The sequence below is a fragment of the Dermacentor andersoni genome, chromosome 8 (assembly GCF_023375885.2).
Source record: "Dermacentor andersoni chromosome 8, qqDerAnde1_hic_scaffold, whole genome shotgun sequence".
Lineage (NCBI taxonomy): Eukaryota > Metazoa > Arthropoda > Arachnida > Ixodida > Ixodidae > Dermacentor > Dermacentor andersoni.
In genome coordinates this window covers 67,849,825-68,077,493 of record NC_092821.1, presented here as the reverse complement: position 1 = coordinate 68,077,493, position 227,669 = coordinate 67,849,825, and the positions used below count along the sequence as shown (strand labels likewise).

Below are 227,669 nucleotides of genomic sequence, written 5' to 3'. Positions count from 1 at the left end.
CTTCCCTAATATTCAGATGGCGGTTTCGGTGCAAAAAAACCCGAATTTCCCTTTTTAAGAAAGCCCGGGCCTCGAAATCGACAAGATAGTAGAATATAAGGAGGTTCTACAATAGGCGCGTACGTTGTTGAGACGTACCTCCAACCTCGCCGAAATATTTGCTTTGAAAATCCACAATTACGTCATTAGGAGAAAGAGCGCGGAATATAACGTGCGTGACAAAAAAGAAAGTAGCAACAACTTTGTTGGGTGAGTTGGTTCATCTTGAGTGTTACTTGAAGCAGCGCGAAGAAGACGAGGACAGGAATCGAAAACAAACAACAGGATGAGATGTTGGCAATACAGCCCTTGTACTGTTGTGTTCCTTTTTCTGTCCTCGTCTGTGCGCTGCCTCAAGTTATACTCAAAGATCGAGCGTTTCCGAGAGCACGCTAACAACGTAATTAGAGCGAAGACGGGCAGCAACTTGGCGATCCATTGTACCCAGGGCGGGTGCAGCCCTCATTTCCATAAGACGCTTATCTCACGCAGCTACCACGATACTCACGCTCGGAAAATATATGAGGCGTTTGTTACGCATTCCATAAGGTCTGCATGTGCTTACCATTAGTTGCCATGCCCATGACTCGGTTGAACGTCACCGCAATACACCAGCGTAACTCGACGGGTCGCGTTTTCAAGAAATTAAATTTCACAATATTGGCCGAATTTCAACAAGTTTCAAGTGGAAGCGTGAAGACGGTACGTCCTTTTATAATACCAAACGAATTTACTCCACTTCCTCCTAATTTAGGTGCTGCGTTGTAAGTGTTCTGGTGAAAACCGCAGCGGTGGCGAGATGGTAGAGCGTCCGCCATATGCGGGAGGCACTGTGTTCGAATCCATGGTGCCGCCTCAAAGCCACCGTTCTTTTTTTTTTCTTCTAATGGGTAGAGATGCACCACGGCCAGCTGTTCGGTTGTTCATACGAGTTCTCATCGCAAAAAGGGGGGGCCCTATAGAGATTTGCGAGGGTCTCTGGACGCCCCTTGTCCTCGCCACAGCTTTGGTGGGAACATAAATAACTGCATAAATACCACAGAAAGTAGATGGGAAAATGGCGCCGCGGTTGCTTAATTGGTAAGAGCATCGCACGGGTATATGCAAAGCAGAAGAGTGGTTCTAAAAATTAATCTGCAGAAAACTAAAGTAATGTGTAACAGTCTCGGAAGAGAACAGCAATTTACGACAGGTAGCGAGGCACTGGAAGTGGTAAGGGAATACATCTACTTAGGGCATGTAGTGACCGCGGATCCGGATCATGAGATGGAAATAATCAGAAGAATAAGAATGGGCTGGGGTGCATTTGGCAGGCATTCTCAGATCATGAACAGCAGGTTGCCATTATCCCTCAAGAGAAAAGTGTATAATAGCTGTGTCTTACCCACGAGCTACTGTATGCAGTAGGTCGTGGTCTTACCAGTACTCACCTACGGGGCAGAAACCTGGAGGCTTACGAAAAGGGTTCTACTTAAATTGAGGACGACGCAACGAGCTATGGAAAGAATGATGGGTGTAACGTTAAGGGATAAGAAAAGAGCAGATTAAACGTTGCCAGGTTCAAATCCCAATGGCGGCCCCTCTGGATGCTTAGATTCTTAACACCCTCTGCTGCGTACAGGGCTGACTGCCGCCGTGGTCAGTTGCTTCGCAGCCGCTGGGGACTGAGGGCCGGGGTTCGATTGTTGTATTAATATACGAGGTTGTGGCCAATTACTGCACCAGGGTGCGGCCAGTCCTGCTCTGGAGAGGGAGTGCGTTGCCGGTTCTGGTCACCGGGGTCAGGCCGCACTCCAGGCCTGTTTATTTTATGAACCCGCGGATTTTTTTTTTTTTAATCCGGTGGAAAATTGCGCGGCACCGGGATTCGGACCACGGTCCGTTTGCACGCGTGGCGGATGCTCTTGTACCCCGCCGCAAATGAACTGCAAGAGAGGGCGCGCGCGGCCGCGCTGAAACGCGCCACTCATGGCTGCGTATCCAACTTAAGCTCCGCTTGACCGCTTGAGTTGGATACGCAGCTCGGCGATTTCCTCCGTCCCTCTTACGAGGGCTCACCCCCTCCACCTTATCGCATCTTTGGTATAACGCACCAAGCACTTATAATGCACAAGTATACGAATGGAAATTAACCGGTAAACTAAAGGAACCAAGGTGAGCCTTCAATTCACGAGCGGGTAGCTTTACGTTCAGATGGATCATGAAACAGATGATGTGCCAGGAATCTTTGTCGAACAAGTGTGGCGAGTGTCATGTGCGTTACCTCGCGGGGAAATGCAATGCATCGGTACAACAGCTGCTTTCCTACCTCTGCTCATGCCACGTGAGCCGATTAATCGATATTAATCGTTAATCTAAAAATTGGAGAGTTAGAATTGTCTCGCACTACTACTGTAAAATCCCGGGGGGATTGCCCACCTGAAATCCAGAGAAAATCGAGTGAAAATGTGAGGTGGGCTAACTTTCGGTTTGCAGTAAAAAAAAGTTGAAAAAAAAAATAGTACTCAAAGAATAAACATGCGTTTATTAGCACTGAATTCTTTCGTCGTCAGAACCGTCGAATGAACAGTCGCTGTCACTCACATCTCCGTTCGGGCCCTAAATTCGTTGCACCCACTCCAGGAGCGCATCGGATGAGCCGATAAGATACAAATGCGAGCGCTCGAGCACAGAGGTCACACTATCGGCACAAGCATGCTGCTAGGCCTAACTTCAATGCCGCAAGCACAGTACCCGCAAAACACGGAACGGCAAAAAAAAAAAGAAAGAACGGAGTGGATTATTTTTCGGGGGTGCGGCATCTCTCAGGATTTTAGGGCAGTAATAAGATCGCCTCCAGCGCCTGTCGAATGGGTACCGCAGTGTTATAGTTGACCTGCCGAGGGGGAGGAGAGCGCTCCTCTCCTAAAAGAATGGAGGGGCCCTCCACTCTTTAAAAACGGCGGACACAAGAGAACCAGACAACACAAACTTTCTGTTGTTTGGTTAGCTCGTGTCCGTGTCTGCACACCTTACCTTCTGTCACGTGAATTCCAAAGAATGCTATAATCGCATTAAAGTTTCACTACTGGTCGGTACCAACCTGGGTCCCCGAGGACAGTAACCCGATGCTGTATTCGCTCGGCCTTGAATGAACAGTCGCTGCCACTCACATAACCTCGGTTCGGGCCCCGAATTCGTCGCACTCACTCCGGGAGCGCATCGGATGTCACCCAGCCGTTGTTTGACAATGACAGCCGCACTAGACCGCTACGAAGACCAGCTAGGTCTAGTGCAGCGTGCACGACAGACAGCAGAGGTCAGCGAAGCCGACCATTGCGATATAGGACGGGCGAAGCAGCGGGTGAAGACACAAGGAGGAAGACTTCCCTGTAGAGTCCGCTCAAGCCGCAGAACACAATTACTAGAGCTCAATAAAGTCTTCACTCACTCACTCACTCGCTCGGCCGGGATCACCGGCCGGGCAAAGCAAGAGAGAAGATGAGTACCGCGGTCACTGGTAGGTATTTGTATCGATAAACTCATTTACAGCAAGCAACAACAATCGAAGGTGAACAAAGAACTGGACGAGTTGGCATACATTTCTGGAGAACCAAAAACAGTGCAAAAAAGACGACGCTGAAAGACACACGACGGGCCCTGTTTTGTCCGCGATGACGCGCCTGATAAGCAGACTGCCGTTAGTGCGCATGGGCGCAGAAATGCTTAAAATGTCGTGCTCTGTGCACTATCGGTCCATTCCTGACCTACGACTGCCTTCATCCCATTGTGGAACCTTTGCCTGTTCAGTCCCTGGCAGAGACGCTACACTTGGCGACGAGGATGGGATGGTGGCAGTCGTCGGTTTGTTGAAGAAGGAGAAGCGACAACGCAGTCGGCTGGACAGCTGGGCCAGATACAGTCGTTTGATGTTACCGTAAGTGACTGGACAGCATACTAGGAGAGGTTGAGATCTTTTCTCATTGTCAAGAAGGTTCTGGACAGCGACAAGCTGCTCGCATTTCTCAGCACCATCGGCCCGCGAACGTATGGGTTACTGAAGTCGTTGACGGTGCCTGACCTGCCGTCGGCGAAAAGTTTCGGGCAACTTAAGACCATCTTGGACGCCCGCCTGGCTCCATAGCCGTCCATAGTCGACGAACGAACCAAGTTTCACCACAGAGCACAGCATGACGGCGAGTCCCTGCCCGAATATCTTGCAGAGTTTCGCAAGTTGTCTCAGACCTGCCAATTTGGAACCAGTTTAGACGAAGCGCCGCGGAATCGTTTCATTTACGGACTACTGCGGGAGCACGTGCAGCGAGTGCTCTTCACCGAGGACGACAAACTAAAGTTCTCGAAACCAGTCGACCGCGTCCTGGCCATGGAAGCAGCCCAGAAAGAAGTCGCCGATACTCGAGTCGTGGAGTCACTGGGCGCACAGCTGCACCAAGTGGAAGAAGGCAGTATGAAGGGGCACATAGGCTGACCTGTACGAGGTGCAAGCGGCAGCCGGTATAAACCGCTACTGGTTTGTTACCGCTGCGGTTCTCCGAACCACAATCATGCTGTATGCGCTCACATTAAGGATACTTGCTATAAGCCATAGGCCAGCTACACACCAACTGACGTCACCTTACGCACTTACACCGGAGAACTCGCCCGACCTTGTGGCGTCGTGATCGTCAAGATGCAGCACGATGGACGAGGGCGAAACTACCGCTCTACCTGGTCGACAAAGTAGGACCACCACTGCTAGGGCGAGAGCGGCTGCACAGAGTATGTCTGGATTGGAACAGGATTCGGGCTCTGAACCGTGTCTCAAGGTCAGTAGTGTTCGACTTGTCTTCCCGAACGAAGGAAAAGCTCGATGCGTTGCTAGAAAAGGACACAACTGTAAGGACGAGTTGGGTGCTATCACAGACGAACGGGCCGATCTGTTTTTCAAACCGGACCACCGGCCGAGGTTCCTAAAAGCAAGGAATGTGCCGTTCGCATTGCAGTGAGCTGTAGAAGCCTTGATAGCAAAATTGGTCGTACTAGGAATTCTGATGCCCGTGTTAACAAGAGAGTATACCGTACCTGCACGTAGTGCCCGCGATGAAGAAAGATGACAGCACACGCCTATGTGGTAATTATAAGACAATAAACGCCTCACTTGACATTACGCACTACCCGCTGCCCGAGAGAGACGATCCACTGGCAGCGCTGGCCGAAGGACTGCATTTTACGAAGGTTGTACTGAACAGGCAAGGGTTCCAACGAGAAAACGGCGTTTATTGCTGGAAGCTTACGGGCTCTTGGTTACATCAGGAACATACTGATAGCGTACAGAGCGCATTTTAAGCACTTCTGCGCAGATGCGCACTAACAGCAGTCTACTTGTCAGACGCGCTATCGCGGGCACGACAGACTATGACTGACACTTGTAATTTTATTGGGGTTAAACAGCATCGGTGCATTTAACGCAACAGCGTTAAGAGCCCCGTGTCGCAGAACATCCTGCGTCGGCGTCCAATGTCGACTGTCGTTTCGGCAAAAATATTTTCGAACTATGCATACCCAACCACGCAGGCCCGTCATGCAGCGCAAGGAAGTTACTGAACTAATCGAATTTCTCAAGGTAAAATACGTCAGAAAATTGTAAAGTACGACTTACGCATCACGTACAGACATGATAGCGCCTGATTGTAACTTGAATACACGAGAAAACCATTCTGTTAGTAAACTCAAAACACAAATCCCTTTTCCAGCGTTTCTGCCATTCGTATAGCAGCCATGGCCTTTGAGACTTGCGCGCGCCGCGGCGCGCGCGAATCTGAAAAGCCATACAGCGGCGCGCCCGGTTCCTTGCAAAACCCCCAGATGGCGCTCGGCTCCGCCGCGTCGCGGCCCACGCAAGAGACTGCGTTTCTACCAGAAAACTCGCCTTCGTGCCTAGCATTCGCCGCCAGCGCTTCCCGGTAAACATTGTGGTTACATAAGCTTCAGTTTCCGGGAAGCGTGAGAAGTAATCATGAATCTTTGAATGCTATCGCGTTCCACTCGTAGAGGCGAAGCTTAAGCGCCAGGCAAGGCGAAAAGAATAAGCAAAGGAAATGTAGGCTGCTAATCCCCCATCAATGTACAAAGCGTTATGCAAGATGATTGACGTTTTACTGATACTCTTGTTAGCACTTTTCTTTATATGGTATGCCGAAATGGCCAGCCTCGCGTCCCTGCTGTTACTGCGTTAAAAAATCTGTGTTTTTTCCAACAAAGGCCTGCAGCCACACTGACCACAGTGTGCTGACAAGAAGCTGATCGACCTATGATACTCTCCTGATCTAGTATTACTGCAACGCTGCGTTTTCCCAGTGTAGATCATTCCGCACGTTGTCCGGTACTGCTAGACAGCACTAACGGAGCATGGAAGAAACTGCTTCCTTTGGTTTACCGTGCAATTTTTTCTCGACCTGTTTTCGGCCTTTAATAGTTACCTGTCCAAGAAGGTGCAGCCGCGACCGACACGCTCGAAAAAAGGCAAGTGACTCCTCTGGGCTGAGCCCCAAATAACTCGCAGCACGAGGCATCTTCTCATAATCAATATACCTGTGAAGCGAGAAATCAATTATAATGATCCTGACAAGCTGGCCAATATTTTGCCATGGTCCCTAGCTGGAATGCGCGACGCAGGAACATTTTGAATAATATGCTTTTATGAAACGAGGCTCAAAACCGACATAATTTAACACAATAGGATAGCCCCCTGAATACACATAACAAAGCACTAACACGCTGTAAGTTACACGCTACACAATACAAGTTAACAGCAATGTAGAACAAGGAGGAGAAAGCATTATGGTATTGAGAACAAGTTCATTGAAGTCGTGGCATCGCGCTGTCGCCGCTGGTTCCGACGTCACGTAGCACGGCTCGATGTTGTCTTAACAAAGCACGTTGCAGGGCTAGTTGGGGATGCATTTTGTCTTACTTAAGAAAGCAATCCAGCGCTACATTTTTTGAAGAGGACACAGAAATACATGAAAGGACAGCGCCCGACCTATCATGTCTTTCTTTGTCTTCGTCAAAAAAGGTTGGGCTGGATTACGTTCTTAAAGGGCCCCTCACCATGCCCCATAGCAAATTTTGGTTATACGCTGGAAGTTGTTACGTGTCCTATAGGGAGCGTTATGCCTGAAAAATTTTCCAAGTTGGCTCATTAGTAGCCGAGATAAAAATATTTCAGTGTCGCGAACCCATGATTTTAGCAGGCGAGCTCCACTGCATAGCGAGACTCTCTCCACTCGCTCCGTCTAGTTTCCGTGCGAAATTCCTTCCCTGCGTTCTCCCATGCCTGACCTCGAGGATCGCATGACGCATACGTCACGGGCCCCGCCTTCACTTTTTTCTCCTCACTTTGTTTTTTCGGCAGTGCGCACTTCCGCTGGCGACGTTGCGCGCGAGCTGTTATTAAAACCCCTTAAACTTTGTGAAGTAGCGACACTCTCCTCCTCCGCCTACACTCCTCCTCGTTTCTCCTCTTTCACTGTCCCTCCTCGACGCTACGCCGCCCCCAACGCTCGAGCGTAGCAACGGCGCCAACATGAGCTCCTGCCCACTCCGTACGCTTCTCAAGCGAAAATGGCGCTGAAGGACGATTCTAAACAAACGAAGCCGGTGCGAGGGCCCACGTCACGGAGGAAGGAAACTAAGGAGAGGCCCTGACGTCACTCTTTGTGAAGCTAAAGTGAAGCCGGAAGTTGGCGTTGCTCATGGCGTTGCTCCGCCTATCGGGCCAACTCTCCTCTCTTGTTTACATTTATCGCGGAAACCATGCCACGCTGCGCGCAGCCGTGCTGCCCGGACCCGCGCGCTCCGCAGCAATACTAAGCAATCGTTAGCACGTTAGCATGATTCCCCGAAAGAGGGCAACGTTTGCCGCGGATATTCGTCCGTAGCCATTGCCGTGGCGCGGTACATTGCGTACAGCGTTGCATGCGCGTTCATTTCACGAACTTTAGTCCCTCCTGTCCCACCTGGCCACAGCAACATCCGGTAGAGCACGGTCCAGATAATGCAGCGCAACAAATCACGGAGACCAACGCAAACCAGCCCGCACGGCGCCTTTGCCACGGTACGAAACCAACGGAGCAACACGTGTGAGCGCACAGAACAATAACAAAGCCGCCATTGTGGCCCGAAAGGCGGGGCCACTACAGCAAAGAAATAAAAAAACAGCAAAACAAAGGCGAACCTACTACGTCATTTCCTCCACACTTTTCTCCTAGTGCGCAGAGGGGGTAGGGCCTCTCAGTTTCCTTCCTCCATGGCCCACGTGAAGCTATTAGGCCGACAGCGACGCCGCGTCGGCCTCGGCCAGAGCGCGCGAGGAGGAGGCGGCGTTCTTCAAAGCGTGTCGCTACTTTACGAAGTTCAAGGGGTTTTAGCTGTTATCGTTTCGCGCAGCGCACGATTTTGCGCGCTCTGCACAAGGACACATGACTAGCGGTACAATTCAGTGCTACACGACTACTGAGGTAGAACAAGCGGATCGCAGAGCATGATCACGCGCTGGAACACGGTAGAAAATGGCATAGTTTTGGTACTTGCGCATGTGACCGCATGACCGTGCGAACGAGCAGACGAAGCGGAAGTACATCTCTCTTGCTTCGGTGCGAAGTAAAGCAAAAAAAAAGAACACGCAGACATTCCGTTTCTGCGTTTTATTTCTCACGCACATAACAGATGTCTTGAATAATTCTCAAAATCACGTGTCACCACGAGCGACGTCACACTGCGGACACCAGTACGTAGGCACAGGGACGCGACTACGTCATCCTCCGGCTTGGAGTGCGGCGGCCGCGAGGACAAGGAAAAACGGCGTTCGGTTTGAAATTTCATATCTTTCCGCGGCGCGTAGCGTTGTAATACTTTGCAGACATGATCGTTATCGCTCAATGTATGCGCTGCGCTTGTCAGCTGAAAATGGCCAGACCTGGTGAGGGGCCCTTTAAGGAAGTGAGTGAGTAAAGACTTTATTGAAAAACAAGGTATTGACGGATGACCTTGTTGTTAGGCAGCCACGAGCCCCTGGGCTCGGGCGGCATCTTCGGCTCTCAATATGACCTTGGCCTGCAGGTCAGGGTCGGAGCTGAGCAACACGGCCTCCCACTGCTCAGTATTACTTATTTCGTGATTTGTGTGATTTTCGGCTGGGCACGACCACATAATATGGAATAGATCCGCTTTTTGCTTACAATGCTTACATGTATTAGGGTATTGGTCCGGGTAGTAGTAGTGATAGGCTACGGGATTGGGGGTAGGTGTTCGTCTGAAGTCGTCTCCAAGCTACTTCTTGTCGCTTGTTAAGCGATTTGTGTGCTGGCGGGTACACTGCCCTGGCTAACCTGTAGTGCTGGGTTATTTCCTGGTAACTGACCATGCGATCCCTCTCTGATCCTAGCGTGAGCCGTCCAGGTGCTCGGTTGGCGAGGCCTCGAGCGGCGGTGTGGGCGGCATCGTTGCCGGGTAGGGAGGAGTGTGCTGGTGCCCAAATGATCTGGATTGGTCGTGGGTGTTGGTTGGTGTTTACTATGTGTTTTACGGGAGCCGAGACCCGACCTTTCGCAAAATTGCGTACTGCTGCTCTGGAATCGCTAATAATGTAATGACAATGTGTGGAGGCTATTGCCAGAGCGATAGCCGCCTCTTCCGCTGTTTCGGAGCTTCTGGTGCGAATTGAACCACCAGCGTGTATTTGACCTGAGGAGTCCACCACTGCAAGAGACATACAGTTGCGTTCTATGTATTCTGCTGCGTCGACATAGACCACGTCATTGAAGGTGTGGAATTTCTGATGTAGGGTTTTGGACCGCTCGGCCCTCCTTTCCTAGTGGAATTCGGGGTGCATGTTTTTAGGGAGTGGATTAATTTTGATATGGCGCCTCTGATCGTGAGGAATGTCTACTTTAATGCTTTGCATCGACTCGTAGTTGATGCCGAGATTCTGGAGGATGTTTCGCCCGGCGGCACTCTGAGCTAGCCTTTCGTATTGAGATATAAGGTGCGCTTCTATAAGTTCATCTAGGGTGTTGTGCACACCTAGAGCTAGCAATTTAACGTTGGCCGTTCTTATAGGTAGCCCAAGAGCCTGTTTATAGGCCCTCCGGATAATTCCCTCTATTTTCTCTCTCTCAGCTGCTTTGAGGCAGAGGTACGGGGTGATGTAGGTGATGCGGCTGGGAACGAAGGCTTGTACCAACCTTATGAGGTTGGCTTCTTTCATGCCAGAGTGTCGGTTGGCAATTCTTGAAATGAGTCGCATCGTCTGCTGAACGCATGCTTCAAGTTTATGAATTGTGTTGCCGTTGCGCCCGTTAGCTTGCATGAAGAGGCCTAGTACACGGATGGTGGTCACCACCGGGATCGCGCCTCCTCCGGCTCGCATAGTGATTTCTGGGGGTGGCGCAGTGTCGGATTTGCGGTTTGTAGGGGCTCTGAGTAGGAAGAGTTCTGATTTTTGCGCGGAGCAGGCGAGGCCTTTGTCGGTAACGTACTTTTCAACCGTGTCTACAGCTTGTTGCAGCGTGGTTTCTATATCTCCATCGCTACCTTTAACCACCCACAGCGTGATGTCGTCGGCATACAGACTATGGTGTAGATCTGGAATCTGATTAAGTTGTTCCGGTAATCGGATCATCGCTAAATTAAAGAGGAAGGGAGATAAGATTGATCCCTGCGGTGTGCCACGACTTCCAAGAGGGATCTTGTCCGATTGTAGTTCTCCTATTCTTAGTTCCGCTGTGCGGTGGTTGAGGAAATCTTTGATGTAGTTGGTCCTCTGGTCCACACCTAGGTACTGCAGATTCTCTAGTATAGCCTGATGCGCTACGTTGTCAAAGGCCTTTGTAAGATCAAGGCCCAGGACAGCCCGGGTACCATTCTTGGGTATGTGGTCCAGAACTTGATGTTTAAGCTGAAGCGTGATGTCTTGCGTGGAAAGTTTTGGACGGAAGCCAATTATTGAGTTCGGGAATAAGTTGTTGTCCTCCGCAAAATTGTGGAGGCGGTTAAGTATAACGTGCTCCATGAGTTTTCCTACGCATGAGGTCAGAGAGATCGGGCGTAAGTTCTCGAGCTGTAGTCGCTTACCATGTTTAGGTATGAATATTATTTGTGCATGCTTCCATTGCGAGGGGATAGAACCTGTTTCCCAACAGCGGTTGAAGTACTCTGTTAGGGCAGTGATAGATACGTCGTCAAGATTTCGGAGAGTCTTATTTGTTATGCCATCGGGGCCTGGTGCAGATTTGGTTCGGAGTTTCAGCAAGACGGCTCGTACTTCAGCCTCTAGGATGGGTGCGTCTAGGTTAAGATTCTTCGGACCAGTGTATGGCTTCTGGGGGATTTGTGCATTTGTGCCTATGTACCGGGTTTTGAGCTCTGTTAGGAGCTCGTCGTTCGTGCCCTGGTATTGGTGAGTGATCTTATTGAGGCATTTCCTCTGCTCGGATTTACTCTTATCCGGGTCCATAAGCTATCGGAGGAGATTCCACGTTTTGGCTAGACCGAGTTGTCCGTGCATGCTGTCGCATACCTTTTCCCATTGGTTTTTGGTTAATTGGTTAGCGTATTCCTCGATTTCTATGTTGATTTGCGCGATGCGCAAGCGGAGTGTACGGTTTAGTTTATTCTTTTTCCAGCGGGTTTACATGCTCTTTTTGGCTTCCCACAGGTGTAGGAGGCGGCTATCTACCTCGACCAGACCATCGTCTTCAGGGATTTCCCTCGTGGCGCGTTTCACGCAATCTCTGAGATCCCCGATACAGGCCTCGAGATCGTTTATATGCTCGGTGGCGGCTGTCTCCCGAATCTGGCGGAAGCGGTCCCATTCCGTGAGCGAAACTCGTTTGCCCTTCTTGCGGGATGGACCCGCCTGAATGTGGATTTCTATAATATAATGATCGCTACCGAGGCTTTCCCCGGTATTAGTCCAATCATAGTTGCCTATGTTTTTGATGAAAGTTAGGTCGGGAGTGGTGTCAACACTGACACTATTCCCGATACGGGTGGGTGTCTGGGGGTCTGTGATGAGAGTCAGTCCCTGTTGTTGGGCTTCTAGCCAAAGATTACGACCTTTGACTACCTCTGTGCGGTATCCCCATGCAGTGTGGGGAGCGTTAAAGTCACCTAATAATAATATGGCCTTTTGTTGGGAGATTCTGAGAGCCTTCCTGAATAGAGTTCCGAACTTGTGACGTCGGCACTTTGGGCTACTATAGACATTAAGAATGAATATGCTTTCATCCTCCTTACGTTTATGAATGAGTTAAATAAAGATGTGGTCTATGTCGACTTCTTCAATATCATGCCTAATGGCTGTTAGATTTCTGTGAACTAGAATAGCGGTGGTGGAATCCGACCCAGAAGCATTGTAAGATTTGTCCTGCCAATTTTGCGTGGTCTCCCGTCTCCTGAAGGGCAATGATATCCGGGGCCGCCTTACCCCCAAGGAACTGCTGAAGGTTTCCCCGTTTGCGGCGAAACCCACGGCAGTTCCACTGCCAGATCTTGTAGTTAGGAGTGTGAGCCATTTTGAGGTGGCGGGGGTTCAGCGATCGGTTTGGAGATTTCGGATAGGTATGGATGGTCATAGGGTTCGGATACCCCTCCCTTAAGGGAGCCGGAGGCCGTGGATCTGAAACTCGACTCCCAACGAAGGACTTTGGCTTCGCTCGCGGCTACCCGAGACTCTAGGTTGGTGGTTCTGCTTTCCAGAGCGTCTAGACGTGCGCTTATTTGTTGCAAGTGGGCACCATTCTCCTGATATTGCTGAAGCATCTGGTTGGCAAGTTCGGTAATCATATGTTCTAGTTTCTCGAATCTTGGGGATATGTCTGAAGAGTTGTCTGTATGATCTTCTGCCTTACGTTTCTGTGGTGGTGCTGTGGTGTTGTGCGAGGGATTAGATGGTGGGGTTGGGCGCGGCGTCTGACTGCGCTCCTGTTGTCTTTTTTGTAGTCGGGTGATTTCTGCACGCTGCTTAGTGATTTCGGTTCTCTGTTGTTCTATTAACTGCCTCATTTGTTGGAGTTCTGCCTCGAGAGCCTGCATCTTAGGATACTGAGCATTGGGAGAAGAGACCATGTTAGCCCAGCTCACCTGTGGACCGCTGTTAGTCGGGGTCGTTCGTCTCCCGGAACTCGACCGGTTCCGCGATATCCCATCGGAGTCGGTGGCACTCGGAGTTGAGCTTAGTCTCGGGTAAGATGGAGATCGGCTTCTACTGCTCGATCCTCCGGGAAAAAGCTTGCACTGGTTTCTTGGCTGTTCTGCGTCGATCGGCGTTCTCGCGATCTACTTTGCCTGCCCTCGTTGGGGTGGTTCTTTTCTTCCACTGATAGTTTCTGTCACTGTCGTTGTCGGATGATGTAGGGGATTTGAAAATGCTTCTTGCATTGCTTTGAGCCGGAGAGATGGTTGCCGTTGCAGATAGCGCATTCTAGTTCACAGTCGTGGTCCGTTGGCGGGTTTTGCTTGCCGCACCGGATACAACATTTTTCGTTCGGGGTGGGGCACACATCGTCCCGGTGGCCGACTTTTCAGCAGATTCCACACACTTCGATCTTCTTGTACAGAAGGCATCGGTACGTAGTATTTCGGTAGTTGACGTAGTGGGGTATGTACTTCTTCACCTTGAAAAACGATGATAACTGAGGACGTCTTGCCCATGCGCCTGGCGTGCAGAACCCGGGGGGTATTACGCACCAAACTTCTAATAATGTCTTCTTGTGTGTCGTAGTCCGGAATCCCATGGATGATTCCTTTGGCCGAGTTTTCGGGCGCCGAAATGTAGGTAGTCATGCTGAATGTCTTCTCTTGTAATTTGAGCTCCTTGATTTGGCTGTACTTGACGGCGTTGTCTTCTCTTGGTGTGCTGACAATAATATTTTGGCTGGTGTTGATTCCGATCGTGTCTTCTAGTTGCGTCGCCGCTTCCAGAGCGGCCGTTCTCATGATGTTGTCGGTGATGAGCGCGGAGCTCCAGCTGGCTGTATTGAATCCGTCACGCGGTCGGAGAACCACTTTGAAGTCGTCTTCCGGCAGCGGTGGGGGCTTCGGCACTTGCCGACGCGGACGGGACGACGGCGTCTGCGCTACCGAATTAGTTCTTGTACGTGGTATGGCGTTGGATTAGTTAAGGCTTTGTTTGCTTTGCTGTAGGTTCTTATGGGCGGCTAGCCATCCGGCCTCGTTTAGTTCTGCTGGGGCGATTTCAGTCCCCTCCACTTCTATTTCCATAGCTGCCTGATGAGTTGGTAGAGATGCCGGGCTGCCGAACCGGCGTTAGGCTTAACGCGGCGGCCGGCGAACCGGACACGAAATGTGGCGTTTTATGGATGGATACGGAAGCACTTGCCGAGATGTTGATCTCTTCGTGGTCCGGACGACTTCCCGCAGTAGCGGCGATGATTACTTCCAGGAAATCTATAGGAACGAAGAAAAAAATAAGACGGCGGCGAAAGGTCTGGCGTTGGTAGTTTCGAGGGCGGCTAGCCTGGCCTGAAAGTGGCGATGACGTCAGGTCGATGCGGGGCGTAGCCGCAGGAGCCGGGGCACGTCCTCATGATGAAAGCGCTGTCACGTCGTTGTTGCGGTTCTCAGTTGCGTCCGTTCAGCCTGAGGATCGCAGCCGCATAAGCAGGAGTACGGCCTCCACCGGACCTTCTGCTGACCGTCTCCATAAACCATCGGGTTGGCCCGGATTCTAGGCCGCCTTCCCTCTTCCCTGTCACGGCTTGTGACTGGGGCTCGCTCCTACTGCTCCTCTTTATGTTGCTGTTGCTGCTGATGATGGTGGTCATCTGCCACTGCTCGAAACCCAGTAAGGCCGTGAATCGGGCGGCGGAAGGTAGCTCAAGAAAATTCTTATACGAGGAGACACGCAAAGTAAAATAAAAAAGAGAAAAGGAGACATTGGAATAATAGACTAGTATGTGAGCGGGCAGTAAACCGAAGGATGAGTTTTAAAAGGGGTCATAATCAAGGAGAGAATAAATACAATGTGAATCCAGGACTTGGAGAAACCTATTTCAGTGAAATGAATGCTGATCTGACCGTTAAAATAAAGGTATGAGTAGCAAGGTAATCGTTTTGTTTCAGTTAAAAAATTAAACACTGCGCAACAAACGTTTCTGTGTCTATAGACTAGTGTCGAGGCGCCAAATTATATTACCCGTATACTTAATCCTTATCCAATTTTTCAGAATGAAGCGTCGAGTAATATATTTGTCTGGTTTGAATATGGTCGGCTTGATAAAATGTAGTGGTCTGTGGATTCAATTTCCTTATAATTGTGGCATAGAGGGGACATCGTCAGACCAGCTCTAAGTAAATAAAAATTCGATTGCAGGAAGCGACAGCTTAATATGGTGTATCTAACTTCCAGCTGCCGAAAAGGACACCAGTGTTTATTGCAGCAAAAACCGAGATGTCATCAGTGTTAACTTGCTTAAATAATTCTGTAGGCAAAATTTTTTGCTTCTCGATGCAGTGACGTAAGCTGTATACCGTAAAACAGGAATCAAAGGTCCAGTTAAAGACGTCAGTAAATCTGTACTCTCGTTTAAGTATAAACCGCGGTGGCCAGGAACCCACAGCAAATTAATTTTTTGCTATGTTGTAGGGTCTAAATTATGGAACACACTTGAGAAAGCTGTATTCATTGCCGTGGAAAGCTACGAACATACAATTAAACAATCTGTGACTTCGACAGCTGACGATTGATTAGTGGGAAGCTTGCAGAGTGGTACAACAATCGCCAATAAATCTGCTGTGAAAATAGGCGTGTAATCCAGAAGGCGAATGGAAACGGACCAACTAATACAAGGAGAAAAAAAATGCCTACGCCAGCCTTCTCGTCTGACAGTGAAGCATCAGTGGCTATTGCTTGTTTTCAGGTGAGTAAGCCCCGCAGGAGCGTCTGCGTAAGCAAGCGTTGGGTGCTTTGCGACATCATGTTCCTGAACATACGAGGGTTGGACCCTCCCGCGTCTAACCGTGCGCGGCTTAGCCGTGTCCGGGGAAAAGGGGATCCCGGAGGTTGAGCCAATGCCGGGTGCTTGGACCTGTACAGGCCCTCGGCGGCGGCAGCACACTCCTTTGGCCTCGGCTTCACGTAGACGGCACCCCCGGCCTGACCCACCCGGGGGAAATCGGTAGTTGCCTCTTCCTGTCTCTCTCCCTCCAACCCAGGCACGTACGCAGGATTTTTTTTCGGGTGGGGGGGAGGGGGCACTCAAGGTAAAATTTTTATGCAAATGAGGGGGAGGGCACTTTTACTAGTACAAATGTGAATGATGCCAACCATTCACCATAAATACGCGTAAACCTGCAAAGGAGAATTGAAATAACGTGTATGTCACAGGTACGCCTTTGAGATACACCTCTTATTTACTTGGGAAACAAAGAACCACATCAAATGGACTCGCGCATGAAAGATGCGCCCTGCCAAGAACAAGTTAACAAGCGAAAACACAAAATAACGATTTATAGTAGCGTTTTTTTGAATTAGCTCTGGAAGAATTGTAGAGAAATGTATATTTGCGGTACAGTCACAGTTCCTTTGGATCCCTCGTTTACTGCTCTACCAAGTGCCATAACCGACACGTGTTGTTATTTAGGAAGTTGCGTAAAGATGCGTGGTCCCCAGTCCCATACAACCGCGCAGAGCGCAGGACGCTGTGGTTCTTGACGTACTGCGCCCACCGCGGAAGGTTAGAAAAACACCCCCATTAGCACAGCAGGGAAGTGGTTACGTCAAGCGGCTCGACTGATAACTGTAGAAGCGTCATTCAAAACACACGGAATTATTCCCCACTTCAGGTGGCGTTTTCGCTACTTCCATTCTAAATAAAAAGACATTCATCCTCAAATATTTTCACAAACAATTCTCGCTTTTCCTCCCTGTTTGGCTGTTGCCGTGGTTTTCTCCCTTAGTAGATCGCTTAATTCCTCATTCCCTTGCGACTCTTGTTTCCAGTTGCCAATTTTGCACGAAAAGTGCTGTACAATTAGGGAAAAAAGCAGACGAGGTAACGGGTGACAGTCATATTGCTTATGGGTTTAACGAGCGTTGGAGGGTCTGATGATGGACGCTGTTTCGAAATATTTTATTTTCCACCTTATCTAACCCATATCGCGGATATATGGTTCCAAGGACCTGTCAGCGTCGTGGCGAGCCGTCACTTGAGGAAATAACGAAACAAAAGGAAAAGTTAAACGCAACTGACGGTTTCTCCTGCCGCCACTCGTTCTACGAGCATACAGACCAAATGACTATGAACCGAATTCCTTTCCTGGCCTCTGGATCAGCCTGAATAAGGAAGGTTGAACTAACGAAGCAACAGAGATGCGCCTGATCGTTGAATAGATGGTAAGATAAAAATTGTGTTGGGCATTATAAATAAAATAAAATATTATAATTAAAACAATAAACTACACTCTGCCTGCTGCAACATATGGCGACAACTGAATTCATTTTGAGTTAATCACGCGGGCACCGAATGGATGAGAAAGCAGGTCTCGGCACCCCAGGAGATGCCGATAACTACCGCCATCCAAAAGGAGTGAAAAATGACAACCATTCCACTCTGTGAAGATGGAATGGCAGCGAAAGCTGACGACAGTCAAAGCTCTCAAACGAAAAGCAAAGTGTTTCACCTCCGCTGCGGGTCGGCCTGAAGATAGTGCAATATCGGGCCGATCCGCGGCGGAAGTCAACCAGGTGTTAAACACCCCGCACCCCGCATACGTGGGTCAATCCCGAAAGTAGTGCTACGCCGGGACAACCCGCGGCAAAGGTGAATCAGGCGGTAAGCACTACCTATACGTGGGCCGATCCCGAAGATAGTGCAACACCGGGCCGATTCCCAGCGGAGGTGAAGCAGGCATTAAGAACTCCCCATACGTAGGCCGATTCCAAAAAAAAAATATTGCAATACCAGGCCCACTCGCGGCGGAGGTGAAGCAGGCGTTAAGAGCTCGCCATACGTCGGTCGATCCCGAATGTAGTGGATGCAATGCCGGGCCGACCCCCGGTGGAGGTGAAGCAGGCGTTAAGAACTTCCCATACGTAGGCAGATTCCAAAGATATTGCAGCATCGGGCCCACCTACGGCGGAGGTGAAGCAGGCGTTAAGCGCATCCCATACGTTTGTCCATCCCGAAAGTAGTGCAATGCCGGGCCGACCCGCGGTAGAGCTGAAGCAGGCCTTAAGTAATCCCCATACGTGGGCCCGTGCCGAAGACTCAGAAGGGCGCATTGCAGGTTCCCGAGTCCATAGGGGTATGTGCCATTGATCTTGCACCCTTTTTTCACTATCACAGGATCGGCCCGCATGATGATTTGTTCTGATAACGGAAGCCGAAAAAAACTACAGAAGTTTGTCAGACACTGCTTTCGCTGTAAAAGGCAGCAAAATGTTGACAGACAAGTAGATTGATTTGTCGGCGCTTTAGGAATGTGCGTGAGGAGTGGTGGCGTGGGTGGACGGGGGGCCCCCACGGGCCCCCCTGGGCCCGCCCTTGGGTACGTGCCTGCTCCAACCTTCGTATTTCTCTCACTTCCAATCTTTCCTGTCCTCTCTTTATTTTCCTTTTACTTCCGACTTCGCGGGCAGCAAGTCGTATGCCAGATTGACCTGAGGAATTGAAAATCCTGCCTTTCTCCTTATATTCAGCTCCGTCAACAGGCCGCTGAGTACGATGTGCCAGCCGCTGAACGACTGCGGTCTTTCGGAGGTGAGTAGTGGTTGGAGTTCCGCGATTTCACCGGAAACTTGTAACGCCATCGCCACAGCATAGTTTAGACAGTGTGGCAGAAAGCAGTGTGTGACACCGGGCTAGTTGGCAATCCATTATAAAAAGAGCGCAACAGCAGACGGAGGACGGAAAGAACAAATGAACGAGCACAAGCGCTGCCTTCCATATAAGGGTTAATAAAAGCGGCACACACATACATCTAGGTTTACTTGAACACGTGATCACAATCTAACTGCCATTTTTCCCAAGTTCCGAACAGAGGTGAAGTGAGATAGAACAAAAATATAAAGAGCTCTTCTTTGTTAGTTTGTTCTTATGACTTGAGTCTGCTTTTGCGCTGTTTTTATAATGATGGCACGAAACGTCGGATATGTGAAAGCTTCAAATGTTACACGTGAGAATTTGACACTGATGTTCATGCCTTCACGCACAAGCTGCTCGCAGCCTTCCTCAACGTCATTCACGTCATTTGTTATTTACGACTGCTTGCGACGGCCTCGTGCTGTTGTGGTCGTTCTTTTTCGGGAAAGGCAGCCCTCCTGTCCTCAAGCCGCTATATGCTTATGTGGCGGCTGCGGCAGAGGGCTCGAATGGCGCAGGCCTTCAACGACGGCCGTCGCGCCGTTGGAGACAACACACTCATTATAAGCGTGCTCATATGTATAACCACCTATACTACTGCAGGAGACGCGCTGGTAAACGAATTTGTTCCCTACAGTATCACGAAATTAAGAACACACGCTAATTCTGTTCTCGCTGCAACAAAAGCACGCCCTGAAACACTTCATTCCTTTAATAAAGAGAATAACTTTCTAGAAGTGTACTACTATTCTCTTATATCGACATTCACTGTCGACTGTTTCTGTACAATGTTTGGAGGCCATCGCCGATGGCGTGACACGAGAGGCAGTTCTAACAGGCCTCATCTCGGTCCAGCTAGCTGTACACTGACGTATCACCTGCTGGGCACAATGTGTGGTACACGATAATAAAGCTTACTACGGTAACAATAAAAATAATCGCCATTTATGTCGTACGTGCGGTGGAGCTCGCTTTCGCTTCAACCTAGTATGGTCGTGATAATAACCCAACGTGAAAGACATTGTGACTCGCAAGGAGTAGCGCGAGATTTGAGATAATTCCACGTAGCATCCCGTTTCATTTTTTATGTGATTAGCATTGTTTGCCTGCTCCAGGCATTTGGAGCCCATCTATCTGTTCTCTTACGCTGCCCCAGTGGTCCAAGTTTGAGCCACCAAGTATGCGCGCGCATTCGTGATACCGTCAAGGTCGTTGAATCGCCGAGGGATAGGGATAGGAATAACTTTAATAAAGTGCCGGCAAACGACGATTTAACGAGTCGTGACGCTGGCCAAGCGTCGACCCGGGGTTATACTCTACTCTGCACTAGCCGACATTCTTGCTTTGCCATCCGACTCTCATCATGGCGACGCCGTCAAACCATTGTCGTCACAGTCGTCAGGTACTCATTGCCGTGATGTGATGTGGTCGTGGTGGTTTTATCTCTGTCACTGCGTCTTCGTCACCTCACTCGTGTCATGCCGCCATCGTCGTCATACCATTGTCGTCATACCGTCGTTGTCAAGCTATCGTTTTACCATCGTCATGACTTCATCAATATTGTCTCATTATGGTGATGCTGTCGTCGTATTACTGATTTCGTCGTTTCGTCGACGTCGTTCCTTGTCGTTCCTTGTCGACGTCGTTCCATTCTAGCGTAATCATGCTATAATCACCCCATCGTGATTATTCCGCCGTTGTATGACATGGTCATCATTGTGTCCATGTCAGAAAGTCGCTCTCATGCATTCGTCGTCACACTGTCGATGTCCCGCCGTCGTAGCCGCCATTGTCGTCATACTGTCATCAAGCATTCATTGTCATATCGTCGTCGTGATACCGGTCTTTGTCGTTCATTGCCGTCACTTCACCATCGTCATCCGGCTCTCGTCATGCCGTCGTCGTCACACCATCATCGTCAAGCCATCGTCATCATATTAATTGTGATACAGGGTCATCAAGCGACCGTCGTCATACACTTGTCATCATCTCATCGGATACATACCATTGTCATGCCATCGTTGTCAATGCATCATTGTCATGCCGTCGTCCTCACGCGTTCGTTGTCATACCGTTTTTGCTATGCCGTCATAGTGGTTCCACCGTCGTCTTCTAACTTGGTCATCCCTCTTTCGTCATGCCGTCGTCCTCACGCCAGCGTCGTCATACAGCCGTCGCCATACCGTCGTTCTCACGCCGTCGTTTTACCATCGTGCTCACTTCAGAAACATCCCTATATTGTCATGCCGTCGTCCTCATACTGTCTTCGACGTACCGTCCACATCGTTCTTTCGCCGTCATTTTAGAGCAATCATGCCTTCGTCACTCAATCCTGATTATGCCGCCGTTGTTATGCCGTCGTCTTTAAAGCTTCGTCGTCAGTCGCTTCCTTGCATCGTTGTCAAACTGGCGTGGCCGCGCCAGCGTTGTCGCTCCTGATTCGTCACCTGGTTGTTTTCATATTGTTCGCTATCCTATTGTCCTCTTGTTGTCTTTGTCACGCTGCCATCGTTGTACTACCGTCACCATTTCAGAATCGTCACCTCAATATCGAAATGCCGCCGTCGTCATACCGGCTTTGTTGTTTCGTGAACGACATTCCTTCTACGTGATTCCATCATTGTCACTGCGTAGTTGTCACACAGTCGTCGGCATGCCCACGTGGAACCTCGGCAAACTAGTGCCATGCCAAATTGGGCAGGTACTATAGACAGTGTATGCTGCATATAGCGGAAACATCAGAAGTCGCAGAATGACCACTATATATTTCAAGTAAACGTGACTTCCCCAATATGGTATGCCTCTACACTTCTTGAAAGCTAATTGAATTACCGTCCGAAAACATCGTGAGATGGGTCGTTCCGCAATTTTTCATTTTGAATGCGCAAGCATGCATATGCCGCCCGAAAACAAAAGCTGTCCAACCGTCTGTCACGTAAGACAAATTGCTATGAAGAAATTTATGTACAATGCAACAAATTCGAAAGGAAAAACGTTGGTGGTGGTGAGTTACCCCAAGCTCGGAAACCGATTGTCCTACCCACTAGGCTAAACACCCAGGCTCGTAGAAGGCTAATACTATGACGTTTTAGTGGGAATTAAAATCACAACAGCAAAAACTGTGAACCAACTCTTTCTCAACAACTCTTTGTCTGTGAATCAGCGACTCTTTATTAGGCAAGCCTGTGCCCAAAAAGCAGCTTGCACTCAAAGCACAAGAATAGCGGCGAGCACAGTCGCCGATCGTCGGAAACTTCATCAGCGGGTCAAGCGTGATCGTTTTGATGCATGACTCGTCATAGGTTCCAGCGTAATCGATGGTGCCCGCGTGCCTTCCAGAAAGTACTACATAATTTGAGTCGTGCAAACAATCAGATTACACAAGGTTCGATGACAACAGACAGCGGACAGAACTGTTGATAACATTCGAGGAACTTCCGATACATGCAGGTGCGTGCTGCATCAATAACGTTTAACATTTGTTGGCCGGTGCAAGCCGGTCACGAAAGAAATATAAACAAGTATACGTGTAACTATGTCTGAACCACATGAATTTGTTGTACCGGCGGTAAAAAAGAAATTACTAAGGGGAACAGTTTCTAAGAAAGCTTTGTTGAGAAAGATTTGATGATGGTAGTATAAAAGCCATCCCTAGGACCACATGTAGAGCTGACATGGAACATTGTAGACATCAGGAGAATTCCGATTTTGCGAAGAATTAATGCCAAGCGCGTCACGTCCTCGATGCGTTTCGGTGTTCACGCAGGGGCCTTCCGTTGGGGTGTTGCTTCACCGACCGAAATGCCATCAACCTCTGGGGGCTCATGCGCTTCACGTCGTGCAACACATATAAGCAGTTTTGAGTTGATAAGGATAAGGAGTGGTGAGGGGCTATATGGATCTCATCGTGGTTGATAATGGTTTGACGCGGGCGGATAAGCTGGTAAAGAGCAATGAGGCTTATATTGGTCGGAGCGATTCTGATAAGATTATAAGCACGTTAATCGCTGATAAGGGTCGCATCAATTTCCATAAGGTTGATCAGGAACGATAAGAGTTGGTAAGGGTCGGATCATGCTCGATAAGGCTGATAAAGACAGATAAGGGTCGGATCTAGTCTGATAAAGTTGATCACGACCAATGAGGGTTGAAAAGGGTTTATACCGGCCGGATCAAGTTTCATAACATTAATAATGATACCGGGCTGCGTGCAGATGAGCTAGTGGCACAATACTTACGCACACTTCGACAACCCTCAGAACAGTTCGTGTGATTCTTTTTAATATCCAGAGAGAGTCTGTGGTGGTTCAGCGTTCAACGGTTTCATCGTTCAACGGCTTTGAGTTAACAATTAGTTTGATATGTTTCCGTTTCTACACTTTAGCTGATTGTTGTGGCGCGCTCTGAGCCTTTTATAATATCTCCACTACGACGAGCAAGCGAATAAACAGTTTTAGCTGAGTGTCGCTTACGTTCAGATTTCACGTGCTGAGTATTTGCGTATATTTTACATTCTAAATACGCACGTGTAAATTTCCTTGCAATTTCCTACCAAGACATCAAGTGGAAGCTGTCTCACTCTTCGCTAATTGGGTTTTACATCGAAACGACAGAAGCGTTCGACGATCCGCTGTCGGCAGGAGCGTTATGCACAAAGGCAGTTTAAGCGTTTGTGTGCCAGTTCCTGTCATACACTGAGGCCTGAGCCGAACACATTATAAATGCTCAAATAAAGCTCTCTAATAGAGCGTCATACCGCATGCACAATGATTGCCTACAGCACCTTATGTTTTACGTTCAGTTGATTGGCATTGGCAGCAATAGCAGCAGTGTGCATCTCAGCGCTCTAAGCCCGAACCTCTGTACTTTTGCAGACTGCACTCAGGTGTGACGTCGGCAGTTCTACGCTGGGATCTTCAAGTATCCAACAAGAAAGATCACGGAGCGCCTATCTGCAGTGAATCTTCGCCGTATCAGCCGCTGCTGGTGCTGTCATCTACCAGGAGGCTATAAGACTGATCCCCGAAAGCGCGCCCATCACACTGGCAGCAGTAGCAGCAGTGTGCATCTCAGCGCTCTATTTTGTGTTGCTTGCCTGACCGAGGCTGCGGCGCAGACAGCGGCCGAACTTAGGCGCGCTCGCCACGGATGCGCTGGGTCAGCTGGATGTCCTTCGGCATGATGGTAACGCGCTTGGTGTGGATGGCGCACAGGTTGGTGTCCTCGAAGAGACCGACCAGGTAGGCCTTGCTGGCCTCCTGAAGGGCCATCACAGCCGAACTCTGGAATCAGAGGTCGGTCTTGAAATCCTGAGTGATTTCCCTCACTAAGCACTGGAACGGCCGCTTGCGGATGAGAAGTTCGGTCGACTTCTGGTAGCGGCGAATTTCACGATGAGCCACGGTCCCAGGCCTGTAGCGATGCGGCTTCTTAACCCCTCCTGTGGCAGGTGCACTCTTGCGAGTAGCCTTTGTAGCAAGCTGCTTACGCGGAGCCTTCCTACCGGTGCTCTTACGGGCGGTTTGCTTGTATGTGGGCGGTTGCTTAAAGGGACACTAAAGGTTACCAGAAACTCAAGTTAAAGTGGTAGAGCAATGTTCTAGAACGTCTAAGGCGTCAATATAATCGCGAACAGAGCTTTAGTAACCGAGAAATTGAGGTAAATGCATGACACGATTTGAGACCCCCCAGCGACATTCCGGTACTAGCCCGATGACGAAAGCACTCCTCATAATTTGTGTTACTAATACTCAACTACTCGTATTAAAAATATCATTTCATTTGATTATAAGACGGAAAAAAATGCTACTTGTCTACGTCTGTTCGATTCTAAGAAAAAATAACATTTTGAGGTTACCCTTCAGTAATATGGGTGTTCGAAAGGTTTCGTTTTCGCTCGACTCTGCGCCGCGCACGCTTTGGAGTTTCAGTAGTTTCGTTATCGCGTCGTGCTGTGAGGGTTCTGCTGGCTCGCGAAAGTTTCATTTGGAACAAGCAGCGAGAATGCCACGTCCATGTGATGTCGTGGGAAGCCCTCGTTGCTTTCCCGCTCCGGAGAGCCGGTGTCAAGGCCGCCGTCTTAGTACGCAACGACGCCGGCAGTGCGAGCCCTCAGCAGCAGGTCGCGCTCGTCGGTGTTCAAATCGCTGAAGTTGAGCCCACCATCGCGAGCCAATCTGTCGGTGTCAGGGTCCATTGCGACGAGCGTCGAAGTTTGCGTCATAGAATGAAGTACCAGCTTATGGGCGTCTTGCGCTGGAGTTTGAGGTATAGTAGCGGCGCCTGGTGGCGGTGCGGGAAACGACATCTGGGTCGTGCCAGCTTAGGTCGTATTGAGCCCTGGCTGTGGCGAAGCACGTTTCTAGGCCGAGTTTTGCGTCGATTCGCACTTTTTTATGCCCTGTTGCAAGTGCGAAAAGGCTCGTCACTTCTCACAGACCACGCCAACCACGCTGCGAGCTCGCCGCAGCCTATAGTTTAACGAAAACGGACTCTCCGTGTGCCGTGGGACGTAATGTGGGACGTAATTCGTTTCTCCTTCCGCTAGCCACCATACTCCCGCTTTCGCTCGGCTGTCGGCTCTGTCTTGGCTCTGTTTCTGGCCGCGCGTTTGCGTTTTGCGCAGAAAAGCCGTAGCGCCGTCTGCGGACGCCGTTCTACTCACCGATGGCGCAACGTCACTATGAGACCATGATGTCAGTACTCCTCGATCGGAGGGCGGGCGATTTGAACTGCGCTAGAGGTACGCGGACGCTTCAGAACGCATTTTCTCTTAAAATAAGTCTCTCCTTGGCACGAAACAAGCGTTTCGAGGTTTCTGTGATGGTATTTCAACTTAATAGTAACCTTTAGTGTCCCTTTAAGCGCGGTTTGCTGGCAAAGCGACAGATCACGCCTGGCGTTTTTTTTTCTTTTTTAGCGGGCAATCGATGAATCGCCACAATATCATGTTTCAAAAGCTTTGCGAGCTCGGCCTTTCCTGCTGAATTCCGTGGAATTCCAGATTTAATTAACGGCTTTGCCATTCCAAGTAGTCCACCTCGGCCTTAAGCTGTGTGACCTCCTCACGTTCTTCAAGCTTTAGTAACCTTCCTTTGATATCCGCGACATTGCGTTCATTTTTTTTCCGTGCGTGCTGGAAGCTGATCGTACAGCTCGTTCATGAAGCGAACAGCATCTTCTAAGCTCTCAACAGATTCTTTTAGGGGTAGCAATTGGTCCAGCTTGTCATTAATAGTCTTCAACCACACGCGTGCATCATCTTGCGCGTCAGGTTGTTTGACCATCTTTTCTGCCAGCTGTGAACGCGACGTAGAGCGTCAGCATGTTGTGCATCGCCATGCTCTGCGATACGCTTCACCCTTCGATTTTACTGTGGTGTCGGAAACGCCAGCACACTTTCCATGTATGGTGCGTGCAATCACATTCACTGCATGTCATTGATTTCTCTGAATCATCGCACTCTTCTTCAAATACTTTGCACTGCCCTCCCGGAGACATATTACACTGTAGCAGCAGCAGTAGCAGTGATATCATAAGGAAAAGTAAAAGCTACACAAAAATAATATTGCAGTTACTAATCTGCAAAAGTACAGAGGTTCGGGCTTAGAGTGCTGAGATGCACACTGCTGCCAATATGATGGGCGCGCTTTCGGGGATCAGTCTTATAGCCTCCTGGTAGATGACAGCGCCAGCAGCGGCTGATACGGCGAAGATTCACTGCAGATAGGCGCTCCGTGATCTTTCTTGTTGGATACTTGAAGGTCCCAGCATAGAACTGCCGACGTCACACCTGAGTGCAGTCTGCAAAAGTACAGAGGTTCGGGCTTAGAGCGCTGAGATGCACACTGCTGCTATTGCTGCCAATGCCAATCAATTGAACGTAAAACATAAGGTGCTGTAGGCAATCATTGCGCATGCGGTATGACGCTCTATTAGAGAGCTTTATTTGAGCGTTTACGATCTGTTCGGCTCAGACCTCAGTGTATGACAGGAACTGGCACACAAACGCTTAAACAGCCTTTGTGCATAACGCTCCTGCCCACAGCGGAACGTCGAACGCTTCCGTCGTTTCGATGTAAAACCCATTTAGCGAAGAGTGAGACAGCTTCCACTTTATGTCTTGGTAGGAATTTGCAAGGAAATTTACACGTGCGTATTTAGAATGTAAAATATATGCAAATACTCAGCACGTGAAATCTGAACGTAAGCGACGCTCAGCTAAAACTGTTTATTCGCTTACTCGTCGTAGCGGACATATGATAAAAGGTTCACAGCGCGCCACAACAATTAGCTAGAAGCGTAGAAACTGAAAGATACCAAACTAATTGTTAACTCAAAGCCGTTGAACGATGAAACCGTTGAACGCTGAACCACCACAGACTGTCTCTGGATATTAAAAAAATTCACACGAACTATTCTGAGGGTTGTCGAAGTGTGCGTAAGTATTGTGCAACTAGCTCATCTGCACGCAGCCCGGTTTCATTATTAATGTTATGAAACTTGATCCGGCCGGTATAAACCCCTTTCAACCCTCATTGGTTGTGATCAACTTTATCAAACTAGATCCGACCCTTATCTGTCTTTATCAGCCTTATCGGACATGATCCGACCCTTACCAACTCTTATCGTTCCTGATCAACCTTATGGAAATTGATGCGACCTTTATCAGCGATTAAGGTGCTTATCTTATCAGAATCGCTACGACCAATATAAGCCTCATCTCAGCACCCTAAGCCCGAACCTCTGTACTTTTGCAGATCAGTAACTGCAATATTATTTTTGCGTAGCTCTTACTTTTACTTTTGATATCACTACTACTGCTGCTGTCACAGTGTAATATGTCTCCGGCAGGGCAGTGCAAAGTATGTGAAGAAGAGTGCGATGATTCAGAGAAATCAATGACATGCAGTGAATGTGATTGCACGTACCATACCGGAAAGTGTGCTGGCGTTTCCGACACCACAGTAAAATCGAAGGGTGAAGCGTATCACAGAGCATGGCGATGCACAACATGCCGACGCTCTACGTCGCGTTCACAGCTGGCAGAAAAGATGGTCAAACAACCTGACGCGCAAGATGATGTACGCGTGTGGTTGAAGACTATCAATGACAAGCTGGACCAATTGCTACCCCTAAAAGAATCTGTTGAAAGCTTGGAAGATGCTGTTCACTTCATGAGCGAGCAGTACGATCAGCTTCTAGCACGCACGGAAAAAAATGAACGCGATGTCGTGGATATCAAAGGAAGGTTACTAAAGCTTGAAGAACGGGAGGAGGTCACACAGCTTAAGGCCGAGGTGGACTACTTGTAATGGCAAAGCCGTTAACTAAGCCTGGAATTCCACGGAATTCCGCAAACTTACAATGAGAATTCATTGGAAGAAATAAATGCGCTAGCAGGAAAGGCCGAGCTCGCAAAACTTTTGCAACGTGATATTGTGGCGATCCATCGACTGCCCGCTAATGAAGGAAAAACGCCAGGTGTGATTTGTTGCTTTGCCAAACAAATTAAACGAGATGAATGGTCGCAAAACCGGAAGAAGTTGAGCAGTGTAGATGATAAGGTGCTTTTGCAAGAAAACATAACCAAACGAACTCGTGCACTTCTTTTTGAGATGAAAAACTGGGCAAAGATAAACGGTTTCAAGTACGTCTGGCATCACAACGGACGAGTCCTCGTGCGCAAAACTGACGGCGAGAATGCGGTGGCCGTTTCAAATTCTTGCGACTTGAGGAAACTAAGATAAGGAGCATGGCAGTTTCTGAGATGACTAAACGATAATCATGGATAGCGCCGAAGGGGAACGTTACGTACTGTCGCATGGCTTTGAAAGGCACCTGGGACCAGTATATATGAAATCACTGAAGTGTTTTCATCTAATTATACGATCAGTAAAGCATAAAGTACCCGAACGTACTCTTTTTTTTTTTTTCCTGTAGCTTGATCACGTGTTTGACGTGATAATGCTTACAGAAACATGGAGCACAGATGACTCAAATGTTTTCCCGTCATCCTTCTTATCAAACTTTCTATGCTAACCGGGCCATTAGTCGCAGTGGTGGTGTATGCATCTTGGTAAAAAATACTTTCTCGTGTGAGTTAGTTCAGACGTTCTGCGTAAGCACAAGTGACTGTAAGTTGATTTCGTTGAAATTGCAAAAGATTGTAATCGCTGTTGTCTATCGGCCTCCGAACGGAATGATGACACCATTTTTAGAATACTTAGGTTTTTTTTGCGTTTGTAAATGATCACCATTTCGATCTCATTTTTGGTGGTGATGTGAATATTAATATGTTGAGCAGTGATCCGTCAAAGGTTAAGCTGGATGTTCTATTAAAATCAAATTGCCTTACAAGTGTTATTAATCTTCCAACAAGAGTGACACTGAATACGTCAACATTGATTGATATTTTTTTACAAATGTAACGCCGGAGAGAATCAGAGCCGGAGTTATGGCGGCGGAGTTGAGTGATCATTTGCCTATTTTTTTATCTGTAGTAAAAAGGTGAACATGAAACTAAATTCGCCTGCAATTGAATACAGCGTATTACGCCGCAAAATCTTTCCTCATTTGTAGGCAAACTTTCGTTGGTACTGTGGGACACTGTGTGTAATATTACAGATGCTTGCGCAGCTTACAAAAAATTCCTTAAAATCCTTAAACCCATATATACAGAGAGCTTTCCTCTTGTACGCTTAAAACAAAAGAGAAAAATTTGTAAGCTCTGGATAACCTCCGACCTGGCGGCAACAATTCGGGAGAAAAATACAATGTTTAGCAAATTTATTAAGAACAGAGATCCAGACGCGCTGAAGAAGTTTAAAACTTTCCGTAACAGTTTAAACAAAGAGTTAAAAAGAGCATGAAAACAGCATTTTAATAATTTATTTACTTCCCTTTCTGGCTGCTCAAATGCTCTCTGGAAGAAGCTGAACGCAGTGTTACAATATAATGTTCAAAACCAATCAGTTCGTGAAATAAAATACAATGGCACCGAGTTGTCAGGGAAGGCGCTAGCCAATACTTTCAAGGAGCATATTGTGAACACCGCGGGTCAAATGGCAGCAACGAGTGATTTAAATATGTTTACTACAATAACAGTTCGGTGTTCCTTGACCCTGTCACTGAAGCTGAAGTGACAGAGGTAATAACAAGCCTAAATAGCAGCAGTGCGTTGGATGTTGACGGGATGCAAGCGAAGCCTTTGAAACATGCTACCTCTTTGCTTGCTCCGTGTATACGGTACATATTTAACTTATGCCTCGAACAAGTGATATTTCCACCCCAAATGCAAGTTGCTCGTGTTAAGGAACTCTATCAGAAGGGTGATAAAAACGATATGGGCAGTTATCGGCCTGTTTCTATAATGCCCGTGTTTTCAAAGGGCTTTGAAAAGGTAATCCTCAAGAGACTGAAAAAATTCGAACAGAAACACAACATCTTAATTGACTGCCAGTATGGTTTCCGTGAAGGCTTGAGCACTGAATCGGCACTTCTTGCACAAAAAGAGTATATATCAGATGAAATCAAAAAAGAAAATGTAATACTGGGCATTTTTATAGATTTTTTAAGGGCCTTTACCTTATTAATCATGAACTGTTCATTAGGAAGCTAGAACGATACGGTATGCGAGGTGTTGCTGCTTCTGTAATCCACTCATATTTAAGAAATAGGCAACAAATTGTAGACATAGAAGGGTTTCACTCGGATCTATTAGCAGTTTCTTGCGGCGTGCCTGAAGGCAGCATCTTGGGACCATTTCTTTTCAATCTTTATCTAAATGACATTGTAAGTATATGTCCAGAAGTAAAATTCGTCATTTACGCAGATGATACGAGTATATTTTTGTCAGCAAAAGAACCCAACCAAATAGTTCGCAATGCCAACGGAATCCTGGGTAAATTTGAAAAGTGGACAGAAGAAAATGCCTTAAAAAATGTACGGAATACAAAGGCAGTCTTATTACACACTAGAAACAAGAACATAACATTCAATCAAAGGGTTCTGCTGAACTCAACTCCAATTGAAATAGTACCTTCTATGAAAACACTGGGTGTTGTCTTCCACAATACCTTGTCTTGGGACGAGCACATAGATAAGTTATCAACAAAACGCTTCCAAGTAATTGGCCTCATATATCGGAACGCAAGCATACTACCACGCAGTGTAATGATGCTAAATTACAATACTTTATTTTGTTCCAGACTTAATTATTGTCCCCTAGTTTGGACCTCTACGACGCAAACCAATCTGCAAAAAATCCATGTTTGCAACAAGATTTTCTGCGAGTTATTGCGGATGTACCCAGGTACTATCATACTGAGCCCTTATTTCGCAGCTACAACGCAATGCCAGTAACAATATTTATGATTATTGCCTGTAAAAGCAATATAAAGAAGAGATAAAAAATAATACCTGTTTCTTGCGTCAGTTAGCGAAGTTGAAATATCACTCTACTACATATGATACGCAAAATTTTGAAACATGGGCAATAGATACTTGTAGGACAACATATGGCTTACAAATGTTAAAAAACGGGCTGCCAAGGTTATTGAATACACTACAGCTACAAAATATAGAGCCCGACAAAGTTACTTTTGCGGACCTTCGGAAATATTTTAGTGCGTAAAAGAACAAAACAAAAAGGGAAACAAGAATAGTATAATTAGTGCATAATTCTGCTGCACTTTTACTGCGGAGTTATCTGCGCTTTCTGCGGTGCATTTTGTGTGCGCTGGTCTCTGGTGGCGTTCTTGTATGGATAAACAGTGTCTTGAAAGCTGAATGTTTTTACTTCATAACCTGTAATTTGTATGGCGATGTCTGAATTTGGAATGAGTTTTATCTTTTTGTATGCATGGATTTCAGTGAGTGCTGACTATAACTCATATATATTATATAATTTGCTGACTGCTACGTGAAGTTTCCAGTGCGGGGGCCTGCGGCCTTGTCAAGCCGCAATGCGATAGCTTTTTCTGTAGGCCTCCGGCATCGTGTATTTCGGATGCAAATAAAGTTATTATTATTATTATTATTATTATTATTATTATTATTATTATTATTATTATTACGTCACTGTAAAGTTATCCTTAATGTTATCGGCGTTTTTCTTCCCCTCTTATTTTCCCAGAGCTTCGACGGCAAGCTCAAAGGTCAGCGTAGTGGAAGGCAATCATCAAGGCATTGTGCGTGGACAAGGCGTTCAGCAGCACGCAGCAGCCATCAGTGGGCAGTTACAACAGTGCTCCTCGCTGACGGAAAAGGTCGTCATGAAGAGCTAGACTTAAGGAGCCCACACTTAAAAAGAGCGCTTTAATAAGCTTGAAAAATAAGGAAATAAAGTCACTGAAAGACAAACAATAATTATTCTTTGTCTGTTCAATATTGAGTTTTGATGCGGGTTACGCGCACCAAATTACGGTACTGCCAACGCGAGCAGCAGCAGGCGCACAGCCCGGTCGGAGGCACCGCCCCGAGAGTTGTTGCGCTGCTGAGAGCATGGTCAGCGGCGTAGTATGTTTGAATTGACCTCCGCAAGTGCTTACGCGTTCAAATTACCGGGCGCTTTCGCTCATTGAAATATACAAAATTTTGTCAGGACGGCAGGGTCAAGTTGAATAAACCCAAGGTTCGAATTTAGTGAGTTCGAGTTAACTAGATTTCACTGTAGCAGATTCACGCATACTTCGTATTCACACAAAATCAGCATTTCGTCGCTGTGAGCGGAATCTGGTTCGACAGTGCTTGCTGTTAGATAGATTGCCACCTTCTCTGTCTTCTGCACAATTTTTTTTTACAGTTCTCTTAATCCTCCACTGTAGATTACACCATCGTCACACGTACATACTCGGATCAATAATCTGCTTCCAATTGCACGCGCTCGTGCTCGGCGCTTCACTTTTCAAGCAGCATTTCTTCAATAACTCCCAATTTATGTTCTTTGGAGTGCCAACCACGATCTGATTATGGGGCACGCCGAAGTGGGAGACTCCCGATTAATTTTGACCACCTACAGTCGCGACGCTCCATTACAGGTGGTCAAAAGTAATAAGTTAATCGTGATTCCCCCACTTCGGCATACTTTAAGCTTTGTTGCAGCGACAGCAAGCAAGAAAGCTTAAAAGATGCCACATATTGACACTCGAGGCGCTACCATGACTACGAACGTCGACAATCTTCCAGCATGGAAGTATACATTACTAACCAATAACAAGACAAGCTTAAGACGACGCGATCTTACCCGTGCAGAGGAGGATGCGCTTCGGAGGATCCGGGTCGGGGTTGCCCTTACTCCTGCCGTGACTCGGAAGGGGCCGCACTTTCGCCCGTTACATCCTCGCCCTGGGTGTCCACTCTGCAAGTCGCGAAATGCTGAAGCGACATCCACCACTTGCTGTGGGTTTGCCTGCACTGAAACCGACGACGCTCCGACACCTCGCAGCAGCGGGACTCTCGCCGCATGATCCGAGCGATTACACTGCGTGGACGCAGGGACTACATTATCGATCCCTCTTGGACTTCATTAGATCAGCAAATCTTTTTTCATTCATTTAATCATCCTTATTCACCCCCATTCCATACCCCTGTATGCCCTGAGGCATTTACCCTCGCATTAAAAAAAAACATGTCAAACACTCTATTGTTATAAACTCATAGCTATCGTCTACGATCTAAAATTCAGGAATTATTCTGTATGGCAGGTTTGTGCGGATAAACATACGGACGCCACCACCGCACTTTCGTGATCGGCATGCAGAGATGCAGTCATAACCGTCAATGACAATACAATCATCTTCTCATGAGAACTATATTTCACTAAAGCAAATTAAATCAAATAACGATTTAATTGAGATAATGAAAGATTCATCAGATTTGTTACGTATGCTCCTCGCATTTAAATGAAAAGCAGAAAGACTTCCTAAAAATTTAGATGTAGCGTAAGAATCCGGTAGTTGAGTACGGAATCTTGGGTGACAGTCACGAGTGTTGTATGCAAAATGCCTCTCGCCTTCATGTCAAAAGTTCTCGCTTCCTCGAATGGCCGTCACTTTTTCTGCGGTTGCTTGCATGTCTCACGAACAATTTACCGTTTCCATGCCCGATTTTGTCGCGCAGTTCGTGCGACTGTCGAGTCGTGTTCTCACATACCTACGCACTGCTTCTTTGGTTTCTCAGCAGTCGCCTCTTTGACGGCCACTTGTCTTTCAATTCCCGGCTCGCAAATCGCACGGCAACGCCACGTGTCCTGCCTGATTTAGCGGGTAGCCGATGGACGTTTTTCAAGCTCATTTCGGGACAACGGAAGAAGTGAGATTTGTTTCGCAATTTCGTTCGCTTTTGCAGGGAGATCCTCATTTTTCAGTCTCTTAAGCCCCGCGCATTTTTATATCCAAGCGTCAGCTGGGTTATTCTAATTTGTCTAAAGCCTGCGCCATCACAGGTAGTTATTTATTTACATTTGCTCTTCTCCAGCTTATCCACTGTTTCCGTCGAGTCTTGCGTCGCTGTTTGTTGCGTATGCGACCGTTGATGGAATTCGTCACATTTCTTTTAGAAACTGCACAGATGTTTTCACAGCTCGTATTTCGCTTGCCGAAAGCTTTTCAGAAATTTTTCATTTTTACTCGGTCTGTAACAAATTTATAGCGAAATGGGGGCCGCAGTGACTCGCGAGGTATTTTAATCCTATCGCAGAAGAGACTTCAGCTACTATAAGGCCTAAAAATTTCAAAGCGACTGGTTATAGCCCAGCAGTGCTCCAACATTTAAAAGAATAGCCGTCGTAATAGGCTAAACAAATAGTTTTCAAAAATAAATTTCTGGAAGCTAACACTGCCCTTCAGCGAACTTTAAACGAAGGCGACGTGGTGAAAATATTCAAAGACGTAATTTTTGTTCCTTGTTTCGTAAGGGGAGAAATTGGGAGGAGAGATGCTGTTGTGGTAGCACGCTTTGGGAGAATCGTTGCAGTTCCATAACTCTTTTACCGCTACCTCCAGCTTATCATGGCACCTATTGCAGCAGCTTCTTAGTAAATACACGAGGCATCGAGATATAGATTAGATGTTATACTCTTAAATGGCTGGCAGCAACAGCGGGTCGTAACACTGCCAGCATCGACCACTGTTTTAAAGTGCGGGTTTGATTTTACTCGCTAATTGTGCTGTGCCCACTACCAAAAAGAAAAAAATCAAGAAAGAAAACTGAGCCTCTAGGTTGTGTTTCCAAGGATCTATCGCTCTACTTATAGCAAGTAACTGCTGTCAGAAGACTCCACAGAACAAGGCTGAAAGTAGAAGCTATGCGTGTAGTTATATTGCGTCGAGCCAGCAGTTTCGTTTTGCCGCGCCACGAACAAGATGGTGGATGGCACTTTCCGACAAGTCGATAAATGGCGGTAGACATTTTGAACCTACCCTATAGGCATTCCCTTGTGCGCTTTCAGTGAGCTTCTAAAAGAAAGGCCCAATACACTCTGAAATTAATTGTTGCTCTTAGGATTATGGCATCAAATGAAAGCAGTAACGGTCACTCGGCGTGATGTAAGAGCTAACGTATTGTAGCTATGTGTGCAAGAGGCTACGTTTCTTCCAGGGCGCCAAGAAAAATACTGAGACGCCGCGTTTATTAGTTTGACGGTATGGGGGCTGTTTTTGTCTCTCAGAGTGTGTTCAATTAACATGGCAATCGCCACCTAAAAATGAGTGTACACATTACAACGCAACCGCATAGGTTGCGGTTGTTTATTTCGCTTTACTAAAGAAACCGCGCACACCCAATGCAGTGCTCGAAATTAAATGTCACGGAGCTTGTCTGAGTTAGCCGAGCAGCAGCAGCGAGCGATGGTACGCGCACGGCGTTGTAGCCTGTAGCTGTTAGCAGTCTGTGTAACGAGCGTGAAGGCGATGTGTGTTGCTTGTCGAGGGAATATTGCAGATATGAAGAGTACGAGGGCACAAATATGCACTACATAGGCATATATGCTGCATTTAAGGCTTCTATGCATGTTGTGCCGCCGTGATACAAGACATGTTCGTCAAACATATTCAGAACAAAACAGCAGAAAGCAAGGTCAGGGGCTCAGTTTTTGTTCATCACGATCGTATAAGTCCAGCAGGCAATGAGACAAAGGAAAGCATAGAGATTATCACCTTTGCTTGAAATTGAAAGTTCGAAAACACCGGGGCAAACAAAGGGGGGCGGGAGGAAAGTAGATGAAAATATCACTTGCCGCTGGCGGGGACCGAACCCACAACCTTCGCATTACGCGTGCGATGCTCTACCAATTTTTCTGCGGCGAGAACCATCAATTCCAACGAGTGTTTACAAACTGCTGCAATCCTTACAAGTCTTTTTACTTGTGCGCAGACCACTTTAATTCCTAAGTTATGTTCTCTGAAGTAAAAACTTAGGAATATTCAATTAGCAAAATTTTTGTAATTACGCCTTTAGTGACTTCGTTTTCTCATGCAAAAAATATCCGACAATTCAGGCGATGCAGCTCAATGAGTAGTAGGATGAGGCTATCAGCTACACCCGATTTTCTAACTTTGCGTTCAAGCTGAAAAAAAAAAATAATAAAGCACCGGGTATGTAACACCATATTGCGCTTTGGGCTTATCGGTACATTTCCTTTGTTTGTTTTCTTTTTGCGAATTTTCGTGATCCTGTGTTTCTACACTAATAATACAACCACGACCAGTACACGGAAATTCATCTTAGTACGACCTCCATTAAACCTTTCGTGTCACCAAGCGGCCAATCACGTCTATAGGCGAAGACAGTACTGTGCACAATTCCAAGCGAAAATCAATCGTCACAGGACAACTTCAGCAATGTTTCACCGTTACTAAATAGATTGTGAATGAATAGTACACTATCAGCAATCTTAATCCTTAAAAAACTGCAAGGATGGCAGTAGCCTCATTTTTTTAATAAACGCACTTCCCTAACTCATCAGCAGATGACGCGGACAGACGGTTACCAGATAAGATACACGTCCCCGAATATTGCCTCCGAAACCCTCAGCCTGCCGCGGGTGCCTCCCCGATCACAGAGGTACACACAGGCACCGCGCAAGTTGTCAATGTCCTTGGATTCTGCGTGAAGCTTAACGAGCGTAAACGTGACCCATTTCGTTGACTTTCGGTAGAATAACACATATGTTGCGAGCTATCCGCGTGACAACCATTATATTGCAAAAGTAATATTTTGAATTGAGCTTGCTCTATATCTACGTTTTCTAAAACTAGGGATTTTACGCGGTCAAACGCTTTGTTGGAATTGAACTTTAGACGGTGGCATATGAGTCAACGGCACAACCACGCTTTCTTAATTTATGCGGAACGTCATTGCTGCGTAGCAGAAAAGAGGATAGCACTAGTTGACTGATTGGCATGTTTACGCGTTATCTGGACGGAAATTTGATCCGAAGAGTATGATGAACAGCATTAGCGGTACTTCCGCGTTCTCATTAGGGATATATGCAATTAATATTTATGTAAATAAATTGCTAAATTCTGATAACACCTCCAATGATATTATAGAAATAGGTGACAAACACAGGACAGGTAAAGTTATAGTTATGAAAAAATTTTAAAAGCACCTCTGCAAACTGCTGGAACCCTCAGCATCATGCCTGTTCTGCACGCACACATGTTGCAGTACAATCTCTATCTCAGGCGGAGGCGCCTCCACACATCATTGTTCGATCTCCTCACAGTAAGGCTAAAAACAGTCTCCACAAGCTACCTGACGTGATTCATTTGGCAAGCGCCAGCCAAGTGCTGACGGTGGTAGAGCCAAATTGAAGTTCGTTCTTGTATGGAAGCCTCAGACCATGTTTTATCGATTGCAGCACGAAAGCATACCTTTTGCAGCACACATATCAATCTTAAATTAGACTGCTTGCTGGTGCTGTACAGTAAATTCCAGTAAAGAAACTAAATGACGCCGAAAACGTTTAGAATACAGAACTAATCACATACAGGCTTGAATACATTTGTGCATTAAGGAAGCAAGGTGTAATGTGCACTGCTGTAGCAAATTTTTACTCATGCATGGAACACTGGTAAACGACGACACAACAGAGCTAATCTGTGAGTTCTTACATAGAACTGACTACCTGCAGTCTGTAAGGCTCCGATAAACTAATTAATTGTATAACTGTGTATGTACACTGGCACTGCGAAATTGGCTATTAGTGGAAGCTTATAAGGAACCAGTGCAAAAAAAATTCCCGTTTGTGAGACACCAACTAGCTATTTTACCACGAAGCGCTCCCTGGTCTTAACCCATACACAAAGCACTGGGAGGACCGGAGAGGGTACAGTGCATTGGCTTACACTGATCACGATGAGGTCCCGTCATCCAGCTAGCGCCAAGAGACAAGAAAAATGCCCAGCCATCTATGCAGTGAAAAGAACAAAATAAGAGAGCATCCAGTCAGTTGAATGATAGATTTGTAATTACAAATGAGGTGACCCACAGTCATTCATTATTAAATGCCAAGCAGTCACGATTGCACTCCCAAATGAACCACCTACTAGGCTAATAGTTTTGCTGCGTATTTAGAACAACACACCAGCGAAATTTTTATTTCACCAGCCGATTGCACTTGAAATTGTATAAACGAAGTAAACATTACAGTTATATTTTTGTTTTGCTATAATGTGGGAACGCTACAAGCTGCATAGTCACTGACGCGCGCGCGCACGCAACGCTGTAACCCATGCAAGAAGAAAAGGACGCAAAATATGGCGAGTTCAGTCTGGTTCAAGATTACAGCCAGCGCGTCCTCTTCGAATGTATTCGCTTCGGTTCATTCGCGCAACGTTAACCTGAAATACTAACAAGCAGAACCCTCCTATAAACGTAAAAATGACGAAAACCCACAGGGCAGAAGAGCCCATCCATCAAGAATTGTCGCGGTTAACACCTAAAATATTCATATTGCTGCCGAAAAACGAAGTGCAATGTATTTCACTTACGAGGGAAAAAGTGTTATCCGAACGTGCGACGTACAAAGACGCACCGAGAACAACGAAGACGGCGAACGCAGATCCCGCCATTTTTGTAGTAAGCCGTCGGCGAAAACATGCAAAACAGCCGATGTCACTATGCACTGATGAAAAACACACGGCAAACAGCGTCAGCACAGCTAAATGACTCCAGTTAATATCTAGTATAAATGTACAAAACGGCTTAGAATGACGCACAATTGGCAAAACGAACCCACGACCGAGACATGGTGGGCGGCTGTGGCCGTTTTTTCAAACTTCCAGCCTCCCAGTGTTTCCAGCACGAAATGAGATGCCTGACAAATTTGGAGCGTGTTTAGCTGACTGCCGCCAAAGTGATCGCAGTGCGTTGGCTCTGTGGCACCGCTGTGGTCACTGCAACACCGGCGTTTTGCTCCTGCTGCTGTCAGTACCTGCTGCGCGAGCATAGAAGAATGGTTTCCAGGCGTCGTCTGCGCGCCCAGATGGAAAAGAATAACGTGCCCTTGATTGTTGAAGTTCGGGTGGGAAATTACTTCACATTAAAGCCAACTTATTATGTTGCTTCCTACGAGTTCGATTTATGTATGGCGTCTTTAATTCGTTAACGCCGACGGCTGAGAGTAACCGCACTTTTGACACACCCTTTGGCATTTTATCAACTTTCAGACAAAAAGATCTAGAAAAGTTCTTGAGTTAGACGTTCTGAATGTGTTTACCAAAAGAGACTCTGGTGACACAAGTAGTGGGTTTTACCGCAGATAGAATATATACTAGCATATTCCAGGTGCTCAGCTTATGTTTAGAATAAATTCTATTTTCAGTCTTGTCATAGACCAAGACGTCTATAGCCGTTTGTAGCTGTTTCAAAAGGTTTTTAAGAGGTTCTGTGTTTCGTGGGTATCGTCGTGACGCCTTCAAATAGCTTGAGCCACTAGGTATGTGTTTGGATTCGTGATGCCATGATGGCCATTGCATTCTCGACGTTTCGCCTGTCTCCGTGCTCGTTATTTTCGACGCTAAGGGCTAGAGCTCTCGCGCAACCGACTGGCGAGGTTAGCGGACGTGGGTCGTTGGTGGCGTTGTGTGGAGCCTCTCCGTCGCACGGGACGGCGGTTCTGGTGCGCGTTCGTAGCCGAATTCTGTCCCGTTTCGGTAAGTGCCTAGCGGGGCACCTGTGTGTTACTCATAGTAACATACAGGTGGCTCGCCATTCTCACTGTCTTGGATTGGTGTGGCTTCATGCAGCACACGTGGGCTCGCGGTATCGCTCGCGCCTTGAAACAACTGGAAGATATACGGATGTACACAAATGCACGAACGTTTCGAAACGCTTACTTCGAATAGAGATAATAGTGCGAAGTGAACGACGGCATAAAAACGCACACCCTGCGTTTTCTAGCACTCGTCCCAGTACTGTTGCAAAACGATTACAGGTGCAGACATTGAACGCGTGAACAATTTCGATCCTTCTGGCTCTTTGCTCGTGTAAGCGCGTCTCGCGACGACGGAAACGCTCATTCCCGTTTACAAACACACGAATGTCTCAGAGGCGGAGCGCCTTACCGTTGGCTTGGATTGGAGTTGCTTCTGGCAGCCTATACGCCAAAATCTATGCACACTTTGCTGAGCTAAACTGCGATAGGCGAAAGCCTATCTATGACTGCCTCTGTCGCTGTTGTCTGAACTGTTCTGCGAACGGACGCCGCCGTGGCAGCGAGCATGGGTTGTAATCACAGCCACATGGCTGCAAGGTTTATCGTTGATGTGCGCGCCCCCCCACGCGCGCACTCGCACAGCGCTACCGGCATGGCGCCTCCTCTCCTTGCTCCCGTCGCCAGCGGCGCCGTCTGCCCTTGCTAGCCTCGCCGGTGATCACCGCTTTCCTGCGTCGACCACGGACAGCGCCCGGACACTCATGAGCTAGCAAAGGCTTACGCCTTAATATATAGGCCTCCCTGCCTTGCGCACAAAAGCCCGAATGCGTCAAATCGCTTTTATAAATACTTCCTGACGACTGGATAGCGCACGGGCTACTCATGTCTAAACTTCACTCTATGCTTCAGTGATGTGTGTGACAACTCTGCACCTCTCTGTCAGGAGGCATATATTGGCAGTTGCTCAATACCTATCCCGTTAGCTTGTTGCCGATGCTTCGTAATTGCGTTCTTGAGCCTTCTTCAATGAACAACTCATCACCGTACGCTTCATGCCCAAAAAAAATATTTCTTCAAACGGGCGCATCTCGCGAGAGGCGTATCACAAATTTCAGCGACATCCCATACACCAGGGAGAGGCCGACTTCGATAATTGAAGGCATTTGCTATGGATCCCGGCACACACTGGACTGAGCAACCCCACCGAAGCCGCTCACCACCTTGCTCGAGGCCTAACTCACCGAGCATCATCGGAGGATGAGCCCCCGCGGGGTACTGCAAACGTCTGGGCGTGGGAGGATCGTATGGCCTGGTTCCACGACATCATGACACACTACCAGTTACAAAGACGCGTATACCCATTCTCTCACGCTAGGTTAGACAGGACACAAGCAGTACACTTCAGATAATTACAAACGGATTCTTACAGAAACCCCATACTCATGCACGCCATGTATCCAGACATGTACACTACCAACAGATGCACATTGTGTGGCGAGGTTGCCACACTTAATCACATGCTATGGGAGTGTCGGGACTTAACAAACAAGTAGGGCAGCGCCGACCCCCTCCGTCTCTTCCACCGCCAGCCTCCGCTCGCGCTGGAAGACCGCACTGCTCAGCTCGAACTTGACAGCACAACTCTGGGCCATGCAGCGAGCCGAGGAAGCCGCTTGGAGACAAGGTCTCGGAACCGCGTTCGCAGCGGGTGCCCAGACACACTAAAAAGACGCCGGACTGGAATCTTGTTGATTTGAAAATAAAAGTTTACTCTCTCCCTGCTGGGTCATGCTGTCGAAGTGCACCTATCTTCCGTGATGGGTAGTACATATTTAGATGTCATAAATACTTGTGAACATTATGGCTACTGTCCCTGTTCATATGCTGCTCAGTGGCCGCAGCCTCAACGGCAGTCCACTTTGGTTCAAAAATCAAATAATACTATTTTGTTTAGTTCCTTCATGCAAAATACTTTCTCATTCTCTTACCTCCCGCGTACCCCAAAGCAGGCGCGCGCAACGCTGTTCGAGATCTCAAGCATTCCGGGCCACTGTTCTTAAACTCTCTCAATTTGTATAATACTTTGTGTGGAACCACTGTGTTCCGTAGCGAGATGACTACTTGCACGCATTGCATTCGGCATTACCATTCAACTGACAAAGCTCATAAGGATTTGTACATTGATTAATGAGACAAAGTGCAACTACTCTTCGCACTCTTCGCCATGAAATTCAAGAACGCTGTTCATTGCTGCCTCGAGCATGATCTGAAATGGAGTTGGTATTTTTAAATGAAGTAATTGGAATAGGGCATGTTCAAAGTGCACAGTGATCTAGCAACACTGGCCACGTCTGCCATCTTAGTTGCGAGGCGCCTGTATGTTGCTTGTTCGACCATGGTCGGCATGTGGCAGTTACTTAGGACTCTAAAATTTCACAAAAGCCTTCATCGTCCAGCCGTTAATAAGCAGCGAACTTCACCTTACTGCGATGAATCAACGATGCTTGGATATCCCTTGGATATCAGTCTGTCCCAGGCGGCATTCGCAATAGGTCTACTACATTGAAATCGAAAGCTACGCCGAGCCTCTTTTCGCGACGAGCACTTCGAGCCTAGACTAAGTTTCCTCGAAAATTGATCATCCGCTCTGAAATTCTCGCCTGAATCATCCAAAACAATATTTCTTTCTAATACAATGCCCCATAGTTGTTGCGTCCTCAAGAAAACAAGTCAGACGTCGAAAAAAGAAATTGCAGCAGAACCCATCTCACGATGACTGTCGACGGTAATGCGTTTAGCACTGAATAAATATGGCGACACAACGTATTGTCACCGTCAAAACGAGTTATGTATGAGGCGCGTGCTGCAGTGGCATTTCTCTTTCGCGCTTCTCTAACAACACTCGGAGCCATCTAGCGAATTAAGCCACGGCGAATACTGAGTTTGACCTCCGAAATGCATGGCGTGCCCGTGCACGGGAGCGTGGACAAACACTCGAGGCAGCGAACGGGCTCATTTTACGCGCCCATGGATAAATGGATGGACGGACGGACGGACGGACGGACGGACTGATGGATGGATGGATGGATGGATGGATGGATGGATGGATGGATGGATGGATGGATGGATGGATGGATGGATGGATGGATGGATGGACTGATCGATGGACGGACGGACGGACGGACGGAGGGACGGACGGATGGATGGATGGATGGATGGATGGATGGATGGATGGATGGACGGATGGACGGACGGATGGATGGATGGATGGATGGATGGATGGATGGATGGATGGATGGATGGATGGATGGATGGATGGATGGATGGATGGATCGATCGATGGATGAATCGATGGATGGACGGACGGACGGACGGACGGATGGATGGATGGATGGATGGATGTTATGAGCATCCCCTTTGAAATGGGGTGGTTGGCTGCACCACCAAGCTTTTGCTATTATACTGCCTAATGTCCTAATTAGTTTAAACAAAAAGAAGAAAAAAGAAACCTACGGTGAATCCCCATAACCAAATTTTCTGACCCCTTATTGTGAACTTTGTTTTTGTACATCTCCGTTTTTTGTCACTTCCCTACTTTTCTTCCACCAATCTTCAATCGTCTCTTACTAATCTCCGTTGCGGACGTGTTTACTTTTCCACTGCTATCGCTGAACCCGAGGGCTTCAAGGAGTCTAGCGGTGCCTAAATCGACCGCAGGGCAGATAGATGTCTTCACATTCCAGTAAAACATGCTCCGTCGTTTCCCTACCGCAGGAAGCACATGCTTCTTCTTCCTTCTTATATTTCGCTTTATAGGTGCGTGTTCTAAGGCATCCCGATCTCGCTTCGAAAAGTAATGAGCTTCCCTTTGAGTTATCATAAATTGTTTCTTTCCTGATTTCATTTTTTCCTCTTAAGAGGAAGCTTTAGCTCGGGTGCTCCTATCTAAATACATGTAAAAGGAGAATTCGTTTTTCTCGGCAACCACGGCATCGCATTTGACGAGGTTTGTTGCAGGTAAAAGAAAAACTTGAACTCAAGTGACTGTTGTTTTTGAATGTTTCAGTTAGGTCGTCAATTTTTAATTAAAAACTGTCAAAAACCGAAAATTTTCAAAAAACGAGACTATCAAGTTCACAATTCTGTAACTCAACAACAAAAACGATAATACAATCCTGTGAATTGCATCTGATAATACATCTTAGCGAACAAAATTATATGTTACACATGAACAAAAAAATTTTATAATATGGAAATACAGCTTTTGCACGACCCTTGTAACTAACGTAACTAATTCGCCTAAAATGTAATATGACATATCGAATTTGTCCGCTTTGAATGATCTAATGCATGCCGTTTAGAGAACCGCGATATTTGTTCTTGCTGCACAACTATGAATTTGTAAACTGCGTACTTCTATTTTTTTTCAAGCGGTCGAATATTTGAAAATATTTTTAACTAAATTCAAGCCATAAATCGAAATTCCGCTTCCAACAGTCATCAGAATTTAACTTTCTCTCTCAAATGCAACAACTGTCATTAAAATCGGTCCAGGTGTTATCTCAGAAAAAACGTTTTTTGCGTTTTACATGTATTTGAATAAGCCGCGTCAGAGTTGGGCCCGAACTAAAGCTTCCTCTTAAGTATTTACTCATGGCCGGTTTCTTTCCTATTGCCGCCACCCATGAGGTTGTTTCAGCCTCTCTGACTTTCCGCTTGACCTACTTTGTTGCTCTGTTGCCCACCCCTACAGGCCCCATACTTGCTGGTAAGCTTCCTAGTTCTTTTTCACCCCTGTGAATCAATGTTTTTCCTGTACGAATACCTCAACACTCTCCCAGCTCGTTTACTTTCTTCCATATTCCTCAGCCGTTCTTCACAACCAATTTTACTGCGAGCTTCCCTCAAATCAAAACTAGTCCAGACCATATCACCTTGCACATATTCATTTGTAGTCTTCCCGTGAGCGCACATTGCGAGGCGTCCCACTGACCTTTGGTTCCAGTCGAGTCCTGATTGTACGCAGATTTAAAGCAAACAACCGCATTTCCAAAAGTAAGTCTTGTAACCATTACACCTTTCCACGTGCCTCGGAGCACCTCGTTCCTATTGTATCCCCATAGCGCTCTGTCCGTCATTATGGCTGTAGTTATCTTACCCTTTACTCTTATTGTTTTTTCCTGTGTTTCCATGCATCTATTGCCTTCATTTATACATATACCAGGCTATTTATATTCTCTAACCCGAGGTATTTCCTGGCCCTGTATCGCCACCCTCTGTTCACTGTTTTCATTGAATACCATAACACCTGTTTTTCTAAAACTAAATTTCAAACCCAAATTGTTTCTTTCCTGTACACAGATTTTTGCCAGACGTTGCAAATCGCGTTGCTTGTTACCTAGCAACACAATGACGTCCGCATAAAATAAACCTGGAAGCTGCTCCTCTCCTACTAGTACTGCTACTACTACTACTACTACTCTTTGTATGTGAGATTAAACACAATATTACTTTCTTCTAGTGCCCTCTCAATCCTCGCCATGTACGTCATAAGCAGCAGTGTGGATAACGGGCACCCCTGCCTCAGTCTGATGGCACAAAGTTTCTTGGCGTAGTTTTAGACAGGCATCTGAAATTCAATCTTCATGCGCAGTCACTTGTCCGTAAGATATCGTTTGGAATACGCGCCATAATCAAAACCCGCTCGCATTTTCAGCCACACATTATCCATTCCCTTTATCATGCACAGCCATTTATGTTACTGCGTATCAGCCTGGGGTAACACATACCTCGCTCACTTCAGCCAACTTCAAGGCCTGCAGAATCAGGCGCTTCGTCTCATGACTTTCAGCCATTTCCTATCCAATGCAACGCCACTTTACTGCAGTTTAAACATTCATCCTTTTCATCCGCTCTTTCAATTCAAGTTAACAATCGTGCTCTATAAATTATTTCGTAATATTGCGCACATAGATGGCTTTTATTGAAACTTTTGTATATACTAACACTTCTAGGTTCTCTGAAATCGATAATCGTCTTTTACCTAAAGTGCGCACCCCCCCCCCCCCCCCCCAAACTATGGTTCAGTTCAGTTCAGTTTATTACCTTAAAGGTCCCCCGTAGGGGCATTACATAAGGGGTGGGTTTTTATAAGTAAGCAAAACACCGTCAGAAATAATTATTTAAAAAAATGGTCGGTTACAAGTTCGGTGAACGAAGATGGACAAGTCGTATTAGCGATGTTGGCGGGAAGGCCATTCCAGTAACTTCACTACCACATTTGCGGGAATAAAACCGTGGAACTATGTTCCACATTCCATTACATCATCCCCAACAGAGCATATATTCAAGAACCAAGTTAAGAAATATTTTGTGCAGCAACTCTCTTCATCCTAACAAATTACTTTTGTGATTGATAATTGACTTGGCTATTATACTACATGTTATATTACTCCTATTTTTTATTGTGTTGCAAATTTGCATTGCTTGTTCACTACAGAAGTTTTCTTCGCAATTTTTGTCTTACTAAACAGCTCTATATTTTCTTATTTTTCGCACTGTTTCTTATTTTTGCCAAATTGTCTGTAAAGTCACCGTAACCAATGCTTGATCTATATCTGGTTTTTCTTTTCAGTTTGTTCATGTATGGGAATCCCCCTGACAGTTCGTAACTTTGGGGCTCCCTGTGTAGTGCTAATTCTGTATACAATACTTTGTAAAACTGACAGCGTTCATGAATCAACCTTGAACTTCAACTTGAAATTATTCCTTCACTCGCTGCACACACGGTGGCACATACTCGTTGACCCAAGCTGGCAGGAGGTTCATAGATTCAAGAGGCTCTCTTTTCGTCTAGTATGTCATAGCTCTTTCTTGGGCATGCAACCGTTCACGGAATTCGTCAGATGTGTTTGATAGGAGCCGCACAGATGTTTACATGGCTCGAATTTGCTTGGCGAAATTTTTTCTACGGTTTCTAATTTTTACTCGGTCTGTAACAAATTTATCGCGAAATGCCTGCTTAGTGACTCGCGACGTATTTTAATCATATTACAGAAGATACTTTAGCTACTAAAATTCTTTAAAACTTCAAAGTGAGCTGTTATAGCCCAGCAGTGCTTTAACATTTAACAACCTAACGTTTCCCTTGAGCGGAAGTTTAAACGATGGCGACCTCGTGAAAATGTTACAGAGAAATTTTTCGTTTTTGTTTTGTAGGGGGAAAATGGGGAGGAGAGACCCTGCTGCTGTAGAAAGCTTGACATTTGGGCGGACTGGCGCGGTTCCATAATTGTTTCCTGCCACCTTCAACTTATCATGGCACCTACTGCAGTATCTTCGCAGTAAATAGACGAGGCACCGAAATGTATATTATTTGTTCTACTCTAAATGGCTGGCAGCAACAACGGGTCGTCACACTGCCAGCATCGACGTCCACTGCTTTAAAGTGCGGATTTGATCTTATTCGCTAATTGCGCTGTGCTCGCTAGCAAAAAAGAAAAAAGGAAACTCAGCCAAAGATTGTGGACTGTGTTGCCGCGAATCTATCGCTCTACTTATAGCAGCGAACTGCGGTGGCCACAGAACAAGGCTGAAAGTAGAAGCTATGCGTGTACCTATATTCCGTCGAGCCAGCAGTTTTGTTTGGCCGTGCCATGAATGGCGGGCGGCGTTTTCCGACAAGTCGATAAGTGGTGCTTGACGTTCTTGAATATACCCTATGGGCATACCCTTGGGACCTTTCAGTGAAGGTCTAAAGAAAGTCCAATTGTCTCCGAAATTAATGGTTGTTCATAGGAATATGGCATCAAACAAACGCAGTAACTGTGGTATCTTTAGTGCCATACCTTGCTTCAAAGGAGTCACCATACCAACGACGAGGTCACTCGGCGTGACGTGAGAGCTAATGTATTCTAGCTATGTGTGGAAGAGGCTATACCTTTCTTCCAGGGCGCCAACAAAAATGCTGAGACGCCGCGTTTATTCGTTTGACGGTATGAGCGCTGGTTCCGTGTCTTAGAGTGAGTTCGATTAACTTGGCAATGACGACCGAAAAATGAGTCTACACTTTACAACGCAGACGCATAGGTTGCGGTTATTTCTTTCGTTTTACTAAAGAAACCGCGTACATCAAACGCAGTGCTCGAATTTAAATGTCACGCAAATTGTCTGAGTTAGCCGAGCAGCAGCAGCACTCCATGGTACGCGCATGGCCTTGTCGCCTCTAGCTGTTAGCTGTCTGTGTAACGAGCGTGAACGCGATGTGTGATGCTTGTCGAGGGAAGGTTGCAGATATGAAGAGTACGAGGGCACAAATAAGCAGTGCATACGCATATATGCTACATTTAAGGCTTCTATGCCTCTTCTGCCGCCGTACTACAAGACATATTCGTCAAGCATATTCAGAAAAATACAGCAGAAAGCAAAGACTGGGGCTCGGTTTTTGTTGAACACGATCGTATAAGTCCAGTAGGTAATGAGACCAAGGAAAGCATGGGGATTATCAGCTTTGCCTCAAATTGAAAGGTACAAAACAGCGGGGCCAACAAAGGGAGGGGGGAGGGAAGGAAAGTAGATGAAAATATCACTTGCCGCTGGTGGGGACCGAACCCACAACCTTCGCATTACGCGTGCGATGCTCTACCAATTTTTCTGTGGCGAGAACCATCAATTCGAACGAGTATTTACAAACTGCTACACACCTTACAAGTCTTTTTACTTGTGAGCAGACCACTTTAATTCCTAAGTTATGTTCTCTGAAGTAAATAGTTAGGAATATTCAATTAGCAAAATTTTGGTAATTACGCCTTTAGTGCCTTCGTTTTCTCATGCAAAACATATCCGACACTTTACACGATGCAGCTCAATGAGTAGTAGGATGAGGCTATAAGCTACACAGGATTTTTGCACTTTATGTTCAGGCTGAAAAAAAATATAATAATAAACCATCGGGTATCTAACACCATATTGGGCTTTCGGCTTATCCGGTAAATTTCGTTTGTGTCTCTTTCGCGAATTTTCGTGGTCATGTGTTTTTACATTAATAAAACAACCACGACTAGTACACGGAAATTCATCATAGTATGACCTCCATTAATCTTTTCGTGTCACCAAGCGACCAATCACACCTTTAGCGAAGACCGTACTGTACATAATGCCAAGCAAAAATAAATCGTCAGAGGACAAGTGCAGCAATGTTTCACCTTGACTAAATAGGTTGTAAATGAATAGTATACTATCAGCAATCTTTATCCTTACAAAACTGCAAATATGGCAATAGCCTCATTTTTTTTAAATAAATGCACTTCATTAACTCTCAGCAGATGACGCGGGCAGACGGTTACCGGATAAGATGCACGTCCCCGAATATTGCCTCCGAAACCATCAGCCTGCCGCGGGCGCTGCCCCGATCACAGAGGCCATGCACAGGCACCGCGCAAGTTGTGAATGTTCTTGGGTTCTGCGTCATGTCTAGCGAGCGTAAAAGTGACGCACTTTGTTGACTTTCGGTAGAATAACACATATTTTGCAAACTATCCGTGTGGCAACCATTATATTGCAAAAGTAATATATTGAATTTAGCTTGCTCTATATCTACATGTTCTTAAGCTAGGCGTTTTACGCGGTCGAACGCTTTGATGGAGTTGAACTTTAGACGGTGGCATATGAGTCATCGGCACAAACACGCTTTCTTAAATTATGCGGAACGGCATTGCAGCGTAGCAGAAAAAAGGATAACACTAGCTGACTCATTGGCATGTTTACGCATTATCTGGACGGAAATTTTATCCGAACCGTATAATGAGCAGCATTAGCGATACTTTCATGTTCTTATTTGGGATACATGCAATTAACATTTATGTAAAGAAATTGCTTAATTCTGATAACACCTGCAATGTTATTATTGAAATAGGTGACAAAAACTGCACATGTAAAATTATAGTTAAGACAAAATTTTAAGAGCACCTCTGCAAACTGCTGGAGCCATCAGCATCATGCCTGTTCTACACGCACATATATTGCAGCTCAATCTATATCTCAGGCGCAGGCGCCTCTACACATCACTGTGTGATCTCCTCACAATAAGGTTAAAAAACAGTCCGGCACAAGCTACCTGATGTGATTCATTTTGCAAGCGCCAGCCAAGTGCTGACGGTGGTAGAGCGAAATTGAGGTTCGTTCTTGTATGGAAGCCTCAGACCATGTTTTATCAATTGTAGCGGCAAAGCATACCTTTTGCATGGCACACATAAATCTTAATTTAGACTGCTTGCTGATGCTGTACAGTAAATTCCTGTAAGGAAACTAAATCACGCAGAAAACATTTCGAATACAGAACTAATCACATACTGGCTAGAATACATTTGTGCATTAAGGAAGCAAGGTTTAAGGTACAATGCTATAGCAAATTTTTACTCATGCATGGAATACTGGTAAATGACGACACAACAGAGTTCATTTGTGAGTTCTTACATAGAACTGACTACCTACAGTTTGTAAGGCTTCGAGAAACTAATTAACAGTATAACAGTGTATGTGCACTGGCACTGAGAAATGGTTATAATAGTGGCAGCTTATAAGGGGCCAGGCCAAAGAAATGCCCGCTTGTTAGACACCAACTAGCTATTTTACCACGAAGCGTTCCCTGGTTTTCACCCATGCACAAAGCACTGGGAGGACCAGAGAGGGTACAGTACATTGGCTTACAGTGATCATGATGAGGTCCCGTCATCCAGCTAGCGCCAAGAGACAAGAAGAATGCCCAGCCGTCTATGGAGTGAAAAGAACAAAATAAGAGAGCATCAAGTCAGTTGAAAGAGAGATTTGTAATTACAAATGAGGTGACTCACAGTCATTCATTAATAAATCCAAAGCAGTCATGATTGCACTCCCAGATGAACCACATACTAGGCTAATAGTTTTGCGCTTATTTAGAACAAGACACCAGGGAAATTTTTATATCACCAGCCGATTGCATTTGGAATTGTATAGACGAAGTAAACATTTCAGTTATATTTTTGTTTTGCTATAAAGTGGGAACGCTACAAGCTGCATAGTCATTGAGGCGCGCGCGCACGCAAAGCTGTAACCCATGCAAAAACAAAAGGACACAAAGTAGAGTCAGTTCAGTCTGGTTCAAGATTACAGCCAGCGCGTCCTCTTCGAATGTACTCCCTTCGGTTGATTCGTGCAACGTTAACCTAAAATACTAACAAGCAGAACCCTCGTATAAACGTAAAAATGGCGAAAACCCACAGGACAGTAGAGCCCATCCACCAAGAATTGTCGCGGTTAACACCTAAAGTATTCACATTGCTGACGAAAAATGAAGTGCAAAGTATTTCGCTTACGAGGGAAGAAACGTTATCCGAACGTGCGACGTACAAAGACGCACCTAGAACAACGAAGGCGGCGAACGCAGATCCCGCCATTGTGGTAGTAAGCCGTCGGCGAAAACACGCAATACAGTGGATGTCACTAAGCACTGATGAAAAATACACGGCAAACACCGTCAGCACAGCTAAATGACTCCAGTTAATATCCAGTATAGATGTACACAACGGCTTAGAATTACGCACAACTGGAAAAAACGAACCCACGACCGAGACATGGCGGGTGGCAGTGGCCGTTTTTTTCAAACTTCCTGCCTCCCAGTGTTTCCAGCACGAAATGAGATGCCTGACCAATTTGGAGCGTGTTTAGCTGACTGCCGCCAAAGTGATCGCAGTGCGTTGGCTCTGTGGCACCGCTGTGGTCACTGCAACACCGGCGTTTCGCTCCTGCTGCTGTCAGTAGCTGCTGTGCGAGCATAGAAGAATGGTTTCCAGGCGTCGTGTGCGCGCCCCGATGGAAAATAACACGCCCTTGATTGTTGAAGTTCGGGTGTGAAATTATTTAACATTGAAGCCAACTTATTATGTTGCTTCCTACGAGTTCGATTTGTCTCTGGCGTCTTTTATTCGTTAACGCCGACGGCTGAGGGTAACCGCACTTTTAACACGCCGTTTGGCATTTTATCAACTTTCAGACAAAAAGATCTAGGAAAGATCTTGAGTTAAACGTTCTGAATGTTTTTACCGTAATAGACTGGTGACACCAGTAGTGGGTTTTACCGCAGATAGAATATATACTAGCATATTCCAGCTGCTGAGCTTATGTTTAGAATAAATTCTATTTTCAGTCTTGTCATAGACCAAGACGTCTATAGCCGTTTGTAGCCGTTTCAAGAGGTTTTTAAGAGGCTCTGTGTTTCGTGAGTATCATCGTGACGCCTTCAAATAGCTTGAACCACTAGGTATGTGTTTGGATTGGTGATGCCATGATGGCCATTGAATCGTCGCCGTATCGCCTGTCTTCGTGCTCGTTACTTTCGACGCTAAGGGCACGCGCTCTCGCGCAACCGACTGGCGAGGTTAGCGGCCGTGGGTCTTTGGTGGCGTTGTGTCGAGCCTCTCTGTCGCACGGGCCGGCGGTTGTGTTGCGCCTTCGTAGCCGAATTCCGCCCTGTTTCGATAAGTGCCTAGCGGGGCATCTGTGTGTTACCTATGGTAACACACATATAATAATAATAATATTTGGGGTTTTGCGTGCCAAAACCACTTTCTGATTATGAGGCACGCCGTAGTGGAGGACTCCGGAAATTTTGACCACCTGGGGTTCTTTAACGTGCACCTAAATCTAAGCACACGGGTGTTTTCGCATTTCGCCCCCATCGATATGCGGCCGCCGTGGCCGGGATTCGATCCCGCGACCTCGTGCTTAGCAGCCCAACACCATAGCCACTGAGCAACCACGGCGGGTTGGTAACACACAGGTGGCTCACCATTGTCACTGTCTTGGATTGGCGTGGCTTCACGCAGCACACATGGGTTCGTGGTATCGCTCACGCTTTGAAACAGCCGGAAGATATACTGATCTACGCAAATGCACGAACGTGTCGAAACGCTTTCTTCGAATAGAGATAATAGTGCGAAGTGAACGACGGCGTACAAACGCACGCCCTGCGTTTTCTAGCACTCGTCCCAGTACTGTTGCAAAACGATTACAGGTGCAGACATTGAACGCGTGAACAATTTCGATCCTTCTGGCTCTTTGCTCGTGGACGCATGCCTCGCTACGATGAAAACGCTCATTCTCGTTTACAAACACATGAATGTGTCAGAGGCGGAGCGCCTTACCGTTGGCTTGGATTGGAGTTGCATCTGCCAGCCTATACGCCAAAACACATGCGCACTTTGCTGAGCTAAACTGCGACAGGCGGAAGCCTATCTATGACTGCATCTGTTGCTGTTGTCTGAACTGTTCGGCGAACGGACGCCGCCGTGGCCGCAAGCATGGGATGCAACCACAGCCATATGGCTGCAAGATTTATCGCTGATGTGCGCGCACCCCCACGCGCCCACTCGCACAGCGCTACTGGCATGGCGCCTCCTCTACTTGCTCCCGTCGCCAGTGGCGCCTTCTGTCCTTGCTAGCCTCGCCGGTGATCACCGCTTTCCTGCGTCGACCACGGACAGCGCCCGAAAACTCATGAGCTAGTAAAGGTTTTCGCCTTAATATATAGGCCTCCCTGCCTTGCGCACAAAAGCCCGAATGCGTCAAATCACTTTTATAAATACTTCCTGACGACTGGATAGCGCACGGGCTACTCATGTCTAAACTTCACTCTATGCTTCAGTGATGTGTGTGACAACTCTGCACCTCTCTGTCAGGAGGCATATATTGGCAGTTGCTCAATACCTATCCCGTTAGCTTGTTGTCGATGCTTCGTAATTGCGTTCTTGAGCCTTCTTCAATGAAGAACTCGTCACCGTACACTTCATGCCCAAAAAAAAAAATATTTCTTCAAACGGGCGCATCTCGCCAGAGGCGTATCACATATTTCAGTGACATCCCATACACCAGGGAGAGGCCGACTTCGATAACCGAAGGCATTTGCTATGAATCCCGGCACACACTGGACTGAGCACCCCCACCGAAGCCGCTCAACACCTTGCTCGAGGCCTAACTCACCGAGCATCATCGGAGGATGAGCCCCCGCGGGGTACTGCAAACGTCTGGGCGTGGGAGGATCGTATGGCCAGGTTCCACGACATCATGACACACTACCAGTTATAAAGACGCGTATACCCATTCCCTCACGCTAGGTTAGACAGGACGCAAGCTGTACACTTCAGACAATTGCAAACGGATTCTTACAGAAACCCCAGACTCATGCACGCCATGTATCCAGACATGTACACTACAAACAGATGCACATTGTGTGGCGGGGTTGCCACAGTTAATCACATGCTATGGGAGTGCCGGGACTTAACAAACAAGTCGGGCAGGGCCGACCCCTCCGTCTCTTCCACCGCCAGCCTCCGCTCGCGCTGCAAGACCGCACTGCTCAGCTCGAACTTGACACCTGGTCTCGGAACCGCGTCCGCGGCGGGTGCCCAGACCCACTAAAAAGACGCCGGACTCGAATCTTGTTTATTTGAAAATACAAGTTTACTCTCACCCTGCTGGGTCATGCTGTCGGAGTGCACCTATCTTCCGTGATGGGTAGTACATATTTAGATGTCATGAATACTTGTGAACATTATGGCTACTGTCACTGTTCATATGCCGCTCAGTGGCCGCAGCCTCAACGGCAGTCCACTTTGGTTCAGAAATCAAATATTCCTATTTTCTTTAGTTCCTTCACGCAAAACTCTTTCTAATTCTCTTACCTCCCGTGTACCCCAAAGCAGGCGTGCGCAACGCTGCTCGAGATCTCGAGCATTCGGGGGCACTATTCCTAAACTGTCTCATTTTGTATTATACTTCGTCTGAAACCACTGTGTTCCGTAGTGAGATGACTACTTGCACCCATTGCATTCGGCATTACCATTGAACTGACAAAGCACATAAGGATTTGTACATTGATTAAAGAGACAAAGTGCAACTACTCTTCGTACCCTTCGCCATGAAATTGAAGAACGCTGTTCATTGCTGCCTCGGGCATGATCTGAAATGGAGTTGGTATGTTTAAATGAAGTAATTGGAATAGGGCATGTTCAAAGTGCACAGTGAGCTAGCAACACTGGCCACGTCTTCCATCTTAGTTGCGAGGCGGCTGTATGTTGCTTGTTCGACCATTGTCGCCGTGCGGCAGTTACTTAGAATAAAATGTCATAAAAGGCTTCATCGTCCAGCCATTAATAAGCAGCGAAACTTCGCTTTACTGCGATGAATCAGCGATGCTTGGATATCCCTCGGATATCCGTCCCAGGTGGCATTCGCAACAGGTCTACTACTGTGAAATTGAAAGCTACCCCGAGCCACTTTTCGCGACGAGCGCTTAGAGCCTAGACTAAGTTTCCTCGAAAATTGATCATCCGCTCTGAAATTTTCGCCTCAAGCATCCAAAACAGAATTTCTTTCCAATACACTGCCCCATAGTTGTTGCGTCCTCAAGAAAACAAGTCAGACGTCGAAAAAGGAAATTGCCGCAGAACCCATCTCACGATGACTGTCAACGGTAATGCGTTTAGCGTTGAATAAGTATGGCGACACAACGTATTGTGACCGTCAAAACGAGTTATGTGTGAGGCGCGTGCTGCAGCGGGATTTCTCTTTCGCGCTTCCCTAACAACACTCGGAGCCATCTAGCGAAGCCACGGCGAGTACCGAGTTTGGCCTCCGAAATGCATGGCGTGCCCGTGCACGGGAACGTGGACAAACACTCGAGGCAGCGAACGGGCTCATTTTACGCGCACATGGGTGGATGGATGGATGGATGGATGGATGGATGGACGGACGGACGGACGGACGGACGGACGGACGGAAGGATGGACGTTATGAGCGTCCCCTTTGAAATATGGTGGTGGGTTGCACCACCAAGCTCTTAATTTGCTATTATACGGTCCAATGTCCTACTTAGGTTAAACAAAAAAAAAAAGAAAAAAGAAACGTACGGTGAATCCCCATAACCAAATTTTCTGACCCCCTATTGTGAACTTTGTTTTTGTACATCTCCGTTTTTTGTCATTTCCCTACTTTTCTTCCACCAATTTTCCAATCGCCTCTTACTAATCTCCGTTGCGGACGTGTTTACTTTGCCTTTGCTCTCGCTGAACCCAAGGGCTTCAAGGAGTCCAGCGGTGCCTAAATCGACCGTTGGGCAGATGTCTTCACATTCCAATAAAACGGGTTCCACCGTTTTCCTAGCTCTACCGTAGCAAGCACATGCTTCTTGTTCCTTCTTGTATCTCGGTATATAGGTACCTGTTCTAAGGCATCCCGATCTCGCTTCGAAAAGTAATGAGCTTCCCTTTGAGTTATCTTAAATTGTTTCTTTCCTAATTTCATTTTTTTCCTCGTAAGAGGAAGCTTTAGCTCGGGGGCTCCTGTATAAATAGATGTAAAAGGACAATTCGTTTTTCTCGGCAACCACAGCACTACATTTGACGAGGTTTGTTGCAGGTAAAAGAAAAACTTGAACTCTAGTGACTGTTGGTGTCGAATTTTTCAGTTAGGTCGCAATTTTTAATTAAAAATTGTCAAAACCCAAAATTTTCAAAAAACGAAACTATGAAGTTCACACCTCTGTAACTCAACAACAAAAACGATAATACAATCCTGTGAATTGCATCTAATAGTACATCTAAAGCGGACAAAATTTATATGTTACACATGAACAAAAAAATTTAACAATATGGAAATACAGCTTTTGCACAACCCTTGTAACCAACGTAACAAATTCACCTAAAATGTAATATGACATATCGAATTTGTCCGCTTTGAATGATCTAATGGATGCCGTTTACAGAACCGCGATATCTGTTCTTGCTGCACAGCTATGAATTTGTGAACTTCGTACTTCTATTTCTTTTTCAAGCGGTCGAATATTTGAAAATATCTTTAACTACATTCAAGCCCTAAATCGAAATTCGGCTTCCAACAGTCACTAGAATTTAACTTTCTCTCTCAAATGCAACAAATATCGTTAAAATCGGCCGAGGTCTTATCTCAGAAAAACGTTCTTGCGTTTTACGTGTATTTGAATATGCCGCGTCGGAGTTGGACCCGAGCTAAAGCTTCCTCTTAAGTATTTACTCATGGCCGGTTTCTTTTCCATTGCCGCCACCCATGAGATTATTTCAGCCTCTCTGACTTTCCGCTTGACGTTCTTTGTTGCTGTGTCGCCAACCCTACAGGCCGCATACTTGCTGGTAAGCTTCCTAGTTCTTTTCGTCAACTGTGAATCAATGTTTTTACTCTACAGATACTTAAACACCATACCAGCCCATTCACTTTCTTCCATATTCCTCAGTTGTCCCTCATATTCAATTTTACTGCGAGCTTCCCTCACTTCCAAACTAGTCCAGCCCATATCACCTTGCACAGCTTCATTTCTAGTCTTCCCGTGAGCGCCGAATGCGAGGCGTCCCGCTGACCTTTGCTTCCCATCGAGTCCTCATTGTACCCCTGATTTAAAGCAAACAACCGCATTTCCAAAAGTAAGTCCTGCAACCATTACTCCTTTCCACATACCTCGGAGGACCTCGTACCTATTGTATGCCCATAGCGCTCTGTCCGTCATTATGGCTGCATTTCTCTTACCCTTTACTGTTATTGTTTCTTCCACTGTTTCCATACATCTATCGCCTTCATTTATCCGTATACCAAATATTTATATTCTCTTACGCGAGGTATTTCCTGGCCCTGTATTGCCACTGTCTGTTCACTGTTTTCATTAAATACCATAACACCAGATTTTCTAACACTAAATTCCAAACCTAAATTGTTGCTTTCCTGTACACAGATTTTAGCCAGACGTTGCAAATCGCGTTGCTTGTTACCTAGCAACACAATGTCGTCCACATAATATAAACCTGGAAGCTGCTGCTCTGCTACTGCACCCGCCTATCTGTATGAGAGAGAGAGAGAGATTAAACCTGATATTACTTCCTTCTAGCGCCCTCACCATCCTCACTATGTACATCATAAGCAGAAGTGGGGATAAAGGGCACCCCTGCCTCAGTCTGATGGCACAAAGTTTCTTGGCGTAGTTTTAGACAGGCATCTGAAATTCAATCTCCATGCGCAGTCACTTGTCCGTAAGATTTCTTTTGGAATACGTGCCATAATCGAAAACCGCACATTATCCATTCCCTTTATCATGCACACATTCATAGCCATTTATCTTACTGCCTATCAGCGTGGGGTAACACATACCTCGCTCACCTCAGCCAACTTCAACGCCTGTAGAATCAGGCGCTTCGTGTCATGACTTTCAGCCACTTCCTATCTAATGCAACGCCACTTTACTGCAGTTTAAACATTCATCCTCTTCATCCGCTCTTTCAATTCAAGTTAACAATCGTGCTCTATAAATTATTTCGTAATATTGCGCACATAGATGGCTTTTATTGAAACTTTTGTAAATACTAACACTACTAGGTTCTCTGAAATCGATAATCGTCTTTTACCTAAAGTGCGCACAAACTATGGTAACTTCACTACCACATTTGCGAGAATAAAACTGTGGAACTATATTCCACATACCATTACATCATCCCCCACAGAGCATATATTCAAGAACCCCCAAGTTAAGAAATATTTTTTGCAGCAACCCTCTTCATCCTAACAACTGACTTTTGTGATGGATAATTGACTTAGCTATTAAACTACATGTTATATAACTCCTATTCTTTATTGTATTGCAACTTTGCATTGCTTGTTCACTGCAGAAGTTTTCTTCACAATTTATGTCTTACAGACAGCTTTATATTTTGTTATTTTTTGCACTGTTCCTTATTTTTGTCAAATTGTCTGTAAAGTCACCGTAACCAATGCTTGATCTATATCTCGTTTTACTTTTCATTTTGTTCAAGTATGGGAGTCCCCCTGACAGTTGGTAACTTTGGGGCTCCCTGTGTAGTGCTAATTCTGTATACAATACTTTGTAAAACTGACATCGTTGATGAATCAAACATGAACTTCAACTTGAAATTATTCCCTCACTCGCTGCACACACGGTGGCACATACTCGTTAACCCAAGTTGGCAGGAGGTTCATAGATTCAAGAGGCTCTCCTTTCGTCTAGTATTTCGTAGCTCTTTCTTGGGCATGCAAACGTTACCGGAATTCGTAAGATGTGTTTGATAGGAGCCGCACAGATCTTTACATGGCTCGAATTTGCTTGGCGAAATCTTTCTCTACAGTTTTTCATTTTTACTCGGTCTGTAACAAATTTATAGCGAAATGCCTGCCGCAGTGACTCGCCACGTATTTTAATCATATCGCAGAAGATACTTGAGCTACTAAAATTCTTTCAAACTTCAAAGTGAGCGGTTATCACCCAGCAGTGCTTTAACGTTTACCAATCTAACGTTGCCCTTGAGCGAAAGTTTAAACGATGGCGACCTCGTGAAAATATTACAGAGAAAATTTTTGTGTTTGTTTTGTAGGGTGGAAATGGGGAGGAGGGACCCTACTGTTGTAGAAAGCTTGACATTTGGGCGGACTGGCGCGGTTCCATAATTGTTTCCTGCCACCTTCAACTTATCATGGCACCTACTGCAGTATCTTCGCAGTAAATACACGAGGCACCGAGATGTAAATTGTTTGCTTTACTCTAAATGGCTGGCAGCAACAACGAGTCGTCACACTGCCAGCATCGACGTCCACTGCTTTAAAGTGCGGATTTGATTTTATTCGCTAATTGTGTTGTGCTCACTAACAAGAAAGAAAAGTGGCAGTGGCTTAGCTCGGCTATGCCAGGATATACTTAGCGTAAGCTAACGCATAGCATGGTTAGCCTTGGCTAACCGTGTTATGCGTCAGTCTGGTTGTCTAGCTATGTTCCGGCGTTTAGCCAGTCGTTCCGCGCGCTGTTCGTCTGTTTCCCGGGCGATTCGTTTCCTCTACATCTCGTTCCGATGTCGATTCCGGGCCTCCTCCTGCTTATCAGAATTGTCGCCGTCCGTACTGCCGCCTCAACTGTGGTTGCGGCGCACGCGAGCTCTCCCTTTAAATCCTCCGACATGTTATCAAGCATGCAACGCAGCTGGCGAAGCGAGCGGAGGCGAACGCAACGACGAGGAATGCGGTGTGAGGAGGAACGCGGTATGACGTCGTGTGCCTCTTCGGAGCACGGTCACGGCGAAATCGCAAGTTCGTGGCCAGTAAAGCTTTCGCTTTAAAAAAGAAACTCAGCCAAAGGTTGTGAACTGTGTGGCCGCGAATCCATCGCTCTACTTATAGCACCGAACTGCAGTGGGATGATGCCACATGACAAGGCTGAAAGCAGAATCTATGCGTGTAGCTATATTCCGTTGAGCCAGCAGTTTTGTTTTGCCGCGCCATGAATGGTGGACGGCGCTTTCCGACAAGTCGATAAATGGCGCTTGGCGTTTTTGAATATACCCTTTAGGCATTCTCTTGGACGCTTTCAGTGAACGTCTAAAAAACGTCCAATTTTCTCCGAATCTAATTTTTGCTCTTAGGAATACGGCATCAAAGAAACGCAGTAACTGCGGTATCTTTGGTGTCATGCCCTGCTTCAAAGGAGTCACCCCACCAACGACGAGGTCACTCGGCGTGATGCAAGAACCAACATATTGTAACTACGTCTGCAAGAACCTATACGTTTCTTCCAGGGCACCAAGAAAAATGCTGAGACGCCGCGTTTATTCGTTTTACAGTACAGGCGCTGTTTTCGTCTCTCAGAGTGTGTTCAATTAACTTAGCAACTGCGACCTGAAAATGAGTGTACACTTTACAACGCAACCGCATAGCTTGCGGTTATTTATTTTGCTTTACTAAGGAAACCGCGCACATTCAACGCAGTGCTCGAATTTAAATGTCACGGAGCTTGTCTGAGTTAGCCAAGTTGCAGCAGCAAGCGTTGGTACGCGCACGGCCTTGTCGCCTCAAGCTGTTAGTGCCTGTGTAACGAGCGTGAACGCAATGTGTGATGCTTGTCGAGGGAAGGTTGCAGATATGAAGAGTACGAGGGCACAAATAAGCAGTGCATACGCATATATGCTACATTTAAGGCTTCTATGCCTCTTGTGCCGGCGTGGTACAAGACATATTCGTCAAACCTATTGAGAACAAAACTGGAGAAAGCAAAGACAGTGGCTCGGTTTTTGTTTATCACGACCGTTTAAGTCCAGGAGGCAATGAAACCAAGGAAAGCATAGGGATTATCAGCTTCGCTTGAAACTGAAAGGTAGAAAACAGTGGGAATGAAGCGGGGGGGGGGGGCGAAATTAGACGAAAATATCACTTGCCGCCGGTGGGAACCGAACCCACGACCTTCGCATTACGCGAGCGATGCACTACCAATTGAGCTGCGGCGAGAACCATGAATTCGAACGAGTATTTCGAAACTGCTACAAGCCTCACAAGTCCTATACTTGTGAGCAGACCACTTTAATTCATGAGTTATGTTCTCTGAAGTAAATAGTCACGAATATTTATTTAGCAAAATTTTCGTAATTAGCTTTTAGCGACTTTGTTTTCTCGTGTAAAAAATATCCGACACTTCAGGCGATGCGGCTCAATGAGTGGTACGTAGGATGAGGCTATCAGCTACAGGCGATTTGCGAACTTTATGTTCAGGCTGAAAAGAAAAAATAATAATAAAGCACCGGGTATCTAACACCATGTTGGGCTTTGGGCTTGTGTTTTCGAGGTTTTCCTCAGTTATCGGTAAATTTCGTTTTTGTTTCGCGAATTTTCGTGATCCTGTGTTTCCACACTAATAAAACAGCCACGACCAGTACACGGAAGTTCATCTTAGTACGACCTCCATTACACATTTGCGTCACCAAGCGGCCAATCACGCCTGTAGGTGAAAACCGTACTGTGCACAATTCCAAGCGAAAATCAATCGTCAGAGGACAAGTGCAACAATGTTTCACCTTGACAAAATAGGTTGTAAATGAATAATATACTATCAGCAATCTTAATCCTTACAAAACTGCAAGGATGGCAATTGCCTCGTTTTTTTAAATAAATGCATTTGATTAACTCCTCAGCCGTTGACGCGGGCAGACGGTTACCGGATAAGATACACGTCCCCGAATATTGCCTCCGAAACCCTCAGCCTGCCGCGGGTGCTGCCCCGATCACAGAGGACATGCACAGGCACCGCGCAAGTTGTCAATGTTCTTGGGTTCTGCGTCATGTCTAGCGAGCGTAAACGTGACGCATTTCGTTGAGTTTCGGTAGGATAACACACATTTTGCGAGCTATCCGCTTGGCAACCATTATATTGCAAAAGTAATATTTTGAATTGAGCTTGCTGTGTATCGACATTATCATAAACTAGGCATTTTACGCGGTCAAACGCTAACGTTTGAATTGAACTTTAGACGGTGGCATATGAGTCATCGGCACAAACACGCTTTTTTAAATTATGCGGAAACGGCATTGCTGCGTAGAAGAAAATATGATAACACTAGTAGACTAATTGGCATGTTTACGCGTTATCTGGACGGAAATTTTATCCGAAAAGTATAATGAGCAGCATTCGCGGTACTGCCGTGTTCTTGTTTGGGATATATGCAATTAACGTTTATGTAAAACGCACTTTGGCAATGCCCACCAAACGACGACATCATGCTTGACGTAGGTTGCAAGCAAGACGTTCTACGCAGGCGAAATTGAGAACTCCGCACTTTAAAAAAATACAGCTTGTTAGCGCTAAATTTTATGCACGTTTCTGAGATAATTAATCGTGATGGTAACACGTGAATCCCCAAAGCGAGGAACCAGGGCGTCGTGTTCATGCACGCTTATTTCTGCATTTTCTCGCTACTAAATTAAGTTGCTTTGAGAAAAAAAAAACAATAAATCTTTTAGCTGACTAATGCCGGAGGCACCGTTGAATAATGAGGAGCGCCGATCAGGTGATTCTGAGTATAAATAACGCGAGGAAACGATGCCGGGGCATAGGTCCGCCCACCACATTATAAGTCAGGAAAGAGAGGCGCTTCGCAAGCGAGGTCGACATTTGGTATGTATGCATATCCTTTTGGCATCGTTTTATTGCTTTCAACGGGGCTAAGTACATATTGGTAAAAATGATTTATCCTTTCAACTGTAATTCACCAAATAAATTGCTCATTGCAGCAATTATTTTACCGATCGTGGTGATTTTGGAGGAATCGTGGCTGGAGGCGTAGCCATGCCATGCGGTTAAAAATTGTGCCGTTCACCAGTCTTTCCCTCCACGTATTATACAAAGGAACCGCGCGCCCACTGCTTGAATGACTGAATTCTGGACGTTTGCGGGCCAAAACCGCGATTTGATTAGGAGCCACGCCGTAGTGGGGGACTCCCGATTAATTTTGACCACTAGGGGATCCTTTAACGTGCCCCCAATGCACGGGCCACGGGCGTTTTTGCCCCACCGAAATGCGGCCTCCGCGGCCGGGATTTCATCCCCCGACCTCGCGCATAGAAGAGCAGCACCAAAGCCTCCACTGCTTCGAGAACAATAGAACCACAACAGCATGGGCGGAACAGAAGTGTAGAGAAAGTTTATTCGTCATCTATGTGCCTATTAACGTATCATCAACATACATTGAAATGCGGGCAGGACGGAAGGGACCAGAACGTTTGTTACTAAGTTCTATTTATTTATTTATTTATTTATTTATTTATTTATTTTATCATCAAAGCCATCAGGTGTTAGAGAACGGAGTGTGCACAAGGAAACAAGAAATAAAAGAAACAACTACAACAGCGAATAAGTGTATGACAGAAATTCTCCTAAATACACAATATTAACTGTGATTAGTTTGCAAGTAAAGCAAATACAAAGTGTATCCGATAAGCGCTTGTAACACAATATTAAGCCTTGTTATACAATGCCAGCTAAAGCCTGTCGAAAGAGTCGGCTATAATTATTAGTTTCAATGTCCTCGGGAAGGTGGTCACAATTTTAAGGCGTACAGGTGAAAAAGATCCGTGAAGTGACTGAGTATTATAGAATTCGGTGGTAACTTTATGACAGTGGTCAATGGCATTGGAGAAATACTGTGGTCTAAAAATTAATTTGTCATGAGGCGCAGAATTGTAGTATAATTTGTGAAATAGACTTCAACGAGATATTTTTACCACGTGACGCAAGAGAAGAATTGGCTAGACTGGTTTTCACTGAGGTTATGCTGACAGTTTAGTTGTAATCAGAAAGGAAGAAACGAACGAACGTGTCCTGTACGAGTTAGAGCCAATTAGGTTCTCATGGTAAAGCGCACTCAAGCTTGGAACGTAACAATATTTTCTAAATCAATAATTTTAAGGAAGGCCGTGCGCAGTGGCGTAGCAACAGGGGGGGCCGGGGGGCCGAGGGCCCCCGGTGCAAGGGGCCAGTGGGGGGGTGTCATATACGCCTGAAGACACCCCTCTTTCCGCCTGCTTGACTGGGCGCAAATGGCAAAGAATGATCCGGTATCCAGTAGCCCGAGCTCATGCACCCGATGCGTTGCACCGCAGAATTGTCGGCTGCAGCTCTATCAACACCCCACGATATACCTCCACGATTGTGCGGGATAAAAAACTTAATTCACGAAATGGTCGCTAAACTACTCGCCTTAGCGGAACGTTTCATGTGGGGTGCGCTCGTGCCGTGCGTTCATGCTGGGGGCAGGCGTCGCTACACGTACAGTCAGGCGTTGTAAGGCGTTGAGGCTCTTGGGTCCCTCTTCCGTTCAGAACGCGGAGCGAACAAAGACAGCAGCAAGAGGGCGTTCAACCAGCGCACCCGGCGCTCACGTTTACGGCGAAGCGTTCGTTGAGAGCGACGTTGCATAAGTGCTGCCGTCAAAAGTCGCGAATGGGATTCTCTGGATCGTCTTCAGACTCGGTTCGACCGAAGAGTTTTGCGGCCTTTGACTCGACAGGCTGTAGTCGCGGGTCCGCAGCGATGTTCGGCTCGCTTTTAATTCCCTCTCCCGCTCGCTCCAAGAAGCCGCTGTGAAACCTGCCGTTATGTTTCACGCTTTCCTTCTTACCCTCGAAAGTTTGAGAAACCTTTTGTTGTTGCGTGACTTCATGTTACAAGTACAGTGTCTGTATCAGCTGCACAGAATTTTATTTAAAAAGGTGCATTTTGTAAGGATATTTCCCGATCGAGATTCTATGAAGTTGTGTTTTTGTGATTACTAGGAACTCGGTAGCGCGAAAAATATGGCAGATAAGTAATAATCATATCCTTAATAATCCCTTAATCAGTACTTATAGAGGAAGCACTTCAATTCGAGAATTGAGGACTCAAAGTCATACTATTAACTCAACAAAAACTTCTTAAACAAAATCGTTTTGCGTGCTACAACCTACAGTACTTGGGCACTGCAGGCGGCGCCCAGTATATGGCAGCAGCGAAAGAAATATGAGATAGTGAACCAGTGACGTTGATCCCTTAATCCTCTTCATTGCGAGTGCAGACCAACAGTAGTGCAAGCTTTCGCTAGGACGGGCTTCATGGCGGTCTTTTTTTTTTTAATTTTATGGTGACGCCAAGAATCACCGCCAAGCGTGCTCTATTCTGTTCCCAATCTTTTGGTGGTACCGCAGCACGGATAATCACGTTTGTCCGTATAGCAACAAATAAAAACAAGGCTTTAATTATCACAATGAAGAGAACTCGTAATTGTCATAGCATTAACGTCCGCGCAGTAGGGAGGCAGGTGGCGTTTTGCGTATTTCTAATATGGTGGGGATATCAGCGTCACTGAAACACAATTTAATTTTTGTTTTCGTTCAGGGCTGCCCACAGCCACAATACTGCGCGCCATATAGTGCCTACGAGGATTTTTGTGAAGTTGTTGTTGGGCAAGATATAAAGATCGGCCTTCAATTTTGCAAATGCAATGTTGCCGCTAAAATTGGTAATTAAAACGTTACAAAGATATTTTTTGTTACTTGTGACGTCAGCCGTATTTGCCACGATGCCACATTTGTATTGGCTGCCAAGCCTTACAGTCTGACAGTAGATGCGCACATGCGCTTATCACAAGTTATCAGTGCAGCACCCAAACCCTTCTGAGTCACCCTGTGGTATTTGGCGCAGAAAAAAGCAGCGTGTATACCTGCTGCATTCGCCATCTCTGGGAAAGAAAGCGAAGGAGAGGGGGACGCGGGGGACGTGCGCGGTATCCAAGGCGGCTGTACTGGTGCTGAAACCCGGAAATTGTTGATATCCTCGCCTTCCTCGACTACACCCGATGGGGGGGGGGGGGGGGGGTGACAGAAGATCTATGGGCCCCGGGTGCCAGATGACCTAGCTACGCCACTGGCCGTGCGTTTGAGAAGTTTCGACCTGTGTCCCTAATATTCTAGTGGAATTATTAATCATGTATTCAACATGAAGCGTCTGAAGTAAGCTAGGCATAACATTAATACCCAGGTACTACAAGAGTTGACAGACTTAAGAGGGATATTACAGAGGTAGTATGATAAAGGACTGGTAAAACTTGTAGGCTTATGCATAACTTTACATTTGTTAGCATTTAAGGGGCAGTTGCCACGCACTGCGTTAGGTAAGAAACTTTTTAACATCATTAAGGACTTTCTTAGAAACAGAACTGCACAACTCATGCTGGGAGAGCTTAAATCAGAAGCTAGGAATATGGGAAATAGGGGCACTCCAAAAGGGGCTATGCTCTCACCCATGCTATTCAATTTAGCAATGTCCAAGGTTGCAAACAATATGGAGAAAATTGAGCGTATACATTATGTGGTATATGCCGACGACATAACCATATGGAGTGTCAAGGGTAGTGTAGGACAGACGTAGACCAGATTACAGGAAAGCTTGTATGTTGTAGAGAAGACACTAAAAGACATTGGGGTTGAAATGCTCGGCAGCCAAATCAGAACTCTTGGTCATTAAACATCGTAGAAAAGGTCGTCAACCAAGAGGTTACACTCCGGAAGATGAACCAAGAGTGTGCTTATACACTCATGAAGGATCCGCAATCAGGCTAGTTGAAAAAATCAAGGTTCTTGGGCATTGCATAGAAGGAAACAATGCTAACTATAGAACAGTACAACCTTTCTCGAATAAAACAAATGAAGTCCCTAGGTTACTAAGGAGACTTACCAATAGACCCAGGCTTAGCAGAAGACAGCGCTTTGAGGCTAATACATGCCTTTGTTCTCTGTCACCTCACTTATGTGGTTGGATTATTCAAATGGAAGCAAGCAGAACTTAACAAACTTAATGTGATGCTCAGGAGGCTTGTTAAAGTAGCCCTAGTGATAGTCAGTAACGCTGCAACCGACAAACTCATTAGTCTAGCGGGGCACAACACAATGGAAGAAATCGCGGAGGCCCAACAGCTAGCGCAACACGAAAGAGTGAGAAAAACACGAGCTGGCAGGAACATATTACAGGCAGTGGGTGTAGAACTGAATAGATCAAGGAGCCCAATAGATGCTGAAGTACAGTTAAGGACTGAAGTTAGGAACAAGAACAGAACCAACCCTCTCCCCAGAAACATGCATCCAGAATATAATATCAAAAGGAGAAATGCAAGAACTGAAGCACTCTTGCAGGAAATAGAGCAGCAGAACCAACTGGCAGATATGGTTGATGCTGCCTGGGTGAAAGGTAAAGAAGCATATACGGCCATTGTATCAAATTATCAAGGGAACGTGCAAGACGCTATCGCTATTTTTACCAAAAACCCCATGGTGGCGGAACAAGCGGCAATTGCTCTAGCCATCAGGAGTGATAAGTGGGCCTGCATTTACAGCGATTAGAAATCTGCTATAAAGTGTTTTGATAAAGGCTACGTAGCTGGAGTTGCAGCCAAACCTTTTGAAAACATTGGGATTATGAGAACTGAAATCCGATGGTTTCCTGCGCATATGGGGAAAGTGGACGAGACTCGGGTAAACCTCAATGAGGTTGCTCATGACTTGGCACGACGACTTGCTAACCGTGACAGTCACAACCGAGCTGTTCTCCATCAAGCCAGGAAATGTAAAGACCATTCATTAACTTAAAATGTCATAACCAAACGTTGCTATTTAGGACGAAGGCAATTCCCATTGCCACATTCAAAACTGAACAGGGCTCAGGCAGTCTCACTTCGCTTATTGCAAACAGGCACATATCCCACGCCGTACCACATTAATAAAATATATCCAGAGAGGGAAATCAAGATGGATTGCAACGATTGTAATGGCATCGTTGGAATCAGACATATGCTTGGCGGGGTGTCCCGCGACTCTCTCCAATTTCGTTGAAGATTGAACACTCTGGGAAAAAAGGATTCAAAGCCCGTTGTTTCAAGACCAACTAAGGGCCGTCCAGAGGCCCCATGATGTCGCTGAAGGGCTTGGCCTGACAGGGCCAACGTGGAAGCGTTTAAGCCTTGGCTTAAAAGTCGAGCCTCCAGACCTCATTACAATAAAAGTTTTCACCCAGACACATGCACTGCGTCAATCGACTATGCTTTTTGGTTGCATTGGAGACCGGAATGACCTCATTTGCTATATGGAGAAATTTGATGCAGTCAGCAATTAAGTGAATGTTGGAAGAAAAAGTACGTGGAAGTAAGGTCATTGACTTAAATTCAAATAAGATTAAGAGATACACAAGAACTGACCGCTGTGGTCTACACCCGACCTGTACCGCACTAAGCGACGAGTTATGACCGTTAGCTCTTACATATTGCACGCGATTAGTTAGAAAGCAATCGAACCGCTTAGCAGGCTAATGTCTAGATTTAGTAGGCGCTGCTTAAACGATGGTAATTTATAGCATACTTTGTCGAAGGTCTTAATAAATGTGAAGCATTGCGGCAGGACCCATCTCACGATGACAGACGACGGCATCGCGTTTAGCATTGAATCAGAACAGGAGCGCGACTTATGGCCGCCGTCGAAATGAGCGACGTGTGTACTGCGGCGGGACTCGTCTCTCGCGCTTCCCTAAGGACACTGGGCGCCATCTAGTGGCGTTGCCGCAAAGTCTGCACGTGGCCTCCGAAATGTGTGGTGCGCAAGTGGGTGCGGACGCTTAAACACGCTTGTCATGCGCCAACCGGGCTCCTCTCCACCGCTTCTTTCTTGACACGCTGCGCCAACTAGCGGCGCTACCGAGAAGTCCGTGCGTAGCGTGTGAAGGAGAACCGCAGTGGACGGGTGCTTGCGAACGTTGATAGCTGCTAGCTCGCTTGTCGCACAGCACGGCTTGCCGCACAGCCATCGACCCAAACTGGCGAGAGATACAAACCCAGTGCATTCGTGGCCGAGCTCACTAAAGCGTTGGCGGGAAAGTCGTTCGTTGAAAAGCTTCCCAAACCTATTGTGTTCGTGGAGCAGCCTGCAAATGCATCGGGTTGCTGTCTTTGAGGGACCCTTGTGACGTGGGCTCGATTCCGCTCAACATCGGAGAAGATCAAGGTATATCTTTTTCGTCATTGTGGAGCGGCACGTTCCCAGTGGCGCATACCTAGTTACCCATATTGCATCAAAGACGTTCATTGAACAGTGGCACGCACCTACTTGCTCATTCCCAGTGATCCAAGTTGGCATCAAATAACCAAATAAAAAGTTGACTATCGATCAATAAGCGATCGATAGTCATTTTTAGGATTTCACAAACGTCTAATGTGGCATTGCACCATGCAGCTCCCGGATTTGGGGTAATAAGGTTAGTACTGTATTTGGTGATGAGACTGTAAACTTCTGCAGTAAACAGACTGAACAAAGCGGTCGTCGAAATAAAAAAGGACATCGATGAAAGTGCATGATTTGTTAACAGCTTGGAAGTTCTTTTTTTCTAGTCACCTATATCAGTTGAATAATTAAATTACACAACAAGCCAATCAGGTATGTCTGCTAATGTTAATAAAGAGTGTTAGCTACATCAATAGTTGTCCTCATAGCTTATTAGACAAATTCAGAAAATCGACAATATATTACTGATCAATAAGTGCCTTAACGTGTGTCGAGAAGGGCGACAAGAAGCAGGCTAGTGTTCCAAATCATGTTAGGGCGGTTAACATCACCCAGCAAAAAACAGGAGTGCTGAAAAAAAAAAACGTCAAGAAAAACTTCATATAATCTTGTAACTCGTTTAAAACGTTGGCGCCAAGGACGGTGCGCAGTAGCATACCACTAGATTCATTTTTTTAGAGACTGATCCCTATTGGGGCCCATACTACTTAAATGTCGTAAATAATCTGTATACATGACTAGGGGATACTTTTTGATACAGCCAAGAACTTTCAAAGTTTCGAATACTAGTGCAATACTACACACTCGAACTGTTCATATTCAAGACATAGCTATTTGGTATTTTCGTATATTCAAAACTAACCAAATAGTTAGCAACAACGGACTGTTAAGTTTCGCTGCTGCTGATATGGGAAGCGGCTTTCTCGCCGTTTCCCACCGACCGCCTTTTCTTCCCGGGATTATTTGCCGCTCCCCGCGCCTCTACAGCTCTGAAGCAGTTCCAACGCGGCTGCCCCTACCGGGGCCATAGCTGCCTTGGCGTGTTTTCTACACCATGAACCAAGAGCGCCAAGCGACCAGCTCTTCCGAGGCCCATGTTCTAAACGGGCGTGCAAAAACCTTCCGCCAATTCACCGCTCTGTTTAGATGGAGCATTTATCTACCGCAACGTCATTTTCCAACGAGCAGAAGACGCAATCGGCGACGGAGAACGCCGCCGCGCGTTCCTCGACAACAACGAAGACGCCCGAGGTGGATACCGCGGGAGTGGCCGCCGATCCCATCGTCGCCAATTTTCCCTCCCAACAACGAGATGTAGACAGTCCGACTGTGGAAAGGAAGGAGGAGGATACTACCGCGAACATTTACGACGACAAAACTGACGATGACACAGGTGGCTGTTGGAAGACAGTCATACATGAGCGACGCATTCGTCAAACGCACGCTAAGACGCAACCCTCTGAGAACATCTTGGGCATTCCGGACGCCTCCCAGCCTACCGTACGCAAGCGCAGTCGGAATCAGAACCTGCCTCAACTTCCTTTGCACGACGAAAAGATAATTCTGCGGCCTCACGGAGGACTTTGCCTCGATAAGTGGACGCGCCCAGAACTCGCCAGTGCTCTATGGAGTGCAGCCGGCTTGACCACCGACGATCGTCAGGACATCATATTCCGACTGCGACCTCAGCAGAACTTGGCAATCATCAGCACACCCCAGTCACACGTAGCCGACGCATTGTACAAGGTGAGAGAGCTGAACCTTGGTCAGCGGGTCTATCCCATCACAACATATTTTGCGGCCCCAGACAACTCCTGCAAGGGAATTGTTCCTGGTCTTTTGCCCGGTACACCGTCTTCCAAGCTAGTGGATGAGCTTTTGGCTCCTGGAACTCAAATACTTCAAGCACGAATGATGGGTCAAACCAACGTTGCGTTGGTAACATTTGAAGGACTTAAAGTGCCTCGCTACGTGCGTTTCTATGGTGCAGAACTCCGCTGCTACCCCCATCGACCCCGCCAGCTGGTCTGCAAGATATGTCACAAGCTCGGCCATTGGGCTGATTACTGTCCTACGCCGCACTTGGTCATTTGCGCGACGTGCGGCACTTACAACCCCACCCCGTCACATCCGTAAACCCCACACTACAGATCCTGTGACGGGTCCCACCCTACAGCGGATCCAAACTGCCCGCGGCGTGCTAGGCAGACACTGAACAAAGCTTGGGTGCGGAAAGCTCTCGAGAAAGAGCAGCGTGAACTCCAACCCTCCAGCGACCCGACCACTACCACAGATACGGCGCAGACCCGAACGTCGCGCGCCCCAACGAAGGAGACCAGACAAGACCAGTCGGAGACCCGTTCGAGATCCCGTCGCAAGTTCCGGACCCTCTCCAAGTCTCGGTCCCGATCCCGCGAGGCATCGGTGCGCCTCCCAGAGAAGCGCCCTCCTTCCCCATCTTCCCAACAACCCTACAAGAAGGCCCTGCAGACTAACGCCCCAGCCAAGGTGACCCTGGTCCCTTCAGGGGTGCAGCGGACTCCGGAGAAGAAAACAGCAATGGAGGCGCCTCGGGAGGTAGGTCGGGCGGAGGGTCCCCCACAGCTCGCTCCGCCCCGTAAATCTCTCCCTACCCCTTCCCCTGTTACCAATTCGTTATCAAATCCCGATCCTCTAATAAAAATAGCCCGCTACGTCGTGACATGGAGGCGCGCTGTGGGCGCCTGCAAAAACAAATGGACGCGCTGGTGGCAGACATGAGCACTAGTATGCAGGCGGCTCTGGACAGGATAGAACACCAAATGGAGGCCCTTCAAATAGGGATTACGGAGCAAGTGAAATCATGTATAGAGTGCACTTTCGCACGCATGCAAGTTCCTGAGCTTTGCGGTAACAACGAAAGCGCGCTTTCCGACCAAGCCTCTCGGCCGCAACCTTCAAATGTGGGCACCCGGCGCCCGCATCCCTATGCACGACCGCCTGCTTCCTCTCACGATGATGATGGCGCCGCGTAACGCGGAGCAACTAGTGGTGTGGCAGTGGAATTGTAGGGGATTCCGCCGAAAACGAGGTTCCCTACAGCAGTATATCGCCACATCCACGAACCCTCCCGATGTCATCCTCTTACAGGAAGTCAATTGCACCCCTTCTTTATCCGGCTACAGCACGCTCTCGGGTGTCTCTCCTCTTGTGGGAGCCTTAGTTTCGAAACATGTTACATGTCGCATGCATACCACTAACATTGACATTCCTCACCAAATATTGGAAATAATTACGCAAGGTAAACGCCGCGAGAGTCTGTTTATACTCAACGCATACAGTTCCCCCCGTTCGCGAACGCACTGTTTTCAGCACCTACTAACAGAATTTGGTAGGTTTGGACGGGTTTGTGTGGTGGCCGGCGACTTTAACGCTCCGCATACTGCATGGGGTTACGTTAAATCGCAGGCTAAAGGGACCCGCTTATGGAATGCCATCTGTAACATGAGATACACACTGCTTACCGACCCAGAGCACCCCACGCGGATAGGCAACAGCGTATCTCGTGACACCTGCCCTGACCTTACCTTCGTGCGCAATACTGGCCCAGTCGTTGCGCACTGGCCTTTAGAGGAGCACCTTGGTAGTGACCACTACATTGTGGCGACCACCTTGTCATTACGGGGTGCGCGCCGGGCCGAGCGCAATATGCGTATAACGGATTGGGCGAAATTCAGGGAACGTCGCCAGGACCCACCTGAGCGCCAAGGGTTCGAACGCTGGCTTGACTCTCTCGCACAAGATCTAGAGGCCACCACGAGCACACTGCGCACCACAACCGAGACACCAGACATAGACCCGCATTTACTTCATCTTTGGAACGCCCGCAGAGGGTTGACACGACGATGGAAACGACAACGCCTCGACCGAAAACTTAGGAAACGCATAGATCAAATTACACGGGAATCTCAGGAGTATGCAGAGATCCTTACGAGAAATAACTGGCGAGGATTTTGCGATCGCCTCTCAGGCACATTGAGCACAGCAAAAACGTGGTCGATTCTTCGCTCACTCACAGATCCCACCACAACAAAGGGAAAAATATTTCAACAGCTGCACATCCTAATGCACGAGTACAGGGACGATGTCTCGACACTCCTCGGAGAGCTAGAGAAGCATTTCATACCCACAGACCCGCCGCCGCAGTACCCTGACTATCCTTATGTAGGCGAGGCGAACGAATTGCTCGATGCAGACATCACATCTGACGAGGTGCGAGTGGTCCTACAAGACATACGCCGCAACACGGCACCGGGAGCCGACCACATCCGATTCGCCACCCTTCGTAACCTCAGTGACGCGGATATTAACCACCTCACCCATATCTTCAAAGATTGCTGGCTCAAGGGCATGCTTCCCCAAGCACGGCGACACGCCGACATCACACTGATCCCCAAACCGGGCAAGCCTGTTAAGGTTGAAAACTTACGACACATCTCCCTAACATCCTGCATTGGTAAGCTCACGGAGCATGTACTCTTGCGGCATCTGCAGCCCTTCCTCGAAGAAAAATCATTCTTTTCTAACTCTCAATTCGGATATCGGGCTCATCTGTCTGCCAAAGATATGCTTTTACAATTGCGGGAGGAAGTCATAGGACCTCCGTCGTCCACCCAAACGAGAGCACTCATCGCCTTAGACCTAAAAGGGACATTCGATAATGTTGAACATGACCTCATCCTTCACAATGTTGCACATTCACAATGTGGAATTCGTATGTACAACTATATCCGCGCATTTCTTCGAGATCGCACAGCGACCGTAGGAATGGGACCGCATCGATCCGGTACGATTCGCCTTGTAGGACGTTGGACACCCCAGGGCTCAGTTCTTTCCCCTACTCTATTCAATATCGCGCTCGCAGGGCTCCCCCGGCTACTCGACCAAGATCCTTGATGTCGCCCACGCTATTTATGCGGACGACATTACTATCTGGTCGACACGGGGTTCCGACGGAGCCATCCAGGACCGACTGCAGCAAGCAGTCGATACAGTTTCCGAGTACGCGAAAAAATGCGGCTTAAGATGCGCTCCGGAAAGTCGGAGCTCATAATCATTCGCCCCCGGAGCCGTTCCTCTACTCCCCCTATCACTGTGCACGTGGATGGCACACCGATACCACAGGTTAATCGTGCTCGTATCCTCGGCCTACACGTCCAAGCGGATGGCAGGTCAAACTACACTGTTTCCCTTCTATCCAGACAGATTGAGCAAATTCTGGCCATGATCCGGAGGGTCTCCAACAGGCGCTCGGGCCTTCGAGAAGAGGACCTGCTGCGCTTGGTGGAGGCATGCGTGATCAGTCGCCTTACGTACCATCTCCCATTTCAGCGGTTGACCCAAGCGCAACAACTTCGCATAGACGCAATGATTCGCAAAGCGACGAAGCTGGCCCATGGCCTCCCGAATTATACTTCCACACGCCGTCTCCTTAACTTGGGGACACATAACACACTAGGCGAGCTGGTAGAGGCACATTGGGTCAGCCATCGCCAGCGCCTCCTACTCACTCCTACTCGCCGCCATCTTCTCACACGGCTAGGATACTCTGTCCCACCCCTTGAGTCTGAAACCCGTCCAACGATCTTGTCGTCAGCGATACGCCAAGCACTAAGTATTCATCCATTGCCACGTAATATGCACCCCGAGCATGACAAAGGGCGGCGCAAAGACCGTGTACGATACATTGGCCGCATGCTTGCAATCCCGGAAACACATACTTTATACACGGACACATCACGCACTCAAGAGGGCTATACCTCGGTAGTTTTGGATGGCACCGAATCGCTGAGAGACTGCTGCAATGCGCGGAACAAATGCCGTTTACGGAGAAATTCTCGGTGTTGCTCTTGCAATTCGATAAGCCATCCGTGTTCCTGAGGAAGTGTATATATTGACGGACTCGCAACAGGCATGCCGGGCGTTCCTATCAGGACATGGCATCCCGAGAGCGGCGCACCAAATTCTCAAACAGATCCCGCAAAATACACCAACCACATCTCCCCGCATCCACTTACTCTGGACCCCTGGTCATACCTCGCTGCCGGGTAATGGTGGATCCACACGACGGACGAAATCCGTCTTTTTCGCGACGGACTGCGCATCACGTGACTACGCGTCACGGATTTGTGCCGTCCGCGCGTCGTCCGCGACCCCCACGGACGGAAAATGCCGAGCTATTTTTCGCATCCGGATTTTGGGGGTCGAATGCTGCGGATTTAGCCTAGCATGCTCTACAGTCTAGCAACAAGCGCGGCTTTGGGATCTTTCTGAAACAGCTTCATCGCTGCTGACACCATTCGTGTCCAATTCGGACAAAACAACAGCCATTGCGGCCAACCGTCGTTTCCTTTCGATCTCCATTTTCATTCAGAGTGAAAACACCTATGACAAAGTCTTTGTTACACCGACGGCGCCATCTAGAGTGAGTAGAAACAAGCAATTATATTAACTTACGGCCACTGAGATCCGCCCGGGCCGCCGCAACATCTTCAAGGCCATGTTCAGCCAATACAGCCACTCTAAGCCTACACGCCGAGAATCTGAGTATCGCTTTCGGAAACGGTGCCCACTCATCACTAATACATTGCTGTCGAAGCTTCTGGACACAAATTTAAACCAAATACAATCGTCAGTTTGAAAGTTACGGGCCACACAGTGGACGACGACGACTTGACAGGTTCGAGGCGGACGGCAGTTGCTTCGGGCGTAGCCGCCATCTTTATTTTTCCGGCGCGGTCGTCTACTCAGTCCGTCCGTCGTCTGGATGCGCTTCGCAGCCGGACGGGCGGCGGAATAAGCGTCCGCGGCACAGATTTGCGCGGAGCCGTCCGTCGTGTGGATACACCATAACGAACGCGCACATGCGGTTGCCCGAGAAATTTCCCTCCGGCCGACTCGGCGTGGTGAGGCGACTAGTTCAAAGTGGGGGGATCCCTTGCTCCGTTACGAAGACATACTCCGTCATTATACACGCATTCGTCGCACCCACGCCGCGCCACCGCCTTTCTTCTCGCGGGAGGAAGCAGTGGCATTACGCCAGTTACAAACCGCAGCTTTTCCAAATCTTGTCTCTCTCAATAAATTCTACCCACACTGTTATGCAGATCGTTACCCTGGCTGTGGCAGCTCGCCCACAATCTTCCACGTCACGATTGAGTGCACTGCAAACCTCTTTCCTCCTTTGCCAACTCTCCTTTACCCTCTACGCAACAAAGAGCTGTGGGACGATGCGCTCCGCGACGGACCTCCCGAGGTCCTCCGAGCTGTGATACAACGGGCCCGAAACATCGCCGGAATCATCTTAGGGACCCTGGACTGAGGGTTCCTCCCACACTGCTCTCGCCATTAAAACATTATTAATAAAGATGTTTTACTCTCTCTCGCTGTTGCTTTCTGTCTGTTAAACGTAGCATCACAGATTATCGTGGAAGATATACCAAGAAATGTTTTGGAGGCAATGCAGAAACACAATTAGTAATGCAAGCTCTGTTTTCGGTTTCACGGGGGAAGCCTGCATAAGAACTTATAATTTTATCTTTCGCGGTACAACCTGCGATGTTTTCCTTACAACGGTCCCTCTTATTTCTGCGTACGGCACAGAAGTCCTTCAGCAGATTCAGCGGCTATCATTTGTTCCCCGTTCTTGAAAACCTTTTCATACAGCAGCCATTCTTTCTGAAAAAGCTTGCTCTCAACCAGGTTCTAAAGTTGTTGGGAGGCTATTCGTGCTCTTTTTTGAATGACAATTTGTGCTCTCACGTTTAAAACTGCTCCTTTGTCCATGATGGTTACGTGCCTTTCTTTTGCGCTATTCCGTACAGGCATGATACCAAGCAAAAACCAAAATTAAATATTCTTGCTATATTTTTACATGTCTTCTTTTGACTATTCGATTCGACATTCGATACTTACTATTCGCATTCGCTTCGTTTTCTTGTATTCTTGATATTTGCCCATCTCTAGTATTTCTTTTTTTGCTGGCCTTGATGGGAAAATTTTATCTTTTTATACAAAATTTGCAAATTTAGCAATGCTCTGGTGGTACTTGTTGGAAGAAAACGAGCCCAACCTGAGAGTCGTATCTGTGAACTTACGGAAAATGAATTGAATACCCAGTTTATTTCGTATGCCAGTCCACCGAGTTTTGTTCTCGTGCCCACAACATGACAATTCAAATCCCAGCTTTAATTCCAACTACAGTAGAATCGTGGTTCTAGTGATCTTATAGGGCTTTTCTTACTGTTAATTTTGAATGTTTTGTTTTTCTAGCATTTAGTAGATCTAAAAATAATTATATGTCTAAAATTCTTTTTTTTTGTATAAGATGTCTAAAATCACTGTAACTTATTTGTTTGAATTTGTCGATGCTCCTGCATTTTTGTTACTAATACTGTGCACTGGTTTTATAGGGGTCCCCACGACACTTTTCACTTCAGCACCTCCTTTGCTAACTAGGATTTTGTAACGTGATATTGTCACGTTGTAGTGACGGTGAAGAACCTAGCAGCAAAACTGCAAATCACGAAACTTTTTATTGGGCGAAGCTGTACCCACACAAGCAAGTGTCACTCGAAGTACAGCGTTAGCAGCGAGCGATGGTCGAAATCCCATCTGCAGCTCAAGCGCATCGGCTTTTTTACACGACTCGTCGAACATTGCAGCGTAATCACTGGTGCGCGCATGCGTTCCAGGAAGTGCAACACAATTCGTGTCGCGCATACAGTCTTACATAAATTCGTCGAGAACATACACAACAGATACAATCAACGATAACATTCGGGTAACCTCCGAATCATCCATGCGCGTCTTTCGCTCAGCCATGACCTAAAAGTGAGTGGCTGAAACACATATCTGGAGAAATGGTAAATAAGTAAACATGTCAATATTGATCAATAACACGAAACCAGAAAAAGCGGAAAGCATCTGAACGTAATTACCGTTTAAACGGAACAACAACCTCTTAATTAGTTGGTTTTCTATTTCGGTAACGCAAGAAAAAAAGAATGAATCGCTTATTTGAAGTAAAATTTGTGAGACTCTCTTCAAGCGGAACGAGAAAAGCAGGCTCTAGACTATCTTTTCAAGAAGCGGTAGTATTGCAAATATATTTACTTAGGCATTGGTTTTCTAGTCTAAAAGGACATGTAGAAGTCGGCAGCAGGTAATTGAAGAAGTCCGCTTCAGAGCACTGAAAATATTAGCATAAAAAAGCAGCCGGGCGTTGATAAAGAATTGAAGTGAGCAGAATGGAACCAGAGCGCGCATTGATCGAGCAGTGCTGAGATTGAGAGAAGTGAAAGTGTCGGTAACAGAACTGAAGAATTTGGCATTACGCTGCATCGCTGGTCAGTACTTCGATACTAATCGCATTAGCATTGGCATTGATCGTGTGATGGGTTCTGCGAGAAATTTCGTTTTCAGACCTCGTAGGAAACAATTTTGCTACTTCATTATCTCGAAAAAAAATGTACCTGTGGGTTAATGGTCTATAGAGAAACACTGGGGGCTGATAAGGAATGCTGTAGTGGTGGGCTCTGGAATAATTTTGACCACCTGCGTTTCGTTCTGTTTAAATGGCGGCCGCCGCAGCCGGGAGTAGAGCCCGCGACCTCTTGTTCAACAGCGGAACGTCGTACTTACTGAGCCGTCACGTGGGATACATCTAGCAGCGATATAGTTCATGCCTTTCTTATTGTAATATGTTAAAATTAATGGGTTTTGAGACATGGACTTTGTGCAAATGTCTGCTTTCTTTTTTCTTTTCAATTTGCAGTATACCAAGAAATGAAGCTCGCAATGATTCAACTCATTGTATTGGCGTTGGTGTTTCTGGCCCAAAGTGCTTTTACCACAAAGAGCAAGAGAGACCTAACTTTTTCCGGAGGTACATCAGCCCATGAATTCGCCAAACTTAACTGTATTTTTTACACATGTGGCCTGTCGTAGACGCCACTTATACTTTCGCCGTATTTTGGCATCTCTAGTGCGCGCGCATATTGCCACGTTGTAGTCAAGGTGAATAAATAGAAACACTCCAGCTGAAAAAAAAACATGATAACTTATCGAGTACTTAAATTGGAGAACCTTAGCATAAAAAGGAAATCAACACCATAGTGCCAACGTTTCAAGCACGATCGGCCAGTCGTCGAACTTATTAATTCCAGGTTCCCGGTGTACACACATGCGTCCCCGCACATTCCAAAGCAATCGATGGTGCTCACCTATGCACCGGATTTTGTGACAGCATTCACGTCGTGTATACGCAATCTCAATAAATACGCATCTCTCACCATCCAATTTGCAACTATGGTCACAGTTTCGGAAGCATGATATAACAGCAAGGAATATAAATTTAGTCAAGGTGCTGCGCCAGGAAGTGCTCTGAGTCAACTTCCTTTTAACTATATCTGGCTGAGTTCCCCCTATCTTGCCTGCTTCGCTATTATCCTCTTTACGCAAACGACTTCCGCATAGGGACCTTTGGCGCGTGGGGTCAGGTCATTTCGCAAAAACTTAGGAGCCGGCCTAATAATAATAGTGTTTTTTTTTTTAATCAGAAGAGTGGTCCTGTCACCAGAAAAGAGAGATGCACTTACTTACAGAAAGGCAGAGGAGGTTGGCCTATAAGCTATAGCTTGCTCCGGCATCCTGCCCTGTGATGGTGTAATGGAAACGTTCCGTATGGCAGTCCAATAATTCATTATGTATTTCCGGAACATTTTCCGTACGATTCTTAGGGGTGTGAAACAGAATTCATATGGAATCCATATAAATTTTATAATTATTATGCGGAAAGCACGTAGAAAAAATTAGGAAGTTATTGTACTGGTCACGGAATGTTTCAATAGGGCGGGGAAGAAAAGGAGAGGATTTTGATGATGACGATCAACAGAAAGAGAAGCTTACATAGAAGTCCACCGCGTTGCAGCATCTCTCTTGTTTCCGTTGCTGTGCTTGTCGGAGCGAGCGCAAATGACCAAAAAGCAATGACTGCTTGGGCAGCAGGGCAGTAGGATGACTTCAACTTTGCTAGGATCTTTGAAGCGCATGGTTCTTGGTCCTTCGGTTGACCGCATCTGCGCCCTCGCAGCTGCACGCCCATCGCCGTAGCTCTGGTGAACATGTTTTCACTGAAGTTTTTCAGTTAACACTGAATTGCGGGAAAATAATATATTCGGCTTATCGCAAACGCTGAAACATACTTGTACCTTGCACTAGCTTGTTTCTTCAACGTGCCAGTGATTGCAGTAAAGCAAATAATTTTGTCACATACTTACACCTTACATGTTGAGGTCGTATTCACGTCAGCACAGGTGATTCCTGCTGCAGAGTCAAAGCACCGCATCTGCGTTCGTTAAACCAGCATAGTAAGAGCGACGAGAGTGTAGGCTGTCTCACATTCCAATTTCTGCAATCGCAGAGCTCTCTGCAACACTTTCTGATTTACGCATCAGATGTATGCACTCGGAATCTCTTCGACGGGTAATTTTATGTGATTCGCACGCGTCATCGTAGTGCTTAAAGGGAGTCAGCTTTGAGAAAGTGAAAAGTACATTAAGATATGAAATACAAAAGCCTTACGCTGTAGCAATGGGTCGTCACATTATTTTCCAATGAATCTCAGCTGATTACTACCTTACAAGAAACGTCACTACTGAGACATGGCTCGCGGCGCACCAGCAGGATGTATCGTCGCTACAATACCTCTGTAACATAGTCACGTGCGCTGTTTGTTAAACTCCGCGGCCGCGAATGTATGGAGCTTGTTGGCCATGGGCTCAATAACTCCTTTAATGCCACTAGTAACAATTTTAATCGCTGTCCTGGCCTACGCTGAGGGCGTTCTAGTAGGAAATGATATACGTCTTCGTCCGCGTGGCCACAATTTTAACGTCGAATTTCAGCCCGTTGAATTCTCCTCAAAACGCTTTTCGTGTTGGTTGAGCCAATCCGTCATTTTTCTCTTTCCCGAAGCTCAGTATTCCAGCACAATTCCACGGGCCATAATTAGAGTACACAAAGCGTACACAGCGCCTGCTTAGTTCATGTGTGTTCCTTGGTATGTACTAGCTATCGGTTTGCGCTACAACATTCACTTTTCTAGAGCAACGTGGTAACTCGCCCATGAACAAGTCTTTTTAGAATGAACTCCTCTTTTGCGTCTGACGCATGTCGCAGGTCGAAGAAGTCCTGCTCGGCAGAGCTCGCCGAGCGAACGTCGAGCGGTGCTTGCGTCTCTGGTGTCTTTGTTCCCTTTCGTCTAGACCACGAATTATCCACTGCAATATTTTGCAGAAACACAGAAATCTACACCGAACTATAGGGGATCTTATACTCTACTATGCAGATATTTTCTTTCTGTTGGTTTTATTCACTAAGAAAAACAGTGAAAATCTCTGACAAGAAAAACATATATGTTCATTGCCTCTTACAACGTCAAATACAAAGTCTAAATATAAAATGAGAGATGCCACTTTATACCGTCGCCATTACAGAAAGAACAAAGTAAATTAAAATAAAACGAGTGTACTTCTCTCTAGGTGGGATCGGCGGTCGATTCCAACTATTGTGCCTAAGAATGACGCAAGACAATGGTCTTCACGGTGGCCCCACGCTTGCCGCATGTGGGCCAGGCGGGTCAGCACTCTAAAATAATCCGATGACAGTCGACGATACTAAGTCGAGCCTTAGAAGAACATTTTTGGGACCGGTTGGCAAAGTGTATTATGAAAAGGTGACACGCAATGTTGTTGGACTGTAGGCCGAGGAGTGAGCTAGCTTCAAATGGAAGTCCAAATGATGCATATCTTACCCGCAGGGACATCGCAACAGAAAAGGCGCAGAAGAAACGGTTTCTTCTTATGTAGTGAAAGCGTTGCCATAGGTGGCCTATTTGTCCCCAAAACAGGACACTTTTCAAGAGCTTTTGACGCTTAATGTAATAGGTTGGCTTTCCAGCTTCTTTAAGACTACATTTCGGCTATTTTGACTTATATTTTGGTAAATTTAATACTCAGTTTTTATGACCGCATGAGAAGATGAATGGCCGTCTAGGTTATAGCGGCTAGGAAATGCAGTTCTAGGCACAATTAATACGTAATTTATAACCACACAGTAAACAAACGCTTTCCATTATCATGATCCTGTTCTATTACCTCATGCCACCTCAGTTATGACACCTCCACATGTTGGACTTGTGTTTACTCTTACGCCACGTGGCCTGTGCTATACGTAACCTGCTTGCATTTGCAGACAACAGAAAAGAGAGTTTCTTCAATGGCATAAGCAATTCAATATGCAAATGCCGGCTGGTTTCGGCTCTTTTCATCAGTAGGACTCGACGGTTGGGGCCCATGGAGCCGAGGCTCATGTTCCGGTGGCCTTGTGGGATGAAGTCTCACTGTTTACAAGTAACGTCACAGTATATGGTTTAGGCTAGGACAGGTACACAAGAGGTGTTCAATTGTAGCTGCAGATGCTTCATCTGAGTAATGTGGTGAAGTAACTTCGAAAGGCCCATGGAGGCTTCGTGAAAAGGCATAGGTGACCGATGGGGTAGGTGCCGTCGCCACACAGGAGACTCCACAACACCACCTCCTCCTGGCGAGTAAGGCCGTTTGGGAGGTTTTGACCACATTGGCGGGGGGGGGGGGGGGGGGGGTAGAGAGAAAGAAATGAAGACGGATAGATAGGGAGGTTAACCAAGGACGTGCCTGCTTGACTACCCTACACTTGGGGAGGGAGGAAAAGGGAAGAACAGATAAGGAGAGAAAAGAAAAGTAATAGTCAGTCATTCACATGGTGGGAATAAATCTCGTGTGGTGCGGCGGATAATCTCCTTGCGGTGGAGGAAATCACCCTGGGGGTCACTTGGGAAAGGTTCGCCTAATGTAGAGGGGAAGCCCACTGTGGGGTAGCGGTGTCGACTTGCATTAGAGCAGAAATGGTGCCCCGCGAGATCTGCACTACCTGAAGATGACCGGACGCCTTTGCAGTCACGCGGTGTATCTATATGCCAAAGGTACTTTCCGAATATCCTTAATGGTCGAGTTGGAGTCAATGCGTGTTAACATAACCGATGTCGGCGACATGGAAACAGCCGTCGCCAAGTGCGTTGCGTCTCGTGGGACCAAAATTTCAGCCCTGATCAACGGCACCAGAGTTAACATAATTGGCGCTTACTTAATTAGCATAATTAGTTCGAGTTGCCACAAATTACAGCATTGAAAGACCTGTGAAAGTAATACTTCTTAGATAACGGGGGAGATAGTTAGAGCCTACCTTTCTTGTGTAAGTTTTACAGAACCACGCTACGACCCTCAATCAAAACCTTGACTCTTACCACCATGTTTTCGGGGTTACAGATAAATGCAACTACAAAGGCATGGTCATGGAGTCCAATAGCGTAGGGTTCTCATCGCATTGCACAAAATATCATTGCAACCCGAATAACAGAACCCTTACTGTCCTAGGGTAAGGTACTTTTCACCCATACTTTCTACCTAGTGGCTGTAGAGCTGCTTGCGCGTTACCCACGATAGTGTGAATTGCGCTACGAATTGTGACTGTGTAACGCTGTGCATTGTCTGACGTTGTATATATGTCTTTATGTGACACCTACACTGTCCATATATTTGCTAGCGTTTGTTTTCTTCCAGCGCTACTATTTCTGTCTTTTCTTTCTTTCCCCCTTCCTCAGTGTAAGGTAGCAAACAAGAACCCTTTCTTTCTGTTGACCTGTCTACCTTTAATATCTTCTTTCTCTTTCTCATCAATGCTAGTGTACATACCAAGTCGACGCTTAAGCACTTTATGGGATGGCAAGGACGGGTGCGCTTGTAATAAACGAGGCGTTATTGGCAACAATAAATGCTCTACGCCATGAGCAGTAGCAAACATACAATTGTGTCGACATCCGTCGCGTTACTATGACAGTCCACAGAGTGCCTAAATAGTACTGTATACCGACAGATCTCGTTGGGTGACGCCCCCATTGTGGTACACATCAGGCACGTGCCCAAGGGGGGGAGGGGGCCCCCTCACGAAATTAACCGGCATATCCCCCCCTCTCCCACCTACACCAAAACTCCTCACACACATTCCTAAAGCGCCGCCAAATCAATCTTGAGACTTGACAGCTGTTCGGTGGTCAACATTTTGTTGCCTTTTTTTTTCACTCCTTTTGAATGGCGGTAGTTACCGGCATTTCCTGGGGTGTGAAGCCCAGTTTTGTCATCGATTGGGTGCCCGCACGATTAACTCGAGGTGCGTTCTGTTGTCACCATCTATTGCAACGGTCACGCCCATTGCTGTTACTTCGTTAGTTCAACTTTCTTGTTTAGGCTGATCCATGGACGAGGAAAAGGATTCAGTTCGTAGTGAGCTGGACCGTATGCGGCCGGAGAAAACGCCAGTTGGCGTTCAACTTTTCCTGTTGCTTCATTATTTCCTTGAATGATGGCTTGCCGCGACGCTGACCATATACCCGTGATATGGGTTAGATAAGGTGAAAAATAAAATCATGCGAAACATCACCCGTCATGAAATCCTGCAATAACCGTTAAACCCATAAGCAATATGAATGTCACCCGTTACCTCGTCTGGTTTTTCTCTAATTGCACAGCACTTTTCGTGCAAAATTGGCAAGTGGGAACAAGAGTAGTAAGGAGTTGAGAAATTAAGCGATCTACTAAGGGAGAGAGCCGAGGCAAACAACGAAACAGGAAGGAAAAGCGAAAATTAACAAATTTAACCGCTGTTTGTGAAATATTTATGGATCAACATCTTTTTATTTAAAAAGGAAATAGAGATAACGCCTCCGGAAGTGCAGAATGATTCCGTACGTTGTGAATGTGTCGCGAACACTTTTGGTGTCGCCTGTCACTGATCTCGGGGCCGTGCAGATATTAGGAGAGATGGAGTCGGGGGACGCAGGTGGGCACAGCAAACAGATTTTACTCGGGACAAATACAAAATAAAACTCACTCAAAACTCAGTTAACTCCTCACAACACTCATAAGAAATGCAACGCCATAAAGAGCAATCGGCACCTTTGTCGCCAGGGTGTCTGCCAAGTTGACATTTCCAAATTCTCTGAGTTTTCCAGGTTTTCCCTGAGCACCTTTGCAAAATTCCCTGAATGAACCGGAACTTTGTTTTATGTGAAGACAGGCTGACACCATGTTGCCCGACGCTGTCACTCTCTAGTAAACAGGCTGAAACAAAAAAGATGACTTAATCCACTTTGAATAATAAGGAGTAGTATCTATTTTCTTTAAAAAGAAAACAGAAGGAAGGTGTTAGTAAAATGCACAGCGAAAGCAATGGTAAAACTCATTCCAAATTGAGTCGAACATTTTCAGATACGAACGAAAAGGAGATGTATACATAAGTAAATATTTTTGAATATGAGCTTTTTCTATCAACTGATAGCAAGCTCATCAGTATGAGGCCTGAACTTTGTCACAACTAAGATTGTCTCTCTGCAGCTGGCAAGTCAACCTCAACTGTCCTGACATACTCTCAGCGCGTACACAACATCTCAGTGTTGGGCTTCACTGCTTTAAAGAGTTTATTTTGGTTTGGGTGAGGGATACCTGCATCTCTGCGTCAGCCAACACTTTGTTTTTTGAGCTCAAGCTCCTTCAAAGAGGCGGCCGCACGCTTCCCATTAATTCCTCAGTGCGTCGGTCCTTTCTGTTCTCATCCTCCTTCTACCACGCCTTCACCCCATGGATCATTTGAAGCATCCTCTTGGTCGGTTGTACAGTCAACGTCTGATTTTTCGGACTCCTTAGGGGCCGCAAAACTTGCGAAAAATCGGGCAGTCCGAAAAAAAATGAATGCATGTCTTTAACTGCCCTTAAGGGCTAAAATTGCCACCGGAACGTCCGAAAAATACCCTGAAGGCCTGCCAGTACACTTATTAGGCATATCGGTGCTTGTGTTGTGACAGGAGACGGGGATGCACGCGTGTATAATTAAGGAATGCATACAGTGTCCCGTGACAATTGCCCCTTCCCACGCTTGTTATGCTTCACGGCCTACCAAAACTGTACTGAGGCGAAGCTAACTTTCAGAGACTGGCATCACGCAACGCATTGTGCTCTGCGAGCTTCGAAGCTTATCGCGAGGATTACAAAGGCGGAGTCAGTGCCATTGCTGACAGTGGCGAATTCTTTCAATGAAAAACACGGCACCGCACGGCAAGAAGCTTAATAGCGAACGTAGAAGCAGCTAGGCTTAACGTTGCCGCGGTGGTGGCTACGGCTGCCAGCGGATGTGCGTGCGAGAGTGCCGGTTCGAGGCGACGAGATAATCAAGATGGCGGCGGTGGTCGCTTTGATTAATGCCATTTCAGACCTGCAGTCAGGGCAATATATATTGCTTATATGGAGTACATGGTGGTGCCGCAAAACCGCGCGAATTGTCGGGCATGTCCGAAAAATTGGGCGTCTGGAAAATCGGTCGTTAACTATACTCTGGCAATACATCGTGCCGATGACACGGCGTCAATGACGATTCGTTGCGATTCCTCTGTTACTGGAGCCAGCATTAACACGACATTCGTTCCCTTTCAATGATGTTACAGCAAATTTTCCCTAATAGAAGCACAAATTCCCTGAGTTTTCCCTGAGTATTTCCAGACCATTCAAATTCACTAAGAATTCCCGGTTTCCCCGGTTTGTGGACACCCTGTCGCCCACTTAATGATGACTAACTTACGTCCTCATTGCCGGCCACGTCAGTCCTTAGCGCGTTCCGCGCGAAATTCCGGCAACCCTGGCCTATGGCTGCGCGCCAACAAAAAGAAACGCTCTTACAAAGTTCTGTCGTCACACGGATCTCCAAGTCCGATGTGCGTTAGCTCTTGGTCACAGTCGGTGCTCCTGCCGACTGCGTAGCCTTTGCAGCCTTGGTATCGGCCGGCCAGCTCGTCCGTCTCGTATGTCGGTGTCCCGAACTCTGTCGGTGACGACTCACTCCAGCCTCCCTGGCTAGGCCTAACACCGGGTTCCGCCGCTACTTCTTCGAGTGCCGACGAGACGCCCCTGGGACTATCGTACGTGCTGGTCTGCCTCTGAATGGGGATCGTTCCTGGAGTTCCCATCACCGCCGTGAGAGGCTGCAACAAGTCCAAGGAGCCTCGCTCGAACATCGCCGAGGTCGACGGCCACACCCTGGATCGCCAGCGTCACGGGCTTGGCCGAACCTCCATGGCTCCCGTCGCCAGTGCGATGCTGACGCTCCAACCTTCTCGGCCCAGAGCCACGTCGATAATCCCAGCTTGGCGCCGCTTCTCCCCCGATCACACCTCGGGTCACGCGCCTCGAGGGCTCGTGCCGTTCGGACCGATCGGCGCACATCGTCCTCTTTTCATGTTTTGCCGCATGCATCTTACATATGACAGAATGACGCTTCTACAGTTATCAGTGGAGCCGCCTGACGTAGCCACTTCTCTGATGTGCTTGTGTGAGTGTTCTCCTAACCTTCCGCGGTAGAAGCAGTACGTCTAGAACCGCAGCGTCCCGCGCTCTACGACGTTGTACGGGACTGGCGGCCACGCATCGTTACGCAACATCCCAAATAACAATACGAGTCTGTTTCGGCAATTCGTAGAGGCAGTAAACGAGGGATCCAAAAGAACTATGAGTGTTGTGCAAATATATATTTATAATTCTTCCAGAGCTAATTCAAGAAACGCTTCTAGAAATCTTTATTTTACACATTCGCTTGTTTACTTGTTCTTGGCAGTGTTCTTCCTGCGCTTCTTTCGTGCGCGAGTCCATTTGATGTGGTTGCTTGTTTGTCAATTAAGTTAAAGGAGAGGTATATCTCACAGGCGTACCTGTGATTTACACATTACTTAATTTCTCTTTTGCGGGTTTACACCTCCTTATGACGAATGGTGGGCATTATTCACATTTGTACTAGTAAAGGTACCCTGCCCCCTCATTTGCGTAGGAAAGTTACTTTAGGCTACGCACCCACCCCCCTTCCCCCGAAAAAAATCCTGGGTACGTGCCTGCTACACACACACTGCTGGTATTATGGTGTATGACCACTACCGGAGACATAACGTATAAGAGAGAGAGAGAGAGATAATATTTAATGGCAGAAAGGTGGAGAGGTCGCCCTGAATGAAATGCCTCTAGCCTGCTACTCCACGATGGGGAAGGGGTTTGGGGAATAACAGAGATAGGATGTGAAGAGGAAGGAGGGTGGTGGTAGGGTGAATATGATGAGGGCTGCACAGCATAATGTTTCTGTGTAATGCGTACGTGTACACTTCACAGCACAGCACAGTCATCTTCGCGAGCAGAGGTGTAAGTTACTGCAGAGTAGCGAAGAGACTGTCTATAGCGTTCATAATTTTTGCCGCTGTTGGCGCCACTGGCGTGCTTAAACCGGACAGTAGCAGCTGCAGGGCGGCAATTATTTGTCGCAGCATGGCTTTGATGACAGAGTCCGATGGTGATATCTGAGTGCACTGTCCTTGCTCGCGCTGACAGTCTGAGGCCCGTGTGCGCGGCGGTAAGCGTGGTTATACATTCGGTTCGGGGCTTACGCGGCTCGCTTGAAGCAATGGTTTGGAGATATCTACCGATGCCGATTCAATTACCTTCTGTTGGACCTGCGGAATTGGAGCCAGGAAGCTCTCGTCTGGACCTACAACTTGTCCACGCCGACGACGCGTTCGTCTCCTCCGGTGTTGCACTGACGCTGCCACCTCCTTGTGGGACATACTTGCCTTGCTCATTTGGTTCAGTATTTTTTTCTCCTTTTTCTGTTTAGGACAATCCTTGGAATTGGCCTCGTGGGGTCCATCGCAATTCGAGCACTTCGTTTGTCTTACTGTGCATGAAGATACGTCATGGCTGCCGGCACAGCGGAGGAATGCCTTCTGGCCTGTGCAGACAGCGCTGACATGGCCTAGCTTTAAGCACTTGTGACATTGCAATGATCGGGGCACCTGAGGACGCACCGGGTGTCTCACGTAGCCCACCTTGACTAGATCAGGTAACGTGTCTCCCTCGAAAAGAAGCTTGACGCTCGTCGAGCTACCGAAGCGGTAAAAATCGATGACCTTCACTGTTGAAGACAGAAGCCTTTGTAGCTCTTCGTCGCTGATGTCAATCACGACATAGGAGATAACACCTGCCCTAGTGCGACCACTGTACACGACGAACGACCGGTCTTCTATGCGTCCTGGTATGCGCTAGGTTTTCAATTTTTCTAGGGCGGCCCGCGTCGCTACTTCTACTGTGAGTACATTTTTCTTGGTGTTGAAACGCACTTCGTTAATTCCTTTCGGAGCCACATTACCAAGGTAGGTGTTAAGAATCTGTCTGTGTACAGAATTTAAATTCTTAGAGACGTCGAGCGGCACAAAAGCAATCCTGTCAGTCGGAGTAGGTGGTCCGTTGGGGCCCTGCTCACTCACGTCTTTGGTTGTCTTGCGGTATTTTCTCTTCAGTCGCTTGCCCTCCACGACGGTGTAGTCGTTGTCGGAGTCCATTGGCTCGCTGTTGGAGAATCAGGAACTGGACGTATCCATGGCTACTTTGCAAGCCTTACAATATGTCCCTGCGAGACGCAGTGCGAAGAGGCGTGCTCGACGCAAGTGGTGGCGTGTCGTCTGTAATCGTTTCGGACGACTTCTCGTCCAAGAAGCACAATTAAGCCTCCGCTATGACAAAACTAGCGCAGCAAGGCAGGAAGCGACGCTTGCTCATAACGTACAAGAAATAGTACAGTGCTCACGGACAAAAACGCGACATGGAGCATTGAAAAAAAAAAACCTGCATACGTGCAAAGTACTCGAGAGTACCATGTCATGTCGCTAGGAATCTGGTCACCAAAGGTGATGTGGACTCCGATGTAAGTGTACGCGCCAAAATTACGTCGATGTGACGCTAACTTCATTCGTAGAAACGAAAACATGCTGATCAGTTAGCCCTAAATTGACGCGTTTCATTCCGTGAGCATTGTACATCTATCGATGTGGAAATTAAATGTACATAAACGTTTCTGCGTCTTCACGGGTGCATTGAACACAAAAACATCGTACACAGCAACCACTTTATGTATGCACTGAAAGACGTAACGTCAATGAAAATATGACAGGAATGCGGCCCCTCGTGCTGTTTATCGCGTATGTATTGTCGCGGTTCAACGCGAACAAGAGACAATACATTGAGCAAGACGGCGGAACAGCCTGTTGTAAAGCTATCAGAACAAAGACGTCCTTTTGGCCTCTGCATTTCCCCAGTACCACTACACGGAGTCGGTTAAAGCACTATCATCATCGTCTTCTACATGTCTACATAGAGCACGCGTCATTTGCCCTCTCTCTATAAGAGCATAGCCCCGAGGCTAAACAATAAAGTCCGTCGTACAGCCACTCGCTGACATAGGACTTCATGCCCACTGCGTGCACAAGTTCAGAATGGTATTGGCAGCGCCTTGTGCAGTAAGCGCTATCTGGAGCGACCTCGTATGTGACGTCAGTTAGCCGTCGCAGCACTTTATAAGGTCCGAAATATCGCCTGAGGAGCTTCTCGGATAGTCCCCGCTTTCGTATAGGCGTCCAGACCCATACTGGCACACCGGGTTCGTAAGTTACAGGTATATGATGGGCTTTATAGCGACCTGTGTTGTACCCTTGCTGCCGGTGTATTCGCACGCGTGCAAGCTGCCTGGCTTCTGCACGTTGCGTAAACGCATCAGCACCCGTGTCAATGTCGTCAGGTTCGTGTGGTAGCATGGCATCGAGCATTGTGCTTGCTTGCCGTCCGTGAACAAGGCTGAATGGAGTCATCCGTGTAGTTTCTTGTTTAGCCGTGTTATAAGCAAACGTGATGTAAGGCAGAATCTCGTCCCAATCTTTGGGCTCTATAGTCACGTACATTGAAAGCATGCTTTCGAGTGTTTTCTTCAGGCGCTCTGTTAGTCAATTTGTTTGTGGATGGTAGGCTGTTATCTTTCGACGTGTCGTGCCCCTGAGCATCAGGACGTGATCCAAAACCGCTACTGTGAATACGGTGCCTCGGTCTGTAATGACGATGGTTGGTACGCCATGTCTCAGAACAACATTCTCAATGAAAAATCCTGTCACCTCTGCTGCTGTACCTCTCTGGATAGCTTTTGTTTCGGTGTAACACAGTTGATACAATAACCCAGCGGTTACCCGCAGTAGAAGTAAGAACTGGAGGTAGGAGCTAGGATGTCCATTCCAATCTGGGCAAATGGCGCTTGCGGTACTTGAACGGGTTGTAGCAAACCGGCTGGTTTCGTCGTAGGTGACTTGTGCCGCTGACAATCTAAGCAGGTCTGAACGGGGTGTTTCACGGCAACGGGGATTCCTGTCCAATAGTATCGTTGTCGCCCTCTTTTCAGCGTTCGCGTGTATCCTAGATGCCCAGAAGTCATCTCATTGTGACATGCTTCCAGCACTTCAGAACGAAGAGCAGTAGGAACGACGAGCAAATAGCTGGAGCCGATCGAAGCGAAGTTCATTTTGTATAGAACTTTTTTCCTTAAAGGGCCTCTCACCAGGCCCCATAGCAAATGCTCGTTACACATTGGAAGTTGTTACGTGTGCTCTAGGGAGCGTTCTGCCACAAAAATTTTTCAAATGGGCTCATTAATAGCCGATGAAATATTTCATTGCCGCGAATCCATGATTTCAGCAGGCGGGCTCCACTGCCAAGCAGGACGCTCTCTCCACTCGCCCCGTCTAGGTTCCGCAAGATAAATTCCTTCCTTGTGTTCTCCCATATCGCACCTCGAGGATCGCGTAACGCATACCTCACAGGCCCCGCCTTCAATTGTTTTCTCCTCGCTGTCCTTTTTTTTTTTTTTAACGCTACATATTTCTGCTAATGGCGTCGCACGCGAACTGTTGTCTTGTTCCTCTAGCGCTCGCTTTTGCGCGCTGTGCACAAGCAAACATGACTAGCAGTATAATTTAGCGCTACGCCAATACTGAGGCAGAACAAACGGCTAGCAGAGCATGATCACGCGCTGGAACACGGTAGAAAATTGCGTAGTTTCGGTACCTGCGCACGTGACCTCACGGTCGTGGGAACAAGCAGACGAAGCGGAAGAACAGCTGTCTTGCTTCGGTGCAAAGTAAAGCAAAAAACACGCAGACATTCCGTTTGTGTATTTTATTATTTTTCTAAACTTCAATTCATCAATTCAAGCAACAGATCGCACAGATAACAGATGTCTTGAATAATTCTCGAAGTTACGTGTCACCACGAGCGACATAACACTGCGGACACCAGTACCTAGGCGCCGGGACGCGAATACGTCATCCTCCGGCTTGGAGCCTGGCGGCCCGAGGAGAAGGAAAAACGGCATTCGGTTTGAAATTTCAGATCTTTCCGTTGCGCGTAGCGATGTAATATTTTGCAGACATGATCATTATTGCGCAATGTATGCTCTGCGCTTGTCAGCTTAGAATAGCCAGACCTGGTGATGGGCCCTTAAAGAGAAACGATGACAATCCTCTTCCGAAAGCCTGAGGCGCGGTCTGAGTTTGTCCCTCCAAGAAATTAATCAGGTCAAGCAGCTCAGGGTCGTCACGGTAGATGTGTCGAAAAGACTGAGGATTGCTATCTCCTCTTCATCGGCAGAAGGAGCCGACTATATGGGTGACCGAGACAGGCAGGCGGCGTCGGTACCGCGTTTCCCTGACTTGTACATGACCGTCACATCAAACTCTTGCAGTCTAAGGCTCCAACGTGCTAATCGCTCAGAAGAATCTCTAATAAGATTTGCGAGCCAGCAGAGCGAATGATGGTCGCTGATAACTTTGAAGGGGCGACCATACAAATATGGGCGAAATTTTGTAACCGCCCATACGACAGCGTGGCACTCCTTTTCAGTTGTCCAATAGCTTACTTCTGCACCTGAGAGAGTTGTGCTTGCATAAGCGACCACTCTTTCTGTGTCCTCCTGGCACTGCACAAGCTCGGTTCCGAGACCAACATTGCTGGCATCAGTCTCAAGCATTCTAGGAGCTGCCTCGTCAAAGAGGGCAAGCACAGGGGGCGTTTGTAAACGGGTCCGCAAATCGGTAAATGCAGCTTGCTGTTCGTCGCCCCATACAAAAGCAACGTCATCCCTCGTGAGGCGAGCTAACGGCGACGGAATGCGAGCAAGGTATCCGATAAAGCACCGATAATATACGCAAACGCCCAGAAAGCGCCGGACAGCCTTTTTATCCGATGCTACAGCGAACTGTGCGACAGCGGTAATGTTGTAAGGATCTGGGCGGACAACGGCATGACTGACGACATGGCCAAGAAACTCTAGCTCCTAAAAGCAAGAATGACATTCCTTCGGCTTTAGGGTGAGGCTGGCGGACCATATTGTCTGCAGAACGGCTTTAAGCTGGTCAAGGTGCTCTTCAAACGTTGCGGAAAACACTACGATATCGTCGAGATAGACTAAGCATGTTTTCCACTTCAGCCCAGAAAGCACGGTATCGATAAGCCGTTGGAAAGTAGCAGCTGCAGAGCACAAGCCGAAAGGCAAGACCTTAAATTCGTGTAGCCCATCTGGCGTGACAAAAGCGGTTTTCTCGCGGTTTCTCGGGTCTATCTCAATTTGCCAATACCAGATCTTTAAGTCCATGGAAGAGAAATAACGAGCATTTCGAAGCCTGTATAACAAATGAATCGTTTATGCGGGGAAGCGGATACACGTATTTTTTGTCACCTGATTTAGCTTTCGATAATCCACACAGAAACGCAGGCTGCCGTCTTTCTTCTTGGCCAAATCTATACCGGTGATGCCCAAGGGCTCTTCGAAGTCTGAATCAATCGGCTTCGAGCATTTGGTTTACACTGTTGTATCACCTAGCGTACTTTTAGGGCCACACGAGAAGGGTTCTGATGAATCGGTCTCGTTCCCGTCCTTTGTGATTATTCGGTGCATAGTTAAAGGCGTCCGATCAACCCTTAACGTCGACGCAAATCAGTCGTGGAACTCGGCCAGGAGCGCAAGAAGCCGTTCTCGCTCGTGTTGCGGTAAAGTAGCGTTTACGTCAAGCACAGGTGCCGGGTCTTGTGCAGACGCCTCCTCGAGCACTGAAAAGCAGCTACGACCATCAGCGATGTCGACAAAATAGGCCACCGCCGTGCGCCTCGGTAGGTGCCGTCGCTCTGTGCTAAAATTAATTAATAGGTCCGTGCGCCCATCACCCACACGTCGCTAAATTAATTAATAGGTCCGTGCGCCCATCACCCACATTTACGATGCCTCGTGCAACGGAGATACCATGAGTAAATAACAGCGGTATTAATTGGTCTGCAACTCCTCCACAATCAAACGGTACGTCACATGCCACGGAAACAAGCATACAAGACCGAGGTGGGACGACCACGTCGTTTTCGATGAGTGTAAACGAGTTGCATTGCGGCGATAAGCAGGGAATGAAATTAGGACTTTTATAAAACGTAACCGAGCGGTCCGGGATGTTGATTATGGCACCATATTATTTTAGAAAATCCATTCCTATGATCAAATCTTTACATGTTGGAAGAACGACGAAAGTGGCCACGAAAGAAGAATCTCCGATGGTGATTCTTGCAGAACAGCTTCCAGCAGGCATGAGCAGTTGGCCACCTGCAGTCCTTATATGGGGTCACGTCCAGGGCACTTTTACTTTCCGAAGGCGAACGGCTAGACCTTGACTCATTACGGAATACTCGGCACCAGTGTCGACTAGTGCTGCCACTTGCTGTCCGTCAACGGAAACAATAAGATTTACGCTCACAATTTCGTCGGTATTCACAATTTCGTCGGTATCAGGGTTTGTTGGTTTCACAGCTTCTTGCATCTGAGTTATTGGGGGTTTTTCATCGTCTTGTTGTAAGCCCGCCACAACAAGACGAGACAAAGAGACAAAGATGACGAGACAAAGACGAGACAAAGACAACAAGACAAAGATGTCTTCTTCGTCTCTGCATTTCCCCAGTCCCAGAGGTCGCCGCCGCTAGTTTCCACGGGGTGGGCTGGGCGACCTAAAGTTGTCCTGGACTTTTGCTGTCCCTGAAGGTCAGCAAAAGGACATCAATTCGGTGAAGATGAATCAGCAAGGGACGGAAAGCGTGACCGTCGGTCGAAATCGGTCTGGGGATTAGGCAGATAGTCCTCGTTCAGAGTGCGCGTTACCGCAGGCCCTTGAAAAGCAGCATCGTCGGGTCGTAGCATGTTGTCGACACAGGTGCGTCGACCGTCAGACCAGAATTGACGAGGTCGAAAAGAGGTGTCGCGGTACCAGCAAAAGCGGGCAATATGGCCGATGCCTCCGCAGTTATAACAGAGGGGGCGCCTGTCGACAGTGCGCCATACGTCCGTTTTTTTCGGGTTTCTTTAGAATTTGCGAAGGCCTCGAAGCTTCGTCTTGCGGCGGGGACCAGAATGCAGCTGACGGCGGCTGGCGGTAGGACGGAATCGGAACAACGGGCGGACGTCTCAATGTTGCCTCTGGTGGTGACGACAAAGGTGAGGCTCTCGGCGGCTGATGGTGCGACCGCATGGGCGTCACAGAGGGTTGACGTCGTAGAGCATCGGCATAACTCACGGGACGCTGCTCGTGACTAGGATCTCCTACCGAGAACGCTTGCCTAATTTCATTACGCACGACTTCAGCGACTGACGCCACGGGTGTGCTCACTGCCGATGCCCAGAGGTTCTGAAATTCTTCGCGGAGAATCTGCCGAATTAGGTCACGGAGAGAGTTGTGATTCCTAACAGTCGTTTCGGTGGCGTTGAATGGAGTGCTGACGGCAAGCGATCGTACTGTCTGCACCTTAGATGGAGTGCGTATACTAGTGGCTTCCTTTATAAAATCAGCCACGGTACTCGGTGGATGGCGCGCAAGTCCGGCGAATAGTTCTTCTTTGACGCCACGCATAAGTTATCGCAACTTCTTTTCCTCAGGCATGTGAAGGTCAGCTCTACGACGCAGTCGGGTCATGTCCTCGGAAAACATTGCTACGGTTTCGTTCGGTGTCTGGATGCTCAACTCAAGCAGTTGCTGGGCACGGTCCGGTCGATCGACACTCGAAAATGTTTCACTGAGCTGACCCTGGAAATCATCCCATGTAGTGATATTGGTCTCACGGTTTTCAAGCCATGTGCGAGCACTACTGTCAAGACGAAATACACGCTTCTGTTGAGCAATCCACTCATTGACTTTGGCAACACGTTTGTACTGGTCAAGCCAGTCTTCAACGTCTTCATATGCACCACCATGAAAGCGATCGGGAACCATTGGTTGCAGGAGGGTTACCTGGGACGGACAGTGAGTAGAGTTGTCTTGTGGAACTCGTGGAACCTGTGGCGGACTGTCGATCGCCACAGGCAGAGGTAGACAGCGCCCGGACGAACGTTCCTGGAGGGGGTGGAGCTCGGGAGCAAGGCCTAGCAACCGCCGAGTGGAGCGGTGCATAGGAGCGGTTAATTGGAGACGGGCTGGATCAACGGCACCCAAGAGGAATCCGGAGCGTCAGGCAGGGTTGTGTACCCCGCACCTCTACCAGTGTCGCGGTTCAACGCGAACAAGAGACAACAATACGTTGGGAAAGATGGCGAAACAGCCTGTTGCAAAGCTACCAGAACAAAGATGTATTTTTCGTCTCTGCATTTCCCCAGTCCCACTACACTAAGTCCGTTAAAGCACTATTCTCATCGTCTTCTACATGTCTACATAGAGCACGCATCAATATAGCTATTTAAAAAGAAACGGAATGCCATCTTTTTTACCGATGACAGGCTGAATTACAGTCAGTGTAGTGACCTGTTTATTTTTATGTGGTACTCGGCCAGGGCATTCAACAATCAATGTCCTTTAGTTACGTGATTGTGGCGCTGTTTTAATTTTCTCTGGTGATTGCCGGTTTTGTCAATGCAGCTTGCCTAGCAAACTCTAAACAATATTCCCTTGACAACACCAAAGAAATGGTGTTTTTCAACTCGAACTCTGAAGAGCTGGTGTTTGAGCTTGCTTGCAGGAATATGATAGGCTTGGTTGCTATAGTCAATGAACACTCTTCAGAATAGTCTATTCGCTCCAGGAACGTAAGTTATTGAAACCCGCTTTTTCTGTGTTACACTTGCTTCAGAATGGTAGCAATAGGTGTCAGGAGCACGTCTCTTTTAAGAACTAATACAGTGGTTGATAACAGTATCCATTGTCGCCCAAGCCTTCATAAATACATAATAATGTAACGACCGTCCGTCACTATACGTTGTCCCCCGCTTCTGGGAAATTCAGTTAGCTCACCTGGCTTCCATGTGGGGGTCATTTGCCCCTACTCCTTCTTGGAAGTGAGGTGGCTTCCCGACAGCGGCGCCACCACAGCCACTCAGCAAACAGCGACTTTTACTGTAGAATAAAACAAGTCGGCTCTCCGTTCTCAGTAAAACTTTGATTTCGGCGAGTTGGTTCATGGCTATTCAAAAGGTGCAGCGCGACTGGGGCGGAGACAGAGAAACACAAACCACAAAACAAGCGCTGTGTTGTGGTTTGTGTTTCTCTGTCTCCGTCCCAGTCGCGCGGCGCCTTTTGAATAGCTCCGTTCTCAAACTGTCAAAATGTGTATTACTTGCCTCCGCTAAACCGAGCTCTCAACAATACATAAATATCACCGCCCAAGCACTACGTACAGATGGTTAACTAGCGTAGCTAAAAATTGCGGCCTCGGTGTTTATCACTGGGTTAATTCTGACGGTTCACTAAACGACGGTTTGGTAAGCTGCCGGATCCTCGGTACGCAGTTGCTGCTTGCGCTCGGCTGCAGGAGCCTGTTCTTGTGCCCGGGCTGCAGCATCGGCATGGCGTAGACGACCTCGTTCCCGGTTTTGCTCGCGGCGTTGCTTATCGAAAGCTGCTTGCTCTTCAGCAGTACGTACGACGCGTGGCCTACCCATTTCGGAGCCGGAGAGAAACTGCTTCGCGCGCGCTCGGCTGCGACGGAGAGCAATATGCCAGCAGTGTTCCAGCAAGCGGAAACTCAAGAGAGTGGCCAAGCAAAGACGCCTGCAGCCGAACCTAGAAAGGCAGTCATAGCCACCTCCGATTACCCACAAATTGAGGAAACAAATTGTTTCCCACCTCTACCGACTGGCCTACCAGCTCCAACTCCTCCCGTGAGAGCTGTTCAGGAGAGCACAACTGGTTCGGTGGAAAAGACACGGGTCTCTACGTCCTGGGCGAAACACGCGAGTGCGACACTCGACAAGGCCACGAAAACACATACTGATTGATATCTGCGCTTGTCAACGTTTCTCGTAGCTTCCTCGCCCCAATGCCCTCTCCCGTGGCTAACGCCAGCCTGACCCTGCTTGACTTTTTTTCTTCTGTTCTGGCAAAATGGCGCTAACGACCCAATTACCTAGCCTGAAGAACATTCGCAACAAGGCCGCTATATTTCAATGCAATGTCTGCAACCTTCGCTGTCGTCTCTCCGATTTTAGACAATTTGTGTACAAGCACCGCTTTCCGGTGATCGCCATTCAGGCTCCTGGGTGCGCACCGGCATTCGGATATACCATTACACTTTCACCGACAGGAGTGTATACCAGCAGAGTTATCATGTCGTTCGCACTGATTCCACTTTCAATGTTCATCTTGTTTGTCTCAATGGTTTATCTTTCAATGCTCATGCCATACCAGCCGATGCATCCAACGAGTATGCTGCAATGAAGTGGAACAACCTGACCGTTACATGGATTGTGGCATACATACCACTACGGGCTGCATTTGATGTGGATAGGCTGCAGGACATAATAGATGGAACACCTAAACCCCACATACTAAGCAGCAATTTCAACGCGCATCACACCACCTGGAGCGGTAAGAGGCCTTCAAGACCGCGGTCGACGCCTCTTTTATATAGCACATCGAAACAAACTAGGAACTCTTAATGATGGACAGCCAACCTTCTTGCAGAAAAGACCGATCCAGCGGACTCGTCATGACCATGATCTCCTCGCACCGCATGTCTACGTCGAGCAGGTTTGCAGACATTGAAAGTCATGGCAGTGGTCACGTACCAACCTACAACTCTTTGAGCCGTCCTACGCGGTACAAGCAACGAAGTGCGCTTCGTTGAACTGGGAAACGCTACAATCGCAGATTCATACCTACCTGGATTGACGTACGAGGAGTTGTTGGTGCCATAAGTCGAGCAAAACAAAGCAGCGCTAAGCATCTGAAACCACCTCGAACTCATTCAATGGCCATCATTGAGCATGAGTGGGTCCAAGACATGCACCGCAGATCGAACAGACGTGCGCGTAGGACACTGTCTGTAGATGACATTCGAGAAGCTAGGCAAAAGAAAGACATATCCAGCGTCACCTAGATAAGCTTGACAGAAAGCAATGGCGGGCTTTCTGTTCCAAAGCTCATCCCAGAAAAGGGCTGTCAAGAATATAGAGCATTGTGCACCGCCTTAGAATCTTTCCGATCAACTGCATCCTTTCAGTTCTTACACTATCCCGTAATTACAACTAGTAGGACATAGCGGAGTCTTTATGCCCTAAGAACGCTCCTGCAGCGATGCTCACAGCTTTGCCCCGAGCGACACAGGAAGTTTCAGCGACAGTGAGCATACTGCAGCAGACGAACCTTTTTCGAAAACGCAGTCGCTTGGCGCGTTACCATTGGTGAACAAGGCAACATCTCCTGGCCCTGGCTGCGTCAGCTACGCTGAGTTATCACATTTAGGCGACAAGGCAACAATGTGCCTTTTTACCACCTTCAGTGCCAGGAGGGAGAGTGGCCGCCTTTAATCTTGCTGGGAACAAGCTCCTGTAATTCCTGTGCTCAAATCTGGCAATTCTCCAACACACATACAGTCCTATCGATAGCTCTTCTCAGTTGAGTCGGAAAAATTATGGAGAGCATGGAATTGACGCTCATGGACTGGTTGCTGATGAATATGTATGTCTACCCTCCACAAATGTCGAGATTCAGTCCAGGAGCGTCAATTACATCTTCTCCGTGAGCTTTCCGACTGAACTCGCCCAGTTGATTTCAGAATATGATGAATGTGGTTCCGAACCCTTTCATCGGGCTGCTTCTTCAGTGCCTGTACGTAGATGATATTATCGTGTATTTGAAACGCTAGCGTCTCCGTGAGCAACATGAAACATTAAATGTCACGAAAATTTAGGACGCAAGTGAAATTTTACGACCGACACGGTCAGGAAGAATTCTGGTTCCGAAAATTCTGGAACACAGCATCTCTCATTCAAGTGGCAACGATGGTTTTTTGGCGGACCAACATGGAACTGACAAATTGGTCTACGTGACGCCGCATGAAATAACGCACGAAAAGATATGTACAATCACGTCACGAATGGCCCGCCATGGTGGCGTAGTGGCTTTCGCGTTGCGGTGCTAAGCCCGAGAGCGCAGGGATCACATCCCGGCCACGGCGGCCGCAACTGGGTGGGAGCAAAATGGGAAAACGCCTGTGTGCCATGCATTGGGCTCACGTTAAAGAAACCAATTTGGTTAAAATTAATCCGGAGTCCTCCTCGACTGCGTGCCTCACAATCTTATCGGGATTTTGGCACGTAACACCCAAGAATGTTTTGTCATGAATGCCCCTGTGAATAAGGTAAAGTTTAAACTAATTCATTGTTGCACTTTTTTGTAACGATTGACATCGAAGACAGAGCTTTCCTTACTATTTCTAAGCTCTTGCAAACAAGACTGCATTGACGGGCGAAGCTGCGCAATAACCAAGCCGATGGCACTTGTCGTGTCCACGCGTAGCGTGATCAAATTGTCGTATTCACAGCCGCCCTTTTGGCGCCGAGTTTTGCTGTGTTCGTGCCGCCAAGCGGCAAGCACACAGCACGCAGAAAGGTATGACTCGCCTGCAGATCAATTTCAAGACGGGGCGCGCGCGACCGCGCAAAGTACGCCGCCTCCCCCCCTCCCCCATCTCTCCTGCGCTGCCTCCCCGCTAACCTCCCTCGCGCGCGCGATTGAGCCGCGATCATCGGCTCCCCTCGCGCGCTTTCACTTGCACGTACAGCATACGGCGCGCGGCGACGGTGTTATCGCCCTAGGACTTTATACAGAACATCACGGCGACACCGACGCCGACCGCAGAAATGCGCCTGGAGTGTCCATATAATTATAAAAAACACGACAGAACTCATCTCACCACGAATATCGATGGTAATCCAAATAGCAATCCAGCAATGCCCGTCCATTGTGGGCACGTTAAAGGACCCTGGTGGTCAAAAAATAATCCTATCACTATAATCATTATCACTATATCACTATAATCACTATGGGGGTGTGACAACGAATGCAGCAATTCAGTACTCATACAGTACTCATGCCGCTAGCATGAGTACTGTATGACGACAATGGCGTGACGACGGCGGCCTAACGAGTGTCGGATGACAAAGCTGGAAAGACGGCGATGCAACGACCACGAATGGTGCATCACGACCACGAGCCCATAGCTAATGGCCCAATCAGGTATTCAACTTAGGTCACTGGGTTGGCGTAAGATTAGATTAGATTAGATAGATAGATAGATAGATAGATAGATAGATAGATAGATAGATAGATAGATAGATAGATAGATAGATAGATAGATAGATAGATAGATAGATAGATAGATAGATAGATAGATAGATAGATCGCCCCCAGAAATCGCGTGGAGTATCTTCAGAGTGCTTACGCATAAAAGATTTAATTGTGCAAAAATATTCACCTGCTTCCTCATCCGTTTTCTCACACGCACTCATGAGCATCTACCGTTGTTTTAGACATCGTTGGAACAGTCTATAGGTCTATAGGGGAATTGACAACCCGAGAGAAGCTTCTGTGTCTTCACTGCTGCTCTCATTTAAGAATTATCTTGCCGAACGCGCCAAAGCGCAAATCTTGCTTCTTGTCATTGAAGTATTTCACCACCCACAGCTGAGATATATATGGTACGGCAGACTCGTTGCCGCTAGCCCCAACCCAGCTGTTGTCGCTTCGGAGCAGCAGAAGGCGACACTCCGAAAACAATCTTCTCGAGGAGTAGGAATAAACTTTATTTTGGCGCAGCAGATTTAAGACCTAGGTCTGTCTACCTAGATGACGGCCTCGAGCCCTTCTATTCTTCGCAGCCAATCGACGCAAAATGAAAGCTGGGCAGATATTCGTGGCGTCGCTGTGTGCGAAGCGCGAATACGGGCGAGCCTCTTCGCAGTGCACCGGCGGTATATATAGTTTGGCGCTGTTTACAAGTCGAACATGTTGGTATCGAAAGCTTCATTTGCGCTAGAGGTTTGACAGTGGTCATCGCTTCTTATAAAACATGCAATCTAGACATAGCCTTGCTTCAACGGTAATTGTTTAAGGTTGAAAAAGAAGTCTTACACAGTTTTCGCATTGGCGGCGACTATACATTAGGGCAAATCTTTCGGTTGCTGGGGGCGGCCGTGCTATGACGCATTCGCTCCCCCAGCGGGAAAGTTCTGCTGTCTTTCGGGGTGTTCATTATGGTACTGGAATGCACATTATTGTACTGAATGCATTCCAATATCGATCACCAATTAGCCCACCTCTCCCTGGTGATTATGTTACTTTCATATTGAATGGGCCCTGTTACATGCATTCCAATATCGACCACCAATTAGCCCACCTCTTCCTGGTGAATATGTTACTTTATAATTAAATGGGCCCTGTTATATGCATTCCAATATCCAACACCAACTGTCCCGCCACTCCCTGGTAAATAATTATTGTACGTAGCCGCACAGTACTATCGGGATGTTGGAGAGTTAAAAAAGTTTTGCTCATCATCATGCTTATCGCTTTCACTTTTCTTTTGTGAGTGTGTGTATGGGGAGGGGGGGGGGGGAATGACGCTGTGTTGGGACACGGAAGCGACAACAGGTTTTCGTCGGTTGAGCTCCATGAACGGCGCGACTAGCCAGCACTAATCGAAGAATTTTGTAGCAGTGGGTGTCACGGAAGTGGTTGGATCATTGCATGGGGCCGCGAATTTATTTCTTTGCTGCCTCGATCAACTGTACAGCTAACTTCTTTCATATCGAAAAGTGGTAGAACACGACATCGTCGCGACTGCCGGGGTTCATGCAGCCGTACGCCAATCTGGTAGACGCATCCAAGATTCTGCGAGGGTCTATCTCTGTAGCCCAATACATTCACAATTAAAGGGCCCCTCATCAGGCCCCATAGCAAATATTGGTTATACGCTGGAAGTTGCTACGTGTCCTCTAGGGAGTGTTCTACCGCAAACACTTTTCAAATCGGCTCATTAATAGCCGAGATATATATATTTCAGTGCCGCGATCCCAGGATTTCACAAGGCGAGCTCCACTGCATAGCGAGACACTCTCTCCACTCGGCCCGTCTAGCCTCCACAAGCGAAATTCCTTCCTTGCATTCTCCCATACCATACCTCGAGGTTCGCGTTACGCATACGTCACGCGGCCCGCTTTAATTTTTGTTATTCCGGTGTTCTTTTTTGTTTTTTCGGCGCTGCGCATTTTCGCTGACGGCGTTGCGCGCAAGCTGTTCTGATGTCTCGCTTCGCGCAGTGCACGATTTTGCGCGCTGTGCACAAGGACGCCTGACTAGCGGTGTAATTCAGTGCTGCAAGAATACTGAGAAAGAACAAGCGGGTCGCAGAGCATGATCCCGCGCTGGAACACGGTATAAAATCCGTGGGATCAAGTAGATTTCTCTTGCTTCAATGCGAAGCAAAAAAAAAAAAAAACGCGACCATTCCGTTTGTGTGTTTTATTATTTCTCTATAAACTTCAATTCGTCAATTCAAGCACCAGATCACAAAAATAACAGATGTTAACTTGAATAATTCTCGAAGTCACGTGTCACCTCGAGCGCCATCGCACTGCGGACACGACTACGTAGGCGTAGGGACGCGACTACGTCACCGTCCGGCTTGGAGCGCGGTCGCCGCGAGAGAAACGAAAAACGGCGTTCGGATTGAAATTTCAAACCTTTCCGCAGCGCTTAACGATGTAATTCTTTACAAACATGATCGTTAGCACGCGTTGTATGCTCTGCGCTTGTCAGCTCGAAATAGCCAGACCTGGTGAGGGGTCCTTTAAGGGAAACGACATCGGCAGATTTGGAAATAAAATTGCCCTGAGTAGACGCAGACAATGATGACGGCGCTGAAGCTCGGAAGCGTAGCCTCGCGTCGAATACTGCACGGTGTTGCTGTCCCCGAACTTTCTTCCCCGCTCCGTGCGACCGCAGGATGCGGAGCCACTGAAAGTTTTGTTTTGCCTATTAATATGGAGCAAAAGAAAGCTGTAAAATGGTAAATTGTGCGCTTGCTTCGTCCTAACCGAAATGTTTTGTCTAATTCTAGAGCCACTTCAACTTTTTTTAAAGAAGGGCACTTGAAAAAATAAATGGACTTTCTTCATTCCATGTTGCAGGTGTCCGCCTCCTCCCGGCTACAAAGCGACATCTCTAGTTCCCAACGTTTATCCAAACTGCTGCTACTGAATTACCTAAATGCATGCTAGAACCTTTTCTCGACAGGTTCTTATGTTTCATTTCACCAGTCTACAGTCTGTTTGTAACGAATAAAAAGGTATTCTTAATGAAGTTTGCATGATTGCCTTCTAAATGGATGTGGGCTTTCAATAAATTTGTTTGCCTGCAACTTAGATGTCGTTTTCATTAATATAAAACCTCTACACTTTTGAAAATGTAGGATGCGGGCATACTGATAGAGAGAGACAGAGGGAAACGAAGAGGGAAAGGTAGGGAGGTTAACCGAGGACGTACCCGGTTGGCTACCCTACACTTGGAGAGCGGGAAAAGGGAAGAGCAGAGGTATTCTGATGACTTCAGTAAAGCCAGCCAGGATAGCGACATAAATTCTAATCTCCTGCTATACTGATAATTTCAATAAAGCCAACCAAGATAGTACGCGGAGATTCGAATTCCTGTCACCAGAGCACAGAAGACGCAAGACAAATACTCCGTGCGTATCAAGTCCAAGGTGACGAAAATGTTTAAAATGATCTTTAGTGCCTCGGCTACTGGGCACGGGGACGAAAGTGTTTGCCCAGCATTCAGACCTTTATTTTGAGTTATATGCAGCTTCCGTGCCAAGTTCCGACCATATCCTTTCTTGATTTTTTTGCTAAATCTATAGTTCTGTTTGTTTTATTTGCTGTATTTCATTTGTTCTTTTCTTATTATTAAATGTTACAAGCAAAGAAACACTGAGGAAGAGCCGTCTTGCTATGTGTATATAACAATTGATTCGCCAGAAAGCAAGGTTGAAAATGCCTCGCGTCCAAAGCCCGGAGGCGCCCTGCCGTCGCACTCTTCAGCATCTCTCACGTCACAACTCTACCCTCGGTGGCCATTAGCGCCGTCTCGGTGCCGCTAAATACCTGTGGCATGCGGAGAGTTGTGTACCTTGAGCCTGGCGACGCAGACGATGTCATTGGTTGTCGTAGAGGAGGAAGTAGTGGGCCTGCGTGGGATGACTTAGTAAACAACATCAATCACTTGGCGAAGCACGCGGTATGGGCAAGTGTAAAAGGAGACCGGCTTCTGACAAAAGCCAACGTTGCGGGATGGCGACCAAAGCAACACGGGGCAGCAGGGCGAAAACCTCTGTCACCAAGGTCGTAGCGCCGCTTCTGTGTGCGAGACACTTGCAGGCGATTGCATCCAAGTTTCCTGGCGTAGTCAGCAGGGGTTATTGCATTGAGGGCATATTCGCTGACTGAAATCGTAGCGGACGGAAACAAGCTGTCTGTAGGTGACATAGGTTCACGGCCATACAAGGGGTAGAACGGGGAATAGCCAGCAGTGTAGAGATTGGAAGAGTTGTAAGCGAAGGTATTGTAAGGTAGAGAAAAGGTACCAATCGTAGTAGTCAGGTGAAACGCATTTCGAGACCATATACGTATACCTTCGATGCGAACATTGGGCGAGACCATTGGTTTGTGTATGGTAGGAGGTGGCAATATAATGCTGGGTACAGCAGACACTCATTATCTCATCAATGACCTTGGACAAAGGCCAGGTTCTGTGACTATACTCGACGTGGCGCACCATGTATCAATAGAGCGTTGCGTAACAGAAAGTACGCCACATCCCTTGCGCAACCGGTTGGAAGAGCACGTTTAATAAATAACGTAGCGGGTCGTGTAGTCCGCCGTGACAGCAACGCATAAGTTCCCCGGTATGAATAACGGAAACGGGCCAATGAGGTCTAAACCGGCGTTACGGAAAGGCTCGGCTGGGATATGTATAGCGGCGGCAGGTAACCAGCGGGCATCCTGGACGGCTTCTTGCGAACATTGCCTGTGACCATGAGCTTTGCTGTCTGAACGATGGTAGTCTGCACATTTCGCGCAGCCGTGTGTGCGCGCGCGCGCGCGCGCGTGTGTGTGTGTGTGTGTGTGTGTGTGCGCGTGTGCGCGTGTGTGTGTGTCTGTGTGTGTGTGTGTGTGCGCGTGTGCGCGCGCGCGCGCGTGTGTGTGCGCGTGTGTGTGTCTGTGTGTGTGTGTGTGTGTGTGTGCGCGTGTGCGCGCGCGCGCGCGTGTGTGTGCGCGTGTGTGTGTGTCTGTGTGTGTGTCTGTGTGTGTGCGCGTGTGCGTGCGCGTGCGCGTGTGTGTGTGTGTGTGTGTGTGTGTGTGTGTGTGTGTGTGTGTGTGTGTGTGTGTGTGTGTGTGTGATTCCAAGGCAGCCCTTCAGTGCACCACAGCCCCAATGACAAGCCATGACAAGGGGCACAACGTAATCTTTCAATTGCTTCCACGACACTGCAACGACAGCGGAAATGACCACGCCGACGAAGCCACCCGATCTGCACAAAAAAGTGGTCAATGTCTTTCGACCAGACGCTGGGACTGGGCTACCATTCATTGATGTCCCGTGAATGGACGTTGCCTGTGTGGGACTCGAATGTTTTCACCATGTGTCATTTGTGTTCGTTGTCTCTAGATATACAGACACATCTACCTCCTGGATTACTACGACGTGAACAGACCGTTCTGCACTGTCTCTACGTGGCTAGGCGTCGCATTTACAAACCATTATGCCTTCCTTATTGGAATGACCAACAGCTCCACGTGTGACACACAGGCGCGTACCCAGGTGGTGTGTGTGTGTGTGGGGGGGGGGGGGGGGTAGCTCCACACGAAATTAAACAACATACCCCCCTCCCCGCCCACGCCACCACTCCTGACACACATGAAGCGACGCCAAATCAATCTTGAGACTTGACAGCTATTCGGCGGCCAACATTGTTCTGCCTCTTTCTCACTCCTTTTGGATGGCGGTAGTTATACGCATCTCCTGGGGTGTGGAGGCCAGTTTTCTCCTCGATTCGGTGCCCGCGCGATTAACTAGAGGTGTATTCAGTTGTCACCGTCTATTCAACGACCACGCGCAGTGCTGTCGCTTCGTTAGTTCAACCTTCTTTGTTTAGACTGATCCAGGGACCAGGAAAGGGATTCAGTTTGTAGTCGGCTGGTCTGTATGTACGTGGAACGAGTTACGGCTGGAGAAAACGTCAATTGCGTTTAACTTTTCCTTTTGCTTAATTATTTCTTCGAGTGACGGCTCACCGCGACGCTGGCAGATCATCGGAATCATGTAACCGCGATATGGGTTATGTAAGGTGGAAAATAAAAGTAACGAAAACAGCGTCCATCATCAAACCCTGCAATAACCGTTAAACCCGTAAGCAATATGACTGTCACCCGTTACCTCGTCTGGCTTTTCCCTAATTGTACAGCACTTTTCGTGCAAAATTGGCAACTGGAAACAAGAGTCGCAAGGACTTGAGAAATTAAGTGATCTACTCAGGGAGAGGGCCGAGACAACAGCCAAACAGGAAGGAAAAGAGAAAATTAACAAATTTAACTCTTGATTGTGAAAATATTTATGGATCAACATCTTTTTTATTTAAGAAGGGAGCAGGGAAAACGCCGCCGGAAGTGGAGAATAATTCTGTGTGTTTTGAATGACGCTTCTACCGTTATCAGTCGAGCCGCCTGGCATAGCCACTTCTCTTCTGTGCTAATGTGAGTGTTGTTCTAACCTTCCGCCGTGGGCGCAGTACGTCTAGAACCGCAGCGTCCTACATTCTACGCAGCAGTACGGGACTGGCGACCATGCATCGTTACGCAACTTCCTAAAGAACAATACGAGTCGGTTTTTGCACTTGATAGAGCAGTAAACGAGGAATCCAAAAGAACTGCGATTGTTCCGCAAATATATGTATATGTATAATTTTTCCAGGGCTAATTCCAAGAACGCTACTAGAAATTTTAATTTTGCACTTTCGCTTATTTACTTGTTCTTGGCAGTGTTCTTGCTGTGCTTCTTTCATGCGCGAGTCCATTTGATGTGGTTCCTTCTTTGCCAAGTTAAGGAGAAGTGTAATTCACAGGCGTACCTGTAAGATGCACCTTATTTCATTTCTCTTTTGCGGGTTTACGCGTCTTTATGGCGAATGGTGGGCATTATTCACATTTGTACTAGTAATGATACCTCTCGCCCCTCATTTACATAGAAAAGTTACCTTGGGTTGCCCCGCCCCTCCCCCCAAAGAAAATCCTGGGTACGTGCCTGGTGGCACATGCAGCTGGGATGCACGCTCGCACACATTATCTGTGTCTGCCGACGCTATATTGCCGAGAGGCAAGTGATGTGTAGAATGCTGGACCACTCGGACAATCGACCACTATTAGTACTAAATGCCCTCGGCCAGTGCTGCCACAGAACCTCCACGCCGGTGGCTTTATTCGGGCTGCTAAGATTCATGCGGTATACGGGCCTCCGCGATAGACTTTAAGAATGCCGCCCTCCTGCCGTTCTGTGGCGTACGTGGTTTGATTGTGCTCGTCTGTACTTCTCTCTGTCTCTCCCCGCTTCCGCTGTCTTTCTCTTTTGATCGCCCGAGTCCTTCCCCCCGAACAGGGTAGCCATCCGAAACTACTTTTGGTTAATCTCCCTGCCTTTCTATGCATCCTTTTTCTCTCACTTGACACCGTTGCGCCCCAAATCGGCAGTTCGCATTCTTTGGGTGCTTCGCCCGAGGCAGCCCCCTTCATCAGCGCCCGCCTACATGGCGATGGGGCCCGACACCCACTGTGACCGGCAAACAGGCGGCTCACTTGGAAGCGACTGCATCCGCCACTGTCCGTGGAAGCGGTAACGAGCGTGAAGAGTAATCTCCTGACCCTTACAAGATGGCCGTCACGGAGAACGAGGAACCCAGTCCACAACTTTCGTGGAGGGAACATGAACTGTGTGGCGGAAGGAGTGCGCACCAAATCTGTTTCCAGACTGCGTCGTCCTTGCTTCGAAGGTTGGGATTAGAGCCAGACGTACAGTTCTGTGAACTGCACGACCCCTTTAATTGGCTGCAACAAGGTCATCGAATTCCCTGTGTAGGAATCTAGGGAAGAATGGCGTTTTAAAAGCGAACCTTTGGTGCCGTGAGACGCGCTGACCGGTCCTGACGTCTGCAGACATGTGTGAGCTCTGACTAGAATCTGACGACTTTGCTTCAATATTGTAAATAATGTAAAATAAACCCATTATCTTTCACTTCTACTCCCGGACGTACTCATCCATATGGCACGAATGGATTCCTTGCCTAAACGCTACCCCTAGTCTCAAAGTTCACAAGCGGGGAGGACCTATCGACGCATACGGAATGAGCAAATCCTGGTCAGGAAGAGCGGTGGCGTAGTCGCTTATAAGTACGAGACACGCCGAGATACCCAGCAGCAACTACGTCGTGAAGCACCCTTAGAAAGAATGGGCGGAGGTGTTTAGGAATGACAAGAAGTAAATCGGGACTTTAGCGATTAAGATTACGGCGGTGGAAGCGTCAGGACGTTGCTCGTTGGCGAATCGGAGGAGCTGCAATACAGAGAAAACCTAAGCAGTGTAGTCGGTATCAGAATGGCCAGAGTTGCCAGATAATGCCACAAACTATCAGGGTCGTGGCTCTGGCGCCAAGAGTTGCAAACCACGGAATACGAATACCTTTGGAGCCTCAAAGCTCAATGACCAAGCCAGCCCATGGGCTATTTCAGAGCTAAGGGCCAGAAGACAGCGTTATGGTCAGTGAATACGGCGAGAATGTGCGAATGGGTATTTTGGTGCTCCATAGGCAATTCAACAGAATGAGGACCGACACGACAATACAAATCTCCGTTTAGGCAATCTCGCATGGAAGTCAATTATTACTTGAGGAGATCAACGGCGCACTATAGACGTGGACACAGAACGCAAACGACAGGACGGAGGTTTTCTTCTGATTATTATTTTCTCCACACACAAAACGTTTACTTTTTCGCTCCAACGTTAAATTGTTAGCTCTCTTGTTTTTATGCACCTAATTCAACACCCGATTCATGGCCATTCCCCCACTGTGGGTATGTTCCGCAGCCACTCAGAACAACAACTCTCTGCTTCCATTATATAAAACTTAATAGCGTTTGTCATATATACAGTAGCGTGACTATATATTACACAAATAACAGATGTTGCCGTGAATAATTCACGAAGTCACGTGTCACCACGAGCGACGTCACAGCAAACACATGTACGTAGGCGCACTAGCACGTGTACGTCATCCTTGGACTTGGAGCGCGGCGGCCGCGAGGAGAAGGAAAAACGGCGTTCGGTTTGAAATTTCAAGTCTTTTCGCGGCACGCAGCGATGTAATACTTTGCAGACACGATCGTTATCACGCATTGTATGCTCTGAACTTGTCAGCTCAATATGGCTAGACATGGTGAGGTGCCCTTTAAAACAGATGTAATCTCTTTCCTCTTCTTTCTCTCTCTCTCGAGCCGTGCCAGCCCATCAAGTTCATTGGCTGCAGCAATTCGTGTGTTGAAATGGTTGAAATCCGTTCGCATCAGCTAGCTACCGGTAAAATCTATAAATGCACCCTTATCCGCAGCTGGGTCCCAAACGTCCCAGACCTTGGAAGCGACCTTCGTTGAGTCTCATAGGAAAAAATGGATTATATTTGGGGATTGTGTGAATCGGGATTCCCCAAAGTATTTTTCTCGAAAAAAAAAAATTAATGACGTAAGCGTTCTTTAAATTTTCGGCGAAGAAGCAAAAGTTGGTTGGAGGTAAACTTTCTTTTAATCAAGTGTGAAACTAGGCGCAATGACGAATAGTAGTTTAGAATATTGTACTGGCGTGGTTCTTTCATGTGAAGTCATATAGGTGAGCATATGCAAGTGCTTTCCGCGTTTACTTGGTTCAGTAAATAAGCAAAAGATTGTGGGTTTGTGAAATATTTTTCATAAACGTCGTTAATGTTTCAGGCACAATACCTTTTTTACTATTTTTGCCCGCTGCTATTGTTTCTGCTAAACATATTATTCGACATGAAATCAAATATTTTTCCAGAAAATTACTTCCGAAGTTGGCAAAAAAATCACCTTTTGACGATGTTCCCTCTTAAATTAAGCAAGAGGGTCCTCGAGATAAAAATACGTGAAATAGCTCATTACGCGCACTGATCTTTCAGCTTGTGAACAAGAAATTTTCATTCTAGTAAATTTCATCTGAAGCGAGAACACTTTTTTGGAATTCCACAACCCATCTCACCGCGGTGGGCACGGTAGGCTTAGTGGCTATGCTGTTGGGCTGCTAAGCACGAGGTCGCGGGATCGAATCCCGGCCACGGCGGCCGCATTTCGATGGGGGTGAAATGCGAAAACATCCGTCTACTTAGATTTTGGTGCCTGTTAAAGAAACCCAGGTGGTCGAAATTTCCGGAGTCCCACACTACGGCGTGCCTCATAATCAGAAAGTGGTTTTGGCACGTGAAACCCCATAATTTAATAAACAAATAACTCCTCAACTGTGTCATCACTGCATAACACGTGCGGGCCTCAAACGCCGTGATTATGAACTCTGGATGGGCCTAAAATATGGACAAATGCAGCTTTGTGCGCGGTAAATGGCAGTAACGTACGCGCTCACGCTGCTTGCATGTTGCATTCTCACGATAAGTAAACATTTGCGTGATGAAAGGAAGCCGTATGACTGCTTCTATTAGGTGGTCGTCAGGATCGGATAGTCGTCAGACGCGAGATATTGTGCGCGGTGCCGATTCATTGTTTTGTATGTACAGCGGACCAGCGCTAGGATCGAGTTATGCAAGAAGCTGAATCATCGACCCTCCGCGCCAACGTACCGTGGCATGGGAGGCAATTGTCAAAAAATTTTCGCTTTGCAGGCTATTATAACCTGTTGTGAGTGTCCGTGGGCCTGGTCATGCGCCATTTTTTTTTTTTTTTTGTTATGAAGCAGCACAAAATATATCACAGTGTTATTAATTATTTCCATCTCCACGTCAGACAGTATCTGCCACTGCAAAAAAGCTCACACCCATGCCGTGTTCGCCTACGAAGCGGAGCACACCAAGCCCCCTAAAATTATAAAAATGGGGAACCTGACGAACATACGTCCTTTACAATGTATTTATACTATGGTGGCTAGAATATTCATGCTGATGTCATGCGCCACGGCACACGTTCGCTTGGCAAATAGCCACAGTGCATATGCACTAAAAAAAAAAAGGGAAAAAAAAATGAAGACGCAGTTCGGGAGTGCCTACCCGTGAGAGTGGTTGGAAAACTTGTTTTTTTTTTTTGCGTTTGAAACAAAATTTACTGGAATTAAGATTTCTTGGCCACAAGCTGAAAGATCGTTGTGTATGATGTCTCTGATGAATTTTTATCGGTAGGGCGTTAATGGTTAATCTAGGTGTGAACACTGTCAAAACGGGGACATTTTGCCAACTTCGGAAGTAATTTTCCGGAAAAGAACTTGATTTCATAGTCGAACATTGCCTTTAGCATAAACTGTAGCAAAGAACAAAAAATACTAAAAAAATGTTGTGACTGAAACCATAAACAATAGGCGCACTTGTTTTTCCCGCCTTTTTCACTTAGCCAATTAAACGCGGAAAATTCTTACGCGTGATCACTACGACGTGGCATGAAAGAACCACGTCAACAAACTATTCTAAAATAAGATTTGTAATTGCACCTACTTTCACACTTGATTTAAAAAGATTTTACCTCCAACCAACATTTACTTTTCGGCCGAAATTTCTAAGGGCGCTTACGTCACCAAACATTTTTTTTTTCGAGCAATATACTTTGGTGAAATCTGATTCACACAATCTCCAACTACCCAACCCCCCCCCCTCCCCCCTTTTTTTTTTAAGAGAATCTACCACGGTCACTTTAGCGGTCTGGGGACGTTTCGCGAGGAATAATTAAGCGAGCTCTGTTTCAAAGCCGCCAACACCAACCTGAACACCATCGTCGAGACCAGCGAAAAGTTGCCTGGCTGGGTTGTTGTTGTCGACCTGAGCGGTTGTAGTGCATACCCATAGGGGGATTGGTCAGGAATGGGGTCGTTAAATTAAGTGGATAAAAGCAAGGGAATTAACCATTTAGATGTTAGAACCTGGGAACTTATAGAAATAAAAAAAAAATTGTGAGAGGAAAAAAGCAATCAGAAAAAATACTCATCAAAAAAAGCTAACATTAGGTAAGTAAATAAATGAATAAAGAAAAAAAATTATGGCGGGGAGGAGGAGATTCAGCCTAGCGTGGTAATCGATTAGATTTAATGACGTGATTTTAAATGACCAAGCAAACGTTTCTGTGGCTAAACACAATAAGAGAGGCTCCGAAAGCTAGGATCACAGGCAAAGATAAATGTAGATCAATATTGCCAACGAGGTTTCCGATATTTTTGTTCTTATATGCAAGAAAAACGCCTACAACACAGAATGGTCTACTTAATTAATATCCGCTTCGCCACAGAATGAGCATATATGGTGAGGGGACCAGACCAGACCGGGGTAGATCAAAGTTTAACGTATATATACGGCAGCGCAGCCTCGTGATGGATACTTCAATTTTTCCTGTATCGCCAAAATCTCTGTGAACATATCAGTAATCAACAGAGTTAGCTATTGCGGAGCTTGCACTGCCTGCATAATTACAATCCTACGAAATCTTTGGCTTAAAGGGTTGAAAAAAGAAAGAAAACTGGGAAGTGATGTGTGGAATCATGGAGGAAGGAAACTGAGGAGAGGCCTTACCCCCTCCGCGCGCTAGGAGAAAAGTGTGGAGGAAATGACGTAGTAGGTTCTTTGTTTTGCTGTTTTTTTTATTTCTTTGTTGTAGTGGCCCCGCCTTTCGGGCCACAATGGCGGCTTAGTTATTGTTCTGTGCGCTGACACGTGTTGCTCCGTAGGTTTCGTACCGTGGCAAAGGCGCCGTGCGGGCAGGTTTGCGTTGGTCTCCGTGATTTGTTGCGCTGCGTTATCTGGACAGTGCTCTACCGGATGTTGCTGGGGCCAGGTGGGACAGGAGGAACTAAAGTTCGTGAAATGAACGCGCATGCAACGCTGTACGCAATGTACCACGCCACGGCAATGGCTACGGACGAAGGAATATCCGCGGGAAATGTTGCCCTCTTTGGCGCAATCATGCTAACGTGCTAACGATTGCTAACGTGCTAACGAGCGCGCGGGTCCGGGCAGCACGGTTGCGCGCAGCGCGGCGTGGTTTCGCGAGAAATGTAAACAAGAGAGGAGAGCAGGCCCGATAGGCGGAGCAACGCCATGAGCAACGCCAACTTCCGGCTTCACTTTAGCTTCACAAAGAGTGACGTCAGGGCCTCTCCTTAGTTTCTTTCCTCCGTGTGTGGAATAGAGAAACAATAGCGTAAAAGGCTTGAGTAATACAGTATAGAGTGCTAGTAAAAAATAAATTGTCAAAAATCGCGCTCTACGCTATCATCATCATTGTTTCTCATTATGTAAAAAAACGTGACTTGCGCAAGGCCTTGTGCTGTTTTGTTGTGAACTCAAGAATCTAAATTATGCCGTGAAATAACTACTTTGCCAGTGAGAAAATAAGAATAAGAAGTTTGTGTTTTGTTCAACAGTGTCGTGATATGCTACTCACGTTTTAACGCGTCGTTCAGAGTTTGCTCAAATAAGTAAGGCATTGTTATCGTTACTTTGTTTTCGCTGTGATACGTACATATTAAAATATATTTTGCTGCAACGGCTCCAGCACATTTAATTCTAATAATTAAGTGCACTGTTTCTTTGCAACGATGGCGTCCGAAAGTAGAGGGGATGAAGCAACGAGAGCACATCCGCTCATCTGTCTATCGATCGTCCACGAAGCAGCCACAGGTGATTTTTGTAAACAGTGGTCGTCGGGTTAGCATTACGGCGATGTGAACGTTCCTTGACGGTTTCGGTCTGCGTTTTTCTCTCGCGTCAACTCCACGGATTCAGTGACACTGTCGTGCGCGTGACTGATGCGTCCAAGGCTGCACCATGTGGATGAAACCGGAGGAGATTCTTCTGGCCAACGCTCTATGGTAAGCAGTCGGACGCGGGGCTTGACTCACTTTCAGCTGGCATATACGCTAGCGACTAGGAGTAACCTAGACGTTTAATCATTCTCTTCACCTGCTGCTAAGCCGAGCTGCTCGCGTCGCCTCTGGGCGAATCGTCGTGCATTTTTTTATTTATTTCACGTATTTCGCCTTGCCGGAACTACCGTGCCCGCCGTTTCGCGCGACAAACATTGCGCAATTGAAAGGTTTAGTTTGGCTCGTGTGTTTCCGACGACCGCGTTATATATATATATATATATATACATATATATATACATATATATAGATAGAACCATGCTCGTTCGCTCCCTGGCATTTGCTGAGAAAGTTTCCATGATTGTTTATTTCCGTGTCCGCGGCGAATTCTTTCCAAGTTCCGGGCGACTGTGTCTAGAATTTCAGAATGAGAGCGATCACAGCTTGCAAGCAAGAACACAAAGGGGTAACAGTGTCCATGCGACCACGCGCACAATCCTATCGGCACAATCGATATCCTGACTCTCGCTACTGTTGCTTCTTTCAGATAGCGCCTGCGCAGCTGTTGCCGATTAGATAGATATCTCTGGTAGCTGTGTAGTGTTTAACTGTAATTGTGTGTGCGTTCTGAGAGCCCACGGTCGTCTTGTCTATTTGGGTCTCCTGACTTAAGTATCCGATGAGCGCTTACATGGGGCTGTAACGTCGAGCCGAAAATGGAAAGTGATGAAGCTTTCCGCGGAACGATTGTTCTGGTTCTGGCTTAGCAGGCCATGGAGCCTGCACTTATTCATGGACGGCGCGACGCGTCGACTTTAGCTTGTGTTTGTCGCTTAATAACGCATCTTGCAGGATAGGCATATTTAAGCTTCCCGTATTTGAGCCAGAGACCTCTTGCACAATCTTTGTATGCAGGCATGTGCGAGCGACACCAGTATTCACTTTGTCTTGCAAAGCACAAGCTTTTGTGGCAAAATCGCCGGCTGCACTAGCGCTACCTGGCATTTTGTCATGCAGTAGGCAATGAAAATAGCCGAGAATTCTACGTGCCATCAGAATTTCGCCTGCGATAGCAAGGTTCCAGTGCCCCGGTAATAAGCTTGACACTCAGAATGTGGGCATTAACAAAGCTTATGCCAGCACACAGCACCATGTGCTTAACATGTCTGTCCAGCTGTTTCAAATGACACTACAATGCTGACTTTGCTTTTGCAAACAGCCGGTCACAATGCATCTTTCCTCCTCCCCGTGGCCGTCACAGTTTCTTGAAGTCTTTGACATGAGACAGTTGGTCCGTTGTACATGACATTCATCCTAAGGCTCTTGCAAGCAAGGAAGGCAAATGCACAAAGCGCTCAAAGAAGCATAAATAGATGTTAAACTATAGTGGAAGGCTTGTAAGAACGATCTAAAAGCATACCGTGCTGTTGTTGGCTTCCCAATCCAAGACAAATGTTAGATGGCAATGAGTGTACCTTCCAACTAACTTTCAGTGTGAAGTGCATGCCATTTATACATTGTCCTGCATAAACAAAGTGCTTATTTATTTATTTATTTCATTATTTATTTATTTATTTATTTATTTATTTATTTATTTATTTTTTAATCCCTACTGTGAGCCCTTTCCAGGCTGTTACAGCATAGAGGTACAAACTAAGAAAAATGGCATGCACACAAATAATTATTTTTATTTACAAACAGTTTGATAAGAAAGTACAATGTGCATCTACATTCAAAGCTCAGTGATACAACACTTGCAAATTTCTTTCAAAAGAATCGTCAGTCGCAAACACCTCTCAGTTAAGTTTACTCCAATCAGCAATTGTTTTTATTTACTGAGAAAGAATGTTTAAAGATATAAACTCTGTATGAATAAAGCATTAATGCATAATTATGATTTATCTGGTTCGATACTCTGCCGGGAGGAGGTCGCAGATGCTGTCTGGGATCCACATTTATAAGTCTCTCGTATACAGTTGGAACAGAAGTTTTAACCTCGCAACCTTCCTACACGTCGCAAGGGTCGGAAGGTTTACTCTATGAAGTAAGTCTGTAACAGATTGCATTTGGTTATAGCAGGAGAAGGCAAATCTTGCCGCAAGGCGTTGTACTCTCTCCAACTTATCAATGAGGTTCTGTTAGTAAGGATCTCAAACCATACATGCACACTTAAGGTTACGGCGAACAGTTGCCAAATACTCACTTACTTTCACGTCGTTGCTGGCGTACTTAAATTTTCTTTATAACAAGCCAAGCTCCCCTGCACTGATCCACAAACATTTACTACGTGGCAGCTCCATTTTAAATCATTTGTTACTCTTATACCAAGGCACTTAATTTCTTTTGTACATCCTAATATGTCACCGCTTATAACACATGAAAAAGGTGAGGGCAGTTTTTATTTTATGTAGTCATGCAAACAGACTTTGTAAAATTAATTTGTATGTCCTATTAGACACACCAATCATTAATGATTTGCAAAGACTCATTCAATACAACTTGATCGCTAATGTTTCCTACTCGGCAGAACATTTAATAGCCATCTGCAAACAGACATAGTTCAACCAAGGGGCTGATATTCACGGCTATACACAGTGCTGGTCCTAATACCAGCCCCTGTGGAACACCAGATTTAACCAACTGCTGTCTATTCTTTAAGTAGGCCCGCACCCATCACACAGCTTTCGAACTATGACCGGTGTCATAAAGCCTCCGTACAAGTTTCACATTACAGACCCTGTCATAAGCACTTGAAAAGTTTAACGCAGTGACATCTGTGTCTTCTTCATCGTTGACGGCTGCCACAAATTGTTAAATTGTCTCATAATGCTGAGTCACAGGGGACAGGAACCTATGAAAACCATGTTGTTTAGCATAGAATAGGTTTTCCTTTTCCATGTTATATATATATATACACATACAGATTATATGTTCTAATAGCTTGCAGGCAGTGCATGTAATTGAAATTGGCTGGGGATTATTCACTTAATTTGTCGCCTTCTTTGAAACCGCTTCTTTGATTATGCTCATATTTTGCTATAGGATGGCATTTACTGGTCCACATTGTTCAGTATAACACATGGAGTTGTTGCCTAGGAAGGGCATGTTCCTGGGCTAGTTGGAGCATGCCAGTAACTAACCAGATTATTGCACGGAGCAGATAACCACAAGAAGAACACGGCACAGCTCCTGTCCCATCTTTGTGTATGTTCTTTTTGTGCTCGTCTGTTCACATACAAAATCGCTGCTTGCCTGATTTAAAGAAAAAAAATTACAAGGGATGTCATTGGAGCAGAAGTGAGCTGCTGCTTGGACTGAATTAATTTTGTCAGCTAGATGAAACAGCATACTAGATAACTTGGGCAACACTGTGACCTTCAGCCAGGGCACTGGCTTCATGTTTGACTAGTGCGAAACCACTGTGTGATTATAACTGAAGGAAGAACATCTCACAGGATTTTACGTTAGCCATAATCCTCCAAAGTCGACTTGCTGCACTTGATATCTGCGCTGTTTTCTTTAGTTGCCATCAGGCAGCGTCACCAGTCCCCACTCAAGCAGCAGCTTGCTTATGCTCATACAATAACACTCTCTAAATTATTCCAGATAAACCAGGTAAACAGTGATTCCGAGTGTCATATTGAATGAAACGGACAAAGAAATGTGTTGAAGTGTCATTTGAGCACAAACGAAGCAGAGGTAGATGCAAAATCTTCTTTCTTCTAGAACTTGTCTGAATGAGAATGCACTTCGCCGCATGATGGTACAGCATCGGCAAGTGAAACAATGATCAGAGGGTAACGGTTGCATCAAGAAAATGCTGCACGCAGCAAATTGCCATATGTTTGACCTAACACATGTTAACCTAACCTAATTAACCTTACACATGTTAACAAACAAGTTAACACATGTAACACACAGTTTATACGCAGAGCATTGGCTCTCACCAATATGTGTGGAGCTCAAGAAATAAGCAGCAATAGGTGCAGAGTTGTGTTAAATTCACATCTCCAAGCAATTTGGCATAGCTTAAGGAAGCCCACGGAAAGTGCTTGTAAATGTAGCTCAATCCCTCAGCTAGATTTTTAAGGCTTAAGAGCGAAGTACAATATCCAGCCAATATAGGCTGCTGAAAAGGTCATTCTTTATGGTCTCAAGTGCCATGCTGAATTGCACAATACTAACCGATAGTACTGTTTGTGTTAAAAGGAGAAAAAGCTTTACGTGACTAGAATAATCTCCAAGGTTGAAAGCATTGCCATAATGAAAAGAAGAAAAAGCTTCTTCGCCATCTAGCTTTTCTTTTCCATGGGCAATGGAAATAATGGCTACTTGCATACTTCTTGCTTCATCAGTGCTCTGTGAAAGGAACACTGACAGATGATGTGGAAGAAAATAACAATGCCTGCACAGAGTCGCGCCGTATGCGCACATGCAAAATGCTTGTGACATTAAAAAAGTGCCTCACGACAACCTCAGGCCCAGTGCAAATGACAGTATCTTTGCAACACTAAAGTGTGAAAGTGTGACAGAAGAAGTAAAGATTCAGTAACAGGCACAGCATAGACAGTATAGCGCAATGTAGTTTTCAGAGAAATGCACAGAATTTCATTGCAAGAAGAGTTGCTTTTGCTACCAATAGGTGCCACTTGTGTTTGTGTGGTGGTGTACAATGATAACTGTGTAGCAAAAATGTAATAACTAAATGTAATAATGTAAAATGCAATAACATTAAAAAGATGAATTTTTCCTCAAGTGCTCATCAACTGAATGAGACCTGAGAAACAATGACTCAGTGTGCATCATATCTTTGGTTAGAGCAGTTTCTTTTCTAGATCTCTACTTTGGCCAAACACCAACACAGTCATCACAAACATTTGAAATTGGCAAATGGCAAGCGACAGTACATATTGAAGGAGTAGTTGGTTCCGGGTAACTTTGACCTGCCATGGTTGTTTAGGGGCTCTGGTGTAGGGCTCTTAAGCATGAGGTCGTGGGATCATATCCTGGCCATGGTGGCCGCATTTCGATGCGGGCGAAATGCGAAAACACCCGTGTACTTCGATTTAGGTACACATTATAGAACCCCAGGTGGTACAAATTTCTGGAGTCCCTCACTACGGGATGCCTCATAATCAAATCGGAGTTTTGGCAGGTAAAACCCCATAATTTAATAAATAAATAAAATCAAGGTAACTTTCAACTATTAGCTATGTAAAATCAGAAAAGGACAACACAGGAGAATACACATAAGAGTAGTTTGGCCACTCAAACTTTGTGTCTTTCACATGCCTTTTTCGGGTTTTGGCGCTGTTAGTATCCAAAAGATGTCTTTTAGCTTGGTGCAGTGTGTGCTGTTGCGGAATTTCGTGGTTTCACATTGTCTAGCATGCACTGTGGTTTGTTCACTTATTCTGAGCATAGACAGATGCAGATGTGTGTAGAATTCATTAATTTTCGGGCAGTGAACTTCATGTGGTTGCACTAACATTTAAGAAGGAAATCATGTTTTCTGAATGAAGTTCGTCTTTAATGTAGTGAATGTTCGCCATAACACCTACATTTCGGCCCTGTTAACTATTCCAACAGGTAGACACAGGAACTCCACACCAATGACCCTGTTAACATGACATAAAAACTGCTTTAAGTATTCCTACTTGCCAAGAACAATAATTGACCGAAATAACTTTTCTGAACAAACAGTAACACTGGATTCCTTGTCACATCTTGAAAGGTATTTTTGTTCGTGATATTGTTTACATATGTATTTGTATTTTTCTTGTTCTTCTTTCTTGCAGTGTACCTGAGAAACTGCAATTGTGCTTTGTAAATTTTATTGTGTGTGTGTTTTGTATATTGACCAGCTGCAAAAATCTTGTATAACATTGCAGTTGCTATGAATAAAATAAATACTTTAAATGATATTTTAGTTTAAGCTCAGTACTTCATTCTTTGCCCAGTGTTTGAGGTGTTGGAAATGTTTGTGAGCAGTAAATTTTGTAACATCATATGGCACACAACAGCACCGAATGGAAAGAGACATTATCCACCTGTATGAGAATTGCTGAAGCAAACTCAAAGTTTCCTCATTGAAACAGCTGTGCTGGATGTCAATGTCATGTGCTTAGGACTGAAAAGAAAAGCTGCTCATTGTCCGACATGCTGAACACATGTTCTGAATGTGCACTGGAGGTTCAGGATGCGCTTGGGGGAACATGAACCTTTGGATCAATCTCTGCATGCCATCATTCTCTTTTTTTCTTTCCCACCTTCTCTGTCATTTCTTACTCAGCTATCTACATATTCATTGTTACCCCATGTGTCTGCTTCATTTGGTGCATATAGGCAGAAATGTTTCAGTTTTTCCTGAGTAACAGTAAAGATAGATATGACGATGCATTTCCAATGCAAAGACATGATGGCAAAACGAAACAGAGCACTATCAGCATGTCAAACTGACCAGCCCAACATTGCATTCTCGCATAGGTATCAAGTTAAGCCTCACAGATAAACTTGTACTACACTAAGAGAATTGTAAATGCATCCTTATTGAGGTCTGTGGATGTCTTGTATGTAAGAAGGCATAAAAACAAAAAAAAGCATTTGACTAAAATTTCTGTGCCAGCTTTTGTATAAATTGGAGTATATCGCATAGAAAGTATGGGCTGATTTTTGCGTGTTGTAATAAGAACTGCTTGGCAGGCGAGCAATGCAGAAAGTGCACTAACCACAAGAACGCTGAAAGAGACGTAGACACAGCACTGTCTTCCAACAAGTCTGTACCCTCCAACATCTCTGTCTGGTTGTTCGGTCAATTGGTCAGTTGTTCAACAAATTTGTTGGTCTTAAATTTGCATCCCATGAGCATTCATGCAGTAGTTGGCAAAACAGTATGACATTGCCGTTTCGTCTGGGAAATTCATTGCTCACTTTTATAGAAACTGTCAATTGCTCTTTTGTCACTGTACTCCTACATGATGGGCACTTTTGCCACCAAGGGTGCAATAATGCATAACATTTTGTTCTGCTTTCCACATTGTTCATTTCATAGTGCTTATATTGTCAAGTCTGATTACTAGTGTATTTCACGCATGTATTTGTATGCATTTTTCTTTCTTTTCTCTCTCCTTTCATTCTCGATTATCACACCTGCAGTGACATGCCACATGCCTTGCTTGACTAACCCCTCCCAGTTACCATTAAAAGGACAGTAAAGATAAAATTAATTTGAGCTGTATCGGCAACTTTAACAACACCAGAAAAAGCTACTCATAACCACAAGAGGAGGCTTGGTAATTCATAGAAAACATGCAACAACAAAGCATGGCTGGCGATGCCGCCTTGAAGTTTCCCGCGCCAGCTAGTCGTGATGCCAGGTACTTTGACACCGCCTGGCTCGGCACTGTTAATTTTTCATCTCTATATATAGAGACAACATTGCATTCTAAAGGAGTCAAAGGTTGAACCTAGCAAGTTTCAGAAAGTTCCACTGCGCCACAACAGCTCAAATAGGGGAAGATACCTTCAAATCTGGGACTTCGCACTGATGGGACCAACGCTGAGGATATTGGCTCAAAACTCGAAACATCGAAGTGTTGGATTTTAATTTCTTTTCTAGTAATCAAGCTGTGAGTGCAAAATAATTCAGTGTAGACCTTTCAAAAAACACTTTATTGGTTTAAACTGATTTACTTTTTCTCTCTCTCTCTCTCCCACACGCACACATGTTATAACGTACTGGCTCATGTATATTGTGTCTTTATGAACAATTCTTGGAACATGTGACGTTTTGTAGACAATGGGCAGGCCACGTGGTGCGAATAATGTGACAGTGAGTTTTTGAGAGGCCATTGCTTTGAGGCCAGCAGTATGGTATGATGTGGGGCCAGCTTCCTGAGCGATCTAGCTTGAAAGACCAAAATGCGAAATGTGATTTCTTTGTGTCTGCTACTGTATGCATACATGATTCACATGCATATTGGTCAGAAGACAGCGCCGTGTCGACGTTTGCTTTAGTAGTCTTGTGGTTTTATTGTTCCTGGGCTGGTTGTCGGCCATGGACTTTGCATTCTTTTAAAACATGGTAGAATGAACACTACATTCTTTTAGAATGCAATGCAACATTTTACAGACAGTGGGTTCACGCACAACATTTTATTCTTCTAGAATGCAGTGTTGTTCTTTTTTTAGCCAATAAACAATTAACCGGACTTGAATGGACATATCAAAAATTGATGACATCGTGGTGAGCTAGCCTGGAAGCTTCAAGACGGCAGTGCCACCTGTCTTTAGTTTTCACATATTTTCTGGCTCACAAGTCTCTTCTCATGGTGACAGTGCTTGTTTTGCTTCTGCCGGAGCACAATTTTCAAATAAATGCCTAACGTAATATTCTTCTTCCGTGTTTCTTTAAAGGCCAACTGCAGGAGAATCTCACTTTGACTAAACTGGTTATAAACGAGCAGTATATAGTGCTTAAGCAAAGGTGTAGGGCTGGTAACTCTCTAATTTCTTTATTAGCAGCCCTTATGTAGCACCGAAGCAGATGACGTGTTCACCTGGTGGTTAGTGGTATGACAAATCTCAACACATTGCCTCTGAGATGCTTCGGCGCACCACGAGTAGTCGGGGGCACCGCTGAACCTCGGAGAGGATGCCAAGGAACCACGCTGGTTCTTAGCATTCTTGGTCATGTGCCACTTCTCCCGAGCGATAATGGTGTCTTTCTCTTTTCTTTTTCTTTTCGTTCTTTTTTTATTCATTCTAATATCAAGAGCATCTATTTTGCTACCTTTTCATGACACATCCACCAGCATTTAAAATGTTTAATGGCGGCTGATCGATACCTACACTGTTTGAAATTCGGCTCTCTACCCTGTGAAAAATATTGTTGCAGTTTGACCTTTAGCGAAACCAAGGTGGCCTAATTAGCTTGGAATCCTCTACTCTTGCAGCCCTCATAGCCCACTGCGCATCTTTAGGATGTCAAAACTCGTAGTTTAATGACTTTGCAATAGTCTGGGGACAATTTACTCACTGCCTGCATGATCATTTTTTTCTGTTTCAGGGTGACAGAGCAGTCGAATGCCTTCTTCACCCTGCAGAGGCGGAAAGGTCACGGCACCAAGGGTCTATCATCAGTCCTCGTAGGCACACTCGATTCAGTATTTGACAGCAAGGTTAGTGCTTTCTTTAATGTTTTCTAGGGGACCTGCCGTATCAGTGCTGCTCACCCACTCGGCTTGTATTGTAGGAAAACTTTGTTGTTTCGCTCACTGTTTTGTAATAACTACCATATAGAACCATTATCTGCAGAAAATGCACAATCTGGCTTGTAAAAGCTGCTTAGTTTATTTGTTTGTATTTAGTGGTAAGATACTGCATGCATAAGTTCAAGCAGAGAGATCACAGCTAAGTATGAAAAATAAAACACTGTCACACAATTTTTCGAAAGTTTTCGAACGTAGAACTGCAAGACATGACAGCACTTGAAGCACCAAAATACAGGAGTACAAAGGCTGAAAGAAACCTAACGTAATGTTTATGATAGATACAACTTATTGGTTAAGACTATTGATTGTTATTGTAATTACGTAACATAACACAGGAAATGGCAAGGTGAGAACTGGTACAGCATGTAGAATTATGCAATTTTACAAGTAGACCTGGTGTAGAAGACAAAGGTGGCAATATTTTTATACTCTTGTATTATCGATTTAGCCCTTTACTGCCCAATTATTTTTCCATCTACTACAAAGCCCTTACCGGATTTTTCTTTCTTTCCTCATTTTTAATTTTTCTGTTTTCTCCCATTTCAGTATTTGTGAACAGTTCTTAAATTTCTTCATCTGTCATAGTCTGGACAGACGTACATACCATGCTGGTCATGGCCACAACAGCCCTTCCAATACTCGGTTCTGGCCATTTATTTTTTTTCTTGTTTGCTCACCGGACATTTTATGCCTTATAGAAACTGGCTATCTGTTGTCAGTTTCTTTCAATTCGTAATACAGCAAGTATTCATAAATTTCTCTGCCTGTCAAAATGTGGACAAACCTGCCACACCTATTCCCCTTGGCTGCCCTGCTATGACAGAGCGACAGAGCACTGAGAGATTTGCACCACCTTAGAAGGTCTTTGTGTGTTTAGATGACCTCTCCATGGATAGCTCAACAGATACACAGTGTTATTTTTTGCACGAGTTGCTTCTGGAGAGACGGAGATTGCACTGAAACCATAATATGAGTACACTCAGGAGGTGCAGGGGCTGTGCGAGGTTGGGTGCCTGGGCTCTGCTTTCACCAAAAGCACGCTAAATTGAGAGCTAAGGAGTCGTGGTGGGCACAATGCTTCGTGACATAGCCTGAGGCACTGACAAGTTCTGTGTGCTCAAAAATTTAGTTTTAGCACATTTCCTATTTCTTTTGCGTCAATAAAACTGGGCAGCAGCAGCACGGATTAAACATTTTGAACTTTTCAGGGAGGTTTCGTTGTGTCAAGAAATGTCTTTTATCTTGGGGCCAATTCGTGAAGTTCTTTCATGTAAGTGGCATCTGTAATTGGCCACCAGGGGCTGAAGCCAGGGAAGGCATAGGGGAAGTAAGTTGCAACATTTAATTGAAATGCAGAAGTAATGCTATAAAGGAAAATGGAACTGCGCAGAAAGATAACTTGCTGAATCCACATCTTCCGCATTACGCCTACAGTACTTTACCCAATTAAGGCACCGCAGCTGGCGGTGAAGTGTATCAATGCAATGAGCCTTAATTGCCATTATTCTCGTTATGTGTATGATTCCCATGCATTATCCTGGTGCGCATGATGCAAACACGGTGCTTGAAAAGGGGAAAGAGAAAGGTCCTTAGCCTTGCGTGCACAAGTGCCCTGGAGTCTATGTGTGTGTGCGTGCATGCGCATCTCCACATATTTACAGCCGCATTCAATGTGGAGCTTCAACGCAGTGCCCAAGGTTGAAGGGATTCTAAGACTGCATGGCAGCGCTGACATGAAACGAAATTGCTTGATAAATTGGAATGTTGCATAGTTCTCTCATTTTTATATGTCGGTGCTGCCGTGCAGTCTTGGAGCCCTTTCAACCGTGGACACTGTGTTGCAGCTCACCTTGAACGCATCTGTACATATCACCGACTATTGCAATCACATTCGGATGACGAATGTGACTAAGGCGAAAGCCTTAAGTGCCTGATGGGTCAAAAAATCTGTTGTCTGCCATCATCAAAAATTGACCATCCGGCATTATGGCATCAAAATTCAATGGCACCGAAATTGATGGTGCCACCTGCAACTAATGTTGGGACTCGAACCCATGACCTTTGGTGTTAATAAGGTAAAGTTAATTAAGGCACTTGAACTTACAGCCTGTGGTGGGAGTCTTACCCTCGACCTTTGGTGAGACCAAAATTCAATGTCACATAAATTGATGGTCGAACCCGCAACCACTGGTAGGAGTCGAGTCCATCACCTTTGGTGGGAGACAACAAGTACCATATTTGCACGATTCTAATGCGCACATTTTTAAAATAAAAGGTGTGTTCAAGTTGCATGCATGTTACAATTAGAAGTAATTCTACTCAAAATCAAAAATAAAACTGATTCTTACAAAAAAAAAATGATGCAAGGTAGCTTGCCACCCCCCATAGAACGGATTGTCTGAAAAAAACGATGCTCAGAGACGTCGCAAGGTGAATCCATGGTGCATGGAATGCCCTCCCTGAGATGATGGTGGAGCAAACCTCTAGAAGTGTGGCATTTCTAATGCATTAAATGGAACTGAAGATGACTTTCTGTGGTTGGTGGACAGCGAAAAAAAGGTGTCACTGGACTCCGATAGCCACTAGCTGCTAAGATTCAGCTGTATGCATATCTGTCTGTGTTTGTATGTTCCATGATATCGTTTCAAGAGGGTACGCATCGACTCAAGTTTCGTTATTTGATGTGCATGGCAGAATCGGCACCAAGTTATTTTTTGGATATTTGGGTGGTAATACAACTGCGCGTTACAATCAGTGGCATGTTGCAATCCTTCAAATACAGTAATAGGAAGTAGTAATGCATTTGAATGAGAATGTCATGTATATTAGTGAATGTCTCGTGAGTGCAGAGGCTTTCACTTTCATACTGTTTAACAGATGCAAAAGTGACTATGAACTTTTTTTTTAAATTGAAATGTAGAATTAATAAGTTGCGATCTCAACTCTCACTGGAGGCAAACTGTCTTTTCTTCCTTTTTCATTTCTCTAATTCAACATCTTAATTAAAAAAGAAAGGATACAGCTAGTTTTCCCTATGCTTTCCTTGGCTACATACGGTTGTTGCTAACATGAAAATCAAGGCCCTTGGTTCCCCTGATTGTTCCTGCTGAAACAGGCATAGGATGTTTGTGACATATTTTTCACCAACACCAGCTCATGCATTGCGCTCTGCGCAACCACTGCATTGCGATCGGGGCGAGAATGCATCTTTTGCACTTAGCAGTAGAAGTGGATATACCGTGCTAAGTATCCTGATGCTCGCACAGGTGGAAGGGGTATGCTGGACCAAAAAATATGTGAGAAACTCCTTTCATGTGGTTGCCACTCAGGTGTGCAGGCGTTATTCTTGATGGCTTGTAATTGCTACACAGAATGAGTTATGTCCACTGACCCGTCACCTTATATCTACCACAATTATGCAAGGAAACCATAATCACAAGCTTTTCCCTTCTTCCCACAGCCTGCCCCATATAGAATACTGCACCGGACACCCCTTTCTGAAGTCAGCTATGGTGAGCGCAAATTTTGCAGTATGCGGCATTCTACGAGTTTCTGTACACTGTTAAATGAGAAAGCTTTCCACATGTAAATGATTTACGCACAATCTGGACACAACAGCATAGGGCGCCTTGTATAGTCCATTGGAGCAAATGTGTACTGGTGCTTATGTGAAGTGAATGTTATTGTGTAATCATTTACAAATAAATTATTCTCATTAGTTATGCAGCACAAGTGACATCAATAAAGCTACTCTAGATTGCTCGTCTAGTATTTGGGGGGTAAATATTCTATGTGGAAAGAAAAAAAAAAGGTTTGTGAAGAGAGAGCCAGGTGAGGAATGTTAAGATTGTCTTGAAAGACTAACAAACAGCCACACTGTACTAATGACACAGCAAAAGCTGCTAGTGTTGGAGCACTGGCCAACATGAACACGCACCGTGTGATGGAAGCATGCAGCCATTATTGAAGGTGAATTCAGTCATTTAGTGAGTCTGAAGGTGGTTAAACAGTTTTTGAAAACAGACGCAAGGCAGACAACGTAAGAAAATAAATCAAGTATATTGGATCTTGTCTAAAATACTGGGGCATTCCCAAAGTCATCATTATGTTCTCGAGTACCTTGTCACTCCCAAATGAAACCACAGTAACTCACTGCATGTTCAAGCTGCCTGCTATACTTATATTGTGCATACCAAAGCATTTGTTTTTGTTATTTTTTATAAGCCTCAAAATAACAAATGTTTGTTCAAGCTGTAGGGTTCACCATATGTACAGTGCATCAAGTTATTTTTGTTGTAAGAAATGCTAAAGCTATCAAAATCTTTTTCACTATAGCGGTCACAATAACATCTGATTGCATCAACCTCTGAGCATAATAACAACACTCACAGAATAAACAGGCTTTTGCAGATCGTAACACCTCCATAGCTAAAGCAAGTTCATGTAAATTAATTTGTGTTCAGTTTATCTGCCAAGGATCTTCATGCTGTGAAGTAAAAGTTATTGCTTCGTGGTTGTCATTTATGTCTTACTTTCTTGTTGTTGCTTCGGCTATTGTCTCTCATTTTATTGCATACGCGATAGCTGAATATGGTATTGGTTTGGGCGAGTTGTTAACTGTAATCCTTCATGAAGTACAATTATAAAGTGCAAAAGCCTGTGTAAGGCCTCTTAAGAATCACTCAAGACTGTACTCTCTGTAAATCAGTCTGTAAGTAAAGACTGTAAATCACTCTCAAGACTGTACTGAGAAGCCCATATGGTTACTCGGGTTTTGACAGTGCATAAACAAGTGATCATGACCCGTCTCTCATTTTTCAGTTGTGGCCACCTCGCTGTCACGTGAAGAGATCTTCCAGAACTGGGCCTGGATTGAGCAGAACCTCCTCGAGACACTCAGTAAGTCGCTGCTGTTGTCGGGTCATAGCTGCATCTATCGTATCCCGTTTGTGGGTCAATGTTGCAGTGTTCTCTGAGAGTTAGGCATTTGCTCGCTGCAGTGGCGTAGTAAATGAGGCATTGTACTGCCCAGCACAAGGTCACAGGCTGAGTTCCCTGCCACACCAGCTGCATTCCGATGGTGCTGGACTGCGGAAAAACTGGTATAGAGTGCTTTGAGTGCATGTTAGTCTGGTAGTCAACATTAATCTGGAGCTATCTACTATGGCATCTTATTGTGTTAATTTTGTCGCATGTGAATGGTTTTCCTTTTCACTATCGTTTCCTTAGGGATGTCAGCAATATGTTTTCGTACCTGTAAAAGATGAACTTGCAGCATCAGTTCATTTTTGCATCACAAATGTTGGTGTCCATCTTATCAGACTGCACACGACACACATTGTAACTTCCAGTGACAAGTGATAGAACGCTCAGTGACACTTTACAAGCAGGGTCGATTGTAGGACAGGTAATTAAACTCAATAACCACCAGCTGTGCTGTCGCTGTCATTGCTGCCGATTTGTACTAATATTTAGTTAGCAGACATGGGTTGCTGTGCTGTCACTATGCCACCAAGGACGGTCTCCTGCACGCCTGCTGCAAACACTCAGCCGCCATTGTTACGCAGAGTCCTTCGACTCCGAGGACGAGGCAACGGAGTTTGTGTGCTGCAAGATTCGCAGCCTGGTGGCGCAGCGCGAGGTCTCCCTGCTGGAGGTGGACCAGGACAACGCGCAGTTCCGGCTCAACGCCAGCCGCTTTGCCTCCATCTTCCACCTGCCCCCACAGGAGAAACTAGTCAACTGTGAGTGCACACACCTGTGGCAGCCGCATTTGTGGAGCCTAAGTGGCAATTATGTTTTGCATAAGTAATCCTCAGCAGGTTGCCACTATCCCTCAAGAGAAAAGTGTATAACAGCTGTGTGTTACCAGTACTCAGTTACGGGGCAGAAACCTGGAGGTTTACAAAAAGGGTTCTACTTAAATTGAGGATGACGCAATGAGCTATGGAAAGAAGAATGATAGGTGTAACGTTAAAGAGGGAAGATAGGTGTAACGTTAATGTAATGAGGAGGGAAGATAACCGATGGTCATTAAGAGTTACGGACTGGATTCCAAGGGAAGGGAAGCGTAGCAGGGGGCGGCAGAAAGTTAGGTGGGCGGATGAGATTAAGAAGTTTGCAGGGACGACATGGCCACAATTAGTACATGACCGGGGTAGTTGGAGAAGTATGGGAGAGGCCTTTGCCCTGCAGTGGGCGTAACCAGGCTGATGATGATGATGATGATGAATCCTCGGTGATGAAGAGAAAGGCATTGCAAATATTGCTGCACTGAAGTATATCACCACTGTGCAATAAAAATGAAATGGGAATTCAAGGATAGGCCACTGTTACTTCCTGTCATTATCATAATCTGGAAACTTAGCAATTGTCGCAACATGTGCAGTGTCCCATTTTCGTGTCTTGGGCATTGATGTTTTATTCAGTGCTGTACTTGCCACAAAGCCTACTCTGCTGTCACCATTCTGCAGGTATTAAAGGTAAAGGGGCATGGCCTTGTAACTCATGAAAAGTTGAGCAGCTTTTGAAATTGGAAGCATTTGCCAAGTAGGATTGTCATCTGCCCACAAATCCTATGTTGGGATCAATTAAGCAACATGTCCTTCATGTTTCATCTTACATAGCCACAAGCGTGAAATGGGGAAGTACACTTTTAGCTGTCTAAATACCTTCCCCGCGAACACTTGAAACATTGTTGCAAATAAATTCGATTCCGTTAACCTCACATGATGCTGCCTTAGACTGCACTCATCAAAACACCACTGCCTGTTCAAGGCAGAGCTACATCCAAGCCACCATCAGCGTATTTCTCTGCATAGAACTTTTCTGGAGTTCATGACAAAAAGCATGTGTATATTTTGCATATGTGAATACATATTCATGCACAGTGTACACATATGTGGTTGTTCGACGTGCAATATATCATTTGACAACATCTTGTCTAATCGGTTTGTAAATTCATGACACAAGAGAGGGCGCCAACCAGAAAGTGTTGTGAATAAGTATAAGGCATTTCGTTTTCCGTACTGTGAACGAAGTTTCCGTACAGAAGCTTAAATGTCTAATACTTATTCACAATGCGTTTTGGTCAGCGTTCTGTCTTTTTCTTGTGCCATAAAGATGTTGGACATGCTTATTTAGGCGCATTGAGAAATTGTAGGTGTAACATTAAGAAACAGGAAAGCAGTAGTGTGATTCAGAGAGCAAACGGGGGTAGCCAATATTCTTGTTGACATTAAGAGGAAAAAATGAACCTGGGCATGCCATGTAAGGCATAGGTCACATAACCTGTGGCCTTTTGGAGCCACTGAACGGGTTCCTACAGGAGGGAAGTGCAGTTGAGGATGCCAGAATGTTAGGTGGAGCGATGAAATTACGAAAGTTGCTGGCATAGGAGGTCAGCCGGTGCAAGGCACAGGTTATTGGAGATCGCTGGGAGAGACTTTTGTTTGGTAGTGGCTGTAATATGACAATGATGATATGCAACACCCAACTCATGCTGTAGTAGGCCAGACTATCTTCTGCAGGGGAGCATAGAGCATCAAAGTGGCACACCTGCTCATCATCCGTCGTCTTGCATGCAGACTACTCATGCAGCTTCTGGAAGGGTCGTCTTCCACAGCAGGGCTGGCTCTACCTGAGCATGCAGCACCTGGCCTTCCACTCGTTCCTCTTCGGACAGACCACCCGACTGCTGCTGCGATGGACCGACATCACGGTCAGTCAGTGAACCACCCCTGCCACATGTAGAAGCTGCATTGTTGTTCTTTGTTTCAAGGAACGAATATCGAATAATGCTCTGGAAGACCATGACAGCATAGTAATTTGCTCGTGCTGATGACCTTGAATTTTTTAGCTGCAAGCAAATATCATATTTACTCAATTACGCCCTTGCTCGTAACTTACGACCGATTTTCACAGACAGAAATGATTGCCCCAATTGTTATATATTTTGAGAAGAAAAATTAATGTCCTTCACTGTCTTTACGAAATCTTTATTGTAAGTGAGAGACTAATGACAATTATTTCTCGTTCGAAAATTAAGTAAATATATTGCCCTGTTTACTCGATTGTAACGTATGTTTCTTTCATGATTTTTGTTGCTTGAACTCGACCCTCGCTTTACATTTGGAAAATTATAAGACTGACAAATTTAAAACAAATATTCAATATCTTGCGGCTAGTAGCATTTTGTTGGCAACCTGTTCTTTTATATCTTCATTTAATTCATAGAAGTCTATTGCAGTCTATTGTTTGTTATTGTTGGAATTGGCGTCATTTTCACTGTGCTTGTGGCAGGTATTATGGTGTATTGGAATAGGGCAGTGTGTCATCTGGCAGCAAAACATGGATGTTGTTGCGATGATAGCCTGGAGTGCTCGAGCACTCCAGTCCGCTGCAGTGCCACCTGTTGCTGCAGCCTGGAGCCATTGCTGGCAAGTGGAGCCATAAGGGTGCCCTGTGTTGCAACACAGGGCATCTGGGATCAACAATTATTGTCGTCGCAGAGGTCATGCGTGTCTGTGCAGAGCTCACCAATTGCTTGCCGAGTTTTTTTCTGCTGCGTTCGCACATTTCTTATGTGCACAGAAGTCACTGAGTTTGCAGAAGTTTTTTGTGCATCGTGGTTCGTGCTTAACGATTAGAACAACTCCTGGCTTCTTCAGATGAGGCGCGTTGGCTGTATTCTTGCCCTTCAGCGCCCTTTTGCCAGGTGAAGTGTCGAAATAATGGTGGCAGCATTCGTCACAGAGCATTTGTTTTTCTTCAGTGAAACCCAGCAATCGCTTTTTTGGTTGATTCAGCATGAAAGGGATCCAGTGCAACCCACCTGGCAGGGGGCAAGTGCTCTTCTGGACTGTCTCATCCTCGTGTCTTTTGAAATACTTTGCAGCAAAAAAAATATGCATGCTTATTACCAAAAGGAACGAGCAGACGAGAGTTTGTCTTCTGCAACCGAGCTGAGCAGACGATCAGGAACACTGCATGATCTGTGATTGGAAACGTGCAAGCTTAGATGATGTTATTGATGTGTTCTAACAGTTTCTCTTATTTATTTATGCAAATTATATTGATTTCAATTGTGTTTTAAGAGTGTTTTAGTCTGTAAGCGCAGAAACTTTAGCACAACATACTTAAGTTTCTCGTGCTAGGCACATCGGTAGATCACAGTGCCACCCATCTGGTGGTGCCATCGCAAAAACAACCACTGCTCTCGCATTGTTTTGCTGAATGAACAACACACTGCCCTATTCCAGTACATCATACTAGTATTACGGTTAGGGTGCTGCAGAACACTGCGGCCTTTCATGCTTCAAGTCATGTTTATTTGCAACATTACGGTGATGCAGCAGGTTCAGTATGACTCCTGCTTCGAAAGATGAGCAGTTTTGATGGTGGAGGAGCTTCGAAACTTTGTGATGGCTCAGTGGTTCCACATTATTGAGCCGACAATTCGCAGACCGTGGGACCAGCAGGAGGCCCCCTTTAAATGCGAGGCCAGTTGGAAGGGCTCTGTGCACCTCGTAGTGCTGCCTCAGAATGAAATGGTTGTGCAATTTAATCTCAAACAAGCTGGACGGCACGGATGACTTGGTTTTCGGGCAATCACTTTCGGAGATAGTTTCGCTTTCGCAACCCTTGGCTTGTCCGGTCACTGAACCCCTCGAAGTATACAGCCAACAGCGCTCTTGACAGTGATAGCGAGCTTGGCGCAGTCCAGAAACACTTGTTGGGGATGCTTTCGGGGCCAAGTCACAAAAAATTTTGTGAAAGTGAAACTATTGCCGAAAGTGATCACCCAAGAATACCGGCTGTGTCTCCTCCTCAGACGTTGAGGATAAGTGAAGCGAACTCGTTTCCGAATTGATTCCTTGAATAAAGGTACCATTTATTTTTCCGTTCATCTTGCATTACATTTGTGGTTTGACATATTTATTTTGAGTGACTGGAAGGCCAACCCTTGCATTATATTTGCAGATGCATTACGTTCAATTAAATACTGTGCATCCAAGCCACAGCCATCACTCACCCTTTCTGCTGCAGACAGGCCTTCTTATCTTGCTCCAAGAAAATTTTGCACCCTTTGAGGCTTATGTTGGCCCCAAATAACATTCGTCATCTGTCTTGTGTGCTTTTCCTTTCTTTAAAGTGGCATGCCCAGTACTTCCAGGTCACAAATGGCATGTGGGCTATCAGCATGACATTGCATTCTTGACAGGAAAGTATTGAACGCAGAGTTTTCAAGAAGTGCAACGCAAGCAAGGATTCTCGGATCTACCCGCCGTGGTGGCATGCGTAGTGGCTAGGGCGTTGCACAGCTGTGAGTGAGAGCGTGGGATCGAATCCCAGCTTTGGCGGCCACATTTCGATGGGGCCAAAACGCAAAAACGTCCGTGTATCAGGAGAACCCCAGGCAGTCGAAATTAATGTGGAGTACCCCACTACAGCATGTCTCATAATCGTAAGGTTTTGGCACGTAAAACTCCTGAATTTATTTAATTATTATTTATTTAATGTCAGATAGATTTCCTGCAACGAAAATGTTTACCATTGGGGGTACATGCAAGTGCAGAGTAACTGGGCATGAGAACCGTGCTCTTTGACAGCCTTGTTTTGCGACGTGCTGGGACCTCCTCCATGTTTTTCTTACAGGATGCCGATTATTGTTTGGGGACAAGGTATGCCCCAAGCGGCATAAATGTGTTTTGGAGTACACAATGAACAGCTCGCTCAGAGAATGTCATCCTCAGTGCTGTGCACAGATATAACGAATTATCAGATACAGTCAAAACACACGTTAACAAAATCCAGCGATTCCAAAATTCTCACAACAACGAAATATTTTCGCATACCCGGCAAACGCCCACAGGATTCAATGCATTTCATGCCTCTCGACAACGAAATGTCACTGTACTACAATCCCACATCAGTGAAATTTGCCAAAACGTTTACTACACCCGTGAGGCTAGCAGGCTCCAAAGTGTGCTCAAATGCGGTTGCTTAGCACTAAAATTGCGTAATATACCACCGCAATACAATTGCGTGGGCACCGCCATTTTTGTTTACAAATTGTGAACAACCAAGCGCCAGAAGCAATCGGGCCGGAACACGCCATGGCCACCATCTTGTTTGTTCATCGCCCATTTTAAGCGGCAGCATGTTGCTACCGACATGTGACGATGCTTTTTGCACACCTAGTGCAGTGCGTAATGTGCACCTCGACGAGAAAATGCTGCAAAAGCAAGGAAATCCACGTCCCACCGACTTGGAATTGTTTATGGCACTTGAGATGGCAGTTGCAGCATGGAGTGTCACACATTGGGCTGTTATTGAGCAGTTGCCCGGGAATATGCATCCCTTGCTTCTAGAATGCTGGCTCTGGTGCCACCTGACAGGCGTCTTGTGCGGATTCGGCACCGCATGTAAATTTCTGCGAAGGGGCCGTAATCTCGATTGACTGCCTTCGGGTATATGAGATACGATCACTTTCGCACTCGGCACCGGAAGCGTCGGCGTATACAGGCGACAGCGTACACTGGAGAAATGTTGCTGCATGCTTGAAGCGCTGTTGCTCTGTGTCCGGTGCCAAGTTACACATAATCTCGCAAAAGTGATCGTATCCCCGAACGCAGTTGACCGAGAATACTGCTCCATGGCAGTCCTGCCACTGTTGATCGATGCACACGGCACACTTTGTACTGTCAGCAATGCGGTTCTATATCGTCGAGCAAGCGTGCCAAAGTAAGCTAACGGAATTTTGACAGTAAGGTCTCATTTTGCAACACTTTATCTCTTTACCTATCTGCACTGTCGCATTTCACAACTACGGAATTTTCGCGAAAGCAAATATTTTTGCATTCTCCACCAATTTCGTTATTGCGTAGTTCAACTGTATAACAAAGTAAATAAAATATTGTCTAGCCGGTACTAGTCTAACATACATATATGTTTATAATGTATATCGCATTTAACGAAGCTATTCTTGCATCAGATAACTTCGTTAAAATGAGCTGCAACTGTACCACATTCCTTAACCACCATGATGATGATGAGACAATGGCAGCCTGAACTCACACACCGGGCATACACAATGTTGCAGCTACTGCAGCTTTTACAGCTCCAGCTGGCATGCAGATTGGATTGGATTGAACTGTGGCAGCCTTTAGTGTCAATGACAACAGCTGGTCACTACTGTAGTTTTGGTTTCATACTCGATCGTAACACGTCATATTTTAATAAATTTTTCCAGAAGAGTGTGCCATAATCAAGTAATTATGGAAAATGTCTGACTAATATTCCCAAAACAGTCGAATCACCATACCCCATAATAATGTGTTCAGTCAATTCACCACTGTTTCTTTCATTTGTTTGATCATCCTTTTCAGCAATACTGTTTACTTTCCACGTAGAAATAAACTTCTTTGCATGAGGGCGATATCGAGCAGTATTGCCACAGGTCGTTAAAAAGTACTAGTAGATGTCTGCTTGAAAAATCAGCAGCAATTAATAGATTTTTTATGCTGACAACAGAGGTGTTTTGATCAAAATTTCTCCCAGTTGGGCCCGATGGTTATTGTTAGTTACGCAATGTACCATAGGAAAAACAGTAAGCATCCAAAATTCTTGCCGATATGCACGATTTTAAAAACCATTCAGCACACACAGAGAGGCTTGAACTCCACAAGTATTAAAAACATGCCTTGTTCCAACTTTCAAACCAGGCTTAGAAGGGCCTCAGATACCCTCAGACACCTCGTACCTGAAGTCTGAAGTGTTGATTGTGTGTTGGACCATGCTGAAACCCCAAAATGAAAGAAACATGCATATTGCTTTTGCACAGTAAAAGTTGATTACTCAGTGCTATCTGTTGAAGAAGTAGTAGATTGCATTATCGTTTTTCCGGAAGATGCCATAAGTCGAAGTACTATTTGGAAGGTTTATCACTGAATCACTGAAAATTTTTAAAACACTGAAGTTATGGCACCTTCTGTGTGTATTTGGTGGTGAAGTCCCGATAACTGCTTTCCATAAGCATGCCTCTCATGTCCTCTCCTGATTGTCTTCCAGACCCTGGAGAGGAGCAACAATTTCCTGTTCCCAGAGACCATCATGGTCGCCAGCAGACAGAAGAAAGTAAATGAAGAGTCTTCTTCTTTTTTAACAACTTCTGGGAATGCCACAGTACCGCGAAGTGACATGCAACCAATCGAAATGAACTTGAAACATTTAAGGGTGCCACAATGTTTTACACGTGGCCATGTGGCCACTTGTGAAGAGCCTTGCACAGTTATTTTTCTTGTCTGTTTGCTTACTAGTATAAATTGTCTTCGTGTTCACACTGTGTTGTAGTTTGCAGGCCTATCATGGTCGGAAACCTTTTTTTTTTTAAGCAGAATTTAAGAATTTCTCCTGCTCTGAATTTGTTTACTGCAGCAACAGCCAACCTTCACAGCAGACATTGCCATTTTCTCAAGACAAGCTTCTTGATGCTCACAAAGCTCTCCTTGTTCGTCAGGGTATTATTTGTTGCGACTTCCAAAATACATGCCCACAACACCTTGCACAAATTGCTAGGTGCAAAAGTTGCTGTATAGACGTTAAAGACTGGTGTAACCTTTCATATCCTGATATTGCCACAGTTTAACAACACCTTTTGGGAAACTCGCGTATCAGTGGGGCCAGATTTCCCCCTCTGACAATTTAGAAAACTCTGTGGTTGTTGCATTTTGTTCACCGAGGCATTCGACTCTTGTCAGCATGGTTCTTACGGTGCAAAATGAGCAGGGGTGTTAACAACTTGATTTGGGCAAGTCAGTTCATCTAAAATTGAGTGAAATTAGCAGCACTGCTCCTGTTGTGGTTTTCTTGTCCTCGTCTCGTCGTTCTGCGTTAGTGTACCTTGAAGTGAGCAGTGGATAACGATGATGGCACATGCTCTGTCTGCCAAATTGCGCCACTGTTGCGTTCAATGCACGGGACTTGCACATGGTAATGGCTCGCCGTACACAGACCACACGGCATGCTTCCACATTCAGGGCATGATAGGAGCACGCCACGATTGATTTCAATGAAGACAATGTGTGGCTGTTGAAGGCTCGTTTTCATACTCGACTGTGACAGAAACATGCTTTTAAGGCATTGGTTTCAAGGGGAAAAAAAATAAATGTGATCGTTTAGAATACATTGAATGCACAACCAAGGAAACTGGAGGTGTGACAAGAAGTGACTGCTTTGTGTAAAAACCAACAGGTATTGAAATTTTTTTTTTCTTTCTTTTCCAGCACTATTTTTCCATGTTCACCAACATCGTAGAGACGTTCGCCCTCATGGAGCAGTTGGCGAACCTTGCCATGAGACAGTAAGTTCACTTCCTTGTACTTTTTCACGTGCCAAACCTGAGCATTTATGTGTCATTTATTTCTAACAGCTAAATTCCGGGCCTGTCCTACTACAAGTTTTTTCAGAATCTGTCAGTACTCGTGATGACCGTGGTAGGGCACTGCTTGAGCTGGGGCAAAGCATGTTAAAGAAATGTGATTCAAATAGAATGGTTACGTTAAACCAACCCCGAAGTCTTGGAAGCAAACTTGTAAAATGTGAAGGGCAGTAAAAGTGACGCTAGCACTGGCAACCCTTAATAATTGAAACTGGGTAATTTAAATTTCCATTCGTTTCGAACCTATCTTGAGGGTGCTTAACTTTGACGAAGATTTTAGCTGATTCAAAATGTTTGAATTCAAACAAATTCAAACATCTTGGCTCCCCTAAGGCCTGACCAAGAAATTAAGAGAGGTTCACGACACGTGAATAGTCACAACACGTCTTATGTTTGACATTCTGACTGCTGTACATGCTGACATATGGCGTTACAAGTTGGCATCCTCAATCCTGGTCGTGTGTTTGGAGCTCTGGTGTTCAGGATTTACATTTGTGTCTCTCTCCTCTCTGCACTGTAATCTCATGGTGCCCAGTCATAAAATTGCCTTGGAGACAAAATCTTTTTACGTACAGTCAAATCCGGCTATAGTGAACTCGCAAAAAAATGCCTATCAATTCGATATAATGTGATATAAGCCTGCTAAAGAATTGGATGTCATAAAAGCACAGAGCATTTATAAGATCACTTTATTGATGAAACTAGCTTAGTTTCGCATAAAATAGTCCTGTATTTTCTTCTGCATGGGCAATTTCACTGCCTGCAACACACCAATTTCTCCACATTGTCTAAAGAGTCGAAGCAGCTGAGGCCACAACCTTCCACATTTGTGTAGAAGAACCGGACTAATGCAAGTGCACCAATCACCTCGGAGGATGTGGGCAAAGGGCCGTCGTTACTTTCGTCATTGTGCCCAGTTTGACCTGTGCTCGATACGATGTCAGCAATGTAGTCTTCGTTTTCTGGCTCTCCCGTGGTCGCAACACCACCATCTGCACTCACAGGCTCGTCGACTATTGATTCTTCAACGGCTTCCGGAAATTCTGACAGCTCGCTCGAAACTTCGGCAACACCAGCAACGGCTTTGTCACACTCATCAGAATTTAAAGTCATCACTGGGCCCACGGAAACTGGTACATCTGAAGCAATTTCGGATGAACCACTTGTACACGGCCATGCGTACGCGTCGGGTGCCACGGGCACCAGGTCACATATTTTGCTTTCCGCGGATTATTCCACACGCGAGAGAGAAAAAAGGAAGGTGAGGAGGATCGCGCAACTCCCACCGGACGCCCTTGCACACTATTGGTTCTCGCCATGAGGTCACGTGTTACCTGCGCGGCTTTTCCCATGACTGCCAGCAACCCCCCTACTAAGCAGCTGACGCGCGCGCGTGGTTTTCGCCGATGGCTTCACGCACACGCGTTTTGTTTGGGAGTGCGGATGCTGGATACCCTGTTTCAACGCCACCTGTTTCATAAGCGCTGCTAGTGGGTCAATAATACTTGCAGAAATGAGAACTGCCTTCCGCATGGTTTGTGTTTTCAGTGGAAAGCATTAGAAATCTATTCGTTTCTATGACCAACGTGTTTCCAACTGGTGTGGCGGGCTCCAGGACATTCACATGTGAGCTGTACGCCAGTTCGAACTGCCCAGCGAGCTTCAAGTGCCTCCATGTTGGCCTCTGCATAGCCGAAGACGCTTTCGAGTGGATCTCCAGCTACAGTCAGACTACCAATACAACATGAATTGTCGACTCCGAAGAATATGCTGAATGAAAGTGAATGTTTTATTTTCTTGAAAGTGAACTAAGGAAATTTGTTTGAAAGTTTGAATATTCAACCAGCTAGCATGTCAGGCCACGCAAGTGTTGCATGGGCATCTGCCGTACAACGTAAGCAAAATACACAGAATTTTAGAAGAAGCATGCTAAACCCTATGCTGGCAATGCTATTTCATGTACCTAAGCCGCTTCTGATCGCCATTTTAATGGAACATTCACTGGAAAATGTTCATATGCTGATGCCATTTCGTTATCGATCCCATTTAGCAATTTTCATTAAAAACCATGCTTTAATGTTGGATATTCTAATGAACTGGGGAATTTTATTTTGGTATCGCACGTGTGAGGCTGATGGTGGAGCCATGCCAGCTGATAACTTGGGACAAGTTTTATTCTTCCTATTCATGGTCTGCAGCATTCACGTTTAGAGAAGGCTGATTCTTCCCCAGTGATCTTCTAGCTGCATGGAATTCTTATCAATTTTAAGCATACATTTTCCTTTTTCAGTTGCATTAGGGCCCGTGATGGCCAAATCATGATCACGCTACTACTAATAAATTCTTGGCCGTGCAAAGTGTGTAGCAGTGTCGTGCACTGCACTCGTTTGAGCGACGTCGTCTACCGTGATAGGCTCGTTTCAGTCGTCAGTTCGCGAACCCGAGATACAGTCGCACAGCGCTAAATTTATTAAACCCCCAAACTTAAAAAATAACAGATTCCTATCAGTGTCACTCCCAGTTTCTGAAAACGCCTCTGTTATATGCATTACTAGTACACTGTACTTCGACAACACATCGTTTCTTAATTCGCCGGTATTGTGAACTCGATCATACTTGCCGCCCTCAAAGACTGCACCATTCACGCACTTCGTACGCTGGCGTCCTTTCTTCATCGGCGCGAACGCAGTAAGAGTCATCCGAATCGTGGCGCCAGTAACGGCGTCAACGAAGGGCGCATCAGCGATTGTGAGTTGCTCAGTAGTTAAAATCCTGAAAACCCTACGGCATTAAATTCACAGCTGGCACTCTGAGCAGCGGGAAGGAACACAAGTGGAAGCCACATACGCGAAACTTGACACAACTAAATTGAGAATTAGCATGGAGTAATCCATTCGTCAAACTGGAATACACACCACTCGTGCATCACATAACGTAAAGGGCACTTTTGAAGAGTTGCATTCATCACACGCCAGAAGTAGCGAAAATAGCTTCCGTAGATGAAAATTTATGCTGCTGCTATCACGTCTTCTTGCCTGAAAGGCGCCACCGAAACAAACCTGTGGTGCACGGCGCGCATGACAGCTGCTTAGTGGGCCGTTGCCGGCAGTCATGGGAAGAGCGGCGCAGGCAATACGTCACCTCATGGCGAGAACCAATAGTGTGCAAGGGCCTCCGGCAGGAGTAGTGCCGTCCTCCTCGCCCTGCTTTTTTTTTCTCTCTCGCGTGTGGAATCATCCGCGGAAAGCAAAATATGCCACCGGGTCACAAGTTTGTCTGCCTTAGCCCTAATCTCCCCCTTAGCCTTCAAGATCGTGCTGAGAGTGTTCCTCAGAATCTTGCACGCTGCGGGGACATACGACTTCTCACCGTGTCCGACCCGATTTATGATTTCAAGCTTCACGGCTAAAGGCAAATTCTGCCACTTCCTCACGGCAACATTGCGGGAGAAGGCCCACAAGGTGCAAACACAATGAACCAGAAAAACAGCGAGCAACTCGCACACGATTCGCACTTGCGCCATTTTGCACGATGAGGGCACAAGAGCTTCTGATTGGCTGTCTGAGCAAGCGCTGCGGCCACGCCAGGATCATTTTTTGCTAGGGGGTGTCAACGGCTCGCCCGATGCAGCGTGCTCATGGTAGGGAGAGTGGTTGGATGGAGCCATGCCAATGGGTTTCCCCACCACCGCGAGGGAAAGCCAACTTCTGAGGGCACATTTGTGCCGCTTGACGTTCGATATATTGGGAGTCGCTGCTATTCTTGTTCGATGTAAGCATAATTTTTGCTATATATACTCATTGTAACTATACCGTGTTCAGAAATTGTTCGATATACAGAATAATTCAATGTAAACGGGTTCGATATAGTCGGATTTGACTGTATATGCCAGGCTTTTTTTTTTAATACAGAACTAATCAGAACAGCACAATTCTAATCCTTGAATTGGATTGCGTGAAAAGACAAATACTGCAGAATGAGTCGAAATGCATAGTCTAATAATTAAAAAATACATTAATGATTATGTTTTAAAGCAAAGCTCTATGCACTATGTTACGATGGGGCTGACCACCTAGCAGGTAGCATAGAAAGTGTTGGGCTGTTCAAGAACAGCAACACAATATGCTCAAGGGGGCTACCTGTGCCACATGCAGGCTCATCTCCGAGGAGACATTTGAGGCCGATCAGCAGCTTTCGCGAAAGCTCAGCTGTAATGCCCCCAAGAAGCTTCCACTGCTGAAGAGGGACCTGGACGCCAGGGCCCAGAGCGAGACCTACCGGTGAGGTCCCGTTTTGTTTGCTTCCGTTCATCTTGGCCGGTGTGATGTGACATGATGCAATTGTAGGAATGGCTGCCCCAAAAAAGGAGACGAAAGAAATGCTGGGAGGTTAACTATAACTGAAAATCCTGCTTGCTACCCTTCACTGGTGGATGGGGAAGGGTGCTGTAGAAATAAAAAGAGAACAAGGAGAGAGGCTACGTAGAGCACACACACACAATCGCAAACGTTCACGATCGCAGCACAGGATCAGTTAACGTCAGTGAGGGTTATCAAGCCATTTATATGAGTCGGTTACCCTGAAGAATCAAAGCAATGCTTTCATTTCCCTCTGCTGTGTCAGCTAGTAAGATCAACACTTCAGAATTGTTCATTCCAAAGTACCATATTTGCACAATTCTACCGTGCCTCCATTGTAACGGAGTTACATTACCACCAAAATATTTTAAAAAATAACTTAGTGCCGATTCTATCGTGCACATCAAGTAGCAAAACTTGAGTCGTTGCGTAACGTGTTCAAACAACTTTGTGGAACCTACAAAGGACACAGATTTGCATACGGCTGAATCTTAGCGGCTAGTCGCTATCAGAGTCCGACAACACCTCCTTTTCGCTGTCTACCGACCACAGAAAGTCATCTTCAGTTCCATCTAATGCATTAGGAGTGCCACACGTACAGCAAACTGGAAAACGGCGACCCGAAACCAAGGCATAAAAGAACAACATCCATTCTATGGCACTGTAGCTAGCTGCCTTCCATTGAGCTTCTTATTTTAATATAAATCAGTTTTGTTTTTGATGTTGAGTAGAATTAGCTATGATTGTAACGTGCATGGAAATTTGTACACACTTTTCATTCAAGTAAGATACACCTTAGAATCATGCAAATACGATAGTCTGTCGTCAGCGGATGCTACAGTGCAGTAATGAGCGATTGCCTCTGTGCATAATCGGGGACAGTCACCAAGAATGTGTTCCAAGGGTCTCCACACAATGCCCAAAACATGGGCCTCTAGATAAATCTGGGTGCATACAGTCCCTTCAAGTGCATAGGAATCTTTGTTACTTGTACACCTTGGCATTCTGTGACCTTGTCTGAATGCAACTAGTACCATAGCAGCTGCCATGGTTGGTACTCGCAGCCTTGTGCTCAGAGTTAGAGACACAGAGAGGGCAATTTGCCATGGCAGTTGTTATTCTTGTGCACACATAGAAGGCCAACCACTTGCATCAAGACCGACTGTCTCAACACTGAAGGGACTGAATGAACTGTTTTTTGCCAGTAATGCAAATAACTTGCAGGCCATTTTCAACTGATCACAGTTTTGTACTTGTATTATTGAGCTCTCTGAATGCTCATGTTGGTAACTGTGTCTGGAGCTGGCTTTCACCGGTAGTGTTTTTGCCAACATATGGATTCACTGTGCGCTGCTGGCCCTCCTGTTTGTGTTACAACAAACAATGTTATTTTAATCGACAGTTTCCTGTCAGTAAAATTTTGCATGAGTGGGCATATCAAGGTCACCTGGGGACATATTCTTGGACAGCCACTTGTGAAAATATCACTTTCAGTGCATGTTCATTGGCTGCTTGAGCGAAACCGCTAGGATCACCTAACGCACTGTGTACTACGTCACGCGAAAGTGATAGAATCACCAAAACTGATCATCTGAGAATATATATTGTCCTCGGGATGCAATTGAAACTCCAGCTCTGAAGGCAAGAAAGCATGTTAACATTGTGTGGTAGTAGTAAGTTCCCTTGCTTATTTATAATCATGCCAGCTGCACTGAAGAGGCACTCGTGTAGCAATGCCACATGAGCTCAATTGATTGATAATTGAATTGAAATTAATGATTGCAGTAAGGTGTGTGCAAGCATTACACAGTGTCCAACTTCACGATGACACCCTCTAGGAATTTTTCAGTGCAACTCAGTGCCGTCTGCATGCAGGACAATGTTTCGTCTGCCGTTAGACGAGCGGCTAGATGGAAGCCTAGAGTGCTGCCTCTGGACGCCTTACAACAAGCAGGCCGTCCGTGGGAAGCTCTACCTATCACCAAACTACATCTGCTTTGAGAGTCGGGTGAGTCCTTTTGCTCACTCGCAGATAAAATCATTTCTTTAGGGATGCTGGAACTGCCACCCTTTTATCCTAAGATAGTTATGACACAGCTCATTATGATAGAGACAGGGGTCGTTAAAGTACACATAAATTTATGTATATTAAGCCTGCAGTGCATGCATTAGGCTTCTGTTGTAGCCTCTTATTATCTTAAATATTTTTGCACGAAGAAAAACACACCACTTAAATATGCCATCAACATAAATTGAAACACTAATAAAAAGTAACCCATGAGAATGCTTCTTTCACATAATAACGCAGAAGTGTGGTGCTTTATCACTCTGGAGCCGTTTTCTAAACATGAAGAAGTTCTAAGTGCACATTTCAGTTGTTTAAGCCACCATTACAAATGCAGGCGAGTTTGGAAGTGCAGCAACTCATCCAAGTCGTTTTCGACTTGTCCACGTTTTGATTCGTGCTGATAGCACATTGTGAATCACGCTTGTGTAGAGTTATTGAATGGCCAGTTGCGATCTTTACCAGCATCGCCTAGCGGTAGCGGTTGTGCTCGAGACCTGTCGACTGTGAGCGGCAGCAGCACGCATGTGACAGGTCCACTCGCGCCCCCATTGTGGTATCGGTGTGTACAGGCGCGGCCACTGCTACACGGAACACGAGAGACAACGGCAGCACTCCGCAGAGCGCCACTACTGGCTCCTCGTGAAGTCTTGGCAGAGAACTTACCATAGCACAGACGAGTCCCCGGGCTCTTCACCAATCGCCTTAATTGCACATCTCCTCTCGAATGATGGCGACTAGATCTACGTTTTTACTTTGCTTGCTGCTGTTATGGGCCGGCACTGCAATAAGACCACGCATGCGTGCGCCTGGCACAGGTGGCCAAATGTCTCGAGCTTAGCAGCTACCTCTAGGTGATGCTGGCCGCTTGACAACCTCGGAGAACTGCTGATTCACACTGCACTTGTACGGGAGGCTGCACAAGGCATTATGTAACAAGGATATGAGGCTGCGAGCGTGTCTCGCACGAACAACAACCACAAGACTGGTAGCGCCCAAGAAATGGCTGAAAAGCAAAACGAAATGCATGCAGCAATGTCCACGTGTCATCATTTCTACTTGGTCCCCTTGTCCATGTCTGGCCGTTGTGGTGTTCTGGCGTGAGCTGCCTTCGAATTAAGGTTAATGACTCACTCCAGGGATTTCTTGGGATGCATAAGTGTCGGAAGAACATTCAATATGCACAGTGTTAGTGATTTTAAGCCACATTTCACAGCTCTGCGGTGTCTTGTTCTTGCACAAGTAAAATGTAAGGTCACGTTCTACACCTGTGCCCGCTGAGTGGGTAATGTTGCCCTCCGCTTGTTACCGCTCACAATATCTCTGCTGTCACAGTGTTCAACAAAAATCTTAGTAGTACTCTTGTTTTTGCTTGTTTTGGAGACATTATATAGGAAAAACATTGTGAATTACCAGAGACTACCTGTGTGTGAGAATGCGCTGTTGATAATGTCTCTGACATCATCAGGCTGTTCCTTAGATGCACCACAAAAGTCGTTTTTCATTTGCTGTTTCTTTGCCTGTGTTCTCAAATTATTTTTGACTATTGCTCACAGTTCTCAAAATTAACTTCACTTATATAGTAAAACCTCGTTGATATAATCCAATTTCATACTATTTCGCAGGGCCAATGTTCGCGATCGAGAACACAAAAGTTATTCTATACAGTTACACTTACTTTTTGCTGGTTGATGTGTTACCAGAAAGCACAGATCTTTCGGCACTAATGCTGCGATCCAAAAACTGATGCAAAAACTGCGATTGTATGATACGTTTTCTGGCCACTACATCTCACGTGAACAAGAACAGGCACGAGGCATGCGCGATCGAGAGTAGTAGGTGCCCACTGCAGCAGCTTCCCCAAAGTACTGACCCGCCCATGTCATGGGAAAATGCCGACACTATAGAAGAAAGCGAAACTGAGGAGAGCCCCCTGACATCACTCTTTGTGAAGCCTCCATGACGCCTGAAGTCGGATTAACTCTGCCATTTTGTCAGCGCAGATTCTCCTCTCCTGTTTACGTTTCTTGCCTCCGGTGGGCAACCATGTGCAACCCCAGCAGGCTGTGCACTCGTGCACAGACCGTAGCGATCCCGTCGACGAAGCCAATTGCGATGTGCCATCGCATTACCATTGCCAAAGCTATGTCGTCCGAGTATTGTGCTCTAGCATTGAAAGAAGTTCATACTGAATTCCACAAATTAGACCATGAGGCCGATCCCCACTACTTTTGCTGGTTTCTATGAAATCTGCACATTCTTACTGTACTGCAAGGACACACAAGTGATGATGACCAGCACACTTAACGTACACCATGACACATCGACCTACAGCTAGCCCATCTGCAGTTTACAAGAACAAACAGGTATGCCACTTCTGGCTTGAGGCATCGTTTTGCTTTATTGAGCAAGTTTCAGGCGGCAGTGCACCACAAAGGTGTGGCAAGCCACAGTGCACTGACACAGAGGCAAGCAGAAAAGACATTTAGATACCTGACTGCGTCTTGAGGTGTACTCTTAATTTTGGTAAGCTAAGCTTCACGGAAACAAAGTTCCGTGCATATGCGTGTGGCTAGCACGTTGACCGGGCTCGCTACATACAACCATGCAACCATCAGCTGTTTCACTTACACACAAGCTTACCTTCTTCTGTCGAGCCTTCTCCACTCTGGCACCGGCATCCGCCAACCTTCGCTACCCTGTTCCCCTCGGGCTCACAGATAAGATGTCTGCGGTAAACAAGGTTCAACCCCTTATTACTTATAGCTAGGGATGTGCGAATACCGAGCAGTAAGTCTCGAATCAAATACCGAATTGAATCAAAAAAAAAGGAAGCCGAATGCCGCATCAAACATCGAATAACAAAATTTTAAACAGAAGCTCGAACATTTACAAATTCTCATGCAAAAAAAGCAGCTGTTGTACTTGGTCACGGGTCAACTTCTCAACAGCGTCGCCAGCCATAGAAAACAACGTTTCACTTGGTGCACTTGTTGCTGGAATGCCCATGTACTTCATGGCCATCTTGCACAGTCCTGGGAAGTGTTGCTTGCCTGTTTCTTTCCAGAATACTAGAGGGTCTTGGTCCTTACTGCTAGCGGGCCCTCTAAGGCACCGCTGAAACTACTTGATGTTGGCTGTTTTGGAGCAGTGTCTTCTTTCTGGTGACGCTGCCAGCTTCTCAATGCTGTCCCAGATACTGCTGATGCGCTCCTTGTGAGCTGTAGATGTTGACACTTCAGTACAGTATGCTTCTTCTGGAGAGCTCTGCAGCTCAGTTCTTGCAAGCTCCATGAGCCTTGTTCCCTGAAACAGAGGATCTTAAGCCTCGGGTCATAGGCGGTTGCCAACACATACTCCTTTTGCTCGTCCTGCCCTGGAAACCTAGTCCTCATGCTTTTCAGCAAGTTTCTTGCAGACTCTGAGGTGTCATCATCAGCTGTAATGCAGTCTTTCAGGACCATTTATGTTCCATAGAGAAGTAGTACCACTGATGACAAAGTTGCATACTTCTGGCCACTAAGATCTTTGGGTGCCGATGCGATTGGTTCAAGAGCTTTGCCGAGCCCAGTCACTGCTTTCCACCCCTGTCGTGTCAGGTTGGGCACAGTTGCCTCAGAGGTGGCTTCTTTAACCCTTTCGCTGTCACTGACGTACCGGTACGTCATCGCGCTTCCCCCCCATGGCGTCACTGATGTACCGGTACGTTCTCTATCGTGCGTTCAAAATTTCGCGCCTGAGCGCAAAAACAGGCGCTCCTGGATTGGCCGCGCCATCTGTTGACTCTTTCTACAAGTTCGTATATTCGCTCCGACCTGTGTTAACCCATGTATTGAAGAGTACGGTGCGACTGCCACTCCCCACTTTCTCTTTGCTGAGTGGCGCGGTGGCTCCGCGTTCGCTGGATCATGCGTCGCGCGCGTGTGGTTATGGGTTCAAGGGTTGTTCTGTAATCTCCGCTGGTTTGAAGGTTTTTATTTTTCTTCTGTTGGTGTGCCTGCTACGGCGCGTCAAGTTCAGGCGCACGTGCCGTTGCCTCTCCAAAAAGGGTGACTCGACTGCTGCTTTCGCTCTCTCGCCGCACCCTCGCTTCCGACTTGCAGCAGTAAACGTAAAGCCCTTCGAACTTTGTTTAGCCTTTTTTCATCTCCCTCTGTCTTCTTGATCACGCAACGTCCCATTTCTCTCCGTTGCGCGGGCGACTGAAAGCGCATCCTCCCTGCGCGCGGTTACTTTCGGATGGCTCGGCGCGCGGGACCTTCGTCTGCTCATGGGAGTGGTGGCTGAATTCCGATTCAGAATACGAGCCGAGCTTGGATTCGGACTCGGATAAAGTCGCTTGAGACGAAGAGGGTTCCGCATCGTCAGATTCGGATGTTGAACAGATTTTATAGTCAGGCTGATGATGATGATGATGTTTACTAACAACAGCTGCAGAACACTGAAATGTGCATATTGCATTGACTATGTTATTTGTATACCAATCATAATCAAAAATAAATTGCTATGTTCATTCCCTGTTATGCTCGTTCCCTCAAACCAAGCCGACACTGGGGGTGCGTCACGGCCAGAAACATCCGACAGCGAAAGGGTTAAGCTGCACAAGACACGAGAGCATGTCATGCTCATTGTTCCACCTTGTTCCCATGTCTTGAATAAGTTCCAAAACAGAGAGCTCCAACCATCGCTGGCAATCCTGCAGTCTTGCCACAGCTTGGTCACTGTGTTTGTAATGACCAACAATGGCACGACACTTCTTGAGAATGGCAGGAACTCCTGCTGTTTCTTCCTTGGCATCTTTTATAGCTTGTTTCAGTGTATGGCCCATACACTGCATTGAAACACAAGAAACGCCCATAAGGGCTGCACGGAAGTTTCGTGGATTGTCCGTCACCACATGAACTGTCACTTTCTGCAATGGCAGTTCCCAGTTAACCATCATTGCTTGCAGGTGCTCCAGGATGTTGCAAGCAGTGTGGCACTCGGTCACACTCCGGTTGTCCAGTGCAAAGCTTCTCATCTCGAGTTGGAGGTTCAGTAGTGGTAGGTGAGGCTGATGTAACTTTGGTTAGACCACAACACCACTTGTCATGCAGTGGCAGCGAAGAAGATGATGACGGCGATGTTGAAGACAAAGAGTTCAACAACGGCTATGACAAGAACCTCATGGGCACTTGAGGTCAGTTGTGAATAGTAGTGGAAGCGGCACCGTTCGAGCGACAATTATCATCATCTGCGATCTTCCCCTTCTGTTAGCTGCATGGTGCAGAGCCGTGTGGTCACTGTACGGTGAAATGGCAGCGAGCCGACGGCTGCTTATTCCAGCGACCTGCTGCATGCACTCATCGAAACGAGGTTGAGTAAGAAGACCGGACCAGGTGTGCCTCCGTGAATGGTTTAGGGCCTTCTGGTTGCTGCAAGACCTTGACAACTCGGAGGTTCCACCACCTAGTCTGTCGCATCCTCGCGAAGCATTCATCCAGGAAGCCAGCCAGGTTTAGGTAGGGCCTTCGGGTTCCTGGAAGACCTTCGTGACTCGGACGTTGCCTGCTTCGTTGATCCTCATTCGGTGCAGCAGTATGCAAGGTTTGCCCTCTGCAGGGGGTGCGATGCCGTCGCTGGAAGCGGCCGTGGGCCAGTGCCATCATTGCCTTCACAGAGGGAAGGGCAGTATGGGAACTCCAGCATCAGAGCCAGCAGTCGAAGAAGTGGAGGATAAAGTGACTTGTGAGCGCAAGCGGTGGTTCGAGGCTTGGCTGGGCGCTCTTGGGCGCGGCTGGCCAGGACAGGGGCCTGCTGGCGTGGTCTGAGGGACCGCACCGTTACTGCACTTGTAAACGAGATCGAGTCTATGTCTTCCTGGAAGTCCGCATGCATTCTCTCCTTGACAGCTGTGACTGTGTCTTTGTACAACTCTGGGATGATCGTCCTTGAAAACGTTGTGCAGCTTTGAAACCTCATTTTTCGACTCAGATGTAAGGCTGAACGTCAAGCGCCAGCATCCGAGCAATCCTGGTGGTTATCGCCGTTCTCTCGCGCTGCGATAGGTCCTTGCCCGACTTCAGCGCACTTTTGATGAGTGGCTGTGCACCGTCTGGTTTTCCTTGCTTCCCGCTGTCTCTCAAAAGCACACTGTGCAAAGAAAAATGCTTGTTCTTGAGATGGTTCGCAAGTGGTGTCATCTTACTCGATGGCGTTTGAAGTTTCGTTTCACAGTTTTTGCACGTTCTTGGGCTCTTGGGCCGAGTTCTTTACGAAATGTTTCAAAATGGCACTTTTCATTTGTTCAGTCATGTCACCCCTGACTGAGAGCAGGATCGTCGGACTACGTTTTCCGACAGATAATACAGATGAAATTCTGCATGTCGGTTTGGTTTCCGATAGTGAGGGACTTGGTGGTTTCGGATCACTCGGCAGAACAATGCCAACGGGCAACGACGCGAAGTGCGCGGGGGAAACGGAAAGAGAAACTGCCGCCACCTCTATTCCGCTTGCAAAAGTAGGAGAGAAATTGATTGGCTCTGAGGCCAAGAGGTGGCATGAGTGCCGCCCGCTCCAGCCACGCTGCAACACAACGCAGCTAACGCAGCATGCCGTGGCGGCCGTGGGGCCATGGTGTGCGGTTTCGCAGTTTGCAATAGCACGGTTTCAGTTTGTGCTCGCAAATTGCAGTCTCCAATTTCTCTCATTTGTATCTACAACTTGTGCTTGTGAAGGAAATGAGGCATGGTGCAGCCTGTGCGAGCGGCGCAAACAAAAGGCTGTTTTAGTCAAGTTTCACGGTTCGGCTGTGTCACGACCACAATTAAATCTGCGTGCTATCAGGTTCGTGGCATTCAAACTTTGTTTATTTTGAGTCTGTGCGCTAGATCAGGCTGGAACAGCAGAACTGAAATGTGTTTTGCATATTACCCGCCAACCAGGCTCGTCGAATATAGCAAACATTCGAGTAACTGAATACTTCAGATTCGATTGGCGAATTGAACTATTCGAGAAGTTACAATTTCATTCATATTCGTATATTCAAGTATTCGCACCCCCCTACTTATAGCAGCTGCTTTTTTCCCATTCTTCTGCGGCTGTTTTGCATGCCACAAACACATCATCCACTGTCAAAGGCAGTGACACTGCAGGATTGTCACTGACCTGCAAGGAGTTTATCATACATTCTGAAGCACAACAGTTTCAATCTGTGATGGCCCGTTAGCATGAATCCACCGAAGACCGCAACAATATTCCCAGACCGTCCATCGTCCGTGGCATGGTCCATGGTGTAAAGAATCTTATGTGCACTCGTTTTACGCTTTATACCGTATTTACCTGCGTAATGAATGCACTTTTTTGCCCAATGTGCTGAAGCAAAGTTGGGGGTGCATTCATTATGCAGGGTAAATTTCACGGAGACATTTTTGGAACAGCGGAAATTGAAAAGTAACATGGTAATGATTTGGAATATACAGAAGATAACTTATCATTGCAGTAAAAATGCATGTGTACCATTTGCAAACGTAAACTTCGCTACGCTTCGGAACCACCAGACCTACTGTTCAGGTCGCTGGCTGCTTCATCCACATTGTGGTTCCACCATAGAATAAAGAACAGCGAAACTGAACGCGTGCTCCTAACAGCAATCTCCGATCGTGCCCCAGCTTGTTCTCACAGCCGCTTTCGGCTGCATGCTATCATTGCAAGAATCATGTTCAAGCACACGCGTGTCTTGACAAGCACGATGTGTCTTTTCCTCGACAGTCCTGCTCATCGGCATGTCAAAGTTCATCGGTGTCTGATCAGCATTTCTGTTTTGTGAAGAAATAAGCTCTATGTCCCGCAGCAGGCGTATAACTCGACTGAAGGCCCATCACACACATTGAAACCCAAGGCAGGCAGAAAAGCGAGCCACAGACACGCAAATTCAACACTATGCCCACTATGCCAACCAAGTGCCGGCCGGCAATTCTTCACTACGTCTCTCCCGTGCGCTACGCCGTGCCCGGCCGCACATCCCACGTACGCACTCTCCTATTACATCAGCGTAAAGTAAACTGCGCATGTTGCAGAGTGCCAGTTGTGTTTTTCCCCTCTCGAATCTCCGAGGTGCCTTTACGCTGAAAGGATGTGTTAAGTAGTAAGTGCGCTTGCTTTAAACACGTGTGAGAGTCAAAGGTTGTACTCTCTACAAAAAGCTACAGCATGGCCATTCATTTGTGGGCCTGCACTGTAGCAAAGTTGGGAGTGCGTTCATAACGCGAGGGGAAAAAAATCTATTTTTCCGCGACTAATCTAGGGGTGCATTCATTATACGAGTGCATTCATTACGCAAGTAAATAAGGTACTACTTCTTCTAGTCCCACCTGGCTACAACAACAACTGGGAGAGCACAGTCTAGCTACCACGGTCTGCATATGCGACGCCTTTACCACAGTATGAGATCTACAGAGCAGCACGCACGTGAGCACAAACCACCACAACAAAACTGCCATTGTGCCCCGACAACATGGCCACTACAGCAAAAAATACCACATGACTTCCTCAACACTTTTCTCCTAGCACAGGGATTGGGTGAGGCCTCTCCTTAGTTTTTTCCTTTCTCCATGGCAGGCACGCACTCAGTTTCCTCTTCTGGTACCAGCAACTCTCCTTGCGGGTCATCGCATGTCGCCATTCACAGCTATCACCACCAGCAATAAGCATCTTCATCTATCTGCTTCACACCACAGCATGGTGTAGTACCATTGAAAGCATACTGCACGCATTTAATAGGTGACAACCCGAATGCATTTCCATTTGCTGCTGCTGGCAGCATGAAGTGAGCCTCATGTTTTGCTCTGTCAGCATCGCATTCCATTGTAGCCCACCAGCTCAATTTTGTTTCGGTTCGTCTTAAAAACCTATACAATAGGAAAACAACAAAGCGCGCCGCTCGCCATTCAGACCCCACCAGCTTGAGGTGTGTCGGCGTCTTCTGCCGCAACGTTTCTTGCCGCACGTCAAAAATGCCTATCAAAAGGCCCCGCCTGAAGATGCTTCTGACCCAGGCCGCATTCGAGGAGGGTGAGAACAACTGAATCCACACGAACGTGCATCTCGGGCTGTTCTGGCCCTACCAGCTCGGTGCGTGTCAGTGTCTCGTGCCACTGCAGTTGATTCTGCCAAAGTTTTTAGTAACTTCGTATTGTACATTTTCCCAGTTAGTACGTTTTTTCTTGCATTTTTTTCCCATAACGTAAGGACGTGGCTCTACTGTATTTACATGTGACAGCATTATGAGTTGACCATTAGGGGTCGAACAAGGGATGTCTCTGGAGGCTTTGTTTCGACAAGGGCACTTGTCTTTGTCAGAGCAACAACTACCTTCCTTTGCAGCGTGTATGCATGCATCGCTCACTCTCACCCACCTTCCGTGAAGGAGGAAAACAAGGAGAATAGGCTAGTGCATATAGGAGGGTGTAGGTAGTCGAAGTGTTCAAGAAAAGTAAAGAGAAATGGGGTTTGGTATTTCATGGTGATAGAGAGAAGATGGGCAGGGGTGCTTCTATTGGTTCTTCCAAGAAGTGAAGGTGAAAAAAACAAAAAAGGACCTACATGTGTTAGCAGGCATTGTCAACGCAGTGAGCCCAGTTTTCCCAGAAAACTGAAACTCTGAAGAAGGACGGTTCAGGCGCTTGAAAATCGAGCAGTAAAGTAAAAAACAAGTTTTTCTTTCAGAAAAAAGAAAAATTGTGTGTGTGTTTTTTTTAAGGAACTGACAGCTATACCCCTACCTGTTCCCTCTCTGTCACAATAAAACACCAAACCCCATTATAAAGCGAAGATTTCTTGGCCTTTTTCTGCACTTGGCTATTTGTTTCTTAACATTATTCATTTTTTAACTGCTATTGACTGTGCAGGGATGTAAAAACGCCACATTCCCTCAACCCATGAAAACGCATGCGATGGAAAACATGTGAGGGTGAGCTGGGAAGGATGATGGCTTGATGCGCACCATCCTCCCGCATGCCCGGGGTTGGAAATGACGAGATCATGGGATTGAGCATGTACGAGGAAGGGGGATTAGCTGAGCATGCAGTAACATGAGCAAGTGCGCCGTGCAGGAGGCTCCTTCCAGCTCCTTTTAAACCAGATGTGAAAGGAGGGCGCACACCGCTCTGTTTGCTTCGGTGTGGTCTCGGTTTCCTGTGCCTCTTGTCATTTTTTATGGCACGCAATATTACAGTAGCTAGCGATGCATCGAATCTTCACTATTGGCTAAGGTCTGTCCAAAAAGTGGTCCTTGGGAGTGAGAAATTTTCAAGCCAAGCTTGTATTGGTTCACCAGGGGCGTTGTCATGGTCACACAAAAACCCAGTTACTCCCAGAGCAGAGCAGCTGTAGGAAAGGGCGGTTTGATGAGTTGACAGCTGTGCTGGCGCCAGGGCGTGAGTCAAAAATTCCAGTGGCATAGGTGCACTCTCACACCACACACGCAACCACTCAGAGCTGTTTCGCATCCGCCGGGGAGGAAAATGGCAGGAAAGGGTTTCGTGCATGCTGTGCTGGTTTTGTTTCCATTCGTTCAGTTCAGTCTTGAAAAATGGATGGGACTGCTATGCGTTGTGCGTTCCTCCAAGGAACGGAGTTAGAGCCGCCTGAGCCCAGGCAATCCGACAGCAACGAGAAGATCCCGAGCTGAGAGAGCAGGAGGCCGAAGCAATCCGGCACCGTTACCTGTGGGTTACTTAACTGTGACGAAGGTCAGGTGCATGCAGGACCAGCTTCGCTTATCCCTATTTTCTGGTAGGGGAAGGGTTGGTCATTTTTGTTCAGAAACAACCGTTGCGCGGTTTCTGGAGTTCCAATTCATGGCGTTTTTTTCTCAATTCAAATACACAGAACTCTGCTCGGACCAATAGAGCAGTTAAAAATTATCTGTCAGTTCGAATTAAAAGATTTTGAATTATCTGGATTTCACTGTATTGTACTCTCACTGCCCTCGCCACTCTACCTAGTCTTTGTCACTGTTGACATGCAGCTACTTGTTTTGAACAGACTTCCCCTGAGGAAATGTTTGTGCAGTCTGTGTTTAATATTGACTTTTTTTGTTTCATAACTGTCGTCTTCAGTCAATTTTTCAGTCAGCAGTTTAGTGTTTGAAGATGCTTATGTATACTTTGTGCCCTCACCGGTGTAAACCTGAACAAACTTGCCCTGTTCACAAATAAGCAAAAATAATAATCCTATTGGCATACTGAAGGAAGCAAGTTCAATATGCTGGGTGGCATGGCTGTGTATTTTTTGGACTTGTTTCATGCGAGTTGGTCCCTGGTTTATAGACGAGTGGGGCTTCATAAACCACCTCCAATCAGGTGTCCTGATGGGGTCTTTTCGCGTGCAGGTCAAGAACCTGGTGTGTCTGGTGCTTCCCCTGCGGCTACTACAGGTGACGGAGAGAGTGGACAGCCACCACTCCCTCTCAAACGCACTTCTGCTCACCACCAGGAACAAGGTGTGTGTGCCTAGGGTATTCTGCACTATATTCACTGGTCGAATCGTTAATAAATTAAGCTATGTGGTTTAATGACCCAGAGAACTAGAGTACAATTTCAAACAGCTGTGGTTCTTTAACGTGCAGCCAAAGCACGTCACGTGTGTATTCCAATGGGCCCCCATCGGAATGCGGTTGCTGTAGCCGGGAATGTAGTCTGCAACCTCGGGTTTAGAAGCACAACGCTGTAGCCACTGAACCACAGAGGTGGGTTTAGTGAGTAAAGTAGGGCTTCAAGGCAGGCTTGGGCAAGCACTCATTTCCGAGAGTTCCTTAAGAGTTCCGTGGTAAAGGAAACAATGGCTACCGCCGTTGCAAAAGGACGCCACAGTATTGCCCGAGCAAAGCAGCCACTCTACTCCGTTCTTCAGAATCGCTTGCATCTGAATTACACATGCCAAACATCATTCTCCAGTGTGTCTGCTTAATGTTGGAAACTCCATCTTCTATTAGTTGTATTATGTGTGCACATGGGACTATGTACGAAACAGTAAAAACGGGAAAGGGAAGCCATAGTAACATGAGGTTCCCAGATTCAAAACTGAAACTGTTCCAGGAACTTGCAAAGTATAGGTAACAGGTGTGGTAAAGGAACTTTGCCGGCTTGCACTTCATTTTAAAATTCGGTTTTGTCTTCTTGCTTTTATTAACATCACAAAATGGTTTAGAATTGCTGAAACCTGATAGAACCGAAACAGCTCAGTGCACTGAGCCACAACCCTTCCCTGTCTGCTACTTGCACTGTTTTCTTTAGTTGCGAACAGGTGGCAAAGGTTGCAGTCTTTGCTGCAGCTCATACGTGGGTACAAGACTGTGTGGCTTTCTTTTTATGAATCGAGCAAGGAGTGAAGTCAAATGCTGGTATTGAACAGTCTGGACTAAAAACCATGACCTTGGTACAAATTTTGTTCAGAAAGAAAGAATTGGTGGGCACAAAACCTTTTTTTGAAGTTGTTACGATAACAACAGTGTAAGTTCACTGTAACTTTCTGCTGTGCTGACACATTCTGTTGTCACTCTCTTCCTGTGGCTCAGTATATTTTCATGGGACGTAATTAATGAGGGCAAAAACCAAACGCAGCATGAAAGGAAGAAGGGTGGCGGACATGAGACAAACGAAACTAGGCCCTCGGCAAGTTCTTTTAAGTTTCATGTGAAATGTGCCATTTGCCTTTCAGGTAAACTTCCTGCTTGCACAAGTCGAGGGGCGGGATTTCCTCATCGAGAAAATTTCCGAGCTCCTGGCCAAACTTCCCCAGCACAAGGAGTACGTTGATAACTCGTTGTTTCTGCTAAATTCCTCGTAGATACGTCAATGTTTAAAATCTGGATCATTCCTGATTAAAGTGGAAATTGCAGTTAGCATGTGCAAAGACATGTAGCGGCAAGCACTTAATCTCTCACAGTGCTTTCGCAGTGTCGTTGCATCAACAAGGACAGTGAACTATTTTGGATGCAAACTGCACATTCCCTTTCAGTGCATATTAAAGCACACTGCGCAGTTCTTTTAGGTGCAGATATAGTGCCACTTCACCTCCTATATTCATGCCGTATATTCCTGGCCTTAACCATTGAAGGGGTAATGCAGCACCTTTCATGAAATGTGTGGAACCTGTCTGATGTTCGAGCATCGCATTGCAAACCTTTTGCAACAAAAACTGCCACACCCTGGCATCTTGCACCTCTGCTGAAAGCCATGCAAGGCACGCATGCGGAGCAAGGCATACCGCTTCTTGCCCATTATCGCACTGAGCTCTTGCACTGAAAGGACCTCCGTGTTATGGTGTAATAGCCTCTGTCATCCCGCCCATTTGTAGGCCGTAGTAATATTAGTACAGTGGTATCGTCCTCCAACACCAGATGGTGCCGCCAACCTACCTATGATGAGAAAGATACAAGTGTTAATGATAGGCTGAAGATGTTAGTCTAGCTGATCACCTGGCATGCTACTTCTGGTGCTGGGCAACAGTGATGAGGTTCTCTGCTCTTACTTTTTGTGGAGTAGACAGTAGCCATCGCATTTACTCTTGCATAAAAGTGAGTATAAAAAAAAGTGCATGGGTTTTTCAAACCATGACTCATTATTGCATTTGTCTGTCTGAGCTCGCAGTCTGGCGGCGTTCATTTAAAGGCTTGCCGGTGCAGCAGAATCTGGGTAATATGATCACCCCTTATAAAAATTTTTGAAATTTCCCGGCTCAAGTCCATTAGCTTACAACGTTCTAAATTTCAAATCTTGCAAACCGTGTTTCCTGCCGTAGCGAACAATATGAACAATTGAGCTGTGCGATTCGCGACGATAAGAATCAAGCCACCAGCCCTCCCCCCAGAAATATACTATAAAATTATAAAAGGAAAGCTTTGTAAAAAAAAAAAAAGGCTACTTGTCGGCCGTTTTCAAACACTTTGCAGCTTTATCAGGAGCCGGCAATCACATTATCCAGTCTTGTCACATCAAAACCGGTGGTATTCACTTTCATGAGAAGCCTTATCTCTGTGTTCCACACCATCCCTCGCATTCAGTGACCTATAACAATTCGAAACTTTTCTACCTTTGCACTCGTGAGATCACATAATACAAAGTAGCTTCGCCGCCACAAAGAAAAGTAAGCAGATTCTATTAGCTTGCGCAAATCATGTGCTTATCTTATCACCATCAAGTAGCAGCTAGGGTGCAGCAACGGATGAAACTTGAGATAACCAGGTAGATCTTGAAATGTCAACTTCCGAACACACGAAGAGTGCAGCACACTGCTGCCAAAATGTCTGCAAAACAAGCACAGCAGTGACTCAAATTCGCATGAGCCAATAGGAGTGCTCCCTGTGCACCACGTGACTGCAGCAGTGAATTGCAACACTAGTTTTCTCTTTTCGCGCTAATTTTTGTTGGTTTTATTTCTGCATGGAGAAATACAGCACTCCAGCTACCTGAATATTCGATCTCGTGTTTACAGCAATGCCAAGAAGGTGATGCTGTGTCATTGAAAAGCCACTGTTACATGATCAGCGGTGCGATAGCACCTCTCAAAGCCCGATTTTCTTCTCAATTTCGAAGATGACTCATTAAGAAAGTGCAATTTTCTTGAAATTCTGCTGCATATTTCTTCCAAATATTTCACCATGATATGAAGGAAAGTCTTAGGATCGTGGAAAAAGAATGTAAGAAATTGGACATTTTTAGCAAGTCGGCCATTTTATTGCCATGTCTCCCCTAATTTCCCATTTTTTAAAGCGAGTAGCACTCTGCCTACTTCAGCCATTTTGAGCCTATCTATCCATCTATATATCTAGCCTCTTATGACAACCCATTGACACAAGTTGTCTGTCTGCTTGGGCCGTAGGTATGTGATCCTTGTCGTGATGCCGTCGTGGCGCTTCCATTGTTGTCATTCCAGCTTCGTAATCTTACTCTCATCATGCCGTCATCGTCATGCCTTAGACCTTGACCCACTGGTTTAAGTTGTCTAACAGCTTGAGCCACTAGGTATGGGCTCCTCATCGTGATGCCGTCGTCGGTGTTATATCTCTGTCATTCCAGCTTTGTCGTCCGACACTCGTCATGCTATCGTTGTCACGCACTGGTGTTCATACAGTTGTCATGCGTTCGTTGTCACACCACCATAGTGATGCCTTCGTGATCATAAAGTCGTCGTCATTCCAGCTTTGTCATCCAACTCTTGTCATGCCGCCATTACGCCATCGTCGTTACACTGTCATTTTATCACTGTCGTCACTTCAGTAGCGTCATCCCATTGTCGTCAGGCCATTGTCATCATCCTGCCTTCTTCATTCTATTGATTTCAGTCTTTCATCACCATTACATTGTAATCATACTGTCATATTCAATTGTCATTAAGCCACCTTTGTCATGCCGTCATCGTCAGACAGTCACTACTAGTGCTCCACTGCGAGACTGTCACTGTAATGCTGTTGTGGTCATGTCACTATAGCTTCATTGTGTGACTCTTGTCGTGCTATTGTTGTCATGCCCTTGTCATCATACACTCGACAACATCCCATTGTCCTCATGCCATTGTCGTGCCATCATTGTTACTGTATTGTAGTCATGCATTCCTTGTCATACCATCGTCAGCCTGCCTTCACGGTCATTTGATTGCGATCATTGTAACTTCGACATCTGACTCTCGTCATGCCGTTGTCATACTGTTGTCGCCATGCCATCTTTGTCATGCTGTTGTTCCACCATCTTCATCACTTCGGTATCATCATCCCATTGTCGTCATGCCATCGTCATACCACCTTGATCATTCCATCAGCGTCATTCTTTCTTCATCACTCTATCATAATCATACTGTCATCATTCAGTTGTGATTATGCCGCCATTGCCATGCCTCCGTTGTCATAGCTTCATCACAAAGATGCTATCATGCATTTGTCGTCATACTGTCATTGTCATGCCATCTTGGTCAGTTGTGCCATCGTCATTCGTGCTTCATCCAATAGTTGTCATACCATCATCATCGTCACATCATCGTTGTAATACAGTCATCATCTCATTGTCCTCACGTTGTCGTCATCACATTATCATCATTATATTATTGTCATAATTTAGGACTCCACACCTCATGTTCGTCATGCCATCATTGTTGTGTGCCTTTTTCGTTCTATTCATATCATTTCTTCTTCATCATTTCATCATCACTACATTAACGTCATACAGTCATCGTCATGCCTCCATGCTCGTGACCCGCCGTGGTTGCTCAGTGGCTGTGGTGTTAGGCTGCTGAGCACGAGGTCGCGGGATCGAATCCCGGCCACGGCGGCCGCATTTCGATGGGGGCGAAATGCGAAAACACCCGTGTACTTAGATTTAGGTGCACGTTAAAGAACCCCAGGTGGTCGAAATTTCCGGAGTCCTCCACTACGGCGTGCCTCATAATCAGAAAGTGGTTTTGGCACGTAAAACCCCACAATTTAATTTTATTTTTTCCATGCTCGTGGGCAACCTAAGCCATCGAGTGCTATACGAAATTGGAACAATATCGTAGTATGTGGCTTATAACCGAAGCTACGAAAGTCTCAGAATTACCACTTCACGTATTAAAAAAACTTGACTGCAGGAATGTGGTCTGTCGCTACATTGCTCAATTGCTATTTGCATTACTGTCAACGGCCATTGTGGCATGAGTTCTGCTGTAATATTTTGTCTTTGGGTGGTACGAATTTTGGGTGACAAATTTTTGTGCCATCCTGGGAGATTTTTATCAACAAGGTTCTACTGTGTAAAAATTTTGTTCTCTTATTTCATGTAGTTTGTAAACCATTACCATTATTTTTCTTTCCACGCCCTCTAGAATTCCTTGTCCAGAGGAAGACAGTACCTCCCTTGCGTCTTCAAGTAAGTGCGCAGCTTATTTGATATCCTCGGAAAAGAAAATATAAAACAAGCTGAGTCAGTCATGTGGTGTGTAGAGGAGATAACCTGTGGCCTATTACAGTGATAGAATGAGTGTCAAGGGAAAGTAAGTGTAATCGTGAATGGCGAAGGATTCGGTGGCATGATTAAACTGAGATTAAGGAATACGTCAGCTGACACATAAGGGTGATCGAAGATTGCTCGGAGATGCCTTCGTCTTGCAGGTGGACATAACAAGAGGATGTTGAAGACGAGGAATTTCTTGCAGGCATTGTTACATTGTCCAAATGGGCTAATACTATAACAAAAGATTAAAATTTGTTCTTGCGAAAGGGTATTTCTGGCAACTGTCTGGCCAAACAAACACTGCAAGAAATGTGAGCTGCTTTTACTGCACCAAGCACTTGTCTGCTAGGAATAGGGCTATATATGTAACATCGTGCACGAACAATTTGGTAAAGTAAATAAAGAATCATCACCAGGTAGGTTTGAACCAAGAACCTCCCTTAGCTGTAACACAAACACTCCTCAACTACCCAACAAATGTTTTGCGATTACCGGAGAGAAAAGTTGCATTACTATAACCTTATTCTCCTAGTTCACGAAATAGTTTAAAGGGTAACATTAAATATAGCATTGCAAATATACAAGATGCCTTCTTTCATCAAGTATACGTGTTGCTTTATAGATTGTTTGGAAGCTAACACCAGCTTAGATTATATCTTTTTATATTCTGAACAATTATTCTTGTTGGTTAGGTTCTGGGAATTCTAAAAGGGTTAAAATTTGAGGCTAGAAGAGACTAGTCATTTTGGTACAATTAATCATAAAAGTAAATCTAATAATCCACAAGGTCGTTCAAAGCCAAAGGACGAAGTCTAGGTAAATTCATGGGTTTCCCATCATTTCTGTTTTGACTGAGAGTCTTAACCATGGTGCACACAAACACTTATGCAAAATCTCACTCTAGCATTCTTAGCATGAAACTGTGAGGTATACACAATGGCAGAGGTCAGATGTGTTGAGTATGCAGTTGTTTGTTGCCTTTTGTTGCATTGTTTTGTGCATCTTAAATGTGAAGCTTCATTCAATACCGCATTGTACAGCACCGAAAGGGAAAATGTATCATCCACCTGGTACACTCCTACAGAGGAAAACCCATTCTGGTTTCTCAGAAAGAAAGCTCAGCAGTTGAAGAAAAATTAAGGCTTGTCAAAGAATTGGACCTGGGACCATAATATTTTTTTTCCCCTTTTGGGAAACTTGCTTTACCTTGCAAAGTTCTGCATAACTGATTTGCCATATTCAGTATCCCTGTGCTTTGAATTGTTGTTTAGTTCAGCCTTGTCATTCTGGTTAGTTCAGATAATAGAGCAACCACTCTGGAAAAACATTGGTTCCCGGTCTTGTCCCTGGACCTGTATAAATTTTGCAGTGAAGCTCTTAAGGGGTGGTTTCATAGTGGTTTTCACGTAGGTTTGGAGGCTGGCGTGCGATGGCATGGTTCATGTCAAATGTAAAGGCAATGCAACGTGCGTCGACACCCTGAATTCACTTTGAAATGTAATGATCAATGACTATAAAATAAATGTTACCTTCCATGTAGTATCTCATTCAACTAAACGACAACTTATGTGTGCAATTTTTTTTTTTACCAGTAATCCGTAATTTTTATTTCTCGTGTCACATTATACCGGTTCCATGTCAGCCAGGTGTTTATACAGCTCTGGCAGTGGAAGCAGAAGCCATGGTGCTGCAACGCAACTAGTGTGGGAGCCCTCCCTAAGCACAGCCAGCCACGACCTTGCTTGAAAGTAGCAGCAGTTGCTGCATTCAAGCGAGGCCATGAACCCTAGTACTTCCAATTGGTGTGCGAACTTGCTTATATGGTGTTGCTATCTTTCGTGTAACACTTAACACTTGCGGTTTGGCATACATATGTAAAGAAATTTTTTTGCACGGAAGCGTGTATGCCCCTCCGTGGAATCGGCAAGTCTTAAGTCGGCGGCCACTGAGCTGGGATAGTAAAGCAAACGCCGGAGGAGGGTGCCTGGAGGTGGAGAGGGGGAGTGCACGCTGGGGAAGGTACAGAGGAGTGTGCAGTGGACCGAGGGAGGAGGAAGGAGGCGGAACGTCGCGGAGGAGGGTAGGCAGGGGCGCACCGGGTTTACGATCTCTGGCAGTTGCTACGAACTCTGTGTACACTATGGATGTATCGGGTTCCTCTGGTGATCGAGAAGCCGTGCGCCAAGCAAGACGGACGGAGCAGCAACGCAAGCGGCAGCAGGCCAAGCACGAGTCGGCCGACCCCGAAGTCATCGGGAAGTGCCAGGCAGGAGCTGATCAAAACCAGCAATAGGTGTGGGCTAGGCCTACCCAGGAGATTCCCAAAGAACGTGCTAGGTGGCTTGCGACAATGCGGGTGTGTCAGGCAAGGCGACATAGCTTAGAAACTCCGGAAAAGCACCCATGCACTTGCGTGTAACCCACGTTCACAAAGTGAAACATCACTGTAATTTTTGTTTGATCAACTGATAAGGTTTCTTTCTGAGAAACTCATATGGCTTTCCTTAGCAGCTTGGGACTGCTGTCTGGTAAATGGCATCTTGCTCCACTTTGTGGATTTGTGCAGTACTTATTTGCCATGTTGTACAATGCTGCCACAGGTTCGTCGGCATCATGGGAGCCGGAAGCGTCGCTGGCGTCACGCTTTGAGCTGCCCCGTTCGCTGGAGGCCCAGGAAGCCGAGACCCAAAAAGAGAAGCAGTGGGAGGAGCACTTTGCCGAATATGGACGGTGTGCTCACTTTGCTCTTTGAATTCAGGTTGAGGCACTTCGGAAACTCACTGCACTTGTTTTGGCACTTAACGCCCCTTTGTGTTCCTTGGGGTGTCTGTGCTATGTCGCATTCTTGTGGAGCCTCACGTGTTCTGGGTTAGAGGGCCATTAGGGTTCTGGGTTAGGGGACAATAGATAGGGGGCCAATTGTAGTAGAAGCACTTGATGCACCCACCACCGCCCATGCTATCAGTCTCACTGCTATTGCAGCCGTGTAGTTTTCTTTTGTGGGCCACAACTTTGTCCAAGAAAATGTGTTTCAACCTTTTACACATTAGGCATTCATCGTTCTGCCTGCATTCTTTCCTGTCCCCATCACTGTTGCTTTATGATGCAAAGCCACACTTCAGCCCGAAGCAAGTGGTGTGTGCACAGACATTCGACATGTCACTGTGCTTGTTCACAGCTTGTGATGCTGAGAAAAATGGTGCTAATTCTGATGTCATGTAATTTTTGCTAGCCAGCATTGTAACAGATTCACCTTTAAGTGCAGACTTTGCTGTGGTTATTGTCGTTGCTTCCATTGTTGTTGTTCTTGTTGGTGCCATCATTATTGTTGTCATTGTTGTTGTTGTTGTCGTTCGCATTGTGATCACTGTTTTTGTTGTTATTGTTGGCATCGTGATTGTGGCAGTCGTTGTCATTCTTGTTGTGACCGTCCCCATCATTGTTCTTGCTGCTGTTGTCATTGCTGTTCTTGTTACTGTTTTTTTTTTTTCTAATGCTTTTGCTCTCCTCATATTGCCCAGGGGCCTGTGTACCTATCGTACCAGCAAGGCGCAGGAGCTGGTCTTGATGGGCATTCCAGACAGCCTCAGAGGCGAGCTCTGGATGCTGTACTCGGGAGCCATTCACGAGGTACACGAAATTAGTTTAGTTTCTCCCAAAGCTTCAAATTCTTCTGGACTGAGCATGTGTTTGGTCTTCTGGCTGAGGCCCGCTCTGGGTGGCTGTGGCATTCTGCTACAAAGCATGTTTCAAACTGCGACGAACGCATTCCAGTGGGGGGCGAATACAAAATGGAGTATCTGCTGAGCATTGAGCACACATCAGAGAAACCATGGTCGCCAAAAGTAGTTTAAAGCACTTTACTATAGCACTTCTTAGTTCCCCTGTATTGTGTCAGGACATTAAACTCCGTAGATAAATCGGTTGGTCTTTTGGCCAAGCTCCTGTTGAGTCTTGCCAATCTTTTTTATAAGAGCGTAAAGCTACAAGACACAAAAGAAGAGGCGTTTGGTCTACTGTTAGTGGGAAACACACAGTTGATATTCTTGCTTTAATTACTGCTTAGATACGGCATTACAGTCCATAGACATATTCTTAACCCACTCTGGTTGCTTAGTGGCTATGGGTATTGGGCTGCTGAGCACGAGGTCGCGGGATTGAATCCCAGCCGTGGCGGCCGCATTTCGATGGGGATGAAATGCGAAAACGCCCATGTACTTAGATTTAGACGCGCGTTAAAGAACCCCAGGTGGTCCAAATTTCCAGAGCCCCTCACTACGACATGCCTCATAATCAGATTGTGGTTTTGACAAGTAAGGGGGTGATTTCATGCTATTTTGGTTAAGCAGTACTATCGTTTAGTACATATTTTTTCTGAGCTCCAGCCAACTACGGTTCAACGAGGTTTCGCTTCAGTTTGCAAATTTCATTGGATGTGGACACTGGCTGCAATTTACATTGGCCATGCATAGAACAATGCTATATACACGATGAGGCAACGTCGCCCAACTTAAATCTTCTCCAACAACACCTTGTGGCTTCCTTTTGTTGATCTTAAGCGAGCTACTTCGAGCGCTTCTCTAGTACATACAGCATGGAATGCACGCGTTACTGCCATATCTTTTACTACACTTTTGTCGTGCTCGTTCACTTAAAGCATCACAGCATCAGATGCACACCTAAGGCCAGTTGTCACTGTATTACCCACTTTAATTTTATGAGCTGCGACAGCTTCTCATTACTTCAACACACTTGGCATGCAGGCCTTTAAGAAATTGGCAATATCAAATGCGTTTTCTTTTTTCTTCTTTTTGTGGTGCAAAAGTTGGCCCCTCGTATGATATTCAGGTTTGTGATATTCTTTTGATACACCATCCTCATCCCGTTGGCTACAGCTGGAGATCCATCCCGGCTACTACCGGCGGGCAGTGTCTGAGAGTATGGGCAAGCACAGCGTGACCAGCGATGAGATCGAGCGTGACCTACACCGCTCGCTGCCTGAGCACCCGGCCTTCCAAAGCCCCCAAGGCATCAATGCCCTGCGGAGGCTTCTCAACGCCTATGCATGGCGCAATCCAGCCATTGGGTACTGCCAGGTATGCACTTCATTTCCAGTACTGAAAGTTGTACCAGGGTCCTTCAATACTTTGTATCTGGTCACAAAACTTCCACGTAGCGCTAAAGGAGAGCTTCATATAACGCCAGTGGTGGGCAGTATCAAAGATACATGTATCTTAGACACTATCTTAGATAACGTATTTTCTCGAATCTAACGTGCACTTTTTTTCCAATAAAATGGGTCCATAAATTGCGTGCGCGTTAGAATTAAGTACGACCCTAAATTGCATTGCCTATCGCCATCGGCATTTCAAAATGGCCACCTCGTACATGCTTCGAGCCTAGCTGCTGTAGGCCGTGGCTTAGATTAGTCCACCGTCAGTCTTCCCATTTTCTACTTTTGCTCTATCAGCATGGAAGTGCCGACTGCGAAGACTTTCCAAGTTCATCACAATGTCGCAATTAAAAGGAAAGTGATCACGTGTGTGGAGATCGACGGAAATCAGACCGCATCACGAGCGTTCGGAGTTCCCAAAACTTGCGTGCAGGACTGGTCCAAACAGGAGAGGCGTTCTACTCCGGCGGCTGCACGGCCCTTATCTTGAAAGCGATCTGCTATGGAGGCAGGTCTATGCGTCTAGGCGCATCGTGCTGTGTTCTCGTCGCCTAGTTCGCGTTGAAGCAAGAGGCTGCACAGAGGGCAGTTTGCTCACTCCTGCTGCTGCACTTCATCACTCCAGTGTTTTGAGAAAAAGTTTCCGCGGCACTGAGTGAGACGTGTTCACGCTTGCTTGTACTTGTGTGGCACCTTGCTTGTTAATTTACTTAGCAAGCGAATGTTTAAAAGTTTATATGGCCGATAAAACTACCTACTAACCTTACTTTTAGTTTGACTGTCTACTAATTTGCTATCAAAATCAATGCTTCGCCTTTTGGGCAAAACTGCGTCTTTATTTATTTATTGCAACTTTAGTGCATTTGGAGTAACTCTTTGTTTTTCCAAATAAGAGAAAGTTGTATTTCTCTATGAAGGAATGACTTGCATGGTGCTGTAAAGGACTTCCGAAAGAAAGAATGAGTTGCATGGTACTGTAAAGGGCTTCTCTTTTTTTTTTTAAGGTCATGGCAAACGGGTGCGCGTTACAATCGAGGGTGCATTAGAATTGAGTAAATACGGTACTCTTTGGGTATTTCTTATCTGTGTCATGATACGTGGGGCAAGACATGTATCAGTATCTGTATTTCCGATACATGAAAAAAGGTGTCGTGTATCTTAACATACAAGATACTGCTGTCGCAACATCACCATGCGAAACCATAAACGTTGGCTAAACTCCACTTCACAAACTGATACTGCTGCCACTAAGCCACTTAAATAAAACTAAAGGCAGTGACATTCATTTACCTTTCCGCCAGAACCCTCCAGCGAGGCCAGGCGATGAGGTCTTTGCGTCCCTATTGGTGGAGTAGAGTTAGTGGTGGAGCTCATGCTGTCTCGACAAAAACAAGTGTACGAACGTCTGTGTGCAGCCAACCTCTTGTTTCCTAGATTTTTTTGTTTTTAGTTGCGTCGGTGCCACTTGCGTGTAATCACCGTGGTGTGCTGCGTGTGCCAATGCGTGTGGCGTCTTTTGCATAAATTCTCATGCCGCTATAGTGTCATTATTGAAGTTTCTCTCTGGTGGTGCTTTGTCACGAAGTCTGCAGATTGCAAGAGTGTGGTTGCCTGGCATCCAGCATCTTTCACAAAGTGTGTCCGAACGCAACGAAAACAAAAACGAAAAAAAACTATTTTTTTGACCTGAACGAAAAAACATAGCTGGAATGTTATGTCTTATTTTGTTTCGGAGGGAAACTAAAATATCTTTTATCGGTTTTCGGTTCAAGAGGAAAGTCGGTAATTTGGAACAACCTACATCAGGCAGCGTCAGCGTTGATGCACATTTCAGGCAGGGATAGTGTGAGCGATAGCCGGTCGAGCGCTCCACAAACCTAAGCCTGTCGCTCGGTACGCTAGCAGAATAGCATCATAGAAAAACTCAGGGCTTGTGCACAGAAGAGCTTATTGTTTTGTTTTCTACGGGTGTAACGCTTTCTTATTGAAGTTTTGTTGTTCGTTTATGTTCATTTAAGTTGGTTTTATTGGAACAACGGTCTCTCAGTTCAGCAAGTGTATACAAAGGCATGCTGCTTCTAATATCTTGCCCGATGCCTTGGCTCATGGCACTGAGCATGATCTCAAAACTCATCATTCATTTATTGAGAAAAATAATACTTTGCATGCAAGAACCCATTATGAACTGTTACACATAGTTTTCTTTTTTTCGTTCTGGAGCAGAACCAAACGGAAAACATTTCGTTCTGACAGCCTGCAAGTTTCACACATTGTTCCGGAATGAAAATACCTTATTTACTCGAATCTAGGCCGACCCCGATTCTAAGCCGACCCCCTAAAGTCCGAAGCCAACAAAAAAAATATATTACCTCGAATATAGGCCGAACAAAAAAAAGTGAGGACAGCGTTCACAAAATGCAAACAGCATTTATTGAATCTGAACGTGCAGAGCTCATTCAACGTCGTCGTCGCTGCTAAACTCGTCGCTGTGTTCCTTGTCACTGTCACCTTCAAACAGTGCACTATCTTCGGTACCGTCAAGCGCATTAGATATGCTGCACTTTTTATAGGCCCGCACGATCAAAGTACCTGGGATGTCGTCCCATGCTGCAGCTACCCAGCCTGCCAGCGATAGCGATGCACATCTGATGCGGCCCATTGCCATTAGCATGTGATCTTCGTCAGTCAACCAGTCTGTGTAATATTTCCGTAGACGATCCTTGAAAAGTTTGTTGGTGCAGACATCAAGTGGCTTTCGCAGCACGTAGCGCTGAAAAGCTATTAGCTTTTCTTCGAAATCGCTTGGCAGCTTCTGGGTGGTTGAAGTGCGATATCGGAGGCTGAAGCCGAAGTGCTTCATGAATTTCTGAAGCCAGCCCCAGCTGGCTTTGAAATCCGTTGGCGTTAGGCCTCGCTCCCTCGAAAGTTCGCTAGCTTTCGCTTGGAGCACTTCTGTTGCCACTGGAAGGGCAGCTGCTCTCTGCGTCCGAACAAAGTCGGCCAAAACTGTTTCCACTTCGTGGTGACGGCCTTTCTTTGGTCCGCTAAATGCCATCCTCGTTGCAGCGCATGCAGACAGCTGCTGTCGTTATCCCCTCCAACGATGGACGTTTTTCTCGTCGACACCGAAGTCCCGCCCGGCTTGAAGGTTCGACGATGCCTATGCGGCTATCACAACTTTTCACTTGAAAGCGGCACTGTAGTGGAATCTCCTGCTTGGTGCCATCGCGATAACACCCCACCGCACACCGATACGGCCGACTCGACACAGGTCAAAATGGCAACCTCGCTTGTGTACAGTTGGCTACTGGCACGGCTAGCAGCGGCTGCAATACTGACTTTTCTAGATGGCGCTAGCTATGCACCATATTTAGCAGTTTCAATGAAAAACTGGCCCGTTTTATTAAAATCCTCGAATCTAGGCTGACCCTAGAGTTTGGAATATAATTATTTGGAAAAAACTATTGGCCTAGATTCGAATAAATACGGTATTATACTTTGAGCAAGAAAGATGAAAAAGTTTGAGATAGTAACAGACATTTCATTCATATAAAACAAGGTTGGTCGGAGTTAAGCAATTTCGGAGTTAAGAATTTTAAGAAATGATGGTCGGTGACAATGGTGAAGTGACGGCCGTAAAGGTATGGGCGAAACTTCTGAATCGACCAAACAATAGCCAGGCACTCTTGCTCTGTAATGGTGCAGTCCTGCTCAGCTGGAGAAAGTGTTCGGCTGGCATATGCTATGACTTGCTCTTTAGAGGCTGCATTACGTTGCAGAAGTACTGCGCCAATACCTTGTGCGCTTGCGTCAGTATGGAGTATGGTGGGGGCTCGATTATCGAAGTGGCAAAGCACTCGTCCGGAAGTAAGATGTTGCTTAAGAGCTTGAAAAGCCGACTCGCAGTCGCTAGTCCATGTGAAAGAGGCACCGGTAACCAGTAGCTTGTGTAGAGGAGCTGCTATTGCAGTGAAGTTGTGTATAAATCGACGAAAATATGACGCCAAGCCGAGCAAACTACGTAGATCTTTCTGTTGCTGGGGGCGAGGAAACTGAAGAACAGCACTAATCTTTTCGGGGTCTGGCTGGATGCCATCTTTTGAGATGACGTGGCCCAATACTTTTACTGTCTTGCTTGCAAATTTGCATTTTTTTGTATTGATCTGGAGACCAGCATTTTCAAGGCACTTGAGAACTTCGTCTAATCTATGAAGATGTTGGCGGAAGTCAGATGAAAAGATGACAATATCGTCGAGGTAACAGAGGCAGGTCTTCCATTTTAGACCACGAAGTATGTTGTCTATCGTGCGCTCAAATGTGTCAGGAGCGTTACAATACATTTTTGTGCATATGCGTTTGATGCTACATTATGTATATCTATAGTAAGAAATTTTCAAGTGTATTGGGGTATCTTAGGATACAAATGGAATGTATCATATTGGATACAGTAATTGCTGTGGTATCTTATATCTGTATCTCAAATACTTGTTGCCATAGTATCTTGTATCGTATCATGATACAATTGCAAAGCATCTTTGCCCAGCCCTGTATATCGCCCGCAGTGGGCACACCGCATTGCTGGTGCAACTAGAAGGTGGACTGGAGCAGACGCTAAATAGGCGCCACAGGTGTTCTGGTTGACTGCTTGTATCAGTGTGTGAATATAGTCCACATAACATGCAAGTCGCCGCCCTGTTTCTGTACGGTGTTCAGAAGCTTAAATCCGAGCAATTTCGAAACAACTACAATGCCTTGTTTCATTTCCAGGTTCAGCTGCGTTCGCAACAGCAGCTTAATTCATAATTCAAATTGTACACTTGGATTACTTGATAGTTAGAAACCGACTAAAGAGCACGTTCACGTCGTACTTTTATGTAACTGTGTGCAAAGAAACCTGTGTTTCAAACTAACAATGCTAACCAACTGACCAACTAACCAAATAGATAGATACTAAACTAACAAAGCTAACCAACTGATTGCTGAACTAATTACTAAATTAATTACTACTGCCATATAGTTACTAAGTACAAACTCATTACAATATTAACAGAGCCAGCTAACTGATTAACCAAACAAATAGGTCATTACTAAACTAATTATCAAACTTATAACTAGCCTAACTTACTAATCTAACAACTACATTAAGTAACTAAACTCAATAATAAGTAATGCAACAAACTACAGGAGCAAAACCAACTCAACCAATAAACTAATTACAGCCAATAAACCAACTAAATAAGTAAATAAATAAGGTAACTAACAAAACTAATTAAACTACCAAAGCTAACCAACTGATTAACTGAAATAACAAAATATTCATTGATTACCTACCTAACTATAAAAGCTAAGCAAATATAGTTAACTTACTAACTAAACAACTAATAACTAACACACTTAACTAGCTAACGAAATATAACTGACTTATGCAACTAACTAGACAAAGGGCAGATGGAGACAGCCAAACGAAACAGCTTGTGCAAGGAAGGTTACTCGGGGTAGGGGGCAACATCAGTCATAAGATGGTGCCATGTATAATTTGAACACAAACGCGTCGCACATTAAATTATTTTGCCAAAAGTTCCTGTTGCATGTTCACTCTACAAGCACGGTGAAATAAATGTGGGAGAGGCGCTTTTCCTTGTGAAAGGTTTACATGATCGCACAGCCCGGCCATCTGGCGTGGCAGATTCTTCACCTTCTACTCGCGCCAGTTCCTCTGGTGCCGCCTTCTGTCCCTGTATGAAACTTTGGGGGAAGTTTCATCATCAGACGAAAAGTATTGAAGTACCCTCACTATGCTTTTGTCGTCTGCCACACAAACTGGTGTTTTCATCCTGGCCAGTTTGGTTTCTGCGGGTGTGTTCCGATACTTGCTGTAGACGTCTAAATAGACACCAAAGTGAACTGCGGCCATTTGAGGCCTTGTTCCAGTTCTGTTGAAGCCAGTAAGAAATGCAGCTTCGTGAAGATAGCGAATAAGTGAAAAATTATGTAGGCCACTTTGCCGTGCAATAATGTTGGCAACTGAGCGGCCCTGCTTAGAAACTCAGTGGAACGGTCAGTTGCACACAAGAAAACATGGGCACGCTTTCTTATGCCCTTGAAGTTAAGCTACATTGTATTTTTCATAGGTTCTCATCATCAAAGTGACCGCAATAGTTTTTGTTTTAGCTGAGCGTATCCATCTGTTTGCAAGAACTTCAAGTGATGTAAAAAATCGCTTTCTGCTGTGGAGAAATTAATCCTGTTTTGTGCTTTGTGGTCCTTTCTACCAACAAAATTAGGCTAAAAGATGTGTGCCAGAGGAACTATAATTGTGTTCTATATATATCCCATCCTTCTCGCATTTCCTTGAAAATTCTTATTTATTTATTTTTTCAAGAGTGGTATACAAGCTTGAACAGCAACAATGGTTTTGCAAGAGAGGACATATGAAGCTGAATGATTGAATTTGAAGGAATGCCTCCATTTGAGAATTTCCTGTCACCAAGCTCTCCAGGCCGTCTGCTGCTGTTATAGAAAAAAGCAGAGCAGGAGACATGCTCAAGCCAACATTTGGATGGTGTCAAAAGCCTAAGCTTTCTTGGATTAGTTGTTAAGCTTGTCATCCGCGTCTTCAGCAAATAAAATCTGAATGGGCTCAATTTCTAATCTTTACAAAAAGAGTCGATAATGTCAGCAGTAGCAAAATAATGAAAATAAAGTCACTTCATCAAAACATAGACAAAGAAAACTTGACAGAAGGTAAATGTGTTATAATATGTTTTAATGTTAACGCGCTAAGAACAGAACAAGAAGGGAAGTCCAGTTAGAAGCGAGTCATTGTAACTAACTGCTATTTTTTGAGCAGGTGTTGCAATATTCAGAGAATTCCACAGGATGATCTTAATTTCTTTGCCTTTGTATGCTGTCGCTCTTGTGGTTGGCAGGCAATGAACATTGTGGCCTCGGTGCTGCTGCTGTATGCTTCAGAGGAGGAGGCCTTCTGGCTCCTGGTGGCCCTGTGCGAGCGACTACTCCCCGACTACTACAACACCAAGGTGGTTGGTGCCCTCATCGACCAGGGTGCGTTGGACTGCTCCATGAATCACCAGTTCATTGCTGTGCACCTTTGCATTGCTCTCTGGATCAGAGTGGCCGTTTCAGGGACTATGGCATTCCGCTGACGAGTGCAAGGTCACGGGTTCGATCCTCTGCTATGGCAGTTGCATGCCGATGGGCGCCAAATGCAAAGTGCTCGTGTACCATTCTTTACTTCTATGTTAAAGAACCCCAGACTGCCAAAACTAATCCAGAACCCCCCCCCACCCCAGTTTGTCTCTCGTAGAACCTGCATTGCTTCGGGATGTTAACCCTTAATCAGTCAACCAATCAATAATCAATCATCAGCAGTTTCACATGTCTTCTCTACTGAAGCTTATCTTGGTTTTATGGCTGTACACTGCGCACCTCCAGGCAAATTTTGCTTTCAAGTACAGCTTGACAGCAATGTTAAGTGCATTGCTACAAAGCCGCATCTAATGCGAAATTTGCAAATTGCTAGCACTCTCATTTTTTGTACTTAAACTTAATCCCGAATTTTTTGTCCCACACTTATGTGCATAAATGCACGTTGTTACACCGTCGCCTACAGGTGTACTGGAGGATCTGGCAAGGGACCACATTCCGGAGCTGTACACCAAGCTGGACTCGCTGGGCGTGCTGTCCATGATCTCACTCTCCTGGTTCCTCACCATCTTCCTCAGGTGCGGACATTGCAATTGGGTGGAGTTCAGTGATCCCTGGGTGCAGACCTTGAATGAGCTGGGCTAGAGGCCAGCCTCTCATTTCTGTGCAACAGAAGTGCTTAGCTTGTAGTGGCACATTAGCAGCCGGGTTGTGGAATGGAGCTGACAATTCTGTTTCATTCAGTTGAATGAATGGTGGAGTAATTGCATTCGCTTCGATTTCGTGGCACTCAAAATTCCAAGACGATTCCCATTCCAGGCTGCACGTTGGTTCTGGCTGGACAATGGCTGCACATTGTCGTTCTGTTCCTTCACATCGTCATCCTTTTCCTTTAATTCCTGCAGGGTGCCGCAAGGTAACAGCGTGTTTTTCCTGTTCAGGCGGCATGGTAGAAATGCCTGAGCACTGCTGTGTGCATGTGGTGCTTCGGGGACGAAAACTATGGGAACACCTGTGCAAACGAAACTGCTCGACTGCAACTAAAACAAACTCAACCCTGTTCCCACTGAATTGGTCACCATTCCAGTCTCATTCTATCTGGGCCTTTCCGAAAAGAGGAATGACTCTGGAAACAATTCAGTTCCAGGACGGAAACATCACAGCCATGGTTGGCACTGTTGCTCTGACAACCGCAAAAGTGGCAGACATTAAATTGAATTTTGTTCTGCAGCAAAGTTGCGAGAATTGCCAGGCAAAGAAGCTGCATGTTGCAGCTTGAGAAGAACCTGGCCACCTAATAAACAGGGCAGCTTCATAGCTGTTCATCGAAGATACACGCTTTACATAATGCAGTTAACAAGAAGAAAACAAGAAAGAGAAAACTTTATACTGAAAGACACAAAAACCACAATCAGATTACATAAACAAAATTATCTTGGAAAGATCTAACTCAACTTTTTGAAATTGGTATTATAGCAATGAAACAAAAGAGAACAAACACGAATTCGTAATTGAAAGTTTTAAAATAGGGGCCGCAATAGTTTGCAGCCCCAGAGAGCTTTGCGGGTGTTAACATTGGGACACGCAGGAGTGAAGAGTTCTAGAATAGGGCTTTGCGTTTGCGGATAGCGTCTTGCGCTTACAGCACCACTACAGCGTCAAAGAAAAACTGTTAGAAATAATTAAATTAAATATACCATTTTATGATAGGAATAGTCATTTTGACTTGCGTGTACTCGCGTTTAATTACAACTTAGAGGTTATTCTGTAAGCAGCAAACAATTAGTTTCGCTTAGTTTTGAGCAAACCAACTTTACATGCCTTCACCAGCGAAGCTTAGCCGTGTTAGGACTACGATCCATAAAATCCACAATCGAATTCGGAACCAATGGTGTCTAATGAATCAATCTTCATTACACACATTAGTTGAGAGAAAGCGATAACCGTAGTCACTTTTCCTAGCTTAGGAACTGTAAGCATTAGCACAAATCGAGCCCAGTTCGGTGCCAAGTTAGAGCCGTCGCTTCGATGGGTGCCGCCATCTTTGTTGACGCAAAGCTTTTGGGGCCACTATTTGGGCTCCCGCTAAATTGGTGAAATAGCGTTCCCAGCGCAAAACCCAAACGCAGTTTGCATCTCACGCATGCGCAGTGGCGTCAACGCTATTTCCTTGGAGCCCCAAAACCTTTGGGGCCCCTATTCTAAAACTCTCTAATGGCAACAGAATCCACCATACAAATCTATTGCATAGCTTTTTTAGAGGCAGAATACATACATTGAGACTAATTTCTCTGTGCATTTGGTTTAACAGTGTCAGTGAACAAAACTTTACCGTGAGGCTTATGGCGCATGAAAAGACAAGGACGAAAGGAAGACATGACACACACAGGTGCTAACTTGCAACATTCTTTATTTCGAGCAAAGATAGCCACCAAACTTTACCATTTGGTGGCTTTAGCTAGTTGTGCTTCTGTTGACATTCCAAGGTTCTGGCTGATGTACTGTCGGCCAAAAAAGTAAATGGACCACGGCTTAGGTGGCCGGAGCACCTGCGGGGCCACACCGGTGCGCTGCTATCTTGCTTCGTGCACTGACGACAAGAGTGCCCCGGGTGACACCAAACTTCGCCCTCACTCTCACCCAGGGCCTCGTCAAGCTTGATAAATTTCTAGTGCGCCATTCGGTTGCTCTGGTGCTGACGGTTGCGACCAAGGGGACCGTGCTTTGCCGATGGTAGTCTAGCACATGGCGCTGTCGCACAGTAGCATACGGCTGCGGGGCATCAAACCGCGGCACTGAGAAGGAACAAAGACCCGTTCTGATTGTTGTTTTGCTTATAGTCACCTTATCCTTCATATTAGTGCATGTCGCCGGCGTCCACCGCTGCTCTATTTTAGGCATCATAACGCAAGTAGCCGCCACGGCCGCTACCGTGATGCGCACTTTTTTATGCTGGCGCTGTAAGTTACAGGCGCCAAGCTTTACCGAGGGCAAGGCTTTTCTGTCGAGATTACTTTTCTGGCATTTTCTCCACCAGTGGGTTTAATATTTATATCAGGAATGCCTCTGAAAAATGCTTTAATTAGCTACTACAATGCGTAGGCCATTATGAAACTTTACAAAAGTACAGCCAGGAAGAGATAATTGGGAACACGAATCGAAATAACTAGTCAGTTGTGAAAGTTTATTTACGAAAGCATTCCGTGGCTTGAAGGGGTCCTCAGTGCGATGAAAAGTTGCCATCGACCGCGATGACTTGGCTTAATTGCCTTGGCATCGAGTCGTAGAGCGCTGCTGCTATAGTTTCGAACATCCGCACCGCACTTCCCGCTCTCTAACTTATCGTGCCGATGTGAAAGAGAGCGTGTCACTGTTGCTGCTGTTGCGGCTACTTGCACGATGTTGCCTAAAATTAAGCAGCGGTAGATGCTGGCGACATGCACTAATACGAAAGATAAGGTGAATATAAGCAAAAGAACAATCAGAACGGGTCTCTGTCATCTACTGTGCCAGCTCACATCGCATATGCACAGCGCACAACAGTATAAATGAAGCACGAGTAAGAATATTTGCCACAACATCATGTCACAATCCAACCTGATACGCCCTTCTATATTTATAGCGCTCATTCTATAATGGCACGCATTGCACTGGTGAACCTTGAGAGTTTTGCATGAATTCAGAGCAATGGATTCATCCAGATTTTGAACAAAGTATCATATGCATGTGTCCTTAGTATGAACGCACATCTGTTATTTCGATGTTAAGATAAAATCAACATTACATTGAAATAATTTACAAAAACCACACTTTAATCATCACTAACACAGCATGTGTGCCACCTGTAGTTTTTCTGTGGTACTAAAGACATAGCTATAACATAATACAGTCGAACATCGATATATCGAACAGCACAGTGATTGCAAAATAGTTCGATATAGCCAGAATTCGATATATAAGATCACATAAAAAACACGTCGGAAACTTCTGCAAATCAATCTTGAATTTCAATACATCATGTTATTGCTGTCTTTTTTTTTTCTTTTATTGATCTACCCATTTTCAGGCACACCTTTGTAGCGCTTGTACATAAACATTTCTGTCTTATCTTTAAGTGCTGCCTGCAGCTCACAATTTTAATACGACCACTGATTTGCATTTCTTTGTTGTGCAGCGTGATCCCGTTCGAGTCAGCTGTCAACATTGTTGACTGCTTTTTCTACGATGGTGCCAAGGTGAGGCTTCTTCATGTTTCGATGGTATGGCTTCTGTCATGTGATGCAGGATACCAACAATATTAGTGGCTGCACATTTGCCTGAAATGACTTGCCAAAACATGTGGTCACTACACAACGGAGCCCAGCCACTGTCAAATAATTTAATCTTAAAGCGAAGATTTCTTGACCCGCCACTCTGTAGTTTGACATGGGTCAGTCAGAAGGAGCATCCACTCGAGTAGATGCTTCTCCACTGAGAAAAGAAGCATGTCTGGCATTGGGTTTATAACAATGGTTACTTCAGCATAGTAGCCCAGTGCTCTACCCATTAGGCCACAGCCGCAGGCACCAAAGGCGCTCGTTGCACGCGGCAGCTTCTTCATCAGTTGAGCAAAATCCCAGTGTGCACGAAGGGTGACGTCACCTAGTGGTGGAGTTAAGAGGCTTTTGCATCGCTTGGGTTGCATCGCTTGGGTGGTGTCACCTGGAAGTGGACAAAACGCGCAAGCACAAAAGAAACTTGTTGCACATGGGGCATCTTTGCCTGTTGAGTGAAAAACCCACATCAGCGTGCACGGAAGGCTGGCATAACCCAGTGGTGGAGTTGGGCAGCTCCTGCATCGCCTAGCTAGCGTTACCATGGTGACGGATGGAAAACTGTTGTGTAAATAAAGTGACTTTGAGATACTGTGTTTAGTATAGGTTTCTTTGTGACGTAGAAGGTTACGTGCTTTTGCTGGTGACAGTATTGTGTTGCGTTTCTCCAAAATCAGCTGTTGTGACGGGATTCTTGTGGAATGCGTTTGTCACCAAAATGTGCTGCACATCTGTTATTGTGATGCACCATTTCACATTACTGGCTCACCTTAGCTTCACTTACACCAATTCTCACAATGAATGGAATCGGCGTGATTTTTTTTTTTTAGTTTTAAGAGGGTAAATTAAGTTTATAGTATTGGAAAAGGTTCAACAAAGCTGTAAACATTTGTGCCTTATTGTAGTATAGAAATAGTGACAGGGTGGGTTCAAAAAGATGTTAATATCATCTCAAATATCTCATTCTCATAAGACCTCAAATGTGAGCCTAATTAATGCTCTATGCTTTGGCTGTGGCAGTTGTCAACACTGCATTGTAAGACATAAGAACCACACATTAAACAATGACAAAAAAAAAGAATGCTGGAGCTAGCTTGCAACTGGCTGGTTGTAACCTTCTGTTTGAAGAGAAATCGCAATTGCGCACTTTTAAAACCAAGCCAGCAGAACAAAACTTGCTTCGTTGAGCTTGTTTTGTGACTGCCTACTACAGTTATTGTTTTGAAAGTTTTAATGGAACTTTCAACAGTAATTTTGTGCTTTAGGCTGTACTTTCTTTTATATACAGCGATAGCTGTTGTGGGCTCTTCTCTTACTTATGCGGCAGGGTAGGTTGTTCATAGCCGACCTCATGCACGCGTTTAATGTACAGTGCTCACAGACTGAAACGCGTCAATTTAGGGCTAACTAATGCGCACACTTTCGTTTCCACCGGCTGCAGCTCGTGTTAAATCGGCGTAGTTTTGCCGCATACACATAGATCATAGGCCACATCACCTTCGGTGACCATTTTCCTAGCAGTCAACAAAGGTCACATGGTACTCTCAAGTACTGTGCACGTATGCAGGGTTCTACTAAATGGTCCCTGTCACGTTTCATTCCGTGAGCACTGTACCATACACGAAACACCTAAATAGAGAAAAACGATGCATTGTCACTGCAGCTTTCCTTGCATCCTGTGCAACGTACTGCTCACATGAACGTTACCCAACTTTATACTCAGCCACCCGTGCTCTTCTCGCCTCTCTCTGTGACCTAACTTTCAACCTTAAGTTCAAGCTTATTCAAGTACAGCCACCGAGCGATTTTTTGAGACCTGCTCAATTATTCGGACTTCCCTGCAACACTGCCATAAGATCCACAGAACCAGTCTATAACGGACTGAAATTTCACACACCGTATGGTGCCTCCCTGAACTTTTCGGACACAATCTGCATACAGAGTGTCACAAACGTGGCGGTTACGACAATGACAAGGGAACAAGAGGGCCGCAATGACGACATGACAAGTGATTTATGGTGCTCTGACAAAGAAATGTCACTACCTGTTTCATTGGGACATTAGTCGATCCTGAAGGCACTGCCTTGTCACATAGTGTCTCAAGGTGCTAGCTGCCACAAAAAAAAAGAATGGTGGGAAGAACTTCGGTGCTCTTTCTTTTATAAGAAACTGGGGTAAAGTTGGCAATTACCCATGCATTTCATTCCTGAATCTGTAGCCCAATGGAAACTGGCACATGCGCACGTGGTCTTGCTTTTCTGAGCAAATTTTTTTCTGTGTGACCTGGCACACGCGCCATTTGTCTTAAATAGCTAGTTGGTGTTTGCACGAGAGGAGGTGTGTCTGTGGTCTAATAGGTAGAGCATCTTCTTCTGGTGGATCCCGGTTCAAATTCCTCCGTTGGACACAGAATATATTTTTTTAAGAGGCCCAAAATGAGGAGTGACAAGAAGCTACCTACCACAAAGTGCTTGGTATAAAAGTAGGATAGAAATTGTATGAACAGGGATAAAAGTGCCTCAGATGGGTTGGCCAACATTTAACCTATCTTTGACAAAGATAGGTCTACCTATTGAAATGTCAACCAGCCCATCTGAGGCACTTCATCCCTATCTGAGGCACTTTATCCCGGTTTATATAACTTCTATCCCACAGTGTGCTTCCATCTATCAGCCCCCACCTTGACTTTAGTACGAGGCAAATAATGCTTTGCACAAAAACTGTTCTAGCATTCGGCAAAAACAGCATTGATACTATGATTACATGGTAGCCAAGCAAACATGATAAGTCAAAGCAAGACTGCAAATGTTTGGTTCATTATGGCTGGAGCTGTCAGTGTGAATATAATGCGAATAGCGCAGCATTGGTGCGGTTTTTTTTTTGCTTACTTCACTATCAGACAAGCATGACGAGTACTTCTAAAACCATCGAACGGTCGAGCATTTGCACTGCTCCATGTGGCCGTAGGTGGTGTTCCAAGTGGCGCTGGCCGTGCTTGAGGCCAACCAGGAGCGGCTACTGAGCTGCAAGGACGATGGCGAGGCCATGATGGTGCTCTGCAGCTACCTCGAAAACGTGCATAACCCGCAGGCGGGCATCTGCTCTCGGTCAGCATCTCAACCTGCGACCGAGTCCAAGGTACAACGCTGCAGTGATTCAAATTTTTCAGCAGGTGACTGCATGTCTCCCTCAGACCCAAAAACAGCTCAGAGACATAAGCGCTTTTCAAGTCAGTGCTTATGTTTCCCTTTTCGACTGAAAAGTCAGGCGTACGAACCGAAAGGGAACATAAGAACACTTTAGAACTTTAAGAGGTTTGCTGTTGGGCTAGCTAGTACGTGGTACAGTAGAACCTCGTTCAAATGTATTGCTACGGAACAATATGTGCGATCACGAAAAGGCGAGCAGTGCGAAGACGATGACGACGATGAGAAGCTAGCGCGGGCTGTTGCCTCTTGGCCAAGCGCAGCGTATTTTCTTGTAAATATACTTGTACATAGCTTTTCGTCTGCGTCTTCCTAAGTAACATATCTGGTGGAGGTGCTGGGTAACCTTGTCTGACTCAGTCATGTGGGTGTCAACTTTGCGGCACAGAGCCAAGACGTCCTGAATGTACGTGACATAGGGCTCTGTTGACGTCTGCACACGGCCGGAAAGCGCCTTCTGCGCGGCATGTTGGCGACCGTAGGGGTTGCCGAACAAGTCCCGAAGCTGTGTCTTAAGTGAATCCCAACTGGTGAGCTCATCTTCGTGCGTGTGATACCAAACTCTAGGTGTGCCACCGAGGTAAAAGACTACGTTGGCGAGCATAATAGTAGGGTCCCACCGGTTATTGCGGCTGACGTGTTCATACAGGCTGATCCAGTCATCGACGTCTTCCCCATCTTTGCCCGAGAATACGCCAGGATCACGGGGAGCGGGGAGAGTGATGTAGGTCGTCGAAGTGGCAGCAGGTGTCGGAGCTGGGGGAGTCCGGTTGTCGTCGCCGGGAGCCATGAAGGAAGGTTCACCGTACCGTTCACTGTGAAGCTCCATGACAAGGTACAGGGAACGTCCACCTCCACCAGATATGTTACGTAGGAAGACGCAGACGAAAAGCTATGTACAAGTATATTTACAAGAAAGTACGCTGTGCTTGGCCAAGAGGCAACAGCCCGCGCTAGCTTCTCATCGTCGTCATCGTCGTCTTCGCACTGCTCGCCTTTTCGTGATCGCACATATTGTTCCGTAGCATTATTGTAAAAAAATAATGCAAGCCAAAACATTCTAACCGGGAAAATGTACAATCCAAAGTAACAAAAAATTCGGCAGACTTGCCTGTAGTTGAATCTATGTAATGCGAAGCGTTGCAGCGCAAGACGGCAACACGCCCCGATCTAGTACAGCCCTAGCAGTCCGAGACACACGCTGTGGTTTCTGCAGCCTCAGCAAGCTTACGTTCCTGCTGCTGTAATTCGACCTGGGTCAGCAGCTTTTTCGGGCGGAGCATTGCGGCGGGAAGTTTTGACGTGCCCACTCAGCGAGAATCGTAGCAGCCACGCAACACTGACGTGCAACAAGCTTGCGGGGCTCGAGCAACCCGTTAGGCACATTGTCATTTGAATACCGTGATGGGAAATCTAAACAAAACCGAGCTGGTGGGCAACGCTGCAATACGATGCCACAATGCCTCCAGAGTAAAACACAGCTCTCGCTTCATGCCGCATGCAGCAGAAACCGACAGTGCATTTGGGTTATCCCTTATTAAAAGCATGCAGTACACTTCTTACGCCACACGCACTATGAAACAGGTTGAAGTAGTTGAAGATGCTTATTGCTATGACTTGGTGGCGATAGCTGTGAAAGACGACGTGCGATGACCCAGGAGGAGATTTCCTGATACCGGTACCTGTCTGAAACCAACTGCATGGTGACACTTTTACTTGACATGGCAGGCGAGTACTGCGGGGAAGCTGCCGTTGCTGTGCCAACGGCTCTCGTTCAGGCCTGCCTCACACCTTTTCGTGTTTACGTGGGATCTAGCAGCCAAGAAACATATCACACAATCGCAATTTGCCGATATACTGAACGTTGGTGCTAAATGGTCATGCTTTCCCAGAACGTAGTAACTGGCAAAAAAAGAACTGTAAATGTATTGGGTCATTTTTATCATATGAAACGAGATCCTATCAACCAACTTCAACTTTAAGATGTATGTATAAGTAGTACGTATATGAAAATTATCATTCCTTCTTCTTTTTTTTCTTTGTTATATTTGTTCTAGTCTAAACATTTTCTATAAAAGTGTGTTTGAGTTATTTATACTTCTATAGACTCTGCATGAGCCCGTGACTAGCAGTTATGCTAAGGAATGGAATGTTAAACTCTACTGTACATATCTTTCATCTGAATGAAACTTTCATTCATCCAAACGAGGTTCTACTATACTTAGAATAGAAACAGCTTTCAAGTTGGACTGGTATGTCACCAACGTTGAACAGACATTCTTTGTTTAAGTGCCATGGTTTGATATGGAAAACAGCATTATAACATATAAAGACAACATTGTGCGCATCGCAGAGTTGTTGTTTTTGAAAAGACGATGGTGTACATTGCGAGAGCCTGCTGCTGTAGCAGTAAAAAAAGTTCAGAGCCAAAGGAGTCGCTAAAGTCCAGTGATTTCCAAGTTCTTTTACTTCATAGTGGGTGTGTCGGGAGGCGTGCTTTCAGTATCGGTGACACATGCCAAGCAGCTTGGACAGGAAGTGGATGTGCAATACTCGTAATCTACTAATTGCCACTTGCCTCCAGTACAAGTTATTCAGTGTTCGACATAGAGTCAAACCTCATTGTAACAAAGTCGTATCCAACACAAAAATACCTTCATTCAATTTGATACTTGTTATAAGCATACATTTGTTACATGCTGATATAGGCAATAAACATTTTAGATTTACTTTGTTATATCTAATAAATTGTTGTGTACGCGTTTGTTATATTGAGATTCGACTGTACTATGTGGGAAGTTACTAGTCTTTGGCTGCATAATAAAATACAAAGGCTTTCAGACTGGGTCAAATTAACCGGCAATACGGATCACCTGATGCCGATTTGATGGAAGTCAGCTGCAATGATGTCAACTACGACTGTTTGGTACAGCCCTATTACCGCTACTCGGCATTAAAGGAACACTAAACAGAAACACCACATCAGCTGAGTTTAGTAAAGTGGTTTCACATAGCTTTATGTTCACTAATTTTGCAGAAACAGGTTGGTTGCTAAGACAGCAAATGAGGTTTAAGCATTTATTTCTAGAATTCTGTCTGAAAACACCAGCGCCTGTGTATCAATGTAATGTCATAGATTTCAAAGTATTTCTTTATATTTTGGCCTCTTGTGTCGCAGGGAAACTCTTTAGAAACATGCCAAATTCAGTCTTTGGCTTCTTTAGAATAGAATCGCGCCCATATTAACTGAGAACTTTAACTAGGCCCTAGCGGACACCGTCGCAATCTATGACGCCATGACGAGTTGGTGGCAGAACTGAAGTAGAGGCGGCGTTTCCACCTATCGTTTGCTTTTATGTCTTTTCCGGCTTGCCAAGCTTCCTCTCGCAGTGAGAATGGCTTTCTTTAGAGGGGGTATTGTAGAATGGTAACTTACTGATAAAGTGCAAAATATATTTCTCTTTAGTGTTCCTTTAATGTTACATTCTCTCTCTTCTGGTTTCCCACAGGCAGCCGTGGATATTTCGACTCTAGTCTATGACTCGTACAGCAAGTACGGCTTCCTCACGTCGACCATGATAGAGAAGCTTCGCCTCAAACACAGACTCAGTGTTGTCCAGGTGGGTCAGCACATGTCAGCACACAGACATGTTTTCACATTTTCTTGACAGCAGCTTATAAACCTTTAGAAGAGTTAACTGCTGGGCTAGTTGGTGATCTTGCATACTGAAAAGATTTTGCACCAAAAAACAACACACAAGAAAGACGACGACACCACGAGCGCCCGTGGGGTCGTCGTCTTTCTTGTGTGTATTGTTTTTTGGTGCAAAATCTTTTCAGTAGCTTATAAACCCTTTCGTTGTTTACAAACATAGGCAGGCCGTGGACAGCGCCAACCAAATTTAATGGACAAAAAAGGCAATGGCAAGTAGCAGGAGTGCGTTAAAAGGGAAGCCTGCAAATTTTGAACGTTTTTCTCCTGTACAAAATAACAATGTTACGAACCACATTTGCAGTAGATAACACGGAAAATGATAAATGTTGGTGTTAAGGCATTATGCACCCCCCCCCCCCCCCGTTTTTTTATCTGAATATGTAAAAACACACTTTCCATACATCGAAACAACTTGAAAACAACTTTTTATTTTGTTGTAGTAGCTTGATAAGGTACATGGCCGGAAGTTTCTTGGGCTTGCCAGAAACTTTTCCGAATCCGAATTTTTCATCACTCCCTGTATTTTAAAACGTAGAGCACTTTTCAATATGTAGTCAACAAGCTGTGCCGTAATAGACCTTTCTCATTAATTTTTGCCATTGCACACCTGTCATGGTGGCTAATGTGACCGAGGCATTCTCTTGCAGTGCACAAGGTTGTGAGCTCAATTCCCAGCCACAGTGGTCACATTTAAGTGAAGGCAGAATGGAAGAACGTTCGTGTACTTAGATTAAAGTGAACACCAGTTGTCAAAATTAATCTGGAGCCCTTCACTATGTCATTTCTAATAGCTCTTGCGTCATATTTGGAGGTTTAACCCTATCAGTCAATCAAGCTTCATAGCATATTTTTAGAAAATTTGTTGGAGTATCTAGCAGATGTTGGAGGGGGAGGGGGGGGATTGCACTTTAGTGGAATCCTTGCTAAAAGTGATGGCAATGCTTCTCATGCACAATGTCCTTTGCAGGGTCTGCAAGATGCCAGTGTGAAGAATGTGCTGAGGAGCCTGAGCTTGGACCCCCGCATCTCAGCACTCCTGACGCAGAATGAGCTCAGCGACCTGGTGGCACTCATCAGGGTAGGGTCACAGCTGAAGCATGTTGACGTGTTTTTCAGCATAAAGCATAAAGAACCACCGAACCAGAGGCCGAATTCACAGAGGCTGTACAGCTGCGCCAATTGCACCAAGAGCGGGGGGGAAAAATGGCCAAAATTATGCCACGCTGCTCCAGAACAGCTTTGGCTCTGGCAGGTGCTTACAAAACATTTGGAAGTCATGGCCTTTTAAAGGATTCCTTAATCACCCCTCAGGCTTGGTGGAAAAACACATTCTGTAGATAGCATACACTGCTCAGCCAAATATTGCACTTGTGCGCAGTGCGGGGGGTTCGCAAGCAAAGCACAAAGTCACCTTTTTCTCAAACACTCTTCAACAGAGGCCATCTCCTCACCCTTTTGGGGCTACTGGCGGCTGCCCCCTTGACGTCAGTGGGCAGATTTCTATAGAGAGCTGCCATTGGCCAATAGCCGACATCAATCAAAAAAGGGTGTTTGGATCAGTACACTTCTTCCTGCTGTTACAGTGTATGTTTATTGACGCAGTTTACTAAACAGGCTGAAGTAAGCAAAAATCTGCATTTCGAGTTTTGACAAGAATGACGCACTTCAGGAAGAAGCCGACTATCATCTGCTCAGGCTCAGCTGTGCCCACCCGCGCGTAAATGAAACGTTGGCCACATTGCTTATCAGGGTCATAGCTGTCGGGTCTCTCTCACTAATTTAGACTAGTTTTGAACTCCCACTCAAACCATGTGAAACTTAAGGTCAGACCTCGCACACACTTGCCAGCATACACTCCCTCCTGGCAGCTGCTGGCTAAACACCTTGGCAGACATCACTTGATATTGAGCTATTGACAGCGCTTCTATACTCTGTCTCAATAGTTTCGTGCAGCAGAACCAAGCCTATGAGACCCACGAGCACAGATTCTTGTGCAGCGAGATGTAATGCCACGGTTCGGAACCTGATAGATGACTAGATAGCCTTGACAAGTAGTCTTGTTGGCAGATGGAAGCTTCTTTGCAAGTGGCAAGGTGGCTTATTGTGTGATTTTGCTTTCTTCTTTAATAAAATATTGATTGAGGTTGTACGATACTGAAAATAGAGTTCTCCACTTGCTTGAATGAAGATGTGCAAAGAAGAAAAACGATTAGTGGAACGCTGCTGTACAGGCGCTAATTTGCATTTAAAAAGTACAAACAATTCATTGCTTTGACATTGGCTAAATTTATGCGTGTAGTCTGTACAGCCACAACACCATGGAGGAATCCCTCCTGGGTAGAGCTTCATCCTTTGCAAAAGCGGTCTCTGCAAACTTGCTTGTGTGGTATTGTGGTATTCCAAGCTGCTCGATTATGCGAAAGGAACAAACAAGTTGGCGTTGAACACGCTTCGAACACTACAGTAGAAGTACGGCAAACATGCACGAATCCTAATCAAGAAAACAGCTGCACTTACCTGCGTCAGCGAGTGCACTGTGTGCAAGTGTGTGTTCCAAGAGAGATCCAGAGATGACGCCACCGTCTCGTGTTGACCCGCTGGCCGAGGGCTCCTTCTGAGCCCTCCACTTCCACCGACTCTGCAACCCTCCTTCCCGTCTGTCTCGAAATACCTTTGAAGTCGCACGCCTTTTTTGGTGTTATCCAAAAGCACTGCTATCCCAACTGCTGATCTCACAGTGCAGTTGCAGTCTTAGTAGATGCTGCCATCGCCTGCACTGCAGGGCTCACCACTAGCCGAAAAATTTAAAAAAAAAATGAAGCTGAGTATTGAATGAAATATCAAGTATCAGAAAATTTTAGCACAAGGCCTTATGCTTCTCACATTACACAACGAGAATGTTGCTAGCTATCAGTAACTTAGGTACCTAGGAATCAAGATGTATAGTATGGTGTAAACTTATTAATTAAAAAGAAACATAAAATTACTTTGCCAGCACTGATAACAACTCAGTTCGTATATGAAGGTCTGGAAATTATTTTTTATCGATAGATTGTCTCTTGAATAAGATCAAGTGCTTTTTTATCTCTCAAGCTGAAGATGTATAGAAGTTATGTTGCCCTAAATATGAATGATGTTTTCAGTTTAGTAGTGGGCCACATTGTACTTAATGGCAATGTTCTATTGCTTAGAAAGTTTCGTTTTTCATTTTTCTTCCAGAAGACGGCAGTCTTTCCATCTTTATGGCAAGTGGTTTCTGTGGGTTGTGATCAGCTTGTTGAGGCCAGTCTGCGTGACACAGATAAAAGTGGGGACTGCGAATCGCGTGACTCTGCACCACTCCGCACGGTCATTGGTTGTGAGATCATGCGTACGGGTGAAGTTGACGACCGGTGAAGTGGTGTTCGGCGTTCAGGTCTGCAGGCGACAAGTTGACAACTACTGGAAGCACACATGCCAAGTTTGTCTGTCCAGGACAGAAAGCTCCATCTAAACTGCACAAATATGTATGCTTAAACACTGAATACGTATTATCTGATACAATTTGAGTGCCTTCCAGTGGCTGATTGACCCCATCTTCGCACATGCTTTCGTGCTTTTCATTGGTGCTGCTTTTTTTGTTTCTTTTGTTAATTGTTTTGATCAATTCCATCGGCCTAGTCAAACCTTGTACCGAATAGGAACGCGCAAGATCCAGCTCACCCCAACAGGATATTTAGCAAATATGTTCGGCCCGTGCCGGACACCAACATTTAATTGTTCACATGTACAGTCAGGAGAACAATGGCACATTAGAATGTTTCTGTTAGTCCATCCCAGTGCCCCCTCTGAAGACTTTCTTGGGACGGTCCCACGAAGCATGGCGGTCAGCGTGCTAGACGTCTATGCACGCCGCCGACCCCAAGCCAGAAAAGAAGAGGCGCACGAATAACCCTGCCATTAGGTGGCGTTTGCAGTGCAACACTCTCACCTCCTATCGTACTATTGTGCAACTGCGCCAACCGGTGGAGGCACACAGGAAGCAAATTGCAGGAAACGTGAGAGCCATACAGGGAAAACAACATCAGGGAACGCGTGAGAGTCTAGTGTCCCCACAGCACCCAACTAGACTAGCAGGACAAAAGCAGTTAGTGGCACTGCATACGTGCCACTGAATGTGCACCCTAATAGGCAACTTGGACCATTGAGTACATGCTACTGAATACGTACCCCAACATGACTGCTGATGTGTTAATCATTGTATTCATTATATGATGTCTTTTTAATGCAGTCAGCATTCTTAGGACACTTCATGCACTTTCTAGTGCCTGCTTACCGGTCTATGTCTCTTATGGTTATCCCATCAAATTCGGTCACTGTCCATTGTCTAATGGGTACAGCATTGGGCTGCTGTGCTGAGGGAACTAGGCTCAAAACCAACCGTCGGACCACTGGGTATGTCGCGCAAGGTACGGGCCGCTTTTCGATGAACCTCTTTCATGCCAACTGAGTGGGCCGCTCTTCAACGACAAAAAATAATGAAACATTTCTCTGGTGCAGGGCAGAATCAAAACTTGTGTCATGTATATTCAGACAATCTTGTCTCAGTAATTATTCACACGCAGGCCATGCACAGAATTTGCGGCTGCGCCACTAGATGGCACAGTGTGTCCAGAGGGAAGCGTGATAAAAGAGCCCGGCCACACACACATGATGCATCTCTGCGGTGGCAGTACGGTGTGTCGCCATGTTGCTTCAACGCTAATTGCAATAACGTCGACATTCATCATGAGATGGGTTCTGCCGAAACATTTTATTATTGTTCTTTGTCCATTACACTGCACTTCACAGAGTGCAGGCTAATTGGTTTCACCATCATAACGTTACGTGGGGTCAGCAGAAAAGGTGAGCACGAACATTGTTGTTCCGGTTACTTTCTTCTGCTTTCAAACCCACCTGCAATGTTATGTTGCCAGAACCATTTGACATCCGTGGACTACATGAAATTTAACCCACGATGGATGATCTTTCTTGGACCTCATTGAAACTGGCCTTTGATATCCTGCAGGAGCAGCAATTGAGCCAGCACAGCTGGGGTACGGGACCGCCAGGCGTGGCTCCGCCCAACGTCGACACTGGCGCCCCCTATGGCGAGCAGCTGTTCCACCTGGACATGGACCAGTTCCTCAGCTTCCTAGGCGCCATGGGTGAGTCCGAAAGTAGTGGGAGCGGGTGGTTAGGTTGCATGGCCATCGTTGACACCAACAGTGGTCTGCAGGAAAAGCCGACTGCAGGACTGTTGGAACGATCCGCTGCAGGAAGTGAACTGTTCCGGTGTGTTCCAGCGATCTTCAATTACCATACCTACTCGATTCCAATGTGCCCTCAACTGTAATGCCCACCCATATTTTCATAACCTGAAAAGTAAAATGCAGAAATGTGATACCCTTGTTTATTTCCTCACCAGATTATCAGGGTGAGAGAGATAAATATCAGTTTGTTTTCACTTGAAAAAAGAAAAGAAAATTTTTAAACTATGAAGTCGCTGGAGTTGCGATTTGGGCATCAGCAATAGGTAGTGATCAATGATGACAAACTTCTGGCATCCGCAGTGCAGCAAAGCTTGGCTTTCGAGATTTGGAGACTACAATTTCGACACTGTCTATTACAGTTTTGGTTTTGCAGTCAACTCTCATGTGTCATATTTTATGATGAATTGGCCAAATCACTACATATATCACTTAAATATCTCTAAATAAGGTATCAATGGCTCCTGCACGATTCAAGGAATGCAATAAAACCAGCCTTATTGATCTGCCCTACCTAGAACACAAACTGTGAGGTATTGAACTTGAAACTCGAGAAAGTATTTTTCTAATAATAAATTTGGAAGTCTCGTAACTCTTGTTCCAGGTAAGGCAGAGCAATAAGGTTGGTCTTATTGCATTCCTTGAATTTTCAGAAGCCACTGGTACCCTGTTTAGCGAAATTTCAGGAACTGATATTTTGCAAATCTTTGCAAAAAATTATTTACAGGAAGCTCGCATAAAATTAGAACCAGAGGAGATAAACAAAAATTGACTGCGTATTCAAAATAAACACTTAACATTACGTATATTGACACTTGTACTTGTTTATCTTTTCCTGGTGACCGCTTGTCGCCGCCTAACAAATGTTATCGCACAGCGCAGGACACGCCTGCATGTATTGGAAGTTTCTGGAATGTTATCAATGGTTCCATCCGCTGTCTGTCACCAAACCTTGTGTAGTCTGATTGCATGTATGCACGACGCAAATCGTGTAGAACATTGTGGAAGACACGCTGGTCCCAGCGATTACTCTGGAACATTCGACGACTGATGTATAAAAGCCGACGCGCATGACCCGCTGATCAGATTTTCGGCGATCGCCAAGTGTGTTCGCCGCTATCATGGCTCTTTGAGTGTAGCCTGCTATTGAGGGCACAAGTTCACCCAATAAAACACTAGGTTCGTTAATCACCGTTTTGCTGCCTTCGTCACCGTCACTACTACATGACATCTGGTGGAGGTGCTAGTGCGTTCATGTACCGAACGTCCCCACAAAGCCGCGATCCAAGCCCGAAACCTGAAGGCAACACCAACGTCGCCAAGGACCAGCGAGCAAGCCGTGGGCAGCAAGGATTGCAACCGGAATATGGACCTCTTCCCAAGAAGACAAGAGGGATCAAGCCCAAGTCGGAAACCCCAATGGCTGCCCCAGTGTCCCCCACTCTGCTGCAATAACCTCGGGACCCACCAACCTTTCATGGATCATCATCTGAAGATCCAGAAACCTGGCTCGAGAGATATGAAAGAATCGCGACTTTCAACGACTGGGACTCCGATGACAAGCTGCGGCATGTATGCTTCACCTTATAAGATGCCACCAGGACGTGGTTTGAGAACCGGGAGTCGACCCTGACAACATGGGACCTGTTCCGTAGCGCCTGCCTGCGGACCTTTACGAGCGTTGTGCGTAAGGAAAGGGCCAAAGCTATGCTAGAAGCCCGCGTACAACTACCCAACGAAAACATAGCGATCGTCACCGAAAAGATGACGCGCCTGTTCCGCCACGCCGACCCCGAAATGTCCGAGGAGAAAAAGCTTCACCTACTCATGCGTGCATGTCAAGCAAGGACTTTTCGCCGGAATGATGCGAAATCCACCGAAAACTGTCGAAGAGTTTCTTCACGAGGCCATGAGCATCGAGAAAACTCTGGAAATGCGGAAGTGGCAATTCAACCGCCGCGCAAGCCTAGCAAACTACACCGAAGTTCAATCATTGGCCACCAACGACCTACGCAAGACCATTAGAGCGGTCATGTGAGAGGAACTTCAGAGGATGTTCCCAAGATCCCAGCCTCAGGTTGCGTCGATCGCGGACGTCGTGATAGAAGAAATCCAGCGGTCACTGGAACTTCCCGAAGGCCAGCTGAAATCGCCACAGGCCCAGCCTGAAGCAATGACCTACGCTGCTGTCACCCGCTGCCAAGCTAACAGCTTGTACGCGGACGGCTGTTAGCCGTCCGCGTACAAGTTACAAGTTTTCAGCACCACATCTCAAAGACTAACATTTCTTTTTCTAAGAACCACCTCACCTCAAAGGCAAATGAGTCTTATGGGAATCATCCAAGAGGAGGAAGTTTGTAAAGCAAATGCATGTGTCCACTTGAGAGTGTATTACAAAGCTACAAAGAAAATTCATGCATATACCTAAGAAAAAGAAGTATTGGAGCCGAACAAAAATTTATCCTAGTCCGGAAATCAAGCCGGATCAGTGAGGCGATGTGTTGTGGAAGAGATTGTCATTTAATTTCTGCTGCACTGTATGTAATCATTGTTGAGGAAATTCTGTGAAATGCTGAGTGCGCCACATTACAATTGTAAACACCAAGAGTAACTTAGCATAATACAGTCCTTTGTCCTTTGTCCCCTTCAAGGGATAAAGGACTTCGAGAAGCACTTTTTCACGGCAAGAGAGTTTCAGGCATGCGATATGCATACCTGCCAACTCTCCTTGATTTTCTGTAATGTTTACAAATTTGGGCACATTTTATGAGTGTTGCATCAAGTTTTTGGGAGAATGTGCTCTCTTCACGAGAATGTTTCACCTGTCAGTCTCTGAAGCTTCTCTTGGAAGTCTTCTGATGGTGAAATGATGCCAGATGGGTTATCGCTTGGAGCTAGTTAATTCAGAGAAGTTCATGAAGCCGACGAAACCTGCAATAGCGTAGTCACTGAAAGAGTTACTGTGATTAAAAAAACTTTGTTGATTGTCAATTTGTGCTATTCCAAGTTTTATGCTGCTTGTATGCTGTACCCAGAGGCAAATCATAGGTAATAAAGTGCACACGTTTACCACAAAATGTGTGTTTTTAGGGCTAGCTTTGAAAAATAAATGCGTAATATGCCCTCCAACCGCGATCTTGGTGTTGCGTCCATGGTTCTTTTGTTTTTTCCTCTTTTGGATTTTAAGGCATACAGGTTGGAAGATGTGAATATGATGGACAGGTCAAAGTAGCACTGCATCCTTCCAGTGACTGAAGCAGTGTGACTTTTTTCATGGCAGGCCCATGGAGTAATGGCGAGCATCCACGTCGTCTGGGCGTGCGTCTGTTCCGGCTAGCCGATGCCGACTGTGACGGATGGGTGAGCCTGGCCGACTTCTGCCGCATTCTTGCTATGTCTTCACGCGGCGATATGGACGACCGGCTGCGGCTCCTCTATGGCGCTCACTTAGCCGTCTGCCAGCCAGGCGATGTCGAAGATTCTCAACGAGACTCTGCAGACGACAGTCCCGAGCAGGGTCAGTATGCAGCACTGTGGAGCTAAACTTAGTTTCATGTTGCGTGTTTTTGAGGCTGTGCCACAATTTTAAAGCAAATAGCTTTCTTTGGGAGCCAGATTCATTTTTTCCTTATCTGGCCAAATGTGTGCGCGCTTTGGCATTCCTATTTGTGTGTGGCGGGCTGGTCATGTAGCTTCACAAGGGGGTGCGAAGAGGCGTCACTTGCTTGCAGGGGCCTCTCCGCTTGGTGCGCATGCATGAGAGGGTTCGTCACTGCATAACAAGGATGATAGCGTTCCTTCTCACATCCAGTCAGCGACGGCTGGACAGAGAAGAATTGTCATTTACGCGGTAGTGAAGAAACACAAGCAGTATTGTGTAATTTAGTGCATTTTTGAGAACATCTAAAGCACAACCATAGAAAAGCTTCTAAATAGAACAAAATGAAATTCTTGACTGACCCACTATATATATTTGCTTTACTTGTCCAAAAGCATTACACAACACTACCTTATACTTTAATCATCAAAACACCATTATAGTCTTAAACATGCCTGCTGCATAATCTTGCTGGTTTGTCCAATGTATTTCAGTTATCCACCATGTTTTTTTTTTTTTATTTGTTCAGTGGATCAAAAAGCTGTTCACTTACTTAGATGATCGGCTTCTATGGGTGATGTGTTATTTTTTTTGCTTCCACTTCCCTGCTACACCTTGGCACCCGTAGAAACCGAAACCTATATGAACAGGTACGGTGTGTAATTTGAGGAAAGTTAGGAAGGTGGACAGGTCTGAACATGAAATGCTCGCAGGCAATATCAGTGAAAGGGAGGGAAAAGAGGCGTGGCCTCCCAGCAGTGGCTCTTTCATGGTCCTGCCTTTTGATGCCTTCACCAGCCCAAGTTAGCTAGGCGAAGCCACCACTAGCTGGCAGCAAAGTTTACGAGTGCCTCAGTTATCGCCATTCAGAAGTGGTTAACATGGAAATGAATAAATGAGAAACTTGCAGTCATTATTTGTCATGTCTTCTCCTAATTGCCTGCCCTTCACAGTCTTCCAGCTTGCTGTACAGGGGAAGCAAACACTAAAGCAAATATGCGACCCCTTCAGCATGCTCGTTGAAGCCATTGTCTCCAAACAAGAGCAGTTTCCCAAATAGGACCATCATTGGGACAACGTTCAGCCGTTTCTGCCAACTCTCTTTCCTTTGTCCCGACCGCAGAGAGCACCGAAGTTGCTACCGAGGCCGAGGAGTACTTCAGCTCCCTGGAGGAGGGATCCTCCGTCGACCAGGTCTTGTCTTCGTCTGCCCCGGAGGGCGGCACGCCTGTTTCGCAGCGGCAGCAGCTACAGCAGCGCGTGGAGCTTCTCGACGCAGTGCTCCAGCGCAACCGAGACACCGACTCGTTCTTTGGCTCGGCCTCACTGAGCAACAGCTGTGAGTGTGGTAGTACCTCCCCCCCCCCCCCCCCCTGGCCACTAAGAAGCGTAAACCATTTTGCCCCACATACAATGGAACCCCGATAATTCGAAATCTCTTCATTCGAATTGACGGATAATTCTAACTGCACTGTTGGTCCCGGCAAGATCCTGTGTATTTGAATAGAGAAGAGCTCCTGTGAATTCGAACTCCAAAAACAGCTCAACGGATAATTCAAATAAAATTTCTCGCTCCCATGGACTGCTTTTTAGACAAACCCGACTGAAAGGCAAGGGTTCGACATCGCCACTAGCTATCATAATGCTGTGTGCCATAAAACTTAGGAGGAAAGACGCGAGCCGAGGCAGAATCGAAGCAAGCAAGGTGGCACGTGCCCTCCTTTCCTGTCTGGCTTAAAAGAAGCAGGAAAGAGCCCCCTAATCACTCGTGCTTGATCACGTTACCGTGCTCTCACTTACGCCTCCTCCCCCCCTCGTCCTAGTGCACTTAGATTCCCCCATTCTTTCTCTGGCTTCATTGTCTTTGTTGTTGTAACTAACACAAGATCGAAGCACTTGCATCCCCTTATTCTTCTCGCTCGAAGAATATATTGCAACTTCTACCTTGGAGCAGCGCCCTCAGTGGTCAAGCACAATGCACCCGGGTACATGAGCCCAGGGAGTGTTTGCTGCCATTGCAAAATGGCAGCAAACCAAGTAAAAGGTGCTTGGTGCTTTGCCATTTCTCGGCCCGTGTTCCTTGAAATAAGTACAAAAAAAGGGCTACCTATGTGCGTATCCACTCACAATTAAGCATTCGTATGCAATTCAGTTTCGCACTTCAAAGGAGATATCAATGAGACATTGAATGTTTTGTTGCGATTGTATGCATACATGATGTCTTCTTTTTTGCTTTGCTTTGCTTTTTCAGGTAGAATTTCAACAATTTGTTAGCGTTTGTTCTGTATCCTAATCTGCTTTTGTGTATGCACAATTCTGCCTTGTACTCAGCATTAATCACCGAGTACAGCACCAAATTATTACCTCACCCAGCTGTCCCCTTTACTGAGATAACTTACCGTATTTACTCGCGTAATGAACCCACCTTTTTTCCAGATAAGTTGACATAAATTTGGGGGGAGGGTTCATTACGCGGGGAAAAAAAATTTAGATATTTTTTAGGTCGAAATTTCATGTCACAATGAAGATAGGAAAATCGCAATCCCAACCTTACCTTTATAGTAAAAACACGTACGCGATGAATGTGAATTAAAAATTCATTTTTATTTTCATGCTGCTGGCTGCTTATGGTCTGTCTCACTCGGGCTCGCTATCTGAATCCATGCTTCCACTCATATCGCTTGCGACTTCGTCGGCGTCGTCGTCTTCCGTCGTCGACAAAGCGGTGGAAATCACGCACTTTGTCCCCACAGTCTGCCGGCAGCCGCTGGCATAACGTAGTACGCCTTCTGAGGCACAACACGTTCCGGCGCATGAAACGAGTCGTCCAACCACTGCTCGCCTTAAATTCACTCGCGGCAATGCCGTGACTTCTTGCAGTGGCCCGCGCGTGATTCTGTATCAGCTCGTGGGATACGGCACATCCTTCGTTGCGGAGCCTCTTCACATAGCTCAGAACTTCTTCCTCGACGCGAGGAAACTTGCCCTGCTTCGGCCCGCGAAAGGCCCGGCGATCTTTCTTCGTCGCTCTGAGTTCCTCTTGTTGATTCCTCCAGTAGCGCACACGCACGGGGTCTACACTAAAATGCCGTCCAGCCGCGCGATTGCCATGCTCCAAAGCATGCTCCACGACTTTGAGCTTAAAACCGGCCGTGTAGCTAGCGTAACGCCCCATCGCACAACGCGCAGAAAATGCACAGCACGCACGAAATAATGCAAAGGTCGTAGCGAAGCACTTAAACAGCAACAAAATAGGACTGGCGAAATGGCGACCGACGCTGTCCAAGTGCGTTGTCTTTACTTCGTTCTGCCGCCGCCGCGCATGCATGGCGCTATAAGCAGAGGTTTGCTCAAAGGGAACTCAAAGGGAAGCTCATTACTTTTCGAAGCGAGATCGGGATGCCTTAGAACACGCACCTATAAAGCGAGATATAAGAATGAAGAAGAAACATGTGCTTGCTGCGGTAAAGCTAGGGAAACGACGGAACATATTTTATTAGAATGTGAGGACGTCTACCCAGCGGTCGATTTAGGCACCACTGGCCTCCTTGAAGCCCTTGGGTTCAGCGGGAGCAGTGGTAAAGCAAACAGGTCCGCAATAGACATCAGTAAGAGGCGATTGGAGGATTGGTGGAAGAAAAGTAGGGAAACGACAAAAGACGGAGACGTACAAAAGCACAGTTCGCAATAGGGTATCAGAAAATTTGGACGTGGTAGTTCATAGTGGTTTTTTTTTTTTTTTTTCATTGGTGAACATAGGTAGGATATTAGGCAGCATAGTAGTAAGAGCTTGGTGGCGCAAGCCACCGCCCCGTTCCAAAGGGGACGCTCATAACATCCATCCATCCATCCATCCATGCTTTGCATTTAATAGATGGCACTCGGCAACCTGCATCATCATCATCATCATTGTAAAAAAAAAGAATCTAGAGAAGTTTGACAAATTGGTTCGAGAAATACAAAGAAAATAGCCGAGCGTGGTGGAAACTGCCGTCACCCCATTTCAAAGAGGACGCCCCAGTAAAGCCCTTTGCGCATCCACCAACGAATCATGCAAGGTCAATGAACGATCAACGAAAGCGTGCAGTCGACGCCCGCGTCACCCGCGTTCGCGTCGCCGGTGTTCAGCATCGTTGGCTTCAAATGATGTTTATTTTATCACTGCGCGATCAGACAATTTTATGATCGTCGACAGTCGACAGCGCCGGCCAATTGAGCCGAGATAACGCGAACATGCTGAACACCGACCCTGCGGGCGGGTGCGCGTTATTTACGCGACGTAAAAAAAAAAAAAAAATTCAATTTTCGACGACAAAAGTGGGGGGTGGGTTCATTACGCGAGTAAATACGGTATGCAAAAATCGGCAAGCTGAGGGAACCTTAATGTGAGGGAAAATCTTTTAATTGCCATCAGCGGGGCTTTAGCAGAATGCTACAAAGGGACCCTTTTCGGTATTTTCGAAAAGCTAACTTTGCGGTTGAAAGATTCGTCCTGGTTCATGGTCAAACCTGAAATGACCATTCCCGCGGCACAATCACGCTCTGTCACATGAATTAATCCGGGACTAGCAGTGGCATCGTGAGGCTCAAGTGTTTGATAACTTGGAACCCTGTAAGCTTGACAGAAGTGAATTATGTATTTAATATCATTGTATGATTGTAACATTATGCTGCAGCAAGCTTAATGGATTTTTTATCTCTCGTAGCAGCTTGCTTGCATTTCATGACAAACTGCCATTATGAGGTCTCCAGCTCTGGAGCGAGTGCCATACTTAGCTGTAGCACACGTGGCTTCCTCTGAGGTGCCATTTTCTGTTTCTTCTGTGGCTAACTATTCTTAAACTCTTTTGGGTGTCGGGTGCTTTTCCAAAGTGCAGCAAGCTAAAATCGTGATATGTTGGTGAACATATTACAAGTTTCCCAGTCTGAAAATTCAAACATAAATTGAGAATTACACTGATCGTAGGTTTTAATTAGGATAATTTCATTCCGTTGTCCCTCAAACCTACCTCGTAATCAACGTTTGAAGTGCTCTGAATGAGAGTTCGTAAGTTCTTGTACTTCTGCATTGTTCCATGTTCCTGAAGTTATGCATCATTAAAAAACACTCAAGCTATTTGCACCAGTCCACACAGTGGACTGGTGCAAGCAGCACCGACAATCAATAAGCTTTTTCTCATCATCTGTCTTATGAAAACAAAGCTTACAATAGATTTTTAGTTTAAGCAACTTCTGAGTACGTGGTGCTACCATTCTACGGATGTTCCCCATGCGTCATTGAATTAATTCGGGGCCCTGTCAGGGGTGGGCATTGACGGCGACACAAGTGTACGTGGGCACGGCATACAAAGGGTTTAAGATCACTACTAGCCGCACTACAAAATTGGTGGCGAGGCATCTCACTTTAATGGACCATCGCATACTGCGGTCTGTACTAAGCTGAGCAGATAAGGGCAGACATCTTTCAGGATCTCTTTTTAGTTTTTGTTTGGGAACAATGAAAAGTCGCAGTGTCACCCGAAAGGCGAAAGCATTGATACATATAGCAACAATAGCAAAACGCCACTACATGAAGTAAACGTTGGAAGTTTTGTCGGCCGTACAAACTGAAATAAACATTGTGGGAGATACGGGGTTCTCCTCCGTACTCTTGGGACAAAGGAACGACAACACAGTAGTGCAAACAATCACAAGGGCATTTATTGCACCTTTTGTAGATCAATGCCAGCTAGCCGAGTTGCTATCCACAAAACATGCCGATGGGCGCACGACAAATCTAGAAGTCCGACTTACCGCGACCGCATTGCGAGCGAATATGTTCGCCCCATGCTGGATCCCAACGCCTGGTCGTTCGCGTGTACAGTCACGCCAACGGTGTCCCAGGCGGCCACGCGAGACGGTCTCGCAGAAGCATGGTCGGCGCACGCGCGGGCGGCACGTCCGTCCTGCTCGCTTCCCGAACCCAAAGAGACCAAGCGCCTTCCTTTTGGCGCCCAAGTAACCTTGCCTGTCGGCGGCGTTAGCAGCGCAACACTAGCGCCATCTCTCGCACTGTGCTTCAACCACTCCGACCGCCGCGGGCGCCAGGCCACGCGGCGGGCGAAGCCGCCCTGCAGGAGACGCGCTATGCGGGAAAAACAGATCTCAGGGGAGGCGTGAGAGTCACGCATCCCCACATCCCCCCAAGCTTAAATCACTACATATTCTGGCGAAACATTTCACACAGTCTAACCTCAACACGTGCTTCGCGAACAAGGTGGTACATGCAACAGTGGCCGCGCCGGGGAAATGTCCACACGCTCTCCATAACATGCGAGCCGACTGTCCTTGGGGTACACCGCTGGCGTCCGCCGGTCACAGCAGCAGCTTTGCAGACTCGACGGCATCATTTCAGGCCTGGACTCCGGAAACGACGACGCAGTAGTCGGTACGAGCAAGTGTCGCTCGCGCCGACGCGCCCTGCTGGCAAGAGCCGCCGTAGCTGTCGGTGACCGCTGGCTCCTTTGTCCACCGCCGAGGGTTGTGAGCTGGATGCAGGAGGCCGCCGAAGTCGCTGCGCCGAACTGGCCACAGCATCACCATCGCCCGGGGTGACTCGATCGTAGTCCGGGGCAGCAGCGCAGACGATGTGCAGGTGACAGCAAGCCAGGGGTGACTCCAATCACGCTGCGTAAACTCAACACACTCGGCAAACACTACAGTAGTGCAAGGGAGAGGAATTCTGCATGCGCATCGCCCACGTGGTACGATGTTCAACTCGGCTAGCAAAAGATCGGGCAGCTACTCAGATGCTAAGTTCACGTGAACGAAGCTCGCTTCCTTGAGCCGAACGAGTAATTTCAATTCGTGCGAGGCTAAATAGAATGAGGGAAGCAAATTGCAACGCCTCAACGCCACGGTCCACCAGGTTGTGTCCCTCCACGTGCGACAGGCAGCTTCGTAAAGCCTTAGGCCTAAATCGTCGCTACCCTGACAACAACCGGCATCCAAAAACAACACCCAAAATGGGCGCAAAACAGGCAGCCGCGAGGAGACGTTAGCTCTGTGAGGTGGTCCTACTCCGCTCGGTGCACACAGCATCTGAGTTGACGGCGCGCACCGTCCCAGACGGTGTCGGAGCGCCCGGTGCCAGGCCGCAATACCAGTCAGCCCGTCGTGGCACCCGTGGCCCGCGGCCACCCGGCTCCCAGAGCCGCGACTTCATCCGAGTCAAAGAGATAGAAGAAGCTATTTACATAAGAAATTCGGACCACCCACGAGGCTTCCGTACTCACTCACTTCAGGCTTGCCACTGCTCCGCGGGCGCTCAGCCTCGCTCTCCCAGGATGCAGACCACGTGGCTCTCGTACCGACGAATGTCATTAAAAAAAACACTCGCGAAAAGGCTTAGCATGTTGATAAGTTCAAACACACTACAGCCACCGCCGCCTCGCTCAAGAAAGCACGCCGCCGACGCTAGCGATCAAAATTCACGCTAGGCCTACGCTTCGGTTCAAACAAAGGTCTTGAACGAAGCAAAACTGTTAAATCTATCGTCCGATGTCCCAAGAGGCCCCACGTTGGGCAGCCAGATGTGGGAGATACGGGGTTCTCCTCCGTACTCTTGGGACAAAGGAACGACAACACAGTAGTGCAAACAGTCACAAGGGCATTTATTGCACCTTTCATAGATCAATGCCTGCTAGCCGAGCTGCTATCCCCAAAACATGCCGATGGGCGCGCGACAAATCTAGAAGTCCGACTTACCGCGACCGCATTGCGAGCGAATATGTTCGCCCCATGCTGGATCCCAACGCCTGGTCGTTCGCGTGTACAGTCACGCGAATTGTGGCACGTTCGAAGGCGGCCACGCGAGACGGTCTCGCTGAAGCATGGTCGGCGCACGCGTGTGGGGGGGCACGTCCGCTCCCGCTCGCTTCCCGAACCCAAAGAGACCAAGCGCCTTCCCTTTCGGCGCCCAAGTAACCCCGCAGCAGCGCGACAGTCGCGCCATCTCTCGCACTGCGCTTCAACCACTCCGACCGCCGCGGGCGCCAGGCCACGCGGCGGGCGAAGGCGCCCTGCAGGAGACGCGCTATGCGGGAAAAACAGATCTCAGGGGAGGCATGAGAGTCACGCATCCCCACAACATTCACTTACCAACTCGATCAACCAGCAGTTCTCAGAGGCAAACATTAACAGCTTTCACTCGATGACCTCGAACACTTGCTGTCACAACGCTGGCGTGATGAGCACAAACGGAGAAGAGCGAGTGCTTCTGTTGCCACTCCCTTGGACACGTCTCCGAAACGAGAGATAATGCGACTTCCAGCACAAGGCGCACAGGAAGACAGTGCAGATGCAGCCACCAGGTACCCTGGCACCTCTGCACTCACCAGGTATTGCCTCCGAAATGCGGGGCATGCTCACTCGCACAGGCAGCTATGTGCGGCCACAACCAGGATAGGGGAGACCTGCCCCCTGTACTCCTGCCTAAGCAGTGCACAACTGCATAACTCTAGCACACTTTTGATCACGTGACCTCCAACACTGGGCACGCAGGAGGATGATGCACATCAAGCCACCATCCTTCTCGGCTCACCTTCGCACGCTTCCCCTCGCACCCACAGTGTACGACATGAGGGGCACGATAGGTTGTTATGGCACTTGGGCTTTATATGGAACCTTACGGCGACACCAATGCCAACGGCAAAAGAATTCACCTAGCATGTTTTCATCTATTTGCTGCCTCAATTAAAAGTTATTTGATGCTGCCATTTGGAAGCATTGATGCCGTAAATTCTTGTTTTTTACTCTCATCAGTTCAGAAAATCTGCTAATTAAGACTAGCCTTCCTGTACCATCCCGAAATTTGTACTAACTCCTGCTATGTCTCGAAATAGAGAGAGAAGTATTTGTAAATAAAAGAAAGCAACATGCTACAACATAAAATGCTAGGGTCAGTATTGTGGCGTATACTTTCCAAGTCACTTCTCTATTCCAGCCTAGTTCTTGTATACCTTACTTGTTTAGTCTCATTTTTCCTGTTCTTTGCTGCTTAGTTTTTGCTTGAATAAGAGTTACTCTAATGTTCTCATGACCTTCATTCCTGTTCCGTCTTGTCAACACAATCTTTACTGTAACCAGCGCTTATTCGCTTTCTTCTTTTTTTTTTTTGTTCTCACCAGATGGAAGCAGTGGAGATCCCTCTAGGTCTTCCAGCAAGTCGTCGGACATGACTCTTCCTGACATGAACCAGGTAGGTTGTCGTGACTGCATGGTCTGTAAGGACTGCAGTAAGTTACATAAACAAGGAAGTTGTGACAAATAAAAAATTGTGAGATTTCCAGAAATATTTCGCTGCTACTCAGGGTTCGTAGCGGTCCTTTAGACCTTTGAAAACCCTTGAATGTAGAACTGACATTTCTATCTACAAGGCCTTCAACGCCCTTAACCTTCATGGAGTGCTTAAAAATTCTTGAGTGTTGCTTTCACCTAAGATTAGAGGATTTTATTTGTAAATCTGACAACGAGGTTTATGCGAGCCAAACGTCAAGCCAATCCTATCTGATTAGCATCTTCTTGATGGGGAGCCATCTTGTTTTTGGTGGCCGGTGATGGTTTATCCGCAAATAGCTTACCAAGCATCTCTGTGCAATAAAAAAATGTTTGCTCATTTTTGAAGAGTGTTTTTCCTTCAAGCTGTCAGGCGTCATTGCACTTTGATCCTTGAAAATGCTTTGTCCGAGCTTCGGAAGGCATTGAAAACCCTCCAACTTTTATCTACAAAAGCTGCTACAGGTCCTGGTTACCCTCTGCTCCTTCACCCTTTATGAAGTGGATGTTGCCAGGTGGTACTAGCATAGGAGCACTCGCTCCATCTCTTGTCATAGCAGTGCACCTACTAATAGTGGCTACCACCATGGTGCATGTGTCGTGTGGGGAAGCCACACACCAGGAGACGTGATAGTTGTGCAGGCAAGACAAATGTCAGGGGACACTTGAGGGACGAATGTCCCCACGACTTTCAGTTGGCTGTAGTAATAGAGTTCATAATTAATTCAATTTACATTAGCTTGAAAACTGGTGCACCTGCTCAGCAACTATGCTTCCTGGCACGCACTCCATATGAGCAATGTCTGCATGAATGGTGAAATGCTTTGTGACCAGCAGTTCGAGCAGCTTTACAAAGTTGATTTCTACCTGCACCATCTAATCCTGAAAGCACTTCTTGTTGGGCTAGTTGGTAGCTGTTCATTATAAAATATGAAGACACCAACTAAACGGACACACACAATGTAACACTGTAACAAAACACACTGTAAATAAAACAGTTGCGAGTGGCGCCCTGTCTTGTTCTCTTCTCTTGTGTGTGTCCGTTTAGTTGGCGTCTTCATATTTTATAATCTAATCCTGAACCTAGATGCTGTGCCAATGGGAGCACTGAACTGGGTGTTGCAATAAAGATGTTTTTCTCCTACTCCTCAAAGCACTTAGTGAACTAAAATAGATATGCATCATATGCATTTGAACATTGTTATAACAAAGCCGCATTTGACATGTAAATACCATTAGAACGTTTGGTATTCGTTATAAGCACAAATTCTTTATGTGCTTATATTAGCGAGAAACTTTTTGGATATACTTGATATATATGATGATATTTGTGTTTGTTATATCAAGGTACAACTTATTTACTTCATCATATTCGTCTTCGTTATGTTGTGGTTCAACTGTACTTGCTGCTGTGAGACACGACACACTGAGAGGTAGTAACACTGATGAACTTCATCAGTGTTTGTAGCTTTCTCTAGGAGTCTTTGAAAGCATTAGCTTTTTTCCTCAGTTTTGTGCCATCATCGTTGGCCGTTGTCGTCCGCAGCACAGACCTTTGCAGCTAATGTGTTTTGGTTTGGTCAGCGGCGCGGACACGAGAGAGGTAGGCTGTGTTTTGCTGGCGCATGCGAGCATGCGTGAGTTGCAATAAAGGAATGTGGGGACTGCACTAGGTACTGCGGATGCAGAATTTTGCCTGTTTGTCCCTGGTCGAGCTGCACTATGCTACCACAGATAAATAGTCTAGAATAAGCTCTCCCTCTGTTCGTCTTTCATGGCATAGCAGTCACAGGGCTGCCCTCGTGATTGGGAGGTCAGTCATTCGAATGCGTGACAAAACATTTTTTCCCCTTTATATTTTTCTTAACCCTTTGAGGGTCGATTTTTTTCGCCTTATGTGACCGCCCAGGGTCGATTTTTTTACTGCAGATTCCAAATCTTCTTGGGGACCTATCTCGAAAAAAATTTACCGCAATTTTTCTAGGTTGACCGTAAAGTGAGAAAAAAAGATTTTGCGTTGGTATATATGTACTATTCATTCATGAATAACAACAACAAAAAAGGAAATAAACTTATAAGAATTAAACATTTGATGCATTTTTATACACATAGTTCAAGGCCTTGAATGTGCGCACACGAGAATATTTTGCAAGACAAATTTTCCTGCTCTTACACTAATATCTAATATGTACATCCATAGTGTAATCGAACTGCGTAGGTGCGTGCACTCGAGAAAACTGTGTGGTTGTGTGCCCGTCAAAAAAGCACAACGTGTGACAAACTTCCGCTAATTTTCATCTTATCGCCAACCAGAGGCATTTAGTTTTCGCGAGTGTCAGAAAATTTGAAAAAAGCAACGGAAACGCAGCACGGCGGTATCCATCCTATGCGCACCGCTGTGAGCACTAAACGAGCGAGAAAGAGGCGGTTGCCCTTTGAGCGATTAGTAACAAGATAGCCATCAGTTGTGCAAGCACAAGAAGCCAAAACCGCCCGTGGAACAAAACCTGAACCGCTGCCCACCCGCCTGTATGCATGCCAATGCGCGAGCGGTAGTATATAGACGCGCGGGAGCAAACCAGCCCTTAAATAAACCATGCAACGAAAACCGAGAGAGGGCGGCGTGCGAAAGATATTTTGTAATCCCACGTAGTGGCAGCACATGACAGAAAAAAAAAAGTTAGGAAATTGTCGCGCTTTTTAAACTTACAGACGGCGCCGTAAATATACAGCATCGACCATTTTCAGACTTGTTCGCGGCGTCGTATATTTACGTCATTGACCCTAAAAGGGTTAATCTGCATTATTATATAATTTGCCTCTTTCAATTCTGCAGTAGTTTTTTTTACCTAGGCTTCACCACTAGGCTTGACACGGAGGGTTTCTGCCAAAGGGAGCAAAGTGTCCCGGCGCGAAGCACAGTGGTGGGCTCTTAAGTAGATGTTGGTTTAGTGGTCGCAAACCAATGAATAATCACACATTCTTACAGCTAATTTGTTGTTCCCCATGGCAGACTCTGTATCGGCCACTGTGATCCCGTTTGAATGGAAGTTAAGCGTAATGCGCATTGCCATCGGCTACGGACGAGCAGCGCAAACCATGCACTCCTCCGTAGCATGTACCTAGGCGCAGTCCCCAGATTTCTGTTTCGCAACTCACACGTGAGCACAAGCGTCGGGCAAAATCGGCACAGCTCTCGTGGCTCTGCACTGTTGACAAAACAGAAATGTGCTTGCAGTGCACCAAGATCATTGGATATCAGTGCCAGTATAAGCTGCTTCCATTGGTGTAAAAGCATGCACTGCCATGCGTGCTTGCAGGAAGCAGAGAGGAGAGTTCAGTCATGCGATGCAAAGCTTGGTTCTCTGCAACACCACCAGGTGGTGTTGTCCTCCATGCATCAGGGGTGGCATAACTCACTGGTTGCGCCCGCAGTATCGTGGAAGTTTTGCTGCAGCGCAATCACACCTCACCTTTCCCCTCGCGAGTCAGTGGCGGTACAAGCGTTTGCTGCCGCATTGCAACTCTGAAATCTCGTGGAGGAAGTAGGACCTTCAGTGATACGGCGAGCTCAAGATCGGGGTTGAAAATGCCTAGCCCACACCACAGCTTATACTCAAGCATTTGTGTTGCACACTTGTGACTGCCATGTGATTCTTTAGCGCGGATATGTACTTTGGCTAGTACCAAATAAGCCAGTATATGCAGTTCTTGTTGAAGTACATTCTTAGTCAACTCTTTGCTCCTCTTTACTTACCTGGTGTCCTTTATATGTGCAGGAACAGTTTGTCCAGATGTGGCAGACTGTGTACAACCTGTTTGTGGGCCACCCAGACGAGCAGGACTTTTACCATGCTCTCGCTTGCACAGGTACCCCACCATACTGTAGTACTACACTTGGTGCTTCTAGATCATCCGAAGGAGTGTGGACACGTATCTTTTAAGTTGTAGAAACTGTGCCACATGTTTCTCGCACGTAATAGGATGGCACTTAGCAAGTGTAAATGTTGGAAAACACTTGCAAGAGATTTTGATTTAACACTACAGTTGGTATCAAAACGGCGGACCTGGAGTCGTCAGCATTATTGTGACATCACCCACCATGGTAGCTTAGTGGCTATGGCGTAGCACTACTAAGCTCAAGGTCGTGGGTTTGATTCTGGCTGCGGCAGCCACATTTCGATGGGGACAAAATGCAAAGACGCTGTGTAATGTGGCGAATTGGATGTGTTGGTACATACTTGAAAAGGCGGCAGCGCAGAAAAGAAAGCCTATCAGCCTCGCTTGTCTGATAGACTGGTAGCAGCCACATTATTACTGATATTTCGTCTCGCACGGCTACACTGTAAGCAGTATGCATATACAATGTGTCCGTAAAGTCATGGTGCACTTTTGACCAGCCACAGGAAAGCAACAAAACAAGATACAAATGTGAAATCTTCACCAAATAAAAGGAAAACTCTCCAAGTTTCCATAGTATGATGTGCAAGGGGGTGCGCAAGCAGGTGATAACACAGAATCACGATCCATGGCCACCACAATCCCCATATCTGATGCCATTACGCTTTTACTTGCGGGGTTATGTGAAGCAACATTTGTACAGTGAACATATAAATGACATAAATCTTTTAAAACAGAGAATCAGAAACATTATTCACTCTGTTACACCAGACGTCCTTAACCGTGTGTGAGAAGAACTTGAATATCATTTAGATGTGTGTAGGGCAACAAATGGAGGCCACATTGAACTGCACTGAGCAGGTATGAAGCATCAAGAGCTTTCCTTTTATTTGGTGAAGATTTCACATTTCTAGCTTGTTTCGGTCATTTCCTATGACCGGTCAAAAGCACACCATGACTTTACGGACGCACTGTACGTTGAGATCTGTGTGATAACAAATGAGACAGAAAAATGCACATTATAGCCAGTCCTGCACTATGAGCAGTTATGTTATAAGTAGCCTGAGCTGTAGTAAATTAATAGATTTACTCAGTTCTAAGGCACTCTCAAATGTAACATGCACCTGAATTTCAAGACAAGGAATGAAAACTGCAATGGCCCTGAGTGTTAGCTTACCATATTTCCATAGTGCAATTTGTGCTCATTTGGACAAAACGTTTATTGCATCCAAAGAATAGATAGGATACTGGGCATTACTGCCACTGTGGAAAGCCACATTATCACTATAATAACAGCCAATCTTGGGTGCCCTCAATGGCGGTTGAGGAAACGCGTTTAATATTAAACTCCTTGCACACTGTGGCGGCCTAACAAACTTATAAACTTGCAAAGTGGGCACAAGAAATGTCGCCGCTCGTAAAGCTTCAGTCGTCTTGTGGATTGGTTTGGATTACAGCATGTATTACTGCAGGCCAACAACAATAGCTTACCACCATAACAGTTTTGGTGTTATACTGGAGTCTAACATGCTTGCAATTTTTTTAGTAAATTATCCTGAAAGAAGCTGCATGTTAGAATGGAGTAAACATGATATACAAGAGCACCTTGAAGCTTGCCACTGCTTATTCTAGGGTTTGGTGGGCTTGGCCCTTCATTTAATGCAAAAAAGAAAAACAATGATGAGCTGAAAATGTCATGCAGGTGTTCCTTTACCTGGTCCCTCAGCTGAGAATGGTTTAATGAATATTAAATTGCTTGTTCAGATGACTGCACTGATGTTTCGTTGTTCACACAGATTGCAGTAGTATCAGTATGAAAGTAACCATGTCAGGTTGCGTGTAATGTTTGCATCATCTGAAATTGGCATCGTCAAAAGCAACTCAAAAGCGTATGTTGAGGCAAACGCAATCGATGTTCATTTAGTTAACCAACCACTTAATTTATAAGGAAGGGAAACTTGGCCATTGCATTTTAAGCGTGCAAAGGATACCGTGACACCAAATTATTCTGCTTGAACTGTGTATTGCTTGTTAAACCGCACACATCCCAAAGCAAACTGGCAACATTTGAACACATTTTGGTGAGTAAGAAAATTGTATTTGGCACCACTAGGTTCCAGAGCATGCAGGGAAAGACGTGCAATGTGGTTTCGGAGTGTTTTTGAGCAGAAAACACTGCGGTTGGCCCGCATTTTCTGACCTCACACAATCCATGCCAAAATGGTGGTCACTACAGTGGCTTGGAGGCAGCAATTTCAAATCGAAATTTCGAGTTCGAATTGTTGTCTTGAGAGCCTAGTTTATTGTGTGTCTATAACCACAAGGGCCTCTCTACTCTCAGTTACTATAATCAATTGACAATATCTGAATGACCATGTCATGGCCCCTATAACTGGTGTTCCTCTCCCACCGTACAACTGCATGGACAGGAACCGAGCTGCTGCAAATGGGAGAGATGAACCATGAAGCCAAGACCAAGCCAGAAGGCTCGGCGGGTGAGCATTCTGGCGGAGATGGGACGCATCAGGTGAGTTCAGCCGCAGTGCTTATTTTAACCTCTATCGTGTCGTGCTATTATCCTGACTTCTGACCAGAAATGGCTGAGATTATTTTACCACAAATAACACAGTGCAATGGGATGACACTGCATTGTGCTAGGACTGCACTACAGCGAGACAGCAGCGTTGTCAATTGTCTCACTGGGAAACCCAGCTGTTCATCTGTTACTGGGCCAAGCAACAAGTATGACAGCTCATCAATAATTGTTGCTAGTCTAGTTGGTTCATCTTATTACGCAATGTTAAAACGCAACCAAGAGTGGAAAAAAGTTTAAGACGGGAAAGAGCGTCTTTGATGACGTCATGGGTTGAGTCTTTATGTTGTAGATGAGTATGTTGAACGGTTTTCAAAAGACAGTTCACACCATCCAAAAGGCACCGTTCACGGTCGTCTCTTTCCGCATCGTTGGCTGCACTCCTATTGAGCTCCAGCAAGTCATGCCCCTGTACTCCAAGAGACACAGAATATTTGGGTCCTTTCTTCAATGTGTTTGAAATGTCTTCAGGTAACATAAGGTCGCCCAGGACAAGAAGCCAACTGGGCTTCAACGCTTCCCTCCTGGATTCCCTTGGCAGGTGATTAAGCATACACCACCACCAAAACTCAGCAGTTTTGACAGCCACCTGCTTGAAGACCTTGAATTTTCGTTCAGTGATCCATCCAGTGTTGTTTTGGTAGCAAAATACCTGCATACAATATGAGCCGAATTTGCCTCTGCGATACCAATTTTCATAGGCGGCAGAGTCTCTTTGCATGTCCAACAGAGGGCTTGACACTTCCAAAGAAGGCTGGAACTTCGATGTTGGAGAGGCAATAGATGCAATTAGTAGAGATTGATCCGTAGAAGAAGGGCCCACTGTAGAATAAATGTAACATATCAATACTTGTTGGTGGCTAGTTGGTTCGTCTTATTGGCTCTTTCCTGACTAACTTTTTTCTGCCCTCCAGTTGTGTCGTAACATTGCATAGTGCCGGCACGCGTACCTTCCATGATGCACCAACACCTCCTGGTTGTTATTGCGCACCAACATAAAGAAAATTTGCTGCCCTACACAGTGAGCCTGAGATGAATAGCTTGTTTTCCCACTGACACTATTTGATGGCACTGCTTTCCCATGGACAAGTGTGCAATGACATGGTATTCTTGATGCATTTTGGGTTTTCTTTCTTCTTTAGAAAAAGTAAACCCTTACAATGTGTACTTTGCTGGAAACATATTATTCTAATGTCTCTTACGATTCTCCGTAACTCCCTAACCTGGACATCTTGGCAGTTAGAATGACTAAAATGTTTGCTGATTACTTTTATTTGACTAATTGGATGTCAAGGACTAAAAAAAATTATTGACAGTTTCTCATCAAGTCTTCGAACAACACACACTTGGTCATATTGGCATAGAATAAACAGTGTCTTTTATTTAAAGCTTCATGCATGATTTCTGGGAATTTTTGTGCGCAAAAAGCTAAATCCTTAGTGTACAAATGAATGTACTGAAGCCAAAAAAGAACAAAATAAGGCCTGGGGAATCCTATGGAGGTACCCCACTTATAACAATCTTCTAGATTTCAAACAGGCCAAAGCCAAAGCACGATTTATTCGAAGAAAGGCGGAGAAATTATCATGGCAAAAATACATATCTTCAATCAATAGTACAGTCACATCAAAACGAATGTGGGACCAGGTGAGGAATTTTAGAGGAGAGTACTCATCATACACAATACCACTGCTTACATGTCCAGGCACACAAACAACACTACAGGACCAGGCCAAGTTATTAGGTGAACACCTTTACAACACGTCCAGCTCAGCAAACTATTCACATACATTCTTAAAGAGTCGGCGAAGAAAAAGAGACTGCCCACCACTGGGGCTTCAGCTGAAATGTATAATAACCCCCTCACAACGCATGTATTGAACAGAGTTCTCTCTGCCGGTTAAAAAACGGCAACAGGTCTTGACAGTGTCCTCTACACAATGCTGGCACATCTATCTGAAGCATCGGTTAAGGCACTTCTTAAATTCTTCAATAAGGTATGGGAGTCTGGGGTAATGCCTACAGATTGGAAAAACGCAGTAGTAGTGCCTTTTCTAAAACCTGGTAAACCCGCAACATTCCCTAGCAGCTATAGACCCATTGCATTAACAAGTTGTCTAGCCAAATCATATGAGAGCATTATAAACATAAGACTCGCATTCATCCTTGAAATAAGAAGCCTAATAGACAAGCACCAGTACGGATACAGAAAGGGCTGCTCCACCACTGACTATCTCGTGCGACTAGAGCATGAAATACATGACGCGTTTCTTCACAAACAATACTGCCTTGCGGTTTTCTTTGATTTAGAAAACGCGTATGGTACCACGTGGCAATATGGAATTTTGAGAGACCTGGCTGACATGGGAATTCGCGGAAGAATGCTAAATTGTCTATGCGATTTCATGTCAAACCTAACATTTCAAGTATGTCTCGGCACAATACTCTCTCGCACATTCACACAAGGAAATGTCGTTCCACAAGGTTGCATTCTGAGCACGACGCTCTTCATAGTCAAAGTGAACTCTGTAAATAAGATCATCCCATCATCTGTTATGCACTCAAGAGAGAGAGAGAGAGAGAAAGAACATTTATTTGAACCATCGAGGTGGTTGAGATTGAGGTCAAGTGGGTGGTGTCCTCATTCCAGGACTCCACTGGCCATGGCTGCTCGACGTACTTGCTGGACGAGAGCTTCTTGTCCCGTCAGGGTATCGCCGGTCAGCTGTACCTCCCACTGCTCAAATGACGTGCTAGGCGTCTTTAAGTGTTGAGGTTTGCCCCCGCACCCCTACGAGATGTGAAAGAGTGTAGGGCGTGTGTCGCCGCACCAGGGGCAGATGCCGCGATATGTATGTGGGAACATTTTACTGTATCTGTCATACATGTCGACGATTCGCAAATGGCTTGCCGCGCCTCAAACTTACCCACCTGCGAATGACAACTACAAATAACGATAAATAATCTTATGCAGTGGGCTGACAAAAATGGTTTCCGGTTCTGAACACACAAAACTGTTACTGTTCTCTTCTCCTAGAAGCGAGGGTTACACTGCACTCCAGCTCTCACATTGCATGGTACAACGCTGCCGGTCAAAGAAGACTACAGATTTTTAGGCGTAGCTTTTGACACAAAACTGAACTTTCTGGCCCACATTAATGCAACTAAAATTAAAGCAAATAAAGCACTAAATATCCTCAATTTTTTATTGCATAAGCACTGGGGATCTGACCGAACATGTCTACTACGTAAATACTGGTCCCTTGTACGTAGCATCCTCAACTACGGCAGTGTAGTTTACGGTGCAGCTAGGCAGTCCTACATTAAACGACTTGGTCCAGTTCATAATCTCGGCCTACGACTGGTGCCTACAGGACATCGCCAGTACAAAGTTTATACGTTGACTTTAATGAGCCTTCATTACAGCACAGCAAAGCACTACTTGCACTTTGCTATGTATTAAGAATTTGTTCATCACCACAACATATATGCTACAACATCGTAACACAGTGCAAATCATGAGTACACTACACAAATAAACCGAACATGATTCGGCCACTCATCTTACGACACGAACAATACTGTCAGACTTATGATGTTCCTCCCGAAGCCCTGCAGGTTGCCGAAAGGCCACCAAGATTGCCCCCGTGGTGCAATTTTACACAGCTATGTGACTGGACGTTAACACATGTAAAGAAAAAAGACATTTCACAAGAACACATAATACAAGAGTTCTGAGTTATTCAAGGAAAATATAAAAACTACACGGAATTTTACACAGACGGCTCTAAAACACAAGAACACGTAGGTGTCGGGATTGTAACGAAAAATTGGGGAAAATAGCATTCGGATAAATAAGTTTTCTTCAGTGTTTACCGCCGAAGTTTATGCGATATGGATGGCAGTTAAGAAAATTACTATCGACAAGCAGAAGAATGCTATTATTTATACTGACTCGTTAAGTGCCCTAAGATCCCTAAACTTAAACACCGCGTCTGAACCCCTGCTTGGCAATATCTTAAACACAGTATTTAACAAGAAATACGGAGGAACCATACGATTCTGCTGGGTTCCAAGCCGTGTTTGGATAGCAGGGAATAAAGCTGCAGATAGAAGCGCATCCATGGCAGCGGACAAAAAGATAACACACATAACACTTCCATACAAAGACAGTATCCGAGCGGTTCGTAAGGCCCTAGCATCAAAATGGCAACAAGAATGGGACTCGTGCGTAAATAACAAGTTACATATGACTAAACCCCTGCTTCGCGAGTGGAAATCATGCATTCACCAAGAACGGTTCTATGAGGTAATGTTATGTGGACTTCGAATTGGACACACGCATCTAACACCCAATTTTATACTTCGAAACGAAAACCCACCAACATGCGAGAAATGTCATGAAACGCTTACAGTAAGCCACATCATTATGTCATGTCCACACAATGAAACACAGAGGTGGAAACATTTCAAAAATTTGTATCATTTACATATCTGCCTTAATATTGGGCAATGATCCACTAGTGCCATTCACTAGCTTGTTCGAGCTTTTAGATGAAACCGGTTATCTACATAGACATTAAAGTAACGCAGCTATTGCTGCCTTAACACGTTCTACTGTCCTGTGACTGGCGCAGCATGGCCTTAGTCGCTTTTGCGCCATTAAACCCGAATTAACTAATTCTGGGGCATCCTGCATACAGTGTTATCTAGCATTATCTGAGGTGAATGTGGTTTATATTGCTATAAGCGTGTGGTATTTGAATGTTTGAACGAGGCGCGTGAACGCCATCACTCGAGAGAAGAGGAGGAAGAACGAACTGGGCTCGCGCTGTGAATCTAACCGGTCAACGCTCCAACCGCTGTTGGAGATATAACCTGTAAATAGTTGCTCATCTTACTGACTCGTCCTTCGCATAACATTGTGATGGAGGTGGAACATTCCCCGTCCTTGCCACGGAACTCCGAAGCGGCCACACAGTCGTCGTCGCCTCAGCCATGGCTTCCAATGGAACCACCTCGTCGCCACCTACACCTGCGGCACCAACCACAACGTACGTTACGGTTCCTAGTCTCCGTGATCCTGGACATTCTCCGCCCAAAATGACGTTGACATCAACGAATAGCTCAGCATGTATGAGCATGTTAGCCAAAGCCAGCACTGGGACCCTACCATCATGCTTGCCAATGTGATCTTTTATCTGAACGGGGCACCGCGTGTCTGGTTTCGCACCCATGAGATTGAGCTCTCCAGCTGGGACATTTTCAAAGAGTGGCTTCGTGACCTATTTGGCAACCCGTCAGGTCACCAACATGCTGTGCGAAAAGAGCTTGCTACCCGTGTCCAGTCGTTGACCGAATCATATGTCTCCTACATATAGGAAGTGCTCACGCTTTGCCGGAAAGTCGCCAAGCACATGACCGAGGTTGACAAGGTGGGCCATATCCCCTCAGGCTGCCGCATTTTCTTGCCTTATCACGATTCTCACCAATCCACCGGTCTTGGCCCACTTTGATCCGTCCACACCTGCAGAGGTCCGAACCGATGCCAGTGGTTACGGGTTCGGCGCCGTCTTATTGCAACACCAACACCGACACGACCGCGTTATAGCCTACGCTAGCCAGCTCCTGACAACTGCAGAGCACAACTATTCGATTACCAAGCACAAGTTTCTTGCTCTCGTCTGGGCTGTTTAAAATTTCCGCCCATATTTATATGGCAAGCACTTCTCAGTAATCGCAGACCATCACGCGCTCTGTTGGCTTTCGTCGCTCAAGGATCCTACTGGCCGGCTCAGTCATTGGGCCTTCCGACTACAAGAATATCCCTCCACAGTGACTTACAAGTCGGGACGCCAACACCAGGACGCAGATTGCCTTTCTCGCTACCTAGTTGAAGACGCAACCTCTACGTCTGATACTGACACCGACACCTGTATTCTCTCTATTTTTCCACTGCTCCATGTCGCCGACGAGCGGCGCCGTGACCCGTCCTTGCGTTTCATCATTGACTGCCTGGAATTGTCACTTGCTGCCAGTTCCCTTTGCTTATTCACACTTCAAGATGGCGTACTCTACCTCCACATTGTTCACCCCGACGGCCCTGCATAACTCCTTGTGATCCCTAAACACCTTCGCTCGGCTGTTCTCCACAAACTTCACGACCTCCCCACTGCCGGTCACCTGGGTGTGTCACGTACCTACGACCAGATCCGCCGACGCTTCTTTTGGCCAGGGCTTGCTCGCTCCATTCGAAGATACGTAGCTGCGTGTGAGAAATGCCAGCGACGCCAGACACCATCGACACTCCCTGCTGGGCACCTTCAACCACTCGACATTCCCACGGAACCATTCTTTCGGGTTGGTTTGGACTTACTTGGCCCTTTTCCTCTTTCTACCTCTGGGAACAGGTGGATAGCTGTGGCCAAGGATTACACAACGTGCTACGCCATCACCCGAGCGCTTCCTACAATTGGCGCCACAGATGTCGCCAATTTTCTTCTACGTGACGAGATTTTATTACATGGAGCTCCACGACAACTTGTCAGACTGTGGCCGGACATTCCTATCAAAAGTTATCACGGACATCCTGCAGTCCTATGCCACGAGGCACAAGCTAGCCATGTCATACCATCCGCAAACAAATGGCCTCACGGAGCGGCCTCAATCGCACTCGTCCTTCGCGTAACAATGTCTCTTCTATCCACTTTCTCAAACCTGTCTGTTGGGTTGTGCGTCATGGCCCAGTGCTTAAAGGGACACTAAAGGCAAATATTAAGTCAAGCCAAAGTGATGGATTAATACTCGAGAACGTCTAAGCATCAATATTGTTGCGAACAAAGCTTTAGTAATTGAAAAATTGAAGTACATGCAGCACACAATTTGAGACTCCCCCAGGTCATTCGAGCACTAGCCCAATGACGTAAGTGCTCCTCATTCTGTCACTAGTATTCAACCACTCGTAATAGAAAGATCCTTGCATTGCATTATAAGACGGAAAAAATGCTACTCATTATCACGTAGCATTGCGCTGGTTTTGCTGGCTCACAAGACTCGCACAAACTGCAAGTAGCAGAAAATGCCACGTCTATGTGCTGTCATGGAATGCCCAAACGGTCTGTGCCACTTGACCAAGAGCAGCTGCAGCGGTGAATCTAATGCTCTCTCTCTGCTCAGTTTCGCTATGGCATTTCGCACTTAGAGTTACGCTAAAGGGGTGCGGACCCTTCTAACATGATTTTCACTTAATCTAAATCTTTTCTTGGCACGAAGCAAGTGCTCCAAGTTTTCTGGAATGGTATTTTAACGGTCCATAATTGCCTTTAGTGTCTCTTTAAGACATTTGTTAACATCGCTCGCCAGGGCAGGTGGCAGGATTCAGTTGCAATCGGTCGCCGATTTAGGGGCTAGCGTGGCCCAGTGTCCTCATTGCAATGCTTTGCATAACATTGATTGCCACAGTGTCGCATGATTTTTTTTTTCCCCTCCTTGCAGGAGACTCCCCGAGATGGCAGTGTTGCGGCGGCGACCGTGTCGTCGGACATTTGGGACCGGCACTGGCACATCAGTTTCCAGCAGTTCCGTGCGTGCCTGCACAAAGACGAACACCTAGCACACTTTTTCGACTCCAAGACGGCTGTGTCCGGAGCACTGGAGGCGCTTCGCAGCAGCCGGCTCCAGCAGCGAGCCTCCACCATGCCTCCGCTTACGGGTGCTGTCAAGGTCTGAAGAGGCTTTGCAGTCCCCCCGGTGTGCCAAGCTGGGTCCGTACTGTGCTGGGACACTGTGCTGAGGAGATGTGATGATTTGAACGCTATAGTGGGGACAGATCTGCAAGCGAGTGCTGCCAGTGTGCCATGATGCACATAGCCACTTAAAGAGGAAAGGTCTATAAATATTCGTCTGTACAGCAAACATTGTTTGTAAATTGTTGATGGCTGTGACCTTGTTGACATGTTGTAACCTTTATACAGCACAACCCAAGTACTGCAGCGTCTCCTGGAGCTGTAGGAGTCCCAGCGCCGCAAGTCTCATGTGAGAAAGGACGGCCTTGCAGCAGGTGACAATCTAGCTCCCACTTGCAAGACGCTCTGCAACGCCGTGCTGCAGCAAGCTTTGAAGAAGAAAGCAGATGGCTGTCCATTATGAACATCCTTGCATAGCTGAAGAATCTGAGTATTTGAACATAACTGCAAAACATCCCTGCAGAGAACATGTGTTTCAGAAGCATCTGGAAGATAAATATGCATGCATCTACACCCTATGGACAGGCTGGCGTTTTCTGTGGAACAAGGCTGCAGAGCGCTGGTGAAATTAGCGGTCGGAGAGGATGATGCATAACAGTTTGATTTCGGCATGGCTGTCCAGCAATGCTAAGAGGTGCATGCTTCGCAAGAGCTGAGATCACTCTGAGCTCCAGTTGTCTGTACATCTCGGACAGCTTCTTCACTGAGGCAAGCTCTGTACTGTGGCACCCTTGGAAGTTCAGTGAGACTTATCATTCTAAACTTAAGCTCCTGCTTCTGATACTCCTTTTGTGGCCAACTCCAGAGGGGGCACGAGCCAAGTAAAAGGGGCAAGAAATCGCAAAACTGGAAATCCTTTCTCATATGATTGTTAACCTGTTCAATGCTGAACCAAGTTGGAATTTTTCAGAAATTGTTACTGCGTTGCGCTGCTGGAAGTGGACTGCGGCGCCTCTGCATCACGCACCATTGCGCCATTTGCCGGATGAACATTGTGCGGATGTGCTCTTGCAGCAGCTGGAGAAAGTGCCATGGACCAAGAAGTGATTTCGCAGTGTAATTTGTGTGAGCTGTGCTCTGCTGGTGCCGTCCTTCGATTGAAGTTCTAATTTTTTTATGCACCACGAGAAAGAGTGCCTGTATGAAAAGGTACCGTTTTGCGTTGCGTGGCCTGACCATGTTTATTGAAGCTCTGACCAGTATTGGGCTGCCTGCACATAGCAGCTCGCATTTCGGAATAGGCCACCCTAGGCCACACTGGTACACTCTTTTAAAGACTTACACCCTGTGTGGTATAAAACTGCACCTATTTTCCACCCTTGTGTGAAGTTACACCCTTTGCGATGTTATCCCTTCTACATTGTAAAATTGTGCCTTTCGTGCTGCAACATTGCCGTGCAGTGATAATGACCATTTCTGAGTGTGTTTGCTTTTTCATTCTCTTTAAATGCTTCTCGCCTTGTACTTTCTTCTTGAGGAGACAGTGGGATGCTCACGAGATGCATAGCACTACTTGCAGGAAAGTGACGGGCACACAGCGTTGATGGGGAGAAACGCGTGCATGAAGACAATATTGTTGCGTGGTGAAAATTGTGTCCCGGAGGGTGCAAGCTTTCAGACAATGCACTGTGTGGAAGTCACATTCTTGATTTATATCGGCATGTGGGGTTTTATCTGCACGATGTCTGCTCGCACTTTATTGGAATCTTAACCGGCATGCATTTGCCAACAAGCCAAAGCCATTATCACTTCTGCAGTGCTTGCGCCTGCTAATTGTTGCATGACCTAGAATCCCGATTGATGGAACTCTTTGAACTTGGAAATGACCACATGAATTTCGAAGGCTCCTTTAGTTGCTCCATAATTCAGAAGACATCAACTCTACATAGCCGCTGCATGAATACTTGTCTTCTGCCAGAGGAGCTGAAGGGTTTTCTTGTAATTTTCTTTCCTTCTTCTCATTTCTTTTTTTAAATCTTATTGTGTTTCCATCAACCATAATTGACCGGGAGCCACAAATGTCTGTTGTGGCTCCCTACATCACTCACGGGCCGTTCAGCAATGTTTACTCGCTCATACTGCCCTATCTGTTGCCTCCAATATGGCAGGTACGCTGCTCAATATCGCACATCTAGAATTCGACGTATGTTGAATGATTTTGCTCATGTATGTGTGAAGTTTGTCAGTGGTGTCATAAATGCGTGTCACTGCATCCGTATTTTTGGTTGCACACCCTGTCTATCCGTTGAGGAGGGGGCCAAGGTGGCAGGCAACCCAATTTGAGGAGCTCGTGGTCACGTACTGAGTGCTGCAGTCTTCTTAAAACAAGGATAGACACAGCACTTCTAGTTATTCCGCTTCCTTGTTCACTGTCCTAATTGTTGCACCGAGGCGTAGCATTTGACAGCAACTCTTATAACTAATGCCATGTTACCAGTGCTACATATGGGGGCAAGTACTCTCCCATTTTGTCCAGGATATAATGCAATGTATGTACTGTTGAGGCAATGCTAAACCTGGGAAGAAAAATGAATCGGCGGAAAGAAGAGCGGCACCATCTACAGGCGCAAGGACAATACGCCTATTGCCGAGCGCAGCTAATGGATTGCACCACCATTGGTTGCACTGACAAAAAAATATTTGTTGATATAGAAGCGTTGCAGATGTGCACTTTTTATGTTTTCTGGGTAAGACGGGTAGATAACACACACAGACATGCATTGTTGGCAAAGTGCAGATTAGGACTCGTTGGTTGGTATGGAATTATTACAATTAACGGCATGAAAAGACACTTTGAAACAAAAGAGGCAAGTATGGTGGTGTCCTCGTCTCTCCAAGAGTGTTGTTCAATTCTGTTTATGTGCTGTTAACTGTAATTTAATATCTGCTAGAATGCACTAAATATTTTGCGGATCCTTTTAAGATTCACGGATGTAACAAGAGGAAAGGCTCTTGATGGATTAGAAAGATTTTAAAGAATAAAACGTATATGATGTAAACAAGTAACGCATAGTACAGGAATCGAGTTATCTTCAAAACATAGTTCTGAATATAATGATAGGTGGTTTCTCAGGCTAATACACAGAAAAAAAAATGTGCAATATATTTGCACAAATAGTGATGCTAGCTAAAACATCAAATAATATGATAGCAATGTTTCCTGTGCTTTACAGGCAAATCTGAGAAGAGAAATGTTTTTTATGGGGTGGCATTTGTTGATGACAGCAGCAAAGTTTTCACGGGATGAGCTTTTCAAAAAGAGGCTCGTGCTTTGTGGAATAAAGTGCAGTGTTTACATTGCATAACGCTCATTTCAATATAACAGCAGTGGCAGTCAGTGTTGCAATTCTTTTCTTTTTTTTTGACAAAGCTTATACAAAAACGAAATTCAACACCTGCTACAACCCACTACATCTTTCACAGTTTAGCTGATCAAGATTTTATTCAAAGCACCAAAGAATTTGCTGTCCGTTGAAAGTGTATTTTGACCACTAAGCACTCATTGAACCCTCGCGGGTCGAGCAGGTAAATTTGCTGAAATTAACTGTTTGGGTAGGGTGTTAAACAAAACTCAATGCCAAATGCTATGTCTGTGTAAGTTTTGAGCTCAAATCAGTTTTATTTTAACCAGGTTGTCAATTTGTTCGGCAGTGCTCAGTACATGACTCACTCTCGCTTGGAACTGTCCTTGCCCGCAGCTTATTTATTATCATGTGCCTGTTTGTTGAACACTTATTGCTTGCCTATATATTTCCAGGTTGGAAGATAATGCCAGGAACATACTTTGCATTATTACTCTGATGTGTGGCGTGACATTGTTCCGCAATCATTTCCTGAACATGTTTCCGTCATTGCACATCACACCACGAAAGAAAGAATTGCACCACTTGCTTACATGTGGAAATGCAGAACCACAAGTGGCGTGCAAGTTTCCAGTTAATGTTAGTTGTTCGCATTCTGTTACGGCTCAGAAGGGCATGGTTTCAATGCAGCTGCTTTACCGGCAGATTCTGGCCTTGCATTTTGACCGAAGCACAAATCCTAACCTGCGCTGCAAAGCTGGCAAAAGCCACCGCTTTTTGTGACAGTGCCTGTTTGTGATGCTGCATGTGTTGATGAAGCCTAGCTGCGTGCTTTTTCGCATGTTTGGTAGCACAGGTTAAGAGACGTTTGCTTGTTTAAAAGCATCAGCAGAAGCCGTACTTGACCTTGCCTTTGCATATGAACGTGTGGTTACAGCAAACAAGCCTCGTAAAGTTGCGTGCATTACGTAGGTGCGAGTATCATGTTAACTGGTTATAACCAAGATGTTGCTTTCGATGCTGAAAGCAAGATCAAAGATGTCTTTGCCATGCATGCATTTGGCTTTTTAGGCACGCACCTGTTATAGCTCACGTCAAATATTTTATCAAAAAGACTAGCACGGTCTGTGCACAGTAGTAAAAGACATGTTTATAGGCATATATTTTGTTACACAATACACTGAACATGTAATCTGTGTTCTTGTGCAGGAATTTTAACAGGACGACAAGTACAGTGCTCACTTAGCTCCGGTGCGCATTAGCCAAGGTATCCTAGAAACTAAACCACATATATTAACAGTTATTAAACTTTGATCATGCATAAGCGGTCCATGTAAACTTACCTTTTATCTCATGTGTACTGCATTAGGAAGAATATGTCTAATGCATGGCAACCAGCATTGCCATGTTAACAAAGTTTATGTAAATCTTGTAGCAGCCATTTTAATCTAGAATTTTGGGAATCTAGTCATAATCAATAATGTTCTGCTCCAGCACATCTCTTATTACTGTTATTTTTTTGTCCGCATATTGATCTGGATTTCTATTCAACCTTCTGCAACTCTGCAAGCTGTCCCAGTGAGCATGCTTTAAACACCTTCAAACACAGTCTCGTTTAAAAGAATTTAAGCTCTCCACATGCAAAAACCTTTGTGGCAGTTCATCTCTGAATATCTGTGAATGCGAGCATTGTCAATGAATGTCTAAGTGCAGCTAACCACAGTCAAACCTTGTTATGACAGTTTCAATAGATTAAAAAATACATTCATTATATCTGGCATTCACTATAAGTATGTATTTGTTGCGCATGGATAGTAGCAAAACATTCTAGATTTACTTCACTATATCTAATAAATTGCATATCCATGTTTACTATATCGAAGTTGGACTGCGTATAATTGATGATTGCTCCACAATTGAGTTATAATGTTACTTTTTGCGTGTGTAGCCTGGATATTGGAACTAAATTAACCCCTCATTATAGTGAATTCAATTGGACAGGAAGTGGCATTCGTTATAAACTGTACTTTGTTAGAAGCAGAGATGCCCCAAGAGAACCATAGAAATGCTTCCAGTGCACTCCAACGGCCTGGGGACTTGTAAAACACGTACTGAAGCATAACAGACTGATATGAGGAACCAACCAAAGCTTGTGTGGAACAATAAAATGAAACATGTGGTTATTTATTGTGAAAATTACAGAGCATTTAGGGTACATTTCAATTATCTGTACATTTGTGTAAAAAAAAAAAATGTATCTTTCAACAGGACATTATTCATGAATGGGCTGCATATTTTGAGGTTAGGAAAGTACAACAGGGTAAAAAAGGTTGTCACTGGGCAAAATTGCCACACGATGACTTAGTAGATTGGTTGTGCACCTGAAAGAGATTTGTAGAACTCAGGTTTTTTCGAACTGAGTGCATTCATCCTAACATTTTTTTGTAGGATTCAGTGTAGCACTCATGATGGATTTTAGATGAATTTGTTCAACTGGAATTTTTGTTCAATGGAATTTCCATAAAGTGATGTTTTACTCTTAAATAAAGGAAAATTTTATGGGAGCATGATCGTTATAAGTACATAATAAAAGTGCTTCAGTGGGGATGAAACCCAGGCCCTCTTGATTTTGATCCTGACGTTGCACCAGTTGCATAATCGGGACATCTTAGCATGCACCAAGACCATTCAATCTTTCGTAATTCAGTGCACTGCTTGCGTGCACTGTACCGCACCGCATTCCAGTGGCTACAACGTATGACGGTGGGGCATTCCATGGAATAACACTTTGATGAGGGAGCTCCATGTAAAAACCTCTTCCAGCTAAATCACTGGCTTCATTCCTCTAAATTTTTCCCACAGGCAGCATTTGGTGGTTGCTTAGTAACGCAGTAGTGGTCGGCTTCATTCACTTTACACCAGGTGTTCACATCATTTGTGACAGTACCAGAAAGTTTGAAATAGCTATTTTCTCATCAGAAGGGACGGGCGCCATCAGGAGCTCACTGTCCTTCTCATTCCAAGTTCTTTATCGTGAGCGTTTCGTCCTCTGGAACAGTGCTGAACACCATTCCTCTCACTCGAAAAGTTCTGTTTTTGGTGCAACATTGCCACAAGCAGCACATACCTCTTGACTCATTCTGGATAGAACAAGCGGTGTATACTACATTCAAACATGTTATGCAAAATTCAGCGCACAGTGCAAGATTAGAGCACAGATGAGTTGGGGGTTTAATTTTGAAGAACAGAAGTCGTATTCTAGGTTGTTTGCTTTCGGGGATTTAATCACTTTTCATCAGATATTGCATGACTATCAGTGAATGCACTAGCATCCACGAGCAACAGCATTTCTGGCACGATGCCAAGAATGTTGTCGTTCTGAACAGTGCAGTAATAGCTGTCGCCCATCCAGGTAGGCCACGTCAGTGTGTCTAGTGCTAGTCATGCAAAGTCTCGCAAAATGGATTGACAGGGACTATAGCCTATGTTTTCAGTGTGTTCCCTTGTTAACACAACATTCAGTAATGTCATGACAAATTGTGTGTGATAGCAGCGATGAGAGAGAGAGAGAGCATGCTCAGAGGCATGCACAATTATCGCCTGTAACGCTGCAAGTGTATGCGGCAACGATCAACCTCAGGTGGTTGTTTTTTGTATGCTAAATACTTTCTCCAATGAAGCAGCGGTGCAGCATTTTCCTCATAGTTCGGTGCAGCAACAAGGTTTTTTGCTTTTTTGAATTTAAAAATGGGTGTTTTCTGTTATATCAGGCCAGACTGTACAGTCAGCCAGAAACATTTACAGGTGCACGGGATTTTCAAAGAAGCTTGATTCCCACGAAGCCCAGGCTCATAGCCCTTAATTCAAAGTGTCGACCTGTAGTATATAATTCTTGCAACCTGTACAGTGATCCATTAAAAATTAGAAGCGCCATGCATTTACAAAACTGAAATTCCTATTTGTCATAGAACCTGTGTCCCGTAAACTTGTGTGGATCACTGTACATACAAGAACAAGTATACGCATGTGACTGTGCTCTGCTTCGCCTCCTCACTTTCACTGGAGGAATGAGGAAATTCTCAGAGGTGGTGTCACATATAGGAAGGTTTGCGCATTCCACGCAGCATTTGTGCATGATGTTTTCACTGCAGGCATGCGCACTTGTTGAAAGTGATGGTTTGTGTGTTTAGCAGTGTTGTTGATGCCCTTGTTTGTTGTGCTTTGTGAGGCAAGCAGTGCGAGAGGGAACAGTTGATCAACACTGAGATTCTATTTTCATGTTACTGGCACTTTCCATACTGCTGATCACCTCTTTCTTCTTACAGTGGTCTACCTTCTGTACATGTTCTCACGTAGTCTTTCTTGAACATATGTTGGTCTTTCCTTGTGAAGCATTTTTCATTGCATAAAGAGTAAGCTGCTAGCACTACATCACAATGTAGACGAGTTTGGGAACTGTTATGGGTGACGATGGGACCACTAGAAACCACTATTGGTTCCTTGAGCATTGATCGGATTTTTTTTCTTGGTCAAGCTTGTGCTCTGTTATATCTGTGTCATTTTTTTCTTCAGTCCTCTTAAACGGGTGAAAATATACTGTTTGCACAACTCTAGCATGGTTATTAAGATAAGTTTGTTTCTGCTTGCATGCACAAGGAGTAGAATCTACGACACTGAAACTGGCTGGTTTATTGCTTGTTAGCAAAAGTGAACAACAGTGCATTCCTTGAAGGGAGCATACCATATGGGTAGCAGAAAAGTAACGATCACACCTTGAGGAGCACTGCTGACATTATTTTCTGCAGGACATGGCGCATTGAACATTGTGTGCCTTGCAATGCAGCTTTTACTAGTCGTTTGTAGTGCTTAGCCAGTTCTGTGGCCTTCTCGATGACATTGGTCTACATATTCTGGAAATGCTATCATTGCAGTGCCGCCATACCCGTATTGCTGGTGTTACTTCACTCCGAGTTCTTGGAAGAAACATCAAAGTGTCCCTAGCTAAGTATTTTAAAACTAAAATGCACTAGGAAACGATGACACAAGTGGTGATGCAGGCTACTCAATAACACACTTTAAACTGATTTTTTTTTTTCAAAATTATCGTTTCTGTCCCTGCTTGTGTCATTGTCTTTTTCTGCATTTAAGCTTTACAACATTTGTCAAAATTCTCTCTTTGTGACAAATATGCTAATCAAGATTGGCTGCCCTGGTTTGTTTGTT

General features: G+C 46.0%; 1 protein-coding gene and 1 long non-coding RNA gene across 2 annotated transcripts; both read left to right on the top strand.

The window, feature by feature from the left end:
- Positions 1 to 79,341: 79,341 nt before the first annotated feature.
- On the top strand, positions 79,342 to 105,211 carry LOC140212890 (uncharacterized). Its single transcript, XR_011889865.1, has 3 exons — positions 79,342 to 79,444; positions 83,925 to 84,033; positions 105,040 to 105,211. It is a non-coding gene; the product is annotated as an uncharacterized lncRNA (long non-coding RNA).
- Positions 105,212 to 115,832: 10,621 nt separating this feature from the next.
- Positions 115,833 to 221,362, top strand: Tbc1d8-9 (TBC1 domain family member 8/9). Its single transcript, XM_050185598.3, has 29 exons — positions 115,833 to 116,038; positions 125,100 to 125,211; positions 128,765 to 128,816; positions 130,126 to 130,203; positions 130,872 to 131,048; positions 132,891 to 133,024; positions 138,376 to 138,441; positions 139,590 to 139,666; positions 143,899 to 144,024; positions 145,978 to 146,110; positions 157,539 to 157,649; positions 158,867 to 158,955; positions 163,004 to 163,047; positions 165,732 to 165,861; positions 166,653 to 166,761; positions 168,027 to 168,227; positions 175,234 to 175,369; positions 175,938 to 176,049; positions 179,646 to 179,706; positions 182,752 to 182,922; positions 186,500 to 186,610; positions 187,673 to 187,783; positions 191,753 to 191,891; positions 195,274 to 195,510; positions 196,715 to 196,930; positions 204,759 to 204,829; positions 208,686 to 208,776; positions 211,236 to 211,333; positions 218,894 to 221,362. The coding sequence occupies exons 1-29, from the start codon at positions 115,995 to 115,997 to the stop codon at positions 219,125 to 219,127; spliced, it is 3,471 nt and encodes a 1,156-aa protein (XP_050041555.2). The 5' UTR covers positions 115,833 to 115,994; the 3' UTR covers positions 219,128 to 221,362.
- The last annotated feature ends 6,307 nt before the right edge of the window (positions 221,363 to 227,669 follow it).

Bases quoted from the DNA above. Each gene is read 5' to 3' on its own strand.
- Tbc1d8-9 (XM_050185598.3), top strand. From the start codon at position 115,995: ATGTGGATGAAACCGGAGGAGATTCTTCTGGCCAACGCTCTATG. The intron at 125,212-128,764 runs GTTAGTGCTTTC...TTCTTCCCACAG, and splicing joins ATTCAGTATTTGACAGCAAG to CCTGCCCCATATAGAATACT. The intron at 175,370-175,937 runs GTGCGTTGGACT...CGTCGCCTACAG, and splicing joins TGGTGCCCTCATCGACCAGG to GTGTACTGGAGGATCTGGCA.